The following is a 288,358-nucleotide window of genomic DNA, read 5'->3' as shown; positions in this document are numbered from 1 at the left end:
CGGGGCTGGGAAGTTGGCTCAGTGGTAGAGTGCTTGCCTTGCATGCCTGAAGCCCTGGGTTCGATTCCTCAGCACCACATAAGCAAAAAAAAAAAAAAAAAAGCCAAAAGTGGTGCTGTGGCTCAAGTGGTAGAGTGCTAGCCTTGAGCTGAAGAGCTGAGGGACAGCGCCCAGGCCCAGAGTTCAGGCCCCACGACCAGACCCCCCCAAAAATCACATAGTACATTAACAACAACAACAACAACAACAAAGAAAAACCTCTTGTGTCCATGGGCTGGAGTTCATTTATCTTAGCATCATCTTATATGGTGGATTTCCTGGTTTTTAAACTAAGTTGTTAGATGAAATAGTGAAATAGAGCTTTTCTATTTTAACCTCAATATCAGTGTTTATTATAATTTAACATTATATGAGAGAAACTGATGTTTTTCATATCTTTCTGAGGGTAACTTTGCCTGCTAATCTTCTTGATTGAATGTGATATGTTTGGAAATTGCTTTTCTTAAGGAAAGAAATAGTGGAAGAATAATGGATTAGAAAAAAGAGTAGTAAAAGAAGGATTAGACAATGAAGTCCCACTACAGATGTCATGAAAAGATCAGGTAAACATGGTCTAAAGTTGTGATCTAATCCAAAGTGTATCAGTTCATGGCCCTCTCCAGGAAATGCCTAGTAGACACAGTAAACATCAATGTTTTCTCTTCTTTGTGTTACTGCCCCATATTGTGATCTGTTAACTGTGAGTATAGCTCTTTCGCATTGAAGTAGGTGCTTCCTTCCTGTTAATGTTGTGAGAATTGTTTTTCTGAAGAGTTCCTGCTTTGGCCAGGTGGCTTGGCCAAATGTTAATTACATTTTAGTTTTGCCCAGTGCTTTAATTAGGGCATCCTGTTAGGAGCTCCTTGAATTTTAGCTGCAACCTGTTGATTAAGCCACATCTTTTTGCAGATTGTGAACCTGAGCTCAGCCTAAGTGAGCAGAGGGGCAGGGCCTGCTGTGTTAGGGTAAAAAGGGAGCAGCCTGCCCGCTCTGCCGGCTGGCTTGCCTAGTTTTTTTCTGAAGGCACATCTTTTTGCAGAAGTAAATTTTGCCTTGCTGAGCTGCTTTTGAGACTTGGTGTCTTCATTCCTGCCTGATATGGAGCTATTTCTTTTTTTCTAATTTTTATTTATTTTTATTGTGAAAATACTGTACAGAGGGGTTACAATTACATGGGCAAGATAATGAGTACATTTCTTATCAAGCATTGTAGCCTCCTCCTTTGTTTCCCCTTCCCATCCCTTCCCATCCTCCCCCTCCAATCCTCTCCGCGCCCCCCCCTCACGAAAGTTGTAAAGTTCATTGTTGACATAACGACTTGTACTTCTCATTGTTGCAACAGGTCTACCTGTATCCTTATTTAAACGACTTGTTTTTCCCCTTCCCCTCCACAAATTATACCGACATCAGATACAGTGAAAGCAGGGGTTATACTGTGGGGGAGGGACATACAAAGCAACAAAGAAATAATCTTATAAATGCATTAGAAACAATCGCATGAAAGAAAAAAAACATTTGAATACATATGTTAGGGTTCATTTTCCTAACATCACCTCATCTGACCTTTTCTGCTTGACTCAGACATATACTAGATATTGCAAACAAGGGAAACCATGGGACCTATGTTTCTTTGGGCCTGGCTTACTTCACTTAATATTTTTTCCAAGCCTTTCCATTTCCTAACAAATGGGGCAATGTCATTCTTTCTGATGGAGGCATAGAATTCCATTGTGTATATATACCACATTTTCTTGAATATGGAGCTATTTCTAACATAATTAATAATAATAATTAATTGTTCAAATCCAGGCACATGAAGTAAACCTCAGGCACCTCAGTACACTATTCCTAGTAACCAGAGAGGAGAATCGCAAGAGAATTCAGGCATTTGAAGGCACATTATGGTGAAAACTTCACAAAACTTTCACATATTTTGCTTGTTCAATAATTGTTAAGTCTTCTGTAAAAAGCAACTAAAAAATTATTTACTTTGTAAGCACTACCTTTCATGTTTTTTTTTTCCCTGAGAAATACTTCTCCTGGGAATAAATTTTTGCCCTCTGTCATTTGAAAGACAGTTGAAAGATAGTTTTAGTAATTTAGAATGCCCACTGCTTCTCAAAGAATGCCAAGTTTATTGACATAACTGCAGTGAAATAAAAATGGAAAAGTGTGTCTTGTAACATTAATATTAACACATCCATGAAATTATGCTCAAAATTATTTACAGTTTAAACATTCAGCTCAAGAATTTCTCACATCTGCATTGGGAATTTCCGAGAGATATAAAAGGAAAATCTTATAAAGATTCCAAGAGCATAACTCCTTCTTTCTTAAGAGTTTTGTTTCTGCATTGAGAATTATGCATCTGAGGCCAATTCATGGGTTGGAAGCTTAAATTACCTGTTGTTTTGAAGTTGAAGTGTTCATAATTCTTAATGGGACTGTGCTGTGGAGGGGTTGCAGGGTAGATTTTTTCTTCCCCCAGGACACAGGATAGCTTACAAGCTAAACATTTGCAATGTGCTCCACAGCCCCACTCATACAGGGAATTAGCAAGGGTCTCCTGAATGCCCTTGGGTGTGGATTATTAGATGCAGGCTTAATGCAGGGCTGATGAAGTGTCAGGTTTTTTTTTTTGTTTTTGTTTTTGATTTTTAAATTTCTCTGCTTTTTTATTTTCCACCTTAGACATTTCTATTCTTTGTAGACTGGAAGCCCTTGCTGGGCTCACAGTGCTTTTTAGTGTGTTGTCCACTTTAAGTTTCTCCTTGCTATTGCTGTTTTGAGTTCCCTGGAGCATCACATAGACAATCCTTAGCATATCTCCTTGGTTGCCTTAGAGTGGTGGGGACAAGACAGGCCCTGAGTTCTGCAGTGGTGGTGGAAAAGTGAGCGAAGCAGGTGACTGATCTGCAGGTCTTAGCTTGGTCCGCCCAGTGGCTTTCTGCCCTGTGGAAAGGCTTAAGGCAGTGGACATCATGTGAGTCCTGTGCTTGGAACTCTTCACTCTACCAAGCAGAAAGTCCTCAAAGCCACCAGATTACTCTTAGATGCGGAGTGCTCTCCCAGACTTGCACTTGGTGCTTTTTCTGCAGAGCTCCTCAAGCACTGGGACTTGCGAGCTCGACAGGATGGGGTCATTAGGCTCCATCCATTCTGTTGCTGTTTTGAAATTTCAGCATGTTTGAGGCTAAACCCCTCTCTCCCCATGGACACATCTCATGGCCAGGAGTTTTCCTTCTTTTCAGAGCATTGGGATATGCTTCATTCCTTAGACCTTCCTGATGTCAGGCTGCTTGAAAGCAACTAATACAAAGATGTTGGTCTGCAATCAAGCTCTCTACCAGTGGTTAGCTACTCAGTTTTCTGAAATGATCCTCAGGCAGTTAAGTTGCTGTCATTGGGCAGAGCCTTTCTCTGTTTCCTAGCATCTGCCAGGAGCTGTCAGCTCCACCGAGTCAAAACCACTCCACTGTGTGCACCTCTGGTGGCAGTCTCCCACTTGAACACTGACTACTAGAAGTCTCTGATCACTGTTATTTAATTTCCAAGTCTCCCAGTTATGTCTTAGCCTCTAAACCCACCCACCTGACTATAAGCTACTTGTGAGCTATAATGCAAGTGGTAACTCTGAGCTCCCTACCATCAGAGCCTAGCAACTTTGTTTTCCGAAGTGAGCCTCCAATAATGAAGCTGCTCTCATTCAGTCTTGTGGGGCTATTGACAGCTGAACCTTTTTCTACTTCTCCCGTCATGATGCGCTCCCTCAAAATTGTACTTCTCTGATGCTCTCTGAGCTATGAGAGAGAACATTTCTGCTTTCTTGCTGTCCTTCTGTCCCGATAGTAATTTCTCTCAAAAGTTTCACATAGTGATAAAAATGAGATTACACATTGAAGCTCTTTGATGTGCAATAATATCTACTATTTCATTAGTATTAATAAGAAAAACATGTCTAGAATTATGTGTTTAGAGATATGAAGATTGAGGTAAAAGGATCAGAGTTTAATTTAAGAACATAATACTTTATGTAGGTGAAAAAGTGCATTTCTAAAAGTAACCTGTTGTGTTTTTGTCCTGTTTTGCAATTGCTAACACTTCCCCCACCCTTGGACAACATAGTATGTGCTGATTCACATGTTCCCAGTGAACTTCAGAGGGTCCGTGGGTCCTATTTTACTGAATGGAATCATTTTATGACAAGAAACTTACTTGAGGGAGTATGAGAAGAAAGGTCACAGAGAAGAGCAGGGGGCATCCACAAATCAAATCAGAGTACTAGTTGGGGAGGGATGGCTTCTACAACATACTCTAGAACACTTCCAAATATTTGGATAGTTCACGGTTTATCTCTCTCAAGTAACACAAACTAATGTTTATAAATGGGTGTTTATGAATGTCTTTATTGCAAAAACAAAAATTCCTAGAACCATTATGAAGGTTCTAAGGATGCATGGAATGAGTAAAATAACAAATTTACAAAGGATAGACAGATAGGTGAGCACATTAAGTCAAGAGAATGTGATTAGATGCTGTGACATTTTACAGCAAGAAACTAAACTCCTCGGCATCAAGGAGATAATGCTGTATTAAAATTGCAAATCATTATGTGGGTCATCCAGGGAACAATTAGGGGTTCTGGGAAGATTAACCCTTAGTGACCCATAAGACATTACACGCCTTGTGGCCTTGTGATAATTGTGTCATCAATATTGTCTTATTTCATGGTATATAACCACTGTAAAGTTAGTCGAGATCTTAAAACTAGTAGTTATAAAGAACAAAGCTCAAGTTTACACTGCTAGCTAGAATTGTAGGTGACTTCTAAATCCAGGATTGTGTAACTCATTTGTTTTCTTTCTTTTTTTGGTGCGAGACTGGAACTCAAACTTGGTAACTGACACATTTGCTCATTGTCTTGGCCTCTGCCAATGAAGTCATGCCTCCGACCTCTTAAAATGTTTTTTTATTTTTCCCATTAAAATCACTTCCTTGAAAATATTCTAGGAAAGTTCCTGATGTGTCAGAGTATTATTTGGGAGCAAAATGGCAAGTTGGATTCAGAGTAATTCAGTCAATGCTAGTAGAGCATGCAGTTTTGGGAAAGGCAAAAAGTGTTGCAAAGAAGTAAAGTTGAAGGCTTTTCCTAGATTCTATTCAGTTTCAGCTGTTTCCATTAATTTTAATGCTTATATTTACTCATACCTGATCATACAACAAATATTATTACTTCTAACTTCTGACATTCACATATCATGTCAAGAATCTATGACCTCATGATGCTGGGGTGTATTTTACTTGAATTATCATCTCCATCCTTATGAATAATTTAACTTAGTTATGTTTTCCCAATATACAATCAGAATGTGTAGACATTTTTTCTCTACGCTCCTGAATCTCATCTTGTTATGCATTAAGAATGAGTATTTTCCTGCCCTAAAAGTTCTTATTCCAAACAAGATCACATATTGAGGCACTGCTGCTTGGAACCCTGATATTTGAATTTCCTAGAAATGCAATTCAGCCCATAGCAGTGCATTAAGAAAGAATTAAAGCCATAATGTACATAGGATGTTTAAGACAATGTGAAATGTTTGGTAGACAGAATTTTTCCCACTGTTTTACCATTTGACATTTGTCTATCATACGCATTTAATGTGATGAAAGAGTCCTTCATTTTCTATTGTTGATTAACCCAGTTGGTGAGGCCTAATCGCATCAAACATATTCTCCCAGTGATCATGGATATGTGCTCTGGAGTGTAGTATTTGAAATTGTGGATATCAGCCAAGCATTGTGTCAGCAAGGGGTTTGTGTTAGGCTGACACATCAGCAAAATATGCTTTCTTTTCAGCTCTATCTAGTCCCAGAGATAGCTTTAAAAAAATAACATGTCCCTAATGTCCAAAATTCTTAGAATTGTTAGCACAGCCATAAGATGTATAATTAGAAGGATAGAAAAAGAATTAAGTAATATAGGGTAAAATTACTGATACAGAAGGGCAGCTTGAAGCTACTACTACAGTAGTCCTTTCTTGGAAAGTAGAGTTTCAGGAAAGTGAGTTCACCACATTACAATCAGTGGACCTTCAGTGTTTTTTTCAGGCTGATTTTTGTAAGATCCTTTTTAACATAGGTTTCATTTATCTACTGATTTATTTTTCCTTTGACCTTTTATATATAACAGTGGAGAAAAATATGCAAATGATTCGGATGTATTAGTAACCAAAATGGAAATAGAACTTTCTGCTAAAAATGATCAGTGTAAACACATTGAGAAGATGAGTGATCTAACACTAAATTTCTCTTGAAAATTTCAACTACTTACTCCACCATTGGTCTTTCCCATTTACCATGGGAAAGTGTGGCAATGTTAGTTTGAAACCATAGTCTAGACCATATTATAAATCCATATTTTCATATTAATTTGAACTCATTGTTGATGACAAAGTCCTTAACATGATGGGTTAATTTGTCCAAATTAATTACTTATGAACCAATCTGCACTGAACTGGTTGACCATAGTTTTCAAAGCAGTAAGTTCAACTAAGTAGTTTATGTAACAGGGACATAGTAATTAGAAAGTCATGGAACTTGAGCTTACATTCCCCCCTTTCCCCCGCTTTATTTTTTGGTCTGTCTGTCATGGGGCCTGAACTCTGGGCCTGGGGGCTGTCCCTCAGCTCTTCGGCTCAAGGCTAGCACTCTGCCACTTGAGCCACAGCACCACTTCTGGCTTTTTTCTGCTTATGTGATGCTGAGGAATTGAACCCAGAGCCTCATGCATGCAAGGCAAGCGCTCTACCTACCACTGAGCCACCTTCCCAGCCCATTACATCCCTTTTGAGATAGAGAATCTCCTACAATGCTATGCTTAGGGTTCCTAGTCTTCAGTACCCTTAAAAGTCTTTCTTCATTTGATATCAGAATTTGACTTATGATTACATCTTGGAAATTCTCACCAAGTAGAACTTATTCTCATAAAAAAAGTATAAGCTCTTTATCATGCCAGTTTTCTCATTCTTTTTTGTTTGTCTTCTGCTTTGGCTGCCAACTGTGTTCTACAGGTATGATGTCTTCTCTTTATTTTCTTTCCTCCTATTCATAAACTTATTGTAGATCTGTTGTGACACACTGATAATCATAAAATCTGTACCAGGCTAGATAAATAAATTTTCTTACTTATTAGCTTAATATGGCATAAGAAAAATTTATCAACATGTTCTTTTGATTCACTTTAAAAGGTCACAGAGTTGGATGCCGGTGGCTCACACCTGTAATCTTAGCTACTCAGGAGGCTGAGATCTGAGGATCATGGTTCAAAGCCAGCCTGGGCAGAAAAGTCTGTGAGACTCTTATCTCCAATAAACCACTAGAAAACCAGAAGTGGCGCTGTGGCTCAAGAGGTAGAGCGCTCACTCCCAGGCCCAGAGTTCAAACCCCATGACTGACAAACAAACAAACAAATAAAAAAAAGCACACAGAAAGCAAGTGTCATCTACACTCTAGATTTGATAGAATTTGTTTTGTGTGCACATTACTCAGATTATAAATGTGTTCTATGAAAATCATTTAAATAGGGATTCAGGTGGACCCATTGCAACAATCAGATGTGCAAGTCATTATGTGAAAAATGAACTTTACAACTTTGGTGGGGGGAGAGGGGGAGAATGGGAAGGGGAAGGGAAGGGGAAACAAAGGAGGCACCAATGCTTTATAAGAAATGTACTCATTACCTTGCCCATGTAATTGTAACCCCTCTGTATGGTATTTTCACAATTAAAAAAAATGTGTTCTATGGAGATTTGTAGCACAAGTTCACAATAGTTTCCTTAATAAAATACTTGGAGTTATAGTCTCTGATGAAGAACTTTGGAACCCTAGTTACTCATTTGCCCTTGTTTATAGCATTGGCTCTGTCCACAGTCACAGCTTTGGATCAGCTTTGGATGAATCTTTTCCAAATACAAGTGTTGAGCAGTCTCTTCATTTTAATAAGACAACAGTCTTCCCATGAGACAGTTTGATTATAAAAGATTTATAATATGTCATCTGCTTCCTATGTGCCATGTATGGCCTTCAAATTTTAGCCAAATAAATAATTTAAAATTGTTATGCAGTTTTGATCAAATACTTAATGTGGGGGTGGGGTGGGGAAGGGGAATCAAATGTGAAGAGCATGCCTATATAAATTAGAGGGTATAGGAGGGGAGGAGTATGGGAAGGGATGGGAAGGGGAAACAATGAGAGGCAACAATGCTTGATAAGGAAAGGACTCATTATCTTGCCCATGTAAATGTAACTCCTCTGTACGGTATTCTCACAATAAAAAAAATTAGAGGATATAGGTAAGTGTATATGCTTGTTTAAAAAAAACAAAGTAAATCATAAACTATTTTAAAAGTTTCATTAGAGATTGGAAGAAACAAATCGAAGCTAGTCCTTTTAAATACATCTTATTAAAACATGATTATGGAGTCATTGTAAATAGTTTACACTAGCAACATAATTGGACCTCTAGTCTTTAGAACTGTTGTTCTGTTGTTCTGTTGTTTAACTGCTCCATCTGTTTTGTTTTGGTATGGCAGCCTGAGAAGACTAGTTCAAGCTATTACTATCTACTCAGGAGGCTGAGATCTGAGGTCATGGTTCAAAGCCAGCCCAGGCAGAAAAGTCCATGAGAATCTTTATCCAATAAACTACTCAGAAAAAGCTGGAGGTGACTCTGTGGATTAGGGAATAGAGAGCTAGACTTGAGCAAAAAGAAGCTCAGGGACAGCACCCAGGCCTAGAGTTCAATGTCCAGGACAGGCAAGAAAAAAAAAAAAGAAGGCTGGTGTAGCTGTGTTAATTTCAGGCAAAGCAGACACCAGAGTAACACAAATTATCAGGATAAAAAAGGCACTCTTACATAGTGCTAATGGGAGCAAGACTCCAAAGAAACTTAATAATCCTTTAGTAAGTTCCTAAAAACTTCAAAATCTATGAGATCAAACAGAATTGTGGAAAAATATGAGTTTATTACTCTAGTTGGAGATTTCAATACCACACTAACAGAAAATGAGAACTTCAATAGCTCTTACTAATCTTACTGTACTTTTATTACTTTGTCTTTTTTTTTTTGTTGTGGGGCCTGAACTCTGGGCCTGGGTGCTGTTCCTCAGTGATTCAGCTCAAGGCTAGTGCTCTACCACTTGAGCCACAGCAACACTTCTGGCTTTTTCTGCTTATGTGGTGCTGAGGAATTGAGCCCAGGGCCTCATGCATTCAAGGCAAGCACTCTACCACTGAGCCAACTTCTCAGCCCTACTTTACTTTAATTTTATTTTATTGTAAAGGTGCTGTACAGTTACATAAGGTAATGAGTACATTTCTTGTTGACCATTGTTAGTCGCTCCGTTGGTTTTTCTCCCACTATCCCCTTCTCCCTCCCCCTTCCCCCCGACTCCTCTCCCTTCCCCCAGCCTTTCCTCCAAGTTGTAAAGTTCATTTCCAATGTAATGTCTTGTGAGTAATATTGTTGCAATGGGTCATCCTTTGCCCTTATTTCACCACTTTGTTATTCCCCTTCCCTTCTCCAAATCAAATAAATGTATATACAAGACACAAGGTACCAGAATCAAAGACAGTGATTGCCAGGGATAAACCAAAAGGAAAAATAAAAATGAAATAAAATAAAAAGAAAGAACTTGATACAGTACATTGATGACAACAAGGTCAACAACCAAAAAAAGACCTGTTCTTTCCATATCTTGGAGTTCATTTTGATTAACATCATTTTATATGGTCATATGTACATAGCTATTGAGCTATTGTGATTCTCTGCTAGGACTTTCCTAGATATATACTAATTAATACAAATGTGGGAAACCATAGGACCTATGTTTCTTGGGATCTGGGTTACTTACCTTAATATGATTTTTTTCCAAGTCTTTCCATTTCCTTATGAATGGGGCTATATCATTCTTTCTAATGGAAGTGTAGAAATTCACTGTGTATATATACCATGTTTTCTTGATCCTTTGTCTTTTATTCTTTATGAATATTAATAATGAATGGAGGAATATAAAATTTTCTCACTACATTGTCCATCTAAAATGTGTATTCTTTTTATGAAATATTGAATTTTACAATCTAGAGGAACAAAAATTGCTTGAACTTGCAATTGTACATCCTGAACAGCTGTGAAGTGCAGATGCTGGAGGCATACTAAACATCTGTAGTGATTATTATAGTCTGTGCAGTTGACTTTATAGTTTATACAGTTGACTTTTTGAAAGACAGGTGTTGACCTTTGTGTTAATTTTCTTTTCCAGAAGGAGGTTGCCAAAAGTTATTTTACAGGAAACTGTCACTCCCTTGGATTAAGACCAAAGGGATAAGGAAGCGGAGTAGTCTCTGGAGAGATGATTAATCTCATCAAATGGGATAAATGTAAGAGTCTATAAACACAATCCTCACCTCCTAACCTTCTTTATCCATCTTATAACCTTCCCATGTCTTCTCATACGAAGTATGTCAGGTTGCTCCAAGCTATCTCATTCTTTGCTCCTCATTCCTTTGAAGTCCAATATAGATTGAAGCTTTTGTTTCTCTCTAATTAAGGGTACAACTCTCCCAAGAGTACTCATTTACACTTGGTAATCAGGATAGAGAAAAGTTTTGGAGTAGGAGGCAGATGAATCTTTTGTATACAGGAAAGGTGTAAATTGTGATGATGTGCTTTCAAGGATGATTACCTCACAGTCTATTCTCAAGACAGGGGTCTATGTCTCTTTGTGAATCTGGATGAGTCTGTGTCTTGCTTTGACAATTTAGGAGGGAAAAACATCTGACCAAGATTTTTTTCTTTTTCAATACTGGAGACTGAACTAAGACCTTCAAATTTGGTAGCCAAGTTCTCTACCACTTGAGTTTGTCAGATAGTCTTGAGCTAATTTTGCCCAGGCTGGTCTGGAACTGTGCTACTCCTATTTCCATCTCCTAAGAAGCTAGAATTACAGGCATGGATGTTTACACCTTGCCTAAAAGACTTCTTGTGTTGTTGTGATATTGAGGAAGTCAGGGCCTCAATATCAGATCTATGTTTTTTGAAGACTCTTAAAGTTTCAGTTATTGATCTCATTATGCAACACTTGTTCAAGTTAATTTGTTTACCTCACGGCCCTTCATTTGAAGTATTTTAGACACTATCATTATTTTAGAATTATTTTTAGAATTCTATCAGACACTAAGATGAGATAAAGGTCAGGACCTAGTTAAGGAAGAAGCCAGTAACTTTTGGAACATGGAACCTTTGATGAGGGACATCAGTTCTAACATTGTAGAGCTTCTGCTCTTCACAAAAACAAAATCTAGGTATCATATTTCTAGGGGTTTGGAAAGAGAAGTAACTTAAGAGTAAAAGGGAGAAAGATGAAAATGCAAACATCAATAGCACATGTTTCCTCTCCTGTTTTTGTATTTCTCATACATTTGAAGGAAGCCCTGGCAAAGATGGTCAGGCCATGAGAGATCTCTTCCAGTGTTAGAATTTTGAATCACCTTCAGAGTAAGAGCCAATATTTTTTAAGGCAAAGTGACTCACTTTCCTTTTGAATAGTCCTCCAAATAATACTAATAACAATAATGATGGAGAGAGACTTGAAGAGAGATGTCTCTGAGGGTTGTGTGAAATGGTTACAGGTTCTATTCCTTGTACAGATAGTTTATAGTGAAGTTTAAGTAGAAGGGAATTGCTTTAACATTCTCAAATTTTTTTTTTTTTTTGGGTCCGGTTGTGGGGCTTGAACTCTGGGCCTGGGCACTGTCCCTCAGCTCTTCAGCTCAAGGCTAGCACTCTACCACTTGCGCCACAGCGCCACTTCCGGCTTTTTTCTTATGTGGTGCTGAGGAATCGAACCCAGGGCCTTGAGCATGCAAGGCAAGTGCTCTACCACTGAGCCACCTTCCCAGCCACATTCTCAAATTTTTATTCAGGGCCCTTATGTTTTTAGAGGTTTGAGAATCCTAAAGAGATCTTATTTAGGCTGATTATATGTGTCAATAGTTTCCATATTAGAAATTAAAATAGAAAAACTGAAAAGACAGCACAATAAACTGACAAAACACGCACATGTATTTTTAAATAAATCACATATTTCTGTGAGAAACATTTTCCAAAAAGAGTGAGAAAATGTTATGGCTTTACATTTTTCAAATATGAGATGTCTGTTTTAGTAGAAGTCCTCCTTATTTTTGTTTTTAAAAAATATTGTTTTAGAAATTTGGCTTTTTGAAAGGTGGAAAGGGGAGAATATTATAGACTCTTGAAAAGGTCCTAGGGAATCTTTGGCTTTAACACGGTAATTTTCTTTAAAAGAATTAAGAGTGTAAAAAGAATATACAAGAAATTGTGATGTTATTTCCCCCTTGAAGAAAGCTATTCACTGTGAATGTAAAAAAAAAGACAAAAAGGTTTCCTCTAATTTATTCATTCCTACTATGATTTTTGGGTCAGTGCCTCAGATCACTTTACCATGATGCCAGAAAATGGAACAAACAGGAATTTTAATCTTGAGAAAAGTTATCAGAGCCTGGCCAAATGCTAACGGTGAGTTTGAAACTTGTAGTCTGTAAGCTAAGGATGAATTTGATAAAATGGTGGCCTGTTTCTCATAGATCGTAGTCAGAGGGTATTTTTTTCCCTTACTCAAATAGTTCCAGCCAGTTTTATTGAGCTTCTTTGTCAAAGCTAACCTTGCATTTCCTGGTGGCCTGGGCAAGAACTTTCTCAGAAATCAGAAGTGAGCTTGGGAGTGGCACTTCCTGACGTTTTGATTGGAATAGAAACCTTGACTTCTAACTGATTCATTTAGAAAAGAATGAGCTGAAATTTCTTTGCCAAATCCCATACCCCAAGTTCATTACAGATTGTTATAAAAATAATGCAGCTGATGAGGAAGAATTCAGTGAATGATTAATTCTGAATTTTGTATCTTATAGATACAAGATTCTGTGTATCTGTATAATGCAAACCTTTATTATAGATTACATAACATAGAATAAGTGGCTGTAAGTAACAGGAAGCTTATAATTATATTATAAAAGTTTAGTACAGAAAAATAAAAGGAAATAACACAAGAAAAGTACAATCCTGTCCAAAACTACTGCTGCTATCGGTTTATTTGCATTTGCCTTTGGGGATTATTATTGCAAAGGTATTATTACAAAGGTATCTGATTGTGATTTAACCATTCTCTGTTAAAAATAGAATTTTAGTATAATTACAGTGCTGAACAGAGGAGTTACCATTTCGTAAGTCAGGGAATGCATGCATTTCTTTTGGGAAAATGTCACCCCTTCTTTGGCTTTCCCCCAGATTCTGCTTGCTGTCTCTGCCCACAGAGCTACAGGGTTCATTTTCCATCTAGTGTATAGCATGATTACTTTGTTCACCCTTCTTCCTTCCCTTTCTGTTCCCTCTTTTGGTCTCCCCCAAAGAAAAAGCCCCAAAGCAAAAATGAACACTACCACCAGCAGCAGTAACAACCACCAAATTCATGTTTCCATTTTCTAGAATTTGAACCACTCTTTTTATAACCCAATATTTGTGATGATTTTTTTCTCTTGTAATTAGCTGAAACTAGGGTTTTAGATGCCAGACCATGTCTTTCTCCTTGCCCTAGATGACAAATAAAGAGACATGGTGAAAAGCAGAGAATGGAGATTTATTATGAGGGCAGTCAAGGGAAGACAGCACTTCAAGATAGCTGTTTTTCAGGGTAAGACATCAACTTTAGATTAAACCAAGAGAATTAGGGATGGGTTGGGGGGGGGTTAGAGGGTGATATATAAAAGCAGTCCCATGTCACAGGTGGGTTTAGAAGTAGTCAGTGATCTGTCAGTGATCTTACAGTACTTTTCCTTGGGATGGCACAGGCTGGGCCTTGTATGAATCACTGATGCCTGGCAGGTGTTCAATCTCTGGTTCATTCCTTCCTACATTTCAGGATGGATTTATCTACATCAGAATGGCTCAGGAGAAAGCACATAGAGAACAAATGGAGGAATCTGGGGGTGTTAGCCATTATTCTGCTCCCAATTAATGTCTGGGCCCAAGTAAGGAGTCTATTTCTCAAGAAAAAAAAACACCTTTTATATAACCAAGGAGATCATTTTCTTTTTCTTTCTTATTTATTTCTAAACAACATACTGAGAGGCATTCTATATTTTCTAAGAAAATCATGACTTAAAAATTATTAGAAATGACCTGAGAGGCAACAGAGGTGGAATACATCCCCAGGGAGTCCTAGAGTTTGCTCAGTGGCGTGGCTATTTCTCTCTGCTTCCTTACTGCTTCCCTTGAGAGAGACATAGGCCTCGTACAGTCCTCCAGGAGGAATAATTCTGTCATTTCCATTAGGAAGATGATTTACTGAGAGCATTTCTTTTTTAAGATTGGACAAAAAGAGAGAGAGAGAAAAGTCAGCATTGCAAGCTGGTGGGGCTGTTTCCTTTGCAAAGCCTTTCCATGCTCAATGTTGTAGCAATTAAGTTGGTCTTAAACTAAATCACAGACACCTCTCTGATCCCTGCTGTAACCTTATCTGGTAACCCACAAGCAGTAACCACTGAGGCTTGGAGTTCTGACGTGGGTGAGAGTCAGAGAACATGGCTCCCAGGTTTCTCGCTACAGATCATCTAACCTGTAACAGATATACCCCAGGGCCATCCTGGAGCAGCCGGATGCTGAGTGCAGTTACGAGTTGTAAACGTGGATTTGATTGCAGCTGGAAAACAATTTGCAAGGAAGGCAGATGGCAAAGCATTTTCCTCCCATGTACCCGTACCCTCACCTAGTCTCAGGGATCTTGTTTCTCTTGTGGATGCCACATCTCTGCACGCCAGCAGGGGGCAGCTTCCTCACACCTACAGTACATCAGGGCTGGCCTCTGGCTCCTTTTTCAGACACTGGTTGTTCACACCTTGTCCTGAAGAAAAGGAAATTTGTAGTCTATAAACCTGGTGGTGGAACAGCGTAGGGTGCATTGAAACGGTCATTCTTGCGGACACGTCCTTTAAAAAAAAAAGCAAACAAACACAAGTGAATGCAGTGTGGTTTGGAGAACTGAGCATTACCTTGAAAGGAAAGATTCAGGGTTTGGGTTTCGTTTGGCACTGAATAGCAATGTGACACAAAGCAAGTTTAATCCTGCATTTCCAATAGGAGGTCTCAGACACCAGTACCTGAAGATTTTAGATACAAGAGCAACTTCAAAGTATCTCTGTTACTATGATAATACAATAATGAGAGTCTGGATTGAAAAAAAAAGACTTCTTTTTACAGCAAAAGGCTGATCCAAATCGCTTAAGAGATGTACAATTAATGCTTTATAGCTTTTTACTGTTCTGAGTAAGCTGAATTTAGCAACATTTTATTGTAGGAAATGGTTTTTTCTTAATGGTTAGTTAGCCTAAAATAACGGGACAAAAGGGTTTTATGGTAATATTTACATGTGTATGACAGATTTGTATCAAATTCACAACATCTAAATTTTTTTTTTTTTTTTTTGCCAGTCATGGGGTCTGAACTCTGGGCCTGGGCACTGTCCCTCAGCTCTTCAGCTCAAGGCTAGAGCTCTACCACTTGAGCCACAGCTCCACTTCTGGCTTTTTCTGCTTATGTGGTGCTGAGGAATCGAACCCAGGGCCTCGTGCATGCAAGGCAAGCACTCTACCACTGAGCCACCTTCCCAGCCCCTAACCAATTATTTTTTTCCTTTCCTTTTTCAAATTACCTTTTATTAAATCAAATCATTTTAATATATATGTATATGTGTATGTCTATATATACATATATACATTTCAGTTTTATAGTATTCACCCCTTTATCACTATTTGCTATCTTGATGGTTCTCCTTTTATAATTTATTATTATTATTGTAATTATTTTTAGCTCTAGATATTGCTCATGAACAAAACATACAATATTTGTCTTTCTGAGCTGGGCTTAGAAACATGATTATTTTTTAGTAATTTAGGAAATTTTGATTGGACATGGCCTTTAGAAGTGAGAAAACTAAATTCTGGCCCAGCTTCTCTTCGGCTCTCTGGCATAGAGTGATTTGCCTCTATTATATGTTGTCCAGTTTTCTTATTAGTAAATTCAAGAGGTTTCTCTATGAGGACCAGCGATTAGATTGGGGAGAGAGTAGGTGAAGATCAACAGGCTCTATTCCACATCCATTCTTGAGTGTTTTATGGTTATTCAACATAGATTGCGGAGATCCTCCCAGTTGGCACAGCTGTAGGCAGAGTAATGAATTTCAGAGCAGTTAACAATTGGTCAGCCTGTTACTGACCAGTCAGAACAAGTGCTGTTTGCAGATCTGAAGCTGTTCTTCAGTAACTTCTTCTATTTCGCGTTGGGTACTGGGGAGGGAAGAGGGGACATTCAATCACTGGCTATGAGTTGGTTGAGGTGTATGTCAACATTTTCACAACTGTCTTGTCCCTAGGTGCCCGCATACTCTCATGGGATTATGGTCCAGCATCCTCAGCACTGATGGTGAACTTGCCAAAAGTACCAATGCCTGAGACCACACTGGACTTAATGAATCAGCATTTGCGAGTCTTCAGATCCCAAGGCAATAAGTGTTACTTTGTAATCTGTAGGAATACAAAATTAGTGTTTAGGTTAAAGATCACAGGGTTGATTTGATGAAGCCCAGAAAGTTACCAAATGGTGTCATTGCAAGTGTCACCTTTCTCAGCTGGCTTGGCGTAGATACGTTTTGTGATGGGCTCTAGACAAAAGGTCCTTCCAAAGTCCTCAGAACAGTTTTATTCCTCCCACTTCTCAACTCCACTCTCACTCTTCCTTTTCCTCTCTATAATTTTAAAGAATCTGAACTGAAGAAGAAGAAACAAAGGGTTGAAAGTATCAGGGACAAGTACTGTTTCCTGCTTAGATAGTCTGGGTTCCATGATCATTTGAGCTACTACAACAGCGGCCAATGTTTACTTCTCTGCTTTCATCTGGACTGTATTTTGTTGTAACAAATTACATATTTTCTGATTTGAATCAAACACAAGTCATATAAGTTCAAAATTTTAGGATGGACTTCCTGCTTAGTTTAGCTGGTTTCCAGCCAGTTAATTATGGTTTTTTATTTCTGAATTTTGGCTTTCTGTTGAAATGATTTATAGTCTGAATAATTATTTTAGTGGGTTCCAGTGGCAAAAATAAAAGAACATTAGGAATGAAACACTGCTATTTTTGTACTGGAATGGGTGTTTTTTTTTAAACGCTTCAAGAACATAAGATTTCATGAGTTTCCATCTCTGGTGAGATATTTGAACACTGATGGTTCTCAGTGAGTGATTTTTTAATTATTTATAATTAAATTCTAATTTAAGAAATGATACTCAGTGTCACGGCTTGAGTGTGGAGCAGTTGTCTAGCTTTGTTGAGGTCCAGGGTTTAATCCTTAATCCTACAGAGTTAACATTATAATTTAGTTGGTGGGTTTTAGAGAGCCCATGTTTACTCATGAAATGTGTAGGCTATAAGGCTCTGGGGTCTGTCTGAGACAATTTAGATGTGGGTTTGTTTGTGTATTTTTGGGTAAGGATCATAGATATTAAAAACCAATCTGTCCTACTACAAGGTCGTGTATGTTTATCTTTATGCCCAGTTCATTCCAACAACTTAACTCTTGCAAGAAGACTACAGATCATACACCATAATACATTTATTAAATAGAATTTTATCCTTTTCAAGGCAAAGCCTGGATAGTACCAAAAGTTTGATAATAACCTAAGTTTCTATAGGACACTTTTAACATTGTGTTCATGCATACCTAAAGAGTTTCCATAAAGCAAAGATCCAGAACTTTGAAAAATTGTCTATGCGATTCATAGCAAATCAAGCACTTACTCTTTATTGAGGAAAAGAAAGGCTTATGGCTTGAGTTAGACTTTACATTATCTATTCAAATTAACTGCCTTCTTTATGTCATGATAATTATGATAAAGTATTTTGATCATCATTTGGTTTATTTTTGAGACAAGTTTTATCTACTTATAGCTAACTATGAAGATCCCAATATGGCTTCTGTCAAGTCAGTTAAACTCTAGTTCTACAGTCGATTTCTTCATTCTGTGCAGACCTTGAACAAAGTAAGCCCATTCAATACCTCATTCTTTTCTTTTCTGGGCAGGAGCTATATCCAGGTCTTGTATCAGACCAGTTTTGGACATGAATCTGGCCTACTATAACTTCTTTGTGCCTCTCCTCCCTACCCTCTGTCTGTTTCATGTTTGCATTGCTTCATTGATTTTTGGTATTCTTCACATTTGCCTGCTTATTTTCTCCCTAGTGTAGAGATGATGGAGAAATAAAAGTTGGTCCCCTGTGAGAGTATGAGAGGATTTCATAGCATATGAAACTCATGTTTAGGGTGATTTGATATTATGCAAAAAATACAAAAAAAAAACCCTGACCAATGCAACAATAAATAACATGTTCCAAAGGTAAGTTTTTTCACTTTCTTTTTTAATCTTTTTTTTTTTTTCCAATCATGGAGCTTGAATTCAGGACTTAGGTGCTGTCCCTGAGCTTCTTTTTTTGCTCAAAGCTAGCACTCTACTACTTGAGCCACAGCACAACTTTTGGCTTTTTTTTTTTCAAAAAGTAGTTTACTGCAGGTAAGAGTCTCTTAGACTTTCCTTCCCAAGCTGGCTTTGAATCATGATCTTCAGATTTCAGATCCTAAGTAGAAAGATAAGATTCTTGAGTCTATCAGAAACAGTTCAGATTATGTGACTGATTTGACATATTGATGTTTGAATTTTCTCTTCAGCATCTCCATTAGACTGTCCTACTATATGTTTGGATATTACTATTGCAGAAAAGTCTATCCTTCAAAAGCTAGTAGAAATGTCTTCCTCTTTCTTCAGTAAACTCAAATCTATTTTTTCCTGATATTTCTATTGGTGTGTGTGTGTGTGTGTGTGTGTGTGTGTGTGTGTGTGTGTGTGTGTGTGTGTGTATGTGTGTGTGTGTATGTCTGTGTCTGTTGTGTTAACACAATATTTCTAGTTAATTTTACTAGTTTAGCCTTAAAATATGTGTTGACATTGATTCTATCCAGATGATGCTTCTCTTGTCCACAATAAATAATATGAAATTCTCTCAATTATTCATTACATTACAGTGATCTAACTCAGCTTTCTAATGTTTTCCATTTATTCTCAGGAAATTTGTTAAATAGATAAGGATTTGTAAGACACCACATTTATGATGAGAAAAACTGAGGCAGGTTCAAAGAGTCAGTTTGGAAGACAAGAATCCTGTCTGATACTCACTTAATTTTTTATGACCTTTTTTTTTTAAAACCTAAGCTTCTTACTGCTTTTAAATTGATAATTGGAAGAAAGGGAAAGGTTTATCTTGGGTATAATTTCAGGTCACAAAATTATATTAAAATTTAAATTTCATCTGTCTTAATAAAATATATAAATTCTGGGAGTTTCTTGATACTAGGCTGGTAATTGGGAGAGAAATGACCAAGTTTAGTTATTCAGCATTCTTCAAGAAATATGCTTAACTGATATACTAATAATTTTATTTATTTATTTTTTATTGTGAAAATACTGTACAGAGGGGTTACAATTACATGGGCAAGATAATGAGTAGATTTCTTATCAAGCATTGTAGCTTCCTCCTTTGTTTCCCCTTTCCATCCCTTCCCAGCCTCCCCCCACTAATAATTTTTCTACTAATAAAAATGTCTAGATTCATATTAAAAATCTACTTGTACCATTTTCTTAAGTAAACTTGTCTTCTTTGCTGTATGTTTTGCACAGCCTTCACTTGCACTGCTGTTTTTATTTTTTTTTTAACATCGGGAGTTCCAGATATTTTACCAATGAGCTCAGAAATTTCCAGTCATTTATTCATGTTGATATAGAAAAAGGACACTGTTGGTCTTTTTTAAAGTAGAAGGTACACTTTAGCATGGAAATCTACTTGTACCTGAGAGGTACAATTCCATTCTGTGCACTCTACCTTCTGAATGTTACTTTTCATGCTGTAACAAATCCAAGAGGAAACTCTACCCTTTCCTCTAAGTGACTCATGATGTAATGCCTTTACAGATTAAAAGCACAATTTGCCTAATGGGCCTTTTCTTGCTTGTAAAGTTGTATACATTTCATCACATTCACCCTTATTGGACCTACCACAGACTACGTAACTTATTCTAAAAATAGAATCAGTGAAAAAGGTTGATTCAAGGACCACAGATCTCATTTTTATCAAGCTATTGGTTTGGGCCTTACTAACAAGGTTAAATGATAATTTAATGTAGATGATATTATGGATGGATAGAGTGCAAAAATGTAAGCCATTGACAGCATTATGGAAGTATTTAAAGTACATATTATCTTTGTGAACTGTTAGGTAGAGACAGTAATCATATCTGCTTGCAAAATAGAGCCAACTTGCAACAATAGCATTTTTCAGATCTATTACTTTGATTCCAAACTCATTAAGAATTCATATTTGCTTTTCTTTTTGTCAGTTGTGTGGCTTGAACTCTGAGCCTGGGCACTGTCCCTCAGGTCTTCAGCTCAAGGCTAGTGCTCTACTACTTGAGCCACAGTGCCATGTCTGGCTTTTTCTGCTTATGTGGTGTTGAGGAATTGAACCCAGGGCCTTACGCATGCAAGGCAAGCACTCTACCACTGAGCCACCTTCCCATACCTCATATTTGCTTTTGATAAAGACTTGTGCTTGGTGACTATTCACATCTTTTGAACTAAATAATCTTTAAATCTCTTTTTATTTAAGATAAGCAAATGAGTGTAGGAAAAAGACAGAAGACACATCAAGTTTTAGGGCAAAATAATCTATTGGAAAACACAAAAATATATGTATTTAATGTTATTAATTATTTAACCCAATAATTACACTTGAGTTTCAGAAAGACAGAGAAGCAAGTAAATACTCAAAGAGCATTAACTAAGCTATAAAATCCCCATCCTCATCCTCAATTACCTCTTTCAGTTTCAAATTATCTTATTTTACTCTTGTACTTGGTTATGACACATATTTTTGTTTTTTTTTTCTCTTTGTTTTGTTTGGTGCCAATTCTGGGGCTTTGAACTCAAAGCTTGGATGCTGTCCCTGAGATTCTGTGCTCAAGACTTGTGCTCTACCACTTGAGCCCCAGCTCTACTTCTAGCATATATGTGTGATGTGTGTATGTGTGCGTGTGTGTGTGTAATGGAGATAAGAATCTCACAGACTTTCCTGCCAGGGCTGGCTTTGAAGCATGATCCTGAGATCTCATTCTCCTGAGTAGCTAGGATTACAGATGTGAGCAACTGGCACCCTAAAAATACATTTTTAATAGGCACAAAGTATCTCATATTTAGGAATTTGAGGTGCTTATTCTATTTGCTTAAGTTACTGAAGTGTTATGCCAGTTTGGAGGTATGAGCTTCTGATATTCTAAAACATTGGAGCAAACATTTGGATATGTAGGTGAAAGAGGAAGCCATAGTAGCAATGGTGGCAAGTGCAGACGAAGGTCTCTTACAGCAGAAGAGCTGGTCTTGAACAATCTCAAAGAGCTTTTGTAGAAATGGAAATCCACACTATATTCAAATGCTCATATTATATTTTTGAATATAATTCATATTATATTCAAATAAGTAAAAGAACTGTAGACTTAGAGTTTTTGTGTTGCTCATTTTGATTTTTGCTAAGCCAATGTAAACTGAGGTAAAGCACCTTTAGCTATAATGATTTCATCCCTACTACTGAGATAGGTAGTTATGTTCTTCTTTCACATTCTCTCTCCTCTATTCTTTCTACCCAGCTTACTGAGAATCTTGTTAGCAAATTTCTTTTGTGAGATAATGATACCTATCATCTTTTACCTGCACCCAACTTTCCACAAATAGGCAGAAGTGAAAGAATGAGAATAATATTCAGATAATAAAATGTGTTCCAGTATTTTTGAGTATATAGCTAATATTAAACAATTATCACTTGTATTGATGGGACTTTTTGTGTCATAATACATGAGATTATGACCTAGGTGTTTCTGTACACACAGATCAGTAGATGTGGGCATTCATAGTTCCATTCAATACATTTATAAAATGTTTTCTATTTATCAGACAGAATGTGGAAATATCTATGAAAAATGATAAATTCACAATATTAACTGCTTATTAGTAGACTATTTTCAGTTGAAACAATTGGAAACTCCAGGAAACCTGATTTATGTTAAAGGAAAAACTCAACCTGAATGGTCTGTATTATAGATTTTTGGAAAGAATAAGGATAGAAGATAATGAGAGACACTCATTGTATTCACTGGAACAGAATAGAAAATTGAACACACTGTTCATGACTGAGCATGTCTTAACAACCTCATTATATTTAACCTTGGGAGAAAGAGGTAAGGAAAACCCAGGTAGTCAAATCATAGGCTTTAAGGCAAACAAATTCCCATTCCATCACAGACTTCCTCTGAGAATACAGCAGGCAATAAACCCAGAATGAACTAGAGGTCAAACCCAAGATCTGACCCAGGAAAGTGGCGCCTACAAAAAAGAAAATTATTTTTTTTGACAAATCAACAACAATGGTTGATGCTTTCACAGGGATCTAATTTCCACCTTTGGTCCTTTTGTTTGCTCTGATTTGTACCAAAGAGAACACCTTAACAAGCATTAAAAGGTAGCTTTTCTCCTGGCACTGGTGGCTCACACCTGTAATCATAGCTTTCCAGGAGGCTGAGATCTGAGGATGGCAGTTGCAAGCTTCAGACACTCACAAAACACTGGGTATGGAGATGTGGTTAGTGATAGAGTGCCAGGAGCAGCACTCTGGCCCTGAGTTCAAGCCCCAGGACTGGTACAAAAATAAAGATAGCTTTCTGCTTTGACATTTGTAGAATCTAAAACATTTGTACACTATTCCTATCAACCAAAAGGCAGGAAGCTACCAGGTTACATTATATAGTATCCTTTGTTCAGAATCAACACATCTGCATGTTATTCTGAGAATTCTCAATAATTTGTTAATTTTGAGTAGATTGCCATCTTCCTTTGCTGCATCTTACTTGTGTAGTGGGAATAATGAACGCAAAGCTTTCCATATTCTTATCAGTCTTTGGAAGAAAAATACAAACAAAAATATTTTGGAATCCAATTTTCTCAGGTTATAAGAAAATATATGGATGGTGTTCTGGGGAGATGAGGGGTGGCTGTTACTGGTGGTGTTTTCATTCAACTTACAGAATGATTTTTTTATGCCCAAATCTAACCATATCAGCTTCCTGATGTGGAACACTCCAGTTTCCAATTTAACACACTACTCTATTTGTACACTTATAAATTTAGTATTTAAATTTTATATATTCATTTTTTTCTTTCATTTCTTTTACTAGTTTTTGAAGGTCAGTTGAGTCCTAAGATGGGATTATGTGTCATTTTGCCTTTTTAGAACATACATATAGGGGCTAGGAAGGTGGCTCAGTGGTAGAGCACTTGCCTTGCATGTATGAGGCCCTGGGTTCAATTCCTCAGCACCACATAAGCAAAAAGAAAAAAGCCGGAAGTGGCGCTGTGGTTCAAGTGGTAGAGCGCTAGCCTTGAGCTGAAGAGCTGAAGGACAGCGCCCAGGCCCAGAGTTCAGGCCCTACGACCAGACCCCTCCAAAATATATACATATATATGAATATCTATGCTTCTAGTATACATTTATCTACAGCTACAAGTGGCTCATTGTTCCACATGGTATCTGTTTAAAATGGCAAAAAGTAATGCCATTTTAGTAATGGATGCTTGGAGAAGAAGATGGTAAATGCTAACCATGATGACAACTAATTGAACATAAAGTGCCTCAGAGAAAGATGATTAGCTTTTTTTGAGGGGGGAGGGGTCCAAAAACCTATAGTGGTCCATTAATTCTCTGAAATGGACTTGACAAGGGGAAGGGGAAGAGAGACTTATGGGAGGAGAAGAGGCTTTCTAGTTTCTGTGTAATAGCCCTAGAAATGGTGGGACAGAGCAATAATTGTAGTGGCAGAGACAGCAGGAACAGTAAGAATACACATGGGAAGTGGAAGGCTCAAGATGGTGGTTGTAACAGAGAATTCACTCCCCTGGATGCTGGAATAGGTCATAAGGATGATCCCTCTATGATCTGGGAGACTCAACTCACATAAAGTAATACAACTCAATTATTATTTATTCAGTTATTCAATTGCAGCTGATTTTTCCTTTTAGAAAAGATTAGTGGCTTTTAATTGGAGCAGATATGTTAATAATGTTAGGAAAGAGTTTTGATTGTTTCAGTAGGAGTGGGGTAGTTTCACTGTATTTCTTACAGTGAAATGGACAGCCCCCCACAGCAAAATTTAAAGATGACATAGTAAGAAACCTTGAGTCACTGGCAGGTATTTTAAGCAGTAAAGGTGCCCAGGACTAGTTTAAATTCTTCAGGAGGCATTTGGAATTACATTAGAATTAGAATTACATTGGGGACCATTTTAGGCCACAAAATGCCATTACAATTATTTAACATACACTCGATAAATGGTCAATTTGGATTATGTCTTCTTAATGGCTTAAAAGGAATAAACAAGGAAAAATTGCAATCAGTCATTAAATCTTCTTTATAAGTTCCCAAATAATCAGAGTCACTTGGTTCTAATTTTTTTAAAATCAAATTGGCTGTGTACCAGGATCACCTGTAGAACTTGATTAATAGCTACAGAAATTCTGATTAAGTTTAGATGTGGAGCCAAAGCATTGCAATTTTCAAAAGGTCTACTTGAGATTGTTATGCGTGATCAGGGTTGGAAACCAGACTCCCAGTTACACTAAGAAAAACAATCTGATTTAAGTAACTTTCTCTCTCATACTCCTTTGCCTCCAAGCCGACTGCAAATCATTTTAAAGAAAATCTGTTTACTTTATGTGACAAAATATGTAGAAATGATTCTATATCTTATTGAGAGCCTAAGTTTAAATAAGAACTATTTTGGAATCTCTTTCTCTCTCATACCCCTCGTTCTCCCCATCTACTGATAAATATCTTGGCTGTTTATTTTTTATACTTTAAATAAAGTTTACATTTAAATTATAGAAGGAAACATAAAAATTGCACATATTAAGGGCATTGGAGTATTTCAATCCATTTATGTATTCAAATGTTCAAATCATTAAGTATATTTCTGCAAATATTTTATCATTTATTTATGGTGAAACTTTCAATAAAGTCATTTCTTTTGCTTTATTTTGAGAATGAAGTGTGTGACCCAGTTAGACTTGATGAGATATTCAGGCAATCTACATGACTATTCTTTAAAACAAACATTATTTCTTGTATTTCTTCTTTTGCTGTCTTGGCTTCCTTATGACCTCGGTCCCCCAGTGCACTAATATCTGAATAATGTCCCTGCTGAGAAAGCAGGGTACAGAGATTAAGATTTCAAGACTGCACAGGAAGGCAGGGGCAGATTGAGATCAAATTTCCAACAGCTAATCCAAAAAAATCCCACCTAAGGAGTTCATCTGGAATTCTGTAACAGCAATCTGCGCCAAGGCAGGCTTCAGATGAAAGAATATGCAGGCTGGTCTGCTCATGTGAAGAAAACACACACCAAGACACATCATGCATAGATAAAATCTAACTTGTTAGTTTTGATTCTCTTGATTATCATTATCTTGTGATTTGGCTAGAAGGCTCAAAACAAGATGCATCAGATTCAAGCAAAGCATAAGTGTACGCTTTTTGCTGTGTGATGCTTTTTAATTTTTTTTCTGCTATCAACAAAATATGCTCATTTTTTTCCTCCCCTCTTCAGGAAAGGCTGATCTTTTGGTGTTATCAGTGCCCAGAAACTAATGACAGACATAATAGGTTTCTTGAGAAAGAAGTCATTCTCAATTTAGCTATTGAAACTCCAGCTTAAATCATTTGAAGAACTTCTTGCTTGCATGGAAGGAATGACTAGTACAGGCTGAAGAGATTTCTGAGGAAGTCAGATGACAAGTTTGTTTGGAAATGTAAATATGAAATGGGTCTCTTTTCTGTCTCTAAAAAACCACTGCCCTGAAGGGAGGGAGGGAGGGAAGGAGGGTGAGAGAGAGAGAGAGAGAGAGAGAGAGAGAGAGAGAGAGAGAGAGAGAGAGAGAGAGAGAGAGAGAGAGAGAGAGAGAGAGAGAGAGAGATAAAGAGGAGAGAGAGAGAAGAGAGGAGAGAGAGGGAGGGGGGAGGGAGAGAGGGAGATAACAACATTATAGAATCTAAAAGCTTTGCAAGTGAAATGGATTTTCACTTTTGAGAAGGCAAATTAGTAAGTAAAAACAACCAGTATCCTAAGGTTACTTTTGTCCTTCTTTGCAATGATTAAAGCCTCAAGATTTAGATATAGCCATTTAATCATTTATCATGCCCCACATTGTCATGTTCTAAATATTTAAACATTAAGTCTATAAGATTTAAAGGATAAAGCTATAACACTGAATGAAATATAAAATATTTTTTCTCTGATAGTTTATAAATGTCATAGTTGAGGTACATCATTTAGGAAAGCATGTTTAGAAATGAGGACTAATAATTTGTTGTCATAACAACACTTTCTATTGATAATGCATACTAAATGTTAACATTTACATCAGATCAATCTGCCTCTGATGAATTCACTTCTATATTATATTTTATAATATTTTATCCTTATATCAGATTCTATTTTAAATTGTCTTTGAATACTTATATTTTAGAATTTTTTCTTGTAATCATAATTCAAGTGTTTAAAGACTTATTTAAGAAAATCCATCAATATGTTTGTTAAGTGATTAAGACAATTTTAGTGGATCAGCCATCACACCATTAATGTTGCTATTTAAAGGAAAATATTTAGCTTTAATGCATGTTAGATTAAGATTTTTAAGGATTTCTTTTTTTGGTCGGTCATGGGTCTGAGCTCTGGGCCTGGGCGCCATCCCTCAGCTCTTCAGCTCATGGCTAGCCCTCTACCACTTGATCCACAGCTCCACTTCTGGCTTTTTCTGTTTATGTGGTACTGAGGAATCGAACCCAGGGCCTTATGCATGCAAGGCAAGCACTCTACCACTGAGCCACCTTCCCAGCCCTTTAAGGAATATTTTTATGTGTGTATCCTAAAGATAATTTAGACTCAGATGTGTGTGTGCCACAAGGAAATTATGGCTTTCTTATCATGATTTGTAATGTCACTTAGGTTCATTCATTTGAAAAGATTCAGAACGAAAGGCACAATGAGCTGTTTGGTATTGTAATTTGTCAGCAGACAACTGCAGAAGGCCCACATTATGCGCTTCCCTAGGGAGCTATTAGGCAAGGACAGCTAACCCAGAGTGGAGGATGCTTGTACCTGGAGATGTTCTCAGAGATAATGTTGAAAAAGCAGTTATGGAGTTTCTCAAAAGAGAGGAGGGTTTTTGTGACGCTGAGTGTATTTCAGAGCGTTTGGACAGGATGTTCCATTTTTAAATGTCTTCCCATGCAAGGGTTCTGTTCTGATTCATTGTAGTGCCTGACCCATGGCAGCAGTCATTGAGAGCACAGAGGAAGCTTGCTGTGCATAGGACTTCAGTGACCTGGACAGAGGCTATCCCAGAGGTCAGACAGCAGTCATTCATCTCCAGATAGCCCAGCAGACATTGTAGTCCAAGAAATGCAAAGCCAAGCCAAATTCCAGCTACCGAGACTCTGCAGGGTAACTTTAGCTTAGTTAAATTCTTGGTAGAGGATATGGCACAGAAAAAGGGTTATGACTGCATGACAATGATTATCTTTGGTTTCAAAACATTTACTTAAAAAATAATCTTCAGGACCATGTAATCACTGTGAAATTATAGAGTGTAACTCTCCAATCAAGTTGTATATGACCATCAAAGCAAAGAAAGGAGTGAAGTCAGTTCAATTTAGATCTATGAGCCAGATTTATAGGAAAAGACTGGGTTCTAGTAGTAGCTTATCAGACACAGACTCCAAATTGACAGTTGCATTGTGAAATTTCCATGTGTCCTAGTTTCCTCAGCTGCAAAATCAACACAATAATATGTATTTCTAGTTCAGAAGATCTTTGCAAGGAAAGACTAAAAGAATCTTTTATTTTTTAAAGTATATGTTACAAAACAAAGAAGAATGTTATATTTTGGAGTTGCTTCTGGCCTCTAAACAATGCTATATATTTTTTTATTCTACCATGGGGTTTTATATTACATTGATTTTTGTATTAGACTACCTTAAATTTTGCCATGTTTCTCATGTTTGACACAGAATGTGTCTTGTTGAAATATCTGATAGTAAAATAATGTCAGCAACACTAATTATTTGTGAATTTCTGAATCCGTGTAGTGTTTAATGTGAACTATCTTGCTTACTTCTAAAAGCTATTGCATAGCAATCTGTGGGAGGAGAGACTGTGATCTCTATCTTATGTTTTAGTAAACAGAATTTTATTTGTACATATTAGTTTTGCAAATGGGTTTTATGTGGTTTTCTTACATGAATGATCTGTGTGTGTATGTACATGCGTGTATGTACAGCATATATTGTCATTTTATTTTTGACACCTATTAACATGTTGTATCTGGGTGAGATTGTCTAATGAAATTCTTAAGGATATATTATTCAATTTGGGTAAATTATCATACCAGACTTTCCCTCAAATGTTGCATATACCCCCAGGAGCTCAATTTTAGATTTTCTGCCAGTTAAGTTTAATGATTAAACTTTTGGACACTTGAGCAAGATAGCAACTTCCAAATACCAAGCAGGGAATGTATTGTTATTAATAGTTAATCAGTGTAACCAAAAATATGACAGGGACAAAGTCATTACAGAGTGAGAAATGTATGCAGCAAAAAGTCCTGGATGAGAGAATGAGCCACACCAAAGACAACCTTCATGCTCATTATTCTTTCAAGGAATAACTAAGTATTCATCAAATGTAGAATGAGTTGGTAATTTATGATATTTGTACAATGCCATACATTGTAGTACTTGTCATGACTTAAATTGTTTCATCCTCCAAATTTATACACTGAAGTCCTAACCCTCAGCATTCAGAAACTGACTTTATTTAGAAATAAATTCACCATAGACACAGCTAGCGAAAGTTTAACTTGTCATGGAGGTGGGCTCTAATCTGATATGACTTATGTTTCTTTTTAATATATATGTGTATTGTAAAGATACTGTACAGAGGGGCTAGTTACATGAATAAGGTAATGAGGTCATTTCCTATTGAGCATTGTTACCCTCCTTTGTTTTTCCCCTACCATCCCTTCCCTCCCACCTCCACAACTCCTCCCTCTTCCCCCACTGCCCCGCAAGGTTGTAAAGTTTGTTTTCAGCATAGTGTCTTGTACATCTCATTGTTACAATGAGGCACCCTGTATCGTTATTTCAGCATTTTGTTATTTCCCTTCTCCTCCCCAAATTAGAAAAATGTATATAAAAGATGCAGGGCACTGACATCACATACAGTGAAAACAGAGGTTGTACCATGGGGGAAGAACATACAAATGAAACAAAAAAAATCACATAGAATATTATATGTACATATCTCTCATTATATGTACATATCACTAGAAAACCAGAAGAATTGCTGTGGCTCAAAGTAGTACAGCACTAGCCATAAGCACAAAAACTCAGGGACAGAGCCCAAGCCCTGAGTTCAAGCCCCACAACTGATTTAATAAAAAGTAAAAATAACAGTGGTGATGGAAATAGTGGAGAAACTGAAACTAGAGGATTTAGAAGCAATATATGGAGTTTAAATGAGTACCTGAGAGACAATATGGAATGTCACCCATAAAAAGGTGTTAAGCCTAGATAAGAGTAAACACATTTTTTTTTAAACCAAGGAGATACTAGATGCAGTATAACACAAGTAGGAATTATGAAATTCCATCTTTCTCCCCTTCAGCAGAATTCTCTTCTATCCTCTATCTTGAGTAATAAAGATTCAGTTTAGAATTTCAAAAATATTGTATCTGGCAAGTCTATGCATTTTCTAAAATTCATTTAAAACACCACCTACTTCTCTGGCACAGCTGAGGAGCCCTTGTGTCTATGCGACATGACTCCTGTTGCTATGGCAACTGAATGTTTACTAGAGAAAATATTACTGGTTAATAATAGCCTGGATGGAAATAATAGCCACTGCTAGGCTTTCAGATTTACACACCATCAATTTCCAATTTGCTGAAATAGGTGCAATTTGCTTTTTGAGCTTGCATGCATGACTTTTTCCAGGCCTCCACGATCCACTCCCCACATCACAGATGCACACCCACACTCCCATGTGCCCCAAGGAATGTGCTGCCTGTCCCAAATGATGATCGAGGGACACTGTTATGTGGGAGCCATGTCATACTTTTGATGATAGGAATAATAAATAAACTGGAGGATAATATTTGTTTGGGTAAAAAGTGGAATCAGAGAGAGAGAGAGAGAGAGAGAGAGAGAGAGAGAGAGAGAGAGAGAGAGAGAGAGAGAGAGAGAGAGAGAGAGAGAGAGAGAGAGAGATTACTAATATCCAGCCTTTTCCAGAATTTCCTTCCCAAACACCAAATCAACATGCAGATGTATTGAATTATTCTGTCAAAAATCATGCCTATCTGCAATAAAAAAATGCCTTTCAAAGTATTCAACTCACTCCCTTACTCTGGACTATGAATGCATTTGTTCATTTACTGATTGATGGCTTCTTTCCGTCATTCATTCATTCACTAAGTATTTATGGAGTCTGTCACTGACCTGGTTCCTGGGCCACTGCCCTGGCCCTGCTCTTTGGATGACATACTTTGATGAAGCTTCAGTCTTCCTGCTGGATGTAACGGCAGAAGACAGCTGTGCAGGACACAGTTCCTGACTCAGCCGCCCATGCATCCTGATATGCCACCTTTCACCCACATATTGGACACCGTGTGCAAGCCTGAAGGTGGATAGATCGTTGCCTGCTTTCGTAGGAGGAAAATATCTCCTCCAACATCAAGGAAACAAATATCACCCTTGAGATGCCTGGCTTAAGATTCCACAGGAAACCTGGAGAAACAAGCAGCTCCCCTGCACACCAGTTCTAGCACATTTTCTCCAGATCTGTTAGGGCAGGAGAGTCGGTGAGTGGACCAGTGTGGCTCCATGGGAACAAGGGATAAGAGGCGGAAGTTATCCTTTGGTGGTAGAATCTTTATCTTTAAGGGTATGGTTACCAACATTCAGTGTACAGGGATGTTCTGAGTGTGCAGGACAGAAGGTAAGAAATGTAGATTCCTATCCTAGAGATTCAGTATTTCTGCATACCACTTCTGAAACAAGCTGCAGTTTAGCAAGCCTGCCTGCCCATTGCGATGATGGGGATCTCTGTGACACATGCTTGCCACAAAAAGGGGACAGGTTGCCATTTTGAAAACTATACTCTAAAGCAGATACTGAAGTAGGAGCAACTAAGAGACAAATGAGATCACTTTGAAGGAGATGACAGGCGTGGTATAGAGTAACAGTAGCTTTGAAGAGGGGAAATAGACTGGAGAAATGTAGAACTTACAGTGAATAAAACTTTGAGAAAGGTCAGTGGGGGGAGGAAGTACAAAAGAAATTGTAGGCTTGGCCATTTACCTAACCTTGTTTTGGCATGAGGAGTTAGCTAGGCATCTGATCATGGCTGTCAGCTTCTTACATAGAGTTGCTATAATCAATAGAAAAATAACCTTATCTGTGGAATGTGAAGGAGACAGTTCACAAGTAATGATACATTGCTTCCTCAATGAACACTGCTATAGATGTTGAGATCAGTACATTAGTTATTGTATTGTTTTTCTCCGTGAGCAAGGTAACATGCTGTAACGACATGGAAGGGCAGAGAATGACATGGTAAAAGCCAGGAGTGGAAGACACCTGTCTATTAACCTGATTTAATTTTAGGATTGGTGAAGTAGGCATACTAACTCATTATTATCAATTCCTGGTGCATTTGGAAAGGTTGGGCAAAGAGGTGATGGTGGTGCCTGAAGTATCATGAAATAGGAAAGCCATGCTCTGGAAGTTTCTAGATACAAAAACTGCATGGTTAGCAACTATTACTCCCAACAGAGCCTTTATCCTTTCTGATTGACCCAGAGAGAGGATGGACACAAGGGGAATGAGTGAGCAAGTTGTTCCCAGAGCACCAGTGGCAACCAGCCACTACCGGGACAGCCATCAAGAACGTGCAACCACCATGGAGAATTTGTGGCCTTCGTTTAAGAGTAGGTAGCATCTTTGCCACTCACTTGGAACACTGGACAACTCACTTTTATGCTACATAGAGTAAAATTCAAGGAAACAGCACAGAGAAAACTGTATTTTATGTCGAGGATAAAATGATAATTAGTTTCAAAATAGATACACACCAAGATTCTCTACCACTTGGGCCATGCCTGTACTCACTTTGTGTTTTAGTTATTTTTTCAGGTAATATTTTTTTTAAAATTTTATTCCTAAGATCTGATCAAAGGCACAGGGTTTATTGATTGAGGTACAATCTTGTTAACCTTTTGACCAGTCTGTTCTCAAACAGCAATCCACCTGATCTTTACCTCCAACTTTATTTCTTTATGTCTGTTGCTGCTTTCCCCTTCTTACAACAAAAGTTTGTGTGTGTGATTCTCACTTGGTTTGCTTGTTCTGATATTGTTCTACCACCTGCACTCTGCACCAGCCTTTAATCCAGCTTGTTCTTGGCTTTTTTAGAGACTCTCAAAAAGCCAAGAACAAGCTGTCTTCCCAGCTTTACTTCAAATTGTGATCCTCTGGATCTCAGCTAGAATTACAGCTGTGAGCCTCCACATACTTGTTCTGTTGACAGTTCTGTAGGTGCCCAGGGCTAATCTGCAGATCCAAAATGATCTACTCTCTGTAAGTTTATAGAAAAACTTTAGAGATGTTTACTCCTTTAGAGCCTTCTAAAAAGCTGAAGTTAATAGGAGGCATTTTTTCCTAGCGATTAACAGCAAAGGGAAAATGATAAATTTTGCAAAACTAAGGTGACTGATGTCTGGTGTACATTTTAGCCAAATTATCTCTAGGAAGGGCTTTGCAGTGACTGTTCTGAATCCTAATTTCTCAGACGAGTAAGAGATGAAGTAATTGATGTGGCTCTTACTTTGGGGGAGCAGAACTAGTCCTCCAATGTCCTGAGCCTAAGGTCATGTAGCTTCCTCTATTGTAGTTCTAGCCTAGAGCTAAGGGTATCCACTTAGAACGTTCATCTAATAGATCCACCAAGGTGCCCACACAGCCAGCCATCCCAGCCAAAGTGGCTTCTTTGGACATTCATTTCCTGCAGATCCACATACTCCTCTTCTTTAGATGTAAATACTTTGGGGAGGTTGTAAATCTGACTCTAGATGATTTGCTTTTCAAAGGAATGCCTTTCTCCAACTAGAGAGACAACCACTGCCCGCTGAGAAAAGCAAAGTGCTGAGTGTGGAGGGTAGTATTTCCAAGCTGGAGAGGGCACAAAGGGGCATCTGGCAGTTGGAAGACATGAGAAGAACAAGCATCTGAAAGGCCCCAAGGTTAACCTTCTTCTGCACAATCCTCTTGCTTCATTGACACGACAGAGAGAGAATGGCATGTAGACAAAGAGATCATGTGTCTGAATTGTTTAGATCATTCTTACATCCTCATCATCTTTTTTTTTTTTCTTCCGTAAGACCAACCACTTTCCTCATAGTTGCCTGGACACTAACAACTTGGATGCTGACAAGCTTCCCGATGATGACAAACTTGGCTCTGTGAGAAACTCTAGAATCGTGTCCCCAAGGAGTTTTCTGGCCCTCCAGAATGTCACCAGCACAATTTGGTGGACTCTATTCTCTGGCAGGTTGTAAATTTTGAACATGACACTAATGAAGAAAAGACAGGATACAAGCAAATGTCAGGACCACATGGTTTCCAGTTAGAATGGAATCACTGTGATATTTTGCATGAAACATTGTGTTCTCTGCTCAAAGCTGCTCTGGGAAAGAGAAAAAAAGTAGCAAAGTGACTTTAGTGCCAGGTCCTCAGGTAACCTGCGACAGAAAAATCAGCCTTGTATGTGTGTGCTGTTAGAAAGAAACTGAGATCATGACTTTAGTTGATGGCATGATCTTAACAACGCAATATGCTTTCCTATCTTGTTTCTTAGTGAGTGATAGAAGATAGTATTCAAATACAATATTTACATGCTATGACGTTTAAAATTATTTTTAATTGTTTTGTAAAGGTGATATATAGAAAAGGTTAGAGTTCCATACATCAGGTAATTAGTATGTTTCTTTTTGGACAGTGTAACTCTTCTGAAAATTGTGTGTTAAAAGAAAACTTTCTTTAAATGACCGAGTTAAAATGCATGCGTAATTATTCATAATGTCAGTAAACTCAACAATGTAAAAACATAGGAATGAATGTGGTGAGAAGGTTGATTTATCAGTTCGGGACATTTAGTTTAAAATTGAGGGAAAGATACAGGGTTCTTAGAGGAAACCAAGTAACTACATTTCTAAAATGGTGTCATGTATCCACATTGTTGGGAGAACTTGGTCACTGAGTGGAGATCGTCCTTCCTATAGCTGAAGTGGAACTGTTTGGAACTGCCATTTTGGGGGTTCCATTTCTATATTGACTCATAACAATCGCATTATAGGGAGAATTATATATTTATTTGCTCAATCGTCTTATCTATACAATAAAGAGATTAAATTCTAGACATTATTTTACTTCTTAGAATGTAACTCTGTGCTTCATTTTGACCCAGGACTTTGTCAATATTCCTTTTCTTCCCCTTTATCCTCAGAGAGGTCATTTTTTTTTCTTGACATAGCTCTTCAAAGTTATTTAATTTCCTAATACTCCTTCTTGTTCTTTGCAGACATGCAAGAATGAGAGTGTGAGTCTTAGTTTCATAAAATTTTGAAGATCACACAGGTTAAGGTCTCACGTTTTTATCCAAAACATCTATGACAATTTATTATTTGCTTCTCCTTACTCACATTTGGGGACAAAATGTCTGCTGGTGCCAAAGCTCTATGTATTTGTGCTGGCTTAATTTTCATTGTGTCAAATATGACCAAAATCTTGTGTAAGTTTCTGATATATTAGATTTAGTTAGGGTTGTAGCTATTCTATTATTTTTGAATTCATTTATTTGGGTAATATAATAGCTTATTGCTTCTACAAGAGTGTATGCCACAGCCATTCCAAGTAAAGCTTATGAATCATTATGATTTCATCAAGTTTGAAGAGAAGGAATGACTGACTGGTGGTATGAATCAACGCCAGAAAAATCACGGAACACAGAGCTGTGTTTTTCGCATTGGTGAAAGTGTCACATGCACAGCTTTACTTCAGAGAAAGGAAAGGAGGGAAGGACAGAGGAGGGGAGAAAATAACCAAGGGGAGGAAGAGGAATAGACACTTCACAATGATAATAGATTGCCACAATGGGGAAAGTGACATCCCAGGCTCTTCCAAAGCATCTATTTGGAATGCAATGTCCATGTGCAAAACTGGGACATATGAAACAAGTGCATCATTTCATCTGATCTCATATGATTTTCCCAGCTTGATTCTAGCTGTCTGAAGAGCATGGGATAAGATGACTTTAGTTACAAAACTGGCTATTCAGGAACCTTTATCCAAGGGAAGATTGGTGGCCTGGAACCCTCCTTTTCAAATCACACACATGTGGGTTCAAATCTCCCTTTTGGAGAAAGTGTCTTCAGTACTGTGAATGGTTATAGGTTTCCTTGGGAATTCAAAGCTCAATAGTGGAGTATACACGTGGACAGTTGTTAACCTCTCCATGACTAAAACCTTTATAAAAAGCCAGTAGCCATCTTGAAGCTACTTTTACTTCTAGCAATTGATGGAGTAAAACTTTTCTTCTGAGTTGTCTTCAAGCAGTCAGATTTGGCTGATAGATGTAGTCCATTTCAGCTACATTTTCTACTTAAAATGTATTTCTTGATTCCTCTGGGCTTCAACTTTCCAGATTATTTTAAATAACACCATAAGTAAAAAGTATGAATAGTCTGAGTTTAATGTTATGATTCCAGGGCCAAGGTGTGGAACACATATCGACCTTTCTCTAAAAGATATCTGCATGTGCACTATGATGCATAGCAACATGAAGAAATGATCAGTTGGTTCAGAAATTAAGAAAAATGGAAGGTCAGAGGAAGGAGAGGTCACTGAAATTAGTAGTTTTTTAATTGGAGCCTTGAACAATAATAAGGCAGAAAGCAAGAGTATATGGGGATTTGTGACCTTAGCTTGTGATTTATTTCAAATGTTGCCAATTTAATAGCATAATTGTTTTTTTCTATTCTATATTTGTCTCACAAATGTTTCCTGTGTTAAAAAAATGGGAACAAGCTTGGCTGTGTATGTGGGGGGGAAAGGTACTGAACAATGATTTTTCCAGAGGATTTTCTTTATTGCTTTTCGTTGTTGTTGTTATATTTATTGTTTATGTGCAATCTCATTTACTTGTGAGGTGGAGCGCTTTGAAATACCCATTGTAACAATTAAACGGAACCTTTTGGCCACTCCAACTTGTTATTTAAAGAACTTAAATACCCCAAATAAATTCACATACAATAATTGTAGACTACTGTGTTCAATGATCACTTGAATCTATAAAACAGATGCCTCTCCTGTCATGAATTTTGTGTTGGAGTATGCTTGGAATATTTTCATCTGACAAGAATATTATAATTGCCACAAAATCCAAAAGTCAGAAATTCAAAGTGGATTGATGATATGTTTTGTCAGTGTTCAATAAAGGCTTTCATATGACTCACTGAGTTGATCTATTTAAAATTAAGAATTTGGAGGAAAAAAAAAGTGTGCGGATTTGAATTATGTCTAGGCAAAGGTTCAGCTTTTCTTTCATTGTGAGTATTATATTGACTTTTGGAATGTGATTTCCTTAAATGGGTAAAGGAGAGGATAAAGTTCAAGCCTCTGACTTGAACTTGTTTGAACAGATTGCCATCTTGTTAGAAGTGTGGGAAGGAGAGTTTGTTAGGAGACGGTGTGCAGGTTTATCCACCACCTTTACCAAGGCCCTTTGTCTTGGTGGCATTTCATTTGGATTTTCTTTTTTTAACGCTTGGTTTAAGCTGGTCATCCATTGGGGATGGTTTGTCTCTACTTTTGGCCCTTTGGTACAGATTATTTACATTTAACCTGCCATTCTAAATCTCAGCTGGCACAAGTTTTGCTTCCTCTGTACTTCATCTGTTTCATCCTCCTGATCATGTCGAACAAGTATTCACACTTCAGCCCATGACCAGGAGCAACTCAGGTCAGTCTGCTGTTCTGAAGGGAAAAGACCCCATCTTGAGAAAGCACCTCAGAAAAGGTGCTCACCACCCAAAGGCTTTCCTTTGCCTGGCACTCCCTATTGAATTCAACACTTTAGGGGAAAGATAATTAATAAGATACTTCCTGACTAGAGCTTTGTCATAGGTGTATGAAGACCAAGAAGTCTTTCTGTCCCCATTCCCTCTAAGTCTTCTGAGAATTCAATCTACAGAAGACACCCCTTTGTTCTCTTGGGTTGTCTGCATTACTTCTGCTCTGTCCTCTGTTACATATTTGCTTCTTGAATTATGTCTGGTTCCTTCCCAAGGTTGTTTTAGGTGTCCTCCTGATGCCTGGCCTCCGTTAGGTCATTCCTTGCCCCTGCATATTTCTGGTCTATATGCTTGGCCTTTGCGGGTGCAGCCATTCTCTTTGTGTTGAGGAGAAACATTTCCCCTTCTCTGGATCTTCAAGGACTTGCAGATTTCCAGAATCTGATTTCAGGAAGCCTCCACAAGGGTTTTCTCTCATCTCTTCTGTACTGAGCTCCGAATGCAAGTTTCCCCTCCTCCCCTTGTGCAGTTTGTCTCCCCTGTAGTTGTACTTCTCAAAGGTGAGAGCACATGAGAGGTTTGTGAGGAAGGGAAGCAGACCCCATGAGTGGGTCTGACCAGCCTTTACCATATTTCCAGATGGCCCATGCGGTCTGGGGACCATGACACAGTTACTACCAAGGCTCTGTCATCCTTCCTTTTCATTCCTTTTCTTTGGAGGTTGCACTAGTTTCTGATGGATTTGACTGTAAAGTACTATGACCCAAATGACTTACAACAACAGAAAAGTTTGTCTCACCATTCTTGGAACCTGTTGTTCAAGACCAAAGGAGATTACAGGGTTATATTTGCCCCCCCTCCCTCTGAAGCTCTGGCATGTTGCAGATATTGAGTAGGTTTATGCTCATTGTCTTGATAGTGTTAGTCAACATCCTGAATATCCAAGCAGAATTAATAGGAGACCTGGAGCCCCTGGGCCCTCCAGGGTTTCTATATCAACTTGCTTGCTTGCAGCAAGTCTTTGCTTCTTTCTTTTTCTCTCTAAGCCGTAGACTGGTTCTAGAAAGCTAAATGATCAAAGTGATGGAAATGTGTTCTTTGTGTGATTTTTTCATCTGTGTGTCCATACATTAAGGAATTTATCATTTCCCTCTTTGCACTTACATTTTTTATATCCTCTAAATAGATGACATACAGAGATATTTTCATCACCAACACATTTCTTTTAAATGTATGAAATAGACTGTTTAAGTTGTGTGCAGTGCTTCAATCCTGTAATCCTAACAGGGACTCTCTTGTGAAGATTGGACGCCAGATTAGTCATAAAAGTTCTCAAAACTCCATCTCACTCAATGACTGAGTATGCTGACACTCACCTGAATCCCAGCCACAGAGAAAACAGAAGTAGAAGGATCACAACCCACACAGGCACAAGCATAATAAAAACAAGGCTCAATCTTGAAAGCAACAAACCAAAAAATTGTTTATTTATTCATTGTGGTATTAATGACATTCTATCACTGGGCCAAGATTTGACCACTCATTGCTTGCTTTTGTATATTTGAAAAAAAATGAAGCATTCCCTCGGAGGTCATGCTACAGTTAAAATTACATTTTTTAGACCTATGAGAATATTATGCTTTATAAGTGAACTGACAATGCTAGGCTTTGTTGGTGTTTTAAGTTGAATCTGGAGCAAGCGGTAGTTGCTTCTTGTATGCCAACCACACTGGAGGCTTACAGACCCCAAATGGTATTGTATCTGAGAATGGAAAACTTGATCCTCACGTTTCTGTGAATGTCAACATTATTCCAGAGCTGACTCGTTATTATAGGTCTACATAAACTACAGTGATCTAAACAGATCATGCACATGTATGTGTCCGCACATTGAACAATAAACAATGCACACGCCTGTGAGATGAGTTTTCGTGCAACTGTAATAATTGTCAGGGAAAGTGGCTTGTTTTAAAGAGAAATGTGCACTATGTTTTTGAAGGTGACGTGCCCTTTCTCCAAAACAGTAAAGAGTAGAGGATTCCAAAAGCCCATTTGTGAAAATCAGCCATCCCAGAGATTGAAGTCAAGTACAATTTGATTGTTTCACAAAGCGAGAAGCTGGTGAAAGGAACCAAAAGCGCACTCTGAATGTTTGCATCTGGTTTGATTCAAATGGTTTCACATTCACGGAGTTTTAGACGAAAATAAAGCTTCTAGCAAAATGAAATGCTGTTGAAATCATGGTAATCAGAGCCAGTGTGGGGGAAAATGCATTCTCTTAACCAATGTGTGGAGTTTTGCTTTACAAGTCATTTCTCAGGGAAGGTATGCAAAAAATCAGACACACCTGCATATTTGGGTCACCAGGGATATACTAGGTTAGCCTTTTACACCTTGTGTGTCCCAGGGAACAATCTGCTCAATGCACTGTCTTCTGATTAAGTTTCTATAACAGGTGAAGTTTGACCCCAGGTGCACTGAGTTCAGTATGTGTTGTTGATTCTTTTTTTTTTAAATAAGTTTTTTTTTTGTTGTAAAAATACTGTACAGAGTGGTTACAGTTACATTGTTGATTCTTATTTACGTGTGAGTGGTAAGGAATCCTATGCATAGGTTGGGACTGATGTGTGGATTCACTTTTGTGTTTGTTTGTTTGTTTTTCTGTTGGTTGTGTGGTTTGAACTCTGGGCCTAGGTGCTATCCCTCAGCTCTTCAGCTCAAGGCTAGCGCTTTAACACTGGAGCCACAGCACCACTTCCAGTTTGCTGGTGGTTTGTTGGAGATGAGTCTCATGGTCTTTCTTTCCCGAGCTGGCTTTGAACCAGGATCCTTGTATCTCAGCTTCCTAAGTAGCGAGGATTACAGGCATGAGCCACTGGTGCCCGGCCTGGATTTACTTTTGTAAGTAAAGTATTTGCTATATCCATGGCAAATCTATATGTCCTCTGAATTAGGTCTCCTTTCTGCCCTTGCCTCTCTGATAACTTCTATTACAGATAGTTTATGTATATGGTTCTCAGTTTAGGGGATGAGATTTTTCTTATCCCTTCCTTCAGTCTGTGACTCTACTATAACTCCTCGGTGATCTTAACTCTGGTAGCATCCATCACCCTGAGAATAAGGACATCTATCTTGGACTTATAGCCCCAAACTTCATGTGTACCACTCAAAGAAGAACTGGCCCACTTCAAACAGAACATTTACTTTTAGCTGCAAAATCCAGAGATTTCATGAATTCCTGTGGTAGCTGCCAGGAAAAATGAAACTAATTCTGAATAGTAAATGAAAGAAAACGAAATCCATCGGAACTGGTCAGAAAGATGATAGAACTGATTAATCAAAGGAAATGGGAAAATAAGCTAGATATTAGATGTCAAAGGAAAGGAGTGGGCTGGATGAGTCTGTTTAACCAGGTTCCAAGGACAGAGCATACTAGTAGAACCTTGAACCACAGCAGAGAGCATGGGAGATGGGTAAAAGCATAGCTCTAAAGCAGAAAGCACTAAAGAGCACGCTCAGGCTCCTCCTTTCTTTCACCATCATGTCTTTTGAAGGTGTTTCCCCTTGTCTGAATTTAAGAAGCCAAGAGCTAAGTGCTGGGAAAAGGAGAGATACAGACTGAATGGTGGCTCCCACCTTCAGAGTTGTAGAGACTAGGCAGTATAAAGATGTAGTCAGCAAGGAATGAATTTGAGGACAAGTCAGTCTGTAATACAAGCAACACCTTAACTACTACCTGACACATACTCAGTAGACGTTTTTACCATGAGTTCTTTGTATGAACAAGTTCACCACAAAAATTTGCATGGAATAAGGTTTTTTATTTTTTCCAGCATAGATTTACTCTTTTTTCTAAGTTTTTTTTATTGTCAAGGTGATGCACAGAGGGGTCACAGTTACATGAGTAAGGTAGTGAGTACATTTCTTGTCAACCTTGTTACCCTTTCCCTCATTTTCCTCCTACTTTCCCTTCCCTCCACCACCCAGATTTACTCTTTGAATGTTGAATTGATGTGTTTTATCTTTGATATATTTTCTCAAAAAATTGAGTTATATGCAAAAAGGTTAAGATTTCTTCAAAAATTATGTGACATACTGGATCATATGAATAAATACGTGATAATCTAATTTATTTTTATTTGTAATTTTAGTCAAAAATAAGAAACCATAACAAATTAAAAAACAAATTTCCTTCTTCTGTAGGCACCTTATCCTAGTCTGTCTTCTGATGTCTTCAAGAGTCAAGAATTAATTACTCATCATAAATTTTTCTGAAGGCCCAAGGAATTCATCCTATGCTCTTTCTTTATTTGGATTGTATATTTGTGTCATTAAGCTCTTAGTCTCCCAAGTTTGGCTATATTAGTAAACAAATGTTCAGGCTTCCTGTAATTGGTTTGGTTGGCTGTCAGACATTCAGGAAAATTATTCTTTATAGCTATCAAGAGAGAAACAAAATATTCTTTTCCTTTCCATTTTCTATGATGTAATCAGGAACTCTCAGCAACCTCCACATGAATTGGGTGACATGTTGTGAAAATGATTTCACATATTTAGGATATAGAGTGTGATGTTTTCATATACATACACATAATGAAATGATTATACATAAGCAAATCACCTATTCTCATATCATATAGTTACCCTTTCTATGTGTCATAAAACTATCATAAATTTGCTTTCAGTAAAATTTTCAGTGTACAATTCAACATGGTGAACTATAGTCCTAGTGGTGTGCATCAGGTCTTCAGACTTAAATATTTTATATTATTTTAAGAAATTAGTTCATGTAATTACAAAGGTTGGCAAATCCAAAATCTATATGATAGAAAAGTAGGTTGGAGAACTGCTTAAGAATGAAGGAAATCTGGGAGCCGGATTTCTTGTGTCTTATAAAATTAATTTAGAGATTTTTCTCTTATGGCCTTCAACTGATTGGATGAGATATATCAAATTATGGAAGATACTCTGCTTGATTTGATTTTTAATCTCATCTAAAAAAATACTTTCACTGAAATGTAATTACTCCCAATCGTTTCTGTATTCCTCTTTTCCAAGTACACTTATTCTGATGTACCACCATATATTATTTCTTGTTTCCACTTAGCTTTCTCTATCATTTCAATTACTGGTTCTCTAGATCATGTCATGTTAAGCCCACCCACTAATGTCTTAAATTCAGTAATTATATATTCTAGGACAAGTCCTAGAGCCCATGTTCTTTTCCTGTACCATTGTTTAGGAATAAGTCTTTGATATAGATTCCAATTCAGTGGTGAATGAAATCTTGCATCTTTTCATTAAACACACCAACCATAATCACTATGACTAATAATTTTTGGATGCCATTTGGTCTCAGTTTTCATTTTAATAATTTGATCAATCTTTCTTGTATATGTGGTAGTTGCCAACTGAATATTATATATGTTGTGCAAAGTTTTTTAGAAACAATTGAAGGTCTGGCTTGTGTTACCTTCCTAAAGAAAGATCTGTTGACAAAGAATTAAAGATGCTGAAGATGACCTTAACCTAGGTTGGGACTGAGGTGATTAAAATCTGAGCTTTGGTTTTTGAAAGACTGGTCTATCTGGAGGTTTGAATTTATTTCGTTTTTCTTTTCCTCTTTCCTTCATTTTGCCTTTCCTCCCTCCTTCCCTCGTTCCCTCCTTTCCTCCCCCCTCTCTCCCTCCCTCCCTCCCTCCCTCCCTTCCTCCCTCCCTCCCTTCTTTCCTTCCTTCCTTCCTTCCTTCCTTCCTTCCTTCCTTCCTTCCTTCCTTCCTTCCTTCCTTCCTTCCTTTTCTCCTAGTTCTCTATAATTTTCTTTACCTACCAAGTAGATTCTAGGCTTCCTGAAGGTAGGTACAAAACAAGTATAGTACTTGGTATTTGGTTCTGAAAAAAATTGCAAGTATTAATTGATTTTGACAAAAAACTGAGTGAAGATAAATAAAATAAAGTAAAAAAGGAGTTGTTTAAAATTAAGCAAATAAAAATATGTGAGAAATATCGGAGTGGTGTTTATCTTTGGAAGATTATCTACTGTGTAGAAGCATTGAGGGAAACTTTCTACCAGAGAAAGTTCTGAAGAAGAGTTACTACACAGGTGCACACCATATTAGAATTCATTGAACTATAGTTGTGTCCTTTAAAATATGTAACTTACAGCCTGATTTTTTTAAGAGTAAAAGATCTGAAGACATATCTGACCAACCCAAGGGTCTGCCATTTATTGTAATTACTATCATATGCATGTTATTTAACTTCTCTAAGCCATTGGAATCTCATCTGAAATCTCGTCTCATCTCAACAGGGTAATTGCTGCTATGCAGAACTCTGGTACACGTCATACTCAATGATTTTAGCAGTCAAGATTATCATCCTTGTTACTATTGCTGATTAAAATAAAGGGAGGATGAAAAGCAGACAAAAATAAAAGCTAGATTCGACATAGGAATGGATTGATGGAAGGAAGAGTGGAGAGAAGGGAGAGAGTAGTGAAAAGGATATGGGAGGAAGAGCAAGATAGAAAGAAGCCTCAAAGGAGGAGAAAAATAGGCTTAAGTCAGAAATCACCAAAGAATCACATTTGAAATTTGTAGGCAGAATGAAATTGTGGTTTCTGAAGCTTAGAAAATAGTGTCAATATAATCTGGTGATTAAAAGTACAGGTTCTTAAGCTAGATTACCTAATTTTGATTTCTTTATTATAGCCTTTCCAGGGCCTACAAGACATTGGCCTTCTTGTTCTTGTAGCCACACCTCACAAGGATGTTAAAACAAATCTGATTGGCCTCCCAACTTCAGTTGGATTTCTTTGCTTCTTCACTTAAGGCCTGGAAAATGTCAGTATTTGGGCAGCACAATCAAATGTTGGACTCGACTTTTTATCCTCCCCTCTTCTCATATCCAAAGATTCAGGTTTGCTCATTTCAGTGGTTCTTAAATGTCTTCTAAAATAGATACATGTATGTACAATCCTTCATACTTTATCTAGTTATTTCAGTAGAATTGTTGCTATGATATGAGGTAGTGAAATGAGTAAATAGCAGATTGTGCCAGTCAATTTCTTTGTTAAATATTGAACACTTCAGCATACTGAATCTTCAACTGAAATATTAGGAGTGGTGATATTATTGGGAAAAGAATTTCAGTGCCAGAGAGAACTAATTGCTTCATCTTGACGCAGTTTTGAAACCAAGTCTTTGATGAAGCAAGGCACACATGGGTTCTTCCGCAGATTTCTTATGTGTCTTAGGTTCTCCACTAGCAGAGCAAAGCCAAGAGCTTAACCATTATTATGGAAATCTACAACCACACATTTCAAAGGTCTCTGTAGTTTATTTCCTCACCAAGATAAAGTAGTTTCTTTTTATTGCCCAACATTAAAACTCAACACAGATCATGACTGTGTATAGAGAAGAATATAAACTCATAAGAGATGATGAAAATTCTCCCCAAATGAACTAAGAACACGTGGTTTCATTTCATTATTTTATGTTGTGGTACAGTTAATTTTTTTCATATTTGAATGCAATGTTCTAAGGGTAAAGACAACCAATTGTATGTGACTAGCATAACATATGGTACGGTAATCAAGGACATTGAAATGCTGGGCATTCTGGGAACATATAACACATTTTTCAAAGTCAGAAATAGAATATATTGCGGAGACTCAAACTATCACTCCTTCAGTCATCTTCTTTGCTTTAATAAATGTTCCGCTTCTAAAGCATAGTATCTAGCTCTTCAGTCCAGAGTCAGAGTCCTTCTTCTGAAATGTCTTTTGCAGTAACACTGTCTTGAAGGGTGAAGAATGACAGGCAGAATTAGATGAAGCACATTTTATCTAGTTTAGGAAAAGTGTATTATTATATCATTGTGGTTTTTTTTGTTGTTATTGGTGGTCATGGTGCCTGAAGTCTGGGCCTGGGTGCTGTTCCTCAGCTCTTCAGCTCAAGGCTTGAACACTACCACTTGAGCCATAGTGCCACTTCTGGCTTTTTATGCTTATGTGGTACTGATGAAGTAAACCCAGGGTCTCATGCATGCAAGGCAAGCACTCTACCACTGAGCTACCTTCCCAGCCCCATTATATCATTGTTTATAATACCAGCCATATTGAAGTCTCTTACGATGCCAGTGACTCAGTGTAGAAGACTGAATGTGCCTGCCATAATTGTCCCTTACCCGTATATTTTCTTAGTTCCAAAGATTCATATTGATTTTATTTTCCTTTTGCACTAAGACAAGCAAAAAATGTCAATCATCTAATTCCACAGACTGGAAGAATTAGTCTTCTGAACTTTAAACGAGAGTGGATAACATCAGATGATTAGTGACCTACATTGCCGACCTAGTTTGTCTTCTTTCTGCTCAGTTTCCTTATAATTATGAGCTATTACAGCTGCCCGTGACTTCAAAAAGCAGTGTTTATGATTTTGTAAAACGGAATCTGAAGCTTCATGTTGGTATGTGGTCATAAGATTGTATTCTTTTTCAACAAATGTTTTCTTTCTTTGATGGAAAGTTTTATATTTGCTACCCCAATTGAGAAATTTCAAGTTATTTACTTAGAAAATAAGTCCATGTGAGCAATTTTATTCTGTGAAGGGTCATATTGAGTTTTTCTTTTTCTCTCTTTTCTCCTCTCCCTCCTTCCCTCTCTCCTTCCTTCCCTCGTGTCCTTCCTTCATTTCTCCATTTCATTCCTTCTTTCTTTCTTTTTTCTTTAGTTTATCTTTCAAATAGAGTCTCATATTTTTACCTGGGCTTGGCCTCAAACTACGGTTCTCTGATCCACACCTCCCACTCAGCTGGGATTACAGGCTCGCGATACCGCACGTGGCTTCTTGTTGAGATGAACTCTCACTAAATTTTTGTCCTGGTAGGCCTTGAGCCATGATGCTCAGAGTTCTGCCTTTGGAATAGATGCTATTATTGATGTGAGCCACTATACTTGAACTTTTATCATATTCTTTTAGTCTCATTTGCCCACAGTAGCAAATCTATCCAGTCTCTAAAGGTTTCCAACTACACTCACTACCAGGAGAACATTCAGTTCCTAGAAGTTAAAAATGTATCCTAAAGCAGCTCATAAATCCTGACTTCAGGTTTGAGCTGTTTCAGATGCTAGAGTCAATCATGCTCTGGTTGAGTGATCTCAATTCCATATGTTTTCATGAGCCCACCTGCTCTTCAACTGTAGAACTACTGCACAGGTCATTATTTGATTCAAGCACAGTCATAAGCTACAGCAGAGTCTTCAGTTCCAGGATTCTTTACTTCTTAGTCTGCAGGTTACTGTTTTTCTTTTTCTTTTTTAAATTATTTTTTAGTTTTTTTTTTTTGTGAGAATACTGTGCAGAGGGGTTACAATTACATGGGCAAGATAATGAGTACATTTCTTATCAAGCATTGTTGCCTCCTCCTTTGTTTCCCCTTCCCATCCCTTCCCATCCTCCCCCATCCCCCACCTAATCCTCTTCTCTCCCTCCCCTGCACCAAAGTTGTAAAGTTCGTTTTTCGACATAACGACTTGTACATCTCATTGTTGCAATGAGTCCATATGTACCCTAGTTAAACGATTTGTTTTTTCCCTTCCCCTCCACAAATTATACCTACCTCAAATACAGTGAAAGCAGGGGTTATACTGTGGGGGAGGGACATACAAAGCAACATAGAAATCATCTTATAAATATGTTAGAAACAATTGCATGAAAGGAAAAAAAACATTTGAATACTTATCTTGGGGTTCATTCCCCTAATATCAACTTACCTGACCGTTTCTGCTTGACTCAGACATATACTAGTTATTGCAAATAAGGGAAACCATGGAACCTATGTTTCTTTGGGCCTGGCTTACTTCACTTAATATAATTTTTTCCAAGTCTTTCCATTTCCTAACAAATGGGGCAATGTCATTTTTTCTGATGGAGGCATAGAATTCCATTGTGTATATATACCACATTTTCTTGATCCATTCATCTGCTGAGGGAGATCTGGGTTGGTTCCATATCTTAGCTATGGTAAGTAATGCTGCAGTAAACATAGGTGTGCTGGTAGCTTTAGTGTGGTCTTGTTTGAGATCATTTGGGTAAATGCCAAAAAGTGGGATTGCTGGGTCATAGGGAAGCTCTATGTGGAGTCTTTTGAGGAACCTCCATATTAAATTTTATTTTCTTTATGTAGTTGTACAAAGGAGCTGCCAGTCAATAGAGCAGTTTATGAATATAGAATGTCTCTAGATCAATGTCACCCCTTTTAACATTCTCACTCATCCCTCCTACCCAACCCTTTCCCTTACTTTTCTCAATTTTAGGTTTTGTATTGATTTTTCTTTTTTACTATTTGACAAATCAATTTATGTATACAACGCCCCTTGATCTGTATTCAACTTGCCATCTTTCCTCTTATAGACTGCATTAACAAAATAGAGCAACTAGGACTGTACAGGAGTTCTGAAAAAGAGATTTTTATCACGAGAAACTAGAAGCAGGTTACGAAGATAGATGATAGGGGGTACTATTGTGTCTCATCTACATTCTCCCTTCCAGAGATCAGGTGACCATTTCAACCCTGAATATGGTGGCTGTTGATAGATGTACCTCTCTGTTGGACCTGCCTTGCTGGAATTCTCACTCAGGCTGTGTGCTCTTGGTACCACAGCCAGCGTGCAGTGACTCATCAGTTGAGCGTTGAAAGGGCTGGCTCTTGTCTCATTTCAGGATCCCTTCAAAGGCTATCTCAGAAAGACCCACATGTTCTTTCTGAGATGAGCTGAAGCCTTTGATGGAATTTTGAACCACAGATGTAATTTGTTTGGTTACATCTTGTTTCCGTACTCTTTTTCAAATCTTTTTCTTAAAAAAAATAAAACAGTATTGTTATTATTAAGGTGTTGTACAGAGGGGTTACCATTTTGTAAGTCAGGTAATGAGGTACATTCTTGTTTTTGGACAATGCCTCCCTTGCTTTGTTTCCCCAGTATCCCCTTCCTGTCTCTGCTCACAAGTTACATAGTTCATTTCCCACATAATGTCTACTGCATAGCGTCACTGAATTTGTTCACATTGCCCCTTCCCTTTCTGTGCCCCTCCTTTCCCCCCATAAAAAGAAAAAAAAGACAAAGCAAAAACAAACACTGCCTCCCAAACAACATCAATCAAACCTCCATGTGGGGCTGGGAAGGTGGCTCAGTGGTAGAGTGCTTGCCTTGCGTGCATGACGCCCTGGGTTCATTTCCTCAGTACCACATAAACAGAAAAAAGCTGGAAGTGGCACTGTGGCTCAAGTGGCAGAGTGCTAGCCTTGAGCTGAAGAACTGAGGGATAGCACTCAGGCCCAGAGTTCAGGCCCCATGACTGAGAAAAATAAATAAGTAAATCAATAAAATCTCCATGCTTCCATTTTCTGGAATTCATTTAGATAAATACTATTTTAAATGTTCAGAGGAGTTATGTTTCCATACTCTTAAATGCATTCTTCCTGAGAAGATATACCAATAACACTGTTATATGGCCATCTCTGTCTATATCAAGAAATCAGATCAAACATATCATGATTGAAATACCTGTAAGATAGATTGGGTAACTTAAGTTATTAACAGCACACTACTTTGGGTTTAGTGTTTACTTCGATTAGAATGTAGAAGAGAGATTTCATGTGGAGAAAACAATACAAATATTGTGTTTCTGGGTCTCTATTAAGAAAATTTCGGCCTGTGCCAAGGAGACCTAGGGTTTCTCCTATTCTGTCCTGTAATGTTTTCAGAGTGTCTGCTTTGATCTGAGGTCTTTGATCCATTTGGAGTTGATTCTGCCGGGTGATATATAAGGATCTGGCTTTAGTTTTCTACAAGTGATTAACCAATTTTGCCAGCACCATTTACTGAAGAGGCTGTCTTTCTTCCATTCTATTTTTTTTAGCTCCCTTATCCAAGATTAGATGGCTATAGGTCTTGGGTTCATTTCTGGGTTTTCAATTCTATTCCATTGGTCCTGAGGTCTATTCTTGTGCCAGTACCAAGCTGTTTTGATGACTCTGACTTTCTAGTAGAGTTTGAAATTTGGTATTGATATTTCTCCATCACTGTTCTTTCTGTTAAGGATTGTTTTTGCTATTCGGGATCTTTTATTGTTCTATATAAATATTTGGATTGCCTCTTCTGTTTCCTTGAAGAATGAGGCTGGAATATTGATAGGTATCTCACTGAATTTGTAGATAGCCTTGGGAAGTATTGCCATTTTCACGATGTTGATCCTTCCATTCTAGGAGCATGGGAGGTTTTTCCACTTTCTTTTTTTTTTTTTTTTTTTTTTTTTTTGCTGGTTGTGGAGCTTGAACTCTGGGCCTGGGCACTGTTCTGAGCTTTTCAGCTCAAGGCTAGCACTCTACCACTTGAGCTATAGCACCCACTTCTAGCTTTTTCTGTGTATATGGGGCTGAGGAATTGAACCCAGGGCCTCATGCATGCAAGGCAAGCACTCTACCACTAAGCCACCTTCCCAGCCCCGGTTTTTCCACTTTCTAAGTTTTGTTTTGATTTCCTTTTTCAGGTTTTTAAAGTTTTCATCATAGAGGTCCTTCATTTCTTTGGTTAATTCCTAGGTATTTTATTTTTTGTAGGGCTATTAGGAATGGAGTTGCTTTCCTGATTTCAGCCATGCTTTTCTTATTGTTGGCATACTGAAAAGCCATTGATTTTTGAGGGTTAATTTTATACTCTGCTACTTCGCCAAAGTTTTGAATAAGCTTGAGTAATTTGGGAGTAGAGTCTGTGGGATTCTCCAAATACAAGATCATGTAATCTGCAAAGAGAGAAAGTTTTACTTCATCTTTCCCTATTTGGATCCCTTTTATGTTTGCATCTTGTCTTCTTGCAGTAGCTAGGCATTCTAATACTAAATTGAAGAGAAGTGGACAGAGTGGGCATTCTTGTCTCGTTCCTGAGTTAAGAGGAAATGGCTTTAGTTTTTCACCATTAAGTATAATGCTGGCTGTAGGTTTGTCATATACAGCCTTTATTGTATTGAGGAATGTTCCCTGGATTCCTAGTTTTTCCAGAATCTTCATCACAAAGGGATGTTGGATCTTGTCAAATTCTTTTTCTGTATCTATGGAGATAACCATGTGGTTCTTATACATGCTCTGCTTGATGTGATGAATTATATTCATTGATTCACATATATTGAACCAGCTTTGCATCCCTGAAATGAATCCTGTTTGATTGTGGTGTATGATTTTTTTGGGGTGAATTGTTGAAGTCGATTGGCCAAAATTTTGTTAAGAAGTTTTGCATCAAGGTTCATCAAAGAAATGGATCTATAGTTCTCTTTCTTTGATGAGTCCCTGACTGGTTTTGGGATGAGGGTTATAATGGCTTCATAGAATGAGTTCGGTAGAGAACTTTCTCTTTCATTTTCATTGAAGAGTTGGAGACGTATTGGTGTGAGTTCTACTTTGAAGGCCTTGTAGAATTCCACTGTAAACTCATCTGGTCCTGGGCTTTATTCAGATGGGAAGTCTCTTATTGCTGTTTCTATTTCAATGCTTGATATGGGTCTGTTAAGTTGCTTTAAATCATCTTGGTTTAGTTTCGGCATGTCGATATTTGCTAACTTCACAACAAATCAAAGAAAAGTTGGATAAATGGAATTGCGTGAAATTGCAGAGCTTCTGCATGGCAAAGTAAGATCAATAGAAAGCCCACGGATTGGGAGAAGATCTTCACTAGCCATACAATGGACAAGGGTCTCATATCTAAAATATACCTGGAACTCAAAAAATTACATTCCCCAACAACAAATCCTCAAAGAAACAACTGCCCAATAAATAAGTGGGCTAAAGACTTAAAGAGAAACCTCTCTGAAGAGGAAAGAAGGATGGCCATTAGACACATGAAGAAATGCTCAACCTCCCTAGCCATAAAAGAAATGCAAATCAAAACAACATTGAGATACCACCTCACCCCAGTTAGAATGGCTATAATCAAGAACTCTAATAACAACAGATGCTGGAGGGGATGTAGCCCAAAGGGAACCCTACTACATTGTTGGTGGGAATGTAAACTTGTTCAACCACTTTGGAAAGTAATATGGAGATTCCTCAAAAGACTCCACATAGAGCTCCCCTATGACCCAGCAATCCCACTTTTGAGTATTTACCCAAATGATCACAAACACGACCATACTAAAGCTACCAGCACACCTATGTTTATTGCAGCATTATTTACCATAGCTAAGATATGGAACCAACCCAGATGCCCCTCAGTAGATGAATGGATCAAGAAAATGTTATATATATATATATATATAAATATATATATATATATATAATATACATACATACATACATACACAATGGAATTCTATGTCTCCATCAGAAAGAATGACATTGCCCCATTTGTTAGGAAATGGAAAGAGTTGGAAAAATTATATTAAGTGAAGTAAGCCAGGCCCAAAGAAACATAGGTCCCATGGTTTCCCTTATTTGCAATAACTAGTATATGTCTGAGACAAGCAGAAATGGTCAGATAAGTTGATGTTAGGTGAAATGAACCCCTAGATAAGGACTCATATGATTTTTCTTTCTTACTATTGTTCTAACATATTTATAAGATATTTTTTCTTTGCTTTGTATGTCCCTCCCTCATGGTATAACCCCTATTTTCACTGTATTTGATGTTGATAAATTTGTGGAGGAGAAGGGAAAAAACAAATTGTTTAAATAAGGATACAGGTGGACCCACTGCAACAGTGAGATTTATAAGTCGTTATGTCAAAAAACAAACTTTACAACTTTGATGCAGGGGAAGGGATGGGAAGGAGAAACAAAGGAGGAGGCAACAATGCTTGATAAAAAATGTACTCATTACTTTGCTCTTGGAATAGTAATCCCTCTGTAGGGCATTTTCACAATTAAAAAAATAGAGGGCTGGGAAGGTGGCTCATTGGTAGAGCGCTTGCCTTGCATGCATGAGGCCCTGGGTTCGATTCCTCAGCACCACATAAGCAGAAAAAAAAGCCAGAATTGGTGCTGTGGCTCAAGTAGTAAAACTCTAGCTTGAGCTGAAGAGCTGAGGGACAGCGCCCAGGCCCAGAGTTCAGGCCCCACGACCAGACCCCCACCCAAAAAAATAGAAAAAATACAAATATATAACTTCAAATATTTTCCCAGGTTAAACAAACTGAATCAAGGGAAAGAAAAGTGTATCAAAACTGTTACTCAGATAGATATGATTTCCCAACTTGGGCAGGGACTAGTTTGTCTCTAGCATTCAAATGACAACAGTGGAAATACAAGAGAGAAAGCAGAAGAGCAGAGCTGGAGTCTGCTCCTTTCACCATTCCCTTGCGATTGAATGCCATTCCAGGCCAGCTTGCCCAGTCCAGGGAAGGTAATGAGCTGTGTTCTTCCGACTCAACACAGGCCACAGGCTCTGCAAGCTGCTGCAGCATGAAGCGATGAGAGGAGACTTACAAGTTAACCACCTGTTTTGTCTTCTTGTGAATTAAGGAAAGCTGGATGAAAACCCCCTTCTTTCTCAATTCTGGACAATTTAAAAATAAGGCTTATTGTAACCATCACAAAAAATAGACTCAAAATCCTGATACTTGACTGATTTTATTTATGTGTTAAAAAACTCAGTATGGCAATGTGGTAGAGTGGCCTGCAGCCCAGCACTACTTTTTACCCGCTTCCAGGAAGTAGCACAATGATGGTTAGCAGACCAGGCTGTAGAAAGCTTTTCTCTTCAAAATTCCTGTGACTACATTGAATTGCATGCCAAGAGAATATATATGCATAGCTAAAAATGTGAGAGGCGTGTGTTTTTCCAGTCACATTTGATTGCATCAGCATGGAGCTCATACACATGAGCATGTGTAGAAGAATCCAGATGTTTGGATTGCATGCTTCTCTAATCCATTATGTGAATGTCCATTCATGACGGTGTCTCTTGCATTGTGTGGAAAGCAAAAGAAGCTGCATTACCGATGAGGAAGTCAAGTTGGAGGCTAATTACACTGTTACCATTTGAGGTGGTTAAATGTGCTGTTTCAAGCTTGCAATCCTACCAAGTGGGAATTTTCTGGAGGAAAGTGTTATTTTTAATATCAAATGATGGGATTGGGGAACGATTTGTAGGTTATGTTTTCATGAAACCTTTTATTTGCGTTGTTTACATGTCTATCTGTTCCAATAACTCAAATCACAGTTACACACACACACACACACACACACACACACACACACACACACACATGCAGTCCAACATTAAAATGATTCTTATTTTTTGTCTCTGAGATTTCTTGCATTTGTCCCTTTTCCAGAACATTCTTCCTCCCTCCTTTGTCCTTTTAATAGCCTATTTCCCATTTGTAATATCTTTTAAATAATGTATATTTCCATTCTAGTTTTCTCTGATTAGCCAGACTTGGTTACCGTACATTACTGTTTTTCTCCTTTGCAACCTGAACCTCACCATATGGATTGACACTGAGGATGGATCTTGTTAGCATTTTTTTTAAAATAAATGACAGAATCCTCTTCACTGATCATTTCTCTAGTGAGGGTTCCTGAAGTTTTTAATTTTTTCTTACCTGTATTTCAGGTTTATCTTATTATTTTATTATCCTAATTTAATTTAATTATTTTATTTTTACCTTTGAATAGATTAGCAATAGAAGGAAGTAGTTGAGTGTAGCGATTCAAGCTTACAATCCTACCAACGTGGGAATCACAGTTCAAGGCCAGGCCTGACCCAATGGCTGGGTCCAGTGGTAGCACCCCAATTATCTCCAGTGACAGGGGTAAGCACAAGTAGAAAGACTACAGTCTAGGCTATCCTGGGAATAAAAGTCAGACCCTACCTTAAACATTATGAATGATGGGAGGGGCTAGAGGCATGGTTCAAGTGGTAGAGCCTCTGCCTAGCAAGTATAAGGCCCCAAGTTCATGTCTCAGAACCACCGCCAGAAAAAGAAAGAGGGGTTTAGATGCATATAATGTACTTTGAAAAACATTTACCACCTTTAGTAAATATAATCTGCAACATTTTTTGATCCTCTTCATGCCTATGCTTTGCTTTTTTCCTCCCTCATGCTTATTCTCCTAGACATAGACACTTTTACATTTATGTCCTGTTGTCTTCATCATCATCATCACCATCATCATTTTAAGTCTATATTCCATAAATAAACCAGAATATGTGATACTGGGCCTTTTCAGTGTGGTTTATTTTGATTAACAGTGTAAGATCCAGTTCCATCTGTTTTCCTGAAAATGATTATTTCTTAGGTATTTGGCATGATGTACCTTTTAAGTCTTTGATTTCATTAATATGGGTCTTTTTCCTCTTCGTTGTAGTCAGATTGGCTGTCAATTTTATTCATCTTTTCAAAGAATGAACTTTTAATTTTATTGGTTATTTGTATGTTTTGAGTCTCTATATCATTAATTTCTGTTTTAGTCTTTGCTATTTGGAGTTTAGCTTGTTTTTGTTTTTCTAAAAGTGTGAGGTACATCTTTAGGCTATTTATTTGAAATCTCTTGAGTTTTCTTTTACTTTTTGTAGGTAAAGGTATGTGCTTTCCTGTCAGCACCACTTCTTTTGTATCCCAAAATTTCTGGTAAGTTATGTTCTCATTTTCTTAGATTCTGCAAGGTATGCACTTTCCTCTCAGCTCCACTTTTTCCTGTGTCCCAAAGGTTCCGGTAAGTTGTAGTGTCATTTTCATTGCATTCTGGAAACTTTTGGCTTTCTTACCTTTTTTCTTCAGTAAGTGAATCATCATTTAATAAAATGTTGGTCAAATCCCCATATGATAGAATATATTTTTCAAGTTTTTTTTTATTCTGTTGATTTCTAGTTTTGTTCTGTTGTGGTCAGCTAGAATCAAGGGAGTTGTTTCAATTTTATTTGCTGAAGCTTGTTTTATGTCGTAAGGCATGATATATTTTTGAGAAAATTCCCTAAGATACTAAACAATTGTATTGTGAAGATTCCGAGTGGAATATTCCATAGACATTTATTAATGCACACTTCGTCTATAGTGCCATTAAATGCTAAGGATTTATTTATTTTATTGTTGTTCAATTGTTGCCTAGATGACCTATTTATAGGTAAGGGAGTAAGGTATTAAAGTCTCCCACTATCATTCTTTTGGGATCTATGGTTGTTTTTAGCTTTTTTTTTTATTGTGAAAAATACTGTACAGAGGGGTTACAATTACATGGGCAAGGTAATGAGTACATTTCTTATCAAGCATTGTAGCCTCCTCCTTTATTTCCCCTTCCCATCCCTTACCATCTTCCCCCACCCAATTGTTTTTAGCTTTTATAGCGTTTTTTTTTAAAATGGAGTTCAGTGCATATACATTTGATGTATATGATAACATTTTGTTATTGCCTATGATTGGATTCTTCTCCTGGTTATTACAAGGTGATACTCCTTGCCTCTTTTAATTTTAGCTTGAATTCTCTTTCTGGAACCCATATGCTTATTAGAGATTTTATCAACTTTTCATTTAAAGCAAATATTTGTTTTTGTCCATCACACTTTTCTTATAGGGTTACAGATGGCCAAGTCTTATTTTAAATTCCAACTCACTATTCTAAGTCTTGTGATTGGATAATTTATTTAATTACATTGAAATTATACCATGTTTCCTGCTTGTTTTGTTTCTTTCCTTCTCATTTGCTTGCTTACAATGAATTTATTTGCAATTTATTTTCTCCCATATTTTCATAGTTACATTTATCTTCTTATTCTGTGTAGAATTCCTTTGATTCTCCCCTACAGTGTTTCTGCAGTAATTATATTTTGCCTTTTTGCTTATTATGAATTTTTTTTCTCCTTTACTTAAGAATGGTGGCTTTAGCTGGGTGTATACCTGTCATCCTATCTACTCAGAAGGCTGAGATCTTAGGATCGCAGTTAAAAGTCAGCCCGGGCAGGAAAGTCTGTGAAACTCTTATCTCCAATGAAACACCAGAAAACTGGAAGTGGCTCACTCAAGTGGTAGAGTATTAGCCTTGAGCCTTGAGCTGAGGGATAGTACCCAGGCCCAGAGTTCAGGCCTCATGACTGACCAAAATAAAAAATAAATGTGGCTTTGCCGGGCAATGTGAGTTGACACTTAATTTCTTTTGGTCCTTAATAAATGCTCTCTTTTATTTTAAGGTTTCTTTTGAGAAGTCTGCTATTATCCTGATTGGTTTGCCTTTAAAAGCGATGGTGTTATATTGTCTTGCAGCTTTAGCATTCTTTTTTTATCTCTATTTTTAACTGTAATATTGTGATGAAAAAGTTATATTCTAGTCTTGTCCAGGCCTGGAAAAATATCTTTATTTCAAAATTTGGCACATTTGCTACTATTATTTTATTGAATATGCTCCCTACAGTTTTAGTTTGTGTGTGTGTGTCCTCCTTCTTATATGCCCACAATTTCTAAGTTTTGCCTTTTAAGGGAAATCCTGTGCTTCTTACAAATACCAATCTTGTTTCTTCATTCATTTCTTCATCTCATTTCCTAATATATACTATTTAAAAAAATCAAGCCCTGATGTTTTGTCTTGTATTTTACTAAGACTGTTGGTGAGGTTTTAAGTTGTATTTTTTTTTCTTAAATTTGATTTAAGGAGCGTTTAATTTCTAGAGCATCACTTGCTTTTTGTTCTTGAATTTTGTTTTCAAGATTTCTACACCTTTCTTGAATTCTCTTCACAGTTTTTTTCATCTTTATTTCATTAGTTATCTTTTTTTCCATCTTGGGTTCCTTTAGCTCTTTATTTTTATCCTCTTTGAGTTAATTTAGTTTTTTACATGCTCTTTGAGTGTATTTAGCTGTTTAATTACATTCTCTTTGAATTTGAGATTTCATTTCTATCACTATCATCATTTTTGTGAGTGAATATTCACTTTTTGATGTGTCAAGGTGCTTTTTGTTTTTTGTATTTCATATTTTTCTACATTGAGATTTGCCCCTGTGAGGTTAGTTCATTGGTTTTTGTGAGTTTTAGCCACCTAAACGCTTTTTTCCAATGTTCTTATTTATGTTTTGTAGTGCCATGATTGATGTGTGTATGTATAACTGCTGAGTGCTTTTATCTCTTTATTCTATTAACTTTCCATGTTTTTTTTTCTTTTTCTTTTTCTCTGGACATTATCTCTTCCTAGTTTACTAACTTTCTAAACTTCATTTGTAGCTACTTATTTGATATTTTATTCTTAATTTGTGGACACAAAGAAATGTGAGACGAGAATGAAATCTTCCATCTTGGAGTCCATCCCAGATTTCTCTTAAGTGTATCTTCTGTCTTGTACTTCTTGTTCTTTAGTATGAAAATCCTCTATAGTGCTGTTTCTTGAAACATTTATCTCACCTTGGTCTTTGTTGGCATTGAAGACCCCTCCTAGACTCACCCAAATACTACGGTAGTCTTCACAGCTGTCTCTCCAGATTTTCCTTTTCATGATTTTGATTCTGAGCCATATTTTTGTCACACTGTCTCAGGGATCTGAAGAAGGTTACCTCAGCCCTTCTTTCTGCTTCGTATTTTCACTTATCTTCGGGGGCCTACAATCTACTGGGCTCTGGAAAAAGAGATAGTATAAGGTTTTTCATCGAGGCTGAAAATACAGATGAAAGTTAGCCTTTTCAATCCAGAGCAGCATGAGAAGGCAACTAAATGAACAGGTCCAGTCTGGGTTCTATGAACGCTTTACATCATACGAAAGTAGAAGTGGCAAACATTTTTAGTCATAAAAGATATTATGACCACACACTTGGGTTCACGTTTGTGCAAGACACCCCTTTGCCTCCATCTTAGGCACTCATATCCTTTATATCATTTATTTTTAATAGCTCTTTTTTTCACTTAGACCAGTCATTTTCAACTGGAGACAATTTTTTCCCCTTTAGAGTCATTTATCAGTGCATTTAGAGATGTTCTTCATTGCCACAACTCTGGAGTACAGCTAAGTGGTGCTACTGACATCTAGTGAGTAGAGCCTAGATTCGGTGCTAAATATCCTTAAGGCACCAGATAGGACCTATTGTCTGACTCAAAGCATCGTGATGATGTTCAATACTGTGAAGTCCTCAAGGCAAAGACTATGTCTTATTCTCTTTTCATCTTTTATATCACATCTAAACAATAGATGCTTAGCAATTATTATTTAATGCTGTGGTGAATGAGTACACAATTGAATACATGACACACATGAACAAATCAGCAATATATATTTGATTTTGAAATCTAAAAATTTCTGTTGATTTTGGTTATTCTAGCAAGCATAAAATAATATTGAGCCAGGTGTACTGACTCACACTGTAACTCCAGCTACTTGGAAGTTGGAGATTGGGACATCACAGGCAAATATTTAGTAGGATCCCACCTCAAAAAGGAACTGGAGGCATGGTTCAAGTGATAAACCATCTGTCTCGCAAGGTTCTGTGTTCAAATTCCAGTACCACCAAAAGCAATTAACTTGAATGGGTGAAGTGGAATGATTATCACATCTGATTTAAGTTATAATAGTAAAATTATAGTAATTATATCTTACAAGTTTAGCTTCTTATGAAAGAGAGCTAACTGGAAAAAGTTTAGGTGTCAATAGGAAACCTTCCCCCAACTTTCTCATTCTATGTCTTCTAAATGGAAATGCATTAGAACTGGAAATGCTTCTGTTGGGCATATCAGAAGGACAAAGTATTGGATGCCTTTATTCACTGATAATAAAGTTTCATCGGAACTATTCCTATGGTATGCACCATCTGTTTTTAATCTTGCTTTCAAGTTGACTGAACTCACTTCAGGATGAGTGCTCTCAAGAATGCCGAAAGCTGCATTGAGGAGATAGAAAAGTTCAAGTCAGCTTGGAGTACATAGTGAGAATCTAAAAGAAATGTGGGTGTTCAATGGAGTGGCAAGTGCCTCCAACTCATGAATTCAGTGCTCTTTTTATGTTATTGTAATCAGTCATTGACTCGTTTTGACTCAATGACTTGATGAACAATTTTCTTCCTTCTCTGCTTGTATATCTGCCATGGCCTACTCTTGCCTTTCTAGTTTTAAACCCCTGAACCTTCCCTCTGAAGTTTCCAATTACATTTTTATGTTTTGTGGTATGTGACAAGCTTGATGATTTACTGAAGTTTGTATCATGCAAATGCTCTGTTCATCATCACTGTTGTGACTATTATTATATTTTTAGAACCTAGATCAATGGTTCTGAGGTTAGCTTTGACTATGGGTTGTGAAATTGCTGCTGAATCAACCATTACTGAAATGCAAATCAGAGTGCAAAGTACTAGAAGTTCTAGAAGCATGGCTGTGATGTGCTCCCAAGAAATTACACATACATAGCTTTGGTTGTGTGGTTGCTTAATAATTTCTGGACAGAGATATTTTCTAGCGATGTTTTTTTCTGAAATTGGTGTACTATTTTTAAGGATTTACTATTGCATAGAATTTATGAATGTTATAATTCCCTTAATCTTTTGGAAACAAATCATAAATGAGAAACTCAGTGTGGCCTTATTACCTGTGTTTGCTTTAAATTAATACAGAGGTAGGGATGAAGGCATATGAGAGAAATCAACCTTCTTCTCATTGGAATTACAGGCATTTGAGACAGGTTTGCTCCTTATAAATATGTGGTCCTCTAACTGTGGTCCACATGGAAAAAGGTTAGACTGTATCACAGGATGTACATTACAACTGGAAATATTGCACACACATCTATCTATTTCTATATCTATCTATCTATCTATCTATCTATCTATCTATCTATCTATCTATCTATCTATCTATCTATCTATCTATCTATCTATCTATCTATCTATCTGTCAGTCTCTGTCTATCTCTTTATCTATTATCACCTGACAAGGAAAGCTTTGTGGAAAAGTGGCATTTAAATTTGATAGGTAGACTTAAGAAAAGAGAGAATAGAGTGGATCGCAAACAGCAATAAATATAAAGTCAGAGACAGGAAGTCTGTCAAAATTCTTCACTTGGAGAATAGAGTATATAAAAATAGCTTTCTTTAAGATATGAAGTTGGAAAAGTCACAGTTGTTGACTGTGTTCTCATATATAGCTGGACATGGCATGCTAATTCTCTGCTAGTGAAGATTTGGAAGATAATTTTTGATATGAGCTCCAAAACTTCAAAAGGATCCTCTGAGATTTACAGGTCATCTACTTCAACTTCTTGGCTTCCAAGGTGAAAGTGACTTAGTGTATTAGGTAAGAACAGAATGTTAGCGTTGAGGAGGAAGAATTTACTCTTAATTTTGACTCCATAATTTACTATCTCTGTGGACTGGGTTGGATGGTCCGACTTTTCTAAGTTTCACTTTCAACACAAAAGAAAAGTACGTTGTAGAAATATGGACTATGGTGCATGGAGTGCTTAGCTGAATGGCTGGAACGTTGTCAATGCTCAAAAAAGTTTGCTGTCTTGCTCTATTCTTAAACTAATGGGATAAATTGACTGCCATCAGCAGAAAATTTGATCTGTTCTCAGTAAAATTCAGAGAATACATATCCAGAGTATGAAAACTCATAAAAGAAAAAAAAAACAACCCGGATGTCAGAATCTTGTAAAAGTTGACCACCTGTGCCACAGTCTTTGGAGTCATTTCTGCTGTGCATCTGACTCCATCACTCTGGATTAGAGGTAAAGGAAAGACAGCTAGGAAGGTTGCATCCTTCAGCTCTTTTTGCCCTTTCCCCATACTTTAGACTGCTGCTGACATAAGAATTTCACATAAATCTTAAGTAGCTATAAATCTCAAAGAATAAGCAATCACTTTTCTTTCCAGCCATTAAAGTATTTTTATTAAGTCACTGAATGAGCACTTTGTAAGGGAAAAATAGTTTATGTGTGGTTTGGATACTAAGCATTGACTCAGCGTCAGGCCTATGAAGGAGAGGGCCAGCTATGCCTGCTGACACACAAGTAATAATAATGGAAAAAAATAAAGATTCTCCCAAGTTTGCTAAATGAAGCCATACGTTTGGAAAAGCCCCATATGCCAAACTTATATTCTCCTCTTAGCCGTTTTTTTTTCCTTTTTTTTTCTTTCCCTTAAGACTTTTCACTGCCTACCAACTTCAAATTCTTTCCTTCCAGTATACAACTTTTCCCAGGTTTTCTGGTTGCCATAGTTTGTTCCCATGTGTTCTATATTTCTGTACAGCGCTAGCAGGACTTAAGAAAGCAAACCATTTGGAATGACTTTTTAGGTTAGGAATTTCATAGACTATATGTCGTTGCTCTTCTGACTTTAGGGATTCATTACTTTTTATAATGCAAACAATGATGGCAATATAAACTTCTAGAGACTGACTCACTAAGGAAACAAGACAGGTTTGGAAAATGGATCTCCTGCCATTGACGCACTTGGGAGAAATCTTTAAAAAGGGTAATCTGAGAAGTTTAATTTCCATGTCCAAGTTCACATAAAAGTGATTGTATCAGTCAGTGGACCATAATGAAATATTCTGTGATGAAAGGGTAGTTTTGAAAAGGTTTCATTTCGCAACCAGGTGTTTTTATTCATTGAAATGAAGGAAATTGGTTTTCAGAGATTTGGTGCAGTTTGCCTCCTTTAGGAAGTGATTCTACAAATTGACAAAATAAAGATATGAAGACAAGTTAGGACTTAAAAAATCAAAGAACACAGGCTCATCTGCTGTTTCTTGTGTGTGTGTGTGTGTGTGTGGTGTTAGATCCTTACATCTTTCTGTGACTAACTTCATTCTGCTTTTTAACACAGGGGACACTAGTCTAGGCTAGCTGTGACACATTTCCTTGAAGAGCCAATGAAGACAAAAGACACAAGAAAAGAATCTGCTTTTAAGCAGTATGGAGATTCCTCAAAAGACTCCACATAGAGCTCCCCTATGACCCAGCAATCCCACTTTTGGGCATTTACCCAAATGTTCACAAACAAGACCACACTAAAGCTACCAGCACAACTATGTTTATTGCAGTATTATTTACCATAGCTAAGATATGGAACCAACCCAGATGCTCTTCAGTAGATGAATGGATCAAGAAAATGTGGTATATATACACAATGGAATTATATGCCTCCATCAGAAAGAATGATATTGCCCCATTTGTTAGGAAATGGAAAGACTTGGAAAAAATTATATTAAGTGAAGTAAGCCAGGCCCAAAGAAACATAGGTCCCATGGTTTCCCTTATTTGCAATAACTAGTATATGTCTGAATCAAGCAGAAAAGGTCAGATAAGTTGATGTTAGGTGAAATGAACCCCAAGATAAGTATTCAAATGTTTATTTCTTTCATGCGATTATTTCTAACATATTTATAAGATGATTTCTTTGTTGCTTTGTGTGTCCCTCCCCCACGGTATAACCTCTGCTTTCACTTTATTTGATGTCTGTATGATTTGTGGAGGGGAAGGGAAAAAACAAATCGTTTAACTAGGGTACATATGGACTCATTGCAACAATGAGATGTAAAAGTCGTTATGTCGAAAACGAACTTCACAACTTTGGTGGAGGGGGGGTGGGAGGAGGATCGGGTGGGGAGGGAGGAGGAAGGGAAATGATGGGAAGGGCAAACAAAGGAGGAGGCTACAATGCTTGATAAGAAATGTACTCATTATCTTGCCCATGTAATTTTAACCCCTCTGTACAGTATTTTCACACACACACAAAAAGAATCTGGCTTCTGACAAACAAAGCTACATGTTGGATTTTGGACACATTTCCTGTACCAGGAAAATATGTTACACCAATGGATTGTTGGATGTTGTGTAGATTCTAACATTTGTCAAGCCTATGGTTACAATAGCTATTTAGAAACATCTAATAAATAATTTCAAGAAAGTAAAGCAACCAACTCATTTAGAAATCTTTAAGGAAGACACTATTTCATTCTTTGTCTTCACCTATTTTTCATTATATTGAAAGTAACATATTGGTTTCAAAAAGCTGGAGGAAACATTTTACATATACAGATATTTTCTTAGGTATCTGAGTCTATTGATTGTCTTATTTTTAATGATAAGCTGCTAAGGCCTAAGCACCCATGGATTTTGTTTGTTTTGTAATTCTGAAGTTCAAAGCCAGAGCCTTGCTCAGGTTAGGCAAGCTCTCTACTATGGAGTTACCATAGTTACCATAGTTACCATTCTTTCTGTCCAGGAAAGCAATGCCACAAATCTATCAGCCCTGAGGTTCTGTTACTCATGAAAGCCATTGTACTCAGATGGAACTTGCTTGACAGCCTCAATACAAAGTTTTCGTTGACAGGCAATGGGTGTGTGTATGTGCACATGTGTATGTATGCATATGAATATGTGTATATGTGAGAGAGATGAAAGAAAAGAAGAAAGAAAGGAAAGAAGGAAAGAAAAGAAGGGAAGAGAAAGTAAATGAAAAACTAAAGACAAGGCAGTGCAGTTCTCCTGGGATTTCATCTTTTGTGTTATAGAGGTGGCACATTGTAGGAATTACTCCATTACCTTCAGTTATGTAGCTTTTCCATTGTACTGTTAATATATCTTTCACAACCATGTCTAACAAGAAATGCCAACATTATGATGAGGAAAGTTACATTCAGGGTTTTTTTTGGAGATATCGTAGAAATGTTCATTTATAATTGAAGTATTATCAAAAGACTCCTGTGTTAAAGACTTGGCATCAAGCAGTTAGGACATTGAGAAGGTGATTGGATGGTAATGTTCAGTATATTGATTATCAGGATACTGATCTAATAATGTTAATCAGTGATTTATCAATGCTAATTTAGCCAATAGTTCCAATATGCAGTGATGTTAACTACATCCAGGATTCTTGGTTGAACTTTTGTTGTCAGAATCTGTCTCATTAGACCATAGATACCAAGGGAGAACTTGACATTTGTCAACTTACTGACAACTGCCTTAATTCATTTGGGGCTGCCATGTAACCTATAACAAATAGGAATGGACTAGCTCACAGGGTTGGATCCTGCTGAAGGGGAGAAGGGCGTGGACCAAAGTCCTCCTTTATGTTGACAGCAATTCCACCCCAAAGGATGGAGCCTTAATTGTCTAATCACCTCTTTAGTACTGTTACAGTGACAATAAAATGTCATTATGGGTTGGGGAGAAGACAACATTTAAACTATAGTAATGGCTGTCTACCAAAGTTTCAAGACAGATGGGAGTTTGATCTGTTATGTGCTACCATTGTTGGCTTTGTATACATATTTAATTTCAAGTTAAATGAACTATTCACAGAATGGCATTGTTTCCTAATGGAATCTAACTGATGTAGTTATTAGCGAAGATGCACAATAATATAAATACATTTTAAATGGGCAATTTGTAAACAAGTGGGTAATTTTAATGTTAATTACTATTGCAACCAAATCAGTAGAGTACCACATTCAATTTTTTTCAGCAACATAAATGAGAACTTTCAAGAAAAGTTCCTTTGGTAGGAAATTTGGCACAGTAAACAGAAAGAACAAAAGCTAAACATAGTATTTGATGATTACAAAACGGGTGAGAAGTTCTGAGAAGACTACATCAGCATGGTGCTGATTGCTTTCATGTGGCTTTCAGCTTTTCTGGCATTAGAAGGATCACTACTGTTTATAGTTTGTATATGATTAATATGAATTCCAGACTACAGCTTCCTTCTTTCTAGCTCTTAAGTGAACTTGATATTGTGATTCAGAAGTGAGATCTCAAATCTTTGTCAAGATTGTCTAATTTCTACTTGGCCACCAAGCAATATGTCTAGTTCCTTCTTTTGCAATTAAGGATTTCAAAAGAAGGTTATCATCTAAGAGGAAGAATTCTTTCTTTTCTTCATTCTTTGTTCTTCCTTTCTTCCCTCCCTCCCTCCCCCCTCCCTCCCCCCTCCCTCCCTCCTTCCCTCCTTCCTTCCCTTCCTTCCTTCCTTCTTTCCTTCTTTCCTCTTAATTTTTTTTCACTGTGCTAGATCCAGAACCTTGTACTTGCTGGACCAGTGCTATGTTACTTGCACTAGCCCTTCCCACCACAGTATTTCTCTATATTTTACATTTGACGTCTATGTATTTCTGTTTTGTTGATGCTGTTAATATACAGTGTAGTTTTCCCATGTCTGTCTCTTAAGATTTTCAGGGCCTTTTTGACCTTTATGACTTTAAAACTTACCTTTCATCAGTGTGGTTTCACCTTATTTTTACAGGCCTTCACCTGATTGGCTTGCTTTCTCATTCTCCAGAACAAGACTCAGTGGTGTTAATTCAAGGATAATAAATGTATAAAAGCTCCACTCAAAGCTTCTAGACTGTTTTTTTAAAAATACTATTGTATTGTAAAAATACTGTACAGAGAGGTTACAGTTACATGAGCAAGGTAATGAGTACATTTCCTATCAAGCATTGTTGCCTCCTCCTTTGTTTTTCCCCTACTATCCCTGCCCTCCCACCTCCACAACTACACTCCCCACATCGCCTAAATTGTAAAGTTTGTTTTTCAGCATAGTGTCTTGTGCATCTCATTGTTACAAATGCAGGGCACCGACATTATATACAGTGAAAACAGGAATTATATTGTGGGGGAGGAACATACAAAGAAACAAAAAAAATCCCATGGTACATTATAAATACATTAGAAACAATAGCAAGAAAAAAGATATTTGTGACCCTATCTTGGGTTCATTTTGCTTAACACCATCTTATCTGGTCATATGTACATAGCTTTTGACCTTTTCTGCTTGTCCCAGACATATACTAGTTATTGCAAATAAGGGAAACCAAGGGACCTATGTTTCTTTAGGCCTGGCTTACTTCTCTTAATATAATTTTTTCCAAGTTAAGACTCCACATAGAGCTCCCCTAAAACCCAAGCAATCCCACTTTTAGGCATTTACCCAAATGATCAAAACAAGACCATACTAAAGCTACCAGCACAAATATGTTTATTACAACATTATTTACCATACCTAAGATATGGAACCAACCCAGATGCCCCTCAGTAGATGAATGGAGAAAGAAAATGTGGCATATATATATATATATATATATATATATATATATATGAGTTCTATGCCTCCATCAGAAAGAATGACATTGCCCCATTTTTAGGAAATGGACTGTTTTTATTGGGGGGGGGGTCCGGTTGTGGGGCCAGAATTCTGGGCCTGGCCGCTGTCCCCCAGCTCTTCAGCTCAAGGCTAGCGCTCTACCACTTGAGCCACAGCGCCACTTTTGTTTTTTTTCTTTTTGCTTATATGGTGCTGAGGAATCAAACCCAGGGTCTCATGCATGCAAAGCAAGCGCTCTACCACTGAGCCACCTTCCCAGCCCAGAAATGGACTGTTTTTAACAATGAGCTAGAAGGCTCAGCAGCAATGCTTGAAGCAATCCCTCTGAGCTTCCTTTCTGTCTCTTAAAATTCTATTGTATTGAGCCTTCTTTTCCTCTTCCTTAGAATTCATTGCTACTTCCTTCCCCTAAATTTTAGTTCTATCTATAATATTTCCAGCATGAAGACACACCAATTCATGTTTAATGGAGTGCAATATCCTTGATTATACAATGTAAAGAGAAATCTATCTGTATTCATAGTTTAATAGTGAATGTTAAGTATGAGTGGTTACTCTATATATTGTCATGTGTTTTTTGCTTTTGTGTTGTGATTTTGACTCTTCTCAGACCAGTGCTTTTGCTCCTAGGGCTTGAAATCAGGGCCTGGCCGCTGTCCCTGAGCTTCTTTTGCTTAAGGCTAGCACTTTACCACTTAAGCCACAGCACCACTTCTGGCTTTTTCTGTGTATGTGGTACTGAGGAATCAAATCCAGGGCTTCATGCATACTAGGCAAGCACTATACCACTAAGTCACATTCCCAGCCCCAAATAACATTTCCTCTATGGAAACTCTTCTAGGCAAAATTAGTCAACTCCTGTGAGGACATAATACACACACACACACACACACACACACACACACACACACACACACACACACACACACACACACACACACACACATGTATATACATACACACCTGCCTACACAAGTATGTTTTTTTCTCTTTACCTACTATGTGTTTGCATTGTAGTAGTGCATTTGTATTACAACCTTCATTACTGATCTGTGCAACTGAATTTGAACTTTTCCAGATCTATGATATGTTTACTTCTCCATGTCTTCTTTAGCATCTATTATAATGGTGTATAATCTAAGCAGACATGATAAGAGTAAATATTATGCCAAATGAATTGTGGTATAGCTATTTGAATGCTTTAAACAATGGTTATTATTATTATTAATAATATGATAATGATGATGATGATGATTTTGCCAATCCTGGGGCTTGAACTAAGGGCCTGACAACAGTCCCTGAATTTCTTTTGCTCAAGGATAGCACTCTACCACTTGAGCCAAAGTTCCACTTCTGCTTTCTGCCGTTTATGTGGTATTGAGGGATTGGACCCAGGGCTTCATGCATACTAGGCAAGCACTCTACCATTAAGCCACATTCCCAGTGAAAATGATGGCAGAACTTAAGATGAATTTAATGAATACATATGTTAGTGATACTGGGCTTCATTCTTCCTAAGGTCCTCTACAACTTGAACTATTCTATTGCTCTATGTGTATCTTAGATGCTTTGTTATCTAAGTCATCAATCCTGTGAAGACAGAAGCTATGTTTCTCATTCTCATCATTGAACATCTAGTTCCGGCTACTCAGAACACAGTAGCCACTTACTGTAAATCTGGCGAGTTTATGAATGAAGAACAAAAGGACAGTGATACGGGATGGAAGCAATTAAACCTTCTGGCTTGTTGTTGTTGTTGTTGTTTCCTCTCACCAATAGCTAAAATAGCCAAACCATTGTTTTACTTTTTACTCCTATTTCTGTAGCTTGTTTGCTTTAGCAGGACAAGGCATAGGCAACTGAGAGAAAAGCCTTTTTTTCCATTTAAGGTTCTTAAGTGGACGTCTGTGCAAATTATTGTTGTAGTAGGATCCAAGCCTCTTTTGTGACGGAAAACTACCTGAAGTTATATGTGGTGCATGGGCTAAAGGACACATGCCCAAGCAAAAGAGCACATGCTATACTCACAGCCAGCCACACATGCTCATGCCTGCATCTGTTGGTTATTAATTTTCTCCCTGCTATTTGCACCATTCTTTTGAAGAGACTCCAATAGCCTTTGTTTGCCCAATTGTTTATAATGGTTTATGAATCAGGAGCTACAACCACCTAAAATGGTTAAGTTGTGTTTGCCAACTCTTTAGATATTCTGGTTTTGGTTTGTATCCTCAAGCTTCTGAAAACATATAGGTCAAGTTCTGATTAAAGCTTATGTATTCTAGTAGCTCCTTTTCATTTTGGAAATTGGCTACTTTTTTTTTTTTTTTTTGGTCGGTAGTGGGACTTGAACTCTGGGCCTGGGCGCTGTCCCTCAGCTCTTCAGCTCAAGGCCAGCGCTCTACCACTTGAGCTACAGCGCCACTTCCGGTTTTCTTGTGGTTTATTGGAGATAGGAGTCTCACAGTCTCTCCTGCCCGGGCTGGCTTTGAACCGCGATCCTCAGATCTCAGCCTCCTGAGTAGCTAGGATTACAGGCGTGAGCCACACGCCACCAGCGCCCGGCTGGAAATTGGCTACTTTTGAGCCAATGGATTCAAAATTCTGTTTTTATGTATAGCTTTGCTTGTTTTGAGTCCCTGGTATAAATATTGATCTTTTTTATTTTGTAAGTCTTCTGAACAAGTAGACCATGAGAAGCAAAAACTAAATAAATAAAAAAAATAAAAAATTAAAATAAAGTTAAAATTCAGAAAAAAATAATCTGTCCGTTATATTCTTGAAAATTAGGTAAGTGATGAATAGGAACTTTTAGTATCTGATTTTAACTACTGATCAGCTGTAATGTTTTTAGCAATTGTAGGTCAATGATTAAACTATATTTGGATTTCAAGTATCAATGAGTGGAATTAAGAATTTGACATTTTTTTGGATCCTGTTTATGTGAATATAAGGAACCTAAGATTTCACGTATTGATTTACTTACCATGTGCGTCAATATCATGCCTATAATTCTCAGAATTACAAACAAACTCAGACTCTGCACTTAGGTCAATGATGACTATGTATCTGTGTCACAGATATTGTATTTATTCCTTTGCCTTCATTTCCCAGTCACAGTTTTATAGAGGGATGTGGTAGACGAGAAATTAGAGCAAACAGCAGGAATGAATCAGTTATATAAGACATTTATGAGATGCAGTTGAAAATACAACCAAGAGGAAAAATCTCCTCATCTATTCTAGAGTAAGACAGAGATGGAGTGTCTTCCCAATTTACTACCTAACCAAATTTATTGGAAAAAATTATATTAAGTGAAGTAAGCCAGGCCCAAAGAAGCATAGGTCCCATGGTTTCCCTTATTTGCAATATCTAGTATAGGTATGAGTCAAGCGGAAAAGGTCAGATAATGTGATGTTAGGAAAATGAACCCTTAAATATGTATTTTAATGTTTTCGTTTCTTTCATGCATGTGTTTCTAACGCATTTATAAGATTATTTCTTTGTTGCTTTGTATGTCCCTCCCCCACAGTGTAACCCCCGCTTTCACTATATTTGATGTCAGTATAACATGTGGAGGAGATGGGGACAAACAAGTCGTTTAAGGATTCAGGTGGACCTGTTGCAACAATGAGAAGAACAAAATGTCATGTCAAAACCAGCTTTACAATGTCGGTGTGGGGGGGGGGGAGGGGGGTATAATTGGTTGATGGGAGGGGGGTAAAATTGGGTGGGGGGAGGGGGGAGGCCGGGAAGGGAAGTGAAGGGTAAACAAAGGAGGAGGCTGCAATGCTTGGTAAGAAATGTATGCATTATCCTGCCCATGTAATTGTAGCCCCCCTGTACAGTATGTTCTCAAATAAAATAAAATACAATTAAAAAAAAAATAACTAAAACAAAGCAAAAAAAAAAAAAAAAAAAAAAAAAGAAAGAGATTGGAAGTTCAAGTGTACTATGTGGCAATTTTGATTTATATCTGTTTTATTTGTTGACCTCGGTTTGAAAAGTAGATATATTTATAGAGTTGAATAACCTATTTTAATAATTATAGTACTCAGTGAAATAAAGTTGCTAAGTATATTATTTATATAAAAGTAGACTAGCTGCTGGGTGCTAGTGGCTCATGCCTGTGATCCTAGCTACTCAGGAGGCTGAGATCTGAGGATTAGGATTCAAAGCCAGCCCAGGTAGGAGTGTCTGTGAGACTCTTACCTCCAATAAACCAGAAAATGCCACTATGGCGCAAGTGATAGAGTGCTCGCTTTAAGCTGAAGAGCTGAGGGAGTTCAGCACCCAGGCCCTTTGTATCTGCACAGAACTAGTATTTCTAAAATATTTTCATATCCTTAATTTGCTCAATTGGAAGAATACGGGTACTAACATTTCCTTGTAGATAGGTCTACAGCTTAACACAACAGTTTGATTCATGACCAAAGTTAAAGGCTTGTACACACAATGGGTATATGAGTGTGTTCAAGCATATGTATACATGCATAATACATTTAATGCATGAAAATATACTCATTACATAGACACAATTTTTATTGATGTGACTCCATCCTAAGAAGCAGTTTTTTAAAATGTGTTTCTGCGTCATGCTATGAAAATGAATTTACAAATAATTATTACAAGGCCTGAGTGATGAAGAAATGCCTTCAGAATCTTTAAAGCATAGCATTGTTTTCTCCAGAAGACATTTAGTGTATTATGTATGGAACGGTTTCTTAAGAACAAGACCACAAGTGTGACAATTTGGGAGGTGGTAGGTTCAAGATACTCCAAACCAGCCAACTGTTGAACTGACTCAGCCCAAACTGCTTCATTTCTTAGGAGTAAGTCAGTAAAAAAAAAAAAAACAAAAAAAAAAACAACTCAAGGAAGACCAGCTCCAGGAAGGATGTCTGTAGAGTATCTTCTAGAACATATTGAACAAGGTAAATATTTTCTGCAGGAGAATACAAATAGATCCTCTCATACTTGGGGATGAAAGAGATGTTCATCCTTCAGATATGCTTGTACTCAAATTTACTGGAAAACACACCCAAATACATAGAGATACTTAAATTTGCATAGTACATTTATGGAAAAACATATGCTAGAAAATTATGAAATGATGTTTAGGATTTATGACTGGCTGTTTTACTTTGCCTTATTTTTTAATATATATTTTATTGTAAAGATACTGTACAGAGGGGTTACACTTACATGAGCAAGGTAATGAGTCCATTTCCTATGGAGCATTGTTACACCCTCTTTTATATTGCTTTGCTTTATCATAGCGTTTTATGAAACACGGATTCAGTCAGCCCAGACACTTTGCACAGAATTGTGCATCTATCACACTAGACACATAAAAAATAAGTGAATCAGAGATTCAGAGCACAATAGAACAAATCTTGTGTTTTCTGCACTGAATTATTCTGACCAGGTGTGATTCCTGTCTTCCAAAACACCTTCAGGAACTCAATCCACTGATTTAACTCCACCACCTGAAGACTAGGCCTCTGCTATGTAGGCCCCTCTGCCTGTTTAGCTTGCTTCTTCATTCACATCTTGGAATAATATCTTTCCTTTTTCTTTGAGGCGCTCTGGATTCTTTCAGGCCAGCTTTCATTTGGAATCCTTGTGTCTATTAGACTCTCAAGTTTCAAAGACAGGCTCCAACCCGCCCCAGGTCACTGCTGACTTGGGAGCTGACTGCCCAGACAATCAAGCACTCCTAAATGGAAGTTCTTCAACGGAAAAGTTGTCTTTGCTCCTTTTCCTGAGGATGGCTGACTCATGGTATTCCACTATTTGTACCCTGGCTTTTGTTCCTTACTCTGTGATTCAGCTCTTCCATGTATCTTCCACCTTCAGCTGCATTTCTTTTAGCTGTGACTCGTGCTCCTGGTTTTATCCTTGCCAACCAAATTAAGTTATTATATTTTTAAACTTTCCCCCCCTATTTTCTTGCTTCTGGTTTCTTGCTGATAGGTACTATGTGCTATGCTTTGTGCCCTTGGCCATAACTCTAACTGGAATCTGCTGATCAAGGACAGGTGCCTATTATCTTGGGCTCTGTGACATTTATGACCGCTGTCCCACAATAAACTCATTTTCATCATCACAGTATGACATTTCCCTTTTCTGAATTATTACCACCTGTGTGTCCTGTAGATCTTAATTGGTACCTATGAAATTGTGCAATCTATGGTTGGTAAGTATTTTCTAAGTCTGAAAAATGAGAGGATTCTAAAGATAGTAGATTATATTTAAATAGTACTCAGCCTTCTACCAATACTTTTCTTTACAATGAATATTAGGCTCTTTCCAAATGTTATTGGGTCCTTGAATAAATAATTCCATCAAACTTGTTTATAGTGTCTGCTCTAAGTCTAACTGGTCCCATGGAGGCAAGTTGGAAAAAAAGGAAAAAAAAAAGATGAAAGTATTTATCACTGATATTAGAAAGTGCTGGTATTACAAAGTGGTGTGTGTGTGTGTGTGTGTGTGTGTGTGTGTGTGTGTGTGTGTGTGTGTGTGTGTGTGTGTGTGTGTGTGTGTTTAAGACATCATAGAGGGAAGATGCCAAAAGACCTGGTGTTTCCTTCTCCCGCTATTCCTTTTTTCTTGATATTCATATTTTAATGAGAAAAATAGGGGGAATCTGTGTAGGTGACAGGGATAGTAGATTTGGCCAACTAATGTCTCCAGGGAAGTTTCTAGAGCACTTGGCTTCATGTGCTTCACATGCGATGCTGGAAAAGAAGAAGCTGGATATGTCATTTATTTAAAAAAAGACTAAATTCCTGTTAAACACTCTTACGAAAAGCATGAACACCATTATGTTTTACCACTACTGAAGGAGTGGAACTGGATCTACACAGAGAAGGAACCAGAAATGCTGTCGGTGCTCTAAGCTTTGTCGTCTCCAGTCTTTTTACCTTGATCGTTTCTCCTTTTATTGTCTTCTTCCTGATCCTTAGCTAAGGAAGTATCTGTGCCCTACTTGGCTGATCCTAAACTAGATTTCTTTAGTAACGTGTATATACAACCTTTCAAATAAGGAGTCAATCCTGAAATCCTTTGTAACTGCCAATGTGTGAAAGTCTAAGGGAATAGAAGGAAAGCAGGCCGGTGGATCACAAAGCAGGCGTGATTTATGTGTCAGCCTGTAGTGGAAAACAGACAAGAGGAAAGACATATGTAATCCTTTTTTTCATAGACGTAATTGTAAAAAGAATGGAGACAGAGCATGCAATCATGTTTAGTCCATCACATCTTGGGAAATTAGCTTTCAATCTGACTATTATGTACTACTTTGCAGAGCTTGTATAGAGTGGACATGACATGAGTCATAATAGAGCAACGTATAATGTTTCATTTCACAAAACATTTATCTAGGATAATGGCTTTCAGATTTTGTGTTTTCCTTCCTCCATCTGGTTGTGGACCTTGACAAGCCCACTCTGCCCTGCCTGTCCCCTGCCCACATGTCATGCAGAACTTGCCAGAAGAGGAAACTATCCAGGCACTGCCAGATGTTCCAAGTACAGCTAGCCAGAGTACATTTTTTTTTAGTTAATATCCTCACCATGGAGAGAAAACTCTCTCACTGAAGATGATCAGAAGCTAAGCTGCTAGCACGTGTGTCTCCCTACTAGATAGCAAGAAAGTTGATCAAGATATAGTGTGCTCATAAACTGCATTGTTAAATGGCAACTCCTTTATATGACTAATGATATATATTTATGTGTGTGTGTGGTGTGTATGTGTGTGTGTTTAGCATTAGAGATGTGAGATGGATAATGAAAACGGTCTTGGTTCCTGTAGGGTTTCTTCCCACCTTCCTTCATAGTAATGTTATTCCTAGCTACATCAGACATGAACTCATATTTAGACTCGTTATGATTAAAAGAGGACTTTAATTACAACAAAAGAAGTCAATGTAATGTGTGGTAATGAATTTAGAAAACTATATCCTTCAGGCCACTGCGTACTTCTTGACTGAACCTAGAGAATAAATAGCATCAAGGGGACTGTCTGACCTTGATTTTAGTGACAAGTGTTTGGTCATGTGAGTTTACTGAGATTCAAGGCTTTTGGTAAACAATACTTGATACAAATTCCTCTCTGGGACCCAGGATCCAATGTATTTGAGCATGGGATGAATTGTTAAGGTTTTCAAAGAAAAAGGATAGTTCCACACCTACAATTATCTCATGATACTAGCTTTGTGTAGAGAGCAGAGTTGAGGTACATTTTGCAATGAAACTACTTTCTCTTCTGGCTAATGTCTCGAAATCAATTATTTATGGAAACAGGTAGAGAGGCTGACAATTTTTACTTGTGACATTATTCAATCCAACAACCTTCACGTGGAGAACAGGGTATTAGAGTCAATCAAATGATCTTTATTTTCAAACTAAGTCTTAATTTTACTAATGAGGTCCCCTCCCAGGAGTAATAGAGAAATACAAACAGCACTTATTTTCAGGCACATAGTAGACAATAAATGTAAGCTATAATTTAAAACAATAAATCTACAGTAGGAGGAAAACACAACAGATGAATAAAAAAGTCATATTATTCTATTTACAAGTGGATAATCAACCATCAGAGTTTATGATTTTCCAGGTCCTATTTTCTTAAAATATGAAACTGCTTCCAAGAGAGAATGGGTCATACTATATATCTGTTACTCTTTTTTTGTTGTTGTTGTGAAAATGCCATACAGAGGGGTTACAATTACATGGGCAAGATAGTGAGTACATTTCTTATCAAGCATTGTTGCCTCTTCCTTTGTTTCCCCTTACCATCCCTTCCCTTCTGCACCCCCACCCCTACACTCCCTTACTACTACACCCCCCCACCCCTCCACCTCACCAAAGTTCTAAAGTTCATTTTTCGACATAACGTCTTATGTATCTCATTGTTGCAATGGGTCCACCTGTAACCCTATTTAAACAGTTTGTTTTTTTTCCCTTCCCCTCCACAAATTATATCAACATCAAATACAATGAAAACAGGGGTTATACGGTGGGGGAGGTACATACAAAGCAACAAAGAAATCATCTTATAAATATGTTGGAAACAATCACAAGAAAGAAAAAAACATTTGAGTCCTTATCTTGGGGTTCATTTCACCTAACATCAACTTGTCTGACAGTTTCTGTTTGTCTCAGACATATACTAGTTATTGCAAATAAGGGAAACCATGGGACTTATGTTTCTTTGAGCCTGGCTTACTTCACTTAACATAATTTTTTCCAAGTCTTTCCATTTCCTAACAAACGGGGCAATGCCATTCTTTCTGATGGAGGCATAGAATTCCATTGTGTATATCTACCACATTTTCTTGATCCATGCATCTACTGAGGTCTTACCCTTTTCTTTCAGTTTGCAAATCATTTTTTGTCTTTGTCTTCCAATATTCTATTTCCAAGCGGGTATGTAGACAAGGCAAATTGGCTGGATGTGATGGAGGTACAATTGCTACTGTATTGTTGTAACCTGTCTGCTTTCCAAGTAGCAGAGAGCTCTGCTCTTTACAAATATCTGCAAGATAGGGACAGCAGGGTTGCTTCAGGGCAGAGATAAGAATAGACCCCTTTTCTCTTCCTTCTGCTATGTCTTCCTTGATATGTTCCATAAGCTCTGTTGCTCTCTGATTTCTGGGTGAGTACAGTATAGTGCCCAGTGGCAAGATGAAGAGAGAGGACGCTGACTTCCCTGGCTCCTTCCTTACTGGACTAAAGGATAAGACTTCTTTTGTGTTGCTGTTTTGCCATCTATTCCTATTAGAATTCTGCTGATGTATATAAAGGCCAGGAGAATCGATTTTTCATGATATAAAGGATCCTAGAACCCTAGAAGAATTGTTTTCCAATGTGCTCAGGCTTGCTTAAATTCATCCATGTTGCCTGACTTGTTTAGCTTATAGATACTCAATGAATTATATGTATGTTACTCTTCTCTCTCACTCAGTTCCAACACATTAACATTGTTGGGGTGGGGGAAGAGTCAGTGAGCAACCATGTATATAAAATTATTATATATGTATTTCATTCTGCACAGCTCCAAGACATTGGGACAAATCTCTAATGGGACTGATTTCTAACCACTTCAGATGGGGGATTCCAAGCCATTCTCTAGTTCTTAGATTTAGTTTTTGCTTACAACTTACTGAACAGAATGTAGTGGCATAGACTTCTGGTAGAATATGGCTGGATATGTATATGTTTCCTGGGAGAAACTCCAGATTCTGTTACTAAGGAAGAGAAAGACCATGAATACTGAGTGCAATGAATGTCTCTGACACAAGCAGGAACATGAAAAAGCTTTTGGTGATAATGCATCTGTAGGTAGTTATTCTGCTTGTACAAAAATAGGGTTTCCCAAATATGAATAAAGTGTTCCTGTCAAATGTCAGATAATTCTGAAACAGAACCCTCAAAATTACAAAATTAGGTTTATCACCATGCCCATTTATTCTATCAAGCAAAAAAAAATCTCAGGTTAGCATTTTTGTATTTTATCATGAGAGAACTATTATGTAGCAATAATCTGAAAGCATTGTCTGAACACTGAAGATCAAATCTTCAAATGTTAGGAGGGTAACAGAATGTTGTATACCATAGGCTCAGAGTATTGAAAATTTGTTTCAAGAAATTGCTCTACAACTCAGATCTCAGAGAGAAAATAAAGGAGATGAAAGCAATTAATAAAAATGGCTCAGTCCAAATACTGATGGCCCATGCCTGTAAACCTAGCTACTCAGGAGGCTGAGATCTGAGGATAGTGGTTTTCTGAAACCAGCCTGGGCAGGAAAGTCCATTAGACTCTTATCTCCAATTAACCACCAGAAAACCCGAAGTGGGACTGTCGCTCAGTAGAGCACTAGCCTTGAGTAGAAAAGGCCATGGACAGTACCCAGGCCCTGAGTTCAAGTACCAAGACCATAAAACAAGGCTCAAAACACTAGAAAATTATTATAAATGTATTGTTGTATAAAGAAGAGACAAAGTTTAATGAAATCACGGTTGAGAATTCCATTGAAGTGAAAAAAGAGATTACATCTTAAAAACATTTAAATGAATGTAGAAAAATAACTATGTTGCAAAATAAGTTTTCTCCAAAGGGAAAAAAGATGTGAAAAAAGTAAAAATACTTCTCTTGTGTAAAGGTCAAATTTCCAAAGATAGTGGGAGCAAATTTTCCATTGTTTGAAGGGGAAAACTTTTGAGATGCAATATTTCTATTCCCAACTATTTTGTATTCTGTCCAGAATGGCTTTAAACTATGATCCTCCCTGGATCTTGACTTTCTGGATAACGAGGATACAGGCATAACTCGTGAAACATCATGCCCAGCTAGAATCTTTTAATTATAAGAAAATAATTTTTAATATTTATCTTAGCTGTCCAATATGGTAGTCTCTAGCACTAATAGTGAGCACTGGAGAAATTACTGGTCCCAATTGGATGAGGGATATACTGTAATGCTCTCTGTTTGTCAGAGACTTACTGTGGAAAACAATACAAAACATCTCTGGGCTGGGAAGGTGGTTTAGCGATAGAGTGCTTGCCTAACTTGCATGAAGCCCTGGGTTTGATTCCTCAGTACCACACAAACAGAAAAAGCCAGAAGTGGCACTGTGACTCAAGTGGTGGAGTGCTAACCTTGAGCAAAAGAAGCTCAAGGACAGATTAAAGGCCTTTAGTTCAAGCCCCAGGACTGGCAAAATAAAATAAAATAAAATGAAAAATAAAAAATATCTCGAATTATTTTACATTTATTACATTCTGAAATATTTTTAATGTTGGTCTAAGTAGAATATATTTTTTGTGATTGATTTTATCTGTTTAATTTTTCATCTTTAAAGTAACTATGACTCCTAGAAACCACTAAATTACCCAGCAGAATCATTTGTGGTTTCTGTTTTGATATCACATTGGTGATTGTCCAAAGTATTTTGTTGTGCCAGCATTTTATAATCTCTTATAGTGGATATTCATTAATTTTACAATATAAATAAAGTCATTTTGTGAATATTTGTAGTTTAAGGCTATATTAAAACAATAGACAAAAAATTATACATATACTGTCTTGTATTTGTATGGCAATTCTTTAGTAACAAAAATGAAAAGAAAAAGTGGAATAATGTTGAACAGATTTCTTCGCAGAGAGCAACTAGCCTTATCATAACTAAAATAATATGTTCAGTCAGTTATGTACAATACACACTTTGGTTATAGAAGTGGATAAACAATTTGAAATGCTTTTCTATATCTATTATTTTAAAAAATGAATATGAGACAGGCAAGCACTTTGCTCTCTCATTGCTATCACCTTTACTAGATAATTAAGAAAAGAGATTTACAAAAAATAGCCAAATTTCTGATTCTGTGTTGATTCCAGGACATAAATTAGTTGTCTGGTTCCATACTGAGTATTGTTTCTTTCTATTACCTTGTCCCTTGTTATCATTGCATGCTGACCCCTCCCCTCTCAACAGAAATGAACATTTTCCCTTTTAATCAATAGGGGACCTTTCTACTAGATCTGGGTCATGGTCAACTTGGAAATTGCATAAGGCATTGTTCCTTAAGTAAGAAGAGAAATTAACTTTGTCTTTGGATGCTGCTGAAAGATCAAAGCTTTCCCTGCCCCTCCATTGGAACGGAATATGGAGTATTGATAGGATTAAGAAGAGGACATTAGAGAACTGATTAAGTCTGAATGATTCTATCTTTGAGAATGGAAAGAGATTCCAGTGAGCTCCAGCTTTCCTCCCCTCCGCCTCCTTCCTACTGTGTGAGCATGCAGCTTAATCATGTTTCTTTTGGCTTCTTGATATCTCAGATTCTAGAAGAATAAACTGTTCATAAATTACCTAGTCTAAGATATTTTGTTACAGCAGCCTGAACTAAGATAGCCATTAAAAGACTGGGGTATCACAACAATCTCTAATCCATGGGTCTTCCTGATTAAAATGACCATGATCAGAGCCTATTGCTCAATTCAAATAATCGCCTGGGTAATAAATATTATTTTCCTTTTTTATAAATTTGTCATAGTATAACTTATGGGAAGGAATTGGGAAATTGTACCTTGGTTATTTTTTTTCAGAGAATACAATGAAAAAGATGCTCATTGATAGGTGGAATAGTTCAAGGTCATAAGGAAGTGTGTGTATGTATGTGTGTGTGTATGTATGTGTGTGTGTGTGTGTGTGAGAGAGAGAGAGAGAGAGAGAGAGAGAGACAGAGAAAGAGAAAGACAGAGGTAGGGAGGTTGGGGGGAGGGAGGGAGAGAGAGAGAGGGAGAGAGAGAGAGAGAGAAACCTCCAGAAAGAAACTTAAGAAAATGATGAAGGATAAGTTCCACCATCAATTGTGTAGGATAAAATAAGGGTACTTGAGGGAAAAGCATCAAAGCTATATTATTTGGCTTTATTAGGAAAGGTCAAAATGATTATATAAATTTCATTCTTGGATTTCAATTGTGGTCAGGGCCATACTGGAGATTTGGAGTAATTTGACTGAAATCTTTGGAGAATAATTTGTAATCGAGACTAACCAATTTACTCATGGATTGTAATTTGTGGGCATTTAGATACTCAACTATTCAAACAAACCAATAATTTCCAGTCAAGGTCCATTTAAATTTTTAGAAATAGAATACACAATTGCATATATAGAGCGATTATAAAGTTCTGTGTGTACAGTTTTTCTAATAATTATTCCAGGCTAGGGAGAAAAATAGTTTATATCTCCTAATCTGGTATAAGAGCTAATAAAGTGAATACTTAGGCGATGTTTGGATGTGTGTGTTTTGAAACTTGAGCTGCACAGGCTTCTTAAGACAGATACAATCAGTGATGCTGGACTGAGGTGGGCCTTCTCTCAACTAGACAGAAGCAGCATAGATTTCCTGATCCATAACATGGTAGTACACAGGGTAGTAGCTCTGTCTTGGAATGGGCATTGAAGACATGGCTTTGAATTAAAGCTCTTCTACCTGAAGAGTTTACATTTCTTTACTTGAACAAAATGTACTACTAAATGCCATTGATGTAATAATCAAAAGAGATTAATGCAGAGCCTATTAACTATCACCACACCACCTCTTACTTAGCAAACTATCTCATTATTACACCATTTCTCCTTTTTATTAACCTCTATTGCCAATTCTGTACTCAGGTGTCATTATATCACCAATTTATTCAACAAAGTCTTTGAGTAAATGTTGCTTTCTTTCTTGTCATCCAAGTTATCTATATTGTATTTTTGGCTTTTTTTCTCTAAAGAGACGTCTTTTGTCTTGATTATATTATTTGGGGAGGGGCGAGTAAGCTTATTCCTGCTTTCCATACCTTTCTAAAAGAGAATTTGGAAACAGATAAAAGTTTAGGTTTTGCTTCAGGCCATAAACTTTGAAGTAATTATTTAGATGAGAAGTCGATTCTGTTTCACTAAATAGAAATGTCCCTCTCAAATTATTCCCACATCAACTATGGCTATTGTCTTCCTCTGGTATCATAGGTAATTTAAAAGGTTCTGGGCTTCATTCTCATACCTGCACAATGGGAAAATGGTGGAGCCTTTGAATGTATGTATCAGCTATATCCATGCATGTATGTATCAGCTATGTTTCTAGGAATAGAATTGAAATAACTGTTTGACATGCTGAAATATGATATCTCTATTAAAATGATCACTAGTTAAAATATGAAATCATTGTAGCATATGTCTTTTCACATTTCTCCATTATTCCTTCAAGGCAAAAATAATTTAAGTGATCAAGTGATCAGGAACAACCCACAACACTGAGGGCTGAAAAAGAGGAGTTTGTTATGTCATTATTAAGAAAGTGATGACATTTACCTAAAAACATTTTGTAAAAGCACCAACATTGGAGTTTGGAAGTTGTAGAATAATATATATTATTATTTTCAGGAAATGAAGTAATATTGTAAAGAGTTAAAAAACAATCAACTCTTTATTTTATTTTTTATTGTGAAAATACCGTACAGAGGGGTTACAATTACATGGGCAAGGTAATGAGTACATTTCTTATCAAGCATTGTTGCCTCCTCCTTTGTTTCCCCTTCCCATCCCTTTCCATCCTCCCCCTCCCTAAAGTTGTAAAGCTCGTTTTTCAACATAAGGACTTGTACATCTCATTGTTGCAGTGGGTCCACCTGTATCCCTATTTAAACAATTTTTTCCCCTTCTCCTCCACAAATTATACCAACATCAAATACAGTGAAAGCAGAGGTTATACCATGGAGGAGGGACATACAAAGCAACAAAGAAATCATCTTATAAATATGTTAGAAACAACCACAAGAAAGAAAAAACATTTGAAAACTTATCTTGGAGTTTATTTCGCCTAACATCAACTTATCTGACCTTTTCTGCTTGTCTCAGACATATACTAGTTATTGCAAATAAGGGAAACCATGGGACCTATGTTTCTTTGGGCCTGGCTTACTTCACTTAATATAATTTTTTCCAAGTCTTTCCATTTCCTAACAAATGGGGAAGTTTCCCCTTCTCAACTCTTTATAAAGAATAGTTTGCTCATTACGTGTCATAAATTTCCTTCAATTTAGAATTATGATACAGCTGTTTTCTGCTGTGATATATCAAGAAGACCAAATAAAATGCAACTTGCATCAAAAGGATGTCTTGAACTATAGTCTTCCTATCTCTGCCTCCAAATGTCTGGAATTACAGATATGAGCCATGATTCCTGGCTATATTATCATATCAACAAGAGTTAATACAGTTACTAGCTTAAATTACTTTGCTTTTAGTCTTCATGCCAGAGATATGGGTGTTTTAAACCTCATCTTGACAACATTAGGGCATAATGAATTTGCTAGTATCATTGCTCTGATGTTTTCTTAATTATAAGTATCTAAGACAGTTCAGCAGTTTATTATAGAAGGGATCTGGTAGTGATAAGTTCTCTTGGATTTTGTTTGGAAATGATTTTATCTCTCTTTCATTTTTGAAGAGTAATTTTTCTGATTTCAGTCATCTTGCTCACCAATCCTCTGCCCTTTAACATTGTGAAAAATCTCATCTGGTTTTCTTCTGTACTTACAATGTGTAATGAAAATTTATTTTCAAGTGAATTGATGCATCTTCACATGTGACTTTTTTTCTCTTGCTTCTTTAGGAATCCTTTACTTGTGAATGATCCCTGGGAACTTACACGACTGAGGAGGATTTGGATAGGTTAAATCTGACATTGGTATTCCTATATCTGGATAATTGTGACTTCTCTAGGCTTGTTGTTTTTTTGACATTACCTCTTTGATAATTTTTCTATGCGTCATTTGCAAATCTCAAAGCCCTCTTGGAGGGGGGGGAGAGGATGGGAAAGGATGGGAAGGGGAAACAAAGGAAGAGGCTACAATGCTTGATAAGAAATGTACTCATTATCTTGCCCATGTACTTGTAACCCCTCTGTACAGTATTTTCACAATAAAAAATAAATTTAAAAAAAGCTCTCTTCGATATCAATATCCCAAATATGTGCTCTTTTAATGTTGCTTAAAAGGTCTCGTAATTTTTCATTATTCTTTTTTAAAAAAATCTTATTTCCCCTTTTTCTCTTCTGTATATTTACAAATAAGCTGTCTTGGAACACATTGGTTCATTTTTATGTCTTCTACTATAGATGTTTTTTAATACTGTGTGTGTGAGTGCGTGTGCATATGTATATATGTGTGTGTGAGCATGTGTGTGTGTGTGTATGTGTGTTGGTATGTGTTTGCATGCATGCTGATCTTGGGGCTTGAACTCAAGGCCCATGCCCTGTCCCTGAGCTTTTTGCTTAAGGCTGGTGCTGTACCCCTTGTGCGTTCCATTTCTGACTTTTTTAAAATGGTTAATTGGAGATAAGAGTCCTTTAGACTCTCTTCTCAGGGCTAACTTTGAACCTCAATCCTCAGATTTCAGCCTCCTGAGTAGTTAGGATTACAGGCAGGAGCTACCAGTCTGGCTCTAATGCAATTTAGATTTCACTCGGTATATTTTTTCAACTCAAGGATTTGCCTTTTAATATTCAAAAATTACTTAATTTTGTGTTACTTTCCCCAGATAGAGTTTTGTATTGTTTCTGTATTTTGTGGAAGCTCACCGAGTTATCTTACAACAGTTACTTTGAATTCTGTGTTCACGTAGTCACACATATTGGTTGGTATGTGGTTGGTGCCTTATTTTGTTGTATAAGCAAAGTCATGGTTCCCTGAAAGTTCTCCATGCTTGTTGATGTATGACGTCATTTGCACACTGAAGGATTAGGTATTTATTCCAGTGTTCGTAATCGAGCTTCCTTTGTGAAAATCCTTCCAGAAACTCTAAACAATTTGCTTTATTTTCCCAGAGGCTGCTCACTTCCTCTATTCACCACTAGATGAGGCCTTAATTCAGGTTTTCTGTGAATCTGAAATTGGTGATTATCACTGTTCCAGTACTAAAGGATACCCCAAGTCCAAGTTTGTCAGAGATTCACTGTCGTTCTTTTATTTAAAAACATGAACTAGGAGAGAACTAAAAAGTATAGCTCTGCTTAGAGCCAGAACATGTATTGACCCCTCTCTAGTCCTCTGGTCAGGTTCAATGTGATTCCCACCAGATCTGAGACTCAGGGAGCAGCAGTCCTGAGTTACTATGACACAGCTTGGTACTTCCTTCTCTTTTGTTTCTCTTAGTGGTCAAGTACTTTCTCTCTGTTTCTGTCTCTGCCTCTGTCTTTGTCTCTCCTCTGTTTCTCTCCCTCCCTCTCTCTCTCTCTCTTTCTTTCTTTCTTTCTTTCTTTCTTTCTTTCTTTCTTTCTTTCTTTCTTTCTTTCTTTCTCTCTTTCTCTCTTTCTCTCTTTTGTCGGTTGTGGGGCTTGAACTCTGCGCCTGAGCACTGTCCCTCAGCTCTTCAGCTCAAGGCTAGCACTCTACCACTTGAGCTACAGCGCCACTTCCGGTTTTCTGGTGGTTTATTGGAGATGAGTTTCACGGAGTTCCCTGCGGGGGCTGGCTTTGAACCGGGAGCCTCAGATCTCAGCCTCTTGAGTAGCTAGGATTACAGACGTGAGCCACCGGCGCCCGGCCTTCCCTCTCTGTTTTTGTCTCTGTCTCTGTCTTTCTCTCTCTGTCTCTGTCTCTCTCAAAGGAGGAAGGATAAGGTTGGGACAGGCAATTCCATGATCAACAGTGCTGCAATGCTGGGTTCTACCTGGTGTTTCCACTCCAGTACAAGCCTAGGGCAAGAAGAGAGGCTGCTCATTCAGCAATGGACTATGGCTGTGGTGTACTGGGTCCTGGTATTGCTGCAACCAGTCAGGGATAATACCGGCTAGGACAGAAGTCTGGGTGGAGTCATGCTATGCCGGTTGGTGCAGGCCATCTCATTGCCGCAAAGGATGATATTAAGTTGTATTTTGTCCAAGTCTCCATGACTATGGAGAGCAACATAGCTCATAGGTGCACATGTAGTCCACTGTGGTTGTTGGTTTGCACACGGAAGCATTAGTCTGTTCCATCAGGCTGCAGGTCTCCACTGGGGACTGGGACAGTTTTCACTGGTTCCAAATGACCATCAGAATAAAGTCATATATTGCAAGAAAAATGTTACTCTCTGAGTGCTTCTCTAGCTCTCCTCTAGGTGTCCCTTTTCCAAACAAACTGAGTGTTTGACATTCCACATGTATACTTTATGTCTTGTACTCTATTCTTATACTCTGTTGTTTTTGCTATTACTGTTCCCACAGGTCCAACCAATTCATATTTACTCTTCTACCTGTTCTTCAAAGTCAATAACACATATTATTTCTTTTCCCTAAATCATTGTTGGAGACTCTTTATTGTGCCTTTGTCATACCTTGTCTGTATGTTTTTATACTACTTTTTGTATCTAATAATACTTGTTAGTTTCCTGGTTCTACCTTACCTCAAAGAGAATACAATTTGAGGTTGTGAGTTGTATGTCATTCACTGCTATATTGCTATCTCTGTGAGTGCCAGTTCTTGAATGATTGTATGGATGAGTAGATTATTATTGAGGAAACATATAAAGAGTGACATTGAAATTTCAGCTAAATGGTTGAGGATGTTAGAAAAATTCCCTTTGGATAATATTATTCAGGTGAAAAAAAATGATCACGTAGTCCAGACATTCAAATGAAATCTAGCAGAACTGCATTCCCACGAGCATTCAGTCAATGAACTCCTCAAATCTCAACTTGTTTATGCAGATTGATATTTGTTTTTCATTAACTGTAGTTACCTTTAAAAGATGTACTAAAAAAAAAGCTTGCAGCAGGTACAAGCTGTTTGGATGGAGATTCCTTTTGACCTTGAAGATGACATAGAACTTGAAGCATGTAGGTTGTCTAGGATTCCACAGGTGTGTACCATATGAGCTTCAGATGATGTAGTCAGTTTCAAAGTATGATTTGACAGTTCTGTATCCACACTACATTAATCTTGAAACATAGAAGCATCTGTTACCAATTTAAGTGGTTTTTGTTTTTTTGGCAGAATTAGCTGATTTTCTCTATATATTTCATAGACAAGCAAAGGAGGATAACAATATAAATTGCTCAACTGTCTTCATAGCATAAATTACACAGAGAATTTGAGGACCATGTACTCATTTGGTCATTTTTGACAATTAACATCTATGTTTTGTCCCTGAATTAGCAAGCTGGGTGGTCTACGTTGATCAAATTAACTAGGAAATTACTAAATCTCTATTCCAGTTCCTTTTGCTTAATGCTGAAAGAACAAAGAGTGATTGTGCATTTACATCACTAACAACAGTTCTTCACCAATCATGCATGAATTTCAGGCAGAGTAAACAATCCTGAAATTATCAAATCCTGTAAGTCAAGCTCCTGTCCATTGTTCATTTTGACATCCACTCTAGTAAATGTGGGTTCTAGGATTTACAATGTTGAGAATCACAGTTTTGATTGTAAAAACATATTTTGCTGTGATGTTACCAAGGAAGATTATAGAGTCATTGAGTTTTCACCTCTTTCTTTGATAAAATATAAATCAGACTAGGGAGAAACTGGAAATTAGAGAAAGCCTTTGTTTGGGTATTTTGTAAACACATTAGATTTAGATATGGGCCATGTCCTCCAAAGTCCCATGTGTTAAGGCCTTGGTGTCCTGGGTAGTGCTACCAGAAGGCACTGTAGGCTTTTAGGAGATGGGGCCTTATGAGAGGTAATTAGGTCATTGGGGAATTGTGGAACCCAACTCATTTTTTTTTCCTATCTGCTATATGGCTTGTGATGTGACTGATCTGCTACAATACCATTCTCCCTGCCTCTACCACTGAGAATATTCACCAGAGGCCTAATATATTAGGATGCAAACTCCTGAACCATAGCCTCTGGAACTGTAAGCTGAATAAAGCTTTTTACTTTGCAAGAGAAACACAACATCGATTTGGAAAATGAAACAGTTTATTGAGCTGTAGGTTATCTTAGGAGCCTCAGACCCTTATTTCATGTTGAACTCAATTAAGACAGTGCATATGACCCTTTTAAATTGCCTAAATCTTGGGCCAAGTGAGAATTCAAGAGATTCCAAAGATGTAAGCCAAATTACCATCATTATAAAATGTCATAAATCTGTTTTTGGAGAATGTGATTGCTATTTTCAACAGGCTTAGGAAACTCCAGGCTTCCTAAATAAAGACAAGATCTTTTGAAACCATTTTGCAAAATGGTAGAGTTGAGAGTTATTAGTCTTTCCTTTTTCTTAATAAAATTTTCTTTAAGTAGTACAATGGGGTTTTAATCAACATGTCAGCTTATGCATAATGCATCTTGATCAGTGACACCTCATTCCTTAGGAAATATACTTTTTCCACTAATGAACTAGGGAGAGGATGCAAACATGCTCAGTTTCTGCTTATGAACTCAGTACCAAGTTTAAGCTCTGCATGAGGAGAAAGCATTATTAGTGTGCTCTTCAAATGTGAAAGAAGTATTGTCTGTTTTCTGATGTTCAGTAACTATATTGTCATCCACAAAATAGGATTTTCTTACTATTTTTGTCTGAGTTGAGGGCCAAGTTGAATTTCTTTGTGCTCTGATTGGAAATGAAAAATTGGCGAACTCTTAAATGTCTTTCCCAAATCCTCTTCATGTGCAAACATGCTCAATTATAACAAATATAACTCTCATTTCTGAGAATCCACAAAACCCTAAACACATTTTAGTAAGTGAAATTGTGTCGTTACAGAACACGTCCAGATGACAACAGTGTTGGATTTCCACTGTGGTGACGGAATTCCCGAGATAATCAATGTATAAGGAAGACAGGTTTCCATCGGCTCCTGGTTTCAGAGCTTTCCACCACAGTTATGTGGTCCTGTTGTTCTGAGTTTTTCTTGGCACAGTATGTGAATGCAAGAATGCATGACAGAGGAGGACGCTTCATCCATCAAGCAAAGTGTGAGGGAGGAAGAGACAGGCCTCTCCATCTCCCCCTCAAGGACATACCTGCTCCCCGTGACTAATTGCTTTCCACCAGGCCACACTTTAAAGATTCCACCACATCCCAAGAGCATCCCAGGCTGGGGACTACGTCTTCAATGCCTAGGCCTTTGGAGAACATTCAAGAGCTTAACTACTTCAGAAACAGAACCCAAATAGGCCACAACACGCACATGCTTCGTCTACATAGATCCCTGGTGTTTCAGAGAGAGAATATTAAAACATTTACCCAATTTTCACAGCATTTTTCTTTTCTTTTTTCTTTTTTTGTCGGTCGTGGGGCTTGAACTCTGGCCCTGGGCGCTGTCCCTCAGCTCTTCAGCTCAAGGCGAGTGCTCTACCACTTGAGCCACAGTGCCACTTTCAGTTTTCTAGTGGTTTATTGGCGATAAGAGTCTCACAAACTTCCCTGTCCAGGTTGGCTTTGAACCATGATCCTCAGATCTCAACCTCCTGAGTAGTTAGGATTACAGGCAAGAGCCACCAGACCGGCTCACAGCATTTTTCTATGCAAAACCATAAGAACTTGATTTTTTACTCTCATGGTCCCAAAAAAGAACAGTTGTTTCAACCACCTTCACCATCATTCTATGTGCATCAAATCAAGATTTAGTCAACTACAGTTTTATTTATGAGATGCCTTAAAATTTTATGAACTGTATAAGGGAATGTGTACTAAATGTTTCTGACACAAGGCATGTTCTCTGTATTATCTGAATGCAGATATGGAGCCAGGATGTTTGAAGGGAAAAAAGTTTGTAATGAATAAAAGAAGAAAGAAGATAAATTCAAATAATAAATAGTAATGAAATAAAATAAATCATAGAATATAACAAATGTACACCACTGAATTAACATAACTGAATGGAAATATGCTCTTTTTTAAAAGTGATTTTAAATGTGAAACACGTACAGCATTGTCACAAAGTTGACTTATTAACGTTCTACCTAATAAACGATTCTGGGTTCAACAATTTAGCTTAAACACATTTTAGTCAATTAGCATGTAACAAACTTCTAATAACCTCATCTAAAACATTTTGATTCCTGGATGATTGCTACCTATATTTCAAGTTGAAATGTTGCTTAATTTCTTTTTAATTTAATTTAATTTAATTTTTAAGGTGTTGTATGGCGGGGTTGCAGTTAAATGAGGAAGACAATGAGTACATTACTTGATGATCATTGTTGTCCCACTATCCATTCCCTCCCCCAACTCCCTCACTTTTATCCCCCCTCCTCCCCCTTGCTGCCCTAAGTTGTAAAGTTCATTTCCAATATACTGTCCTGTGGGTATCCTTGTTGCAATGGGTCATCCTGTGTTCTTGTTTCAGTGTTTTGTTATTCCCCTTCTCCTCCCCAGATTAGACATATACATATTAGACAAGATGCAGGTTGAATTTTTCCAGTTTTAAGGCATAATGTGTAAGTCATGTTGGAGAGAAATCAAAATAATTTGGATGTGGGACTATTATTCTGGGTGATCTTTGCTGGCTTCCTGAATATATATGAATTGAGGTTTTATGTGATATTTGAAGTTAAAACCATAATCTGAATGCATGATATTGAAGTAGTGTAAAATATGCCATTGATTTGCCTGTAAAAGCAGCAAAGCTGGAGACTTTGGTGCACTAGAATTTGTATATAAATATTAATACAAATCTCTCTATCATATATATATATATATATATATATATATATATATATATATATACAGCTAGACACATATACATCATGTACCTATGGCTTAATTATGTAACAAGTAGATGATCTTTCATAGCCATAGGTTATATATCTAAGATCCAACCCACTGCATATTGATAAAAAATATTGAAAATACAATGTTGTGCCTGTACTAAACCTATACCAACTTTTCTTTTGTCATTATTCCCCTAACAGTATGGTAGATTAAAATTTACATAGTGTTTTGATTCTATTTTGTGTTGTAGACATTCTCCAAACAATTCCACAATATTCTCAATAAAATTCTTTGTTGGCCCAACTCATATTTGGCAAGTTAGGATGGTAATTCATTGGTGTCCTTGAAATTGTCCTAAAAAAGATATAGGTGTTTCTCTTCTTTAAAAAGACCCACACTGTCAAAACGCTCCTACCTTTCTGCTTGTCAGTTTGCTTTTTGTCTCCTTGCCTGCTTGCTTACTTACTCAATAAAGCTCTGCCAAGTTTTCTTACCATTAAAAATCAAGGAAGATACAGAATGTTAAGTTCCAGATAGGCTGTGAGAAGAACAGAATAATACTCAATGAATTCAATAATGCATACATTCCTTTTTCTGTCTGGAAAGACAAAGTCTGGGTAAGCAGACAGTTGAGGAAACATCACTTCTCCATTGAAAACTCCTTGGAGTCTATTCAAAGTGAGTACTGTCTGACTTTGGTGGAGGTGAAGGCTGGAATAATTAATTGCTAGCCATGAAAAAAGAAAGCACTGGCCTAGAGACCATGAACCCACATGGACACACGAAAGGCCTCATGAGGAACACTTAAAGCGAATAGATTCAGTGTTTTTGGTTTGGTTTCCATGGCAACTTGTATTTAGAGGGGAAGCCCCTGCGATTGTGTCCTCATAGCCAAAATATCTGGGTAATTCCATCAGTCTAGCCATTCTGAATCCAGCTAACTGAACATTCTGTATCCATAGCTGGGTGAAGTGCTGATAGGAATGGGCAGGTGACAAGGCTCAGATGTAAGGAATTGTAACACACATTGTAAAGCAATGTATGTCCTTAAGGATGGTTGATAATCTTTGCCTGCAAGGTTTTAGCAACAGTTGGCAGTAACGACGAGAACTGGGTGAACTACATAGGCTGTGAGCAAGAGTATTTTTCAATCCAAATTCCTTGTGGCTATTCAATGATAAGCTTGTTATCTTTCTTGTTTAGTCTCCTGCCCACTCTCCCAGAATTTACCAGATTGATTGTTTTCCTCATGCTTGTGTTCCTAGAGTAGAAGTAAAGATTATGCCATAGTTAGATTTTCTTTATTAGGAAAATATTTTGAATGTGCTTCCAATGTATTTCAAATCCATTCCTGTCCTGGTAACAAATATTGTGTGCTGGATCAGCATCGTTTAAAGTAGTAGACACTGGCTGTGAATGTTGAGCCAAAAGGTTCATGATCTAGAATGATCTAGAATGTTACTGTGTAGTAGGATTATCTTGGAAGCTTTTCAAACATTACTTCTGCCTCGGCTTGATCATTTACCATCTTACCATGCAATCAGAGTTCAGAGCTAGTGGAACAGAAATGTATACACACAGAATGTGACCTATGTTAACTGTGTGGCTAGAATTAGATGCGTATGCAGCTTTTCAGCACAGTGCTAGTTTGTTAACCAATATTTAGAAGCATGCGTTGTCTATTTGCCCCAGAGTAAGTTCCACTTATTTTTGTTGCTCTATAAATTTTTAGTTAGGCTTTCATAATATCCATAGTCACATTTGAAATTACATGCCATACTTTGTTTTCTATGGTAGGGTGGAAACTCAAAGGGAAGAAAAATCATACTGCCTACGACTAAGACAGTGCCGGCGGCACACTGTAGATAATCAACCAGTAGTTTTTAATTGAATGAACGAATGGCTTTGCAAAAAAAATTACACTCAATCCATTCCAATCACTAATGAGGCTCTAACCTATATTATGAAGTCATAAGTTATTAATAATAAATCATATACATAGTATCAATGCTAGGATTATGAATGACTTTAAAACACTTGAGCTGCTCTCTTTCTTTGTGAGGAAATAAATATTTTTGTGGTTTCAGGATTTTTCTTTTTTGCTATTCACATTTAATATGAATAGTCATATTTGACTTCATATTTCTTTAATGAAAATTCCAGTATCATAGTTTAATGTAATGTGTTCTTTTTGTCAGTTGTGGGGCCTGAACTCTGGGCCTGGGGGCTGTTCCTCAGCGATTCAGCTTAAGGCTAGTGCTCTACCACTTGAGCCACAACACCACTTCTGGCTTTTTCTGCTTATATGGTGCTGAGGAATCGAACCTAGGGCCACACACATTTAAGGCAAGCACTCTACCACTGAGCCACCTTCCCAGCCCCTAATGTAATGCTTTTTTGATGTAATCAAAGAAGTTTCAACTAGGAAAATGTGACCAGAGTTTGCCATCTCCAAGAACTTTTATTCTAAAAGCAAGACAAATACCTTTATGAACACAGAGCCAACTATTAGCTAAAGAAATGGTATGTTTCCAGATAAAAATAAACATATGCAAGTCCATGGAAAAAATAAGATCCACAATAATTATACATACATAGATGACTGATACATAATTGTGTGAGAGATGTATAACTGTTTAAGATGAGTCAAATTGGAGCCGGGTACCAGTGGCTCACACCTGTAATCCCAGCTAGTCAGGAGGCTAAGATCTGAGGATCGTGGTTCAAAGCCAGCTCAAGCAGGAAAGTCCATGAGGCTCTTATCTCCACTAGAAAACTGGAAGTGGTACTGTGGCTCAAGCAATAGAGTGCTTGCCTTTAGCTGAAAAGTGCAGGGACAGCACCCAAGCCCAGAGTTCAAGCCCCACGACCGACAAAAAAAAAAAAAAGAGTCAAATTGCTAGGGTGATCTATATATCCCAACAGGTTTGGCATGTGTATGGTTAAGCCGAGTGGCATTCTGGCCAATAGTAGACTATCTCCTATTGATTCAAATAAACAGGGGCCACCAAGGCTGACTCTCTAAATCAGGTATCACTATATATATATATATATACATATATATATATATATGTATATATATATATAGTGATACCTGCTTTAGAAGTAAAGGGAATTGAAATAAGACTGACATTCAGGAGGCTTATAAGAGTCCTAAGACCCACTGAAATTGAAGATGTAGATATTTCATAATGAAGGAAGTAAATTCTCTGGCAAAAAAATAAGTGACCACATTTATATTACACAATATCCTCATATGTAGGCTTTCAAGAGGACAAAAGAATGAAATCATTAAGTTGTCAACTTTGCTTAAATGTTTGGTGATATGACATGTAGAGCCTACATGATCTAGAAAATCATAAAAGTTATATGATTTTGGGGCTTGAACTCTAGGCCTGGGTGCTGTCCCTCAGCTTTTCAGCTCAAGGAGAGTGCTCTACCACTTGAGCCACAGCACCATGTCCTGTTTTCTGGTGATGTATTGGAGATAAGAGACTCATGGACTTTCCTGCCTGGGGTGGCTTTGAACTGCGATCCTCAGATCTCAGCCTCCTGAGTAGTTAGGATCACAGGCGTGAGCCACTGATGCCTGGCAAAGTTATCTAACTTTTAACCTCTTGCTTATTAAGAGATAGGTTGGCATGGTGAGCTAGGACCCTGGATTTGGAACTGGACTGCCCAGATGTAAACCTGCCTTCTTCATCTTACACTCTTTGAGTCTGAAACAGCAGAGGGTAATGGCAACATTCTAGAGACTTGTTCCAGAAGTTAAGTTAATTGATATTTTCAGAAGGCTTATGGCCCCTGGTAGACTGCTATGTGTAATGACCTTTTCAGATAAACTATAGGGTATAAACAGGGCGTATCTCTCTACTTTAGAGAAACATGTGAAAATCCTCTTGAGTTTTGACTGAGCCAACTATGTGGCCAGGCCAGGGGCAGCTCACAGAGAACAGATTCCTTTCATACTTTCCCAGAAGAAATGTTCCCTGGAAGCAAGGACGACATGCCTTGCTCTTTAGCATGACATCAATGAAAAAAACTTGATAAGGAGCGCCCTATCAGTGTGTCAAAAGTCAATGTAGCAGAAATAGGCGCGTGCAGAAATGTCATGGAATCTCCCATGCCTTCTGTGGCTATTTCTTCTGCCCATACAACTTCCCACTCTTTACCTACTTAGGTAACTCCTTTGAATCTATTCCTGCCTGTGTTTCCCTCCAAGATAGAGTCAGATATTGCCCTTCTCTGGCCTCATGCCAGGCTGTTCTTCAGATCTTCTGAAGCTGGATATTTCACATTGCTTCAGGGTCATCATCTGGGGTCACAGGATGTGAATTTCCTTTCCAGCCCTGGCTGTTGCCTTTCTAGATTCTCTGAATAGTTACTTCGAACTGGCCTTATGATCTTTTTGTCTGCTTTTAACAGAAAATAAAGGCCATTGGAAGTGAATAATTTTAAGGTTTTGGTCTCTCTTTCACACTTATTTTCTCTTGCCCCTTTGTATACTCTTAGCAAGGATGTGTCCAGCACTGTCCTTTAATGGCACTAGCTTGTGTCCTAGCTTATACCTCTCTTCTCTGGAGAAGCTGGTCTCAACTCTATCCTTTCTTTTTCAATCTTCTACTTGTGCTTCTTGTATTTTATGGGGATAAAATCTTGGCAAAATTTTATTTACTTGGGGAGGGAAAGGATGGTAGGGGATAAACAAAGGAGAAGGTAACAATGCTTGATAGGAAATACACTCATTACCTTACTCATATTCATCTAACTGTAACCCCTCTGTACACTATTTTTACAATAAAAACATCAAAAATTATTTACTTATCTTTAAGACAATTTCCTCATCTAACACTATCTATATGCCTCTTTTCTTGCTCTTCTATTGACATTATACCCATGTCAATTTGTACTCATACCTCTCATCACTCTGGTGAATGTTTTCTAGTAATTACACTTCAAAGGTATGTAAACAATAGAACAATTTTGTTCTTCCTCTTATCTGATATATTTTTTATTTCTTTTCCAACTGTGATTTTTAAAAATTAATTTATTGTTATTATGGAGTTGATGTACAGAGGGATTGCAATTTTGTAAGTCAGTTAATGAGTACATTTCCTTTGTACAGTGTCATCTGCTCCCTCATTCTTTCCCAGCTCCTCCCTCTTATTTCTACCCACAAGTTGTATGGTTCACTTTTATCAGTGTGCAGGGAACTCCACTACTGAGCTTTTCACCCCTTTTTCCTCAAGTTCTGTGCCCTTCCCTCACCCTCCAGAAGATATACATATGAATGAATGTATCATATATAAGGTAAAGAAGACAGAATCATCAAAAACTAAAAACTAAAAAAAAGTCTTTTGTTAATATGTACAAAGGATTTTCTAAAAAAAAAATGATGGACATAGTGCCAGAGGTGATTGCTGATTGTGAGGATGTGCAGACAAGTAGAGTTTGTAGAAATATGTTAAACCCCATACAGCGATTTGTTCGTTAAGGCATGTGGCTGGGAGAAAGAAAGGTGAATGAATATTGAGAAAGAGAATCATCTTAGTGATCACAAGAAAACATTGATTAGTAAACTAATCTTATGTTTAAAAATCCTAGGCTGGGAAGGTGGCTCAGTGTTGGAGCGCTTGCCTTGCATGCATGAGGCCCTGGGTTCGATTCCTCAGCACCACATAAGCAGAAAAAAAAGCCAGAAGTGGTGCTGTGGCTCAAGGGTAGTGTGCTAGCCTTGAGCTGAAGAGCTGAGGGACAGTGCCCAGGCCCAGAGTTCAGGTCCCATGACCGGACCCCTCCCTCAAAAAAATCCTACTAGGTTCTAAAGGCCTTTTTAAATACACTGGTTATATATTATGAGCAAAACTAACAAGAAAAAAAACCATCAATGCCAAAATCCAAACATTGCCTCTACCTTCATGGTGCTTAATATTTTAGTAATAGAAGGCTGAGGTCAATGAAAAATTGTATCAAAGCATAAAACATGGCTTGGATAATGACTAGGAAAAGGAATTCCACGGCATTGGGTAGGACAGGCAATGAGGACTTTCTCCACAGCTGGCTCACTCAAAACTCCATTACAAACACAGGTTCCCATGTAAACCAAAGGAAAGGAAACTGGAGAGGCTGAGCATATTAGATTTCTTGTATGTTCAGCCTGGATTTTCCATCTGGCCCACCCTGAATTCTTTCAGTCTCTGGGCATGTGGGATGGGGGAGTTGACTTCATGGCTAATATTGCTGGGAGTTACATGTGGTTGTTTAAGGGAGAAAATATTTTCTCCATCATTTGTTATGTGTCTGCTATCATGGGTGCTACAGTAACACTAATTATAGGAATAAATACTATCAGAACAAAAGGGATTGGAAACCAATAGAGGAAGAATTAGCTAAAACAGCACAATTTCAGAAAGAGAAGCACATGTCACAATCAGAAACTGATAAAATCTTGTGTAACTTCCTTCTCCTAGTTGGCAAAAGAATTATATACTTGGGGCTGGGAAGGTGGCTCAGTGGTAGAGCGCTTGCCTTGCATACATGAGGCCCTGGGTTTGATTCCTCAGCACCACATAAGCAAAAAGAAAAAAGCCAGAAGTGGCGCTGTGGCTCAAGTGGTAGAGTGCTAGCTTGAGCTGAAGAGCTGAGGGACAGAGCCCAGGACCAGAGTTCAGGCCCTACAACCGGACCCCCCCCAAAATTAGGCCTAGCATTAATAATATGTATTTTGAAAGTAAATAGTATAAAAAGTCCTTGATGACCAGTGTTACTGTTTATATATAAAATAGTTTCCCCAAAATAGGAAAGGCTCAATCTTCAGCTGGATGGATCCAATTAAGTCAAGACTTTGACTTAATCAATGGATTAATTCTGTGGATTAATAATGTGATAGATTATAGGAAGTAGGATCTAGGATCTCTTTTTTGTTTTGAAGCTGGAACTCTGGGCCCGGGTGCTGCCCCTGAGCTCCTGTTGCTCAAGGCTAGTGCTCTACCACTTGAGCCACAGCACCACTTCCAGTTTTTTCTGTGATTAATTGGAGTTGAGTCTCAAAGACTTTCCTGCCTGGGCTGGCTTTGAACCAGCCAGATCTCAGCCTCCTGAGTAGCTAGGATTATAGGCATGAGCCACCAATTTCCCAGCTAACATCTCCTTTAAGGAAGTAGCTTATTGGGGACATGCCTTTGGGAAGATACCGCTTGTCTTCCTGTCTTTCTCTGCCTCTTGCTTGTCTGTCACATCCTTTCACCATGATTCTTTGCCATACCAACAGGCCAGTCAGCCATGGACTAAAACCTCTGAAACTATGAGTAAAAATAAATCATTCTTCCTTTCTTTGTTTTCTTCAGGTATTTATCATAGTGATGGAAAAAGTAACATTTCCAATGATAAAGAAGGCTATAGGTACTGGTGGGGAATATGATGGAGTCAAACCAGTACAGAAGGTGGACTGGAACATAGCACTTTGCCACTAGATTTGGTTCTTCTTTAAAAACTGTTTGTCACTACTTTAGTCAGACTTTGTGTCACTGTGACCAAACTATTTGAGAGAATGTCCTAAATGAAGAAAAGCTTATTGTGTTTACATTTTGTGAGCTTTCCGTCTATGGTTTCTTGGTCTCATGCCCTTGGGAAGAAGATTATGGTGGTGGTAAAACTGCTTATAGAGTTGTTCATTTCATGGCAGACAGGAATTAGAGAGACAAGGGCACCAGAGACCAGGTATAACTTTCCAAGTCATGACCCAGTAACCTATTTTGTGCAGCCTAGACCCCTCCTACCAAAGTTCCCACAACTTCCCATGATAGCATCACCAGTTAGGAGCCAAGTGTTTAATAAATGAACCCGTAAGAGAACATTTTATATTCTAGCCTTATTTTTCTTCCATAGTCCCACAAAGGTCCTGGTCATTTCATAGTACAAAATACATCTAGTTCATTTCCAAGAACCCCCCAAGACTTAGTAGTTTCATTGTTGTCAAAAGTTCACATCTAGTGAGAATCAGAGAAATTTGTTAGCTGGGGAAACCTGTAATATGTAAAGGAAAACAAATTATATACTTTCAAGATACAAGGAAACAGAGTAAACACTCATTCCAAGATGGTTGAATGGGAGGAATACAAAGGAGGTATAGAACATGGATAAACCATAACTCAGTAAGGCAAACATTACTATATCATGACATCCATAACCCATGATGGTGTGAAGGGTTCACCAGTTGGCATGGACAGTCCTGCTATCGATGTGCTGTGTTTGTCCAAATAGCTTCTTTCTTGTGCTGGTTTCCCTCTTTGTCATTGGCTGTCCTCACATATCCAGTATAATGCAGTCATCAGGTAAGCTTCATCCCCACAGATTCATGTATTGCCCTCTGAGGGGCTGCTTGCAGGACTTCTGATCCTGACATACATTGCCTGGCATCCTGTAATTTCCTTTGAAGTATGGGCAGAAGCTTCCATCTCTCCATACTATTGCATTCTCCGTGCCTACAAAATAAGCACCTTGCTGGCCTTATTAGATGGGAGATTGAAATGTTTAAATATACTAGAAAATGTGAAGAATGTAAGAGTATTAGTCACCAGGAGGAAAAGTTGCTTAGTTCAAGTATCCTAAATGGTCCTTAGGAGAAAGAATCAGAAGAGTAGTGGTCAATATTACAAGTAAGCATGAGATCTAATATGGTGAAAAATAAAGAATGATACTGCTTCAGTGTATGTTGGATGAGCCACTATTTCTTCTGAAAGGGCAGGTTTTTAGTCAGAAGAATGTTAGATTAATCCCATACAAAAATCCCTGGTTGACAGCGTGAAAGGAAAGTTAGTGCATAAAGATTATATTTAAATTTCCACTCTCTCTGCTGCATAAATGTGGAATCAGTATTTTTCTTCCATTTGAAGTCACTTGTGACATAGCGTCCCTGTTCTCTCCCCCTCCACTTTTTTTTAAAACTCTATTCTTGTTCATATGCTTCTCAGCTAGGAAAAATGACATTAGGAAAAACACATTGTACAGGTTACGGAAAGGGCAGAAATGAAAGTTTCAAAGGGAAATATCCTTTATGAAAACATAGTTATTTCACTGCCCTTTGATGACAAAAATAGTACTCAATCTTTGAAATATTTAGTATTTAATTTATTCCCCACTACCTTTTACAAGAGTTGAAGACACAGCTTTCCTTGAAGGATAGATTCAACTAGATATTGCTGTTGTCTAGGCCTAAATGATTTACTCTTTGGTTTTAAACATTAAGAAGAGGAAGGGGCTGTTTCCCTTATTTTCTTATCTCTTTTTGTCTAGTATCTGTTTTTTTCTTTGTAATCCAATTAAAAAGTTCTTTAATAATATATTCAATGATTTCTCTTCTAAGTTAGGGGAAGTCTGTCCATGTTTGTGGAGGTTAAGGATGTCTGCTAAGTTTTGATACCAAGGTTTCAACCTATTTACCTACTCAAATAATTAACAGACAATTCAGAAGGAATAAAATCTGCTTTCTTCTCAAATTTTCTTGCTCTGTCATGCAAAAGAAAAAGTCCAAAAAATATTTCAAGGAAAAGTTATATCTAAGCCATTTGGTACTAGTTAAATTGAAGCTCAGTTCCCAAATTACTCATCACAGTATTAAAAATCTGGACTGGAGATAGAGACATTTGAAATGACTTGTTTAGTCTGGTAATCATCATCAGCTCTTAACATAGGGTGAAGCAGCTCTCTCTGTGATTGGTGCTGTTATTCTCCCTATCAATTACATTGTTATTAAGCAATTAAATTCTCATAGGAAATTCTAGGGCAAGTTACTCTAGCCTTTGAGTTTGTATGTCTGCTCAATAGTTGAGTCATGAAAATGGATTCTGCACTGCTTGTAAGAGTCCAGCTTTTCATCTGGTACTTTTGAAATAGATGAAAGAGTTGGGTGTCTCTGAGACAGAAATGGAGCTAGAACATTCCAGAAGCGGTTTTCTTTCCTGAAAAGGACAAGAACTTCCGAGATAAAATGATAATATTTTTTTCTTTTGGTTTGTTTTTGTTTTTGTTTCTCTATTGCGCCTTTGCTCTGTGTACACTTAATTCTTTTTTCTTAAGTTATTAATCCCTCTGATGAAGTCTGTGGTCTTAGCCCCTGAATTGTGCATCAGCTCAACCAAATAACTCACCCTTGCCTACCTTGGTCTAGATATTCTCGGTGAACAAACTCTAAGTGGAAGATCTCCATTGTGAAATGATGGGATGTTTCAAGTGTTGAAAGCAATAGATTTTAGATTAGTATAACTTGACATAAAAATTACTCATGCATGTAAGACAAGAGAATTTATGAGTCAGCTTGGTAGCTGACTGGAGTCAGTTTTCCTTGAACAATGGCATTTTTAATGTATGTGATACATCAGAAATTACTGTAGACTTTGGAGGCGGAAGAATAAAACAATGATTGTCCCCATTTCCCCTTAGTGGTCCCACTAGTGACCACACCTGGAGAGAGTGAAGAAGGGTTAATAAGGTCAAACACTTTCTGTGCTTGTGTGACAATGGAATAATGAAGCTTCTGGGGATTGGGTTTGGGAAAACAGTATGGAGAAGGAGTGAAGGAGTGACTAAATCTAATCCAGGACATATCAACATGAAACTGACTTGTCCAACTAATTAATATTATTAGAAAGGTGAAGAAGGGGGCTGGGAAGGTGGTTCAGTGGTAGAGAGCTTGCCTTGCATGCACGAAGCCCTGGGTTCCATTCCTCAGCACCACATAAGCAAAAAGAAAAAATCCAGAAGTGGCGCTATGGCTCAAGTGGTAGAGCTGAAGAGCTGAGGGACAGCGCCCAGGCCTAGAGTTCAGGCCTCATGACTGGAACCCCCCCACCTCAAAAAAAAAAAAGGTGAAGAAAAGAGATCATCATTCTAAAATACTATGTGAAAAAAGGAAAATAGCATCCAAAAAATCAACTCAACAGAAAAAAAAAGGTTCATTCACCCAAAGATGAGGAGGTAGGGCATACATAGTCATGTATGTAAGCTGAGCTCTGAAGGCCCAGCAAACACATAAAGTCTCCTAGGATGAGAAGGTCAGCTAGGTGAGGGTAGGCGTATACCGAAAGTGGATGTGATGTGAGGCAGTGGCACAAGTCATCTGCACTACACTTGTGTTTATTCTGGGAATCACAGATAAGGCAGACAGTGAGAACAGAAGGTGAGTGGGAGAAGGCTTTCAACTGTGAGAGATAGTGAGGACAGAGTAGGAAAGCTTAATGTGAGCAATGTAGCAGCACATAGCATAGGGGAAGGCCTTGGGAAGGTCTGAGGAACAAGCAGCTTAGCAGCACTATTTAGTATGGTTCGTAAGGTTTGGAGAACCATTGCTTTCCAAGACAGGAACTCTATACAGACAAGAGCTGAGAAAGACAGGCCTTTGAGTTAAGTAATACACAACCAGAAAATCAAGTAAGAATGAACAGAAAACAGAGAAGCCAAAATAAAAGAGTAAGAATGCCATAAAACAGTACCAAGGAGAATACAGTCAACACAGTCAATGTATACATGCGAAAATGGACTTAGGAAAATTGAGGGACTGTGTTGGGGTGGGAGAGAAGGGAGAGAATGATGAAAGGGGTGATATTGATCAAGAAGCTCTGTACCCATAACGACATGTTGAATTGAAATCCCCTCGCATAACTACTGAAGATAACAAACTTTAAAACTTAATAAGATGAAATTAATCAAATTTTTTATAAAAAAGAAAAAAGTATAAGGTACATTGAAACTTCTCTAAAGTACAAAGTAAGAGGAAGTCAGCTGGTACAGTGCTAAGATATTGTTGGTGACCTGTACACAGCAGACACTTGGCACATGGTTGAAAATGGAAAGCAAATTACAGGGAGTGATTGGAAAAGTAGAAGGAGAGGAAGTAGATATGATGGGAATAGAGATTTCATTTGAAAAATCTGGCAGAGGTCTGGCCATGAATGGCCAAAGCGAGAACAGAGTTGATAGATAAATGAGAAAGCATGCTGTCATTTACTTGTATATATAAATGATGTGTTTGAGCCCAAATGGACTATTCTCAGATCCTGAATATTGACTTGGCTTTTCTTCAGCTCCCTCTATTACTTTTTCAGTACCCTTCTCTTTTGATCCAAAGTGAAGCACATACTCACTTTGAGACCATAGAGAATATATAGTGCTAACCATACTGATTTGATTGAAAAGTTTCCCTCTATTCAGTTCCAAGGCAAAGAAGATTAAAAAGGATTAATTGAATCTTGGAAAGAGGAGGCATTTAGTATCTTGCACACAAGAACATCAAATCTCATCACAGTGAAGACATAAAGGTTTTTTTTTTAAATTTTTTAAATTTTTTATTTATTGTGAAAGTACTGTACAGAGGGGTTACAATTACATGAGCAAGGTAATGAGTACATTTCTGTTCAACGATTGTTGCCTCCTCCTTTGTTTCCCCTTCCCATCCCTTCCCATCTTCCCCCTCCCACATCCCCCCTTCAAGCCCCCCCCACATCAAAGTTGTAAAGTTCGTTTTTCAACATAATGTCTTGTACATCTCATTGTTGCGATGGGTCCACCTGTATCCCTATTTAAACAATATGTTTTTTTCCCTTCCCCTCCACAAATTATACCAACATCAAATACAATGGCAAAGGACATAGCTAGCAAGATCAATAGAAAGCCCACAGATTGGGAGAAGATCTTCACTTGCCATATAACGGACAAGGGTCTCATATCTAAAATATACCTGGATCTCAAAAAATTAAATCCCCGAACAACAAATCCTCATAGAAACAACTGCCCAATAGAAAAGTGAGCTAAAGACTTAAAGAGAAACTTCTCTGAAGAGGAAAGAAGGATGGCCAATAGACACATGAAGAAATGCTCAGCTTCTCTAGCCATAAAAGAAATGCAAATCAAAACAACATTGAGATACCACCTCACTCCAGTTAGAATGGCTATAATCAAGAACTCTAATAACAACAGATGCTGGAGGGGATGTGGACAGAAGGGAACCTTACTGCATTGTTGGTGGGAATGTAAACTTGTTCAACCACTTTGGAAAGCAGTATGGAGGTTCCTCCACATAGAGCTCCCCTATGACCCAGTAATCCCACTTTTGGGCATTTACCCAAATGATCACAAACAAGACCACACTAAAGCTACCAGCATAACTATGTTTATTGCAGCATTATTTACCATATCTAAGATATGGAACCAACCCAGAAGCCCCTCAGTAGATGAATGGATCAAGAAACTGTGGTATATATACACAATAAAGGTTTTTTTTGCTTGTCTTATACTCTTACTGTCTCTGGATGAGTCCAGTACAAAGTGGGATTCTAGGTCAGTTCATCCATTGAACAACAGATCGAAAAACATCAACAACCACCTCCTAAACCTTAGGAAGGTATTACATCCATTTTCTGATCTATTAAGTTGTCTTGAGAAGACAATTTAAAGATTAGGAGAAGCTAAGACCTAAGGATAGTTCTTTCTAAACCAATTTCTAGAACTAGAACTAAAAAATGCATAACCTCATCAACAAAGCAAATAAATATTCATTTTGCAATTTTCCTGTAACACATAGTATGCTAGAACTTTCATGTAGATTATATTTAATTTCTTTTTATCAACCTCAAGAGAGGGAAATATTAACACAAATTCAAAGGTGAGTAAATGGAAGTTCAGATACCTGGAAACATGTCTCAACTATGCTTAAAACAATGCTTCAAGAATAAAAGAATAGGAGTTGGGGGGGCTGGCAGAAAAAGGGGAGACAGGTTGTTCAAACATACAAACTTTTAAATGAACAAGTGTAAGGATCAACTGTAGAGTGTATAGTAAGTAATGCAGTACAGTAAGACTGCAGTTATTTACTTGTGATTTAGTATAAGAGTAGATTTTCAATATCCTAACAACACACACATAAGTGAAGCTAATGTTAGTCATAAGCAAATTATTTTCACTATGCTAAGCAGTGCTTGATGCATATCAAATCATTGTATTGTATACATTGAATTATATAATTTTATTAGCAAATTAGATATTATTAAAATGCTTCAGTATTATTGTCAATGTTATGTAATATAATTATTTTGTCTCAAACTTTATAAAAAGAGTCATTGAAAACTTGAGTTTTGCAAAAAGACTTCTTACTACACATTTGGAAAAGATTTAATCCTTTCCTTCTTTTGAAAGAAAGGAAAAACAGTCTCAGTTACTGGTAATATTTGTCATAGAAAATAGAAATATCTTCATAAAAAGAATGGACATGATAGTGACCATGTTGCTACATTTTATTCTAAATTGATATTTTCAAGCATGTTCTCATTCAGCTGTGTGGAACTGACAGACGGAATAATCCAGAATCTTGCTGGATGGTTGTTTATAAAGATCTTCTGGTTTAAAAGACGTGCAGAACTACATGTGCTGGAGAAGGTTGAACATTACAAGGTCTGTTTCTTCTTACAACTGGCCGGCATCGGATACGCAGCCATATCAGAAGAGACTGAAAATGGAAAATGGAAGCAGCAGGGTAGAGGAGGAGTTGGCCCTGTGGGTTTGGAATGGGCTTGAGGGTCTCCAGCTCTGGGACACAGATGTTAGGCATGGCTGGCCAGCTCTGGAAAATTTCAAAGATTTCTGGCTGGTTTTCTGGGGCTTGCCTGACTGGCTCCAGAGGAGCTGTGTTCAGGACTCTCCCTAGTCCCAGAAACAGTCATCAGAGCCAGCTGGCTCCTGCCAACAGCCAAGTTGGCAGATGCACGGATTCTCCATTTGGTGTGGACCAGGAGTCAGAAAGAGGCTCATGGTCAGCCAAGCCAGGAGTGAGGAGGAAGCTTATGCATGAACTCATGAATTCTAGTCACCAGCTGAAGAAAATTCCTGTCCTCATCGGTACTGACTCAAGTGACTTAACCTCTTATACAAATAAGCCAGGTAACTGAGGCCTTCTTGAAAGGGATGACATGGATCAAGATGCATTGTATTCATGACTGCTTTGTTAAATGGCAACCCCTCCATACAGCTCTTGGAAGACAATCAAAAATAATAATAAACTAGAAAAACAAAACAATGGATGGGTATGAGAAAAATTCTTTTCTTTACCAAACTCTAGCCAGATTCCTCTTCACTGTCCACTGGACTAAGACTTCACCTTAGCTTATAGAAACTGCAGAGCACAGGGGCTGGGAAGGTGGCTCAGTGGTAAAGCGCTTGCCTTGCATGTTTGAGGCCCTGGGTTCGATTCCTCAGTACCCATAAACAAAAGAAAAGCCAGAAGTGGTGCTGTGGCTCAAGTGGTAGAACGCTAGCCTTGAGCTGAAGAGCTGAAGGGCAGTGCCCAGGCTCAGAGTTCAGACCCACGACCGGACCCAAAATAAAACAAAACAAAAACAGAAACTGCAGAGCATGAGCACACACGATTCCATCCTCTCCCTTCTGCTCCTTTCCATATACTTAAGACTTTATAGCTTTGACATTGTTTCCAATAGCTGAAAGCTGTGCCCCAGCTTGGCATGGCCTCACGCAATCTGATAAAGGCCAAGATCTTTTGGTCTGCTGTTATTTTCCAGAGCACACCTGATGATTACCAAAAGGAGCTGGAAATGTGCATCCTTCTTGCATTCTGATGAAGTGTATCAGAATCGCTTGCAGCTTCAGAGTGCGTATCTCAAGGACTGGAAGTCATTTCTTCAAAGTGTAAACTGTCAGGTACAAAAGGGCTATGCCTAACTTTGACAATTGGCAAATAACAGACATAGCTAGCTTAGTTGGCATGTGTGTGCTCCCCCAGAACTTTTTTTCTAACTATATTGTGCCTAAGAGGCCTCTCTATTTATCTTTTATTTTTATTTTGTTGATTGTGGGTCTTGAACTCTGGGCCTGGGTGCTGTCCCTCAGCTCTTCAGCTCAAAGCTAGCCCTCTACCACTTGAGTCACAGAACCACTTCTGATTTTCTGGTGATTTATTGGAGATAAGAGTCTCATGGACTTTCCTGTCTGGCCTGGCTTTGAGCCTTGATTCTCAGATCTCAGCCTCCTGAGTAGCTAGGATTACAGGCATGAGCCACTGATGCCCAGCCTTCTATTCATCTTTTAAAATACTGTCCACCTCAAAATGTTTAAATAGGGATACAACTTAACCCATTGTAACAGTAAGATATACAAGACACTATGTTGAAAAATGAACTTTACAATTTGGGGGGAGGGGTGTAGTTGTGGAGGTGGGAGAGAAGGGATGGTAGGGGAAAAACAAAGGAGGAGGCAACAATGCTGGATAAGAAATGTACTCATTACCTTGCTCATGTAATTGTAACTCCTCTGTACAGTATTTTCACAATAAAAACAGTTAAAAAATTTTAAAAATACTGTCACCTCGACACAAATCAGAGTTCAGAGTATAGCTCAGTTCACTGGGGGCCCTCTTCTCTACGGCAATGAGCATATTATTCATTAAAATCTATTTTTATAACCTCTAGTGTCTGGTTATCTTTGACATAAACATTCATCTGTAAAATAAAGCTGTTATGATCCTCTCCTAAGAATATCCTCCTTTGGTCTCCCTGTGTAAATGTCTGGAGTCCTGTCTAATTTATCATATCCATGTGTATTTTTTTTTTTTACCATCCAGTGTATTTACTTGTCGATTTATAGGCACATTCTAGGTACAGCAAATGAGGGAAACCATGTAACTTATATTTCTTTGGGTCTGGCTTACTTTACTTAATATAAATATTTCCAAGTCTTTCCATTTACTTACATAATAGCTATGTGCATATGATCATACAAAATGATATTTATCGAAATGAACTCCAAGAAATGGAAACAAGGTTTTGTTTGGTTATTTTTTTCTTTTATGTTGCTGTTTTTGTTTTTTGTACCTTCTGTGTTATTTGTAAGTGGAACTGTTCTGGGGAGGACAAGGGGGAAGCACAGAAATGGTGGGACAAATGGTGAGCAAATTATATTATAAATGGTGAGCAGTTATATTCACTAGACACTGTGTTCTACTATACAACTTGTAGTGGGAGGGGGATGGGAGGGAAGAACTGGGAGAAAGCAAGGGATAGGGGTTTCATTGTCCAAAAAGAAAAACACTCATTATATGACATATAACTAGAACCCCTCTGTACATTACCTTTACAATAACAATAAAAATAATAAAATGTAGCTTTAAAATGTGAAATATCAACATATTCCCATCCTTAGGAAAATGAATTTAGCAGTAAGTTTTGTGTGTGTGTGTGTGTGTGTGTGTGTGTGTGTGTGTTTCTGATGGATTACAGTAAGCAATCTTTAAGACTGCCTTCAACATACCTTCTTTTTTTTACATTTTAAATTATGACTGTGTTCTTTTTTATTTAGCTTTATTTTTATTATTATTTTTATTATTTTTTATTGTGAGAATTATTTTTTTTGTGAGTACAGAGGAGTTACAATTACATGGGCAAGATAATGAGTACATTTCTTATCAAGCATTGTTGCCTCCTCTTTGTTTCCCTTTCCCATCCCTTCCCATACTCTTCCCCTCCCCCCTACCTGGTCCTCCCCCCACCCCCCACCAAAGCTGTAAAGTTCATTTTTCAACATAACAATTTGTACATCTCATTGTTGCAATGGGTCCACCTGTATCCCTATTTAAATGATTTGTTTTTTTCCCTTCTCCTCCACAAATTATACTAACATCAAATACAGTGAATGCATGGGTTATACCGTGGGGGAGGGACATACAAAGCAACAAAGAAATCATCTTATAAATATGTTAGAAACAATTGCATGAAAGGAAAAAAAAAACAAAAAAAAATTTGAATGCTTACCTTGGGGTTCATTCCCTTAACATCAACTTATCTGACCTTTTCTGCTTGATTCAGACATATACTAGTTATTGCAAATAAGGGAAACCATGGGACCTATGTTTCTTTGGGCCTGGCTTACTTCACTTAATATAATTTTTTCCACGTCTTTCCATTTCCAAACAAATGGGGCAATGTCATTCTTTCTGATGGAGGCATAGAATTCTATTGTGCATGTATACCACATTTTCTTGATCCATTCATCTACTGAGGGACATCTGGGTTGGTTCCATATCTTAGCTATGGTAAATAATGCTGCAATAAACATAGTTGTGCTGGTAGCTTTAGTGTGGCCATGTTTGTGATCATTTGGGTAAATGCCCAAAAGTAGGATTGCTGGGTCATAGGGGAGCTCTATGTGGAGTCTTTTGAGGAACCTCCATACTGCTTTCCAAAGTGGTTGAACAAGTTTACACTCCCACCAACAATGCAGTAAGGTTCCTTTCTGTCCACATCCCCTCCAGCATCTGTTGTTATTAGAGTTGTTAATTATAGCCATTCTAACTGGGGTGAGGTGGTATCTCAATGTTGTTTTGATTTGTATTTCCTTCTTCCTGGTATTTGTACATGTGATACTAGGCATAGGATGTCACTTCTGAGATTAGGTTATAAAAACCCTGGCTTACATCATGAATGTTTGTTTTTGGCATCTCTTGCCTGGCTCATGTTAAAATAGGTCAGCATTGTGTCAGTTGTGTTGAGAGGTTCAAGAAAGAAGACTTGTTTTTTGTTTGTTTGTTTTTTTGTCAGTCATAGGGCTTGAACTCCGGGCTTGGGCACTGTCCCTCAGCTCTTCAGCTCAAAGCTAGTGCTCTACCACAGCACTTCTGGTTTTCTGAGTGGTTTATTGGACATGAGTCTCACGGACTTTCTTGCCTGGACTGGCTTTGAACCATGATTCTCAGATCTCAGCCTCTTGCGTAGCTAGGATTACAGGCTTGAGCCACCGGCACCTGGCTAAGAAAGAAGACTTCTAAATCCTCCTTGTATCTGTATGGCAATACTTGGAGATGATGTTGGTTCTGGCTAAAACTTTTATTAGCCACTCAGGAGAGATTGGTTACCTAAGTTGCTCCCAAGTTCTTAACCAAGGGGACCTGAAATGAAAAAAATGTATATTGAATTAAAAGCCTTTGTGTTGGAGTAATTTTTTTTAATTCATCAGTAAGAAACTACTAAGTAGTTTTTGCAAATTTAGAGTAAACTGTCTTTGTCCTTGCAAGAGATATCATGCTGATTTATTGCCTGGGTAAACTGACAGTCTTGTTTAAAGAAGATACTTGGAAGGTATTGTCTGGGCTTTCTTTTAAAGCAGAAGTTCCTCTATTGAATGCAATAATAGCAAGAGAAACAGGTATTTGTCACTTTGTTCTTTTCAAGCTTCCCATTGTTTACATGTGCACCAGGAATCTCCATCTTCATGCAAAAGTTGCAATTTCCAGACAGTGGGACCAAAACATATTTGTAATTCTACTTTTCCTCACTGTAAGGTTATTTCCACGTATCTTTTAATGTTTAAGTTCTTTTGTGAGGTACATTAATTCTTCCCCATCTCACCTGAGAAGTCAGATACACATGAGAAGGAGTATTATATGGATTTATTATTTATAAATATTTATTATTAATACATATTTATTATTTAGAGATCCTTATTCTGATAAATTCTACATTTATTTATTTAGTGTAACTTATACATGTATTTATTCTACATAAAGCTGGCTAGGCACCAGCAGTTGCTAAGCTTATTTTTGTGTTTGTAGGATTCCCTTATGTTTGTCTTATGTCTGTTTTTGATCATCTTTAAGCCACTGAGTAGATAGCACTGTCAATGTAATTTCATTCAGTCTGCAGCAAAATTTCCATGACAAAATATTACATGTGGGAGCCCTTTCACTAGTTAAAAGGAGTTAAAAGTCATTTTACGCAAAGGATAGGATGCTAGTTTTAGTGATGGTATGCTCTAAATTTGGAGCTTCTTGCTTAACCAAAGCAAAATGCCAGCTCACAATTACACTACAAAAATAATGTCTCTTTCTCCACCCAAAGACTTTCATGTCCTGATTCATTACACTTAGGAATATGTTACCTTATATAGTAAAATGGACTTTTGAAGATGTGATTAAGGATCTTGAGATTGGATGGATTATTTTGGCTTCTTTAGGTGAACCCAGTGCTATCTCAGGACTCTTAGAAGTAGGTGAAAATGAAAGAGAGAAAGAGAAAGAGAGAAAGAGAGAGAGAGAGGATGTTATGATGTTCGCTTTGAAGATGGAGGGGAAGAGCACAGTGTAAAGAATGCAGATATGTTTGAGAAGTGGCAAACAAAAAACACACAAAAAGGAGGAAGTTCTCCCTTACAGGTTTCAAGAAGAACAAGCCCCATGATCCCCTTTACCTTACTCCAGTGAAATTCCTTTTGGATCTCTGAACTGTATGAATACAAGGAAAACAAATGTTTGCATTATTTTTAAGCCATTAACATTGTGGCAATTTCTAAGAACAGCACCAGGAAAGCAAGGTAACATCTAAATAAGACATTCTAAGGATGTTTTGTTTTTCCACACTGAGAAATTTACAAAGCAAAATCCATCTTTGGCTACACCTTTGTGATTAGCTTAAACTATATTTTTGTTCTCATATCTATTTCTTTTCCCTGAGTTCAGCTGAAAGAGTTACTTTGGGGGCCGTTCCATAATTTCAGTGTGTTATAGCCATGTAGCGTACAATGAACAATGGAATTGACAAAGAATTTATATTGGTTTCTTTTCTTATTATTCTTTTCCAAACAGAATATCTTAATAATTTTCCTGGAAAACAACACCTGCAAAGCAAGCTAGGATTCAGTCCAAGAAATGACTAGCCTTTTTTACCTCCTCTATCCCTAGTCTCATATTTTTGATGCATTTAACTTCAATTTATTTTATTTTATTTTTTTCTTTAAATTTTATTTTTATTGTAAAGATGCTGTGTTACAGTTATATAAATAAGATAATGAGTACCTTGTGTAAGTCCACCGATACTATTGTACTTACTTTGAGAGAAAAATAACTTAAAAAGATACTTCTTTTTTCTGGTATATATTATTTCACATACATTTATTTTTGTGGATGTCTGGTGGAAGTCTTAAAATTGAATATGTTATTTTTTACTACAATCTTCATCATGTGTCATAGATCTTTGAGCTTACTTTTCTTACCTATTTTAATTTTGTACCCTTTACCAATGTCTCCCTAACTTGCCACCCAGCTTTTGGTAACTATTTTAATCCCTATATCAATAAATTTTACACTTTTATATTTCTCATAAAAGTGAATAAATATTATATATTTTTCTTTCTATGCTTGGATTATTAGCTTGGGTTTCTTTTTATTTTTTTGTCCACTGTGGGCTTAACTCTGGGCCTGGGCGCTGTCCCTCAGCTCTTCAGCTCAAGGCTAGCACTCTACCACTTGAGCCACAGCGCCACTTCTTGTTTTCTGGTGTTTTATTGGAGATAAGAGTCTCATGGACTTTGCTGCCTGTGCTGGCCACGAACCACGATCCTCAGATCTCAGCCTCCTGAGTGAGTAGCTAGGATTACAGGTGTGAGTCATCGGTGCCTGTGACATTCTGTGACTGGAGGGCTTATGTAAAAACAAAAGTTCCTTTTCCATCTTTAATGAACTGTGATTTCAAAGAGCAACCATCTTACAATGTAGGCTGTTCTGATAAGAATTTGAGATGTTTATAGTTTGAAAATTAATTGGGCAAATATTGGTTGTGATACAGTTATCAAAAAGGCAGATTTTTTGGGGGCCATACAATCATCTCTCTTGTACTCTACTCTTCTCATTTTCTTTCATACTGTGGACATATCAAGATGCTTTACTCTGTAACTGACTATTTTAAAATTAAGAATCAACCAGGATTTTCTTCACAGGCTACTTTGCTCACTTTTGTTGATCCTCTTTTCATTCACAATGACCTGAATCCTTCAGGCAATAGCCTAACCTCTTGTGAGCAATTAACATGTGTCCATGTGCCAGAGTTCTTTTGTTTTCTTTTAATTATTCTTCTCTAGTCTAAACAAGATTATTCTACATCTCTAAGTTTTGGCTTCCTTGGATCAAAGTGCATTGTATTCTTAAACTGTTTTGTTGAATGGCAATTCCACCATACAAACACTTAACAATAATAAAAACTATAAAAAAGTTCAAGAAATAAACAAAAAAATTCCTGTGAGGAATTTATGAAGGTTAAATGAGACATTAAATAGTAGAAAAAAATTACACCAAAGTAACATTATTTGAAGTCCATATTAAAGAAATTAGATACCTGGATCTGAAGTGTCAATTTTTTTCTTTAATCACATAAATGGTGGGACTAAGGACTCAACTAAGGATTTAAGAGTAATTTGTCCTCAGGATAGAAAGTCCTAATTCTGACACACCTGTGTTTAATGATATAAGAAGCATCCTGGATTTTCTTCCTGGTCTATGGTAAAGTTCTATAAGATATCTCTGTCTAGACATGACAGTGAAATAAAAAAATGTTTGAGGGTTTTTTTTTGTGTGTGTGGTTAATGCCAGATTGTGTTTAATCCAAATTCATATGTCAAAGTCCTAATCGTTAATCCTTCCGAACGTGATCACTGGGTAAAGGATCCTTAAGTAGACAATTAAGATTAAGTAAATTCGGGCTGGGAAGATGGCTCAGTGGTAGAGTGCTTGCCTTGCATGCATGAGGCCCTGGGTTCGATTCCTCAGCACCACATAAGCAAAAAGAAAAAAGCCGGAAGTGGCTCTGTGGCTCAAGTGGTAGGGTGCTAGACTTGAGCTGAAGAGCTGAGGGACAGAGTTCAGGCCCATGACCGGACCCCCCAAAAAAAAAAAGATTAAGTAAATTCATTGAAGTGGGTTCTAATGCAACAGGACTCGCATCCTTGCCGTGGTTTGAACATTCTCTTCAAGACTCATGCTGAAATGTAGCTTCCATTGTAACAGAGTTGAGAGGTAGGACCTCCTCTTCTGTAATGGCAATGAGAGGAGGGACCTGTGAGAGGAAAGAAGATCATGGGGGAACCAAACTTGAGCAAGATTGGATGGATTAAGATTAATGTCATTATCATGAGAGTGGTTTGGTTTGGGTGTAAAAGAGTTCAGCCTGATTTACTCTCTCTGTCTCCAGCCCTCTCTAGCTCTTCCACCTCTGTCACCAGATGTCAGTGCCATACTTCTGGATTTTTTTTATCTTCTAGAACCATGACCCAAATAAACTCCTATTGTTTTTAAAATTACTCAGTCTATTACCATTCTGTTATATTGGACTAAAAACAGATGATTCTTACACAAATACAAGGACAAATAAACGAGGAAAACCTAAAGACACAGAATGGCAAAAATGTCTATTAATAAGTCACAGAGATTTTTGACATAACATTTTGTACATCTCATTGTTGTAATGGGTCCACCTGTATCCCTATTTAAACAGTTTGCTTTTTCCCTTCCCCTCCACAAATTATATCAGCATCAAATACAGTGAAAGGCGGGCTTATTTACAACTTTGGCAGGGTGGGGGGTAAGAAGGTGGGGGTGGGGGTGGTAGGGGGTGTGGGGGTGAGGGGGTGTGGGGGTGGAGAGGGGAAGGGCTGGTATGGGGAAACAAAGGAGGAGGCAACAATGCTTGATAAGAAATGTACTCACTATCTTGCCCATGTAATTGTAACCCCTCTGTACAGTATTTTCACAATAATAATAATTTTAAAAAGTCACAGAGAGAAGCCAGAGGAGAAAGCAACCTTGTTGATGCCATGACCTTGGACTTTTAGCATCCAGATTTAAGAAATTAAATTTCTGTTCCTTAGGCCAGCTCCAGGCAAAAAAGAACAAGATTCTATCTGAAGAACAGCTAAATAAAAGCATGGGTTAAATAGTAAAGCACCTGCCCGAGTTCAAACCCAGGTACCACCAAAAAGGGGGTAAGAGGATAGATAGGATCTGGGTTATCTCAGTGTGTCATAAATTCTATGATACATATATTTATAGAAGGCACATGGAGGAATAAACAGACAAAAAAGAAGGTGGTATGAAGAGAGATGTGGTCATAAGTCAAGGACTGCAGTAACTGCAAGAAGCTGGAACAGAGGAAGGGTAGGGTTCTCCTGGGAGCCTATAGCTGGAGTGTGGCCTTGTCCATGCCATTGGACATATACATATACATATGTATATATGCAAATAGCAATATATAAACATATGTATTTTTTTGCTTTGTTTTAAGCTAACAAGTTTGTACCATCTTGCTACCTCAGCCTCAAGAAACTAACCCAGTCCCAGTGCATGCTCGGACCAACTCTTCGGACATTTCATTTGACACATGTAATCCATTACAATAGTCAGCAACAGTTTTCTGTGTGAAATTTATATTGGAGAGAACAAAAGATAAAATACATTCCCCCCCAGGTACACTTTCATATAAATATTAAATTTACTTTCATAACTTTGTTTCCTCAGTTCATGGAATCCTTTGTTATTTGCCACCTCACTTCTGACTTCTCTATTCCTGAGAGAAAACAGGGAAAGAGAAGAGGAATACAGAAGATTATAGGTTGGTTTCTAAAAGATTGCTAGGACATTATTCTTTTGAAGAGAATGTCTCCCAAGAATCTCTGTCCTTTGTAAAATAAGAATTTTGTGTGTAACCTCATATTATAAACAAAAGTACATTCATTAAATATTTGGGAAGTTCTGATACATGGTTTCTAATATGTGGTTTCTGCTGAAGAAGGCATCAATAATTTTGCCATCATTACAATGTCATTTAACATTCAGGAAAAAAGAAAACATGGGCCTCATGCTTGACAGGCAAATATTCTACCCCTTGAGACACACCCCTAGATTTTTTGATTTTGCATTTATTTCTCATAGCAGGTCTGTGCTACCCTTGTGTAGACTTGGGGACATGATCCTTCTATACATTCTTCTCAAGTATCTAAGACCCTAGGCATGTGGCCAGCATCCTTGAGTGTTTTAAATGTATGGTTTTGATAGCCTTAGTCCATATTGAGTTTGAACCTTGATTTCTTGGTCTCTGCCTCTCAAGATACTCAGATTAGAAGCTTGATGGACTATGTCCAGCCTAACCCCTAAACTCTTAGATCAGGCATATACTGGCCAAGTAAGAAATGTAAGCCTCATTTATTGAGATTCACTGAGATCAGAGAAAAAGGATGGAAATGTTCAGAATTATTTCCAATGAAATTGTACCATAGCCTTAATTCTGACTCTAGCTTATTTTTGTTCTTTGTTAGATTAAAATTATGGGAATGTAGGAAAGAGTAGTATTTGGTCATTTGAAATTTGGCATGCCTTGGTCTAGCTCTTGGTATTCATAGACATGTTCTGCATACAAGCTATGAGCAAAATGTGCCAAGTTCAAACTAAGAATAATGATTTGTGAGTACATGGTAATAAAGGTCTCTTAAGAGTAGAAAGATGGTTTTTAATGACTATCTAGAGAGCTCCAAAGACCCACAATGTAGCAACCTCAGGAATTTCCTACCATTAGTACTGGCTTTCACTTTTCCCTAAAGACTGAAATAAAAAAAGTCCATTTTAGACATCAAATACAAGATAATTTGTGTATTAAAACTTTATTTTGCTACATTTATTTTATTTCATTAAGGAGTGCTATATTCTGGTCATTGACAAAAAGGAAAAGAAAAAGCAATCCATGTTAGACATTAAACACATGGTAATTAATGAATTAAACTGCTATATTCACATGGTTTTGCCCATTCTTGTTGGAATTGTCCTGGTTTCAAAAGAAGATTGCTTTAAGATTATAGATGTCAAATACTTAGATAGCAGTTAACATCAGAACCATCTTGAATTGCCAAGACAGCATGAATACTTAAGCTCTCCTGTAAAGCTAATTTGCTTCCATTTTGACTATAACTACTTACTTCCAATGATTAGTTTTGTCTTCACAGTCCTCAATTGTCTGATTCTACTTCTTGTCTTGATCTTCAAAAGGGTTGTAAACACATATACCTCACTGATATCATCTCTTTTAGTCTTATTTTAACTTAATTGTTACGGTTAATTGCTAGTAAATTTGATATGGAATTTCATAGACCTTCGCCCAGATTGTTTTTGAACCAATGTTCTCCAATTCTCAACTTCCTGAATAGCTGGGATTACAGGTGTGAGCCAGCAGTACCCAACTTTGTCTGATTTTTAATCCACAGGGAAGATTAAGAATTATAGCACAGGAGGAAAAACTACTAAGATCTCAGAAAACCAGTTAAGAATCAACTATAACATTCGAGAGAAATAATAAAAACCAAAATTCAGGCAGTCAAGAGAAAGAATAAGTGTTTGGTTGAGATAAAATTGGATTTAATTCAATATCTACCACTTTGGGTTTTTCTTAATTCTAGGAAAATTTCTCTGAGCATTAATTTCCGCCTTTAAGAATATGAGATTAGCTATGTCAAATCTTAGAGCTTAGGACATTTCAAGTAAATAAGAAGAACATTAAACTGGGTGCTTTAAAATATCATGCCATACACATCAAATTAGAGAGATAAATGCATGGATGTGGGGATCTTGTTCCCTCAAAGAATCCAGAGAGACATGGAGATATTCCCTTCATGTCCTATTGAATTAAAGTGTATTTCTTTAGCTCTTCTGTCTCTTCTAAGATTCAATTTGCCTACTTATCTCTTTTCAGTGACTCAAATATAATTTAATACATAAAAATGAAGGAACCATTTTTTTTCTAACAAGACTTGTCTTCCACTATTTCCTGGACCTCCTGTGTCTGTTTAGGCATACATGCCTGAGGCTGAGCAGCCATCCAGGACATCTTCCTTCTTCACTTCTCTTCATACAAAATAATCTCTTTGCAAATCACCAATATTTCCTTTCTACTCAGATGTTTCCATCAATACTGAAATATTCTGAAAAAAAATCATCATCTTAAAAATATCCTTCTTTGGTTTCACTTTTCTGTATTGTGGTCCACTCCCTTCTCATTTGTTGTTTTTACAGGAACAAAACACTTGAGAGTAATTATAAGCCTTCATTAATGCTACTTCTATTTCTCTCTATCTCTATAATCTACGTCATGACGACTTTTTTCTCATGAAACTTCATCCAAGTTGTCCTGAATAGGATCCTAAAGACCTTTGTGGTATCCAGTGAAAGAGGCAATTTTCAGTCTAGGTCTTAACTCCACAGCTGGCCACATACTCTTTTCTTTTTCATTTTTAATTTTTGTTGGTTGTGGGGCTTCAACTCTGGGCCTGGGCACTGTCTTTCAGCCCTTCAACTTGAGCTCTACCATTTGAGCCACAGTGTCACTTCCAGCTTTTTCTGTTTATGTAGTGCTGAGGAATCAAACCCAGGGCCTCATATATAAGAGGCAAGCGCTCTACCACTGAGCCACCTTCAGCTCCTCACTTCTTTTATTGTTGTTGTCATTATTATTATTATTATTATCATCATCATCATCAACATCATTTTTCAGATTATGAGTACAATGCATTTTGGTCAATGCCATCCTATTCCCAACCTAAGTTACACAGTTACACAGTTCTTAAGTTACACAGTTCAGATTTTACATACATTTGCCATAGTGACTGCATTTGCTCATTCTTCTTTGCTCCTTTCTCATGCCCACCATATCCCTCTACTTAAAACATGTTTCTACTTTTTGGGATTCATTTAGTTAAACAGTTTTGTTCAAAGGAGTTACACCATTGGACTACTCTTCTAATTGTACCTTTCTTTAGTTTATTTGTAAGTAAATGCATTGAGCCCTGTATGAGTTATCATGCATGTTTGCATTTTAAATATAGATCCCATATATCAGAGCAAACATATATCATTTGTCTTTGTGAGGCTGACTTACTTCACTTAATACATTTTTTCCTAGGGCCATCCATTTCCCTGTAAATGACATAAAATTCAATGAATAAAATTCTGTGTGTATATGTACCACCTTTTCTTGATCCATTCATATGTTATAGAACATCTGGGCTGCTCCCATAACTTGGCAATTGTGAATAGTGCAGCAATGAACATGGATGTGCAAGTGTCTTTATCCTGACTTGTATATTCTGGATAGAAACCCAAGAGTCACTCATTCTCAAACAGAACCTTTAGAGCCTTTTTGTCTTCAGTTCTCTCAGATCTTACCAGCTACTGCTTCAGACTCACTTGTCATTCCCTGTCTCTTCCTGAGTGTCCAGTGTTGGAGAGCCTCAAGCAAGTGGGTTTGACCTACCTGACAATGTTGAATATTCCATTTTTCCCCCAAAGATTTTCTGTCTATACAATATCAACTTTTTCTTTTGGATTTCTCTGTGCTCTTGATTTTTAGCCTGTGATAAATTTCTAGAAATTTTGAAGCTCTCAGCTAATATAAAGGTATTTTGTATGTGTTTTTGGACATACTAACCAAATTCATTTGCTTGTTTTGCTTATTACTGTTTATTACCAAAAGACAGATGTGCATGGACATTATGATTTTTTTTTGTCAGTCGTGGGGCTTGAACTCTGGGCGTGGGCGTTGTCCCTCAGCTCTTCAGCTCAAGGTGAGCACTCTCTCTCTTGAGCCACAGCACCACTTCCAGTTTTCTAGTGGTTTTTTGGAGATAAGGGTCTCACGGACTTTCCTGCCCGGGCTGGCTTTGAACCATGATCCACAGATCTCAGCCTCCTGATAGCGTGAGCCACAGGTGCCTGGCTTAGTATGAATTTTTTTGGTAGAAGCCAGCCTTAATTATTTATGTGCTAATTGAATTATAGAGATCTTTTTTTCTTTTATATATGCTATCTGGAACGTTTACAACATACTTCAAATTAACCATTGTACATAATTTTGTTTTCCATATGGTTATTGAATAACTAATAGTTTTGTGCCAATCTCATTGGAGATATGTAGAAAACATGCTTACTTAAAAATAGCTTTACAAAGTATGCCAGACCCAAAGAATCATAGGATGCATGTTTTCCTTCATTTGTAGTAATTAGAGTGTGTCTATAAATCTACAAGTAAACATAATGGATGGTAAAGACAAAAATTACACTTGGACAGGGTAAATTAAACACGACTCTCAACATTTACACAGTAGAGACCAAAGGAAGATATTCTTAGGAGATGATCACAAGGGCTCAATAGTTATGTGCATATGATCATATAAAATGATATTTATCAGACTGAACTCCAAGAAATGGAAACAATAGGCATTTTATTTTACTTTTTGTGGTTTTTCATTTTTCCATTGTTGTTTTGTTTTCAACAGTAATTGATTAGTGTACTTTTTGTCTTATATGTAAGTTTATTTATTTTGGGGAGGGGAAGGGGAAGCACAGAAATAGTGGCATAAAGGGTGAACTAATTCAGCAGTAATATTTACTAGACATTATGTTGCAAATGAACTATACAACTTGGTAGGGGAGGGAGCTTCGGAGGGAAAACATCAGGAGGAAAGCAAGGGAAGAGTTGACATTGTTCAAAACAAAATGTACTCATTACCTAACTTATTTAACTGTAATCCCTCTGCACATCACCTTTATAATAACAATAAGTTAAAAAGGAAAATGGCTTTAATAATGCTCAATATTCTCTAGCTACAGGATTTAGAACTAAGCTACTTTTGATAAAGAATAAAAGAAATACTGTATCTTATCAATGTCTGATATTTTTCAAAGAAATTCTTTGCCTGCTCAAGAATACAAACAGAAGCAACTTAAACACTATAATAGATTAATTGTTTTCTTTACTCATTCAGGAAACAATTTTCAAGTATCCTGCTGCCTGTTTCTTTGTGACTCAGAAGTGATATGAAATATCATATGAAATTATTTCAGCTCCTCTGAATACAGTATTGTATATTCATTTTGTGGTGATGTGAGACATTTAGATCATGCATACATATGTCATTTGCTTCTTATGTTCAAATTGACTAAGATGTTAGCACCATTCGCTAATGGGTGAGATTAAGTTAGGACAATGCAAATAATATAGCAAGAATACACATGGTTTTCACTAAGTTATTACTCTTTCTAAGTGAGCCTTATCATTATGTCATCTATGGATCTAAAAATCATCTAATTTCTGAATAGGGGGCTTGTGTGGAGCAGACTTATGTTCATTCCCTAATGATTTCCACAACTGGCTTAGCTAAATGCAATGTTCTAAAGTTTATCTTTTCGCTAATTGCCCTAATGATCACTAAATTGTATTTTGTGGGAAACAGAAATTTTCTAAAACCAGATTGTGAACATTAAATAGCTCTGATTCAACTAGAGAATTATATTACATACGCAAATGTGTCCTCTGTTTCTGTTAAGTCTGGTGGTATTTGCTATAGGAAAGAAAAGCTTCCAGATATCCTTAATTTGAAGGGGGAAAAACTGAAAAATGAACAGAAATGCAGAAGTGCCTGACTCAACAGTTTATCTTGTGTTCTGAATGGCTGCCAGTTAACTCCACACAGAACTCTTTGAAACATAAACTCTGCTGCAGAGTTCATCTAGAGGGCTGTCCCAAAGGAAATTTAGTAGCTGAAAGCTTTTTTCTAATGCAGAAGATACAGGGAAGGCATGGAACCACACTTCCCTCATAGATTTAATAGATGTAGTGGAAATTATATTTTGGTCAGGATAAAAGATTCAGGGATGGAAAACGAAACAGATGTCTTCTTAGCAAGTAGTCCAGGGAATGATGATTAATAGAATCCATTCTTGTCTTTCTTCTGGACACCAGAGATTTTGAAATGGCACCCAACAATGGTTCATTCCTATTTAAGTTTACATACATAATTTCCCTGTCTCAGTGGTTTGAAAGGAGATTCCTGCCACAGATTTGAAAAGTTCTGGAAAGCAGAAAAGATTCTCCATAGAGACACTGATTTAGTCACCAAGGGTATTTTGCTATCCAAAGAACTAAGACTCAAGTTACTTGTTTACTTATCTCGACATTTACTGATAAAGTTCACCATGGCAACAACAAAAGTGAAGTTGGAAGAACCTTACAGAGTGTGTTCCAGATGACCAGGATTGTCCAAATCAGCTTTGTGAAATCAGTGCTGGACCTTGGAGTTGGGCCTTGGTTCGAGTTAAAAGGCCTCTTTTGCATATGGTTCCAAGAAATGCTCAGTGGCATGCTTTAGTTTTTTTTTTTATTACTTTATTACTTTATTTATTTATTTTTGTCGGTTGTGGGGCTTAAACTCTGGGCTTGGGCACTGTCCCTGCCCTCTTCAGCTCAAAGAGAGTACTCTACCTCTTGAGCCACAGCTCCACTTCCAGTTTTCTAGTGGTTTATTGGAGATAAGAGTCTCATGAACTTTCCTGCCCAGGCTGGCTTTGAACCATGATCCTCAGATCTCAGCCTCCTGACTAGCTAGGATTACAGGCGTGAGCCACTGGTGCCCAGCTTTATTGTTGTTTTAAAGGTGATATATGGCCGGGCGCTGGTGGCTCACGCCTGTAATCCTAGCTACTCAGGAGGCTGAGATCTGAGGATCGCGGTTCAAAGCCAGCCCAGGCAGGAGAGACCTTGAGACTCCTATATCCAATAAACCACCAGAAAACCGGAAGTGGCGCTGTAGCTCAAGTGGTAGAGCACTCGCCTTGAGCTGAAATGCTGAGGGACAGCGCCCAGGCCCAGAGTTCAAGCCCCACGACTGACAAAAAAAAAAAAAAAAAATAAAGGTGATATATGGCAGGGTTACCTTTATATATCTCAGGTAGTAAGTACATTTTCTATAGTACCATCTGTTCCCTCATTCTTACCTATTCCTTCTCTCTCCACTCCATGCACAGATTGTATAGTTCATTTTCCTTGATAGCCAGTGTGCTCCACTGCTACATTTTTTCACCATTTTCCTTCTGATTCTGTGTCTTCCACATACCTTCCCCAGATATTCATGTGAATATTCCAGATGTAAGGTGAAATACAGAGTCATCGGCAAGTGAAAAATCAAACTAAGAAAAAAGTCCTTTATTTCCATAGCTTTGGAGTTTGTTTCAGTATGTGTATTGTTTTGTATATGTCTGAAGAAGCACTTGGGTACCTCAGACTATCCTCTTTTGGTCTCTCTGTATGTGAGTATCTGGAGTTTTGTGTAATTTGTTATATCCCAAGTTAGATCTAATTTCTGTATATCAGGGAGAACATGGGCCAATTATCTCTGGTCTTGGCTTATCTCACTTAACACGATTTGTTCAAATTCCATCCATTTCCCTGCAAATGACATTATTTTATTGTTTCTAATGACTGTGTAAAGTTCCATTGTATATAGGTAATACATTCTTTTGATCCACTCATCTATAGTGGGGCACCTTGGGTTGTTTCCATATCTTGGCTATTGAGAAAAATGAAGCAATGAACATGTATGTGCAGGTGTCTTTATCTAATCCTAGCTCATGATGCTCAGGGTAGATGCAAGATTGGTATGGCTGGGTTGTAGGGAAGGTCTATGTTTAGGGTTGTTTTTTTTTTGAGGAACCTCCAGACTGCTTTCTAGAGGGGCTGTACTAGTTTACATTCCCACCAGCAGTGCAGTAGGGTTCCTTTTCCTCCATATCACCGCCAGCATTTGTTGTTAGAATTCAAAATGTTGGCCAACCTAACTGGGGTAAGATGGCATCTTAGGGTTGTTTTGATTTGAATTTCCTTTATGCCAGGGATGATGAACATTTCCTCATATATTTCTTTGCCATTCTTACCTCTTCTTCTGAGAAATCTTTCCTAAGCTCCTTTGCCCATTTAGTAATTGGTGTATTAAGTTTGGGAGGGGTTAGATTCTTGAGCTCCTTGTATATATTCAATATTAGATCTTTAATGTATTGCTAGTAAAGATCTTTCCCCAGTTAGTTGGCTGTCTTTCTAGTCTAATGACTATGTCCTTAGCTGTGCAGAAACATTTCATTTTAAAGAAGTCCTATTTGTTGAATCTCCCCCCTATCTGTTGTGCCCTGGGACTCTGTTCAGCAAGTTCCTGCCTGTGCTTACAAGTTCTAGTCCCTCTCCTACTCTCTGTTAGAGTGCTTTCAAAGTTTTGGATTTGACATTGAGGTCTTTGATCCACTTTGAATTGATTTGGGGGCATGGTGACAGGCAGGGATCCACCTTTACTTTTCAACATATGGCTGCCGAGTTTTCCCAACACTAGTTGCTGAGGAGGCTATGGTTTTTACACTGTATGGTTTTGGCTCTTTTGTCGAATATCAGATGACTGTAGGCATGTGGTTTTATTTCTGGGACTTCTAATCTGTTCCATTGATCTTTGAATCTATTTTTGTGCCATTTACCATGATTTTTTTAGTTATTCATATTTTCTTTAATCTTATCCTGATAATCTTGAAAAATTATTTTCATTTATTTAGTAAAAGCTCACTTCCACATAGTAGGATAGAACTCATATATATATATATATATATATATATATATATATATATATAAAATCTTTTCAATAGTCCAACTAACTATGCATGTATATATGCACCTCTTTATCTATTTTCTTTTTTTATTGTGAAAATACTGTACAAAGGGGTTACAATTGCATGGGCAAGGTAATGAGTACATTTCTTTTAAGCATTGTTTGTTGCCTTCTCCTTTGTTTCCTCTTCCCAGCCCTTCCCATCTTCCCCCACCAGATACCCCCCCACAAAGTTATAAAGTTTGTTTTTCGACATAACGTCTTGTACATCTCATTGTTGCAATGGGTCCACCCATATCCCTATTTAAACAATTTGTTTTTTTTCCCTTCACCTCCACAAAGTATATCAACATCAAATACAGTGAAAACAGGGGTTATACCATGGGGGAGGGACAGACAAAGCAACAAATAATCTTATAAATGTGTTAGAAACAATTGCATGAAAGAAAAAAACATTTGAATACATATCTTAGGGTTCATTTCCCTAACATCAACTTATCTGGCCTTTTCTGCTTGACTCAGACATATACTAGTTATTGCAAATAAGGGAAACCATGGGACCTATGTTTTTTTGGGCCTGGCTTACTTCACTTAATATAATTTTTGTCCACCTCTTTCCATTTCCTACCAAATGGCGCAATGTCATTCTTTTTGATGGAGGCATAGAATTCCATTGTGTATATATACCACATTTTCTTGATCCATTCATCTACTGAGGGGCATCTGGGTTGGTTCCATATCTTAGCTATGGTAAATAATGCTGCAATAAACATAGTTGTGCTAGTAGCTTTAGTGTGGTCTTGTTTGTGAACATTTGGGTAAATGCCCAAAAGTGGGATTGCTGGGTCATAGGGGAGCTCTATGTGGAGTCTTTTGAGGAACCTCCATACTACTTTCCAAAGTGGTTGAACAAGTTTACACTTCCACCAACAATGCAGTAAGGTTCCCTTATGTCCACATCCTCTCCAGCATCTGTTGTTATTAGAATTCTTGATTATAGCCATTCTAACTGGGGTGAGGTGGGATCTCAATGTTGTTTTGATTTGTATTTCTTTTATGGCTAGGGAGTTTGAGCATTTCTTCATGTGTCTATTGGCCATCCTTCTTTCCTCTTCAGAGAAGTTTCTCTTTAAGTCTTTAGCTCACTTATTTATTGGGCAGTTGTTTCTTTGAAGATTTGTTTTTGGGGGATTTAATTTTTTGGGTTCCAGGTATATTTTAGATATGAGATCCTTGTCCATTGTATGGCTAGTGAAGATCTTCTCCCAATCCATGGGCTTTCTATTGATCTTGCTAGCTATGTCCTTTGCCATGCAGAAGCTCTGCAATTTTATGCAATCCCATTTGTCCAACCTTTCTTTGATTTGTTGTGTTTCTGGGTCTCTATTAAGAAAATTTCGGCCTGTGCCAAGGAGACCTAGGGTTTCTCCTATTCCATCCTGTAATGTTTGCAGAGTGCATTCTGACCTTCTTAACTGGTACTTATACATTCACTTTGGATGCTAAGATAATTCAAGTGTAGACCTAGATCCTTCTTTCCTTCCATCATAGACTATTGTGAGAAGCATAACTCAAAGATGTGAGTTCATTCTGTGGCTTCCCTTCTTCTATTATCTTTTGTTCAAGCAAACCTTGTTTCTCCTCTAGATATAACCACAATTACCTTTTAATATGTCTTGTACCTGCTAAAATTCTGAAAATCTATTTTTACCCAGTAGCCAGAGTGATCTTTTAAAAATTCAAGTCAGATAACTCTGCTTTGCTGCTTACAGCTTTCTAATGCTGAGCCATCCTGTGTACCCCAAATCCATGTATCTTTTCTATCTGTGGTCTGGCCTAATACTGCTCCTTCCCTAATCCACTGGAAATGCTTAGCTGGACTGAAGGTTTCTGGTCTTCTGAGGAATCTGTTTCACACCATTCCTGTGATGTTTAATCTTATTGTTGACTTTCCTGAAATACCTTTCCTTTTGATCTTCCCAAGCTTCTCTACAATCTAATCTAAACTTACCACTTAGGCACTTTCTATAAACCCATTCCATTTCGTATTTCTGATTTGTGCTTATCTCTGTATGGTGTTTGATCTTACTTTTTAATTTATTATCTGTCGTTCCATGCCAGGAGTCTTTGTAGGCCCATCTGCCTTGCAAAGAGACCATATCTGGTCACACAGCCCATGCACAACAAATAGCTATGGAATGTTTAAATGAAGAATTAGCTGTTTTTGTTCTTTTCTGTAATTTGTGGGGCATAACAGTGATTGTAGCTGTTACGATATATTTATATATCATATAAATTTTATATATTTATGTTAACTAATGTTTAAAAGTGAATGTATGGACTGAGGGGAGTTCTCACTACCTTATAAAGAAAAACATTAAAAAACCCCCACAAAACTCAACTCCCAAATAGGAAGATCAAAAAGATTAGGGATCCAGGTCACTATTCAAACAGATGCAATTGTTTACAAAGTACATACCCTTTCTAAAGCATCAAGCAACTTCTCAGATATTTTACTGATCCTCATTTAATCCCCAGAATACCTCAATTAAAAACAAATAAACAGTGCTTTTATTTAAAAAATGAGTTTTAGATATTTTCCAAGGATTGTGATAAAGCTACCTTCATTGGCAATTCTACTAAATTGTGCTGTATCTCTTTATGTGAATCTTCATTGTTTATCTAACATTATTATCTTCATTTTATGACTATTTTTCCTTTCTGGTTTCACTTCTAGAACCTGTTTTCTCTTTAATTTTTGTCCCTTTCCTTCTGTCCCAGTAAGCCCTTCAAATTCTGCTGCTACTTCTCCAATTTTTAATCTATGACTTTTGAAGTTCTAGAAGTCCAGAGAAGTCTGTCCATGAACATTTGTACTCACTGATCTACACAGTGGCCATCAGCTTTTATTGATTCATCAATAATGTTGGTATGGATAGCTTTCCAATTATCTGCCTATCTTATAGAATCTCTAGTTTCTCTTTCTTCTCTCTCTCTCTCCCTTTTCTCTCTACCGCCTCCTGCCTCTGTCACTTTATAAACTTCACTTTCATTCTATTTTTATCTATCTTTCAACTAGGAAACATCCATCAGTTTTAAATCCCTTTTCTCTAACACAACCTTTTCTTCTCTCCTTTGGGAGATGTAGCAGACTGCATCCCCATCATTTTGGATGGAGGAACATGAGTTAAAAGGATTGGATGATGACCTTTGTGGTAATGAGAAACAGGGGCCTTATGTTTTAACTCTGGAACTTCCTGTGTTCATTTCATTTTAATAAGTCTTTTGAGCTTTATTTCTAGAACAGTGTAACTCTGACCTTTTGCTTCTTAGGGTAATAATTACCTAATTAACATGGAAGGCATGTTCTTCATACCACAATTTATCACTTTCCCACAAAGGCATTTGGATTAACATTATTTCCACCTTTTCCTACCTTTGTATTCACAATTCAGATTGACATTTGCCAATACAAACATCCTTTACATTTTTACTTCAGCTTGGGACAGAGGCTGAGGAAATGCCTGAAAGCACAGAACTTACAAGTACTAATTTTAAATAATTAATTTTAATTAATTTTAAATAATGGTAGTGCTGATATTTGATTTAGGCCTTATAATTGTTAGGCTCTACATGTTGGGCCATGTTTCCAACCCTGTTTTAGTTGTTTGTATTTGAGGTAGAGTCTTATGAAAAAACTATGTGACTACTATTGGAGTATCTTCATTTGTACTTAGTTTTTTCTGCAATGTCGTTTCAATAAATACATAGTTCATGTAACTATTTCATAGAGGCTTAGACATAATTTCATATTTTAAACTTTCACCATTCGCCCCCCCCCCCAGTTTTCAACGAATTGTAATATCAGTATATGGGAAGCTGATTCAGGAGTATTGTAAGCTCAAGGCCACATAGAAAATCCTTGCTTCCTTTCAAGAAAAAAAAGTCTTTACACAAGAAAGGAAGCCCTACAAGACTATCAGCAGATTTATTTTCAGAATGATGTAATAGAGGGCTACAGCAGTACCACACTGATGGTATGTGGTCTCATCTGAACTTGGAAAACGAGCAAGGTTGGTCCTGGTTAATAGCTGAATGGGGAAAAAATAATGAATTGAAAAACAATTTTTCAAACCAAGAACAGTCCACCTGGCAAAAAATGACTTTTAAAAATTAAGAATAAAGACTTCTGCTGAACAAACAAATGCTGAGGAATTCATCATGGCAGCTGCTTTAAAAGCACTGTTGGATGGAGTTCCTCAAACTGAAAAGGACAGTACTAAACAGCAACAAGGCATCTTCGAGATTATGAAACTCTTGGGGAAATATAATGACATAGACAACAAAATACTATATTATTTGGAGTGGTAGGTCCATCACTTTTAATTTGTTAGCATTGGGCCTTGCATTCAAGGTCTTTTGCTTGCTAGGCAGGTGTTGCAACCAGTGAGAAATTCCTCTAGTCTTTTTCTTGTTGGTTATTTTGGAAGTAGAGTCTTCCTTCCTTCCCAGGTGTGAGCCTGAACCTTGATGCATTTATTTTAGGCTTCTGGACATATCTGGGATGACATATTCTTGCCCCCATGCCCAGCTTCTTTTGTTGGGACAAAGTCTCATGGATTTTTCTTCCCATGCTGGTGTGGAACCACAATCCTCACAATCTCAACTTCTTAAATATCTAGTAGCACAGGCCTGAGCCACTGGTGCCTGGCTGGAAAATCACTTAATTTTGATATAAAGGTTAAAACAGAAAAGCATTAAGAATAGCTAGAGCTAAAATTATACTGAATGCTCCACATAAATTCAGGTAAAGTATGAGAAAAATGAACCAAATGAGGACATTTTTTTAGTTCTTGCATGGGCTTGAAAGTTGTTAGCAATTTATAATAGACTCTTGAAGCTTCAAGATATTTTCTGTATTTCATGGAATCTACAAAAATAATCAATACACAAGACAAACAGAAAGAAATAAAAACATACCAATAGAAAAATCAGTGACACACAAAAGAAGATACCAAGAAACAGAAGGAGGAATAATAGAACTTGATGACAACTAACTTTAATGAACAGAAGGGACTGTATGAGTGTTTCTATTAAAACGGGCTCTATTCTTAGAAAAGATACGGAGCATACATTTTTCATTCTCTAAGAATGAAATGGCTGCTAGGGTTTGGATATGGTTAAGGCCCAAAGAATAAGTGAGTTAAAATATAATACAGATAGAGAGGGATTAAGGCAGTATAAACTTAATCAAGATGTGCTGTTTAGTGGTGGGTGCTTTGGGAAGTGATTAAGATCATATAATGTTATCAGGATGAAGATTTAGAATTGAATATTGATGGCATTGTAAAAAGGAGAGAGACCAGAGGATACAAACACACACCAATGTGTACTTCTTTATTCTTAGAATAGGATGCCCTGTGTTGCTTTAGGATTAATCAGCAGATGAAAAGAATACCTTAAATAGTATAAATTAGTGGAAATCTTTTCACTCTATCTAGTGGGATTTTGTTATAGTTATGAAAAATTGTCTAACATAATGGGCTATTCATTCAACTTATTTATTTGATGCATATTAAGTCATCCAGCAAATTTAAGTGCTTTCCCTGCTCTTGCTCCCTGATCTCCAGAAGCTCCTATTCTAGTGTAGGAATTCAGATATGGGTTAGTAAATCATGCAATATGTTAGCTAGGTGCTAAGGAAGAATGTGAACAAAGAATGGATGGGTTTACAGAAGCCTATCTTGAGTGTCATGTCAAGCATTATAGTATGAGATTTTTCCAGTCATTATCTGACTCCAGATAACCACATTTAACATGTAAGAACAAAGTCATAGAGATGAGTGAATATTTCACATGTCAGTTAAGGATAGCTTCAGAATCCAGAATCTAATTCTGCTGACTTTATGATCCATGGGTTAATGACATGTAGTAACCCAGTCTCCACTGACATTTTGTCATGAGATGGAGCAAACAGTTCAGTGAAACTTGTGCTTACACAATCTTTTTCAGTTGTCTTTCCTTCTTTTTAGCCAGCACACATTTTGGATCTATATCATGTCAGTTCATTGATTATACAAATGGAAATTTAAATTTCAGGTTTATGTAATGTTTATACTCTGAATATCACCATAACTGACATAGAAGTACACAAAACATCTGGGATTACAATACTTAGTCATTTTTTTCAAACTATAGTTTTCATAGCATTGCAACAACACTGTTAGTAAACACATAATTATGACAAACCTTTCATTTTCCAATATTGGAAAAAGACACATGAAACCTTTTCCATGAAAGAAAATGATTTGTGAGAGTGAGTTCCATGAAGAATGCTAAGAAATGCAAACATCGTTGGACAGTAGTAGATCTATAGTTGAGAGAGAAAATAAAGCTGATTTTTTTAATACTTGGTATTTCATCCACACTATTTACCACCTTTATATTTGGCCTTTTGTTAATTTCATATTTTTTTCCATTAATAACTATTTAGCTTTTAGCCAATGTAAATATGAACTGCAAAACAATCTATTAATGGTGGAGGAGCAGAGGAAGTAAGAGACTCAACTAAGACCACAACATTAAGTATCACAGGATTCAGGAGGGGAAGCTAGGAAGAGAAAAATAATCTATGCTCTTAACCACTATATTGGGTTGTCCCTTGCATGTATATTTCTAATGCACCCATATATCTATAATTCATTTTAGAGTAAGCTTATTAATTTTAGACTTTTGCCAGTAGCTTTCAACCCAGTTGTACATTACATTGTCCTAGAGATCTATAAAAAAAAATACCAAGGTCAGGCTCCATGCCATTCCAACGAAGTCAGGATCTCTTGAGAGTAGAGGCCCTGGGCATTGGTGTTTGGTGAAAGCTCTGTGATGATGGCTGGAGCTTCCACATGTCTCGTGGATGTAGTACGGAGGCTGCAAGTGATTCCTTATAAATCATATAGAATTAGGAATTAAAGATGAGAACACACCTCAATTACCTGATTATTAATCAAACTTGGAAACCTACTCTTTTGAGTAAGTGCTCATATGCTTTGGATTTGATATTCTGTGATAACGCTTGCATTGTTTTTTTTTAGAGGCAGCATACTGAGCCTTTTAACTTGGTTTCAATGTCAGTGAACCAGCTCATGGAAAGAGATGGCAGGAAATCTTTTCTGGTTTAGATCCCAAGTCTCACAGAGTCTGCCAAGCTAGAGGTAAAGGGAATCTGTGTGTGGCGGCTCCACTGTATTCTCCTCCGTGTTAGGCGCCAGCCTGGTGCCACTTAACGTGCTACATGATGTGTTTAATTGAAAGAAGGAAAGTATTCTAAATTCCTAAGCAAAGCACAAAGATTTGGGCACACCTGGTCAGCAATCTGATGATAGGTAGGACACTGAATAAAAGAAATAGACTCAATTTCATTTCAAGCTATCCTGAGATCCAGCACCTACATAAACCTGAGCATTTTCTTTCCCTGATGGAATAGCCTTGTGTAGGCTAGCCATGGACAGCATGTGTTAAAACCATTAGGACTCATTTGCAAATTACAGGCAGGCTTGTCAGATATCAGTGGTGTTGAGATTTTTCCTGCACACACACACACACACACACACACACACACACACACACACACACACACACACACACACACACACACACACACACACACACACACACACAGATTTCAGCTAGATTTTCCAACTAGACATCATGAAAGAATCATTGCATTGAAAATATGTATTTTTAAAGTAACGTATAAAAAGAGTTTTGCTCCAACTTTATTGTCATTGATTTTATACATTTTCAGAGAAAGAAACACTAGGAGAAACATATGATAATAAACAGTAATATCTTCTTTATCATTTCCAATCATGATTCTAGTTTCCTAGTTGGACATCTATGTCAGTTCCAGATGCATTCCTTGCTTCTGTCCATGGAGATACTCCAAAGTGAATATTTTTCTTTGACAGCGTCCGGGACTATTGAGGAAATGAAGAAAAGGGACTGGCAAAATTATTTAGAAGATCTTTTGTGTTTCTTTCTTCTTTTATTGAATTGAAATTAAGAAGTATGCATTCAGATTCCGTCCTTTAGTGAGTGACTGGAAGGTACCTATAGTTTTGCACACTTAGTTAAAGTATCTTCTAGGCATGAATTTACATCATTGTAGAATGGAAGAAAAGTTCAAAGAGATAGCAACATGGGCCATAGAGTTAAATATGGTCAGAATAGCCCATTGGCTAATACGACCATTGGCTATGGTAGAATTATTGGAATGGGAAACTGGGTTTGGACTAATGGGTTCCTCTTCCCAACTTTCCCTATTGTTCAATAGCTTTTACCTGGAATTCCTTAGAACAGAAGTAGCAACAATCTCTTTCATGGTCATTAGAACTTTTGTTTTTGAAAGAACATAAAGTTTATTATTACTGTTAGCAGGAACAGCCTTCACTTTAGATCTGGATGATACATATCAGGATTATGTCTTAACATGGTAATATAAGATGATTAGGATCCATATGACTTTTCTGTTATTGTTCTATTTGTCTCTTCAGGAAAAAGTTTTAGTTGGAAATAGTAAGGGCCTAATAAAAAGGGTTATCATAGATTATGGAAGATTCAGTTTGCCAGCAAACAAAGAACAAATGTTTTATCAGGCTGTTGAAGTGATCTGATGATTTTTTTTGTCAGTCTCACTTGCTATACTTGAGTGAATAATTCAGAACGAGGAGAGGTTAATATTAAAGAGACCCCTAATAAAATCAAGAGGCAACATAAATATAAGCAAAAGTGACCAATAGAAGGCTTATGACAAATGCTGCTGAGTCTTGTCTGGCTTCTACTACATAAAGGACCATTAGTTATCATTATTTTGCTATTGTTAAATATTCATCTTGTAAAATTTGCATCCTCCAGACTCTGCAAGTGTAAGTCCTTCTGATGTTTGCCAGTGGTTTTCAACCCACGGGCTTATATCTTGCCTCATCAGATGTCATATCCAAGGGTTTCTCTTCCTCTGGTAGGTCAGGTCTTAAACCAGCTCTGAAGTAGTTCTGCAAGTTGGACCTCCTCACTTCAACTCCTTAAGATTAAGAAGAAAGAAATCCCTGGGAAGAGAAAGAAATAGAAATACAAACCCTCTTGGAGACAAGAGCTGATTGGTCCATGAAATCAATTTCCTACCAACAGTTTTTCTCATAACCTTGTTGAGAATAATGGAATGTGCCTTGTATTTCAAGAGCAGTAAACAATATGAAAAAAAAACAGAACAACAAGATAAAACACTAAACAAACTAACAGGTGCCAGGTAATGCCAGGATACTTCCATGGACAAACTGGGCAATAATCTGTATTTTATTTGGGAAAATCTTACCATCTTCATCGTTGCTATTGATCTTAACATACCCAAAAGGATAAGAAATATCTGGTGAGGATGTGGAAAAAAGGAAACTCATACACTATTTGTAGGAATGTAGATTAGCATGGTTTCTATGAAAAACATAAAAATAGAGGTTCTTTCAAAAACTATCAATAGAACCAACATGATCCAGGTTCTTCCTAGTAGGTAAGAACCCAAAATAAGTGATAGGAACATATTGATCCATGCAAGAAATGTATAATTAACATGAATCCTTATTTAACTAAATATACAAATGATAATTGCTTGTTGCTCTTTTCTTCCTAGCTGTCAGTTCCCCTTCTTCGTGAGCAGATTGTTTAAAATAATAAAACCAGCAACAACAAAAGACCTCTTTAGAAGCATACTAAGGAGAGGTTGGGTAACAATTATGGTGGAGTGATTTCTTAGCTGTTCTCACAGTATATTAGCTCTTCTAATAAAGAGCTATTTTTCATTTGTTTGAATGGAAAGGATTGAACCCAGGTCTTCAGCTTGCTGGGCAAGTGCTCTACCACTTGAACTATTCCCCAGCTCGCCCTTTGAATTTTGATGGCACTTGGATCTGGTTTGATGTGTAGAAAGCAGTAGTGGACTTACAATGTTGTAAGTCCAAAGTCTTCTGGGGCTTCTTTCTTTCTCTCTCTCTTCCATTTTCTCTTTCTCTTCTTTCTATCTTTTCTCTTTCCCCTTTCCTCTTCCTTCTTTCCTCTTTCTTCTTTCTATTTCTCTTTCCTTCCCAGACACATTTCTGAAACTGCCAGACATCATGGTGTCAGAGCACACAGAAGCTGTATGTACATTTTTCTGGTTGGCAGCCCCAGATAAAATCTTACCAGGCAGGCACCATCAGTTGTCAGAAGAGTGAGTGAGCAAATCTTCAGATGTTCCTCATGTTGGGTTTTGAAGTTCTCTTGGCTTATTTTCAGTGGTGCTGAGAAAATTTCTCCCTTCAAATATTTCCAAAATATAGATTCCTGAGCAAAATAAACATGATTTAACTATCTACCCTTCTTGTTACAAGCATGTTAAATTGGGAGGATGAGGTGAAAATTGAATTAGAGTATGTATTAAGTAATCATTCAGGTAATTATGTACATCCTCAGGAATGGAGTTAGGATAGGTCTTTAACTTTCCGTGATATCATTTCCCAAATTTGGAGACAATTTTAAATAATATTAGTTTTCTAGTTCATTTGCTGTGTATTATCTAAGAACTGATTAGTCTACAGTGTTTATTTAAGGTCTTGCTCATCCCTACGGCAGAAATTAGAATAACCAGATTTAATGCCAACAATATTTTTATGCTTTTGAAACAGAGTTATTCTGTGTAGCTCATTAAATTTAAAATACTCCTGATTTCACCTCCCCAGTGCTGGGATTCCATGAGAGTTCCAGCATGCTCAATTAAATCAATTTGTTATTATACACAAGTGTTAGCACTTTCAATATGTAGGCATATTAATGTCAATTATTAGAAAGAAAATAATCATTTTTAGTATTATTAGAGGTGATGTGGTTCTAGTATTTCACTTTGACAATGATACAAAAATATGGTAATAATTATCTACGACAGTTATGATCACAGATTGGATATTCTTTCCTTCCGTTTCCTGTTTTCTTCTTATTATCTTGACCAAGGATTATTAATGATTATAAAGAGCACATGTAAAAGCTAAATCCATTTCCTACTTCAACTCAATGTGTTTCCCTGCTACAAAACACGCTAGAAGCCTTTTTTCCACAGATGTTACAAGCATGTGCAGTTCCCATGATGAAAAAACATATTTTTATTCATCGTCTAGGCTCTTCAATGCCAGCTTTTTTGCCTGCACATATGTTCTTTTTTTCTGCTTAGAAAACCACTTTTCTTTTAAAAACAGATTTTAAAACCTACTATTTAAGCCATTAAAATCAGAGACATCTCCTTAAGAACATTCAATAGACATTATACAAAATAAAAAGAAGAGAAAATGTAAATAAGTATATACTTGCAAAAGATCAAACATAGAAGAATGATATGACATATGTTTTATCAGCCTCATTTAAACTTTCAGGGGTAAAGACAATTGCTTCAATCCCCAGCAGTTCACCCTAGCACCACTTAGGAGCCTGATTATTGTTATGAGTGATAATAATGATACGCATAATACCATTACAAAAACAAGTAAAATGATGTTCTATGTGATAAGGGCAATGAATCAATAACCACACAAAAATGTAGCACAATATCAAAATTAACCCACACAGTAATTCCCAAAACAGATACAATCATTTTACAGAAGAGGATCCAAGTTCATTCTTCCTCTTGTTTTCAGACCCACCTCTGTGAACACCAGTTTTTTCAGCATTGAAAATATTTATCATATGTTTATGGTATAGCCGGACTATAGGCGATAAAGTTTTCTGTTGCAAAGGCAGACAATAAAAGGGGGAAAATGAATGAAATAAATGAGAAAAGAGAAGTGAGGATGAAGGAAAGAGGAGAGGAGGGAAGAAAGGAAGGGAAATGGAGGGAAGGGAAAAGAAGGAGTGGGGAAGGGAATAAAAGAAAGAAAAAAGGAGAGATGAGAAGAGAGAAGGAAAAAAGACTCAGGTGATAAACAAAGTGATTGTTATGATTTACCTTGAAGAACTGAGTTGGTTTGAAGGCGTGGGTCAACTGTTAGTTGAATAGTGATTGGGAATTTATCAAGGAACTTTTTTTTATTTTTATTTTTATTTTTTGTGAACATACTGTACAGAGGGGTTACAATTACATGGGCAGGATAATGCGTACATTTCTCATCAAGCATTGCAGCTTCCTCCTTTGTTTACCCTTCACATCCCTTCCCAGCCTCCCCCCACACACAATCTCCCCCCCCCTGCACCAATGTTGTAAAGCTCGTTTTCAACATGACAACTTGTACTTCTCATTGTTGCAACAGGTCCACCTGTATCCTTAAACGATTTGTTTTTCCCCATCTCCTCCACAAATTATACCGACATCAAATATAGTGAAAGCAGGGGTTATACTGTGGGGGAGGGACATACAAAGCGAAATAATCTTATAAATGCATTAGAAACAAATGCATGAAAGAAAAAAAACATTAAAATACATATCTAAGGGTACATTTCCCTAACATCACATTGTCTGACCTTTTCTGCTTGACTCATACATATACTAGATATTGCAAATAAGGGAAACCATGGGACCTATGTTTCTTTGGGCCTGGCTTACTTCACTTAATATGATTTTTTTCCAAGGCTTTCCATTTCCTAACAAATGGGGCAATGTCATTCTTTCTGATGGAGGCATAGAATTCCATTGTGTATATATACCACATTTTCTTGATCCATTCATCTACTGAGGGGCATCTGGGTTGGTTCCATATCTTAGATATGGTAAATAATGCTGCAATAAACATAGTTGTGCTGGTAGCTTTAGTGTGGTCTTGTTTGTGAACATTTGGGTAAATGCCCAAAAGTGGGATTGCTGGGTCATAGGGGAGCTCTATGTGAAGTCTTTTGAGGAACCTCCATACTGCTTTCCAAAGTGGTTGAACAAGTTTACACTCCCACCAACAATGAAGTAAGGTTCCCTTCTGTCCACATCCCCTCCAATGGAACTTTTAATAAGGTGCTAAGGATAACTCTTTTCCTACCTTGGTCACATTTCTTAGCATTCTAACAGGAGTGAGAGATCCTGTGAAGTTTCTGAGAATCAGAATAAAATCACAGTTCCATGTTCCTGGGCCACCATGATGATTCCAAGATGTCCTGAGGAGTGAGCATAGGGGTAGAAGGCAAGGATCATAAAGAAAAGTTACATTCAGATTTTCCCACCGACCTCCAAATCAGTGTTCTTTGCCCTCGTGACATCCTCCAGGCATAAATACATTAGTGGCTGGGCTTTGATTGCACAGCTTTGTACCAGCTCCCCTGTAGAATACTCCTTCAAATCATAATGAGTTTACCAGCCTTGGGATCATTTCCTTACTACACTGTAATTGCCATTTAATGTAACTTCTGTATTCCCTTTTAAAGTATTTTAATATTGAAGGCTTATTTTTTTTTATGTGGCCAAGTTTTCTTTCCATTACTTCCAGCTTTATTGTCTTCAGAAAAACCTTTTAAATTCTATGACATAGCAACGAGAGGGAGGGGAGGGGGCAAGAAATGAAGACTATAGTACCAGGAATCAGTTGAAACTTAATGCCTACCCCATTTGATTGGGAATGGGCTCATGTGATGAAGTGAGTTGTGTCTGATTGGAAAGCAGTGAGGGATGGTAGCTCTCCCCTTTCACAAGAAGATGAGAAGGTGTTCTCCGTGGAAGTTTGTGTGTCATGGGGGCAAGAGGTGTATTTCCTGGATGCTCAACTGCTCTTCTACACTTTGTTTCAGCTGCTTCTACACAGCTGGCTCTGGATGAGATTGGAGGTGTGGGATCAGGGAAGAGGCCACAAGAATACCAAATTTGATAGAGGATTCTTAGATTTTACCATGATCTCAGAGAAAGCACCGAATTCAAGATGGAGTGCAGAGCCTCTGAATTTTATTGTAAATCCCGATATGTTTTGGTTAACAAAGGTGAAATATTTACCCTTCAGTGCTCCCTGGCACTAATATAAATGTGGGGAATTTGGGATCTTTGTACACAAAACTAACTGAAGGAAGAATCTATTTCCTTTGTGCAGTAGAGGACAATTTTATTGTTATAAATTTGAAGCATAGCATGAAGGGTAGGGTCTCCTGGTGTTCTAATGCTTGAGCCATGCTTCCACTTTAGGCTTTTTGCTGGTTAATTGGAGGTAAGATTCTAATGGATTTGTCTGCACAGGATGGCCTTGAGCCCTAATCCTTGCATCTGAGCCTCTTGAACAGCTAGTGTTACAGGCCTGAATCACCAGTTCTCAGCAATCGTTTTGTTCCACTAAGGAAGGTTCCTCTTTAAGTCTTGTGATGACTATCCTGTTCACAATCTTTTGTTTTTGTTTTTTAAATAAGTTTTTTATTGTGTAAATACTGTACAGAGGGGTTATAATCATATGAGCAAGTTAATAAGTACATTTCTTATCAAGCGTTGTTGCCTCCTCCTTTGGTTTTCCCCTACCATCCCTTCCCTCCCATCTCCACAACTATATTCCATGCCCCCCCTCACCCCCTGCATAAATTGTAAAGTTTGTTTTTCGACATAGCGTCTTGTACATCTCATTATTGCAATGGGTCAACCTGTATCCCTAGTTAAACAAATTTTTTTCCTTTCTGCTCCCCAAATTATACCAATATCAAATACAGTGAAAACAGGGGTTATACCATGGGGAGGGACATATAAAGCAACAAAAAATCATGTGGTACCTTATAAATACATTAGAAACAATAGCAACCAAGAAAAAACCACTTGTGTCCTTAACTTGGGATTCATTTTGCTTAACATCATTTTATCTGACCTTTTCTGCTTGTCTCAGATATATATTAGTTATTGCAAATAAGGGAAACCATGGGACCTATGTTTCTTTGGCCTTGGCTTACTTCATTTAATATAATTTTTTCCAAATCTTTCCATTTCCTAACAAATGGGGCAATGCCATTCTTTCTGATGGAGGCATAGAATTCCTAGAATATATATATCACATTTTCTTGATCTATTCATCTACTGAGAAGCATCTGGGTTGGTTCCATATCTTAGATATGGTAAGTAATGCTGCAATAAACATAGTTGTGCTGGTAGCTTTAGTATGGTCTTGTTTGTGATCATTTGGGTAAATGCGCCAAAGTGGGATTGCTGGGTCATAGGAGAGCTCTATGTGGAGTCTTTTGTGGAACCTCCATACTGCTTTCCAGAGAGGTTGAACAAGTTTACACTCCCATCAACAATGTAGCAGGGTTCCCTTTTGGCCACATCCCCTCCAGCATCTGTTATGGGAGTTCTTGATTATAGCCATTCCAACTGGGGTGAGGTGGTATCTCAATGTTGTTTTGATTTGCATTTCTTTTATGGCTAGAGAGCTTGAGCATTTCTTCATGTGTCTATTGGTCATTCTTATTTTCTCTTCAGAGAAGTTTCTCTATAAGTCTTTAGGCCACTTATTTATTGGGCAGATTTTTTGGTGGGATTTAATTTTTTGAGTTCCAGGTATATTTCAGATATGGGACCCTTGTCCGTTGTATGGCTAGTCATAATCTTTTCAAAAGAACAACTTCTTTTACCAATAACCATGGTGATTAGGAAATCCACAACATCTGACTTATACCTCTTAGGCACATTGTATAGTTTATGCCTCTCCATTCTCATTCTGTCTTCAGAAGAGGCAGAAAAACAAACAACCATTTTCTTTCTTTTGGGGGTAGGGAATTAAAATACCATTTATTGTTTAGCCAAACATATAGTATATTCTCAGGAAGAATATAATCTTATTATTTTTAACTGGATTTTTTTCTACTGAAACATTTGGAATTTATGATAGGAAGTGTTACTATAATAGTTTTTTTTTTCCTGCAGGCCACCACTTTCAATGAAGCCCCTTCACCTAATTGCTGGAGTTTAGTTAGTCTTTCATCAGTGTGAGTCTTTATCACAGTGTAGAATAGTCATTGTAACACACATATGAAATCATAGCTTTGAATACCAGTCAAGAGTATTGAGGCTGGGAAGGTGGCTCAGTGGTAGAGTGCTTGCCTTGTATGCATGAGGCCCTGGGTTTGATTCCTTAGCACCCATGAGCAGAAAAAGCCAGAAGTGGTGCTGTGGCTCAAGTGGTAGAGCACTAGCCTTGAGCTGAAGAGGCGAGGGACAGCGCCCAGAGTTCAGGCCCCATGACAGACAAGAAAAAAGAAAAAAGAGAGTATTAATTTCATTCTTTTTTTTTTCTTTTTGTGGGTCGTGGGGCTTGAACTCTGGGCCTGGGCACTGTCCCTGTGCTCTTCCGCTCAAGGCTAGTGCTCTACCACTTGAGCCATAGTACCACTTTCAGTTTTTGAGTGGTTTTTTATTGGAGATAAGAGACTTACGGACTTTCCTGCCCGGGCTGGCTTTGAACCACGACCCTCAGATCCTCAGATCTCAGCCTCCTGAGTAGCTAGGATTACAGGCGTGAGTCACAGGCATTTTGACTCTCCACACTGGTTTTCAGTATTTTCATCTTCATGTGACACAGGTAGAGGCCAGAGGATCTAGAAGAGGTAAGCCTTGTTTGATGCTTCCCCTTCTCTCTCTCTAACTGCTTTCCTAAAGAGATGAAACAAGCACATAAAATGGGGGAAAGAAAGCAACCATCCCAAGACTGAAACAACTCTAACTCTAACCCAGGTCATGCTTGAGAAATTTAGCCATGAAAGGTTGGCAGTAAGAATCTTTCCTGAACTGCTCCCTGGGTGGGAAACTTCAAGTCAGTTCAGAATAAGTTTGAAGGGAATAAAAATGTCATGTTTTTCTAACATTCTCAAAGAATTAAGTTGGTGAAAGGTGCTGGATTTAAAGCTCCTCGAAGTAATTTTCTTTCCTTAGGACATACATATGGATCCAACGATGGCAAACAGGAGAAGCTCTTCCAGCTTCAAATTGCTAGCCACTAGAGAAAGGACTTCTCAGGCTGCAATGGCACGCTGCCAATCACTGTCTGGTTTCTGTTGAAACCACAGATTAGACTTCGGTCAGCTCAGCACATGAATTTCAAAAGTCATGAGGAAAACAAAAAAAAAAATGGCCTCATAAGTTGCATTGGGGTTATCCTTGTTCGATATCATTCCACTGCTTATGGGTTGTTGCCATGGGACCTCTCTCTATTGGAACATCATGACTTTCTTATGTAAGGAACTATCTTTTAAAATGATATTTTTCTTATCTTCAAGTAGTTGTGAAAAGGAGGTGCCATTCGATAAAGCAGTTTATGAATATAGTGGGTCACCCCTTATGACATTCTCTTACAATTACTAAACACAATAGATTGGCCTGGCACTATACTCCTCATTTGTTTCTGTATCTTTGATATTGTAAAGTAAACATAATGGAAACAAGTTTGTATAGTAACTCATTCCTAGTTGTCTTGCATCTTTGGGATTCTGAATTGTATTGGCTATGTAAAAACTTTCTGTGAACTAGAAATGTACTCATTATCTTGCCCATGTAATTGTGTCCCCTCCGTACAGTATTTTCACAATAAAATAAAATAAAAATACTTCTAAAGGGAAAAAAACTATATATAAGTTAGGTATTTGGTCACTCAAATTCAGTGACTACTGAATAGTATCATAGGCTATTATCTGTGATGCTAATACAATTTCTTTAAAAATGTATAGAAAATACATACTTAAAGTTTTGTCAAGGTTCAAATACTATACCAGAATATTTATAGATCCTAAGTACAACTTAGATATATTTATAACATTATGGGAAAGAGTGAATTATTTACTGATTTTATATATGTATATATATGCATATATGTACACACACACACACACACACACACACACACACACACACACACACACACACACACACACACACACACACACACTACAGGGCATCCTGGCAGGAATGAGGACCACATGTGGAAACTAGAAGCCAGAAAGACAGTTTGGGCTCTGGCTCAGGCTCTCATTAGAACTCATTTCATGAGACCAGTGCTTCTTTCCAGGGGTAGTATCTCCAATGGCCTACAGACCTTCCCTAGGATCCACCTATTAAAGTTTCCATTAGCTCCCACATTACCACACTGATATCAAGTTTCCAGCATATGCCAGCCACACTTCTGATCCAAACCATCCTCATATATTATATGCGTACTATATAAGAAAGGAAAGTTTTTGTTTGATCACATTTTCAGAAATCTGACTTAATTTCAATAGTGATTCTTCAAAGTCACCAAATTTTCCATCCTATATATTTTCAAACATTCCATTTTACATATTTCATTACTATAATGTCCAGAATATTGTAAAAAAAATTCTCTGTAGCAAGTGAAATGTTGTATCTGGCAGCTCTAAAGAGTCACTTGAAGTGTCTAGCCTTGAAATTTATTCAGGAGTGCAGTTAATTCAGATGTAAATGAGATAAAGTGTAGTTGTATTTTGAAAAGCTTTTAAAGCCATGGAATCTATTGTTTCCCTCTGCATGCTGAATGAAATTCACCAATATTTACATATAGAAGTGTAGAGACATGTCCAGAAAAAAAAAAAAAAGCTTTGGGTTAGTCAGTTTTCCAGCACTGTAACCAATATCTAAGATCTTAAGTATATAAAAAGAAAAAGTTTATTTGGGTTCTTGGCTTTGAAAATGTCAGTCTCTGCTTGGTTAGTCTCATTTTTGGTGGGACTGTAGTGGGGGCAATACATTTTGGTGGCAATCTATCACATAACTTTTGTCATCAAGATCAAGATCATGATGAGAAGGCTATAGGAAGAGACTAGGCAGGGTTCTTTAATCTTTGATAGAGACCTCTTTCTAGACTTCTCTCTAGACCTATCTTTTCAAATATAGCTGCTTCTAATCATACTAAGCTAGGAAACAATGCTTTATTCCATGCACCTTTGGAAGCTATTTAAGATTCAAATATTTTAGTCTTAGAGAGATTATATGACAGGCATCCTCCAACTTTGTAGCCAAATTTATGAAGACCTCTTTTTTGGAATGTAATAACTGATAGAAATAAAGCAAATAAAGACTATTCATAGAATTTGTTAGAATCTAAACGCTTTTGAGGATATATATCCAAACTGTTAAGAGCTGTGACTTCAATGGATTCATCCATAACAGCTTCATCAGCAAGTGGTAAGAAATAAGACATGGGGCCTGGTTGGAGAGAGTATGTCACTAGTGACATCATTTTGAAGGATGCACCTTGTTCCCTAGTTCTTTCCTGTTGAGCTTCCTGGTTCTGAGGTGGTAAGTAGCCTCTGTCAAGATATTCTGCCTTACCTCAGCACCAACAGCAATTGTTCCAGGCAACCATGGACTGAAATCTCTTAAGCCATGAGATGAAGTAAGTTCATCTCCTTTGAGTTGTTTTGGCATGACATGGTAAGGTCTGATTGATTCAGATTTTACCACCAAGTCTATCAGGAAACAATTTTTGATTATATCTCTATATATTTGTTCTTGTTGCTGCTGCTGCTGCTGCTGATCCTGGGTCTTGAATTCAGGGATTGGGTACTACCCCTAAGCATCATTTTTGCTCAAAGCTAGTGCTGTACCACTTGAGCCACATATCCATTTCTGGCTTTTGGGGGAGGGTCATGGAGAAAAGAGTCTTACAGACTTTTCTGGTCGAGCTCACTTTGAACTGTGATCCTTAGATCTCAGCCTCTAAGTAACTTAGGATTACAGTTGTGAGGTACCAGTGCCTAACTATATTCAATAGAATGGCAGATAAACGATGATGGAAATATAAATATATTTACAAGTAAATACAACTAGCTGAATGAATAAAATTGTACTTTAGTCCATGAAACAATAACACCTAGACAGAGGCCTTTAATCTTTCTAACACTTCTCAACAAAATAATTAGGTTTCTTACTTTGTCAATAAGGAAGAGAACCATGATGGGAACTCAGCCTACTTATTTCAAAGAAACCAATTACCCTGATTCCTGAAGCTTCCTTTCAAGAATTCTTCATGCATGCAAACACTCCAGTCCACTGCCCAAATACAAATACACTACTTTCATACACATTTATAAATATGGATGGAAAATGGTAATAAATCATCTTTACAAGGTATCTTCTTATAAGTGAAACTAGGAGAAGTTCAACTTTGTTGAGTTTCTTCACCTATATATAGAGAGTACAAATATTTGCTAGTTTTTCATTTAAATTTTTCTTAAAAGGAATTTTGCAGAAAAGATTAAAAAAATTACGGGAACAGGTAAGGAACACTTTGCCATGGCTACTTTTTGAGAGCTATTGATGTGAACTTTTGAGCTATCCACCAGAAATGGATTGAGATTGATTGTAAAGAATCAAATCTGTCTGTCTTAAAGGATGAAGATGCTTTGAAGTTAAAAAATATGAGATTTGGTAAATAAGTACCAAGTAACATTTTTCTTTGAAAACACATAGAGGTTAGAAAATAACCATGTGTGCACAACTACTTTTGGGCGAGCATGAGGCATCTTCGAACACAGATGACCTCTTATCCTAACTTTGCAAAATCACAAAAAGGTACCATTTTACCAAAGCATGTTTACTATGATACATTTGAAGCAAAAACTAATGCATAATAATAAAATAAAATCTGATAAAATCTTCATGAAAAATTTTCAACCTGACATTTTGTATTCTGGAAAATAGGCATTTATTCATTCCCACACTAGTAAGTTCAAAAGTTATTTCAGCCCCTCCAGGGTGCATTAAAAAAACCAAAGAGCTTATCTCTGAGTTGGAAAGGAATGGGATTATCCAGATTTGATCCTGACCACAGAATGGCCCTGGAGGTAGAGGTGTATATACTTTGGTTATAAATCTTTTGTCTGGAAAATGTACCTTGGTTATGGCCTTGGGAGTAGGGGAGGGTGGGAATCTTAAAGTCTTCCAGATTGGAGGCTGAAAGAATCTTTTGCAAGTTAATCTTTTTGTTCTTTTTGTTTCAATGCTCTTATATAATATAAGTATTGGTTTTAAGAAAAGATTCTCATCCAGCATAGCCATGGATTGATTGCCAACAGTAGAAGTCCATCGGAAACCATGTTCATGGAATCCTGTAAGAGGTCAACATCAGATGCACCTTGGTCCTAAAGATGGTTCTTAAGAAAAAGTCCAGCCAATGTCAGTGGGACCAGAGAAAATGTGGTTAACTACAGTGGAGAGTGCAATGAGCACTGATGTGAAGGAATAGAATCCATTGCTGAAGATCTACATTTTCAATTTGGTGAGACCAGGAAAGTAAGAAGCATATAAAATTAGAAAGAAGTGAATCGTGTTTTTGAGGTCTTTTCCAGTTCTGTTTTATGATTTCTAAGCAAATTTTAGGGAGGATGTAATGAAATCAAGTTTCCACTACCCAAAATGAAAGATTTTTATGCTTGAACTCTTTTGTTATTTGATTACGCATTTCCCCCCACTGCTTCTGTGCTTTGTTTTATTGGTCAAGAAGCATGAAGTGGAAGGAAGCATGGCTCTCCAACCTTCTATCAGTTCCTGCAGCTCTTCCTCTGGGATAGACATATCAGATGGGCAAACCCAATAACAGAGTCTGATTACCATATTTCTGCCAATTCAGAGACTAGCCTGGCTTGTAGCATCAGATTTCAGTATAGCAATAGAGAGTGTGGACTTCAGAGATGTTTATGCCCACAGAAGAATTACAATGCATTAGAGACAAAGTCTGGAAACTTGCATGTGTATATTTTCATTGTGGCGTTTATTAGGGATACACTGCTTAGATGTCTTTAAAAATTTGTTATCATGTATAAGAGCCTAACTTCAGGATCAAAGACAGACAAGAATATGTTGATCCAGCTGATATGAGCAATGGTGTTCACATGGGGGTTCTAAACTAAATACAGCTATCTCAACCTCTAGGCAATCAGGGAAAAACGTAGAAGGAAAATGCTCCTAAGAAGGCAATTTTCATTGTGCTTCTTTGTACATGAATTGTTTCTGTCTATTCTTTGACAATAGTGTTGTCTCATGAGTCCAAATTCTCCCCACAGAAGGAGATTAAATATAAGAACAATTACAATTTGGAATCTGACAGAAGTAACAGACTGAGTGCTGCTGTGCTCACAAAGCCAACAGATGAAGCAGTGTCTGTGTTATTCAAGATTAGCTTCAAAATGAGGTTTCAAAATCTCTTTTCAACTAACGGACTGCTTCAAATGCTCTCTTAAGTAGAAAATACAGGTTGGCTGCAAACACTCTCACAATGTCTCCTGGTGCTTTTATGACAGATAATTTTGTAGTTGTAGTCAGGAAAAATAAATGTAATAGTTCATCTCTCCATTGAGGTCCAGAATACCCTTACTTCTTAGGAAGAATTGCCAGTTTTTTCAAAACATCCACTTGTGCACTTGGCACACTGGTGCTACTCAAAGATTTAGGCTTGGACTGGCAGGTTAGCATGGAGACTTCCATGTTTTCTTTCAATTATCTGCGATTTAACTCACATTACTTCAATGTGGGCAATAGTTAAGCACTAAAGTCATGTTTTAAACACATATAGAATAGTGAAATTTGGTCAGATAATTAGAAATCACAATGATGAAAAAATCCTTTTGATTTTATGTAATGCATCTATTTCCAAACTGAAATGTCCAACATAGAGCAAGTGACAAAGCTTGGTACATGTTGTATAGATACTTAAAAACTCAGAGAAACATAGAAAGTTCTAATATTTGAAAATTCCTGCAGGCTCCCAAAGTGGAAGTGATTTTTTTTCTTTAGATGTAGAAGAACTACACTGTGGATGTTCTTTTTTAAGGATTGTGTGTGTGTGTGTGTGTGTGTGTGTGTGTGTGTGAGTTCTAAGGGTTGCACCAGTTAATAAGAGAGTCACTGCAGAGAAAAACTATGAAGACAAAATCTTTAATCAATAGCATGAGTGCCCCTAGTGTTTATTCAAGTTCTTAGAAACAAATGTCTTCTTGAGTTCTATTTGTGCTTTAAGGGACCCACAGCTTCAATTTTCTTTCTTTACTATATTCTGTCCTCTCTCATCTCTGCAAGATTCTGCTGGCTGCCTTCAGAAATTTTCAGAATTCATTTCTCCAACCAGTATTTACTCTTGAAGAAAATTAAAAAAAAAAAGATTTCTACTAGACACAAGGTGGCAGTAGCATACCATCTAAATATTATTTGCTCAGAGGGATTATTGTTACATAAACCAAATTACACATGTTTTCTGTAATTTTTATTCTCTTTTTGAAGGTTAGGCAATGGAGCTCCTCAAGAATCTGATAAAAATGATGACCCCTCTTCCTTTCACTTTCCCCCTCCCTCTCCCTCTCTCTTTCTCTCTCCCCTTCTTCCTCTCCCTCAATCCTGTTTACCATATATGGGAATTTCTGATGCAGTCTTTCCATGAACTTTCAAGGCTATGATTGTAAGTTTGGTCCTGTGAAAACTAACTTCTAGCCTTCATTTGAAAATCAGTACACAAAAAGAACAGTGTGATACAAAATGTTCAGCAATTTAGTGTTACAGAAGAAAAGACTGGGAAATGGAGTTCAACCTTGGTAGAATTCCATCTTCCATTCATCTTTCTAGGGATATGGGCTACACTAAAACTCTTAAAACAATGTGTTGTACATTCTTATTGCTTTCCATACAAGAGGAGGTTTATTAATACTTATTAATGTACAAACAGGTTAATGATTATTTCTTTGTTAATATTGGGTTGTTTTTTACTTTTCTGATTTCATGAATGATAATGCTACAGAAGTTTGAAACTTCATACTTGGTAGCTGTTTGAGTTCAAAAAAACATTCACAATTTTTAACACCTAAAAGTTACAATTAAAAATACAATATAAGCTTATATTCTTTCACTGTTCTTCTATATAAAGATATAGTCTGACACAGTAATTATCCACTAGGGTAATAATTTGCTTCTCATTAATTCAGATATGTAAACGTGTTTGAAATTTAAAAATTAAAATAGGATAAAATTTCTAACAGAGTAACATATGGTTTCAATTAAAGTTTTGTTATTTAGCCTTACACATCTTAGCAAAAATCCCACAGAATGAGTCCTCACGTTGGCGTAGGTACAGATAAAGTTACAAACTTTCAAGATTGGTTCATGCACACTTGGAAAAAAAATCCAGTGGGAGGAGCATGGGCACAGCAGAGTATTCTAGAATTCTGATTCAGAGTTATAACTTCCAAGTTGGCAAGGAATGGCTGGCCATTTCCCAGAAGCAAGCAGCACCAGGGGTTTTACGGAATGCAAGGCGGCAGTATGACTCTTTTTCAGTTGACTTTTAACTTGATCAAAAACGTAGACCATTTTGTAAAGTACAACACAGAGTAGTGGCACCTTTTGATATACCAAAATAAAATGCTCACACTCTTTAAGGTGATACTCTACAATATATATGATCAAAAGTTGCTTTTGTCAGGGCTTTTGGGAGTTTACATGGAACAATAACATAGAAAGGTAATGATATTAAATGTTTTTTATAAGGTACTAGATGATTCATCATTTAGTAAGTCCTTCTTAGCAATTCACACATTTGGCTTTTTAACAGTTTTCAATAATGGTTTAAATATACAAACTTAGAAATGATGCACTAACCAACAGCATTTTAGTACCACATTTCTTTTTTAGCTGAAATTTTACCCAAAGGCTGAAATGTTTGCTGACATCAACTTTTCTCAGCTATAAACTAAAATCTATTTTATAATACAAATCTGTCAAGATACCTTATGGTCGTGGGAAAGATGACAATAAATATAATATAGACAGATAGTTTCAAAATATCAGCATTTAAGAATTAGGTAATCTGCTGGGCCCCGGTGGTTCACGCCTGTAATCCTAGCTACCCAAGAAGCTGAGATCTGTGGTTGGTGGTTCAAAACCAGCCCAGGCAGGAAAGTCCATGAAACTCTTATCTCCAATAAACCACCAGAAAACTGGAAGTGGCATTGTAGCTCCAGTGGTAGAGCGCTAGTCTTGAGCTAAAGAGCTGAGGGACAGTGCCCAGGCCCAGAGTTCAAGCCCCACGACTGACAAAAAAAAAAAAAAAAAAAAGAATTAGGTAATCTGTGACCCATGTTCTCTATTCTAGTAGATACATCCCAGGAAAGTGCTACCTCAAAAAACTATGAAGTCTGACCATGTCTAAATAAAAATTTTATATTGTTTCAGGGATGGCTAGAAGCTTTATATGAACAGAACATTGGATAGATGATTCTCATTACTGAAGGAGGGTTGTATTTCTAAGAAATGTCCTTAATTCTGGTGCATGGAGAACTGGCATACTATCAGTCTGGAAAACTCATTAGGTGGAAAATTCATGATGTACCAAGGCCCAGGATTCTGAGGTAGAAATCAGTTTCAGTGGAAGAAATGATCAACAACTACATATATACAATTCACCTAAACTACTGGAGACTTGTAGCTGTTTCTGTTCTCTTTCCAGTGCTACTCCCTTTACTTCTAATCCCTTCAGGATCAAAGATAGCAATGAACAACTCCCAGTCTCTTAGCTTTGGACATCATAGAAGAACCTGTTACACAGAACAACAGAAAAATATCAGGTATGTCTCCCTCCACTCTGCAGCCACTGAGTCTGGAGCAGGGGACTACTGTCAATCTCTCTGCATTCATCACTAATCCCACAGTAAGCAAGTGAGAGGAACACTTGAGCCGGGGTTTCTATTTAGTAACAGCATTCCAAGTGGCTCTACATGCCCTTCCTGGCTGGACAACGAGAACATTCCCACCAACAGAGGTTTACAAATACCATCAAATAACATTGGTTATCAGCAACTTCATGCCTCGCTGGTCTCTAGCCACGTCACATGGAAATCATGGATGTGCTTGAAGCAATCAAGAATGAGATAAATGAAGAGAACATGTTCTTTGGAAGACAGATTTATTGTCTTCAAGGACTCATTTGTACCTATAAAAATGTCAGATAATCAGAATGACAGATTTAGAATAGTCAGTGTTTGACACTTGAGCTTTAGAGAAGTGATAGTTTCTAAGCTGTATTCTTATTGTTATTATTACTTCAGTCTAAGAAAATTTATGTTCATATATATTGATGTCTCTCTCTCCCTCTCCCACCCTCTCTCTCTCTCTCTCTCTCTATATATATATATATATATATATACACATATATATATATACATATATATATATGCATTTATATCCCTACTTCTGGGATATAGATGTATATATGCATCCACATCCTTACTTCTGGGATATATATATACACATAGATATATACACACATATATGCATCTAAATATCCCTACTTTTGGGAAAGGGATTGAGAGAACATGTGTGAGGAGGAAGGGACTTACTGAGAACTTACCATGTTCTATTTGACATTCTATTTGTTCTATCCTTTTCCTGTTCTGATAGCTTCATAATAACTATATGAGGCAGTCGTCTCACCATAAGGTCCAAAAGTTTGCCTTATAAAAATAGAAATTCAGGGGCTGGGAAGGTGGCTCAGTGGTAGAGCGCTTGCCTTGCATGCCTGAGGCCCTGGGTTTGATTCCTCAGCACCACATAAGAAAAAAGAAAAAAGCCGGAAGTGGCGCTGTGGCTCAAGTGGTAGAGTGCTAGCCTTGAGCTGAAGAGGGACATTGCCCAGGCCCAGAGTTCAGGCCCCACGACTGGACCCCCCCCCCCCAAAAAAAGGAAATTCAGATGGGTGTTGGTGGCTCATGCCTGTAATGTTAGCTGCTCAGGAGGCTGAGATTTGATGATCACAGTTCAAAGCCAGCCTGGGAAGGAAAGTCTGTAAAACTCTTATGTTCAATAGACCACCAGAAAACTGGAAGTGGTGCTGTAGCTCAATTGGTAGAGTGCTATTCTTGAGGTGAAGAGCTGAGGGATAGCACCCAGGCCCAGAGTTCAAGCCCCACAACAGACAAAAAAAAAAAAAAAAAAAAAAGGAATTCAACCAGGCTCAAAACCTGTAATCCTAGCTACTTAGGAGGCTGAGAACTGAGTAGCACAGTTTGAAGCCACCTTAGGCAGGAAAGTCCATGAAAGTCTTTTCAATTAGCCACCAAAAAGCTAGAAGTGGAGGTATGGCTCAAGTGGTAGAACACTAGCCTTGAGGAAAAAAACCTCAGATTCAGCATTCTTGCCCCATGTTCAGTCAGTCCTAGGACCAAATAAATTAAAATAATATAATATTTCAGCCTCAACCATTGATTTTCTCTTTTCTTCTCTTATGAACTATCTAAAATGTATTTATTGATAGTGTTCACTGTGATCATTAGTGCTATAGAAACTATGATCTCTTCCAAGTGTGATGAGTCTTACATAAAAGAATATGTCTTCCTTGGTAGATTTTTTTTACATGCTTTAAAAATTATTGTTATCTTTAAGTAGTGGTACAAAGAAGTTGCCATTTAACAAAGCAGCCTGTGAAAACAAATCTTGATCAATGTCACCACTTCCTACATTTTGACACTAACCAGCAAGTAACTAATGAGGAAGTAGTTTGGGATAAGGGAAACAGCAGAGTACAAACATTACTCTCAACTCTCCAGGTATAGAGTAGGACTGTCATGTTCCCATGTTAAGGGTAGAATGCATCCTGTCATAGCTAAAATTATTAGTATGATTCTGTTTATTCTAATATCAATATTTAAAAGAAAAAAGTCTTATTTTTTCCTCATCAATCCCTGAACTATGACTAAATCATTAAAGAATCAATCCATTACATGCTAATTGTGGACCTCAAAATATTTCAGCTTCTCACTGTATTTGTGAGGGAAGATGAGGATGGCAGCTTGTACAAAATACCAACAGAGCTTTAACAGAGCACAGAAACTTAGTAGATAAAAGAGGCAGGCTACTTGTTTTATGAGTGCTTTGTTTTGATTTATAATACCTAAAGCTCTAAAGAGGTAGAAAGGTACTTTACAAATTTAATGTTGTTCAGAACGATAATATCTCTTTTTAAGACTTAACATCTCCATAAATTATGTTTGCCAGATTTTTATAGCCTTAGAAGAGAAAAACAGTTACCAACATTTCTTGGTAAACACTATTTAAATCATTTAGATATAACTTACTTCTTGACATAGTGCCAGAGGTTTTCTCCAAAACAAGCCTGTATTTCAAAATCAAAAAGAGGTACATTTTAAATGATGAAGTAAAAACATTTGAAGGAAATGTCCTGGGGCCTGAACTCACATGTACTAATTAGTCTTTTATCAGTCCAATATGTTATGCCAAAACAGTCTTCTTCTTGATTTTAGTCTTGTTTTTCAGGGTAAATCAGTTTTTGGAGATCTTTCATGAAGAAGTAGAAAGCAAAACAAGAAAAACAAAATAGAATGGGGAATAGCTTGTACATAATATGACAATATATGAGGTTTTTTCATCTTAGAAAATGCAACACATGGAGGTTTCTGTACATCTTTGGATAGATTAAAAATTATACTCATTAGATTTCCTCAAATCTATTTTCATAATGCTGCTACTGCAGCTGAATTTCTTGGATTTAATATGGCTCTTGAATATGCTTATCACATTCATAATGTTGCTAAGTATTTACAGACAAGAACAGATTCAATCAACTATAATCTAGAAAAATTTTCAAGAAGAAGTCAATAAAGAAAAAAACCTTAGTATGATCATGTTCAGTGAAGTATCCTACAGTTTATGGAGACACTTTTTTTTCTCTCAGAAGTGTATAGCAACTGAAGCAAATGGTTTATATGTTTGCGTGGGTGTGGGTGTGTTATGTATGTGTGTGCAGGAACCAAACCTGAGCTTTTATTTTTGCTCAAGGCTAGTGCTCTACCACTTAAATCACAGCCCAATTTATAGCTTTTTGATAGTTTCTTGGAGATAAGAGTCTCACAGATTCCTGCCTGGGCTGGCTTTGAACCATGATTGTGAGATCTCAGCCTCTTGAGTACGTAGGATTAAAGTCATGAGCCACTGGTGCCAAGATAGTATTCTTATTCTGTATAATTTACTTAATTTCCCCAACATTAATTCCACTTACATTCTCTCTCTCTTTTTTTTGTCAGTAACTTAGGTTTTTCAATGTAGCCTAGTTATAAAAGTTAGAGTTTCTGACTGACTTCCCCCTCTCTTCATTTCAGGTTTGGTCATATCCTTGGTTAAACTCTTCTCAAGTCCTATTTCGTGGATGCCTTTTTGCTCAAATTCATGTGTTTCTGATATAGCCCAGCTGATTGCTTCTTGATTCCACACCCATCATTCTGGGCTAACATTTTATGAGACATTTTAGGTCGTTAAATTCATTTTTTCTATTATTTTTCATTTCTTTCTACTTTTTTTTATTAGCACCAATTCACAGCTAATGGGAATTTTGTTTTGACATTCCCACTGTATTTTGGCCAATCTCACTCCCTCTACCACTCTTCTTTTCTGAAATCATTGAAGTATTCATCATTTTTCAGTTTTACAAATGTACATAAAGTATTTAAACCATCTTCACTTTTCTCCTCCTTATTAGTATCCACATCTGGGATATGGACCTGATTTACATTTTACTTATGTATTTCTTTCAGTGTATACTGATTGCTTAAAGGGATTCTGTAGTACAGTTCACACATTCACACACAGTACTTTAATCAGATTGACCCCCCACTTGCTTACTCTCCCTCCCCTTCCCTGTGTGCATGATCTACTATTATTCAACGGCTTTTCGTTATCTTTTTTGACAGCTGAAAATGTATTTACAGTCAAAATCTGTACACCTTCCAAATTCCTAGTGGCCATTTTATTAATACTATTTTTATTATTCAACAACATGCAGTAGTAGGTTGTTCTGTTCAATTGTCCCTATTTATCTGTTACCTGAGCCCCTTCTTCTGTTTCTGGATGTTCAAGTAGGGAAATAATATTTATTTCTGCAATTACAGAAATACTGAAATATGTGAAACCATCAATGTAGAAACTGTCTTGTGGAGAGGGCTTATGCTTCTAATCCTAGTTATTCAGGAGGCAGAGATCTGAGGATCAAAATTTAAAGCCAGTGCACATAGCCAACTTCATAAAACTCTGTCTTCAAAATAACCAACAAAACATCAGTCTAAAGGTGTGGTTTCAGTGGTAGTGTCACTGTGAACAAGCAAACAGTGAAAAAAACAATTTAATTATTTCCTTATATGCATTTTTTCCAAATACAGTAATTTTCCTTGGTAGGCTTTCAACATATGAATCTTAGCAAGCAATATTCATTCAGTGGGTATTCTATAAGCAGAAAAAAATGATAAAAGAAGAAACCTGCAGACAAAACCAAGAAATTCTTATGTCTAAGTCCATATCACTACCTCCAGAAGTTGAGGCCTGAGAGTGGAAAAGCTGAGAAAAGAAGTAAGAGAAGAGAAACACATGAGTCAAGCATATGTATGAGTAAGCATTCTTCATGTTTTCTTAATCATAATTGAAAATTGAGGCAAAAATTTTAACTATGTATGTTGTTATTCTAAGTGAATAAAAATATTTGATACAAGTGTTATAGATTGAGGAAAGGAAAAGGCATGTGAAAGGAGGTATGTCTTTAACACATCCCTTTAGCTGACTAAGTATATTTAGGGATAAGGTATGTACATATAGTTATGTGTCTGTTGAGTGTTGAGAAACAGTCAGAAAAATGTGTCCTTGGAGAACTTCAAAATTATGCGAATATCCTGGAGTGTACTTATACAAACTAGTGAATGCATGGGACTCTTATCTGTAAAGACCATTGTTAAATGTAACTTCATTTTGTGGCACATGACTGTACAATGTAGTATCTTGGGCAACTACTAAAATTGCAATACCAAGAGGTATACTAAAAATCACAATATGTCAATTAAAATAAATTTCTAAAATAGTCATTATGAACAGGAAAGAAAACAAAGAAATAACATTTAGAATAGACAGGAAAAATGCTAATTTAGTGGCAGTAAAACTATTCCATGTTAAAATTACATCAAATATAAATGTTCTAAATATTCAAAAATGCATGAATTAAAAAGTAAGTTAGAAAAGGAGGCACAAATATATGTTGTCTATAAAGACACTTTGTAAATATATCTAGACTTACAGAAAAAAGAAAAGATGAGCTGGGTGTTGGTAGCTCATACATATAATCTTAGCTACTCAGGAGGCTGAGATGTGAGATGTCTTAAAGCAAGTGAGGAAGGGAAAGTTGTGTGACTCCTATCTCCAATTAACTGCCCCCCAAGCTCCTAAAATCCAAAAGTAGAGCTGACAGAGCATTAGTCTTGAGCACAAAGGCTCAGGAATAGTGTCCAGGCCCTGAGATCAAGTCCTAGGGAAAGCACATAAAAGAAAAAAGAATAAAAAAGGATCTATCACAATACTATAAATAAGTAGAATTTATAATTTTATTCATTGTTTTATTAACTTAAAACAGACTTCAAAGCCCCCAAATTAGCAGTAACAAAGAAGAAATTATATAAGATTAAGACACTGAAGAATACAACCATCACAAGAATATGTGCAACCAACAACAGAGATGCTAAGTGCATGACACCAACTCTGATACAATTGAAAAGGAGAAGTAGACAGAGTCTGGAAAAAGATGGTGGAGAAGAAGCTGGAGGCTAAACAAGCTCTCACATAGAAAGCAGTTTTAGTGCTCCAGTGAAAAGTCCTAGGCTAGGGAATCACGCCAAGTGTGCCATCACAGTACAGAGAGTTTGGCCAGAGAGGAAAAATCCAGACAGCTTGGTCAAGAAGACATATCTTAACAGTTGCTGGTGTCCACGGCCACCATATCAACAGAGAGAGCCCAGGACAAAGGCTCCAGATGTGGTGTGTGAGCAGATTCTACTCACCACCAGCAAGAACTGACAAAGAGCAGAAATCTTTGTCCTGCTGATCACAGACCAGGGACGGCCCAGAAACCAAGAGGCTTGTGTGAGTAACCCCAAGATATCCTCACTCCTTCTCATGGAGCAGGGTGGGAAGGTAGCCCCTCCCCCACCGCCGAAAAGATCTTCATCTTTGATACTGGCAAAGGCCCAGGCTAAGCAACTAGCTTCAACTCAGGCCTTGGAAGAAAAAACAATAGGAGACATTCACCAGTTTAAAGGAACCTGACCTGACATGCTGGGCTCAGGCAGAGGGAGCTCTGCCCAGGTAGAGAAATGTCCGCCCCTGCAGGAGTGACTTTCTTCACTGGGTAAACAGAGCCACAGGCTGCCCCTCCCCACTACAACCTAGGCAGCCTGCCCAGCAGCAGGAGGGATAAAAGACAAACAATTGAAACTCAGTAAACCTAAATCCTGAGAATGACTCCAGGCTGGGCTCTGTGAGTGTCTCAGGAGCTAGCTCCTCAGGGAAAAGCTACTGATTGCTCAACCCTACCCAGAACCTAGCCTCATCACAGCAACTCCAAGCTAGAGGAAACAGCCATGTCCCTCATACTCAAAGCAGATCTCCCTCTCATTGAACTAGCCTGGGAGGAGGATCACAAAGTTCTGGGTAAGACAGAGCATTTTTCTGGATGCTCAAACAAACTGACTTAAGAAACCATTCAAGCCACAGGAAAACCAACATCACAAGTAAACCAGAGATTCCACTAACAAACTGGTTACAGACACAGGACACAGGGGAGATACATGATCTCTCCTTCTCAACCCCCCAAAAAATCAAATGACTCATTTTTCTACTTAATTTTTTAATTTAAAAATTGTTTTCTATTTTTCTTTCATAATTTTTATTTTAGGTGTTGTGTGTGTGTGTGTGTGTGTGTTTTGTGTGACTTAATTGCTGTTCTGCTCACCCCAGATATATACCTGTTATCGATTATTAGATCTTATCCTTAATTGTGTACATACTTAATTCAGAAATTAATTACTCATTTCACAACCTCTTAGGCTTTTCTCTAATAGTAGTATTTTTTTTGTCAGTTATGGGGCTTGAACTCTGGGCTTGGGTGCTGTCCGTGTGCTCTTCAGCTCAAGGTGAGTGCTCTACTGCTTGAGCCACAGTGCCACTTCTGGTTTTCTAGTGGTTTATTGGAGATAAGAGTCTCACAGAGTTTCCTGCCCAGGCTGTCTTTGAACCCTAATCCTCAGATCTCAGCCTCCTGAGTAGGTAGGATTACAGGCATGAGCCGCCGGCACCCGGCTTTAGTAATATTATTTCAGTATACCTATATAATTTTTAAGTATTCCTTTGTTAGATTTTTTATTTTTTACTTTTTTCATTTTTCCTTTTTATCTCTCTCCTCTCATCCTATCATTTTATTCTATCAGTATTATTTCTTTATACTTGCATAATTTTTAATTGTTTCATTTTTTTTAATTCCAATTTTTGTTTTTTTGTTTTTTTTCTCGTTTCTTTATCTCTCTTCTTTCATTCTGTCCTATCCATTTCATTCTCTGAGATTAGGACTTGGTTAAATTCACTCGTTCCTTTTACCTCTCCACATCCATCTAATCCTATTTTTTCCCACAATTCTCCCTAAACCTATTAATTTCTGATCTGCTGAATCCTTCTTTGATGTTCTTAGCTTATTAGTCCATAGTTGTTTGCTGTTGAATAGATTTTATCTGTTGAACCAGATTGTATCTGCAGCCATTTTGAGTGTGCAACTACAGGAATCTGGTTGATGCTTGCCTTAAAATAGTGTTCTAGCATGAAATTGGTGTCACTTTCATACCAAATGGGCAGAACAAGCCAGAAAAACACAAGAAAAATGGCAAGTCCGGGTATCTCAACTCCCACATATGATAATCAGGTGACAGAACAGTTAATGAATAATCCAAAGGAGAGTTCCCAAAAAGCTCTACAAAGACTACTGGTAAACATGGTGAATGAAAAGATTGAAAGCCTGCAAAGAACTCAGTGTGAGTATGGTAGAGAGCGAGACCAGGCTAACCAAAAATTAAAACAGGTATCTCTTGAGCATAAGGAAGCTAATCAAAGATTAATACAGGAATTGTGTGAGCAGGTTGAGAACAGTCTAAGAGAAATACAGGAATTTCGTGAGTGTGAGGAAGCTAATCAAAGAGTAATTCAAGAATTGCATGAGAGGGGCAAGAATAGACAAAGAATAATAGAGGCATTCATGGAATCCATAAACAGACAGCTGAAGGAATCCAGAGAGACCACAAAGGGAATGCTGAATGGAGCCTGTCAGAAGGAAAGGGAGTCCAATGAAACCATAATAAATCAAACTAAGGGATTTGAGAATAAATAGTGAATACCAAATTAAGGAAGATGTGCATACAAAATCTAAAACAAAGCCCCAACAAAGAATTTGAAGCCATCAAAGATGACCAATTAGAAGGAAAGGAAATAAAAAGACAAAGTAGAAAGTATTGACAGTAGATTAGACCATGAAGATGACTGAATCTCCAAGATTGAAGACAAGTGGATTTTTTTCTTGCTATTGTTTCTAATGTATTTCTAAGGTGATTTTTTTGTTGTATTTTATGTCCCTCCGCCAAGGTATAACCCCTGTTTTCACTGTATTTGTTGTTGGTATAATTTGGGGAGTGGAAGGGAAAAAATTCTTTAAATAGGGATACAGGTGGACCCATTGCAACAATGAGATGTACATAGATGCTATGCCAAAAAATGAACATTACAACATTGGCGGGGAGGAAGGGGAAGTATAGTCATGGAGATGGGAGGGATGGTAAGGTAAAAACAAAGGAGAATGCAACAATGCTTGATAAGAAATGTACTCATTACCTTACTCATGTAAAACCCCTCTGTATGTTATTTTCACAATAAAAAAACTTATTTAAAAAGAAAGAACATATAACTATCCAAGACAAATCCAAGAAATATGATATATCTATTCAACATTTAGAAGACACCATCAAAAAGCCTAATCTGAAGATAATAGGCATAGAGGACCACCTATAGACAGAAGTTAATGGTTTACGAAGTTTATTTAACAGGATCCTATCAGAGAACTTCCCAAACATGCAAAAGAATAGGCCTATTCAGATACAAGAAATTTTTAGAACCTCAAATAAAGCAGACTAGAACAGGACATCCCACTGTCACATTATAATCCACACAGGATCAATTCAGACCAAGGAAAGGATCCTTAAAGCTGTCAAGGAGAAAAGATCAATCACCTATAAAGGGAAACCAATTAGAATCACCTCAGATTTTCTCAGCAGACACAATTAAAGCAAGAAGAGCCTGGAATAATATATGCTATGTCCTAAAGACAAACAACTATCAACCAAGAATACTGTACCCAGCTAACCTCTCCTTCAAAATGGAAGGCTAAATAAAAACCTTCAATAGCGAAGAAAAACTGAAACAATATATCTCCACAAACCACCCCTATGAAAGATACTTAAAGATGTCCTACACACAGAAAACCAACAAGAGGACAATAAAGACCAAGAAACTACACCCAAACTGAGAATACAAGAACCATAGGAAGAACCCAGTTGTCACAGCCCCCAAGAAGGTGGATAACATGGCAGGAACAACCAAACACCTCTCAGTCCTAACTCTTAATATTAATGGACTTAACTCTCCAATTAAATGACACAGACTGTCCATTTGGGTTAAAAAGCAAGATCCTTCTATCTGCTGCCTTCACCTTGCCCATAAAAACAAACATATTCTCTTTTTTTTTTGTTTTTTTTTGGGTCCGGTCGTGAGGCCTGTACTCTGGGCCTGAGCGCTGTCCCTCAGCTCTTCAGCTCAAGGCTAGCACTCTACCACTTGAGCCACAGTGCCACTTCTGGCTTTTTTTTTCTTTTTGCTTATGTGGTGCTGAGGAATCAAACCCAGGGCCTCAGGCATGCAAGGCAAGCGCTCTACCACTGAGCCACCTTCCCAGCCCCAAAACAAACATATTCTGAAAGTGAAGGGCTAGAATAAAATCTATCAAGCAACCGGCCCCATAAACAGGTGGGAGTTGCAATCCAAATATCAGATAAAATAGACTTCAAATTAAAATTAGTGACAAGAGATAAAGAAGGCTGCTACATACTAAATAAGGGATCTCTCCTTGAGGAAGATATTACAATTCTAAATATCTATTCACCAAACAACAGAGCACCCAAATTCATCTGAGAATCACTGCTTTCCCTATGACAAACCTACAGCCAGCATTATACTTTAAGACAAGGATGTCCACTGTCTCCACTTCTCTTCAATTTAGTATTAGAATGCCTAGCTATAGCAGTAAGACAAGATGGATATATAAAGGGGATCCATATAAGGAAAGCTGAAGTAAAACTCTCCCTCTCTGCACTCCAAATTACTTGAGCTGATTTGAAATTTTGGCAAAGTAGCATGGTATAAAATTAACCCTCAAAAATCAATGGCTTTTCTGTATGCCAACAATCAGAAGAGCACAGCTAAAATTAGGAAAGCAATTCCTTTTGTAATAGCCCCTCAAAAATTAATTAACTAGGAATTAACTTAAGTAAAGAAGAACTTAAGTAAAGAAATAATGCCAACTTTAAAACCTGAAAAAGGAAATCAAAGCAGAACTTAAGAAGTGGAAAAACCTCCCATGGTTCTGGATTGGAAGTATCAACAATGTGAACATGGCAATACTTCCCAAGGCTATCTACAAATTCAAAGTGATTCCTATCAATATTCCAATATCATTTTTCAAGGAAATAGAAGAAGCAATCCAAAAATTCACAATAAAAGACCCCGAATAGCCAAAATGATTCTTAAAGAATAGTACTGAAGGAATATCAATCCAAATTTCAAACTCTACTACAAAGTCATTGTAATCAAAACAGCTTGGTACTGGCACAAGAACAGACTTGAGGACCAATGGAATAAAATTGAAAGCCCAGAAATTAACCCCCAGACCTATAGCCACCTAATCTTTGATAAGGGAGATAAAAAAAAAGAATGGAAGAAAGACAGCCTCTCCAGTAAATGGTGCTGGCAAAATTGGTTAAATACCTGTAGAATACTAAAGTTATATCTGTATATATCACTCTTCACCAGAATCAATTCCAAATGGATCAAAGACTTCGACGTCAAAGCAGACACCATGAAAACATTACAGGAAGAAATAGGAGAAACCCTAGGTCTCTTAAGCACTGGCCGAAATTTTCTCAATATAGATCCAGAAACACAACAAATAAAAAAAAAAAGAAAAGGTTGGGCAAATGGGATTGCTGAAGCTGCAGAGCTTCTGCATGGCAAAGGACATAGCTAGCAAGATCAATAGAAAGCCCACGGATTGGAAGAAGATCTTCACTAGCCATACTATGGATAACGGTCTCATATCTAAAATATACTTGGAACTCAAAAAATTAAATCCCCCAACAACAAATCCTCAAAGAAATAACTGCATGATAAACAAATGGGCTAAAGACTTAAAGAGAAACTTCTCTGAAGAGGAAATAAGAATGGCTAATAGACATGTGAAGAAATGCTCAACCTCTCTAGCCATAAAAATAATGTAAATCAAGACAACATTGAGATCCCACCTCACCCTAGTTAGAATGGCTATAATCAAGAAATCTAATAACAACAGATGCTAGAGGGGATGTGGCCAGAAGGGAACCCTACTGCATTGTTGGTGGGCATATAAACTTATTCAACCCCTTTGGAAATCCGTATAAAGGTTCCTCAAAAGACTGCACATAGAGCTCCCCTATGACCAGCAATCCCACTTTTGGGCATTTACCCAAATGATCACAAACAAGACCACACTAAAGCTACTAGCACAACTATGTTTACTGCAGCATTATTTACCATAGCTAAGATATGGAACCATCCCAGATGCCCCTCAGTAGATGAATGGATCAAGAAAATGTGCTATATATACACAATGGAATTCTATGCCTCCATCAGAAAGAATGACATTGCCCCATTTGTTAGGAAATGGAAAGAGTTGGAAAAATTATATTAAGTGAAATAAGCCAGGCCCAAAGAAACAGGTCCCATGGTTTCCCTTATTTGCAATAACTAGTATATGTCTGGGACAAGTAGAAAAGGTCAAAAGCTATGTACATATGATTGTATAAGATTATCTTAAGTTCAATGAACCCCAAGATAGGGACACATGTGGTTTTTTCTTTTTTGCTATTGTTTCTAATGTATTTATAATGTACCATGTGATTTTTTTGTTTCTTTGTATGTTCTCCCCCCATGGTATTACCCCTGTTTTCATTGTACTTGATGTTGGTGCCCTGAATCTTGTATATACACTTCTCTAGCTTGGGGAGGGGAAGTGAAAAAACAAAATGCTTAAATAGGGATACAGGTTGACCCATTGTAACCATGAGATGTATAGGACACTATGTTGAAAAATACACTTTGCAATTTAGGTGGGGATCGGGGGAGTGTGTTTGTGGAGGTGGGAGGATAGGGACGGATGGGAAAAACAAACGAGGAACCAACAATGCTTGGTAGGAAATGTACTCATTACTTTGCTCATGTAACTGTAAACCCTCTCTACAGTATTTTTACAATAAAAACATATTTTTTAAAAAAGGAGAAGTAGACATATTCATAGTTTTATCAGAGATTTCAGCATTTTCTCTTAATGAGTGGTAGGCTATTTAGACAGGACCTAAAACTTATAGCAAAGCAGTATCATCAGCTTTAAAGTTCTAAATAATAGTTATAGTACACGGTGCCCCAAAGCAGTAGAATAAAAATTGTTTGTGTCAGTGGAACATTTCCCACAGTAGTGGGGATATATTTAGCAATAGAGACTATAAAACGGGGAAAGCAGACAAAAGAAGTACAAGTCTGAGTTCATCTTCAATCTATCATTCATGCTATCTTGAGATAGCACACTTAATGAGAAAAAAGTTTATTTTGGTTGACAGTTTTGGAGGTTCCAGCCTGTGATCAGTTGGAACTTTTGGTTTTAGGCTTTCAGTACATTTTGGAGTAGTTCAGGGCAGAACTGAGCTACTCAACTCATAATTAGGAAGCAAAAGTAGAGGCTTGTCAAGGAACATTGGTCCTACAACCCCCTTCCAGGATTTGCTTCAGTGACCTGAGTTTTTCCACTAGCCCACACCTTTTGAAAGACCAAACCTTTAACTCATGGAACTTGGGGTGTTCCACATGTTAAAGTACATGGTAGCAAAGACTAACAGAAATACCTAAGAAAGGGGCAACAGTAAATCTTCCCCCATCACTAGTTGCTTCAAATTTAAATGGACTAAAATCCACAGTTAAAAGATGTGAATGATTGGTGAATGGGATATAAAGAAAAGAGGAGGAAAGAAAAGCAACAAGAAAGGTAGAAAAGGAGATGGAGGAAGAAAATGAGGAGGAGGAGGAGAAAAAAACAAGACCAGACCACCGTGTGTTTTCTGAAAAAAGACAACAGCTTCAGATTTAATGGTGTGCAGAAGCTGAATGAAAAGGAATGGAAAAATCATTTCACACAAATTGTAGCCAAAAGGGAAGGGCAAATATATTTACCTTAGAGAAAAATACATTTTTTTTTAGCAAAACTGATACAGAAGACAAACAAGAGTGTTTTATAATGGCTATGCTTGTCACAAAGAATACATAGCAGTTCCAAATGTACATACAAACCTACCATCAGAGCATCTAAAGATAGAAATAAATTATCAAGACTAAAGGAAAAACACAGAGTTAAAAAATAAGAGCATGAGTCTTTCGCATCTCAGTTTCAATAGGGAATAATGGAATACTTGAGTAACATGATTTGTCGATGCAATGTCTAACCCAATAGTAGAACACACGTTCCCTCAAGTACACATGGATGTCTTATGAACAGATCACATGCTAGGTCACAAAACAAGTCTTAAGAAATTTAAAATGATTAAAATCATACAAACTATCAATTTTGTCTTGGTCACAGTGGAATGAAATGAGGAAAAACTGGAAATTTCCTTTTAAAATGTGGAAATTAAACAATCACTCTTTTTTAAAAAAACATTAAAGAAGGTATAAAAAGGAAACTTAGAAAACAATATGAGACAAATAAAAATGAAAACAAAATACTGAATGGCTTGGGAGTCATGGAAAAAATAATACCAACCCAGAGCCAGTTTCTCACATCTGTAATCATAGCTACTCAGGAGATTGAGATCTGAGGATCAAGGTTCAAAGTCAGCCCAGGCAGGAAAGTCCATGAGAATCTAATCTCCAATAAACCACCAGAAAACCAGAAGTGGGACTGTGGCTCAAGTGGTAGAGCGCTCACCTTGAGCTGAAGAGCTGAGAGACAGTGCCCAGGTCCAGAGTTCAAGCCCAACGACAAACAAAAACAACAAAAAGAAAATGCCTCAATACAAACAAACAAACAAACACAAAAAACACCCCCAGGTTTAAATGACTGTACCTATCATCATAGTCAACATTAAAAAAGTAAATATTTTCTCCTATCATCAAAAGCAAGGCAAAGGTCCAATGTTACCACTTTCATTTAACATCATATTCAAAGTTATAGTCAGAACAGTTAAGCAATGCAATAACAAGAAAAATACCAGAAACATAACTTTTCAAGCTATATATTAGAATAAGTATATAAAGAGCAAATATATATATATATATATATATATATATTCAACAGGTTGATAGTAAAATTAACAGCCCAATGGACAAAACAACAAAACAACAAAAATAGAACATCCTGAATGATTAGTGTGATCAGAGGAAATTTCTCTAAGAACAATAGGCAAACAGCCAAAAAGAATATTAAAAACATACCCACAGTAATTATGAATGAAATGAAAGTCAAAATCAAAGTGAGAGACCATCTCTCCTTTGGCAGGGTAGATACTGTAAAAAGAAATAAAGTCAAGCTTTGGTAAGGATGGGAAAAAATCTAGAAAACACTCATGCTGTTGGTGGGGATGCAAAATGGCTTACTTAGCAGGTGTGGACAGCTGCATGGAGGTGAAGCTACTAAGATTAAAACTGGAAGTGCAATAGAATGCTACAATCCTACCACTGAAGTTTTCTGCAAAGTATTGAAAGGTTCTTGAAGGGCTGCTAGTACTCCCATATTTTCTTCTTCAATACTCCACAATAGAATGTGGAAATCAAGATGTATGCTTTTCTGAAGTTTAAGGACGGCTCAGTTGAATTCCTGATCAGCTAGCTGACTTGCTTAACATCCATGTCTCCCAATTCTTTTTTTATTTAGGCACTTTTCTTGTATTTGGGGCATGTCTTAGGTGCTCTGTGCACTGATACTTTATGATGGTTGTACCTCAGACATTACTTCCCGCTTCAGTAAAGTCTCAAATTCAGCTAGACATGAGTGTATATACAATTTGTGCATGTACTTGACCTGGAGTCTCAAGAATGTAGAAGAACTTTTCAAATATCAAGGGACATGACATTTCCAAATTTTCCTCTTATGTTTCATGATCAGATTCTGTTTATCTCAATTAACAGAGCAGAAACTATATTACAAATATATGATTATATAATACATATATGACATCTATGATTATATATGATATATGTGATTATTTGATTATATATATTATATATGTTGTATGATATATAGATGTTATACATAGCTAGTACAATATATATAACACCTAAATCTATGGTATGCATCATGTCATTTTTAAATTAATTTATTTTGTTCTTATTGAGGTGATGTAAAGAGGGAGTACAATTTCATGAGTCAGGTAATGAGTACATTTCCTTCGTAGTGTCTTCGGTTCCCTCCCTCTCTCTCAGTCTTTCCTTCTCATCTCCACCCACGAGTTGTATAGTTCACTTTCATCAGTGTCAGTGAGCTCCACGGATGCACTTTTTGAACCTTTCTCCCTTGAGTTCTGCATCTGCCCCCTTCTCCTGAAGACATACATGTGAATACACCACACATAAGGTAAAAAAGACAGAGTCATCAAAAACTACTATCATATTATTTTTATCTGTGTGTATGTGTGTCTGTGTCTCTGTGTGTATTCATTCTACAATGGGAATTTATACTTGCTCAACTGCTCAGCAACACTCTACCTCTTGAGCCATGTCTACAGTTCTTCTTTCCACTGGTTACTTTTGAGACAGCCTCTCATGTACTTGTCTGCCCAGGATAGCTTTGAACCTCAATTCTTCTGTTCTCAGGCCTCAGAGTAGGAGTAGATGGAATAGCAGGCATGAGGTACTAGAGCCCATCACAAATGTAAACATCCTGGAAATGATATTTGAGCTCTGATTTAGTTCAAACAAGATAAGACTTCTATTACTCATGTTCTATAAGAAGCTGTTAGGTCAAACAATGACAATTCTGTCAAGATGTAGCCTTTTATATTTGTAAACTCCAAACCAATTGTTCTTCCTTCAGTGGCTCTTTATCCCAGATACCATGGTTGTGTTATTAAAATTTCAAGGGTACTTCAGAGTAGCATAAAGCACAGACGTTGAGCAACTAGGATTAAAATACCACATACATCTTGCTGAGATTCACTTTTGCTCATGTGTAATCTGAAGATGATTATCGGGTTAATTTCTAGAGTTATTCATATCTTGGTTTCCAACATTTGTGCTAGTATTTCCAGGACTTTTTCAGACAAGCAGATTTTCAAATACCTTCACTGTGATTTTTTATTTTTTAACATATCAGTAATACCTGCAAAATTAATACCTATTGGGTCTGGGAAGGTGGCTTAGTGGTAGAGTGCTTGCATGAAGCCCTGGGTTCGATTCCTCAGTACCATATAAACAGAAAAAGTTGGAAGTGGTGCTGTGGCTCAAGTGGTAGAGTGCTAGCCTTGAGCTGAAGAGCTGAGGGACAGCATCCAGGCCCAAGGTCAGGCCCCAAGACTGCAAAAAAAAAAAAAAAAGCCTATTTCCCAATGTTTGCATAAGAACATGTCAATTACTGGGACAGACCAGCTCGGCCGGAGCACTCACTGGAATCGATGGGCAAGGATCTCGGGATAGGTGGGCAAGGAGTCGGCAAAGTGACAAACAGACACAGACTCAAAAGAGTTGCATCTGAGTGTATCTTTATTGAGGAGAATTAACATTTTTATACAGTGTGTGATTGTGACATAGATTCTTTGTTTATTTAAGCACGTAATCAATTTTTTAAAGGCAAAACATTGATGAATTACATGAAAATTGATGACTATTCCACCAACTGTTTAAGCTAAGTGGTGCGAGACAAGTCTAGCATATTGTTTAATAGAATGCGTCATCTATTCAGCCTTTTTATGTTTAATAATTAACTAACCTAAGACAGGGCTGTACTTACATTGTACTCTTTTTATTTTTATTTTTATCCAACTATTTTCATCTTTATAAGCTCCTGTATAAGGAAATGGTTCTTGTTGGTTCAGGAAATATGTTACTAACTTTATATTTTGTGTGAAAACACCATCTATTCCCTATAATGTAAGTTGGACTAAACTTAATCATAACTGTTGGGAGAATCTTTCTTTTTCTTTTATAATCAGAGGTCCCTTCTTTTTTAGAACTCTCTGAACTACTGGGATAACTCTTTCTAACTTAGTTTAATTCATTGATTTTGTCTGTTGGACATATCTGGAAATTTTAAGTCTCTCTATTTACTATGCATGAGCTGCAAAACCGCTTGTGAAGTTGTAGGAGTTTCTGGAGGCAGCATCACATCAGATGATAGATTGATTGGGGCATTGCCCACATTTAATCTTTGGTCTTAGTCTTTATTACTTAGAGAAGCCCTCTCTATTGGACTGGAAAGATACAACATGCTCTGTTCGCGGATCAATAGAAAAATAGCAAAAACGAGAATAAAGGCAACGAATGTACAGCCAAAAGGAATATAGTAAGAATAAAGGTAGAGGCTATAAAGGTTCAGCCAAGTGTATGGGAAGCCTTGAACCAACACCCCTTTCCTGCAGGCATGCTTCCTTGAAGCTCTTTGTCTAACGCGATCTCTCACGCAGACTCCACAGAAAGTGGCGTGGCAAATTACATGTTTTAACCATACATTAAGCAAATGATAGTGATTTGTTTGCAAATGTTAGAACACTATTGGAATATGTTCTAAGAGTGAATGCCACAATTGCCAATTGGCAGTAAAACTTTGTTACTTATTGCTTCTATGCTTAGGTCTTCTCTGGAAGTGGAGCAGAAGCTGTAATTGCTTGTGGAGGCCAATGGTCTCTGAGTCAAGATGGAAGGTGCAGAAAGACAGTGGCACCCATTAGCACTAGATGTTTTAAAGATGATTATGTCACTCACAATGTCATAAATTATAGGACTTTTAATAAGCATTTATAAGCATTTACTTTATGGCCAGAGATGTTGTACATTTCTTCATGTATTGGCAATTTTTACTTCTCCATCTGAAAAGTATCTCTTTAAGTCATTACCCCATTTACTAATCAGGTTGTTGTTTCTTTGGGGGTTTAATTTTTTGAGCTCTAAGTATTATCTGGATATTAGTCCTTTATCCAATGTATAGCTGGTTAAAAAAAAAAACAACCTTCTCTCACTCTGTGATCTTTCTTTTTGATCTTGTTAGCTGGGTCCTTTGCTATTCAGACTTCACCCCATTAGAATGGCTATTATCAAGAGAACAAACAATACCAAATGATGGCAAAGATATAACCCAAATGGAATTCTATTACATTGTTGGTAGGAATGTAAACTTGTTCAACCATTTTTAGAAAACAGTACGGAGGCTCTTCAAAAAATTAAAATATAGAGCTATCTTATGACCCAGCAATTCCAGTCCTGGGTATTTATCCAATAGACCACAAACAAAGCTACAGTAAAGCCACCAGCACAACCATGTCCACTGCAGCATTATTTACCATAGTCAAGATACGGCATCAGCCCATATGCCCCTTAATGTACAAATAGTTCCGGAAATGTGGTATATATACACAATGGAGTTTTATTTGTTCAGCTAGAAAACAATGCTGTAATACCATTCATACAGAAATGGAAAGACTTGAAAAAGTATATGAAGTAAGCCAGACTCAGAAAAGTAATAATTTCATTTGTGGTAGATAGAATATGCCTATAAATCTATAAGTAATCTCACTGGCTGGTATGCCACGAGTTTAGAAATAAGTTAACTGATGTATAATAGACTCTGTGGAGGGCTCAAACAGTATAATTCTTTAGAAAGACTAAGTCAAAGTCCAACAAAATAAGTATCAGGAAATGGATATTTGACAGAAGTGGGGTGGGGTGGGGAAAGGGTAGACAAATGAAAGGGGAAGAGGGGAAGAATGCAGTTAAGAATTCATTGTATATACCACAAATTAAGGAAAATAAGGCAAGGGGTGGAGAGGAGAAGTGAAGATGTTGAAGGGGTGGCATAGATAAAGATGAATTGCATACATAAACTGCTTTGTTAAGTGGCAAATGTTGAGAAACAATGTTGAAATGAGTGACATTGATTAAGATGCACTGTATTCATAGATTGCTTTGCTGAATAGTTCATCCATTATACAACTACTGAAAACTAAGAAAAATATTTAAAATGAATTTAGTTTTCATCTTATGGTTTATTCTTGATTTAAAAAAAACACACATTTATATTGCCAGGAACTGGTGGCTCATACCTATAATCCTAGCTACTCAGAGGCTGAGATCTGAAGATTGGAGTTCAAAGCCAGCCTGGGCAGAAAATTCTGTGAGACTCTTAACTCCAGTAAACTACTCAGAAAAATTCAGAAGTGGAGCTGTTGCTCAAATGGTAGAGCACTAGCCTTGAGCACAAAGAGGCTCAGGGAGAGCACCCAGGCCCCGAGTTCAAGTCCCAGGGTCTGCAAAAACAGAACAAAACAAAAGAAAACCAAAAAGCACATTTATGTCTTAAGGAATATAAGAAGTATACATAGTGTAACATTATAGGAGTTTACAAGAAAAGCAAATCTTCCTATAAGTTCAGATTCAATGTCTCTCTTTTTAAATCTATCTCAAATTCTGAGTTGTTTACTTTCAGAAGTTGGAAAAATACTTATTGGTTACTGACATGAGCTTTGCTTACTTGGCTTTAACATCCTATTTACTCTTCCTTCTTTCCAATGTTTAGCATGAAAATAAAATCTGGGCTATTTTAAAGATCTAGGAAGGAACAGAAAACTTTCCAACAAGGGAAAAAATATACTGGAGCATATTTGCAGAACATATGTTAAAAACCTGTTTTGTTCTTCACTTCTAAGTCTTCTCTCTCCCTGGCTTGCCAGCTGTGAAGCCAGTGAGTCACTCCTTCCTCCTGGGAAAGGGCCTTCTACTGCTTTGGAAGCTCTGATGTTCTAGGAGGTGATCATTTTGTCTATTTTACTCCTCTACTCATTTCTTTCTGCTTTCCGACATCCAGATTCTTCCCAGACAATTCTTATTTACTTGTGCACCCCTCCCATTGTCTTAACTTTTCTGGCATGACCCATTAAATTTTACTTTAAAATGAAGTTTTCATTTTATTAGTGTTAGAAAAGGACAAGAAAGGGAAAAAAACATATGTATTATCTTTTAATAATTAAAGTAAGATCATCCACTCACAAATTGACAAGTTGAACTAAAACCCCTTTGCACAACTACTTAAAGATAATAAAAATACCATGTGAATAAGGACACAGTACCTACAAAACCAACTCTCAACAGAGATAAAAGGGAATATTCACCCTATAATGAGGAGGCAGGAACAACAAAAAAAGGATGTTTGAAAAATATATTGCAATACTACATACATTTGCCACTCTATCACTTTAGTTTATAGTTTTCAAGGGATGTGCCTTAGTGCTATGTCTGTGCTGTGTATTAGGTTTTTTTAAAATATAGGAACAATTCATTTCAAGATATCAATTTTTATTTCCTTAGTATGTTTAGGCTCAGCTGCGATAATATATATACATATATACATATGTAATATATTTGTGTATATATGCATGTATGTATAACAACTCAACAAAAAGGAAGATTGCTTTTACCTTCATCATAATGGACCAAAGTGACCTCCTGATTTGTATACAATTCTTTTCCTTATGGAAATTCAGAGACACAAGTTTGTCCTATCTTCTGTCAGTTCTTCTATTTATCTTTTCGATAGATTGGCATAAATCAGTCACCAGTCACAGACAGCTGCAGTGTGGGCTTGGAAATTGGAACTCATTTCTGTTAAACATGTGCAGCACTATGCAATAAAAGGAAAGAAGTTTCACATTAACTAACAGTTTTGTGACTTATAGATTATAAAGCATTTATATGCCTTTATGTAATGTGCATGTAAGTAACCATATATAATATGCAAATATAATATGCATATATATATATATATGTATTTGTTCGATTTTTGTGATACCAGTCCTGGTACTTGAACTCAAGGCCCAGGCACTGTCCCTGAGCTTTTTTTGCTCAATACAAGTGCTTTATCACAATTTCACTTCTGGCTTATTGATCAGTGTCTCACAGACTTTGCTATCTGAGCTGGCTTTGAACAGCAATCCCTAGAATTCAGCTTCTTGATTGCAAGTGTGAGCCATTGGTGCCTTGTATAGAATAGTTTTTTTTTTTAATGGATAGGAATTTACAGTACATTCCAACAATAGGCATATTCAATTTTCCTAATACACAGCATACAACTGGAAATCATTTCTATTTGAAATCTATTTATCCCTCTCTTATTTTTCAAGGGACATTGAGAAGTGCAGCTTAGAAGGAGATTTTATACTAACTGTCTTAGTGCTAAAAGGCATTAAATAAAACTTTAATGAAGACAAAATTTCCTTTTTAATGCTTTTCAGAAACTCAAACAAATATAGTCAGTATTATGGAGAAAATTTTAAATTCTTTTCCTTTCTCTCTTTGACTATTGCTTCAAATCAACTAGATTGTTATAAAACTTAATTTGAAAAAGTGCTTTGAGATCATTTCATCCAATCTCTTATTGAATGCTGGTTCTCTTCAAGCTTAGAATAAGGAAATTAAATAATGGCACATAGATTTCTTTGTTCTATCATAGATGATAGCACATATGATAGCCAAATTATTGTTGGTGATTATGTTCCTTCTTTGCAAAGCAAGTAGGATCCCAATGACACGTCCTCAATTGGACAATATTTTTCTGAGAATTTTGAGGGTCACATCTCAGTAGTTCTGTGAGACTTCTTAGTTTCTATTTTTATAAGGAATATGGATATAGCTATTAATGATTCAGAAATGTAGTTTCTAATTTATTAGAAGTAAAAAACATATACTTCTTAGTGAGATTTGAAATCAAGGCTCTGCACAAGCGGTCTATCAATTAAGCCAAGTCCCTCTTTCTCTTTTAGTTACATTTTTCAGATAGATTCTTTTGCATATGCCACTAAGCCTGGCAGAAAAATGTATGAAGCAAGTGGAATCAGGAAATTGATGTTATTATGCCTTAATGATTAAATGTTACCTGCAGAAAGAAAGATGAAACAGTTAACAGTTCCTTTGTACAGTAATTTTTAACATAGCATCTACAATTGATTTGACAGATGATTCATTTTTATACTAAGATTTGCTACCTATTTGTAAATATTAGAATTCTTCAATAAATAAAATTACTCCTAACATAATATGTTCATATAATTTACAGCATCTCTTATTGAATATTCAATGGATACACAGTACAGCAAATGCTTTGTAATAATGCCTCCATTAACTGGATTGTTTCCTGTACTCAGTAAGATTAGTCTTTGATTTTTAATTTTAAACCTGTTTGACATTGGCTTTCTCTCACTATATATGATCATCATGTTTGATATGATAAATTCTGACTTTACTTGAGATTTATTGTTCTAGTATTTTTCTTCAATGACTTTAGGGAAGAAATTTATTCAAGTTATGCAACCACATAATAGTCTCTAAATTGGGATTTGTGGCTCACTGTCTGAAGTTTGGTCTAGACAATAGCAAATTCCTCAGTTCTGAACAGGCTGCATGTAATAAATTGCCAACTTGAACATGGCTTCAGCTGAAACATTGCATTTCATATTTCAATGCTGCATTCCTTTTGATTATACTAAATGTTGGACATAGAAGTAGAAATCTGGTGTCTTGATTTCATGATCTAGCTATGTGCTTGTACTGCTTGGATACAACCCAGAGGACTCAGAATCCTATCCAGAACACTAAAGACCAACTCCTTGATTTCAAGCACTATGTGCATGCTTCTTTCTTGCTTGTTCAATGTTAAATTCTGAGATGAAAAGCCCAGTATACAATGAATCCGACTCTTCCAGTGTGTTGGCTACACTCTCAAGGCTAGCTTGGCCATCTTGAAAATCGAATTAACTGTTTCAGGTCACAAAAAATAATAAAAAGGGGCTGGGAAGGTGGCTCAGTGGTAGAGCGCTTGCTTTGCATGCATGAGGCCCTGGGTTCGATTCCTCAGCACCACATAAGCAAAAAGAAAAAAGCCGGAAGTGGTGCTGTGGCTCAAGTGGTAGAGCACTAGCCTTGAGCTGAAGAGCTGAAGGACAGTGCCCAGGCCCAGAGTTCAGGCCCCACGACCGGACCAAAAAAAAAATAATAAAAAGGTCATTTATTGAAAGGTATGGTTTCTGAAGTTAATACTTTCTCTGAAAATTGTAGCAAAGTCTAACAATGCAACTTGAACATGAACTTGTGATTCAGTGCCTCATTGAACAGTGTCGGTGACATTCATGGCATCATTTTGAACATTATTAAGAATATATGGAAAAGTAAGGTGTTGTAACTCATATCTAAAATAATTATAATCCAATGATTATAACAAGATTTGCACCTATTTAGGTAATACTGCATCATAGCAGCTTCCATAGAGAATGGAAAGAATAATGTCAAGTATCAAAGCTGGGATCCATAGTAATTAAGTAGAATGGAAAGTCAGTGGAGCTTGAGGACTGAATATAGATAGGTAGGTGTGTGTGTGTGTTGTGTGTGTGCGTTGTCATTGTGAGGCCTGAACTCTGGGCCTGGGCACTGTACCTCAGTTCTTTAGCTCAAGGCTAGCGCTCTACCACTTGAGCCACAGCTCCACATCTGGCTTTTTCTGGTTATGTGGTGCTGAGGAATTGAACCCAGGGCCTCATGCATGCAAGGCAAGAACTCTACCACTGAGCCACTTTCACAGCCCTAAATATAGGTTTTATGGAACAGACGGGGTTTAATGCCATTCACAAAGAATAAAAAGTGAATTGCAGGAGAAAAAAGAACTAATTAGAAAATGCAAATCCAGGCTCATGCCTGTAATCCTAGCTACTCAGGAGGCTGAGATCTGATGATCACATTTCAAAGCCAGCCTTCAAAGCCAGCCTGGGCAGGAAAGTCCTTGAGACTCATCTCCAATAAACCATTAGAAACTGTAAGTGGAGTTGTGGCTTAAGTGGTAGAACACTAGCCTTGAGCTGAAGAACTGAGGGACAGCTCCCAGGCCCAGAGTTCAAGCCCCATGACCAACAAAAAAAGAGAGAAAGAAAAAAAGAAAGAAAATGTAAAGAACTAAGAAAATAAGACAATAACAGACAATAACAGAATAGTATCTATGGGTAGAAATTATGATTCTTGCTGGGATTAGTGATAAAATATTTGCCTACATGTAGTACTTGTATTCTATATTTTTAACTTGTGAGATTTATTGGTATATACCGTTGATATTAGTAACCATTTTCATTATATTTCAGTGCTTTATTTAGTCATCGTGTAGTGAACTTATAATATACCTTCACTTTATGAAATTATATTTTTTCCAGAGAGTTAATAAAACATAAACACTCCTCAATTAATGTTTATAGCCAGTCTCTCTAATCTACTACAATTAATAACCAAATTGATAAGGACACTAGAGAATAAGTAAATAAGATGCTTAAAACAACAACAAAACAAGCACCACCACCACCAAAACCAAAGAAGAACCCTAAGCCAGGAAATTCATTTGAAAGATTGTCAAGACTTGTCCTGGAATAAAGGCAGAACAAGACACACTGTAAGGGTCTCAGCATAGGTGGAGATCTCAAGGTTGAAAAAGACAAATCAGCAGCAGTGTGTTCCAGGCAGAGAAAATAGTATATATAAAGTTAGAAGAGAAGAAAGAGGAGCTGTGGAGAAACGTGGTTACAAAGACAGGCATGGCAGTGTCTTGTGATACTGCCTTCTGGATATGCATTGCTTGGGGGATATAATGTAAGATATAAATCGAACACAACAGTAGCTACAGTTCCTAAGTTGAGAATCACTTGCTTTTCAGAGTTACACATGGAAGGTCAGCAATTGATACTTATTAATTATTTTTAAATATAGGATTCATACTGTTGTACTAAAAATGAATAAACCAAACAACAGAAGTAGAAATGAAGTGTGTTAAAGCTAAGCAGAGTTCACTCTGAAGAGGCTCAGAGGAGTCAGGGAACTCTGAAGTATAAAGACTGGGAAGCCAAAAGTGGTTGCAAGGGCAAAGAGTTTAAAGAGTTGTCATTCTTTCTGGAATTATTTCATTGTTTGGGGTACTGTTTGTAGCCCAGAATTATGTTTTTTTTAAGGAGGTAGCCGAGTAAGAACAGCACCATGCACATGGTATTCAGGTAAGGGGTTGGTTTATTCAGTGGACCTGCTGGGACCAGGCAAGGTTGGCACTCCACGTGGCTGGGAAAGAGCAAGAGCTGGGAAAGAGAGGAAAGAGCGAGAAAAGAGCTAGAAAAGAACAGAGAGAGAGAGAGCAGAGCAGAGAGGAGAGAGCAGAGAGCAGAGAGCTAGAAAAGAGCAGAGAGAGAGAAGAGAGAGAGAGCAGAGAGAGAGAAGAGAGAGAGCAGAGAGAGAGAAGAGAGAGAGCAGAGAGAGAGAAGAGAGAGAGAAGAGAGAGCTAGAAAGGAACAGAGAGAGGTAGGCCAGAATTATGATAGATTTATTTTCTTGATATCCCAACAAAATAAATGAATTACTTAATAACGTATAAAATGAGGACTACAAATATAAAGGAAGTCTAACTGATATTTTTTCTGGTGATTTTTTTTGAAGAAAGCATTCTTAAAAAATTCTGCAATTAAAAAATTATCTTTAAGTAGTTATACGAAGGAGTTGCCATTTAACAAAGCAGTTTATGAATACAATGCATTTCAATCAATGTCACCCCTTTCAGCATTCTACCTCTCACTTCCCTACCCCTTCCCTCATTCTTTTTAATTTTGTAGGCTATACATTGAATTTTTGATTGCCTTCTCCTCGTCTTGTTCATTAATCTATCCCTTTCCCTTGTCTCCAGCCCACCCCTTTTAAGTACTTCCTAGTGTTGGTTTTGTTGAACTTTGACTTTGCTTTTCTAAGGAATTATACTATTTGAGTTCCCTCTTGACCCTACTATATATCAGTTCATATACTTCCATATTTTAAATTCACAACAGTTCATCAAATAACTTGTTTGAAAAATGTTTGCTTTTCATGCTGTAAAATTTAAGAAAATAATTTTTATTAAATACATCTGTGTTTAATAATAGGTTTAGATAGGAAAATATAAGGATCTGTATTTTTCATTATTGACTAATGAGTTAGAGCAGAGAGTATGAAGTACTTAGGAAAAAGAATAAAGTTGCATCTTGACGAGTCATTTCATTAGATTGAATCATGAGCATTCATCGTGTTTATTTTCAGCAGAAAATTGCTGTCATCAACTTGCTATGATACCAAAACTTGCAATTGTAGTGACCCCAAACAGTAGATTTGTTATCAGCCATGAGATTCGATAGGGCATATATAGATATGTTCTTCAGAATATCTCAGCAACTTTGATCAAGGACTGTCATGACAGCTCTACAGTTTAACGAGGGGGGAAAAATCACTTGTAAGCTCATTCTGGTAGGGATTGGCAAGACTCACTTCCTCTTGGGCTGCTGAATTGAAAAATATGTCGCTTTGCTATATGATTCTCTCTAACATTGGCTCAGAAAGCCAGAACAAGAGTGAAAGCATGCTAGCATGTGGTCACCCATAACCTAGTTGCCAAAGTGACAGCTTCAAGTTTGCTGTGTGGTATTTATCAGAAACAAGCAACTACTTGTAATTTACTACCCTGGGAGGGGAACTTTCAGGATCCAGAGATTGTGTACCATTAAGAAATCCACCTTCCATATTTCTTCATTGTTATTGGCTCCAACCTGAGCACATGACTGCAACTAGCTGAGAAAATAAAGAAAAAAAAAATAAAACCAGCCAGGGAAATGCTATCTTCCTTACGTGCTGCCATACTCTTGGCTAAAAGTGAGAATTTTTTTTTATAACTAAGAAAAGTGAGAAAGTAAATTGTTTTTTTTTTTTGTTTTTTTTTTTGAGAGAAAGTAAATTGTATGTGACTGGCAGGTCCTGAAGCAATGGTGTTGGTGGGGTATTTCCATTCTCCAAGGCTTAGCTGGGATTGGTAAAACAAAGGAAAGAACATTGCCTGGTCAGATGTGTAAAGAACTCAGCACAATGGCTCATTGCTGACCTGACTCAACCTTGTAACCAATGTGAAAATTTCTGAAAACAAGCAGTGTTTACTCCCAGGTCTAGTGGTGGAATGTCTATTTGTTTGTTTGTTTTTTCAGATTCAGTGGCTTGTCTAAAATATCTTATATTTGGATGATTTGAGTGCTTACTGAATTTAAATTTTCAGAAATGTCCTCTAGTTAATTTTTCCTACACATATATAACATTCAACATTTAGTAATCTTGTAAACATAACTTTTTTTTAATTGCGAAAATACTGTACAGTGGGTTAAAATTACATGGGCAAGATAATGAGTACATTTCTTATCAAGCATTGTGGCCTCCTCCTTTGTTTCCCCTTCCCATCCCTTCCCATCCTCCTCCTGCCCCCCCATTCTCCTGCCCCCCCCCACCGAAGTGGTAAAGTTTGGTAAACATAACACTTAATGGCATAGTTATCAGTGTGGCATTACACTGGATTTATGTTAGCTAATGAATACAAGTCACATAATTATAACATGATAGAAAATGGGCTAGTCTTTTTCATATGGCCACTCTTCTACAAAATGACTCTCTGGTTCTCAATTCTCTTTGTAAATTATGAAAATCTGCTACAGTACTGGCTTGCTTTGGGAATAAGTCAAGATTGTTTAATATCCAGGGCTCTCAGACTGTTCCCCGGCACTGAGAACTTGTCCCTTCCAGCCCATTTCCAAGCAAGAGTTGTTTCTGAAAAGACTACAAGGTAGCCTTTCTGGAACAAAGACTCTTTGATTGTCCTTACCTAGCATCATGACTCTATCTTTGAACAGAGAATGCCATCCTTACCTATACTGCCTTCAATCCCCGTAACAGCCCCACCCTTCTGTCTCAAGGACAGAAATTATCTTGAATTGTCAAATAAGAGTCTGAGGACATGGAAGGGCCATCATGACTTTGTCTTAGGCACAAAGCAGAAGAAAGTGCTTGGCATTTCTTCAACTCTTAACCTCCTTCTTTATTCTTGAGCCTGAATTTTGACTGTGAATGAACTTGCTTAATATCTTTGGTTTTCTGACAATGATCTTTTACCACTTTTAGTTCAATGAAACCTGAGAGCTCTCTGGAGACTTTAATGTCTTGGCCTATTTGGGAGCTGCTCATTCTTATCCACAGAGCAGGAAGAGCAGGAAGGTGAGGTGGTCAGTACTTTCTTGACTCCCTTCTGCTTCGTTCAGAACCTCATCCCTTCACACCAAGATCAACCTATGCCCGTTCTGCCATCTACTGATTTTCTAATGATTGTTTATCCGTTTCATGGATGTTTTCATACTGGCCTCTCCCAAACTTTACATACTACCTCCTGCCAAAATCTCAAGGAATTTGATCAAGTGACTACCTCACACTAAATACTATTAAAACTTCTAATAAGCTTCTTCATTTCTTTTTTTTTTTTTTTTTTTGGTCGGTGGTGGGGCTTGAACTCTGAGTCTGGGCGTTGTCCCTCAGCTCTTCAGCTCAAGGCAAGCGCTCTACCACTTGAGCTACAGCGCCACTTCCGGTTTTCTGGTGGTTTATTGGAGATAGGATTCTCACGGTCTCTCCTGCCTGGGCTGGCTTTGAACCCCGATCCTCAGATCTCAGCCTCCTGAGTAGCTAGGATTACAGGCATGAGCCACCAGCGCCCGGCTAAGCTTCTTCATTTCTATATGAAGTTTATCTCATATCACTTATATCACTTAAAGAAGAAAGAAAAATACTCTATTATTTGAGTAATTCCACCCCCCCCAATCTCTATAAAATTTGAAAGGCAGAATCACACAGAATAGAGAAAAAGAGACACAAATATTTACTCTTATGTTTCTTTAACTGGACCTATGAACTACAGTTCTCACTTCCACCCTGTGATCTGATTGATCACGGGGCTGTTGCTGGAATGCATGTGGTATTCACAGAGTCACAATGAGTCACAATGACTCAGTCCCCCAACCCTGGGGACTGAAGTATGTTCCAAATTTCCTCAGTCATACAAAAACTGTTGCATATTCCAGATGAATAAAAATCAGTAGATTAAACCAGGATATCACTTGTCATAGAACATGTAAGACAAGGGACAGTATGACTTCCTACTTTTCCCCTTAATATCTGTGATTTATTTTTAGAATAGCAGTGATTCCAGGACTCTGGGTAAACACACTGTAACAAGGCATTTTTGTTTGACTTGAGGCACATGAAGTGTCTTGATCTTAAAAGCTTTAGTATATAATTATTAAAATTTCATGATTTTAAAAATTTCAAACCAAGAATTTCCATCATTTAATTATTTTACCTTATTTTTTTTGGGGGTGGGGGTCTGGTCGTAGGGCTTGAACTCTGAGCCTGGGTGCTGTCCCTCAGCTCTTCAGCTCAAGGCTAGCACTCTACCACTTGAGCCACAGTGCCACTTCCGGCTTTTTTCTTTTTGCTTATGTGGTGCTGAGGAATTGAACCGAGGGCCTCATGCATGCAAGGCAAGCGCTCTACCACTGAGCCACCTTCCCAGCCCCACCTTACTCTTAATTAATGACAAAGAACTGCACATGTATTGGAAGACTATGTGATATTTCAATATATTTACACATGTGTAATGACCAGATCAGGGAAATGAGGACATCTTGTTTCAATGATTTAAATTTTTGTAACAAGAAGTTGAGAAATCAGATTGGTTGATGGTTTAATATGGTTTATTTTCCTGTATTTGGCCTGTTTGTGCATTGTACTTAAAATATAATATGTATATACACATACATATACATGTACATATATCACATTTGAAAAAAAATATTTCTTTGGGAATTTTGTTTTTATGAAGAATGAATACCATTTACTGTTTTGCTGAAAGAGCCCAAACAAGAAGAGATATTGTCTCAAATAAAGACAGTAAATAGCACATCCAGGAGAAAGAAAAATATTAACATAGGCGATGTTCCATTGTCTACTAATTCAAGACAACTCACTTTCTGTGGAGCTTTGTCTTCTATACAAATATGGAAGAAAATTTTCTGTGCTAGAAAAACAGAGAAGATACTATAATCTTTACTTCCAAGATTGTTTTTCATGAATTTATATAGAGCTGGTGGTATAGCTCAGTCAAAGAGCATGTTGTTAGCATGTATGGAGTCCTAGGTTTAACCAATTACCCTCCCTCCCCCCACAAAAAAAAATTCTAGCATCAGGCTGAATTTTTATGGCTTACTTGAGTTTGAGTAACAAAGAATAGTGATTTGATTTGATCAAAGACCCACAACATAGAGAACCATAAAACTCACTTCCTGTTCTAGTTCTACCAATGATTATCTATTTGATTATTTATTGCAAGTAATTCAGACCTTCTCAGTTGGTCCATTTGTCAATTAGTGCATCTTTATGAGAGTTTAACATTATTACATGCAGGTCAGTTTTTGAACTAGAAAATATTTTATAAACATTCTATAAAGGTACAAATTCCATTAGAACTCATAAATGGCTTCCTAAAGCTTGTTTTCCAACCAGAAGACAGGATTAATAAGATAAAATGATTAGATGTGGCAGGCAATTTAAATTGATTGTTGAATCTAGTCCATTATCTAAAAAATTCCTATGACTTATCACTGTTTATAACTTACACAAAGCTTAGACACTATTCATCAATTCTATGTGTTTGTTCTTCCTTCCTTCCTTCCTTCCCTCCCTCCTTCCCTCCCTCCCTCCCTCTCTCCCTCCCTCCCTCCCTCCCTTCCTCCCTCCCTCCCTCCCTTCCTTCTTTCCTTCCTTCCTTCCTTCCTTCCTTCCTTCCTTCCTTCCTTCCTTCCTTCCTTCCTTCCTTCCTTCTTTTTTTTGTCTCTCGTTCTCATTCTCTCTTTTTCTCTCTTTCTCTTTTGGTCTGAGAAAGACCAAAAGATTGAGTTGTTTTTTTTTTGGTGGAGGGGTCTGGTCATGGGGCCTGAACTCTGGGCCTGGGCGCTGTCCCTCAGCTCTTCAGCTCAAGGCTAGCACTCTACTACTTGAGCCACAGTGCCACTTCTGGCTTTTTTCTTTTTGCTTATGTGGTGCTGAGGAATCGAACCTAGGGCCTCATGCATACAAGGCAAGTGCTCTACCACTGAGCTACCCTCTCAATCCCGATTGAGTTGTTTTTATTGCCGTATATTAGTATGTACTTGTAAAGGACAGGGTATATTATTATAAATTGCTGTCAATTCAGAAAAGTTCATATATAGAGTGAATATTCTGAAATATTTTTTAATAAAAATGATTTGGGTATCATTTTAATTTCTTGTTACATCATCATATGAGAAATTCAAGTTCTTTTGGAAAAGGAAAAATGAGTAAACATATTTCTCACATTTGGTGATTCCTGGCCCAAACTGACAAATGTTTTTTAATATCAATTCAAAACCATATGACTGCCAGTTATTGGCAATCACACATTATAAAATGAATTTAGTGGTCAGGAAGAGGACTCCAAGTTTCACAGTTGTTGAACTAAAAGTCAGACTATGTCTGTGAAGCAAAACAAACACTACCTTGGAACAACAAACTGTCTGGTATTCCTTGCCATCTTAAAAAACACATTGGAATACTTAAAAATATTTAATCTGGTATCAATCGTGTTGATTGAAATGGCCTCCAATTCAATACTGAATGGAAGTCATCATTGGGAAACTATGAGTTCATTAATGGGAAAATAGATGTCTATGCAGATCAAGCCTGCTGACTTTTCTAATTAGTGTGGTCACAATGAAGACTGTGATTGCAAGTGTCTTTGAGGAATGTGAGTGTCCTTTTGTCACTATGGGTTCTATCTCAAGAAAATGCAGAAAAGGAGAAATGGGAAATAATCATGCAACTTGGCATGGCAATACACCTCACAAATTTGTTACTATTATTTGTTTATTATTTTTGTAAGGTGATGTACAGAGGAGTTATAGTTACACAAGTCAGATATAGAGCACATTTCTTTTTGAACAATACCACCCCTTCTCTCACTCTCTCCCAGTTTTTTTTCAGGGATACTCAGTAGACACTATGCTGAAAATGAACTATACTTCATAGATTTCTTAATCCTGTGGTACATTTGTAATACAAGAGAGAGAATGCTGTCAGAATCAGAACGAAAACTATCTACAATTTCAAATTAATTAATAAACAAATAAGGCTGTCAAAGGATTCTATAGTATTTTCAGTTTTTTTTCATACAGTAGGGTATACTCTAAAACAATGATGAGAAGTGGTTGATGTCTGAGTTATACCTTTGTAGAAAAGTCATATATGAGGTTCAAATGATAAGACTGTACCTATGTTCCAAAAGAAAGTCATCACAGAGTTTCTGGTTTATGTAATCACTGTATTGGGAACATGTGGGCTCCCATAATCTAGAAGCATAAAACCAAAATGACTCACCAAGAGGGAAGATAAACATTTTTTATGTATCCTGCCAGAATTCATGATTTTCCCCGCAAGTTTCCTTGCCTAGTGTATATTTAAAATTAACCCACTTATCTCTAGGATCTCTTCAATCCCAGCTCCAGCTTCCACAGGCAACCTCTGTACTGTGTACAATGATCATCACTGTGGCATGTTTCTGAACACGTCTACCGTACTGTGTGTGTGCACTTCTAACTTTGGTAAATGCTATGTCTGTTACTGCTTCTACGATGTCATACATTTTCTTCACATAAAACATACAGATAATGTTGTGATGATTCTAACCTTGAGTACAGCACTTGAGGGAAAAAGGGTGAAAACACAATGAAGCTAGTGGAACTCCATAGACACTGATGAAAGTGAACTATACAACTTGTGGGTAGAGAAAGGAGGGAGGGACTGGGAGAGGGGGAAGGGACAGAAGGAAATGTACTCATTACCTGAGTCAGATAATTGTAATTCCTGTGCACATCCCCTTTATAATATCAATAAATTAAAAAATGTATTCATCCATGATGTTTTGAGTATAACCACTGGATGATACTAATTGCTACCCATTTGCTGCATTCTTTCTGATCATTCTCCAGGTGGAAAACTCTCGTATTATTCCTTTCTTTCCTTCATATTTAGGAGAGAGATAGATCTCTTCTGAATGGCTCTCTTCTCCACTAGTACCATGGCTCCTGTATCCCTGAATTTTCACTAACACTAGGCACCCCCCAACTTCCTAACTTTATTTAAACCATGCAAAGTGACATCTTCTTGTAAGTTCCCTTTATCATTATCAATGACTAATTTTTTTATTTGTTTTGATGGAGGGTGGTGTCTGGGTAAGTGTTAGGCAGTTTTTCTGTCTTTTCTTCCCCTCCCCCTCCACTTCAAGAGCATCGTGGTTCAAGCACTGAGTCATACAACTCTGTGATTTATTTATCTGTAGAAATTTCAACACCTGCCATTCTGACATATCCTTGCAGTTTTATATATGTTATGATCTATTGACCAAAATTCTGTCCTTTCATGGAATAAAAGTGATAATATTTTTTGGCCTTATACTCTTAAGTTTTGTATTTTAGTTCAAGATATCTTTAGATGATGCTACCACCAGGGGATTCCATTAAATTCTCTCTATATGGTTCAATGTTTAATTTGCCCATTTAAGCCTTAATTGAATGAGCACCCCCATGTGGAAGTGAAGTTAGGTAGGGACCCAGGCTTAATTTCTGTGTTTGTTCAGAATACTGAACAAATTGGAGCTATAGTTTCCAGCGAGCGATTCTAACAGCTGAGTGAGTTTGTTTCATTCCTGAAATCTTAGTCACTTGAGAAGCTGAGATTATTGTGGTCTCCATTCAGGGCCAATATGAACTGAAAAAAGTCACCAGCATCGTAACACATGACTGTTACCTCAGCTATTGGAATGCTAAGCTCAGTGGGTCACACCCAGACACCCGTGTTTCCAGCAGGAAACAAGACCCTGTCTGAAAAATTAATAGCAAAAATCAGGACTGGAAGTATCACAGAGTGGTAAGATAAGTCAAGAATTCGATGTATATCCTGCAAAATCAAGGTGTAGATGGGGGTGTGTGTAAGAATGTTGAAAGGAGGAACATTGATTAAAATGTATAATATTCATAAACTGCATTATACTCATAAATTGTATTCATAAATGGCAACTACTTGAAGACAATTTTAAAATGTCAAAAAAAGAAAAGAAGGAAAAACAGCAATGTAGCAGGGCTGATGAGATATTTCAGAAATATAGTTTATCAGAAAAAAAAATTTAGCAACAAGAAGCCAGTGGCAGGAGTGAGATTTTCCTTCAATCTTAACAGTTTTCATGTTGACTGATGGAAAGAGGGGGAAAGCCTTCTCTTGATATGGAACGCACAGTTGTTTTGTACACTCTAACTTCACATTGACCAGTTTCCAAGTGCCTATTCTGTCCTATAAATAGCTGTCGCACCACACTGACAGGGCCTTAATTTTGACAACCTTTCACTCTTGGCCTCCTGGCCTTAATTTTCTTTCCTATTTATATCTTTGGGGGCCGGCACCACGCTTTCACGTAACAATGCAGCAAAGGCTTCTAAATCTAGATCCCTTTTCATCTTCGGCCCAACCTTACAAAAATGCTGATGCTCAGAAAGTTGTACAGTAGACAGACAATCCATCAAGTCAAATGTGCTGGCAGACAGGCTGACTTCTGCTTTTATGGTATTCAAAGCTTTGCCAAGTAAATAAATAGAGCAAAGAAAAAAAATCCCATAGTAGACATATCCTTAAATAAGTTATTATGAGGAATTTGCCAAGCGCTTTTATTACTCCCCGCCCCCCCCATCCCTGTCTCCCAGACAGCCTGTGTTGAAGGTCAAAAGGTCACAAGACATTATGCCTAGGGGAGTCTGGCATCAGGTCGTTCTTCTCTGTTGAATAAGCTTTCATGCTTATCAGGCCAGCTTGGGGGGTCAGTCTGAATTTGCTGAAGGATTGCCTAGCAAACCAACCTGAGCTCCCAGCTGATGGTTCCCAGTCAATCCTGTTATCTCATTTCTGAGTCCAGAGCATAGCTTATCCTTCTTCAGAAAAACAGATAACAAAGCACTTAAGGGGCACTCTCCTCCCCTCCCCCACCCCACCCTCTACCCCTATGGCAGTCAGAGGTGAAAACATCCAATCCTAGAGCCCAGTGAGAGGCTGCCACTAGGTCAATCTGATCGCTAAATACTTCCTGCTTTTGTTAGAGAAATTTCCTTGTGTGAAGTACACAGTCAAGGGTAAGGGTGCTCTGTGCATCGGGAAGAAACTGGGTTAGATACAACTGAAATGCCTTCCTTTAAAAATATAAAAGTATAAAAAATACAAAAGTATCAAATGACAACTTTTGCTTTTATAAAATGGAGCCAGTTCCCATGACAGTTGCAGTGTTTGCTTTCGGAGTGGTGGTATTGTTTCATTCAAAGATAAATAAATGCACCCCTCTACATATTTAAAAGGTGAAATACTTCAGTTGCGATTCTAATGAAGTCTAGAGGCCTGTGGTTAAGAGGGGATTTGAATGTGGTGTGCCTGACAAGAGAGTAATGTACTGACATTCCATTGATCTGGACTTTTCCTTCCTGAGCACTCACCGCCAGAACTTTGAGCTAAAGAGTACAAGTAGCTGAATTGGCTAGCTTAATATTACAGAGCTAATGTAATCCCTACTAGTGAATTGCAAGTCAATTCTTTTGGTTGTAAACAATTTTTACCCTATTTTTTTTTAATGGAGGAAAACAAGCAAGGACAAGTGCAGAGAGAAATTCTGTTACTGCAATCGCCTTTCAGACATGAAAGCCCAGTCTTACCGTGGCTACACATATTGCCCACATTCAAACATCAAATACTGTAGTCTTTTAGAATATATGCATGGAGCTGGTGTAATAAAGATGAGTTCTGATAAAATTAATGGTCAGAAGCTTCCTTCTCAGAGTGCAAGGTGGATGCACAGAAATATCTTCGTAGGTTGAGATCAGTCCACAGGAGGGTTGATGCTTTCTGGCCCCACTCTGCCATCTTTGTCTGCCAGCCTTAGTGAGCCTTTTCAATGTTTCAATAGCTTGTGGTAAGCTATGGAACTGGATCTACAAAGGCCAACAAACCAGGGGTGTGATAGCAGGGGTGAGATTGACCAAAAGTAAGATCTATGCTCTCCAGGACTCAATTCCATTCCTCTTTGGGAAATATACTGTTAAAAATAAAAGACACCACACTACACATATTGACTAAGAGTTAGACAACAATTTTAGCAAATAGGCAATTTGGGGAATAATAAAGATTAACTATTAACTGAGGACTTTCCAGGTGCAAGAGGCTCAGCATGTATTTGTTCACATCTTTCTGGCAATCATCCTTCTTTCATGTTTGAGAGCTGACCAGGCTTCCCCAAGAGTTCATATTCCTTCCAGAACAGAAAAACACAGCTAATACATTCATAACTTTGTTGTTATTATGAGCTGTTCAGATTGTCTTTAGGCTTGAATGGCTTCAAGAGTAGTCTGTACTATGTGTTTAGGGATTTGTTAGAGTCAGGGATCTGTAGCTTAGTTATTTCCTAAATCCATTCTTATTTCTTATATTAATTCTTGGAAGAGTGATAAAGATTGGGTTATTCCAATGATTCCTTAAAAAATTCGGGAAAGTAATTTAGACTAGATGTTTAAAAGTGCATTTGCAAGATATGTAGTGCTATTAGAATACTATATATTTTGGTATTGATATAGTAGCAAGTCAAGGCCCAGGCATGATGGTGAACACCGGTAATCACAGTTAGGCAGAGATGGGATGATTGAAGTTCAAGTTCAGGTTCAGAAAAGGTTAGGTGAGCCTTAACAAGGTGAATATGGTGACGCTGTCTTGGCCTTCTAGATTACAGCAGAAGTGGAGGTAGGAAGAGCATGGTCAGAGACCTGTAAAATGTGAGACATTACCTGAAAAGCTAACTGACGTTTCAGGGGCTGGGCTTCTGTACAGGTGGTAGAGCGGTGGCTCAGCAAGTTCAAGGCCTTGAGTTCAAACTCTAATATTACCACACATAATAGTGAATGTGATACCTTCATTAAGAAAAATATGAATATATTTCTGTTGAAATTTTGTCCCCTCTCCCAAATATAGAATTTAGCATGGAAGTAAATTATGAATTCAACAGGTATCTTTAACTAGAACTTAATAATAAAGGAAAAACAATGATTATTAACTAAAAGTAGGAAAAATCTTTTAAAAGAGAATATTAGGCTGGGAAGGTGGCTCAGTGGTAGAGTGCTTGCCTTGCATGCATGAGGCCCTGGGTTTGATTCCTCAGCACCACATGAGTAGGAAAAAAAAAAGCCGGAAGTGGGGCTGTGGCTCAAGTGGTAGAGCGCTAGCCTTGAGCTGAAGAGTTGAGGGACAGCGCCCAGGCCCAGAGTTCAGGCTCCACAACCGGACCCCGCCCCCCCAAAAGAGAATATTTGTAGGGTGAGAGAAAGTAGGAGAAAAATGAGGGAAGGGGCAACAAATTTGACAAGAAATGTACTTAATCGTAACCCCTCTGTACATCATCTTGACAATAAAAAATTCTTTGAAAAAAAATAACCAGACAATATTCTTTCAAGGAAACTTTAAGGAATTTTGTGAGACACCCAGGGGTGCCTATTATCTTATGAACTCATTTTAATGTAATTTTTATTGGCATATGTTAATTGTACAAAAGGGATCCCTTGTCATATTTCCAAACATTCATTTAATATAATTTAGTCACATTCATTCCATTACCTTTTAAATAATCCTTCCTTTTTTATTACAATTTTCAATGTGTTTCTTTACAATAATTATGTGCTACAATTATTCATCCCATCACGAATGACTTCTTACATTTATATAAACCTGAGACTCTGAAAGAGTTTTAGCAACCTTCCACCTTTTGTTGTGTGTAAATACAAAGCAGTACATTTTGTATCAAGTCATGCGGAGTTGATTTTTTTCATCTGCTTTAGCAACAATCCAGCTCTGAAAGAAGATATTGAAAAACTTGGACAGTGACCAAATTGGAGTCCACAACATAAAGACTATACATCTGGCCCAAATTTAAGCATAATAAAATTGATGAACAGTTTTCCTACCTGCACTTCGGAACAGATAGCAGTTTATCATTGCTATTTATTTGGCTCATGGCTTTCACCCATATCTCGCATTTTGAAAATACATAACTGTTGTTGACTAAATTGAAGTAGTTCCCTTTTAGAAGTGTGAGTTGTTCTCCCTTAATGTGACTTCCTCCTTCCTAAGGTGAGCCAGGTATGGTCAAACTTGATGTCAGACACACCTAGGTGCCAACTGTCCCCTCAATGGAAAATGAGGTCACTGGTTTCATAATCAATTTTATATTCATTTTCTACTGTTGCTACAGCAACTTGCATCAAATTTAATTAACAGTTCAGATTTGTCCTCAATTTAAGGTTTGGGTTCCAAGGGAGAAATTGTTCTTTGCTCTTTCCATGTTAAGATACCACTATTTCTTGGCTCATAGTCTCATCCTCCATCTTTAAGGCCAGCAGTGTAAGCTTCTCTCTCTCTCTGTCTCTGTCTCTGTCTCTGTCTCTGTCTCTCTGTCTCTCTCTCTCTCTCTCTCTCTCTCTCATCTCCTTTTCTTTTTCTTTTTCCTCTGCTTCCATGATTACACATTCTTCTTTCTTTTCCTTGCATTTGTAAAGGCAATTGTGATTACTTGGACGCTGAACAAGATAATATGACTTGCTTATCTCAAGACCCATGACTTCCATCCCATCTGTAAAGTCCATTTTACCATATAAGGTAACATATTCAGAAGTTATGCTTATTAGAGTCTGGGAAGACATTCTTATATTTGGGAGGACTTTATCTTCTCTGAGTTTCAATCTCCTCAGGTCTAAACGGGGGACCATTAGTAGTGTCTTACTCCTACAGATGAAGTAAACTCTAGCCACACAATGTTTATAGAGCGTATTCCATTCCGGGGAATTACTGTGCAAGAGTATGATCAGAGATGATTTATTTATTGTGTATTATCTCAGAATAAAATATTCTGCAGACTGTTTCTTTTACAGCCAATATTTTGTGCTTCAAATTCTCAATGTTACTTATTTCTTACAAATTTTGCAAAAGGAAAACTTTCTCTACTGTATTATAAAATCTGTTGTATATGGTACATGTCATAATAAGATAAAACAGAACTTTGATGAGCATGGGCTAGCATCATCTCAGCCCTGAAACATTAACTAGGAGTCTTTGGTGTTTTAACTTCTCTGAGTCTGTTCCTCTAGTTGTAAGATGGTAAAGTAGCCTTTAGTTCTTGAGATGACTTGAACAACAATTAGAAAGAAGTTAAAAAAATGTGGCATACATACATAATGGCATTTTACTCTCATACATCAGAAAGAATGATATTGTACCATTTGTAAGGAAATGGAAAGACTTGAAAAAAATCATATTAAGTGAAGTAAGCCAGACCCAGAGAAACTCAGGTTGCATGGTTTCCCTCATTTGTGATAGCTAGAATGTGCCTATAAATCTACAAGTAAACAGACTGGGTGGTTAAAAAACATACATTGGAACATGATATATGTTTTGTTGAATTTCAGGAAATAGAAGCAAGATAGTTTTTTGGGTATTATTTTGGTCTTGTTTGTTCATTTACCTGTCTTTGGGATGATGAAGGAGGCACAAAAATGGAGGGACAAAGGATGAACAAATGCAACAGTGGTACTCATTAGACACTATTGAAAACGAACAACACAACTTGTGGGTGGGTATGGGAGGGAAAATCTGGGAGAGAGGGATGGGAGGGATAACATTATTCATAAAGAAATGTACTCTTTATCTGACTTAGACAAATGTAACTCCTCTCTATATCACCTTTATAATAACAATAAAGAACCATGGAAGGAATAAAAGAAAGAAAAAGGTAAAATAAAATACCTGTGTTCATTTTTACAGCTCATAAAACAGATGACCACATCGTAGAGATGAAAATAAAATTACATTTATTTATTATCTATTCATCATCTACGTGTCTAGCTAGCCATTTGTTTTATGGTTCTAGAGAGCAGATGACTGGCATCAAGCACCACAGAGCTACACTCCTTCTAAAACCTCTGATAGCTTCCAGTGTTTCTTGGTTTATGACAAAATGTTAACTTGCTGATTCCACATCCACTCAACCAACCTTCTTTTCTATGCATGTCTCTGTGTTTATGTCTTTTCATAAGGACATTAATTTAATAATTAATTTAAGCCCTATCCTAACAACAGAATGATTTTATTCCAAAACCCTCAATGATTACACTGAGAAAGCTTGACTTCCAACTGAGAACACTTTCTGAATTCGAGATGAATATGAATTCTGGAGTAACATTTTTCAACCCTCTATAATACCTACACTCTGCCTAAGACACATAAAGATTACTCTGTTTACCTGTGATCACTGAAAAAGTCATTATCTTGAAAAACAACATTTCAGAATTCCATTCACTCAAATAATATAAGCCAAGTACATTGTAAGGAATTTTGTCTTCCTGTCATAGTTATGTATTTGAAGCCCTAATCCTAATGTAATTAGTAAAAAGAAATAATATGTCTGTGTTATAAAAATGGTGCCTTCATAAATGATATTTGTGCCCTTATGAGACTAGGCCAGGGATCTAGTTCTCTATCTTCTTGCCATGTAAGAATATAAAGTGACATCATGTAATACAGAAGAGATCCCAGTCAGAACCTAACCATGCTGACACCTTGGTCTTATATTTGATCTATGAAAAATTCCTGTTGTTTATAAGCAGATATGGTTTATAGTATTTTTGTGATAACAACCCACGTTAAATCACTTATGCATCAGTACTTGAGTATGTTTTAGAAGTCCTGTGCTCAGAGTTCCTTATTTTTTCCAAAGTTAACATGTCTTAGATTGCTCTCTTTTCCATAGTAAGTATCACATTATCTCCAGTGTTCATAATCTTCCTTTTCAGAGACTTTCATTCCTTTGTGTGAATCAGTGGACTCTGACAACTAAGTGTGGTATTGGATGTAAGTTTTATCTTAGCATTTAGGGGTTCACTTTTCATCAGCACCATCATCCCAGCATTCATCAGTAGGGCTGGGAGTGATAATCTGTCCTTTTGTGTGTGAGGAGATGGGAAAGAAACTCTGGGAATGTAGGAAGAATACATGGCAAGGAACAAACAAATGTGTTATCCCAGAGAGAGAATAGAGTTGTCTGCTGAGAAAACAGACTGCTTTTGATGTCATGACATCAGGTGGGGTAAAAACAGGAAGCTTGCTCTTGCCATCCCATAGGAAACATGTTTTGTACAATGGACTCAAGCTGCACCTTGCTCGGCTTTATGGGATGGAACTGAAAAAAGTCTCCCTGTGGCTCTCTCTCAGCAGTCCTCAGGGGGGGGTTGGCTAATTTCTTTGCACCTGGCTTCCAAGCAGATGTAAATTTGGCAATTTCCCAACAGGAAATTGCTCTAAAAGAAAGATGACCAGATGGGTTTACTGTAAGCAAATGGTCACTTATTCCTACTGGTAGGAACAAAATGAAAAAGAATAAATAAATTCAATGGAATGATCCAGAGGAATAGATTGAGCTCACTCACTCACTTACTCACTCACTCACTCACTCACTCACTCACTCACTCACTCACTCACTCTATCTATCTATCTATCTATCTATCTATCTATCTATCTATCTATCTATCTATCTATCTATCTATCTCTGTCTGCCTGTTTGTTCATCCATTCATCCATCCATCTATCATCTATTTACTAATTTCCTACTTGTATGGGTCTGAAAAACTAGTAGTAGGAATAACCGTTAACCAAATAGTTACTCAAGTGTCAACTAAATTGCTTGATTTTTAAGATATTTATTGTTTTTTCTCCTGTTTTAAAATCTCTAAAATTGTAACAAAATTTGGAATTACCAGTGGACCACTGGCAGTTTGTTCTTTATTAGTTGTCCTTCATTTCTATACAAGCATTAAAAATTCAAGAATTGGCTCTGGGTAGGTGGATTACTGATAGAGTGCTTGTCTTGCATGCATGAGGCCTTGAGTTCCATCCCTCAGCATCACATAAGCAGAAAAAGCCAGAAGTGGCACTGTGGCTCAAGTAGTAAAGCTCTAGCCTTGAGCTGAAGAGCTGAGGGACAACGTCCAGGCCCAGAGTTTAGGCCCCATGACCAACAACAACAACAACAAATCTAGAATGGAGGACAGCAATTTTCCAGAAAGAAGAGCCTACTCTTAAGACAGACTACCCCAATGACACTCCTGTTGACACTAATAAATACTAGCATGAGGAAAAACACAGCCATTAACCATTCTCATTTGAAAAGCATTTTTAAATTATTTGGTTTCTAAGAGATTATGTAGGTGTTTTAGAAATTCTTTGTTAGATGTCTTTTATCAGTTATAACTAGATAAGACTAAAGAGATCATTCAGTAAGTATACAACAATTCTAAGAAATGTGAGCACAGATTTCATGTATTTTTATTGAATAATGTTTCTCAAAATCAATAGATTCAGATTCAGTAAAAAGCAGTGATGAGACTAGTGATAGGTGTCATGAGTATTCTTCTGGGGAAAGTAAGTATGGAAGAGAAGAAAAGTCTAAAAGAGAAAATTTTTACTTCTATTGGAAGAGATATCCTGAGTTTAATGATTGTTATCGTGGTATGAAAGGTAAAACTTCAAAGATTAAACAAGAGATTAGCAAGTGAAGAAGTAGAAGGGAGCCATTCCAGGGAGAGAAAATATCCAACGTAGACACTATGAGACAGCAGGTGCTCCTGGTTGATAATAACCAACATAATCTGGAGATGAGTCTGGGAAGGTAGCCAATGGCTGCCCTCCAAAATGCCATGTTAATGGGTTTTGCACTTCATAGCATGACACGGTTGGGAAACCCTGGAAGGCCCAGATACTGTTTCGATAGGAATTGTTTTCTGTTTATGCACTTGCTGTATTTACAAGGTGGAGAAGGCTTAGAGAATGATGTTCCATTCTGGGAGATATCAAAAACCCTTGAGGAGAACTATGACTCTGAATTCCAGTTTAAAAACCAGTATACAACACTTCTAACAAACTAAGACTGTATCTCAAAATTTAATCTAAGATATTTGAATACCAAAATGTATTATTATATTATTAATTTGATTCACTGAAGGCTGTGAATAAGTTTATATCAAGTCATGGGGTTGTAGCCAAAAGAATTTGAAGGGAGAAAAGTTTCTCAAGCCATTTGGGATTTTGGAATCATGGAGAAAGGTTTGAGAAGTTATATCTGTCTCTTCCCTTCTCTCTTCATCCTCAGCCACTTGAACTTGACCAAGTAACCAGGTCCTGCTGAAGAAAGTTGTAAGCACAGGAAGAACTGGTTTTTATTGTAAATTAGTCATCACAATGCTCAAAGGGGCCCTTGAAATTGCCTGGCAATTCCAACCAGTTCCTCTGGTTTTGCATCAAGTTCCAACCAAATTGTTTTTCTTTTTTCTTTTTGGAGATGACTTCATGTTGTGATTTACAATGCAAATAAAATCCTTTAGAAGGAAGGTTTCCCTTTATTCTTCTAACCATCAGACTCCTCTGATATAGATATAATAAAGGAATTTTCTGATTAAGGACAATTGTACTGTACCTTTGAGATCTCCCCTTCTTTCTCTGACACCTCTCATTTCTACTCTTTCATATATTAATTCGAATAACTCTAAGTTTTTCTGCTTTTTTTTCTCTCTCAGATGTCTGAGTAGCTAGAATTCAGAAGTTATCTTTAATGTTGTTTGTGAAGTTTCAGCCATGAGAACATCTGATCACAAATAAAGCAAATAGGAGGTGAAAAGGGAAGAGGAAATTATGTTAATCAGTCTATATTTCTTCCACAAATGTGTAATAGCCAACTTATGAAAGATAAATTATTTCAATCATCCTCAGTTGGTCCTATTGCTTCTAGTCTCTGGTAAAGCAATGGGTCATGGTAAAAGCATATGACAAAACCGTTTAATAGCAAGGAAGTAGCAAGCCATAGCAAAATCTAGAATACTCCCTGGGCAATCAATGTTATCCCACATGGCTCCACCTGTTAAAGGTTTGACTACTACCCAATATAGTATGCTGGGAAAAAAATCCTTTAACACATGAACCAGTGGCTTCCATTTAAGATTCAATGAATAGATGGCTTAGATCTTGCTATTGTTAAATAACAAGGAGGAGAGAATGCTTTCAAAGGAGACCTAAAGTAGTAAAGGCCAGAGAAAAGGAAAGCCAACGGACCATGTGCTGTATAACAGCTACAGAGAATTTCTTTCAGAAGTCTTTCTATGAGAGGAAATTGAACTATAGAATTACAACTGGAGAGAAAAGTGGGACTTTTCTTTTTGAGAAGTATACCGTATCAATGGATAATTAAATAATATTGCACCTTTAATTATTGTTTCTATATTGTGCGCACAAACTCTTTGAGACCCCAGTTCTATGTTAAGCTTGGAGACTTACAGGTAAATGGAACACATTAGGTGGATTTGCAATGCATAAGGACTAGCCAAACAGATCTTGTCACTGTACTGTGACTGTTAGAAAATATTTAGGGACGAGTATATGGTAAAGATACTGTGTCACCCTGCTTGTCTCATCTTCAAATAGACTACAAGAGTTCACTCTCTGCTTCTAAGTCTTATCCTTCTATGAAACGTTCTAAATATTATTTTTGGCAAACAGTGGGCTCATCCATAAGGTTTTTTTGCTTATTATTTTCATCATTAAAATCACATTTTGAGATAAAATAGCACATTACCATCACAGGAATTTACTGTGAAAGTACTTTTCATATGCTGTGTATTCTGACTCAATGCATCTGGGAGATGGTCAAATACCTTGTGAAAAATGTATTATTTACCTTCTCTAACGTTACGATTGTTGAATTCATTTCTTGAACAGAGACTATTTACTGTTTGTTGAACAGAGACTATTTACCTTTAGAATTTAAAACCTTGTGGAGTGTGCACAATAATAAAATGTTTTTTCCTGTTATCTTGAAAGAAGGATAATTATCATGTAATATATGATGTGTTTATAGTTTTTTTGTGGGTGTTATCTAAAGTAAAAAGCGAGTGAGGCACATGAGGTGAAGCAGATGTTCAAGTGTCTGGTTTGTATCAAGGGCTACATAGTCTCAGAGCATGGGCTACTGATGAATTGCACGGGCACTCCACATAAAGGATTTTTAAGCCTGAAGTAATTATCAGACATTGACAGAAAACAGAATAAAAGTGTTACCCTTCCCGTGTCTTTTCTTGAGTGATTTTGCGTCATGTAACTACACATACAGAAACAGTTTAAAAAAACAGTTTTTACAATGACGTGATCACCGTAGCTTTAAAATATAGGACGTTTAAGCTTTAGTTGCCTTCAACTGAATGTTTTAGAGACACGAAGTTTTGCTTTTAATTTTGATATGAATTACACACTGTGGTTACATTTTTAAGTTCCTCGAGTTGAGACTGCATTTTGTAGATTTTGGCACAGGGTCTATTTTATTGACCCATTTTCAACACTGTAGTATAATTATCTGTTTGCGTGTGTATCTTCTGAATCCTGAGAATTTAATCTCTGACATTTTGTGTTTTGCATGCCTCCATACATACTAAGTTTGTAATGGAAGCCCTCAATAAAAGGTAGATATTTTAGATGTTTCTTGTAAGTAGAACCGAAGAATAAATAAGAGCTTACATTCTCATATACACTATGCATTTAATTTTTTATAGTATTCTGGATAAGAATATATTTTATATACCTCATATTTTAATCACCATTTTTGAATCCCTTTTATCCTATCAAATTCTAAAATGAAGTCATTTGTTTTTTCCAAATACATTAACCATAAATATAGGTTTGCATATGCCAGCAAGTCGATAGGTATTTATATAACTATTAATTCAAAATAAACATATTTGAAAATTCATTTTCCATTACAATGGATTGTTATTATGAACTTTTGTTGATACATTTTTTAAATAAAATGCTAGTAAACTCAAAATTTCATATTTAAAATAAGCTATCTTAAAATTGCTGTAAAGTTAAATGATGTAAAAAGAGGTAACATCACTGCCTGTATCCTCAACTAGAGACCTTGGATTTGTTAAGTTACATCTAGCCAAAATGATTGTGTTCTTTCTCAGACTGCTTTACTAGACTGCAGCATCTACTGTATCTCCCAAGATATTTTATTAATTGAAAGGACATAGATACATTTTAAATGCAAATTTAACTACATATATATTAATGCTAAAGTAATTAATGAACTGCATGGTTAATTTGTTTTTGTTGCTGTTGGTTGTAGGGCCTGGGCGCTGGCTCTCAGCTCCTCAGCTCAAGGCTAGCACTTGAGCCATAGTACCATCTCCTGCTTTTTCTGCTTATGTGGTGCTGAGGAATTGAACCCAGCCTCCTGCATGCAAGGAAGCACTCTCCCACTGGGCCATCTTCCCAGCCCTTGGAATATGTGGATAGACCCATGTGTTTGCCACAGAGATACAGAGCCAGGGCATATTAATGTGCATAGCCGGCCTCTTCACATGGATGAGTTTGTCTGATTTTGGATTTCCTGTATATGCAGTCATCCATGTACTGTCTTAATAGTGCATCTGTAGGAATTCATGCTGTTGTATTTGGGAATAGCTCGGGCTGTCTCATTTTCTGCTTTAGGTCAAGGAATTATAACTTTAAAAAATCTCTTTCTATATCATTAATGTAAAATAAAATATGAATTCTGAGCAATTCTACTATACTTGGATATTTGGGATGTTCTTAATTTTGTCTTAGATGAACAAAGCTTCAGGGAACATTCTCTTTCTTGGATATCTTTTCGGTAGATGTAACTACATATTGTTAGGAATAGAGGAAATAACTTAGCCATAGAAATGATACTTAAAAATCTTTAAATATTATTGCTTAACACTACTGAATATGAAGTAGTCAGGAGGTAGGGAATGCTGCAATACCAAAAATTTCCTAAAGTAATAGTACCTGCTCATCCTCCCTCAGTTATGTAACAGTTCTAGTTGTTTCCCTATGCTTGTGGACTCAAAACCTTCTCTATTTTAGCCACTTTGGTGGGTGGATCTTAGTAACTCACTGTGGATTTAGTTTGTATTTTAAGTCCTAATTATGTTGATTGGCATCTATACATTTATTGGTCATATACTGTTTCATTTTGTGTAGATTCTTTCTAAATGGATATTTTCTTGTTTATCATATTCATTTAGGAATTCTTTACACACGTGAGATACATTTCTTTGTTGAATTTTTATGTTAAGTATACCTTCTCCCACTCTGATGTTTCGCTTTCAGGTCACTTAATAGTGACTTACTAAGCAGTAATCAAGACCATTTGCTATGAATTTTAATGAAATCTAAGTTTCCAATATTCATGTGCATGCTATGTTTAGATAAAAATTTCCATATAAATATAAACTCAACAACAGTTATACCCAACTTGCTTAGTACAATTTTTACATATGTATTACCATAATAAAATAACACACGCAACAGCATGTATTAGTATCCAAGCCTTATTCTATGTGCTGAATTTAGAACTTTAAAACACAGACCAGTGTATTTCTGGAAATGCAGTCTAAGGAGAACATTTTTGAAGGGGCTGTGTAAGAACTTTTGAGTTGAGAAGAGATATTCTGTATCCTTATATGGTACACACATATGATTGTACACATTAGACAAAGCTGAACTATTCAGGTAAAATGGCACATTTTATCATAGATCAGTTTAGAAACATTAGGTCACAAAATTACATATTCAGGATTAACCTTGAATGACAATTTTTAAAAATAAATACTGGTTTCAACATTATTGCATTATAAAAATCAGAAACATAATTTCATGTAGAATTAACATCACTATTATAAAAATAACATGAGATGAGAAAGTTAGATTGTTTAGGATATGATTAATATGTGGCAAAAATATGAATTTGAAGCCAGAGCTGATGCAAAGAATTCAAATCACTTATTAAACCACATTGATTTTTAGGTGATTATTGCAATAGGATGCTTTATTTTCTGATGGATAGATTTTTCTGTCATTCTATTGCAAAAATATCAATTAGTAAACATTATAGCATAGAAAAAACTGGGGTCCCTGGTATGACAGTAAGGCTAGAATTAGCTTAGCTACTAAAGCTCGATAATATTAACAAAACACAGGTTACATTTTTTCTGTTTAAAAACGATTAAGACTGATAATTCATGAAATTTGTAATCAACACTGGCCTACCTCACTACCCAGGTGAGTGAGGAATGCACACTGAGTTAAGAGAAAGAAGTGATTAGAGGTAGCACATATAACGTAAGGAGAAGAGCTGATTTCCTCAGAATTCTATAATGATAATAGAAAAGTGTTTTCAATTAGTGGACCATTGATATATCAAATATTGTGCTAAACAGGTATAAATTTGTGGCTTTAATTCTTCCCCCAAACATAAGAGTCCAGGTATGAATGTGTACCATTTTACAAGAATTACTGGAAAAGAGTCACAGGACTGGTTGATAGTAGAATGCAGTAGAGAACACACTAATCTATCTACTCTGAAAGTTCATGCTTTCAAAAATCACAAAAATGTCCAGTTGTAACAGGCCTAGTACAGTTTTTACATAGTTGAAAAGACAATAACTGTGTTTTGTTTTATGATATAGCATAGTGTGTAGGTTACGGAAAAATCTTGGCTTATGTGGAACTATATATTTTGTTTCATTATCTCTGGGGAAAATAGATAACCTTAGATTTCTAGAAGAAATCAGACTAGTGGGAATAACAAAAAAAATCAGTGTGTGTGCCAATAACCTAGGAGTTTGCATGGATTTTCCTAATGTATTATTTTTAATGAAAAATTTATAAAAACAGTTTAAAGTTATTAGAAGTCTAATGAGGTGTAAATGAGAAAATGGTAAAAGTTTTGGTCTCTAGTCCACATCAAAAGATGCCTATAAATTACATTCTTCTATTCTATAAGTTTCTATTCTATTCTATGTTACATTCTTCTATTCCTCTAACTCATCAAAACTATTTTGAAAATATTTTCAAAGTTATCCAAGTCATCTATCATTTTATCAAGCACTATTCACTATTCACTATTAACAGCAGAACTGATTTGGCTATAACTTCCTACTAGTGAAAATGAATAAGTAATAGGTATATAGGGTCCTGATTCTGAGTTCTGTTTTCAGCTTTCTATTTAGAGAGCTTTGAAAATGTACCAAAATCTCTCTGTAAAATCTTGATTAAAATAGGATAAAGCAAGACCAATGAAGTTTTTTTTCAGGTACCAGCACCTCCCTGTATAAGTAAGAACTTGAAATATTGAGAGATCTGGGTGGAAGAAATGGTATTTAGTTAACCACTGACATCTATGAATGAATGTTTCCACCTTATGTGATGCTGAATGAAAATGAGGAATGCTTAGTAATTCAAAAAGTTATTTTTCTAGTTCTCTTGGATTGTACGCTGAAGGAACCCTGGATTCCTTAGTATCCCCCTAGGGGCTCCCACATTCAAAGGGGAACTTTCAAAGGGGGAACTTTCACCTGTGTCTCTTTCTTTCCTAAAACAACTTCTGATAGCTGATTCATCCTCTCAGAGACCAGGAGGTTTAGTATTTCAGTCACTATTCATCCTCATTCATCTGTTCTTTATGCAATGCTCTGATATGCTTGATTGACAGCTACAGATGGGATGGTTTAGAGAAAGTGGAGGTTGAGATTCCTGTTGAGAAAAAATAAAGTTGTCAAAGGTGATTATGAAAACTGCTTAGGGTTTTATTGGATGTGAAGATGATGGAAAATTTCAAACCATTCTTAACGGGGATAGAATGGTCCAAACTAAAAGAGGTTACTGGCAATAGTTTGGCCTAGCTGGGCTTGCTAAAATGAAAAGCATTTTTCCCCCTGTGTCTCTCTAGGTAATTTTTCTTTATAAAGAAAAAACAATCTGGTTGATGGCAAAGTCCTAGAGGGTCATGCATGCTTCAGCTCAATAGTACCCTGGAATCTCCAGACCATACCATATTGGCAAAGCCACATAAATTCACCTGAATGTCCTTCTTCATCTCTCTTTGGAACCTGTAGCTGAAATGGATGGTGATTTGTAACAACATGACTTTGGTCTTTCTAGCAGAGATATCATAGAACCCCAAATAAAAATATATCCCCATTACTTACCAGAAATTAACAATTACCCTCTTACACTGTTGTTCTTGATGTTAAATTTGATGTCAGAATGTCAAACCATTGCTCCTATAAAACCTCAGCAATGCGGTTTTGAGAGTTCTCACAGAAACTCACTGCTTATCTACTTTACACACACACACACACACACACACACACACACACACACACACACACACATACACGAAGTCTTCACTACAAATATATCTAAGTCCTCTGGTAAATTTTCTGTTAAAAATATCAAAGAACAAACCCAACATGATGCAACCACAAAACCCATAGTTGCCTTTAAAGACCCCAGTGGGGAATGTGCAATCAAGTTATCTTTTAAGATCTTTATTTACTGAAGTTGTTACTATTTCAAGTAAATATATCAGTTTATGACTATTTCTCACTAAAAACTCCAATATATATGGCATTACATTTTCTAAATGTAACACCTGAAGATATAAGAATTATTTACAAACCATTTTGTTAAACAAAACTGGGTTTTGTGTTCTCAGGTATACTTAGATGCCTCAGATAAAAGTAGGATCTAAAATAAATGTAGTCTCTGAAATCTGATGAAGTCACCCAAAGAAAGCTCTAGGATTAAAGAAAAAAAATACGTATTAGCCAGAGATGATAGAACGGATGTAAGAGTAAAGCTTAATATTTTAATTTAGGGGCTTAAAGTATGCACAGGATAGAGCACCTGTTTTGCATAAACTTGACCCTACATTCAACTCCTCAGAACATAAATATACATACACGTGGGTTATTTGTCTGGAATAAATGGAGAGTGCCTTTCGGAATTCTATAAATTTCAAGGAAAACATAATTATTATTTCAATCAACAACTTTAATCATACTTCTTTTAGTCAACTTCATTAATGTGTTTCAAAAAAAAGGAAAGTAAACTATTGACCAATTCTTGGAAAATCAATGGTTCTGTTGACAACAATTGATTTCAAAATAATTCCAGTTCATTTACTAGCCAAAAAGTAGGAATTAATTCAAGTGTCATAATATTTGAGGATTTGGGAAAAGGGTTGGAAAATTTTATTAAACTCTTCTATTCCCTTTCCCCATAAAGTACTGAATATTTTTGTATATGCCAAATTTGGGGGTAAAATTTGTTTTTATTATATATGCAAATGATTTTTAATAAGTTTTAGCCATACAAGGATTACTGTATTGTTACCATTTTTCACAAAAGAAACTATAATCTTGGTACTCCTTATTCAGTCTATGATGTGTGTCTTTTTTTTCTGAATGTGATTATTAATTAGACTCTACCTGTGTTTCTTGTAATCATACTTTTGGATAGATGACAAATTCTTTATGTTTAAGTATACTTGGTAAGAGCCTTTCTGAATATATTCCTTTGAAGTCTTAAATATTCTCATGTAAATCATAATTTTTCAAAATATTTCTACCATTTAAACAACAAAATTCAAATCTGTAAATGTAATATTTGAAATTATTAAAATGAAAAGATTTAATTTTTTATTACCTTAACATCCACACCAGAAATATTACCAATTGTAGACATAAAATTAGTAAATATTCTACTTTTGTACAAAGAACTTGTTTGGGAAAAAGGTGAAAATATTAACTTACATTTACTGGGTTTCACGGGAATATCAAGTTATCAGAATTAACTTCATGGCATATCAGGCTCCTCTGATAAATATAATTACTTCTATAAAAAATAAGGATGGAAGGGGGGACTGGGGTGGGGGTAGGGAATGGGGGATGGAAGGGCAGGGTAAGGAGATGGGAAGGATGGGAAGGGGAAACAAAGGAGGAGGCAACAATACTTGATAAAAAATGTACTCATCACTTTGCTCATGTAATTGTAACCCCTCTGTAGGGTATTTTCACAATTAAAAAAATGTAAAATCAAAACAGAAAAAGCAAATATAGGACTGGGAAGGTGGCTCAGTGGTAGAGTGCTTCCTTGCATGCATGAGGCCCTGGGTTTGATTCCTCAGTACCACATTAGCAGAAAACCCAGAAGTGGTGCTGTGACTCAAGTAGGAGAGCCCAAGTCTTGAGCTGAAGAGCTGAGGGAAAGCGCCCAGGCCCAGAGTTCAGGCCCCATGACTGACCAAAAAAACCCCAAACAACAACAACAACAAAAACCAAAAAAAGAAAAAAACCCAAACAAACAAACAAAAAGCAAATATAGAATTTTTATTCAGTTAAAATATGGGCTCGAGTCATGCTTTTGAGGGCTATTGTTTATTACTGGCTGGTGTGTATTTGACTTGAAACATCTTCTTAACCTAACTGAGGAGTTACTATGAGCATTAAACATCTGGGCAAGAGAAAACAGCAAAAATAGTGATTAAGCAAAGTTATTATTGATCATACAGATAGCTATTGTAGCTGTTAACAAAAGAAAAGGTATTGTTTTTAATCTGAAAGGGATAAGAAAATATATAGCATAGTGAACTTAGAAAGTAACAATCAGATTTCTAGAACTAAAAGGGAAAATATCTGGGAGTAAAATCTTGTCTTTTTGCAGATGCCAATATTGCCTATCATCTTTGAATCACAATTGTGACAATAAACAATGCTATTACATGTATCCAAATGTCCCCTGTGGAACATTATTGCATCATTCATCTCAATGATTGAAATGAACAGAACGTTTATTTATAATCACATAGAATAAAACCTTGTGGCTAGAAAAGATTAAATTAGAAGTAGAAGTGTATATGTGTCAGAAGAAGGGGAGGAAAATAATTCAAAGAAGAGAAAAAGATAAAATGGACAAAGGTCAGGAAAAAACAAATAAACAAACCAACAAACCCACTCATCAGGCTAAGAACTTATGCCTAAGAGCTCAGTAATAACATTAAATGTAAAGCAATAAATGGTTCTGTTCAAGGCAAAGACTTGTACATTAAACAATGGAATACAATTCTAATTACATGGTACTCATGACAAACACATCTGAAACCAAAATAAATAACAATTTGGAGGTAAAACAATAAAGAAAAGATAAGATTGTGAAAAAAATCTTGTGTAACTATCATCAGACAAAATAGTTTTTAAGCATGGTAGTTTAGTAAACATTTCTTGATTGTTTCAAGTCTGTGATGCAGTGGAGTCAGAGTTCTGTTGACCTTTCTCAGTGTATTCATGCAATTTTCTTTGTGCTTGTGAAGACCGAAAGCAGAGGGAATAGGTTTTTTTTTTAACCACACATAGCCAGAAGCAAAATTGATAACAGTGAGGACTAAAACACTTCCATTCTACACTAAAGCAGACAGGCTTTTATTTTAGTGTGAGCAATGCAAACATTTTAGATGATTATCCAATGTTCTCCAGTGAGTAGGTTCCCTAGTTTTTACTGAAAGCATTCTTAATTTAAGAAATAACAACCTTGAGTTTCTCTGCAATTATGATCTCTCTATCTCTGTCTTGGCTTTGTATGTTTCTGCCTTGATCTCTCTTTGTTTCACTCTCTGTTTCTGTCTGTCTGTCTGTCTGTGTCTCAGACAATAATAAACAAGAACCAGCATATGGAGCCAGTTTATACTCCCTCAGAAAGAAATCTGAACCTCTTTAAAAATTGTTTAGCATATAACCCCCACAGAATCATCTGCTTAATTTTATTTATTTTGGCCAAATGCTGTCCCAGATGTTCATTGTTATAAAATGCAATCAAGTGAGGAGTGCAGTAGAGGGCTCAAAGTGGACAGAACACCACCACTTAAAGCAGAAGAGTCTCAGTGAATTCCGTAAGCCAGTTTGTATGTGACCTGGTCATGCGTTAGTCAATGTGTACTAGGAATTGTAAGGGTCTGGTGTCCTAGAAGAACACTGAGGAAACTTTATTCACTTGATCCCAAGAAGCTGTTGCGATAACTGAGCACTTCTTAATGGAAGGGGAGTGGAATTGCACCTAGGCAAGAAAGCCTTCTAAGTAATTTCTTTTCTTTTTTTTTTTTTGGTTTGTTTTTTCTTTGGAGGATCTAGGGAAGATAGAATGGCACAGCTGCTCTTTATCACTTTCTCATGCCAGGGTACCTTCAATGTAACCTAGGGAATGGGACTTTGAGGTTGTAATCTGTCTTCACACTGGAATCATGCATGACCTTGTCAACTCTGAGAGCAGTAAGATAAACAGCCCAGAGCTCTCAGGAATGGCTATGTTTAACAAGTCCTATAAATAGACCCTGTGGCTAATTATTAAAGCTCTCAAGTCTGTCTAGTAAGAAACAATGAAAGGGCCAATCTAAAAAGAGAATTCCAACATAGTTGCAAAGCACATAAAGTTTTAGATTGATGTCTTGCCTCAGACTTCTTAGGAGAGATCCTTGGTTCTTACTCTGTAGCATTGAGAATGCATGCTTCCTTTCATAGTATTTACAATGATAACGAAATCTCTTATACATCTCTTACACATAAAGATAATTTTAGTGAAGACCCAAAAGTAAGCATTTTGTATAGGCTCTCAGTGTTCAAAAAATTGCTTAGATTTGCTAAACTTTAAGCTCAGTTCTAAAGTCCATTTTCTTGATTTCAGTTTCAGTGTTAAAGATCTACTTGGTTGTAAACTCTTATTCTTGCAAGTTGTCTGTATGGCTATGAGTTTCTTGGACCTTCATTCAAACCTTAGTTCCCTCAGCATGAATTCAATAGCTCGCGAAAGCCTATGATACTAAGAATGTAAGAACAGCTTATATCATTTGCAAGAACAAAATAACCAGAAACGAGCACACTAAAATAATGATGCTTTTGTTTTAGACATCCCATTGCCTCCAAAGCAAGACTAAAGAAAGCATTTGTTAGACAGAACGTATTATTTAATAAAGTTAATAGTAACCTGATCAGGCAGGCACTGTTACTATAGGCTGCCTGCCTGCACATACTACATTTGTTATATGGAACCAGCCATTACAATGGTTTTTATTTAAATATGCTCTTCTTTGGGGTCCAAAACCACATTTGGACTAATAAAAACATTCCCTGTAATTTCTGTATGAATAAATTCTTTACTCAATTCTCACACTCTTTTTTAAATCATTTTGTTGTAATTTTTCATGTTTGTCCTAGGACCAAAAGTCTGCTGTCTTCTTACATAACTACTTACTTATTTGCATTTACCAGAAAGACTGATTACTACTGAGAAAATTCTACTGTTATCGCATTGCAAAAACATATAATTATATTTTAGGCACTGGGTTCAGCCCCTAGAATCAAAAGTAATTAATTAAATTTAGCAAAAATCTTGATACCTTCTCCCTGTTTGTTTCACTCTGGCACACAGAATTTGTTATCTAATATTCTTAAAGACAAAATACTTAAATGCGTGTCTGAATCTGTGGATGTATGCTTGTATGTATATATGTATGTATGCATATTATCCACAGACATATACAATTTTAAAATGAAGTAGCTCCTCATGAATGCGAACAACATATATTTCAAAATGCTTGGAAGAAGGTATTTTAGTGACTTTTCAGATAAATAAGATTTATGAAACTAGGGGCAAAAATTGTTGGTATCAAAAAATTGTTGGCATCTTAGTTTTCTGTATTTAAGCAATCAAACAAGAATAAAAATATCGAAAGTAGACAAAACCATGTAGATATTTGCATGTGCACTGTGATTTTCAAATTTCTTAACGTTTTTAAGATCAACCTATTTTTTCATGTTAATTCAACAAATATACAAAGAGGATTTCCTTTGTCTTCATATGCCTTCCTGATGCTGGAGAAAAAGATCTAGTTTTCAGTGGTCCAGTGAGGAGATTGGCTGTCATTCTTGGGATGAACACACACATGCAGCAACCAGAACTTACGTTTTTTGAAAATAGGAATTCCAGTCTGCTTTGCTCTATGATAATGCACAAAACATTTATTCATATTGAAAAACAAGACATGAACATATGTAAATAAGTACTGAATATATTAATACTTAGCAACTATTTGTTGCATAATAACATATATACATGTACTTTCAATCACATATAAATTTAATCTACAGAATATATACATATCATATGTCACAGGATTTATATGCCATAGGATTTAATATACTGTACCTATCATTGAGTTTATTCCTAGGACAATGTGGACCATGTCTATTTAGGAAGAGTGTCCTGACGAAGGGAGGGGTTTGAAGTTTATTTGGCTTGCCTGGGCTTTTAAAATGTTTTCATGTTTTTAAATGCTTTCAAATGTTTTTTGGTGACATGACTTGAACATTGTACTTCTAAATACTTAGATAAAATTTAACTTTATTGTTATTTTAAAATCAAAACCAGCATAACTATGCCCCTGATTTTCAAAGTTCAAGACCAAATGTAGACTTGAAAATGAGTCATGCAATACTACCAGCAGCACATCTGCCTGGCATGCTTATTGAAGGCATGCCTAGAAACATGCAGTGCAGTATGTGAGGGTGTCCACAGCATAACACGATGCTCAGCAATACCATTTCAGAAAGCATTTACTCTCTTTCAGGCCTACCATAAGGATGGAACAGGCATGAAAGGCAAAGGGAAATGTAGAATACTTGGCCCCTTTCCACTCTCTTCTTTGCTGGGAAAATGGAAATCTAAACTGACTGGGGGAAAAGCTAAGCCATATTAGTGAGTCACTGTGTAATAAAAAGCATGTATGCATACGAAGCACAGAGTGTTGATTCTAGCATACGAAGCACAGAGTGTTGATTCTAGCATTTGCCTTATATTTAAGGCCTAGAAGTCATGGACAAGATGTACCAGGGAAGTTGAAAAAACTGAGAACAATAACCAACTCATTCATTTTTCTGATAATGGAGGCTTAAATCTTCATTAAGACTCCCAAGATTTTTTTTTGAAATTTCTACAGATCAGGAGGTGAAACTGTTAACCACTTAATTGTGCTAAAACTCTTTTAATAGTATCTGAATGATAATTGTCTGGATGCATACTTTCTTTCAAAAATACTCCATGCAGGTGGAGGCATGGCTCAAGTGGTAGAGCACTTGCCTAGGAACAGGGGTGCTGGGTTCAAACCACATATCCGACAAAACTACCACATGCTGTTGGTCAAACTGCTCAGGAACAAACAATTTTTCAGTTAACCACTCTCAAGAATCTTCTGAAGGTTTGAAAAGTGCCAAAAAGTTCTGTGACTATTGAATTAATCCTTTTTCAAAGGTATTTCGAACTATACTTCCATCAACCCTTTCCCACATATGCAGTTTATACACTATTCTCTTTTTTCCAGATAGTCTTTTTTTTCTTCTTTTTTGTCGGTCATGGGGCTTGAACTCTGGGCCTGGGCGCTGTCCCTCAGCTCTTCAGCTCAAGGTGAGCACTCTATCACTTGAGCTACAGTGCCACTTCTGGTTTTCTAGTGGTTTATTGGAGATAAGAGTTTCATGGACTTTACTGCCCGGCCTAACTTTGAACCATGATCCTCGGATCTCAGCCTCCTGAGTAGCTAGAATTATAGGTGTGAGCCACTGGCGTCCGGCAGCTAGTCTTAACATTAAAACATATTATTTATTTCAACCTAAGAAAACTTTCATCCATTTGTCATTTCTAACATTTACTTAGGGAGGGTGATTTGGCAACAAAATATAGCCAACATTATAAAATTCACTAAGATGATTTGACCACAAAATTTAGACCACATTATAGGATCTTTTTGTTTAGTTTTATGTTAATATTGTTTAAGAAAATGAAGTATGAAAACATGTTTCTAATAAGTGAGAAGATGGAACAAGTCCTACCACTCACCTACCAGACTTGCTTCATTTGAATGTCAATGTTTCATATTTCTGTCAATCTCACTACTACCTGGCTGAAGTACTGACCTGAATAGCAGTGGCGAAAGCTGCCAATCAGCAAATCGAATTAGAGGATGCCTATTTAAATTTGAATTTGAATTTCAGATTGATAGTAAGAGAGACGCTCAAGTATTGCATAGTATCCTGAGTGTTGCTGGATATATGCTTAAAAGGCGATTCATTGTTTATCTGATGGTCAAACTTAGCTAGATTCCTTAGCAAAAGTTGTTTTCAATAATATGGATACAATTATCTCTGCAAAGGGAGAGGAAGAGAGTACCATACTTGAGATGGCTCAATTAGGTCAGTCAACTGAATCTAAATGTTCCCAGGGACTTAAATTGTTTACTACATGTATTTTGCTGTTAGAAGTTAAGTCTGCATATAGTATATTCCAATGAATGCGTAACATCATATGCTGGTAAAACTTCATTTCATTCAACAAGCGTACCTTTGGTTAATCCCTTAAAGACAGCCAGTGGTTTTTCATATGAAACAAAGAAAATAAATTTAGGACTGAGATGCATGTATAATTTCTGTCAATACAAAATGATGCTGTTTGCAAAGATCTGTTAGAAAACACACTGTCCTATTTCCTCTCTACTCATTACTGATTTTGATTTACACAATTCACTCTATTGTTTAATTCTTCATCTTCAGGGTAATGACTATGAAATTAACATCTGTCTTTTACCATTGTTATTTCATTCTCTGACTTTCTAGAGCTCTTAAAGCCCATATCTCACTGAGCAGTTCTTAGTTATCATCCATCTCTGATAATTTTGGTCTGATCTTTGTACACATATGGTCTCACATTTCTGGAATTTTCATTACATTTCAAGAGTAAAAACACTACTCAGCTTTTATAATTATTTTTCTTTTTAAAAAAGAGTCTGTATTTTCTTTCTTTCTTTCCTTCCTTCCTTTTTTCTTTCTTTCTTTCTTTCTTTCTTTCTTTTTTTCTTTCTTTCTTTCTTTCTTTCTTTCCTTCCTTCCTTCCTTCCTTCTTTCTTTTCTTTTCTTTCTTTCTTTCTTTCTTTCTTTCTTTCTTTCTTTCTTTCTTTCTTTCTTTCTTTCTTTCTTTCTTTCCTTCCTTCCTTCTTTCTTTTCTTTCTTTCTTTCTTTCTTTCTTTCTTTCTTTCTTTCTTTCTTTCTTTCTTCTTTCTTTCTTTTTCTTTCTTTCTTTCTTTCTTTCTTTCTTTCTTTCTTTCTTTCTTTCTTTCTTTCTTTCTTTCTTATTTTCTTTCTTTCTTTCTTTCTTTCTTTCTTTCTTTCTTTCTTTCTTTCTTTCTTTCTTTCTTTCTTTCTTTCTTTCTTTCTTTCTTTCTTTCTTTCTTTCTTTCTTTCTTTCTTTCTTGTCATGGGGCTTGAACTCTGGGCCTAGGTGCTGTCCAGCTCAAGGCTAGCACTCTATCACTTGAACCACAGCACCACTTCCAGCTTTTTCTGCTTATGTGGTGCTGAGGAATCGAACCCAGGGCCTCATGCATGTGAGACAAGCACTGTACCACAGAGCCACCTTCCCAGCCCCCAAAGTCTGTATTATCTAATCAGTAATAATCCCTAAAAAATTTTACTCAGAGATTTTTTAAAAAGTAATTGACAACTCACTCATGTCCACATAATGTATTCCTAGATGAATGAAAATTAATCATTGATAATCATGGCAAAGTTTTCTCATGTTAAAATTTCTATTCTTTCATGAATTTGTTTCTAACGCATTTATAAGATTATTTCTTTGTTGCTTTGTATGTCCCTCCCCCACAGTATAACCCCTGCTTTCACTATATTTGATGTTGGTATAATTTGTGGAGGAGATGGGGAAAAACAAGTTGTTTAAGGATACAGGTGGACCTGTTGCAACAATGAGAAGTACAAGTTGTCATGTCGAAAACGAGCTTTAAAACGTTGGTGCGGTGGGGGGGGAGGATTGGGTTGGGGGGGAGGCTGGGAAGGGATGTGAAGGGTAAACAAAGGAGGAGGCTACAATGCTTGATAAGAAATGTACGCATTATCCTGCCCATGTAATTGTAACCCCTCTGTACAGTATGTTCACAAAAAATACAAATTAAAATTTAAAAAGACTAATTTCTATAATTGACTTTCTAGACTAGCCTAGAACTAGCAAATAGACAAAAATCATATTATATTCATTAAATGTTAATTAATTTTAATTTTAATGACCTCAAAAATTATTCAACTCCCCAGTAGGAATTTAGTTTTACCTACATGCAGAATTATCCAGTAAATGCTGTATTCAGAACAAGTTATATAGAAAGTCTTCACTCAAAACATGTCGTTAGGGGCTGGGAAGGTGGCTCAGTGGTAGAGTGCCTGTCTAACATACCCTGGGTTCAATTCCTCAGTACCACATCCACAGAAAAAGCCGGAAGTGGCAGTGTGGCTCAAATGGTTGAGTGCTAGCCTTGAGCACCAAGAGGCTCAGGGACAGTACCCAGGCCTTGAGTTCAAGCCCCAGGATTGCAAAAAACCAAAAACAAAAAAACACATGTTGTTATTGATTTTCCTAAAAGAGTTGTCATGTACCTATGGGTTATTTTCTCATTTGACTCTTCATTTCTTTATTTTATCATCTCCTAATAAAATATTAAAAATATTAAATGCTCTTTAAAAGGTAGCTAATTTTTTATATTTTCTCACAACCCAATCTCTTTCTACACATTGTCTTGTTTAGCCAAACAAATCATTAATCAGAGTCATCAATAGACTTCAGTAACTTTACATTTCATGAATCATTAATTAATTTTTCCTGGGACAGAAGAGTCACATATGTTGATTAAGAGTGAATAAAACAGCAAAGAACTTGAAACAGTGGGAAACATTTTGGGAAAGTTTTGACCCTAAAAACTAATAATGTAATAATATATTTCTGCTGTGTGGTGCCTAAACAACATGATACATTGGTGACATTTACAGAGGCCCCAATTAGAGCCAAGATATCTTAATGCACTCTTTGGCATCTCAGAGCATGCACACACACACACACACACACACACACACACACACACACACACACACACACACACTATAGGAAGACTCTGGGATTTATGCTGCAAAGGCTGCTTGCCATATGAATCACAGTGCTTTCCTCCATCATCTGTACAGATGTGCTCTAACGTTTTTATGATTCAATCATCTCTTTATTATCAAAGACTATATAATCATTTCCCAGAAGTCTTTCTTCTTATTCAAGTCATCCAATATCCATTCGAAATAGAACAGAAAATGTAATTATTTCCCCATTACTAGTCACAATAGGGTTCTTGTATGAAACAAACAGATTCCAATATTTCTTCCCAATGTACTCAGTATAGTCACTCAGACTACTTTATTTTTTACAGAGAATGATTTGGGGATGTAGTAGAACAGGAATATTAATTTTTCTGAATTTTGATAACATTTAGAATGATTTTCACTTATGAAAGTATTAGTTCCAGAAGAATAAATGTTGAGTTATATATAGTCAATAACTTTTGGAAGTCATTAAGAGATATCTCAAAAGGTATTCATAAAAGAATGATTGAAAAAACTTGGAGATTGCTTGTGAATTTAACCTCTTTAAATTTTTTTTTATCTTAGTCCTACTATATGCCAATCACTGTTGAACAACTTTCCATGTTACACATGTTATTAATGAAGAATGTCAATTATTTGGATAGTGGATGTGTTTGAAGTATTTTTGAAAACATAGTTTTTAAAATGAGCAATCTCATCAAACGCTAGTTAATTTTCCTTATAACTTTACATAATACATGCATGTAATTTGGATCTCTTTGAAATCCAAGTGTTCAGACTTAATTTAAATTTAATTCAAGCTGCTTTGAAAAGGCCGTTGGGTTCACAAGCACTCCTATCGTGGCATTTTGACTTCTCAAAGTTAAATTTATAATAACTGCAGTGGATTTTTCAGTGAATATTAAATTGTTAAATGCCATCATTGGAAGAAAGTTAAATATGAACCCCAATTCATTATAAAGATGTAGTAATAAGGGTGTAGTGTGGCGAAGGGGAACAGGTAGATGAATGAAGAAGAGAGGAGGGGTAGAGAGCAGTCAAGAATCCAATGTGCTGGGGGGTGGGGAGAGAAGAACATACAAAAGAAACAAAATATCACATAGTACATCTAAAACAACAACAACAAATGTTCTTCCCCCTATGGTATATCTCCTGTTGTCACTGCATTTGATTTTGGCAGCCCAGTATTGTATATACGTTTATTTGAATTAGGGAATGGTAAGACAAAGAACCAATGCAACAGCAATAGACACAAGACCATATGTTGGAAATGATCTGCACAACTTGGGGGTGTGGAGGGTGGGTTGAGGAAAAGCAGGAGAAAATGAGGGCAGGGGTAACAATTTTGACAAGAAATGTACTTATTATCTTATTTATGTGACTGTAACCCCTCTGCACATCACCTTGACAATACAAAAATAGAATCCAATATGTATGCTACTGCATTAAGAAGAGCAAGGGAAGGGGTGGGTAGGGAGGAGATGTGTGAGCGTGTTGAAAGGGGTGACATTGATCAAAATATATTCATAAACTGCTTTGCTAAATGGCAACTTCTTTGCACAACTACTTAAAGACAATTGCAAACCAATAACAGAAAAATGTGGTAATACCTCTTAAATACCTCTTATTTCCGTAGCCTTTAATCCTGTTCACTTCCATTCCATTGCACAGCATAGTAGTTCTATATCCAGTTTTACTATACTTATATTTCATGATGATAATATTTATTTTATGAAATAATTGAATTGGATGTTTAACATTGTATGATGTCTGAACTGATAGGTGTAGAGAATTTTTACACATTTTTAGAATAATACATAGATTACTAAGTTTTTTCAATGTGAAACTGGTTGTTGTGTTTATTCAGTGAATCAGTAGGTGAAGTACTTTATCTTATTGAAATCTTATTCTTCAGGAATGTGTCCTTAAAATCCATTCAAATGGCAAATTTGTAGTTTAACAATTTCTTTCCCAGAATATGCATATACTTTGGAATTTTACAATCTATGTCGTGGTTTCCGGATTAGAATATTTCTCAAAAACTCTAATGTCTCTAAAAAATAAGGCAATTAGATTCACTAGAACAAAGACAAAATCTTTTTGTTACTCTTGAAATCATACATTGATGACATTGTTGTAAGGGCATAGCCAAAGTTTATGACTATTACCAAAATTATCAGAAAAGATTGATAATGATTCCCACTTGACTGAGTTTTAAGATACTAAACATTGTAAAGTAGAAAATGCACAGAAAAGCATAAGCAAAAAAAAAAAAAAAGAAAAGGGATAACTATCATCTCACTGCTCAGGTATAATATTTGTATTTTACCTTTTTCTTGGTTGATCATATGTGAGTCTGTGTATACATGCTAGTATATTTTAATATAAGATGTGATCATTTTATCTAGACAATTTCTTAATATTGTAGACTTTTGTGATGTGGCATGAGACTATATCTCAGCATTATATGGCATTCAAAAGCTCAGGTTTTGGATTCTAATCTCTCAGATTTGCATGGGATTTGAAAGCATGGGCTTTGGAGTGTGATATTCTGGAAAGGAGTTTTAGTCCAATCCTGACCTATCTGTGGGGTCTTGATGAAGTAATGGGTCTCCAAAGTCTCTGAATAACAACAGTGGAATAAAAGAGTAATAGAAATATGCATTTCATATATTTAAATGAGATGATCAATGTGATAACTTTGGTTGGGGAAACTTCACTGTTCTGCTTTGTAGTGAAAACAACAGCCCTGGGGCTATCTAAAAAACTTCTATAAATTAGAGAAAAATATATATGTATGTACTGATTTTCAAAGGTTTGTTTCCTCTATTTTCATTCTGTCAACCTACATAAACCAAATAAACCATGAAAGGAAAAGCTTCATGGCAAAAGACAGTTACAGTCAACTGAAATTAGCATATGTTTTATGAAAAAATTTTAAATAATTTGCCATTCAAGTGGAATGACCCTTTCTGTTATGTTTACAACTTATACAGGGATATATTCTGACTTTTGCAACAGATGAGAGTGTGTCTTGATATTTATAATCTGAATTTCCAGAATGTGATCAGGCTTTTTTTTCAACTAGCTACTAAACAAGTGCTGATAGAAAATTTAACAGACTTATGAGGCATGAAACATTGTTTAAAATTGTCAATTCTCCTTTAACACAGTGGTTAATATTTTACAAACTTACATGTTTTTCCTGTTCATGCTTAATGAATTCATTAAATCCCATGATTCAAAGAAATTAGTTAACTGACTAGTTGTTAGCATGTCACTTCTGGGAATTAATGTGTTTCCAGTCATTTCTCTGTCATTCGTTGCATTGACTAATATTACTGGGACAAGGTTGAATTATACCACTTAGTTAATTTTTAAATGTCTCAACCATGAACTTATTATAGAACGAGGAACTGCAAATCTTTTAAAGGTCAGTTGGTGAAATTCTCATGGTAGATGATAGATTATAGAGTGCATTTACGGTATAACAGTGTCTTTTCATTTCTTTTTCTATTGTAAAACCACAGCTGCGCATGTAATTTTTCTTTCCATCTTCACATTCATTTGAATTTCTTTAAAGTTGTGAGCTCATGATCTTTCTCAGATTTACTTTCCCACCAGTGTTACATAAAATAAGAAAGATGTGGAAGTAGCATGATAAAGTATTGAAAACATTGATGATCTCAATCATATTGACCTACGTAAAAGGATTCAAATGATCAATATTATTTTGTTTGTTAAAATGTAGTTTAGGTTATTAGTATTTTCATGGAAGTTTTGAGAAGGCTAATGGGGAATTATCATAATCATGAGGTTAATAAAAATTATCTGAAGCAGTAATGTGTAGGGAATGGATTCAGTAAGAGAGTTAATTCTCAGCACACCTCTCTCTTCCCAGCACCCTTGATAGGTTAATAATCTTCTAAGTTTTATGCTTCTCCATAGCTGAGATATTTTATGTTTTCTTTGTATTCTTAATATGTTGCCTAACACTTATCAGCATGCTAAATATCCGTTGAATAAACAATTGAGAAAATATATTAGCTTTCTCATTTAATGTTTCCCTTCAATACAAAAATCACTTTGATATACTGACAAATATATATGGAAATCACATGCAAATTTAATACTGGGAATCTTACTATTATGTAATTTGCCCATTTTTCTTAGGGACCCTAAGTTCTGCTTCATAATTTCCTGGAAGCTTTAGGGAAGAAACTTAATTTTCTTTGTTGGTCAATTCTGTTCTCTGTACTGTTATTATTATGTGGTTTTTAAGCATACTTCAATATTGTCATGAAAGTTAAAAGATTCTTGTGTAGATTTGGCCTTATAGTTTGTGTGCTCAGTGCACTGTAGTGCAGTGACATATGGATTATTTTTCTTTCAATCAGTTGCTCATAAATAAAGGTTCTTTATATTTGGGACATATTCTGGGACAACTTATTGCTTTCCTGTGTCTTTCATCTGACTTTGTTTTTATACAAAGAGATGGGTATACAAAGAGATGGATATCTTTACATTGAAATTAGCAGCTGAGGGGCTGGGAAGGTGGCTCAGTGGTAGAGTGCTTGCCTTGCATGCATGAGGCGCTGGGTTCGATTCCTCAGCACCACATAAGCAAAAAGAAAAAAGCTGGAAGTGGTGCTGTGGCTCAAGTGGTAGAGCACTAGCCTTGAGCTGAAGAGCTAAGGGACAGTGCCCAGGCCCAGGGTTCAGGCCCCATGACCGGACCCCCCCCCAAAAAAAAGAAACTAGCAGCTGACTGAGTCACCTGTGGCAATTTTTAGTAGTGAAACCCATTTTCTTCCTGAAGGATTAATTTTTTTAGTGCCATATCATTTCCTGTTCAACAGTCCTGGGGAAAAATTTCCACATCTCTCTTCAATCGACTCATCCTCTTAGATGACTGACTTCTTTCTTGCTTCATTTTCTCCTTCTGTTGGAAATACATCTATTTCTCTCTTCCCCTTGTCCAGTGCTGTTAGGCACAGAGTTTCATTCCAACCCATCTTGCAGTGCCACCAAAGCCATTTCACATCAGAGAGAGAAAGGTGCGAGTCCCACCGCACCCAGGCTGCAAGCTTCTGCCACCTGTGTTTACACAACACAAACCCAGACCTGAGCCTCCTTCACCATCACTCCCTGGATGAATGTAAGCTTCACTGAGGTACATTGAATAGAAGCTAAAAATTCCCAAAATTTACAGGTGTGCTGTCTGGAAGCATGTTTTATGAAATATGAATCTGAGACTTCCACAAACCTAGACTGATGATCCCAAAGTAATAGGCAGTCTTGATGTGAGAAGGTCCCTCACAAAAATTTTGCTATAGAAGGTACAACTGCACACTTTGGTATATTGATTTTGAAGAATAAATGTGATCACTAAAAAGGAAAAAATTTTTGCTATAGTTCATCACTCCTGAGACTAAGCCACTGCAAGCCTCCATCTTTTCTGCCAGATATAAATATAGAAGCATGTGACCGTATTGGCTGTTGGAAGCCTGGCTGTGAACAAAAGAGAACCAGTCAGCCAGTGGAGGACAGATGTGATGATCTAGCTACTGGATCAATTAACTTGAAGTCCATATTGGCCTCCAAGTTTGTAAGCAAAATATTCCCCTTGTTTGTATCACTTGGAGTTACTTCTTTTTCCTGATGAAATACCCTAAATTAGAGTGCAGTCAGCTATTAAGGCAGCAAAGGGGCCTGTCTGGAGGATCATTATCATGAATTGTACATTGTATGGTATCACAGCATGGGTTTTATATAACTTTTGAAACTTATTGGAATCCTTTACCTAAATCTTATAAAGACCAATAAATGCCATTCATTTTATTAATAATTTTTATTTATAGTTTTTTATAAGATGTAGATACAAACTGCTCTTGACTTTAGATACCATCAAGAAAGAAGTAATTTTGTTAATTTGTGAAACATTTTCAAGCATAACTTCTGATGTTCTTTCAGGAACAAAAGGTGGCTCAGTGGTAGAGTGCTTGACTTGCATGCATGAGGCCCTGGGTTCAATTCCTCAGCATCACATAAACAGAAAAAGCCAGAAATGGTGCTGTGGTTCTAAGTGGTAGAGTGCTAGCCTTGAGCTGAAGGGCTAAGGGACAACACCCAGGGCCAGAGTTCAGGCCCCACAACCAAAAATAAAAAGGTACATTTGTTCATTATTTCATCCCACCAATCAACAAATAGTCACTTGTCACAATCCACATGTCAGAAGGTCTGGGGAGTCTATTGACTGCTAGACTCTGCTCTCATGCGTAAGCTTGATTCTTTTTCTGAGGATAAAACAACTAACTACACAAGTACAATACATTTGATCAGGAATCTTTTTTTTGTGAAATAACAACATACAGAGTAAGCCTAGACTGGGTGAGAAGAGGGGGTAAGATTATCCTGTGACAAAACAGGAAGAGTAGAATTTTAAGGCTGAAAGATTGAGGAATTGATGAAAAAACTTACCTGGTAATCTTCACATCAAGCCCTACAATGCAATGGTGAGAATGAAGGCTTTTCCATGTTTAAATGGGAACTTCATCATTTCCTGATTTATGTGACATGAGAGGGTTTCTATTATCACATCTAAAAATGTTATGTTTTGAAAGGAAAAGGAAATTACCACTATCCTGAATATGCTAAATGAGAGTTAAAGGCAATTTTGTCGGTAAAGCATCAAGGGCTGCATCTGGTGCATGTATGCATGGAAAGCTCTTAGTGAATGCTCTCAAGTTGACTGATGTTACTTGTGAGAGATAATACAAAGGGGTCAGTTTGTGGGGTCATGCCCAGCACATTTATTTTATCTTTGGAGTTGGCAGAAGCATCTGAAGGCCTCTAGACAAAAAACAAACAAACAAACAAATAAAAAACCCTCACAAATCTTAGTTTTGGAAAATTTTACTTTTGAATGTAATTACAACGTATCATAGAAATGAGATGTGTCTTTCATAGGAAGCAATTATTAAGATAGACTTGAATAAATACCCATATCTTTCCAACAGTGGCAAAGAAAATATTACTGTTTAGAAATATGTGTTCTATTTTCTTCCTATATATTTAGAAAAATCCAACAAGGCATAGGGTTTAGGTCTTCAAAGATGTGACATATGGAAAATCTCTACACTACAAAACTTTTACATAATCTGTTGATAATTCTAAGGGAAACCTAACTGTTGTCCTGTTCATGTGTGAAAAATAAAAATCACACAGCTAAGAGATAGTCAGTAATCTTAATTCTACCGAAGGTCCATTTGTATCCATTGTCAATTGATGTATTACATTTTTGCCTGTTAACTTATGTTCTGTGAAGGTATTTAATAAATGTTTGATGAACCAAAACTTAGGTGCAAATCTTTCTACTTGTGTATCCTATTGATTTTATTCATGAGTTGCCTTGCTATGTAATATAAAATTATATGTTCCCTATTAGATTCTTTATTCTTTTCTATTGCCTGTGTATGGTATGTAACCAATATATATATTGTTGATATTGCATTTTTTGAATGTCTGCACCATAGTTGTTTGGGTTGAAGTCAGTACTTACTGTTTTTCATCTGTAATATTCAAGTGCTAATATTTTGCAGAAGTATGGTGGAGGAACAGATAATGTAGGAAAAGTGTGTGAAAGGAGAGTTTGAATTGTAAACGCAGAGTCCTGATCCCTACATCAGAGTTAATGAATTGAAATATGTTGTGGACAAGGCCATGGTAACTGCATTTAAAAACTTTAGAAACAGGCTCTTTGTCAAAACTTTAGAAACAGATCCTTAACAATAAAATTAAATTTAAAAACTTATTAACTGTATCCTTCTGTGAATCCAAGTTTAAATTTCAGAATGTGCTTGCAATTCTTTTCTGCTGAAGTCAATAAAAATACGCATGTCATCATTGTTCTATCTAAGAATATCTAAGGAAATACATCAAGGCAACACCTGGACAACTACTATATATGATGTAATGCTATTTAAAAAAAATCTCAGGAAATGTTAGTGTTATCCACTATAAGCTGGTTAATATATAGATAAGTACATAATTTGCAAGGACAAAGAGATTAAAAATATTATTATCCTGAAAAGCCTACTCAGATGGTACTAAATACCTACTGTTCACATTAAATTCTCCCTCCACTCCCCATTTTATCTTCTGAAGTTCTGCCCCCCAGTATGGTGATATTCTGAGGGGGGAATTTGGGCAGGTTACTAGCTCATGAGAATGAATTCCACGAAAACAGGAACAGTGTCTGTGTGAGAAGGGATAGGTGAAAGATCATGTTTCCATCAAGTGAGGAAGGATGCAACAAAAGGTAGTTTTGTTTGACCCGGGAAGAGGACCCTCACCACAAACCATCTTGGCCAACACTTAAAGTTTCTTCATTTTTAAAACAAAGAGACAGAAATGTCAGTCTATGATATTTTTTATTGTAGCAGCTCAAACGGACTGATACAGATAGTTCATACTGGACTCTAGATAGATTTTTGTTTTTATTTTTAGTGTGTGATTTCTTTTGACTGGAGAACTTATATATTTTCATGCTAAAATCTTGAAGGGAGAGCTAAATGAATGCATGAATGAAAATCTTAAAGGATACATGAAAGTCTGAAAGAAGACAGAGTTTATCAACTTAAACCGCAAACCCTATACCAGATGAAAAACATCGGTCACACAAACTCAAAATGAGAAAAGAGGTAGACTAAGGACAATTTATTTGTACAAGGCCAATTGCTTGTAGTTGATTGCAAACCGCGTATGAACCAATATTATGTAATCATTGCCAAAATGGAGTTGTTTTCACTTTAATTATAATGCTTTAGCAACAACAATAAGTATAAAAATGATCATGTCATCAGCATTACATAATTCTAATTGCTGCATGCTCTTCTCCAGGCCCTGACCACATACATGCATAATTTAAATAATCAGCATGTACGCTCTATTTCTTGAGAGTAATCTTTGCTATATATTATCTCATAATGCATCTTTAAGTTTCATTAAATGGACCATAATGCTGATAGCAAGAAAACTGTGGCAGGATCTTGTTCCATGCGTGGCACTGGCACACAGGAGCACATCTGGAGATGAGCTACAAACAACATGGAGCTTGGAAACACGAGGACAAATGTTCTGCCAGGAAAGGGAGATTCTTAGGAAACCAAGCAAGCTGTTTTCATGTGCGCAAGGGTTCATTTTGTCAAAGTGGAATTCCAAAGTACCTTTTTCATTTTCCACTACTTGTTTCTAGAGAGCATAATGAGGATCAACTGAGTTCAACTCAACCAACTTTCCTCGGTCCTTCATTTTGTTCCAGATGTTGAGGCTGAAGTTTAGAACTAATGGATAAGGAGGACAGTGTGGACTCATGGATTGTATGACATAGCAACAAGATAGACAAACTTCTACTAAATCTTTCTAAAGCTACCTTGATGAATTTCGAACAATGCTGTTTTCTTTCTTGCTGTATTAATATATTCTATTTTGTGCATTATATCTGTGTATACATATATATGTATATATGAGTATATAATTAATTTTTATTGGTAAATGATAATCCTCTAGAAATTTTTTCACACACCTTCAGAGTATAAAATGTCCCAGAGATGAAGGGAATGCAGGACAAAATTAATAAATTTAACATGAATATGTATTATAAGATTTGCAAAAGGATTAATGAAATAAAGAAGATAGCACTTGGAGGAGTAAGTAGGACACCTGAATTGGACAATATGGCTATTGGTAACAAAATGTATTTCTAACAAGAATGATTCGGTTTAGAGTTCATTCCTACTTATAAATAATTACATTTTATTTTGTGAAAAGGATATAAACATACATACATTTACTTTATAATAATTGTAGGACTCAGAGTCAAGTGTTGGTGTGATTTAGTAACAACACTTGCATTTTACATTGCCTAAATTTTATTTTGCTTGAAATTCACTGCTCTATCTTTACAACCAGTTAGATGCTCAAAAATAAAAATCTTCTATGTCTGTTGAATATATATCTGATAATTATAAAAAGGCAAGTTATATTGCTTTAAATCATCCTCAAAAATATAATCCTATCAATCGGGTGTTTATCTCCCATTTATGAAGCTTATGTTGTTGGTGGATCTTCATGTTACATCCATCTTATGCTTTTCAGAGAAAAATTGTAAAAATTTTATGTAAGAATTATTTAGCTCTATCATTGTCATACATCATTAAGCACAAGTAGCCTAGAATTGCAATATCTCATAGAACTTTAATCTCTCACCAAATGACAGACATACTTTTGAAATTAGATAATACTATCCTATTTGTCACTGATGTGAAAGTTCAATTATGAAGTTAAAATAATATAGTATTGTTTACTATTAACACAAAATTCCTAGAAGAATGAACATTGGTTTTTGTATTTTCTTGAGAGATATTATATGAATATATTTCTACAAGTTGGTTGCACAGGGCCTTGCATTAGCCAGGCAGATACTCTACCACTTGAGCCACTCTGCCAACCCAGTTTTAAGTTAATGTCACAGTAGTTTTTCACATTATGTTAATCTGGCCTAAACTGTGACCCTCTAGTTTATGCTCTTTTGTGTTGCTGAGATGGCAGGCATTATTATTTTTTGGGGGGGGGGTCCGGTTGTGGGGCCTGAACTCTGGGCCTGGGCGCTGTCCCTCAGCTCTTTAGCTCAAGGCTAGTGCTCTACCACTTGAGCCACAGCGCCACTTCCGGCTTTTGCTTATGTGGTGCCGAGGAATCAAACCCAGGGCCTCAGGCATGCAAGGCAAGCGCTCTACCACTGAGCCACCTTCCCAGTCCCCATGGTAGGCATTATGTTTCCTTCCAATTCCCTTAGTAAAGTACCATATAATGACTTAAACTGTTTGGTGACTGGTCTAGGGGACTTCGCAAATGCAAACCCTCAGTAAAATGAGAATTACATTAATAGTACTGATTTTTACAGAGTTCATGTAGGGATTATGAGAATAACATATCTGGAGTGAAAGTGCTTTAGATACATCTAGATAAATCAGATTAATTGATGGATATCTATAGGCTTATCTTATTGAGTTTATAAGAATTAGGATGATAGGAGTTATTCAGATACACTCAATATCTAAAAAAACACTTTAGTGAATTCAGAAGGATAAACAAATGATGATGCTATAAAATTGTGTAAAATAATACAAAATGAGGTTTATCTACTACAAAGTCATAGTAATCAAAGCAGCACAAGACCAGACCTGAGGAACAGTGGATAGGACTGAAGACCCAGAAATGAACCCACAGACCTATAACCACCTAATCTTTGACAAGGGAGCTAAAGAAATAGAATGGAAGAAAGACAGCCTTTTCAGGAAATGGTGCTGGCAAAATTGGTTAAACACTTGTAGAAAACTAAAACTAGATCCGTATATATCACCTTGCACGAGAATCAACTCCAAATGGATCAGAGACCTCAAAATGAAAGCAGAGTCCATGAAAACATTACAGGAAGGAATAGGAGAAACTCTAGGGCTCCTTTGCACAGGCTGAAATTTTCTTAATAAGACCAAGAAACACAACAAATCAAAGAAAGGTTGGACAAATGGTACTGCATGAAACTGAAGAGCTACTGGAAGGTGAAGGACATAGCTAGCAAGATCAACAGAAAGTCCACAGACAAGAAGAAAATCTTCACTAGCCATACAACAGAAAAGGGTCTCATATCTAAAATATACTTAGAACTCAAAAAACGAAATCCCCCAACAACAAATCCTCAAAGAAACAACTGCCCCATTAACAAATGGGCTATAGACTTAAAGAGAGACTTCTCTGAAGAGGAAATAAGAATGGCCAATAGACACATGAAGAAATGCTCGACCTCTCTAGCCATAAAAGAAATGCAAATCAAGACAACGCTGTGATTCTACCTCACCCCAGCTAGAATGTCTATAATAAAGAAATCTAGTAACAACAGATGCTGGAAGGGATGTGGCCAAAAGGGAACCCTACTGCATTGTTGGTGGGAGTATAAACTTGTTCAAAGACTTTGGAAAGCACTCTCAAAAGACTCCACATAGAGCTCCCTTATGACTCAGCAATCCCACTTTTGGGCATTTACCCAAATGATCACAAACAAGGTCACACCAAAGCTACCAAAACAACCATGTTTATCGCAGCATTATTTACCATAGCTAAGATATGGAACCAACCCAGATGCCCCTCAGTGGGTGAATGGATCAAGATATGTGATATGTGATATATATATATATATATATATATATATATATACACACACACATATATACATATACACACACACACACAATGGAATTCTATGCATCCATCAGAAAGAATGACATTGCCTCTTTTGTTAGGAAATGGAAAGACTTGGAAAAAAATTATATTGAGTGAAGTAAGCCAGGCCCAAAGAAACATAGGTCCCATGGTTTCCCTTGTTTGCAGTGACTAATACATGTCTAGAACAAGCAGAGAAGTCAAAGGCCATATACATATAACCACATGAGATAATGTTAAGCAAAATGTACCCCAAGACAGGGACACAAGGTTTTTTTTTCTTTTTTTCTTGCTAGTGTTTTTAATGTACTTACAATGCACTATGTGGTTCTTTTGTTTCTATTGTAGGTTCTTCCCGCATGGTATAAACCCTATTTTCACTGGATTTGATGCCTGTTTTCTGCATCTTGTATATACATTTTTGTAATTTGGGGAGGGGAAGGGATATTGTAGAACACTTAAATGGGGATGCAGGCTGATCCATTGTGATGACAAGATGTACAGGACACTATATTGAAAACGAATGTTACAATATGGGGGGGGGGGCGGTGGGATGAGTTGGGGAGGCGAGGAAGAAAGTGATGGTAGGGGGAAAATAAAGCAGGAGGTACAATGCTCGCTATGAAATGTACTCACTACCCTACTCATGTTGCTGTAACCCCTCTGTACAATATTTTTACACTTAAAAAAATTACAAAAAACCCCAAAGCCCAAAATGAGGTTTAGCATTAACTTATTCCTTTGTTTTTTGGTTAAAGCCCTCAGTGGGGAATGCCAAAGAGAACACATGGTTTTTACTCAGATGAATCCTGGCTTGTTCGCCTGTTTCACAGTGTTTGATTAGTCCTTACCAGGCATTGTACCAATGTCTATCGAGGTTATACTTGTTTATATTAAAGAGTATTAAATATTATAGAACTGTTTTCCATTGTCTGCAATGGTCCAATTAATTTTTTATGTTTTTTATTGTGATTAAGTGATTACATAAATTTCACCAATTTCACAATATTGTGAGATAGTGCTACTTAAAGTCAGAAACACATACTAACCTTCATGAGGCAAATTGTCATTATCGTGGTCTATAAAGTTTGTGAATTCTAGGAGGTTTGATAATACAGCTATTTCTTCCACATTGGGTGATATGTACATTTCTTTCCTTTTGTTTAGTGTAAGCTGCTCCCTCTTTCCCTCTCATTCCCTCCCTCCCATTGCTGCGTTTGAGTTCATTTTCATCAATGTCCATGCAGCTCATAGGTCCTTCTGTTGTATGTTTGCCCGTGTTTCCCTCTGTTTCTGTGTCCTCCTCCTAGCTTCTCTCAGATGTTCACATATACATACCACATATGTGGTCAAGAACATGGGGTCATATAGTAGTGATATGACAAAATGAGTGGAGGTCTTTTGTTTCTTGAGTCCTGTTTACCTTGTCATATCTCCTTGCATTTTGGATTTGACATCCACATATCAGGGAGACCATGTGCCTTTTATCTCTTTGGTCTTGGTTTACCTCGCTCAAAACGATTTCCAATTTTTAAATAATAAGGTGTTTTTAAATAATAAAGTGTTTAATAATTAGGTTGCAAATGGAAAACCTACTTTGCTCACACCTCCTTCCTAAGCATCCTAGGAAACAGTGGGTCTTACCTTTCTCTGGTTGTCCTACGTCTCTGTATTTCTAGTTGATGGAAGGATCTGTATTTCTCCAAGTACCATATAGTTGGTCATAGGCTTTTGGGTCAGCTGATCATGAGCAAAATATTCTTACTGTAGACCGAGTTAAACACCTGATGGAAGCCTGTATGATATTTACTGAGTAACGAAATAATGTCACAGGTTCCAGACATCAATTCCTTTTATTAATTGCCTAAGATATTAAGAGAAATTCATGGGCAAGAATAAGCAGAGTAAGATAAAATTTCTGACTTATGTTCTGCCATTTCTTCTGAACAGGCAGTAAGAACATCCCAATCACTATTACTGCTGCATTGTTAGCATTTTTCAAGCTGTCTTTTTGGCACAGAGCAGATCACATTTTAAGTACTTGAGTCACAATGCTCAGTTCATATGAAGAGAGAACGAGATGATTAAAATTGATACTGTTTAGGGCTCCACGGTGCTTCTTTGAATTATTTTGCTCCTCACTCAGCGACTTCACAGTGTTTTTGAGTCATCACTCCATAATCACTGTGTAAATGAGTCAGTTTATTACCACCTCCTCCTATCTACTCTACCTCTCATAAGGAAATCTCATTAGGTATGAATGCCAAAGCTAATACATTAAATTAGAAAAGCAGAAGTTCTTGTTACAATTTGCAGTCATCACTACATAGTAAATAGCACACAAATTTTTGCAAATTATATATTTGAAATATGATGATTTATTTCAGCTTGAACTAATTCTATTGAAGCTATTCTAATACAATAGCCCAACAACTTTCATGTTGTGAGGCTGAGTTAGAGAAAGTAACATTAAAACTTGCTTTCCAAGTTTATATAAGTACTAGTTAACTCAGAGTGGAGAACATTATTCTAAACAAACAATTGTACACATTCTGTCTAGATGACCCTTGACATTTAGACGGACATTTGAGAAGCAAAGGCTGAAATGGAAAGTGATGCATCTTTCACACATGTCAAGAGCATGTGTGGGTGGGGCATTCAAGATGAACTGACAAATTATCACTACTGGAAGATAACACATTTTCAGTTTCTGTTCAGCTATCGTTAGTATATATGAACTTTTACCGTAAGCTTTTGTAACCTTAGTAAGTGTTGAACTATTCTAAGAGAAGAGAGTGGAGCCAAGGTTCAAAAGCTGGCATGGAGATGTCAGATGAGTCTGTTTCTCAACATATTTACAGAAAGCCACACAGAAGAATAGCCTCTTAAATCTCATTGGCTAGACGTATGGCATGAGATCATACTGGGCCTCACCTATGATCAATTGCCATTGATCAGGCAGAATGTGACCTCATGGACAATTGTGTTTATTTATTTATTAATCTTGTTTATCACATGATTACTCATCTTGCAGCAAGTGAAAAATAAATACATTTAAAATGGTCTTTGATATTTCTTTCCTGTTCTGTACTGGAAGTATCAATGCCAGTCATGTGCCTGAGACTCATCCTTACCAGAGCTTATGCTCTGGAGATAGAGATCAAGATCATGGTTCCAAGTCAGCTTGGGTGAGTTCTGTATGTTGGCATGTGTCTTTCATTCCAGATATGTAGGAAGCTTAAACAGTCTGGGGAGAATGTAAGACCCTAACTCAAAATCTTGGCCTCTAAATCTATAGAACTGGTACAATTTACTATTTTAATAATATAATGCCATAGAAATTGTGTGTCTCATAGAAAAGTTTATTTTATTATAATCATTTCCCCAATGGGTCCAGACAGCATATAGAAATTCTTGTCGGTTGGGTGAGATCTGCACTGAACTGCAAAAATACCTAGTCTAATTTTAATACCATTTAGGTGAAAGAAATATACTTTCATGTAATGCAGCTCACATAAAATGTTTCATGTTTGGTATCTGTATTCCTAATAAAAATTATATATGCCAAAGTAATAATGCGGAATAATTATAATTATGACAGCACTGTGTTCATCCTATTAGAGGAAGAGAAGTTTAGCCTCTTTCCCCTATTTACTATCTATTTACTTGAATCAATTTTTTCCCCAAGCCCTCTCTCTAGTCTCATTCGCAAACCAAAGGAAAACATTCACCTGATTATGCAAAAAAAAAGAGACTTCTTGCGCACAGTTACTAGTAGGCCTTGTCCCTGTTGGCAATGACTGCTTATAATTCCAAGTGATGAGCTCAGATCCAGATTTTCTCACTGTCACTTCCTGTTTTATGACACATTATGGAATTGATAAGGAGAGTTAGCGATTCCTCTTAAATTTGGGTGGCTTTCTTCTTTCTTGTGCTTTGGGTAAGTAAAAGGACTTCAGGAATTTATTTTTTCTCACCTGAAGATATATCTGAGCTTCTGGGTGTCAGAGTTTGAAAAATGCCTACAAGATCCCTTTCAGACTCAAGGCCTAAACCGGAAGCTTTAATTTACCTGCCAAGTAGAATTGGTGGCTAGAGAACAGTATTCCTTTGTGTTTTGTTCTTGTACATTCTACTTAGGAGCCAGATATGAGGGATTCTTGCTAGTCATATGAGACTTAAGCTTTCTTGGCTTCTTAACTGAAAAGTGGTCATAACACCTCTAAACCACCTTAGCATATTTAAAGAAGGTCTCTAGTACTAGAGTTGAACTTGGGGCCTCATCCATGCTATTGTTTTGAGGAATCACAACATCATAAATAAGAGTAAGGTTTGACATGTACAATATTCTCTTTCCTTTGTGTACAAGAAAATTATTTTATGAAGTATTTTGCTCATGTGAATGTTCAAGGTATATTCATGTATTTTAGCATTTCTCAGTTATAATTTAACTTATATGTAACATAATATAAATAATTGCTACCAAAATAACTTTTGAATACCAGATCAATATTTATGTATCAGAAAGAAGAATTTTAAGCAAAACATATTAAAAACACGAAGGAAAGAGAACATACAAAATGCTAATTATACTTAATATAAGAAAACTCTTCCTCTTTTGGACAGATTGTTTAATTTCTATGCATTTTTTTAGACTATGATTCATTTCAACTAATATAAATCTGATTGTATTTGGGAATGATAGGAAACATTTTGATGGAACTGTAATTGTACAGTCACCCTAGAAATTCTGTCTCTTTAGACATGTACATTCTAGGATCTACTGTTTATGAACTCACTTATCCTATACTCTGGTGGTGTTATAACTGTCTCCCATAATTCCAGACCTACAGTACTAATCTCAACAGAAAGGCAGTGAATTTACACAGCAGTGAATTTACAGATCGAGGCTATGTGAAATGAGGACTACTCTGGATTAAATTGTTGTGCTCAGAAAACTAAGAATGAGTCAGACCATGCCTAATTCCACAGGAAAGAGATTTGTTGTAGCAGAAGACATGTGGAGCTAATTTAGTTAGAAAGGAAATGTTAACATCTTGAATTCCACACAGTCTCCTGCTTCTTGGAGTTTGTTGGAAAGATTTCAGGTCTTTGTGATAGTCCTGCACAAATGTAGAAGTTCCATTACAAAAGGTAAAGTCCAGGATGGCCGTGATTACAATATTTGTCATATGTAGATTCTTAACCTTTTACTTCCTGTGAGGCCTCTTCTGATATAAGGCTCAGAAATTTAGACAGAATTGAAACAAGAAGTGATTTTTGTATAAAGTTCTCTCAAGTTCCATTGTGGCTGAATTTTGAAACATGATTTTATAATAGTGTGTACTTCAGATGGGTTGGAAGAATATGCTGATTTCAGCAACATGATAGTGGACCTTACATGAATTTTCCATTATTTTGGTGTATTTATTGACTACTAACTTTTCTTTCATTCACTTGAAGTATGAGTCTGTGTGTGTGTGTGTGTGTGTGTGTGTGTGTGTGTGTGTGTGTGTATTTCATCTTTTCTGTGGTTTTAACATTTCATTGTCTTGATGGTGTTCATTTTAAAACTCAAAGTTTAAGTCTGGATGAATTTCCAGTTACATTTTCCTCACCAGCTTATAGAGACTTGATAAATTAATTCTGGACAGTCTACATATTCTTCAAGTTTCAAGATATAGTAAGTGTTTTTTAAGTCTTGCTCTCTTAGGAAATTCTCCACCTTTGCATTTACTGAACATTGGTTCAGAAAAATTTCTATAACAACTTCTTCAGCCATTGTCTCTTCAAATTTTATACTTTTCCTATTATTTTAATTTTTTTGGCAGTTCAGTCATATTGAAGGCCAATTTTATTATAAATTTAAAGAACTATTATTCACTGTCTGATGCCCTTGGTTGTAAGCCAGCAGTGTCTGATTTTACTACATTGATAATTTAAAAAATATTTCTAAATGTTTCCTTATCTTTACAATAGAATTTTAAACAGAATAATGACACTAATTTTATTTCTGTTTCTCATTGGAAATTGATATTTAATTTGTTTTGCTTTTTAATCTTAAGTTCTGGCACTTTGGTGAATTGATTTTATAGTTGTGATAGTATTTATAGTAAGTACCTAAATTAATACATTTTTTAAGAACTCATTATCCTTTTTTCCTTTTGTTTTCTTCACCCGACTACACATATACACTGGATTTCTCATTTTTTTCCATGAAACATTGCCAGAAGACTAAATTCAAAGAAGTAGTACTCATTATTTTCAAGTAGGAAAAGACCCATTTAAATATCCTTTAATTTTTACTTTTTTTTGTCAACAGCCAGTGCTGAGGAAACAGTAAAGATTTTGAGGTTTTAGAACATGGTGGAAGATGACCCAAAAATCAAGGAGCTAGAGTATAGTTTGACAAGGTAGAGTGGATGCTTAAGAACTGAATTCAGTTACACACTGAAGCCAAAATCTCCAACGTGACTGGATATTGGAGAAGACAACAAGTCTAAGTGTAAGGTTTTATTCTGAAATATTAATCTCATTGTTAGAAAAGAGATAAAAAGACCCTTTTCTGTCTTTCCACCATTGGCAGCAGCCAGCTGTAATCCAGGAAAAGTCCTTGTCAGCAACTGAGTCCGACCCAGCCTCCTGAGTTGGCCAGGAGCCTGATCTTGAACTACTAGTATCGGAAACTGTGAGGAAGTGAATTTCTATTGTTTAAGGCACCCAGTCTATGGTATTTATTACAATTGTCTGCACTCCTTAGTATATTCCTACACTGCTAATTGCTGTAGAACATGACATGAGTGGGCAGTGGAGAGGATTGTTATGCAGTCAATAAGACAGAGTTGTTTGTCAAAGCCATCAACCTGCTGTGGCTAACATAGAAACAGAACAAAACATGTAAGACACCAAAAACCAGGACAGATGATAATTGCTACACATTTTAGTATATTAACAATAGAAGGAATCCAAAGAGGCAAGCAATTTACCATGAGAAATGTTACTCCTCAATTTCTTTGATAAAGAAAATAGTTATGTTATACCATGAAAATCTCAGATGAGAAATAAAGTTGTCTTTAAGAAAAATTTAGAAATTTTTTGAGAAAAATATCTTCTCCATGCAAAAGCCTGAATTAGATTTAGCAATTTTGGGTACAGGAAAGCACAAGCTGTTTGTTGTTTAAGAGTTGTCAAAACAAGAACTCTGGTGTAAATTATGAACAGGAGGGTATATCCTTGCAAGGACACGCATGACAAACCAATGTGGAAACTGAAAATAAGGAGAACTATTACACACAAACTCGTAAATTTGAAGTCTGTGTCTGAGAAGTCAAGTCTGTTTGAACCATGGCCACGGTTTTGAAGGAATAACCTTCTTCCTTTAGCAAATAAACCAATACATATTCAGTAGTTTATTTTAAATTTATTTATATTTGTCAGTCAGGAGTCTTGAACTCTGGGCCTGGGTGCACTCCTTGAGCTCTTCAGCTCAAGGCGAGTGCTCTACCACTGGAGCCACAGTGTCACTTCAGGTTTTCTGGTAGTTAATTGGAGAAAAGCATCTCACAGATGTTCCTGTCCAGGCTGACTTTAAACTACAATCCTCAGATCTCAGCCTCCTGAGTAGCTAGGGTTACAGGCATGAACCACAGGCACCCAGCTAGTAGTTTAAGATCAGGAATACATCTGATGTATTCAGCCATTACATACATAGAGGTTTTAAGGTGAACATTTCAAGAGAGCAAACTTAGGTTATTAGTTAAAAAAGAAATATGATCCTTTATCTTAGTAGTTATGCAAATCTATGTCGAAAATCGAACTTTACAACGGGGGGGGGTGGAGGGGAGTGTAGTCGTGGAGATGGGATGGCAGGAATGGTAAGGGAAAAACAAAGGAGGAGGCAACAATGCTTGATAAGAAATGTACTCATTACCTTGCTCATATAATTGTAACCCCTCTGTATGGTATTTTCACAATAAAGAACTTATTTTTTAAAAAAGAATAAACAAAAGAAAAAGAAAAAGGAAAGGTCCCAAAATAAGCAATTATGTTGATAGAGAGAAAGCTTATCAGAAGGTGATTTTAAAATAAACAGGGCAAGTATAAAAGAAAACTAGGAGAAGACAATTGAAATAAGAGACCAGAAAAAGAATGGGAAAAATCCATGAAACCAAGTCCCTATTCTTCAAAAAAAAATTAAACAAATCTTTAGCTAGACTAAATGAAAAAGGACACCAAGAAATAAAATCAGAAATAGAAATGGGACATTATGAATGCTACCACAGAAATGCAAAGTACCATAAACGTTGATGGAAAGATGAAAACAATTGTTTTGCCAACAAATTGAAAAACCTAGAAGAAATGGGAAGAGTGCTAGAAATATATGACTTTCCACGACTGAATCATGAAAAAGAATCTGAACAGATTAACATTGAGTAAGCAGAGCAAATTAGCCATGAATAACAATCTCTCAATAAAGAAAGCCCAGTAGAAGAATGTTTCACTGGTGAATTCTACCAAATATGTAAGCCAAATTAGTATCAATCTTTCTCAGAATACTCCTGAACTCATTTTTCCCAGACAACATTGCCATGATACCAAAGCTAGACAAGGATGCTTCCAGAAAGCAAAGTTATAGGCAATATCCTGGAAGATTATAAATGCAAAAAACTTCAACAATGTGCTAACATGTTACAAGAATCACTCATGATAATAAAGTGAGATTAATCCCTAAGATGCAAGGGTGTAATGGAATAGAATAGAATAAAGGTGTAAAAGTTGAGTTATTTCAATAAGTTCACCAAAAGTTTTGGTACACCTCATAATCCTTTTATGGTTAAAGAAAATTCTTAACAAAGGAAATGTAGGAGGAATTTATCTCAATATAATGAAGGCTATATGTCCACAGCTAACTTCATATTCAATAAGTAAAACTCAGAAGGTATTAAGATTGGAATCAAGTCTATCTCTCACTACATCTATTGAACATAGCACAGAGCACTAAACATTTTAATTAGAGCAATTAGGAAATAAATATATAAATAAAGAAGCCAGGAGCTGGTGGCTCATGCTTGTAATCCTGGCTACTCAGGAGGTTGAGATCTGAAGCTAACCCAAGCAGAAAAGTCCCTATGAGACTCGTCACCAATTAACCACTCAAAAGCTGCAAGTGGACCAGTGTTTCAAAGTGATAGAGTGCTAGCCTTGACCAAAAACATAGCTCATAAACAGTGGCCAGGCCCTGAGTTCAAACTTTATGACTGACAATAAACAAACCAATATCACAGTAATTGGGAAGGAAGAAGTTAATATTACTTGCTTGCAAACAGAATGATCTTATACATCAAAACTCCTTAAACTCCACAAAAATAAAATTGGTGTAGTAAAATTGGTGAGGTTACAGGACACAAAATTAACAAGCAAAAAGCTATTGCACTTTTATTCACTATCAGCAATATATTTGAAATATATGTGTGAAGAAAACCATGTCATTTACAATAACATCTTAGGTAACAATACAGTTAGGAGTAAATTTAACCATAGAGGTAAAAAAAAATTTTATACAGAAAACTATAAAATGGAAGAAATGTAAGAAGTCACAAATTGAAGGGTACTATTCTATGTTCTTGTACAAGCAATGTTAGTGTCCACATCACATATCAAAATCCTATTCCTATGTTTATAGCAATAGCGAAAACAGACCAATGTGTGGAACTTTGAGGATTACATAGAGTTGCAGAATTATGAAAAGAACAAAACCTAGAGGGGCAATTCATCTAGATTTCATATTATATTGCAAAATTATAGCAATCAAACACATGCTAAAATGCACAATAGAGAAAAGCAGATTTGCTCAATAAATTGTCAGAAAAATGATTGTCTACTTATAAAGGAATTAGGCATATTCTTTGCACTGTACTCAAACATTCACTCCAAATGGACAAAAACTTGAAACCATAATATTCGTTAAACATCTGTGTGTGTGTTTGTGTGTGTATGTGTGTGCATGTGCGATATCAATAACGCATACCAAAAATGAAAATAAACAAGTGAGACCATATTGGCCAGTAAAGTTTCTGTCTGGCTAGTGAAGCTAGCAACAAAACGAAAAATATCCTTTGTAATGGGAAAATCAACTTGCAAACCATCAATCCAACTGAAAATTGACATGTGAAAAACATCTATGGAACAGCGACAAATCAGTAACTTAATTCCCATGTTCAACTGTCAGCTGATGGATGTCTCCAAACCAACTCACCCTAGAGAGCTATGAGCTGTGGGTCCAACATGTGTAAGTCATAATATACCATAACTTTATCATAAGTTCTTCTTTTTCCTTCTTTTTTCTTTCTTTTCACTTTTTTCTTCTGTTTCCACTTTTCTCCTCCCTTCCCTTCTCCTCTGCCCTCTCCCCTTCCCTCCTCACTTCTCTCTTCTCTTCTCCTTTCCCCTGTCTCCTCTCCCCTCTTGTCTTCTGGCTTCTTCCCTCACCTTTATCTCCTCTCCTCTTTTTCTTCCCTTCTCTTTATTTCCCCTGGTTTTCCCTCCATTCCTCCCCTCTCTGCTCTTCTGCCCTTCCCTTTCTCTCCTTCTGTCTTCTCATCCTCCCTCCTGTTAGGTCCACGGGGAGAAATGGCCCCTTCCCCATGGTTGTTCTTCAATGCACACATGGCCTCTTCCTTAGAAGCCCTCTCCCAGCATTCTTAACCTGGGTAACTGGCACCTGGGGGCCTTAGGAAGTTCCCCAGGCTCTGAGACCACACCTCCTCCCTGCCTGCCCAGTCTCCATCATTAGTTTGGCCTCCTTTGGCCCCTGGCCCTTTTGTACTCTGTCCCTTGTCCTTGTCCCCCTTTCCTTCCCCTGTATCCCTTGCACCCCTGCACGTCTCCATCTTGTGCAGGCCAGTGTATGCTCTCCCCCCAATAAACTCTTTTCTGACTGAACCATGTGGCAGTCTCCTTTGGCTGAACTTTACGCCTCCTTTTCTATCTCTTTTTCTTTCTCTCTTTCATTCTTATTCTATTCCTCCTCTCATTCTATTCCTCCCTCCCTCTCTCTCTCTCTCTCTCACTCTCTCTATCTCTATCTCCTCCCCACATTCCCTTACCCTTCTCTATTTTGGTATGTAGGTCAAACTCTCCAACTCCAACTCTCCATTTTCCTGCCTTGGTCGTCTCAGCACTGGGATTACTGGTGCACCTCATTAAGTTCTTATTACATCAATAGCACAACAGCAGTTGAAGACTTGCATTTTAGAAGAATCTTAGAATCCTAATTGCAAATGTTAGGGGTTATGTATCTTCCTGCATGGCCACTCTCTTACCACGTGGTAAAATCACTCTTCTATCCTCTGACCAGAACTCATGTTCCTATTGCTTTTTGCAAACAAAATTGTCAAATTCTACTTGGCTTTATAATGATTTCGTGTGTGTGTGTATTGCTACAAATATGTCAAAGATTTAAGACTTTGAGTTTCATTTTGGATGGGTCTCCTTAGAACAAAATATCTTTGAAAAGTAATCCATAGAAGTACAATTGGATCATCACTATCGGATTATTTGTAAAAGTAAGCTTGAACTTGTATATTTGGAAAATCAAAGCTCAAGGAAGTAATAACTCAGCATGAGTAGGTCAGTTCTATTGTTCATATCAATTTACAGGGTGCTAAGTAAGTAAGGTTAGAGGGAAGAATTATGATAAACCAGGAAAAAATCATGCATTACTGCTACAAGGGGAAACAGTTTCTTTAAGACCATATTTTTCAATAATTTGGAACTTATTATATGCCTCTTTAATATTCTTTATTGCCTAGAGCAAGAGTTGGTAGCTACTTTGTATGTTTTGCATTTCTCTTCCTTTTTAGCAGAGGAACCAACATACCTATAATATTTACATTCTGAGTATATGAAGTATGAAACAACAGAAACATAAATAAGGTTAGTTAATTCTTTCAGCTCTACTTCAGGCAAAGAAAGATCGAAAGTTTCCCTCTATGGAAATGTGTAGACCACATTTTTCTAGACTTCTGAATGGTCTCCAGGAAGAAGGGTCAAGAGTTTTTCTTCAACTTTACATATCACAGTACTCAGCTTAGATAATAAACTCTCTGAAAATATTTGAAGAGTCATTGTGTACACTGGTTGTCCAAGCTCCCTGGCTTCGTATATTTCTTGGAGATATTACTGTGTATTTTTAGTGTGGGTTAGTTACATTCATGACCATGTGTCATTTTCTTCCTCACGATTGAAAAACTGAAATGACTTGCACAGTTAATGTGGACTCAGTTTTTTTTTTTTTTTAATTCTGGGCAGTGTTGAGTGATGTCAAGCTATTTACCCTTCATGAAGAGTTATGTTTTCTAGAAAGGGAAACCATGGTTAAGTAAGCCTCATTGTCGCATAATTTACTGACATTTACAAGCATATTATTTAAGAATCATGGTCATGCTTCATAAATCCAAATCCACAGGGAGAAAAAAGAGGAGCAGTAATGATGCTTTCCAAAAAGAAAGTAATGTTTATGTAATCAGGCATGGTTAATTCTAACATTGGGAAGTGCAAAATCAGCTTCGTTTTTCAAGGACAGTATGTCTGATACGTTGGTAAATTTGTTGGTAAATTTGAAATAAAAGAAAGCCTGTTGTGTGTATTCTTCTGAAATTAACAAATGGAAGCATGTCTTAGAATTTGATAGTGTCCTTGAAGTTGTTATGTTTTAAATAGTCTTAATAATAAGTCTTTTAAATTCTTTTAAGTATTGTAATATTCTTTACAGAATGAATCTTTTAAAAATAATTTCAGAAAGAGGTTGGGAGATGATGAGGATACTGATCATGTGCATTGTACTTAAAGATAATAAAAATATAACTTAACAAATCACGGTTTTGCCCTCACACTTATTTACATCTTCTGAAACTGTGTGCTATAAGTTTACAATTCAAACTGTATTTAAAGGATTGAAAAGAACACATCACTAATTATTATCTACATAGAAAATTCAATTTGCACCTAAAGCAACATGTTGAATAAAAGTTTAAAAATTAATTATTTTTAAATTTCATTTTTCAGGATACTGGCAAGAAATATTGTGCTAGAATTATGCACAACTTAATGTTCACTTGTTAGCATCTGTCAGCTTTTCCATTTTACTTTTAAATTCCATATTTTTATGATGCTCATATTTTAAAGTAAGAGAAAACTTCCTACGTGGAAAAGGTTCTACAAGTATCCTATGTGTGAGTTAAGAAAATCTTTTACTCTGCAATTTGTGTAAGTCATTTGTAGTTTCCAATTATGCCTCTCAGGTTATTAACAGATAACAAATATCCAAACATACATTGTGTACTTTCCAAACACTTGAAGCAGTTTATTTTTTATTAGCAAAATGCCAATGCGCCTCCTCTATGCCAACTTCCCATCCCTGGAAATATTTTTGTTAGGCCAACTTCACCTCACAAAACTTTAACAAGAAGTTGCCGAACTTGGCTGCCTTGGAATATTTTAGTGCTTTGTGATGTCTTCTGACTTGCTGCTGCTGAACAGTTTCTTGAAGACAGAAGATGGCTATAACTGATTAAATTCAAAAGAATTATTAACAAACGTTAGTATTCTACTTGTAAGATTCAAAAGGTAGTTCTATCTTACTACCAAGTAATGTGCAAAAGAAATGCAAGGAAAAAAATTTAAACTGGTACCTCATTTTTAACAAGAGGCAAATGCTGGAAGAGCAAACAACATGGCATTTTTAATTCATAATTAGCATGAAATCAAGGTCACTTCTCTCATATGAAAGAACTCATAGGATAGGTTTTTATTTAATAACAGTAATATCATAAAATGTGTCATCTTATCCAGTGGAGATTCCTCTGTAGCATGGATATCACTTTTATGTCGCAGCTTGATCTCATCTTGACACTCTGTCCAGTTCTTCCGAATACCATTAACTGGCCTTTCTATTTTAGTTTCTTCTGCATACTGATTTGCATCAAAGAAGATATCCTTTAAGAAAGGAATAAACCACTCATTCACCTTCTGTTCTTGGTGGAGCTAGGAACTCAGAACTCATTCATTTGAACTAATATGATAATAGGAATAATCATACCTATTGCTCAAGCCCATCAAGGATGACCTTTACATGAAAAATAAAACTTAGAAGGATTGGGTTAGATATTCTCTCAGCATCAAGTCCTCTTGTTTTGCTAAAACACTCTAACCCATCAGTATAAATCTATCTTCTCTTCTTCAGGTACAGAGGACATCTTCCCGACAGTGCCCTATGTTCCACTTCTAGAATCCTTAGTACTGTTTCCATAGAAGAGAAGGCTATGTAATCTTTTCATCCTGCAATTCTCCTCTCCTTTATTCTTTAAATAAAACCCCTAAAAACTAGCCAAAGCTAGTTTTTATATATATTCATCAGCTTTTTTTGCATGTAAGAATGATTATATAATGAAGTTCTGACGTCTGATTTTCAGAGAAACAATGTGTGAAACTGAATTTTATTCCTTTAAATGATAATTTCTTCCTGGGGAGGAGCAGATAAGTAAATCATGATTGGAGTTCAGCCCCAGAAAAAAGTTAGCAGAACCCTAGCTGCGAAACAAGCCTCAGAGTTACTCAGGAGGTATAGGTGTGTGTCGGGGGACGGAGGTGGGGTGTCACAGTCTGAAAGCTAGCTTGGGCAAAAGCCTGAGTTTCAATTTGAAAAAAGTTCTAAAAGCAAAAGGATTGGAAGTATGACTCAACTGGAATGCTGCTTGCCTAGCCCTAAATTTAATCCACACTATAGCCACAATAAGAAAAGGAAAGATTCTGATTCTTTCCCTTTTTCCTCATTCCTGGTGGTGGAATGCTATTTGGCATAGTCCCTTTTAGATCTTTGTAAGGTCAGTGCATATTCCATGTTATGTAGTCAGTTTTCCTTTAAGGAAAATTTCCAAAACAAAGTACACAGGAGACAATTAGCACTCAGCTATGTAGCACTAGAATTTTTCTTTTCTTCTTCGAAATAAATACTTTGAATTTAATATATATAAGTGTATCATATATAAATATGTTATAAGTGTATGTATATGTTTGGATATATTATTCCCCTTTTGTGTTTTCTAAGTATACTATAAATACATATATCTAATAAAACACATCTCATTCCAAAGTTTGATATCAAGTGTATCATTCAAGAAATATTTCTACTTTCCTTCGGTTCATTGATGTGTTTAATTTAGTTTTTTGCTTATGAATATATTTTAAATCACTATGTGATACTTTTATTTAAAAATTATTTTTCCACTATTGGGCCTTTTGCTTGCTCGACTTGCTTGCTCTACTGCTGCTCTATCGCTTGAACTACTCTTGAAGACTTTTGCTGGTTACTTGGAGATGAGTCTCACAGATTTTTCTGTCTGATCTGGCTTTCAACTATAAACCAGCCAGATCTGAGGCAGAAAAATCCATGAAATTCCATCTGTAAAATAAGCCACTAGACGAAGGGTTGGGACTGTGGCTTAAGAGGTAGAGTGCCATCGTAGTACATAAACTAAGCAAGTGCAAGGCCCTGAGTTCAAATCCTCAATACCAAAACAAAACAAAACAGAAAATTACTTGGAAGGACATCAATAATTATTTTTTCTCCTTTTGTCTATCTAAAGAGCCAAGATAAACTTCATAACTTTACTTAGAAAAATATATCTGATAATACAAAAAAGAATCTCATCATTTACTTTTTATAATTTATGAATTATTTCACAGATAGGAACAAGTTTTGTATAGCCCATAACATAGTGTAATGGGTTAGTAGTACAAACCACTGCGGTGATTCATTCTCTCGTCTAATTCTGCTTGTGTCCCCTTGTGAGAAGCTGCTAGAAAGTGTAAAAACCTCTTTACTTGGCAGTTTGCTTATCTTTACTCATCTTCACTTACTTACAGCTTACTGTATTATCTTTCACAGTCATTGTACTAAACAAGGAAGAGTAAATACATAGTAAGTTCAAAGTAAGTGTTAAATAAGCAGTTCTCTACATACTTACACTTAACCTGATTTACTCTTCTTTCACATTTTTGGCATAGATTTTGTGAACATAAAATATTACAGATAATATATTATTTATCACTTGCTACATAATTTTTTGTTCCATCAACATTTATCTCATTTATCTCACAGTTTTTATGGCTTAGGTATTTGGGAGTAGCTGAGTGGGTCCTGGCTTGAAATCTCTGACAAGGTTACAGCCCAGAGCTGCCGTCATCAGAAATTCCTGAGGCTAGAGAACTATGTTTCACCATAGATCAGCCCCATAGCTATGAGAGCAGCGCCAGTTGCTCACCACATACCTACAAGGCACAGGCACATGCCTATCTCCATAGGTAATTTGACTTCCTCTTCAAGCCAGTGATGTAAAAGGAAGAAGATTAAAAACAACCAATGCCTTTCATGGTCCACCATCTTGTGTCCCACCTGTCACCTGTCATCTCCACTCTTTATACATTAGAATCACTAAGGAGAGCATGGACATGTTCTGAGCCACTTGATAACTTGTCGCAGACATTATCCAAATGAAGATTGTCTTTGAGAATCAGCCATTTGGCTGTTTCACCTTCGGTAATTATTATTACACACTTTTCCTAGCATGTTTTCCTTACTGTTGTATTTGTGCAGCCTTTACTGAATTTGAACATTTCTCCTTCGATTATTATTATTATTTTAAATTGTTTTTATCTGTTAGTGGTTTATAAAGTAGCCTACAGCTTGACTCTCAAAATAGAACAAGAACATTAAAGTTTCAGAACCCGGTTTCCTTTTAACTTTCTCTAGATAAAAGGAAATTATTAAGCATGGTTTTGAAAAAACTGGACATCAAGCTCTTACGAAACAACATTTTTGTCACTTAATTGTAAATGAATGAGAAACATATGGATTAAGTTTCCATCAAAACACACAGATTAAAAAATTTGGCCAAAATTTGTTTGGCAAAAATCTTCCTGTAGTTTTCCAATTTCCAAATGTTTGAAAATAATTTGAGTGTTTTTATCACATAAAATGTCATAAGATATTCATTTTTTTATAAATTAAGAAAAGATAAAAATATCCATGGAATGAATTTTACAGAAATAATTATCAAGCAAAATAATATTGTCATCTTGATGACCGCAAGGGCCATATCAAGCCTAATAATAATTACCTGAAGGGAAAGAACAGCATGTTCTGAAAATTAACAGCATATTGCAAAACATAAGCAAGTCTCATGAACAAAGAAAAGAAACTACACTTCTCATATTCAAATGTATTAAAAAAATCTTCCAATTTTCGTACAATACATTTCATATTACTAATAGCACGGATATATCTCTAGCTTACTTAATGTTCCAGTGAATCCTCTATTGTATCTTCCTTCAGATAAATGCCCAGGAGTGATACTGCTCAATCATGAGGTAGTTTTCTTCATACATTTTGTGAACCTACCTGCCATATTTTCAGCAATACTTAGTGTTGCTTATGTTCTTAATGGTAGTCTTCCTGACTTGAGTGAAGTAGAATTTCAGAGTCACTTTGATTTGAATTTCCTTTATGACTAGGGATTTTGAGCATTTCAAAATATATTAATTAGCTATTTATACTTCTACAGAGAGGTATTGGTTTAATGTATTTGCCCATTATTATTTGGGGTTTTGATTCATTTGAAATTTAAATTCTTAAGCTCCTTATATATTCGGCTATCAGAACTTTGTCAGGTGTCTAGCTGGCAAAGATCTAGCTGGCTGTTTTCTTCATGCATCTATCACTATGCAGAAGCTTTTTAGATTGAGATATGTTAATCTCTAAATTGCTGAGCTAGCAGAATTCTATTCAGGAACTCTTGGCCTATAGCAATATGGTCTAATGGTTTCCTCTCCTTCCTGTGGACCTTTAAAGGTTTTAGGCCCTACATTGAGATTGGTGATCCATTTTGAATTGGTATCAGTGGTTGAGAGACATAGATTCTGCATGTGAATATCAAGTTTTTCTAGTAATATTTGTTGAAGAGGATCTATCTTTTTCTGATATATAGCTTTTGCTCCTTTGGGTTTATTTCCAGTCTGTTCCATTTGTCCTCAGGTAGGCTTTTGAGTCAGTATAAAACTTATTATTATGACTCTGAAGTATATATATATATATATATATATATATATATACATATATACACACACACACACACACACACACACACACACACACACACACACACACATATATATATATATATATATATATATATATACATACACATATATAATGTTTTTTTTGGTCAGTGGTGGGGCTTGAACTCTAGGCCTGGGTGCTGTCCCTCAGCTCTTCAGCTCAAGGCAAACACTCTGCAACTTGAGCCACAGCACCACTTCTGGTTTTCTGGTGGTTTATTGGAGGTAAGAGTTTCACGGGTTTTCCTGCCCGGGTTGGCTTTGAACCATGATCCTCAGATCTTAGCCTCCTGAGTTGCTAGGACTACAGGCATGAGCCACCTGCACCCTGCTCTTCTGTAGTATATTTTGAAGTCGGGAATTGTGAGTTCTCCAACATTGCTTTGGGTTAGGTATTTTTTGGCTATGAAAGGCATTTTACATCTCCATATGAATTATAAGATTTATTTTTCTATCTCTGTAAAAATGACATTGGCATTTTGATGGGTATTGGATTGAATTTTTTATTGTGAAAATATCGTATAGAGGGGTTACAATTACATTGGCAAGATAATGAGTACATTTCTTATCAAGCATTGTTGCCTCCTCCTTTGTTTCCCCTTCCCATCCCTTCCCATCTCCCACCCTCCTCCCCATACCCCCCTCCCTCGGCCAAAGTTGTAAAGTTTGTTTTTCGACATAACGACTTGTACATCTCATTGTTGCAATGGGTCCACCTGTATCCCTATTTAAACGATTTGGTTTTTCCCTTCCCTCCACAAATTGTACCAACATCAAATACAGTGAAAGCAGGGGTTATACCATGGGGGAGGGACATACAAAGCAACATGTGTATTGGCATTATGGCCATTTTACAGCATTATTTCTATCATCCCATGAATATATGAGATCTTTCCACCTCCTGGAAAAAATTAAGGCAATAGTTTATTGTAATTAAATAACAACAGAATTTTAGAGTCATTATTCTAATTAAAGCAATGTTTTATAAATAAAATAGCCATGTACATTTTTTCATATTCATCTAAGTATTCATATAAAACTATAATTTATAGCAAATTGATTACCTCAATGAAGGTATGCAATTACCTCAATAAAATTAAAGGGATTTATTTCATAGAAATCTTAACACAAAATGTTGAGCTGTGTAGAGTATCAGGTTGACATGGTTATTCCTTTCCATTAGGTCTTGTAAAATTCAAATTTTCTTTGTTAGTCATAGCACATTGAAGTGTAGTTTATCCTTAAGGGATTCTAAGAAAATATTATTTTCTGAAAGAATAAATGACAAGTCACATGTAAAATAAAACAAAGCAGTATCTTTGTGTTGATTTCCCTGAAAGGGAAACAGTAATTAAAAGATAATTTAGAAACACACACACATTTAGAACTCATTCTCCATTAAAATAGGTCACAGTTTGCTCTGAGGAAAATTCTGATTTTATCCTTTTGTTATTTATCCCTTTATTTTGTTTTGTGCTTGAGTAAGGTACTGAAACAGTATGGACTGAATTAAAACAGCCATTTTTAGAGTAAGTGTAAAATATAATTAAGATATAAAATGCATAAATGTCTTGTTTTTAAAAATTTAATAAGGATATGTTCATTGATTTAAAAAAATAATTTTGGAAACTGTCAAAAGAGTATTTTTCAAAGTTCCCCCTAGAGCTGAAAGGAATTATTCAGTGTCAGATGTGCTGAGTCAGCATGTTGTGAGGTTCATCTTCCTTCCAGATGGTGAGACTCTCTCTCCTTACAACCAACAGCCCTGGGAAACGAGCTGTGTCAGAAACTGGAGAGCAAATAAATACCCAGGCTCTGGTACTTTCTACCAGTAACAGAGCCTAAGTTGGAACCCTGACCCAGTATCCTTTTTATCTCTAAAAGTTTATAGTCTTGCTTAATATCATCATTAAAGGGATACATTGTGGCCATTTTATCACTGTAATTCTTTTCATAGTTTGGAATTAGTGATTCATTTTTTTAACTGCAAAATTCCTTCTTTTTAACTGTTCCTTTGTCTTTTCTTTCTTTCTTTTCTTTTGCTTTTTTTGGTAGTGGGATGGACCCCAGGATGTTGCACTGGCTAGGCAAATGCTTTGCCACTAGCTACATCTCAGCCCTTTACTTCACATTTCTGATGTTACATTTTACTAGTTTAAATTTAATCTTGAATTTTATGGGAATTTGAAACCAAAGAACACATGGTCCACCTCTTTGCCGAGAACACAATGAACAGATAAGAGATTTAGCCAGTCTTTGAAACATTTCACTATTGGACAAAGAAGCAATATATTGAAAACTTGTGATCAAGCTACACACTTCAGGTACACTGTCTGTGAAATGTCTTATTTTGGGATAATACAAGTTACATTTTGAAAATATGTTTTTTTATTGTAAAAATACTGTACAGAGGGGTTACAGTTACATGAGTAAGATAATGAGTACATTTCCTATGGAGCATTGTTACCTCCTCCTTTGTTTTTCCCCTACCATTCCTTTCCTCCTCACCTCCCAACTCCTCCTTCCCCCCTCCAAGTTGTAAAGTTCATTTTCAACACAATGTACTATGAGATTTTTTTTTGTTTCTTTGTATGTTCTTCCCCCACAGTATAACCCCTGTTTTCACTGTATTTGGTTTTGGTGTCCTGCATCTTGTATATACATTTTTATAATTTGAGGAGGGGAAGGGAAATAACAAAATGCTTAAATAAGGATACAGGTTGACCTATTGTAAAAAGTAACATTTTTGCAGATGGGATTTCTCATTCTAAAAATGAATATTATTTAAGTATTCACTTGGTGTGAAAAGAATGATATGCAAAAATGAAGTCACAATAGGCTCTTGAAAGCTCATTCTCTTTTGCTTTAGGATTAAAAAATAAAGTGATTCTATTAATTAAATATAAAACAACTAGATATACCTGAATAAACTCTCATTTTTTTTCTGTTGCTCTTAAAGAGGTGTTTGATGTGAAACATGATTACAGTCTTATTTAACTCATAATATTATGAGTAAGGAATAGATAAAATGTAGAAAAATAGTTAAGATTATCAATAAGCCCAATATATTTGGAAAGATTGGATTTGGGTGAAATGTATTATCTGTGTCACAAAACAGTTTGTTATGGTTCTAGTTATTTTAACTCGTCTGTGCCATTTCCAATTTATCATACCAGACAAAGCTGACAAATGTTTTGATGTTTTTCACTTATGTATCATTGATCTTCAAATATATCCTTGATATTCAAAGTTTCTTAAAAATGATCTATGTATTTATGTATCCATCTCTCTATCAATCTATCTATTCATTATCTATCTATCTATCTATCTATCTATCTATCTATCTATCTATCTATCTATCTATCTATCTATATCTTCATAGCCTAAGCAAATTTAACATGCATTATTTTAAAGAATGTTATATTAATACTGTCTAGTTGTTTCTCAGTCAGCTTTAAAACATGGAGAACTTAGTGGCAAATACTTATAACACTGTTCTAGTAGCCTAAAAATCTGTGGGCCCTTCAAAATTCTTGTGTTAAAACTTAATATCCAATGTGGTGGTACTTCAAGGTCAAGGTTTTGGAAGATGATTATTAGATAATGTACATAGGCCTCACATAAATGGCATTCATTTCCTTAGAAAAGAAGTCCTAAGGAACTCTCTTGCATGTTCTAACTCAGTGAAAAGTTGCCATCTATGAACCAGGAGGTGGACTCTCTTGAGAAACAGAACCTGCTAGTGCTTTGATATTGGATTTCTCTGCTTCCACAAGGTGAGAAATGAATTTCCTTGTTTAAAAGCTCTCTAGTCAGCTAGTCATGCTGGTTCAAACCTGGCGACTGGAGGATTACGATTCAGGGCCAGCTCAGTCATACAATTTTGGGAGACTCCATCTTAACCAATGATTGGGTACAGGAGTATGTCTATTATCCAAATTACAAAGAAGCCCAAAGGCTGAGCACAGTGGCAGAGAGGGAATGAGAGAGAGAGAGAGAGAGAGAGAGAGAGCGCATCGGATATAATCATCGGATATAATCTATCCGATCATATATATATATATATATATATATATATATATATATATATATATATAAAATAAATCCATGTTAACTACTCTTATTCACTGCATTAACTTTTTAAAAAGCAAAAATTGCTATGACTGGATTATTAAAAATCCATTTCTACACTCTGGAACATGTTTAAAAATAGACTTTTTGGTAAATATTTTCTCTGAAAAAATGATTAAATGATTAATAATTTGTATCAGTTCCTGTTTACAGCACAGCCCTTATGAAAACTTCGTGACAAATTACATATTGGGCAAAGAAATGGCTTGTCTAACCAAGTGTTCTGTTTTGGAATAACACCAAAGGACCTTTAATAAAGATGGTAACAAAACTGGCATCGTACCTTCCCTTAGGGAATTCCTACTGTTTATACTTTCTCATTCAACAATGTTTTCTCTTTTTAGTTTGCTTGTTTTTATGCCAGTTCTCTAAGTATGTCACAATAATTCTCATAACTTTGTGATTTTGCTGTGACACTTGTTTTGTGCACATAACACGAACACATACACATATACTACTTGGTCGTGTATTTTGTTCTCTTAAAAGATACAGACCTTATGAGTTTTCCATCCTTGCTCTATAATTTATATTTGTTTAAGTTTTTTTTTTCAAGTTAAAAAGGAACTGCTGACTGGGAGCTGGAAAACTGTTTCCCAGAAATTTCCACTGATTAGAAAAAGGAACCTGCAAAGAAACTGATGCAATTTTATGGAACTCAAAGCATGTTAAGCAAAGTAGTAAGAGTAGTATGAATGGAATAGAATATGCAGTTAGGATATATAGGTTAGTGGTATTCATGCAAAATATTCTTTATAATTTTAAAATCAATAATTCCATGATGAACTTAAATTTTATAGTTCTATCTCTAATGCCAGACAATTCTTGTTTGCAGCTCCAAGAGACACAATTTCTTTTTTTTTTAATTTTTTTTAAAAATATTTTATTTTATTTTATTTTATTTGAGAACATACTGTACAGAGGGGTTACAATTACATGGGCAGGATAATGCATACATTTCTTACCAAGCATTGCAACCTCCTCCTTTGTTTACCCTTCACCTCCCTTCCCAGCCTCCCCCCTCCCCCCCACCCAATCACACCCCCCTCCCCCCCACACACCGACATTGTAAAGCTTGCTTTGACATGACATTTTGTAATTCTCATTGTTGCAACAGTTCCACCTGAATCCTTAAACGACTTGTTTGTCCCCATCTCCTCCACATGTTATACTGACATCAAATAAAGTGAAAGCGGGGGTTACACTGTGGGGGAGGGACATACAAAGCAACAAAGAAATAATCTTATAAATGCGTTAGAAACACATGCATGAAAGAAATGAAAACATTAAAATACATATTTAAGGGTTCATTTTCCTAACATCACATTATCTGACCTTTTCCGCTTGACTCATACCTATACTAGATATTGCAAATAAGGGAAACCATGGGACCTATGTTTCTTTGGGCCTGGCTTACTTCACTTAATATAATTTTTTCCAAGCCTTTCCATTTCCTAACAAATGGGGAAATGTCATTCTTTCTGAAGGAGGCATAGAATTCCATTGTGTATGTATACCACATTTTCTTGATCCATTCATCTACTGAGGGGCATCTGGGTTGGTTCCATATCTTAGCTATGGTAAATAATGCTGCAATAAACATAGTTGTGCTGGTAGCTTTAGTGTGGTCTTGTTTGTATACATTTGGGTAAATGCCCAAAAGTGGGATTGCTGGATCATAGGGGAGATCTATGTGAAGTCTTTTGAGGAACCTCCATACTGCTTTCCAAAGTGGTTGAACAAGTTTACATTCCCACCAACAATGAAGTAAGGTTCCTTTCTGTCCACATCCCCTCCAGCATCTGTTGTTGTTAGAGTTCTTGATTTTTGATGTTCTAACTGGAGTGAGGTGATATCTCAATGTTGTTTTGATTTGCATTTCTTTTATGGCTAGGGATGTTGAACATTTCTTCATGTGTCTATTGGCCATCCTTCTTTCTTCTTCAGAGAAGCTTCTCTTTAAGTCTTTCGCCCACTTATTTATTGGGCAGTTGTTTCTTTGAGGATTTGTTGTTGGGTGGTTTAATTTTTTGAGTTCCAAGTATATTTTAGATATGAGACCCTTGTCCGTTGTATGGCTAGTAAAGATCTTCTCCCAATCGGTGGGCTTTCTATTGATCTTGCTAGCTATGTCATTTGCCCTGCAGAAGCTCTGCAACCTTATGCAATCCCATTTGTCCAACCTTTCTTTGATTTGTTGTGTTTCCGGGTCTCTATTCAGAAAATTTCGGCCTGAGCCAAGGAGACCTAGGGCTTCTCCTATTCCATCCTGTAATGTTTTCAGAGTGTCTGCTTTGACTTCAAGGTCTTTGATCCATTTGGAGTTGATTCTGGTGCAGGGTGATATATAAGGATCTAGCTTTAGTTTTCTACATGTAGTTAACCAATTTTGCCAGCACCATTTACTGAAGAGGCTGTCTTTCTTCCATTCTATTGTTTTAGCTTCCTTATCAAAGATTAGATGGCTATAGGTCTGTAGGTTCATTTCTGGGTTTTCAATTCTATTCCATTGGTCCTGAGGTCTGTTCTTATGCCAATACCAAGCTTTTTTGATTACTATGGCTTTATAGTAGAGTTTGAAATTTGGTATTGATATTCCTCCAGCAGTGTTCTTTCCGTTGAGGAGTGTTTTTGCTATTCGGGGTCTTTTATTGTTCCATATGAATTTTTGGATTGCCTCTTCTATTTCCTTGAAGAATGAGGGTGGAATTTTGATAGGTATCGCATTGAATTTGTAGATAGCCTTGGGAAGTATTGCCATTTTCACGATGCTAATCTTGCCAATCCAGGAGCATGGGAGGTTTTGCCATTTTTTAAGTTCTGTGTTGATTTCCTTTTTCAAGATTTTAAAGTTTTCATCATAGAGGTCCTTCACTTCTTTAGTTAAGTTAATTCCTAGGTATTTTATTTTTTGTGGGGCTATTACAAACGGAGTTGCTTTCCTAATTTCAGCCACACTTTTCTCATTGTTGGCATACAGAAAAGCCATTGATTTTGGGGGGTTAATTTTATAACCTGCTACTTTGCCAAAGTTTTGAATCAGCTTGAGTAATTTGGGAGTGGAGTCTATGGGATTCTTTAAATACAAGATCATGTCATCTGCAAAGAGGGAGAGTTTTATTTCTTCTTTCCCTATTTGGATCCCCTTTATGTCTGCATCTTGTCTTATTGCTGTAGCTAGGCATTCTAATACTAGATTGAAGAGAAGTGGAGAGAGTGGGCATCATTGTCTTGTTCCTGAGTTAAGAGGAAATGGCTTTAGTTTTTCACCATTGAGTATAATGCTGGCTGTAGGTTTGTCATATACAGCCTTTATTGTATTGAGGAATGTTCCATGGATTCCTAATTTTCCAAAACCTTCATCATAAAGGGGTGTTGGATCTTGTCGAATGCTTTTTCTGCGTCTATTGAGATAACCATGTGGTTCTTGTTCTTGCTCCTGTTGATGTGATGAATAATATTAATTGATTGCGTATATTGAACCAGCTTTGCATCCCTGAAATGAATCCTGTTTGATCGTGGTGTATGATTTTTTGGATGAATTGTTGAAGTCGATTGGCCAAAATTTTGTTGAGAAGTTTTGCATCAATGTTCATCAAAGAAATGGGTCTATAGTTCTCTTTCTTTGATGAGTCCCTGCCCGGTTTTGGGATGAGGGTTATGATGGCTTCATAGAATGTGTTCGGTAGTGAGCTTTCTCTTTCAATTTCATTGAAGAGTTGGAGGAGTATTGGTGTGAGCTCTGCTTTGAAGGCCTTGTAAAATTCCGCTGTAAAACCTTCTGGTCCTGGACTTTTCTTAGCTGGGAGGTCTCTTATTGCTGTTTCTATTTCAATGCTTGATATGGGCCTGTTAAGATAGTTTAACTCATCTTTGTTTAGTTTTGGCATGTCAGTATTTGCTAGGAAGAGGTCCATTTCTAAGAGACACAATTTCTAATTTGCTAGGCTTTCTCTTATTAACCAATCCCTAACAATTGTTGAAGTTCCAATAACCAATGTCTAGTAAGTATCAGAAGTGCCAAGATAAGTCAAATTTCATTAGCAGGTATTTTCTGCATGAATCTCTACATCATGTCCAGGGGACATGTTGCTTTGTTCAAAGTTTATCAGTAATTTGTCAATGCAGACATATTTCTAGGTTACCTATATTATAGCAAAGCACTTAGTAATGAATGGAAGGAAAATGATGAACCCTGATGTCAGTTATGACCAAAAATAAGTTAAATAAATGTACAAATCAAGATGCAGGAAGAAAAGCAAACTGATAATCCTGGTGAAGTTTTAATATATTTTATGTAATTAGTATGTAACCAGTACATAATTAATATTGCATGATTAGTATTTATTACTTTTTACTGGGATCAGACTGTCTTATTTTCAAAAACTTCATTTTTTATCTCCACTTTCCTGAGTCCTAAAATAGATGACAAATAGTCATCTATTTTATTTCCAAGGTGAAACTGTAAGGGTGAGTGTAGTGATAAAGAGGAGTTGACACTTAGGTTCAGCTTGGAGGGTATTTTCAATTAGTGGGGACTATGGAATATTGGAGAGTGCATTCTTTTCTTCTTGGAGAGTTTCTGGGTAGATATAGCCAGTTGCTTCCTACAGGAATGTGAGCCGAGTTTTGCCAGAGCTTTTTTAATTTTTTTTTTCAAAGCAGAAGCCAGAAATCTGGGTTTTTATGCGAAATTTCCCAGTTTTTAAAAGTTGATAACATTTTCTTAAGCTGTATAGGAGCCAAATAAACACATGGTGGGCCATGTTCAGCTTGTAAGTTGCCAGTTTGCAACCTGTGTTCTAGAGATAGAGGTGGAGCTCAGGCCCAACAGTCAGGCAGTAATTGTTGTTCCCTGAGGACCTTGTAGCTTCTAACAGAAATAGAACTTCTATTGATTGTCCTATAGCCCGTACTCCTCTGATTCCAACAGTGGCCAATCAGTGCCCTCCCTGAGGGTCCCACGCCGCATGAGACTTTAGCTATTGCCTTCCACCTCAGACTATACATTCTTAGTCAAGGGAAATTTCTGTGTATCACAAGAAAATTGCAAACTAACTGAACTGTGTCAACTTTGATGGATGAGCCTCAGCCTTGGAAACTTTGTATTGTTTCAGCATTGTGTCTGTAATAATGTTAACATTCCTTTCCCTGTGATCTAGCAGATAATTGTCATGACGTATTGATTTACTGGGTTTGGTTTTTATTTGTTTGTTTGTCTTTTCCTGCATCCTTAGATCCTGTATGCACAGGTGTGCATTCTCTACATCCTCCAGCACAAATGACATTTTTCATATGAAAAGGAAAAGTTAATTTTTGCTTTTTGACTGTGAAAGGAGTCTTTTTAGTTAAAGGAAGAGTATGACAGAACAGAGATTGATAAGTGGCCTAAAGGTCAGGAAAAGTCATTCTAAGGTACTAAGTGCTTGAGTGCATACTAAGTCATTGAGTGCATACTAAATTTTACTAAGTGCTGGAAAGTTATTGATGGAGAAACCAGCCTGCCTGTTATGAACAAGAAGTGTCTGCCTCTAAAGCCAAATGGGGTTAGAGGTTTTACCACAAAGAAATCAGTTCCTGATCACCTTGAGTGGAAACTGCACGTCTACCTTGTTACTTGAAGCCATTTAGGCTTCAGGCCAGAGGTCATGGAGATTTTATCACGGGGCAACTGTGCCCTCTGGATCTTTGCTAATGATGCCCAGAGACAGCTCCATGCCCTCTCCTTCTTGTCATTCCATCCTATAGTCTCTCCCCTTCCACTGCTTTTGCAAATTTTATTAGGTACCTTAGACCATGTGTACTTATTTTAAAATAACATTGAAAAGAGTATATAATGAATATGTAACACAGACAAAGGGACTGTGCATATAAGATGGACAGCTAGGTTCTTGATGGGGAAGCAATTCTGCACTGGTGATGTTTCAGGAAAGCGCTGTTCAAACTTTTCTTAGGAAGTATTAGAGTTTGAATTTAGGACTTTGCAATTGCTAGTGGTGTTTTACCACGTGTGTCATGTCCTCAAATGGACTTGATATACTAGGAGTACGCATGAGTGAAAAAGTGGAGACTATTCATGTTACATGCTAATCATATATTACTTTGTTTAATCATGACAAAAATTGTCAGGTAAAGATTGTATTTGCTTGATGTTGGGTATGTAAGCATTTAATTACATACAGTAGATAACAAAATGAAATGTCAAGAAAAGTCTTATTTATTTACTTGCATTTGAGAAGAATAAGACTTCCAGAGGCTAAACTATTTTGCTTAAATTGACTCATCTGGTTGAATCACTCAGGTGGGATTTAAACTTAACCCCCAGGAAAGGTGCTTGATTTTTCCATCATGCTGCAATGTCTCTCTCTTTGGAGTTGGTGAAACAACTGCTTTCACTAATTTCAATAGCCTGCTGCCCAGTTACTTCATGTACTAGAAGAAAGGAATGGGGAATAATTGTGGCCACATTACCCCTGGCTTTAGTTCCTAAAGTTTTATTGCCTATATTCAATTATTATATAGCAATATTCAAATGTTAAATATCATACTTAATATTCTAAATATTAAATAGAAATATTAAATAGAAATTTTTAGAAATAAACAATCTGTGTATCAGATTGTTTACTGCTGTGAGTAGGAACAGAACACCTTCTTTGCATCAGAGATATGAATCTTCTCACTGTGCAGTGTTTCCATACTATATTTGTTACCCACCTGTTCGTCATTTCATAGCTCTATCCTCAGATCAACTGTGGTGGATCACTGCTGATGTTCATTCAAACATTCCATTTAGTTATAGCTTTAAAGCACAAGATACTTACAATTTATACAGAGTAAAGTGTAAGTATATGTTCTACTTTTTAAAGTAAAGCAGAGAGACTTTTTGATTTAGCAGCGAAAGGGGGACATGGTATGCCAAAGTTACTAAACTTTATGGTAAGAACAGCTCATCTGCTGACAAAATTATGAAGGGAAAACTGTGTTAATTTTGCTGTGGTACTTCCATCTGCTCCTACAGCCATAGTATAAATGTCCAGTTAAGAAGGAAAATGCTTTAACTCACTGTGTTTAGTACTATCTCCCATGGGTGAAAGGGTCTACTGAATCAGAAAACCTGCCCACAGATGGAACAATGCAGAGGTCCATGGGAGACGGGCTAGCATCCAAAGTTTTCACTGGATGATTCTGAAGCATTTTGGAAGTAGACATGCTCAGGGGAAGTGAAGGAAACCATACAGGGAGATTTGGGATGTTTCTTTTCTTTTCTTTTATCGTAACAAGAAGCTCACAGCCAAGATTGCCAGCAACCTCCCAATCTGCATGGCCCTTCAAAATTGTTGTCTTTTGATGAGAGACATCCCTGTTTTCACTCCTTCACATCAATATTGATTGGATGTAAGTTTGCCCAGGACAAAGGGTGTGCCTTTGGGACACGAGGCTTCTCTCAACTGGAGCTCTTCTGGAATTGGGCTGGGCAATTGAGAGACAAAGTCATAATTCTCCTAAGAGTCAGAAGAAGCTATATTTCAGTCCTGAAGAAGAGATTGAGGCAGAAAATACAACATCCATCATCACCAATTAACTTGATTTTCCCTTGCAGAACATGAAATCAAGATGTGAATGGCTGGTTAGGAGTTGGTCTAATGGTTCAATAGCATCATGAATTTAATGCATCTGAGCTGTTTGTCACTTGTATCACGACAGTATGTTGATCGAGCTCTCAGAATCAAGGTGAGGAACAGGAGATGAGGCATTGGTTATAATCAGGGTTCTCTTTGTTTTTGGAAGTCTAAAATCACCAGAGAAAGACGAAAACCCTTATGAAAGGCTTCAGAGGTGACTTCAGATTTTATGTTTTTATCCTTTATATTCTTTGTGGGTATGGTCTGGAGGTCTTAACTCCAGGGTCTGTTTTTGGTTAGACAAGTGCTTTTCCGTTGGAGCCATGCTTTCAGCCCATTTTGCTTTTGTTATTCTTAAAAAATAAAAACCTCATTATTTTCCTGCTCAGGCTGGGTCAAATGTTGATCTTTCTTCTTCCATTTCCTTTGTACCTGGGGGACAAGGGGGTATACTGCTACACATGGCTTTAGATTTTCCTTGGATGAGATGAGGTCTTCCATTTTGCTTAGCTGAAACTTGAACTGTTAGGCTTCTTATCTCCACCTTGCAAGCAGTTAGGATTATAGGCTGAAGCTACTGCACCCAGCTATGTTCAGGGTTTTTATGTGTGTGTGATAAAGTCTTGGGTTTATGACCCAGCCACTCTGAATCAAAATCTTCTCCTTACACTTCCTGTATATCTGGGATTACAGGTGTGTACCATTATTCTCAGTACTTATTGATTAATATGGGGTCTCACAAACATTTTACTAGGGTTGGATTTGAATGGTGACTCTTCTGATTTCTGATGATTACAGGTAGAATTACAGGTGTCAGTCAACATGCTTGCTGGTCTGGCCTTATGCTTATGGTTCATAACTATGTCATGGAACAGAGAAACTGATAGATTTAATCCATAGTCATGAAAGCTCCAAATTTGTCTTAATATGCTCAGACTACTTTTTTTTTTTTTTGAGGCTGAACATAGTTTCTGAAAAGCCTTATGAATGGAAAAGAAGCAGCAGGAGTAAACATTTTGGAAACAAGCAATATTTGTTGCAGTTTATTTTATTTTGACCCTAGAACCACCTTGACCATGAAAAAAAATTATATGCCATATACTAGGGCATGTGAGAAAGGAGAATGCAAGGCTTAGAGAAGAAAAGAATATCATTCCTGTTACACCAATAGTTAACTCAACCCTTTGAGTCTAGCTGATGAAAATTAAACAAGGAAGGGAAAGAGAAAACAGTTAAGGCACTGAGTGTAGGTAGACCTGGGAGCCTTATATGTGATAGGCAAGGAAAAGAAAGACGAAAGACATCCATTTTCCCCCGAGAACTGCACTGTGCTTTTTCCTTGTATCAATCTCTGTTTGCACCATCAAAAATATTTAGCTGCTTAATAACTGTTTCTCAGTGCTTATGTTTATTGGCATTGACATTGGGTGAGTACATCTGCAATAAATTAACTTCACTTAGTGAGGCTTGAAAAATGGGGTCATAGAGTCCTTGAAATTTAGGGCTCGATGAAATTTGGAAATTATCGAATACACACCCATTCTTTTATATGCTGCCCAAATTATATATAGGAACTTTCAAAAATATCATTTTTTTTCTTTCTGCTTTTCTAGCAATCTATAGTTTTGCATTTTACTGGTCATGGACTTCTGTTTGTACATATTTAGGCAGATTATGACAGTGATTGTCGTAAGTTTATAAGGACTGATTTATATTCAGGGAAAGAAATGCAGATAGCTTAAGCAGTTTTCCTAAGATTGAAGATTACCTTAGGAGCCAAAAACATCAAACCTTAAAAAACCCACCTCTTGACAAAGAAAAAATATTTTAAAATAATACTTGATGTTATTTAATTCATAGGCCAATTAACATGTTTCTGAATCAGCAAAGTAAGACAGATATTTCAGCACGCATCTGTTTAACTTGGTGATGTCCCAATGGCTCAAATTTAAACATAGATTTCAATGGCTAAAGTTTGTTTAATGAGAAAACCTATCCAAAGAGAAACATTTATTTCATCGGTAGTGAGGAAATATCCATCTGCTATTCAGTTGGTACAGAAAGCCAAACGTTTTACAAAAATTTCCACTGGCTGGTTGTTTGAGTCAAGTGAAGAAAATATTTGAAAAAAAATCAATGGAGGTGGGTCAGCCACTTTAAAAATGCTGTTATGGCAAAGGTTTACGTGGGGTTGGGTAGTTCAGCAACTCAATAACCTTTTTTTCTGCTATTGGATATATTTCAGCTGGTAGTATAGGAGTCTCAGCAGCAGAAAAAATGCATAGATGCATGGTGCAGTCTGAAGAGCAGATTTCTTTTGCAATAGTGACTTTGGTCAGGTTATCTTCCAGGATATATGATCCTCTTTTATGTTCCTTTTTGGCATCAATTAGTAAAAATTTCCCAGTTATTATTCTGTTTCTGTATTTGTTTTAATGTTGAATGAAGATCAGCTTACAAAATTTTATATGTAGAAGGGAAATTTGGAGAAGTGGCCATTTAAAATCCTTCATTTTACAATGAAAATAATGAAGGAAAGATAGAGACAATGACTTGAAGAAGGTCACATTCCTAGTGATCTCGACAAGGGTGTTCCAGGTTCTTTTATTCTATTACATCAGTTCGTAAAAAATTACAGGTGCTTTCAGTCAACAAAACTGACAAATGATCACTTTCAGGAACAGGACAAGCTATGAAGTATGGTGGTAGGGATGGTTATGTTGATTTGGCAGCTAACACAGGAAATTCTAATGCTCTAAAATAATAAGGTCTGTTCTAATTATCCTAATAGAAAATAGCCCTGTTAGTCAACTTTCTGTCACTATGACAAAATACCTGACATAAACAAAGGAAAAAAGCTTTATTTTTTATTGTAGTTTCATAGTCCATGATTAACCAACTTCATTGTCTCAGGTCTGTGTTGAGGTGGAAAATCAGAGAATATGTGGGCAGAGGAAAAAAAACTATTAAGATATGATTTAAAATTTGGATAGGACAATTTATATCCAAGAGCCTCCAGGACTCAGAGAAAAGGTAGAACTCAGTGATAGTAAATAACACTATAGTAGAAAATTATGTACTGACACAGCTAAATCCAATACTATCTATAGCATATTGCTCACTGTATTTTACTTAAGTAATTCTAGAATCTAGCTCATGGTAAAATTTACCATCTCTTTGATGTAAAATAGAGGTGCCTTAAATATGATAGTGACTACTAGTTCAAATAAACTATTTCCTATTATAAATTATAACTAGAAATTTGCTTTTAGTCATTGAAGAAATCTATTTCTTTGACTTTTTTTTAGCACAGGATACATGTGATATATTCTGATTACCAATTATTAGTCTATAATGGTTGGTGAATAGGCACTATCCAAATTTGCAAATTAAGAATCATAGTCACCAGAAGTATTTTAGAATTCTAAATTTCACAGATAATTAGAATTCTAAGAAGACATTAATTACAAAAAATAGTTCCTCCAATCAAAAGACAACTATAGTGTTTCATTTATTCTCATTTTCCTGCCCCTATCTCTCCCCTTAAGTTTGACATGAGCTCACTTTTTTCCTGAAAAATGAAAGCTTGTACTCTTTTAGTCATTTTACCTATCATAATTCCAAAACATATACTTTACAATTTTGAAATTAATTTTTCAAGTTCATACTGTCAGTGTTTCACATAGTCTTTACACTGATCATGAACTTACTCACATGAGCTGTGAGTAAATAATGTGATTGCTGTGGACTCAAAAATAATTAAATCATGGAAAAAGTTGCCTTATTATTATTATTTTTTGTCCTGATCTTAAACTCGGGGCCTGAGTGCTCAAGGCTGGCATTCTACAACTTGAGTCACAGTGTCACTATTGGCTTTTTGATGTTTAAGGAAATAAGAGTCTCATGAGCTTTTCTTCCTGGTTGGCTTTGAGCTATGATCTTCAGATATCAGCCACCTAAGTAGCTAGCCACCGGCTCCTGTTTAGAGTTTTTTTTTCTAAATGCTAATGTCGGAATACATATTCCCTGTTGGACATTGTAAACTGAAGAGATCAAAACATTCTAGCACCATCCTGTGCCATTGTCTATCTAGTCTTTTCTTTTGATCATATGTTTCATAGTTACACAAAGTGTCATCATGGGGTCTGTTAGTTATTCCCTATGTTCTTTATGATTAGTCTTAACTATCAGTTGGATAAGACACACACCTCAAATAATCCCCCCTCTTCACATCAAAGTAGATCCTTTTATGTGAAAAATGTTACAAGTCATTATAGTTAAAACTTTGAGATTACTGCAGTCAAGGGTTGGTCATGGGAATTGATGTTGCTGAAGACTCAAGAACAATCTAAGTATGAGACAAAACCTGTGCCAACATCAAAGCAGGACAAAATGTTTGATAGTGATGTCTGGAAAAGCTTCCATGTTCCACCTTAACCACTCAAAGAAGAGAAAGAGAAAGGCAATGACACAGACAGCTGAATGTACAGTTAGTGCAGTTCACATTCCAGCAGCAATTCGTATAAAAGAACTAGCTTAGATAGTTTCTATGATTGAGTTTTCAAAATTGCCATGTGTTTAGAAAATTTCATATTTATACATTTTTAGTTCAGGCAGTTAAAAATCTTTGATCTTTCAATATTTAGTTTGAGAATTACTGGATTTGAAATCTCCTGGAGAGAAAAAGTAATATGGAAGTAACTTCATGCTTTCAAGGTTTCTTCATGCAGTAAAAGTGATAGAAAGACTGATTCATTGTCAATAGACTGTCAGAAAACTTTCCTTTAAAAATTCTGGACGTATGCCAGTATCACATCTGTAATCCTAGCAACTTGGGAGAATGCAATCAGAAGAATCATGGTTTGAAGACAGTCAACACAGAAAAGTTTGCTACACCCCCTTCTCAATCCATAACTAGACAGGGTAGTATACATTTGGAATCTGAAAGTATATGAGATATAGATTTCAAAAGAGGAAAGTTGGACGAGGTGCACCCTGTCTGGGATTCCAACACCTAAAGAAAACCTAAGGGAGCAGAGATGAGGCTCAGGTGTGGATCTAAATGGGAAATGATCAGCAAAACAAGGTTGAAGATATGGCTCAGTGGCAGCGCATTAACCTAGCAAGTGTTAAAAACAAATGAACGACTGTTCATTTTGATTCAAAATTGGATATTTGGAGGAATAAATAAAATACCCTGGCATATTTGTGTCCTATATTTTATGTTTGTGCAGCTCTGTTAAATTTCAGAAATTTTCAAAAGTCACTGATGAGTTAATGTGATTCTATCAGAATTCAACCTTCAGTACAATGCGACATCAAAATTAATGACTTTTAAAATTTAAATTTTATTGTCAAGATGATGTGCATAGGGGTTATGGTTACATAAGTAAGGTAGTGAGTACACATCTTGTCAAACTTGTTATCCCCTCCTCATTTTTCTCCCACTTTTCCTGGCCTCCAACCCCCTAAGCTGCACAGATCATTTTCAACCTATTGTCTTGTGTATATCACTGTTGCATTGGTTCCCCCTTTGTCCTTTGCCTCACCTTTTATTAATTTCCCTTCCCTTCCCTTCCCTAATTCAGATAATGCTACTACACTGTTAGTGGGAGTGTAAACTTGTTCAACCACTCTGGAAAGCAGTATGGAAGTTCCTCAAAAGACTACCCACAGAGCAGGGCTGGGAAGGTAGCTCAATGGTAGAGTGCATGTCTTGTATGAATGAGGCCCTGGGTTCAGTTCCTGAACACCAGATGAGCAGAGAAAACTGGAAGTGGCACTGTGGTTCAAGTGGTAGAGCACTAGCCTTGAGCTGAAGAGCTGAGGGACAGCACCCAGGCCCAGAGTTCAGGCCCCATGACTGACCAAAATTAAAAAAAAAGAGAGAGAGAGACTACACATAGAGCTCCCCTATGACCCAGCAATCCCACTTCTGGTCATTTACTCAAATGATCACAAACAAGGCCACACTAAAGTTACCAGCACAACTATCTTTATCACAGCATTATTTACTATAGCTAAGATATGGAACCAACTCAGATACCCCTCAATAGATGAATGCCAATCAAAAGAACATTAAGATTCCATTTCACTTCAAAAAGAATTGCAATCATGAAGAATTGAACAATAGCAAATATTGGTGAGGATTCATGAAAGAATGGACCTAATAGGCTGTCGGTGGAATATCAATTAGTGCAACCACTATGGAAAACTGTATAGACATTCCTCAAAAACCTAAGCATAGAACTATCCTATGATCCAGTGATTCCACCCCAGTCATTTATCTAAAGGACTATGTGACAGGACACAACAATGACTCCTGGACACCCATGTTCACTGACTCCCTGTTCAAAATGGCAAGTATAAAAATAGTACCAACCAGAGGATCATTTTAATCAGCTCACTTAAGATGCTTTATGTTTAGTAAAATGCTACATTGTAGCAAATTGACTTAACATTAAAGTTCTTTTAAAGGGATGTTTGTCTATATGAACTTGAGTGAGATACCAACTTAGCTACCCATTTTTCTTCTTCCTTTATTCAGAGTGTCTGTCCTATCTTGCTTCTCATAAAGCCAGGTATGGTCTGGCTCAGTCAATAGTGGCCACTTGATTGAGTTTGTCCAAATGGATGTGAACAAACAGAGGAGCCTCTCTTCCATTGGTCCATGAAAATCCTGACCTACTTCCAGTTCTTTCTCCAATGCAAGCTTGTTAGTCAGATGTAAATACTCAGATGAGGGTCAGGATTTGAAGGTTTATAAACTTTGAGATGAAAATGACAGTTCTAGAACATTGTTCTCCCCTGTAATATCTTAGCTCTATCTCAAATCACCCTTCATGTGTTCTTTCTTTCTTTAAGCATATTTAAGTCAGATAGAGATGAAAAGAATTCCTTAACTATCTGCTAAAAATCTCCCTGAAGAGATTAGACTGGAATCAGTTCTCTTTTTGCTTTGGCAGCAGCTTAGGATACTCACTTTCTAAGAATAATGTCTTGTAACATTACTTCTTGGTTACATTTGTATTGAGATCTTCTCAATTTTTTAACCTCTTATGACTTGAGATCAAGCTTTGCATCTCTTGTGTCTCCTATCAAACTGACAACACATTTGAAGACTTTTTAAAACTAAATGCAAATACTCTGCATTGCAAAGATGAAATGCATGTCCACATTACTTATCGGCTCATATATTGTGCTCACATTGATCTATGCTCAACACATTGCATTGAATGCTTTAGATACACATAAAAATAATGGCATATATTAGCAGTTCTTAAGAATTCAGTATCAGCTCTGATGATCACATTATGTAAACTATCTTCAAATGTACTGTCAGTTTGATAGAAGACACAAGAGATGCAAAGCTTTATCTCAAGTCATAAGAGGCTAAAAAATTAATGAGAAGATCTCAATACAAATGTAACTGAGAAGTAATGTTACAAGTTGAGCTGGACAGTTTACATAATGCCTCTCTCCTTCATTTAACTATGCTCTCACTTAGAGACCACGTTTAAGCATCACCATATCTTTCACATTTAAAGATATATTATTATTATTATTAAGGTTCTGGCATTGGACCTTTGGGTCTTGAACTTTGTAAACAAGCATGGTTCTATTTTAGCTACACCTCCAACCATTTTTGTGTTAGATTATTTTTTAGATGGAGGCCTGAATTTTTGCCTCAGGTCAACAACCTCAGAGTACAACAATCCTTTTCCCTATTGACTCTTACATGTCTGGAAATACAAGAGTGAACCATTATAGCTGAGAGGAACCATCAAGTCCAGATTTTTGCCAACATCTTCTTCCTGAGCTAATTATAAACAATCATCTTTCAATGCCTGATTTTAATTTGGCTGAGATTTTAAGCATGAGCCTATAACATGCTCAACTATGAAGGGAGATCATTGAAGGAATACTCTAAAGGAGCTCATGAGTGAACTGGGCTTTTTGGATTTGAGGGCATGGCTAGAGATTTTAAAGGATGACATAGCTACTCATATATCCTTGCTTGACAAGATGGCTCTCCTGACTGAATGGGTTATCCTTGTCTTGAAGCCCACAGCACTGAGAAGGAAGTCCATGATATAGTGAAGAAAGAAGGGACATTCACATGGCCAATCAGATCAATCCTGGTGAACAGTAAGTTCACAGATGGAATAGTCAGATTGTCCTCACCTTCTTAAGTCATCAGTGTTGAATGTTTGTAAACATTATTAAACTAGAAATTCTACAACCTTTGTAAACTTTGGGCTATGTTGAACTTGAAGTCAACAAAGCCATTTGAACAATGGATAAAGTTTTCCTGGGGGAGGGGGTATATGAACAGGTAAATTATTGTTACAGATGTAAATGTTTGCTATGGAATGTATAGTTTGATGATTCTAGGAGTAACTAATAAATACTAAATGAGAAAATCTTGTAAAATGCACCACAAACCTAAAATGACTGTATTTCCTAAACCTCTGGACACATAAAGAAAAGCATTTAATAAAAATAATATGTACTTCACATGAAACCAGGAAACTAATATTATTGAATGCAGTCTTCTTTTGCTATACCATGAAAAAGGGCAAAAAAGTACAGCAGTGGAGCTCACTGGACACTATTAAAAGTGATCTATACAACGTGTGGGTGGACATGAAAGGGAGGGTCTGGGAGAAAGTGAGGGAAGGGAAGACTGTATGAAAGGAAATGTACTCATTACCTGACTGGTAATTGTAATCCCTGTGTACATTACCTTTAAAATAATAAAGTGTTCACATACTGTTCGATCACTATCTTTCCAGGCTCTTCCTTTGTTGTCAGTAACTTGTATCAAGTTAAGTGTTTGTCCTAGAGGTGAAAGTTTGCATTAGCAATTTCCTTTTGGTAGTAGAGCCAATCAAAAGTCCTCCAGTGTGGATGTATGTAGGTGTGTGTGTGTGTGTGTGTGTGTGTGTGTGTGTGTGTGTGTGTGTGTGTGTGTGTGTGTGTGTGTGTGTGTGTGTGTGTGTGTGTGTGTGTGTGTGTATGGTTTGTTTTGACCAGACTTTTTGAAATATTGCTTTTGCTGTGTGAGTTCAGATTTGGAGTAAATAATATATTTTGAATATATATTTTGTTACACCCTAGATTAATTTTGGAGAGAAAGGAATCTTCAAACTACCTGGTACTTTCTGTGCTCTTTCTCTACTTTTCTGCAAGTCTCAGGGCATTTAGGCTTTCCAGTTGATCTTTTTTTTATTTTTACAATGGACAGATAGTGATAGAAAGGTAAGCTATAAGTTGCATTATTGCACACTTAACGATTTTTTTTAAAAAAAAGCATAGTAGAAACTAACTTTTGCAAGAACTATCATTTATCCTAATTGATTCCAGCTGAGCCTGGAATGGAGCCTGGCCGGAGTACCTTCAAGGCCTTGCCAACAGGCTGTCAGGTTTGATAACTCACACTACTCTGAACTTGGCTCCGAGAGGTCAGTTACAGAGTGAACAATAAGCTCTCTCCGATATCCAAGCCTGCTTAAAAATGCAGAACTTCTGCCAGCTGACTTGCAAGCCACTAGATTTTCAACTTTGTTTTAAGAGGCTCGTGTTTTCTTGGAACTGGAGATGGGCAATAAGAAGACCTTCCCATGAGGAGTTAGGGAGCAGATGGAACTGTCCTGTGTGCTGGGAAGCAGCTGGTTTTGTTAAGACATGGATTTTTCATTGGCCTGAAGCTTTAGAATGAACAAGAGGTATCACAAAGCCTCAAATTACACTCATTTGATTGAATAACTGAATGCACCCATGTTGTTTTATTTGATTACTTTATGGTATACTAATCATCTTGTACAATTCCGAAATTGTAGACTGTTGTTCTCCATTATCAAAACTCAAGCTGGATCATTTTAGAGTGAGAGTAATTTGTAATACTAAGCTGTAAGGACCATGAAATAAAACAAGATTTGTCACTTCGTTATAGCAGTCTTGTCTTAATAAAAACCTTAGCCTTACAATTGGACATCAAGAAATATTTGTTGGATGAATGGATACAGGAAGAACTAATTTCATGAATGAAGAATTGGATGATCTATTTAAGGTTTTATTTTTCTCTTAGTTTTATAACTTTCTTCACTAATGCCACCTTTAAGCCATTTTAATAGGTATATATCATTAAAATCATAGAGTACTGGTTTCGGATTTGCAGTTTTCAGCCATTTTTGTCATATTCATGCCTATATTTTAAAGTAGGCTAGAGACTCAGAAATGAATTCTAGTTTGAAAATTCTCTTTACTCTACTTTCCAATTTTGGAATATGTACATACAGATCATTTATTTGCCTGCATACCTAAAGTCTGGTTTATGTCCGATAATAGATTAAAGATAACCACAAGTTATTTGTGTTTCTTCATTGGGGTGGAGTTCTCCCCCTTTACCCTGGAATCTGGTAGTCACTGTGACCAACTCTGGTGAATATACCACAGCAGGAGTCTCATATTCATCTCTCACCAAGAAGCCTAAGGAGCCTCTCTCTTCCTTGGTCACCTCTGTTGGCATGCTCCCTCTTGGAACCCAGCTGTTATTTTCATAGTCCACATGAGCACCATTTTGTAAGAAAGCCCAATCTTCATGGATAGAGAAGACGAGAACACGTGAAGGAGCCTATGATCCAGATGCGAGTAAATGCCTGTACCTTGCGGTGGTGAGAGGGAAGCCTACCAGTGCGGCAGCATGGGGAAAGATGTCAGCCTACCTGCTGCCACCAGCTGGGTGGAGGGGCAGGAGGCAGAGGCGGGGTTCTGCAGAAGGAGCAAGGGGGGAATGGGTCAAAGGGTACATAAGTGAAGTAATCAATGGGCCTCTGTTTGGTTTGAATCTAGTCAAACCTCACGTAGTATGAAGCATAGAGGCTCTGGAATATGCTGACCCACTAGTTGCAAAGATCTCTCTCTCTCTCTCTCTCTCTCTCTCTCTCTCTCTCTCTCTCTCTCTCTCCTCTCTCTCTCCTCTCTCTCTCTCTGCTCTCCCTCTCTCCTATATCTCTCTCTTCCTCCTCTCTCCCCCTCTCTCTGCTCTCCCTCTCTCCTCTCTCTCTTCCTCCTCTCTCCCCCCTCTCTCCACTCTCCTCTCTCCTCTCGCCTCTCCTCTCTCCTCTCCTCTCTCTTCTCTCTCTCCCTCCTCTCCCCCACCTTCTTTTTCCTCTCTTTCTTTCCCCCCTCCCTCTTCCTACTCACCCTTCCAACCTCTCACTTTTTTGAGATTGGTTGAGAAGACGGACCTGAATCCTAGATGCTAACACTTAGTATTTCCACAATATGAACTACTCAGTTGATTCTTCCTCAAAATACCTAATCTGTAAAAGTAAGAGGAGAAATGATAGAATATTTCAAGCCATGCAATCTGGAGATACTGTGTAGTCACAGCATAAAACATGTCTTTTTGTTTGTTTGGAGTATGCAAAATATGCTGGTAATATATGTACTCTGAGAAAAATAAGAAATGGTGTCTAATTATATTATATATATATTTGGCATGATACATCTGGAGATAAGTAATCAATATGTACTGGTAATGTTACATGTTTGCAATCAGTTAAATATTAAATTGATCGAAATGTTATCATACCATTAGAACATTTAAAAGTGTAAAAACCCAACAGTAGAACCAGGCACTAGTCGTTTCCACCTGTAACTCTAGCTGCTCCAGAAGCTGGGGTCTGGAAGATCACAGTTGTAAGGCAGTCCAAGAATCTGTGAAACCCCATCTTCAACACAAACAGCAAAAGGTTTTAGTGTTGGTGTATCAGCTAAGAAATCCAAGCACACACCCTGGTAGCAACACAAACAAACAAGAAAATAAACAAACAACCCAAACCCTCCAAATTTAGAGAGATAATGCTGCCATTTAGCTTTAAATGGCATTTTAACTATAAAAAGAATATGGTTATCTTAGTTATGAATTGGTTACATGGTTTACCATAACAGTTAACTCACATATTAGGTTCATATGTAATTTAATTTTCAGTTCTACATGATGAAACATCAGACACAATTGTTTCCTTGATTACTTATAAAAGATCTTATTAAAGAGTGAGTTCATTCATCCATTTTTTCAATGTAACTTAAGGTTTCATGTAAATGAAGCCAGATATTGGAGTTTTTCTCAGTGTAAACAATGTAAACAAAGTAGTGTCTGACATTCCTGCATAATCCTAGGATTGTTTTCCAGTTTTCAAGAGATTGCCCTTTCTATTAATTCACTGCTATTTAGCCATTTTTTCAAACTGAGATCTCCATTATTAGATCGTCAGAGAAAGAAGAAAACAATCTTAACATTGATTATTTCAATATCACTTCAAGTGTACTCTTGGAGAGAATTTTCTTGAGGTCAAGGTTACAGATGTCGTTCAGTGGTAGATCACTTGCTTAGTATGTGCTACACTAGACTTGATCCTAGCACCTAAAAAAAGAATGTGGCCTTTTAATAATGTGATTTCCCTTACACAGCAGTTCAAAAAACATTTTCCATTATTTTCTCTGTGACTTGCAGTGAAATGATTCAAACCACTCTGGACTTAATAATAATTACTCCCACACAGGTTGGTCAGACTAAAGCAATTGGAAATGTTAAACTCTTACAACTTTTGAGTTAGAGCATGTGAAAGTTTCCCAATATGAGTAGAGTTTACATGGTAGAAGATGACTTATAAGCACCAGAAGCTTTTAATTCACAGTTCTAAAGGCTGGAATTACAAGACCAAATTGGCAGCATGGCCAGTTCTGGTGAGCTATTGATGACTGGCTTCTTACTCTGTCCTCATGAGCTAAGAGGGACAAACCCTTCTATGCGCCGCCTCTTGTAAGGGCACCATTCCTCCCCCTTGACCAGGTGCCACTCATCAGCTAATCAACTCCCAAAGTCTTACTGAGGAAATCCATTTTTGCCATATGAATTTGGGTGGGACACAAACCTAATGCCCATAGCAATGTTCAATCTTAGGCAAAATGAAAAAAAATATGAAACTGAAAAGACTTAACATCTGTTTTTAGTAAACACCTCTGTATGAAATGTGTGCTTTTGAGATGACTTATGTCTACTCAGATTTCTCTGTCTTGATCCACATGCCACACAAATGTAGCACATTAACAATTCTTGAATAATGCTCTGACTCCTTTTCCTCTGTCCCCATCCTAGATAAACTAAAGCAAGCATATACTTGAATGTTTAATTTATCTTTCAGTTACCAAAGGATGTTATTTTCTGATAGATGATGTAAAGGAGAAACAAGTTAATTTATTTATTTAACACAAACCTCTTTTGAACATCTTAGTGATTCTCATGACACAAGTGTGGCTATTTTATTCCCAAAGTAATAAAAATATGTATGACAGAGTAAGTAATAAGATTATGGATTGCAGCATAAATAATAAAATTATGTATTATAGAAGTAATTACATATGTATTACAAAAATAAAAAAAGTCTTTCATTAAAGATTCCATTTTTCATTGCAATCTGCCTTTCATTAATTATAACATGCCATAGGTGTATAAAGTAAGTCCTGCTTATTAATCTCCTCTTTCATTGGCAGACTGTTTTCTGTCTATATATCTATTTTTCCACCATATTTCCATTCTATCCATCTATTCATGATCATGATCATGATCATCAATATACCTACCCAACCAGCTATCTTTAGTCAAAGTTACAGGGAAATAATCAAACCAATAGAACAATAAGCTTAAACCTTGTTTGTTTTTGAGATGAACACCCAGGTGTACTTTAGCATGGAGAATGGGGGCCGAACTTTATCTTCTACCATCTTCCTGCAGCAAGAAGGCTGTGGGTAGGCAGAGCTCTGCCATCTTCCTATATTCCACAGAAGTGAGACAAAATTCCTCACATACAGACACTGTGATAACTTGTACTTTCAACCTTCTGATGTGGACAGAGGGATCACTTTCTCTCTCTGGTACAGCCTCTATGCAGAACTCTAACTTCCAGCCCCCTTCCCAATGAGAATGAGCTGTCATCTCCCTCAGATAGGGTGTGTGGTCAGAGGTACTGTAATAAAAAATTAAAAGATAGGCTGGATAGACTGGAGGTAGATGAATAAAAGTTATCTAGTAATAACATTGGTGAGAGAGAAACAGAAAGAGAAAGAGAGACTGAGTCTAAGAGACTTTGGGGGCAATAGCATTATGTCTAATATTTGTGTCACAGGAGTCCTGAGATAACAGGAAAAAATCTGTAGGTCTTGAAAAATATATCTTCTCATGTTTGTTGGAAGGAAAATGTATACATAAAAGTGGAGTAAAATCTAAATAGGGTATGCCCAATAACTTCATTTCTAACTATAGAGTCAAATAGTGAAAATTAAAATAGTAATCTGATTAAGTCACTAGCCTAATTTGGCCAGAAATAGTACTAGAAAGGATGATCACATAAAATAGTTAGTGTTTTTGAATTCCAACAAAAGGAGCCAACCTGGAATATGTAGGCTAACTATAAACTTGTAATAAAAATGAAAACAAAACAATTTTCACAAAACATTTGAAAAGTAGTCAATATGGTTAATGTTTTCATTTCTGTCAGGTTTTTCTTCATGCATTCCTTTCTCTACATATTTTTCCTCTACCTTGGCATATTAGATGCTTCCCTAATATAATTCTACAATCCAATGCCATTTTAAGTGCCTAAAATCAAAATACTAAACAATCCCAAAGGTTGGCTAAGTTACCAGACAACTAGAACTATCATGCGTTATTGTGGGAGTATAAAGTAGTACAATTACTTCTAAAAAATACACACTTTTCTTTCAACGCATGTGCCCAATTACCGTGTAATTCTACAAAGAAAAGCTTGAATAAAAAGATAAATAGCAGCTTTACATAAAATGATGAAAGACTAGAAATAACTCAAATGTTTATCAACAGGCTAACTGATTAGCAGTCTTCAGACTAATGCTTCACATAGAAAAAGAAAGTTCTATCAATGACTGAGACTTGATAAATGGATCTCATTAACATTGTGCGAACAGAGATAACTGCAAGAGAGTATGCATGGTGAGATTCTATTTGTGTAGCATTTAAAAGTATATTGGTGGTTTCCTGGTGCTGCTAATGACAGAGTATGTATTGATATAGAGTTTTAATATATTTGTTAAAATACATAAGACTATGCTTACAATGTGTCCATTTTATTGTTAATGAGTTATACCTAAACAGTTTACTTAAAATATTAGCTTGATGACTATAACTCAGAACAGTAATAATTCTAAAGAAAACAAATATGTAACCACTTAAATACATAGCCAGTATAATCTACACACAAATCAAATGCATAAATAAGGAAATGTACAAGACATGGAAAGGATGTGTACAGATATTTGTATGAATTATGGGTGTATATTTTATTGAAAGCATTGAAAATGTTTCATTTAAGCTCTTAATTGAAAGTGGAAATACTGTCAATGTGTCTCATTTTCTGCTAGATTAATTTACACTTCAATGGGAGGGAGCTAGCCAGCAAGGAGACATGATTTTAGCATGACAGCTGCAGGAATCTGATTTTGCAAGAACATTGGGAAAGACATTCAGAAAACCTATAGACAACTTTTGTTTTTCTAAATTCTTAGTGCATAATTTTTAAAAACCTTAAAAGCCTATAGGCAGACGTTTCTCATTAAACAAATTGTACTTGAAAAATTACTTAGGAAATAAAATAACATTAGGTCTGAACATACTAACAAGATAAATTACAGTTGGAATAAGTTGGATTATGCTTTTAAAACAATTTAAAATACATTTGCATGAATTTCTATATTGTAAATAAGAAAATAACGGGACACAAACCTTCTGCATTGCAAAACATAAAATTTAAAAGATAAACAAAAATAGGAAATATTTGTAAGAAACATGGATTTAGTGTGAAAAGAACTCTAATATATCAAGAGGTAAATAGGAATAATGATGGAGGACAGGAATGGAGTTCTCTGAACAGCCGCCAAAAATAGATAAAGTATATAAAGAGAATAAATAAAAATATTAGTTTTCTTCTATGAATTTTGTGAGCAGTTTTTAAAGTTAACACTGCTGAGATGTTTAGAATGAGTGCAGTTTGAGTAAAGGGTGTAAGATATTCATAAGCTTGGCCAAAGTAATTCAAATTCTAAGAAATTTACAAGAAAATAATCAGAATTGTGAAAATTATTTACACATATCTATGCAATTAAGAGTTGGGAAAAATCCATATATTTCCTAATAGAGAAGTTGAACAAATGTGGTAACTAAAAGAGAATGGGAGTCTTAATGTATTTCAGATACATGGAGAAGATACATATAGCTTGGGACATGACAAATTTAAAACCCAGTGTCAGGAAACTCTATTTAAACAGAAATAACTAGAAAGTAAATGAATGCAAATGATATTGCACAGTTTAAAGACTAGGAATTTTAGAGAATTTCAGAATCTACATTTTTTCCTTCCCATTCTAGAATTTCATGACGACACATTATCAGTTTTAAATTCAAAACTTGATTACATAAATTATTACTTTAGATGTTTCTTGCATTGTTGGTACTGAAAATATGATATAGTCTAGCAACACTGATGGCACCTGTAGTTTGGTAGAAATCTAAAATCTGTGTGGGAGAAAATGTTGCTAAATATCTGAGGGTCTTCAGGGATGGTATTGAAATTCTTCTATGGCCAAGGAAGCAGTATTTCCTTCCTTGCTTTCTACTATTTCCCAGCATTCATTCATTCTTTCCATGTGTTTTTCTTTAATATCTCTGTGTCTTAATTATTTACAAGGCTGTGCAGAGCAAAGCACTTATTTTTTTTTTAAAGGAAAACACATTGTTATTTTGGCTAGGACTTTTAGATAATGGTGGTCTTTTGCAATTCTTTCTTTACAAATAATACTGGTGTTGAAATTATTATGAACATATTATTTAATAGGATGTTGCTTTGAGTGGAGACATAAAATATTATCTTCCTAGCATTGTACATAATTCAATTAGCAGGTAATTAAATGAAAGTTATATTATACCAACTTAATTTGCTTAATTGAAAACTGTAATTTAAAAAGTTTCCAAAAGTTCTGTTAATCATCTATTATTCAAAATAAATCAATGTACCAAATTTATGCTTTAAATTTCCCAGTGGCATGTTGCTCCATTGGTTTTTGTACAAAGATGTTTAAATGAATTACTCTGATGACATTGAACATGTTATGCAATTCACTAGAAATCAAATATCTCAGGAAAAATATCTTGCTCCAGAAGAAGATGCAGCTTCAATGATTTCCTTTACTCAAGCTAAAATATGAGCTAAGATTAAATATATTATGTATTAAAACTCGTTTCCTTTTGTTGCCTTTGAACTCCCAGATAATGCGCACTCCGGAAAGTTTAGTAATTCGTTCATCTCAGATGTCTTGTACACATGCCTATTTCATTCCCATGCCTTGTGGCTTCTTTTAACTTATGCAGATTCCTTACTGTAAATTGGGAGAATCAATATATGACATGCTGTCTTATAAGAATTAAAGGAGATAAACCATTCCTCAAAAGCTTCACTTCCTGTCAGATAAATGGTGATATTGAGAGAATATGAGCTTATAGTTATTGTAAATTTCCTGATGTCCGAGATAACATGTTTTTAAAAAGGATACAAATACAAAATTACTGTTTTATGAAAATTCTTCTAGAAACTACTTTAAAATTATCCTTCTATGACCCAGCAATTCCACTTTTGGGCATTTAACCAAATGATCACACACAAGACCATACTAAAGCTACCAGCACAACAATGTTTCTTGCAGCATTATTTACCATAGCTAAGATATGGAACCAACCCAGATGCCCCTCAGTAGATGAATGGATCAAGAAAATGTGGTATATATACACAATGGAATTCTATGCCTCCATCAGAAAGAATGACATTGCCCCATTTGTTAGGAAATGGAAAGACTTGGAAAAAATTATATTAAGTGAAGTAAGCCAGGTGCAAAGAAAGATAGGTCCCATGATTTCCCTTATTTGCAATAACTAGTATGTATCTGAGACAAGCAGAAAAGGTCAGATACGTTGATGTTAGGTGAAATGAACCCCAAGATAAGGACTCAAATGGTTTTTCTTTCTTGCTATTGTTTCTAACATGTTTATAAGATGATTTCTTTGTTGCTTTGTATGTCCCTCCCCCACGGTATAACCCCTGTTTTCACTGTATTTGATGTTGGTATAATTTGTGGAGGGGAAGGGGAAAAACCAATTGTTTAAATAGGGATACAGGTGGACCTATTACACCAATGAGATGTATGAGATGTTATGTTGAAAAACGAACTTTACAAGTTTGGCACGGGGTCGTGGGGGGGGGGCACGGGGAATGGGAAGAGATGGGAAGGAGAAACAGAGGAGGAGGCAGCAATGTTTCATAAGAAAGGTACTCATTACCTTGCTCATGTAATTGTAACCCCTCTATATACAGTATTTTAACAATAAAAAATTATCCTTCTATATATTCCAATATATTTTCAGGAATGTGTAATATTATGATACTTTAATCACTTTTAAAAGAGACATTGACTTGCTGGCTACTAGATTTATCTGAAAGTTTTCAAACTACCTTGGTTTACAATTCATATACTTCTCATTGATCTTGACGTACATCAAGTGGGCTTCGTTGTCATATTTTCATACATGTATGTAGTATGCTTTAATCACATTTGCCTCCTCTATTTCTCTTCCTTATATCCCCTCACTTACATTTTTCCCTTTTCATTTTATATCTCCTTTTGCTCACAATTGCTGCCCAGGTTGGCCTTGAACCATGATGCTCCAGATCTCTGCCCCCTGAACAGCTTGGGTGGCAAGTGAGAGCTTCCATGTACACTCTCATGGTGATATTTTGCAGATGTATACTTGGCATCTGAGAGAAAACATTCCGTCTTTTTCTATCTGGCTTATTTTATTGAATGCAATGATCTCCAGTTCTGTACATCCTTTTTCTGCAAATAACATCATTTATTGTTCTTTATAGCCAAACAATATTCCATTGTAGATGCATTCCATATTTTATTTATTCATTCACTGATTGATAGGCTCATTCCATTGCTGGACAATTTTGACTAGGGCTGTGATAGCTATATCTTCATTTTAAGCTGATTTCAGTTTTTTTTTTAGATAGAGGTCCATAAGTGGTATAGCAGGATTGTATGGTCCATTATTTGTAGTTTTTCTGAGCCATTCTCTATTATGGCTGTACTAAGAATGGTAAGAATTCCTCTTCCCAACCTTCACCAGCATTTGTTGTTTGTTTCTTTGATGATGATGATTCTGACTAGAGGAGGAATATAGAATGATCTTATTAGCCTGTTGATTTTCTATTTTCTTTATGTCTTTAAGTATTGAATTTTTCTTCATTTATTTATGTACTTCTGTATTTCATACTCTTGTTAATACTTTTTTTAGAAATTCACAAATTATCCAAAGCTCCCTGAACTTCAGTATTTAGATGGACAATAATAAACATTACATTTTTTAGTCAGATGAAACGTACAGAAATATAACTTAATAATGGCCTTGCAGAAAAAACAATACTCTAATTAGTATAAGCTACATTCCCTCAAACCTTAACACTTGATAAATGATGTTTAAACATTATAATGTAAATTTATAGTCCCTGAAAATTAACTCCATTTTGCAAAATATGGTTTAAATTACTAGTACCTATCATTGCTTAAATCATAATTCTGTAGTCTACTTTTCATTGCATATTTTATTTCTCAAATGTATTATACATAACATATATAAGAATAATGTAAGTAATCATTCAGGACTGAAAGTCATTTTATCATCATTGACTAATCTAGAATGTCTGGCTCATGATGACATTTTTTTTTTTTTGCCCAACAACAGCTACTAGACCAAGCAGAATTTAAGAGAACTAATGAGCTCCAGGATGAATCTATTAAACATTAAGTTATCAGACTTCTTTCATTCTTCACACATGTGTGCCACTTATTTTACATTCTATTTTTGCCAAGAAACATGCTCAATACGAATTAATTTTTGTACAATAAGTTGAATAAGCCTTTTTAAAAAAGAAATTGTTTATATAAAACAGATCATTTAAGCCATCTTCTTAACAACCTGAGCCCTAGTGCAAAGAACAATATCAAACAGTCTGCCTTAAGAAAAGGAGCAAGGGCTGGGAAGGTGGCTCAGTGGTAGAGCGCTTGCCTTGCAGGCCTGAGGCCCTGAGTTCGATTCCTCAGCACCACATAAGCAAAAAAAAAAAAAAAAAAAAGAAAAGAAAAGAAAAGGAGCAATTTGCCAGTTAATCCAAGCCTCTCTTTTTACTCAGTGAAAGATGAACATTTGAGCAATGCTGTAGCCAAAGATGTTTGCAAGAACATGTTCCTAGCAAAATAACAATACTGAGCAACTATCATTCACTTTTGAAGCAATCTTAACTTTTTTTTTCTCTTAAACCTAATGTGCACATACTGTTCATTAGGATTAAAAAATAGTTTTGGATTTCATATTTTAAACACAGTGTACTTAAGTATATATTCAGTATATTCAGTCACACAATACCAGCATTGAAAGAATATAGAAAAACTCGTATATAACATATAAGTAATTTCCACTGAGAAGAAAGACATTTGGAATCAGTGGAAAGCTGAGGAGTATGCTCAGTGTATGGACATTTATGATTGCTTTTTAAGTAAGGATAAAAGTTTTCTACCTTACACTGTAAAGCACATGATATTTTAAAACAATAAAATCTGTATACATTGTAACAATTACATTTTGGTATTGTTTTTATTTTGAGGGCCTACTTATTAAATAGGGACAGAAAGAAGTGGTGATAAAAAAAAGAGGCAGAAGATTCAGGCGGCTGCCCTGGATAGCTCAGGACACCTCTCTGTTTCATGCGGAGTGAACTTGAGCCCTTTCAGTAAAGTGAAGCTTGGTGTAGGATAACATTGCTAATTCTTGTGAGTCTCATTTGACAATTTGACCCTGCATATTTCAAAATCAACAGATAATTTACCAGAGAGGAAAGTCTCAACACAGAAAAATTGTCAATTCCCAAATTAGATGTGGAAGTGGGAAATCAGAAAACATCTAGGTCGCTTGTGAGAGTATAAGCCAATCAGCAAAAAGGAAGAGTCTGATTATACAAACAGAAGAAAAGATCCATAAGCTTAGTCAATATTGTGTGTGTGTGTGTGTGTGTGTGTGTGTGTGTGTGTGTGTGTGTGTATTTGCATGCACCATCTGGGAAATCCATCACATTGTAAGGAGATATAAGCATAGATTTTCAAGGAATCATTTTTTGATTATGAAAAATTAGAAATTACTAAAATCAAAGAGTAAGTAGATAGAAATATTTTAGTGTTTTCATATTATAGAATGCTGCAATTTCACTGTATTCTGTTATTTAATTATGTCTGAATCAAATGGATAATTTATACTAAGTACAGTGAAAAGAAGTCATAGATGAAGGTGCAGTATATTGCATTAGACATTTTAATGATATATAAATAACAAAATTATGTCTCTGAACATAAGATTCCAAATACAGTTCCTTCTGGAGCATAAGGAAGAGAAATGAAATTGACAAAAGAAATTTTATTATATATTTATATGCAATTGTGTATATATGCTGTTTATAAAATAAAATATAATAAATTAATATTTATGAAATATACCTGCTAAGTAAGGGCCACTTAATTTTAATATTAAAATACTTTCCACTATTTTTATTATTTGCATTAAATAATTGTAAGTAGTTAGAGGTAGAAATCAAGCTGAAGGAGCTTCATGTTATTCTTGTCTGAAGATCCAACTTCATTTGAACTTAGAGATCCTCATAAATTTCCACCCATTCTCTTCCTGTCTTAGATTCTTAGGAATAAATGTGCTGATAAATGCCATGCAGTTATTTCCCTTCAGTGTGTGAAGAGAAGGATTAGAGTGAAGGCCAAATACTAGGGAAACCTTAATATGGAGGCTCAAAAGACATGTAGTTATTTTTTTTCCTTTGTAAATAGGCTTTAGACTCAAAGTAGTGAATATGCTGGTTATTTTGAAGGAAACAAATATGTGACATTTTTGCCCAAGACACAAGATACCACCCAAGACCATTCTTGCATTCACACTTGTAAGCAAACAAGTAAACAAATTAAAAAGAAAAAGTTTAAAAATTGTGTTTGTTGTCTCAGCTTTTCCGGTCCACTCCTAAGGGACATACCAGTCTTCTGGTACTGTGTTAAATGTGTTTGCTAATTTCGAAGCTATCCCATTGGAGCTGGTGATCCTTTGATTCCCTCTGCTCCAACCACATTTTCTTTTCTGCTGCTTTCATTTATATCAACTTCCTCTATAGGTCACCGTAGAAGCACCTTTGACTATTAATTAAATCGTTTCACCAGAGGTGTAGATGTAATTTTCTAGTGACATCCATGACTTGCTAGAACTGGGAAGTTACATATTTCCAGAGGCTTTGAATTTCACATCTGAGATCTCCTTGGATAGATAAGAGTTTGATCACAGAACAGTCGATCCCCTGTTGGTAAATAGAATAGTATGGCTTCTGAAATAAACCCACCATTTACATCTACCCTTTTGCATTGATGCTCACATTTTAGAATATAATCTGTCTTGAATAACTATTTGGAAATCTTATTAAATATATGTCTCGAGATTAATTACAATTTCTTAGAACACTGTAATAGTCAATCGGAACCTATTGAACTATAAGAGCTTTTGGTTTAGTTAAAAACTCAGCATATGCTTCTTAAAGCTAGCCCTTCTGCAAGGTCTCACTTTGATATTTTTAACTCACAAACTTAAACTACTTTGCTCTGGTGGCAAAATAAAAGCATCATAAATTATAATTTTACTCCTTTACAGCTCCTTTGCTTCGAGAACTTACTGTTTTCTGGAATTAATTTTATTTTTTCCACTTCATAATACAATACCTTTTCTTCTTCCGTCACTCTGTTCAAAGCATGGGAATGGACTAATTCATAACTCAATTCTAGCTTTCTTGGGAAGAAATAATTGTGCTTCTGGGGATTGTTTTGGACTTCAGATTTCAAATAATGAACTTCATTATTAAGCTGGAGGTCAGCTAATATAAGAACCTAGATACATCTGATTCAACTGACTTGAAGGAAAACAACACATGCAGTAATGCATGTAAAAGTAAATGCCAAAGTTGGGGAGGTGAGAAGGGAAGGCATGGTAGGGGAAAAACAAAGAGGGGTAACAATGCTAGATAGGAAATGTACTCATTACCTTACTCATTTAACTGCAATTCCTCTGTACAGTATCTTTACAATAAAAATATATTTTAAAAAGTAAATGCCAAACCAGGAATGTGTTTGCATCTATCTCGTTTCCCTCTTCTTTTTAATTTTTACTTTTAAACATGAGTGGCTATTCCTGGTTATTATTGAGGTTATTTAGCCCTAGATAATTATTATTAACACTATCCTCTTATTTTGCACAATTTCAAGACTAGAAAGTGCCAGTTAGTCCTTGGTATGTTGGACAAGAAATAATAGGAGTCATTCTTTTAAAAATTTAGAATGAATATGAAAATCAGATATGAAAACAAATTTTAAAATTACTTATAACCGTATCTTTTCATATTCCTTACATAGTGCTTATTTAAAACATTACAAAAGCAAGCCAGGCACTGGTGGCTCACACCTGTCATACTAGCTACTCAGGAGGCTGAGATCTGAAGATGATGGTTCAAAGCTTGCCGGGGCAGGAATGTCTGTGAGATTCTTATCTCCAATAAACCACCAGGAAACTGGAAGTGGTGCTGTGGCTCAAGTGGTAGAGTGCTCGCCTTGAGCTGAAGAGCTCAGGGACAGCGTCCAGGCCCAGAGTGCAAGACCCATGACTGGAAAAAAAAATATTACAAACGCAAAGAAACAAGATTTGTAACCCACACAATAACTATTGCTGAGGAAATAATACATCATCATTTCATTTTTCTCCACTTCAAGGAGAAAATAATACTGTGAGAAATGGATTCATTTCGGCAGTGACTCCACCCCAGGCTTTCAATGCAGAGCAAATGTGGCTTTTGAGGATACTTCGCTTACATGATTTCTCTCCACTACATCCACTGTGATGGTTGATACTTTATCACAGGAAACAATTTTTGAATCAGATTTACTAGTTGCATTTTACACTTTTCCTTTGAACTTCTCCTTCCTCCTCACCCTCATCATTTCTGTCATCAAACAGCAATTACCCAGATTCTACACTCCATGTGACTTAATTTTTCTTCTTATGAGACTTTCTAGTCACCCAGAAAAAAAATAATTTTCTTCCAAAGTCTTCTATTGTAGAACCTTCCTTTCACAAAGCATCCATCCATGGCCCCTATTACAGCGATTAAAATCAGTTTCATGTGGTGCCAACAGGAGGGATCATCTCTCTCCCTCAAAGAACTATTGTAAACACTTAATCTCTTTTATTTATATTATTCCTACTGTAGAAGGGCTCTTTTATGATACCTCATCCGAGGGTCACATTGTCATGTCTCCGATTTTTATAGGTACACAGCTTCTTTCATCTTGTTCCAATATGGGCTTCAGGCATAGATGATTCTGATTTTCACTTGGGTTGTCTACACTGCAGCAGCAGCTGACTTATCAGGTTCCAAACATGCTGTCTGCCCTCTGTGAGGAGCTGACACTTCTAGATTAGATAGAAGATCATATTATGAAGTCTGTGACCACATGGAATCCAAACAACACCAGAGTGCCTTTCATAGCTTTCCTTACATTAATTAGGAAAAAATGGAAGGGCATACAGCTTGCCTTACCCTTGGTAACCAGCACTGAAACAAATACACAAAGGAATGAAATGTATTTGACTCAGCTTGCTATCTTGGGCTGAATAGTATTCACAGTCTCCTGGTACCAGACTTGGCTAAATCTCTGACAGGAAGTTTTCTCCAGGACCCATAGCTTCCACCCACAAAATCCATCCTTCCAAGGCTCATCCCTTTATCTCCTTACAGGGTAGTGATGACCTAGCAACTACATCAAGTTCTACTTTATAAGTACAAACTATTCAGGTGGAAGTTTCCTCACCAACTAAACTATTGAATGACCTATTAGCTGATCTGCTGTAATAATCTCCTATCTAACCAACTTAAAGACCAATCAGAACTTTCAGCGCTAAAGTGATGGGAAGTATAATGTTCATAACCAGCCCCTTCCCTTATCCCTAAGGGATATGTTTCAAACTCTCATAGAAGGTTGGAAACTCAGAGAGCACCAGGCCCCATTTACACAGCCTTCCTTCTTGGCTTATGTGGAAGATGGTGTTACATCCCCATAAACTCATAGTGTTCAACAGTGTCAGAAATCAAGAATGACTTAATTCATCTCATTTTTCACACATTGTGGATTAGTCTACCCCAGTAGCCTATAGTACTCTTGTATGAATGTAGTTGTCAAAATCAGCTTACCAAGAAATCTATCTTATAATAAAATGTGCAATATCCCATGTGCTTTTCTGGATACCTATAATAAAGTGTGCAATATCCCATCTACTTTTCTGGATACCTGCATTCAAGCTCTGGCAGCTTGAATATAATATAATGTAGAAAGTTGTTTGCCACGCCTTGTAAACTGTGGCTCAGCAGGGTGTTATATTGTGGATTATACCTGTAGGAATATATCTCAACTCAAATCAGAAGTATTGTTTCTATTGAATGTATACAGCTTTTGTTCTTTTACAAAGAAGATATTTTAGTCAAGGCACCATACACTGGACATTTATATTCCTATCTGTGATATAAAATTTTGTTCATTAATTAAAGTAAGAGATGAACAACAATAATTAATCATTTTGTGGCACAATTTGATAGGGTAATGTAAGTTATTTGAAGATTCTCTCTCTCTCTCTCTCTCTCAAAACATTGTGTCTCTCAAAATCTCATTGCGTTCTTCTACCTTTTCCCTAACCTGAAACACTTCACAGGTTCTATTTTTGACAGATCTGAATTGCCAAAAAATTTCTTTTGCACTTTGGACCTACTATTAAATCCAATAAGAATATGTACTTATAGCATGGCAATAGTTTGAGAGTCAGTCTGATAACCCAGATGGCTAGGAGGTGACTAATGAGAGGATTCACAGGATAAAGAGTTGATTCATATTCTGGGTTGGACCAAACAAGATAAAGAAAGACTGTATCTCACTATTCAAAATACTGTGCAGTTAAAAACTTGTGAATTTTGTATTTCTGGAATGTTTTCACTTGTACTTTTGGGTGGTGACTAAGTGTGAGTAACTAATACAATGGAATGTGAAGTATTACAAAAGAGGAACTGTTATAGCAGTGAATTTATTTCTTTGAAAATTAAGGGCACTGTAGTTATATTAGAAATGTTTAAACAGGTAAAAGAATAGTAAGATCTGAAAAGGAACTAGAACTGAGATCATGATTCTTAGGCAGCTGAAAAATCTTATTTAATATGTTTTATCTTCCATGTTTAACTTTTATTACTTTCCATAAAACCTAGAGAAACGATTGACGTATTTTAGGTATTCAAGAAATCATTTTAAGAAACAAAGCAGTTGGATGCCTGTGGCCCACACCTATATGCCTAGCTACTTAGGAGGCTAAGATCCGAGGATCAGGTTTCCAAGGCAGCTGGGGCGGGAAAGTCCATTAGACTCTTAACTCTAATTAAACACCTAAAAAAGAGGAAAACGGAGCTGTGATTCAACTAGTAGATTACTAAACTTGAGCACAAAAGCTCAGAAACAGTGCTCAGGCCCTGAGTTAAGTCCCAGGACCAGTAACAAACCAAAACAAAACAAGATACAAAGCAAAGCATTTATGAGCATGTTAAAATACTATGATGCACTTTGATTTATTTGTCTTAAACACATCTGGGATATAGGACATGTCTATTATTTTGTTTCTATTGCTCATTTTGCAAATAGTTAATGAAATACAAGTTTTAATGTTTTCATGTGCATATACCTCTGGCATATATCAAACACACACCCAGGTATATGTACATATATACGTATATCAATACTATATTTCACACATGTTTATGTATGTATAATAGAATTAGAGGTAAGTTAATAATTGAAGAGTCTTATTTGGTGCCAGAATTTAACTTTGCTTTTGAATTCTTGTTTTGGTTTGCTCTTTTACAATGTCTATCTCTGTATAATATTGAAACCCTCTGTAGTTAAAAATAGTAACTTCTTGGACAGAGCTCAGCTCTTGGTAGTTTTAGTCAGGTTATTATTCATCTTATGTGGCTGATGCATTTATAATGCACTGTTTCAAATACATGTGGCTTTTTAAATCTTTTGAGAAAAAAGAAGCTCATACATCATAGGTTAATATTCTTTTCATGCCTTCCCCCCACATGTATAAAGTACAGCCTCTGCGGTCAGTCATATTAATCTATTCCTGTGGTTTTGCCGTCAAGAGGAATATAGTGCACTGTGTCTCCTGAGTTAACACAAAAGGGCTATGGTGTTCTTTGGCTTTAGGCGTCCTTTGTTTTCTCCAGAGACCAACATCCAGGAGAGGGGATTTGCTTTGTTTTTCTAATTATCAGCAGCTGGGTGAACTCGCATCCAAAAAGAGAAGAAATACAACATAGAGAGCTTCAAAATACAACATAGAGAGCTTCAAGCCACGCTCTGAGCAGGTGTTCCCAAGGATCAAGTTTGGCTAAACAATGTGCAGCTGAGCTATCCCAGCCCATAAAGGACAAAATTCAGGAATTTGTATACCATCGGTTGTATTTCCTACACAGGATACTAATTGGGTTTAACATTTTGAGCAGGCAATTTGGGGAAAAGAGAGAGTGTCCATATGTCTAATGCCTATACCACTGCATAAGTTAATTTTGCGACTCCTATCTCCATCACATGTATTGGTATATACACATAGGCACACACTTGTGCGCATGCATGCCTACTCGCTGAATATGTGATCTCACTAAATTATAAATTACATATAATTTACGAAGAGTACATGAGTGTGTTGTAAATAGTTCCTTCAGCTGATAGTGATTTGTGAGTCATCAATTCATTTAAAAGCATGTTAGTTTTATAAAAGCTGGTATGAATTTTAATATGATATGTTTTAGTGAAGAGGGCTAGTATAACTATGTGAAAAGATTTTTACCTTTATGGAAATATTGGGATTTCAACTCCAGGCCTTGAATTTACTAGACAGGTGCTCTACAACTTGAGCCACGCTCTCAGCCTTTTGAGTTTTTTTGCTTTAGTTGTCAGAGTCTTCTGTTTTTATCCAGGCTGCCCTTGGATTGTGATCTTTGGATCTTAGTGTCTCCATCCCCCTGGGATTTCACCTACATTTCATCACATTGGCCTTACTTAGAAAAGGGATTTAGCTAACTTTCTGCCTATGAGTTGCATCGAATAACAGTGAGAGGAACAGGGGTGGGGGGCAGTATTCCCAGGTGGTTTTGTTTTCAACTAATAAGTTATAAAGATAGAATAAATAAAGTTTACTATTCTGAAAATGCACAATAAGCTTTTATTATTATTACTATTTTATCAATTTTTCTTCTTAAAATTTTATTTTGTTACTTGTGGTGAGCATTACAATGTAGGACTTGCTCAATTCAAATTCTACACTGTGCCGGCATTTTGAATATATATGAATAGAAATACATTAGAGTGATGAATTAAGTAACAAGCAATGTCATGGACATCCATGTATGTTTCAAGAGACCTTAGCATTTTGTAGGGGCAATGATTAGAGGTCTGATCTCCATGGTGAGAGGTTGAGGGAACCAGAAATTTACATTGCACCCATTTATATGGTCTGCGATAGAATTTTGGCCTTTGGATATTCTTATATGTCCTGTTTTTCCTGTCTGTCGTTTTCTACCCTCTATGTGGTTGCTTCATAATTTGGTCCTGTCTAGTTGCCTCTTTTCAGACTTTGTGATTTTTATTTTCTTGCTGTCAACTATTTCCTTTCATCTTAGACGTTCCTCTCAGCACACAGATTTTTCCACTTATTTCAATTTTCCTTATCTTCTGACCTCTGGCACTTGCCTGGCTATTTTTGTAGCTTTTTGTTCAGTGGCTAGCTAACGACTTACTCCTTTGGATTTAGGATCTTCTTGGTGAGTGAACTACATGATCACCATGTTTTCTTTACCTCAGCTTTCATGAACTTCACTTGAACTATAGTTCTTATTTCTCTTTTGGCTGCCACTACTGCCCTTGAAAAGACAACTCTGGCTTGAGAGTTCTGGTTAAAGAAAATGTTACTGCTTTCCAAAAAAAAAATATGCTTGAACATAAATGAATCTGGCACCTAAAAAGAAACATAATTAGACTTTTAATCTGACGTTTATAGAATTAAATAAATAAATAAAGGCTACAGCAATTTTTTTTTAAAATTCTGCCAACCGAATCTTTCCCCTCTCACACCGCGTAACAGGCCTGAGTTCTAGAAAATGCACATGATTCTTTGCCAAACAATTCTCTTTTTTTATTTGTATTTTAATTTTTAAGCCCATGGGTATTTCAAAGGAAATCCAACCCACATGTTCCTGATTCATTTACACTTAATTCATTAAAATATTGTTGTGTAAGACTTATTTGATGTCGCAGAGACTTATGAATCTTTTTATATGAATTTTTATGCCATTTTTCCCCTCTCAAAAACAGGAAGTGGCATTTTGTGAAGAACTCAAAACTCCAAAATGCTTGAATGGCACATGAATCACACAAGGCGCATTGAGACCATTTCATCTCTCTGGGGTTGTCTTTGCTATAAGAGAACACCTTAAAAAGGGTATCTACATATTGTCAATGATATTTCACATTTCTCTAATACAAGGTCAAAAATCTCCCAAGAGGAGAGAACTTACAAAATGTTGCTTTCAAAGTGTATGAAAAATGAACCCACCTAACTCAGTATTCTTATATTGTCTTATATAACTCAGATCTTATATTGTCAAAGAAGAAAAAGTTACCACCAGAGCCATTATATATATGACAGCCAGCATAGTCTGTTTATTTAAATCCAATCCTTCCTTCATTCTTCCCTCTCTTCTAAAGAAAGGAAAACTTCAGAAACAAATCACTGTACATCTTGATATGTTTTTAGAATTGAAGAAATAAAAATTTAATCCTGAGATGGCTTTGGTAGCAGGTGTGTGATATTTTCTTTGTGACAAAGAGATGTTGGAAGGCTTGTATAATGGGCTGCTGTTCCTTACTTAGGCTTGTTAAACAGAAGGCCACTGGCAGCTTTGTTGTATTCCTTTGAGTTCAAGAATAGCTCTGCAGTGCTTAAATGAAATCCAGCTTCGGTGCTACACCAGTGTTCTAACTGCTTCAGTTCACTGTGCACATACAAGCTCACAAGATGACCTGGATTTTATCAGGAATAATCTATAATAGTATTTTGGATAGGCCTGTTACCATCTAAACTGTAACTGTTTGAAGAATGAAAACCACTGAACACTCACTCATAATCAGGATTGGACCCTAGCTCAGGTACCACATAGGAGAAACTTGTAGACTAGCAGTGTTCTTGTTTGCTCATAATTAGAAACCATACATTTAGAATAATGGTTAGAAATATATTTAGAAATATTTAGCAAAAATACTTTGACTATCACAACCCAAACAGATTGTTTCTATAAATGTCAAGCTCTCGCAACATTATAAGATCTGTTCACATATTCTGTCCCATGAAAATACTGAAAGAAAAAAGTAAGAACAACTCTACTGCTGAATAATATGATTATTAATTAAAATTTTGTATTGATTTCTAAGTATATATGTAAAACACATTAACACATATGTAAAATATCTTAAATCTTTTCGTGTATTAAACTATGGACCTTATTTCCTGTCACTCTAAGGAACTAGTGGAAACCCATTACAAATATTGTGCTGAATTACACAAAAGCAACCCTGTAGTTTACTAAGAAGAGGGCAGATGAACAGCTGGTGACAGATGATATCTGCTGTCATTCAGTAGGTAAATATAGATTGGGAAATGAGACATAGTGAGCTGGACTGAGCACCACTACCAGATAAAATTAAGTATTGGGTGACAATGCCTTAGGATATGTGGAAGATTATAGCATGGAGATTCCTACATACAACAAAGAAATAGCAAAACATGGTCTCTGTGTCTCAAACATGAATTTAGAAACTCCTTGAGATTTTAAGTTTTCTTGATCTAGAGCAATGCCAGGGTTTGAAATAAATGCAGGATAAAGGGAGAAGAAAATTATTCTGCAAGCCAGTTCAGAAATTCGACAGAGAAAAGCTCTCCTATGAACCATTTCTCTGTAGGATGACTATTATAAATGTTTTTGGTTTTCGAACTTAATACTTCACATTTTGCTAGGCAAGTGGCCTACCACTTGAACTATGCTTTGGTTATTTTACAGGTAAGGTCTCACACTTTTTCCCAAACTGGCCTTAGACTGCAATCCTCCTATTTACATTTCCTGAATAGCTGAAATTACAGAAACAAGCTACCATGCTCAGCTGACTACTATAAACTTTTATTTTTTTTAATATTTTTTTAAATTTTATTTGAGAACATACTGTACAGGGGAGAGCGCCCAGGCCCAGAGTTCAAGCCCCACGACCGACCCAAAAAAAAAAAAAAAAAAAGAATACTATAAACTTTTAAAGTGCAATTTTTTCGAGTCATAACTTGCATGACATAATTTGTATATTTTAAATTGTACAATTCATTGATTTTATTATACCCATCGAGTTGTAAAAATCACCATTATAAACAATTATAGAATACTTTTCTCACCCTTAAAGTATCACTTTCCCCCAATCTCCTAACCAACCACCTATTTTCAGCCACTTGGAACACTTTATCTAAGGGAAATCATACACTATGTGGTCTTCTTTAATTTGTCAGATTTTCAAAGCACACATTTTAGTATGCTTCAAAACTCTTAGTACTTCTTATTGTCCAGAAGTATTGCAATGTACAGGTAAACTACATTTTAATTGTGAATTCATGAAAGGATTCCTAGTTTGGTTTGCTATGTTTATGTGCAACTATTTGCATAGACATGTATTTTCACTTGTATTCCCCTTAGGTTATGTAAGTGTGGAATTTCTAAGTCATATGGTAATTTGGCTTGCTAAAGTGACTGAACTCTTACATTTCCATATGACTCTTACGAACTTTTGTTTTCTTCTTCTTCTAAACATATTAACAGCAGTAAATTTGTATCTCATTGTCATTTTAATTCACATTATACTGATGGCTAATTACATTGGATGTTTTTCAATTTGAAGTATTTCTTTTTATGTTATTGTGTTGTAAGAGTTATTATAAATTAGTATGTGTTGAATGTAGAATGACTCAGTGGTAAAAAACGTGTGTGTGTGTGTGTGTGTGTGTGTGTGTGTGTGTGTGTGTGTATGTTTGGGAAGTAAATGTTTGGAAACAAATGGAAAGTAAAATAAAATAATTTATATCACAAATATTTATATCACTATCATGTTAGCCTAAGTAGTTAATATCTTAAAACATCACGGGAAAAACTGCATTTGGCATACTATGTATAAAGCAAATATAATAACTTGTAGAGTCAGAAACTATTATTTCAAATTACATATAAGTTTCAATCTGAATTAACCCAAACATGCTAGGCTTGAGCAGGTATTGAGGAAAGATCCACTCAGAGCTCAATATTGTACTTCAGTATACATACCGAGTTCAGTTCCAAAATTATTGCTGCTGGAATCCAGCATAATTTTTAAGGAAAAACAGGGATATAATATTTTTTCCTTTTCCTCTATGCTAAGTGTCTTTGGTACAGATCAGTTATTTTACTAAGATGAGAGCAATTTTAAAATAAAAAGAGAAGTCATTATAAAGTCTCGCATTTGGGAGGAGAATTCTAGATTTTAATTTGAAAAAAATGGCTTGTATTTCAACGTTTTATATTTCCTACTTTCATTCCAAAACTTAACACTTGAGAATAAATAGCATTTTATATTTGAAACATATATACATTTTATGAGGATCTCAAGCCTTGTTCAAAGGAATTGTATTTCCACATAAGATGAATATTGTCACTTCTGCTCAGTACTATTCCATATAAGAAAGTCAGGCTCTCCAGAACTTGTCTGCTTTATAGAATTTACTGTGTTTTCCAATACTGAGCTTATGGTCATTTTCATTCCCTGTTTCCCATTATTCAGCATGTGTGAGTGATAATTGTTCACAGAAACTAGGAAAGTGAGGGTACATCAAATCCCTAGGTCATATATATTTATAGCATAAAGCTTCCAGGGCCTAACCAACCATAATCAATTTATGTCTACAGATAATAATAAGTGCAGATGGTGTTATAGCTTCACAAATGGATTTCCCAAACACCATATTATGTAATAGCCACAGTCCTAATATAGTTGGAAATCATTCCCCACAATTCATAAGCACTCTCATTTACACCATTGTCAAAATAGTCAGTAGACCAGAAATTTAGAGCTGACCAAGAAACCATCTAAAATCCATTCAGCTAATATTTAGCTGATATTTATCATTCACAAAAATGATGTCAGAGAATAGACAGAGATTTATTTTTTTCAGGAATAATTGTTTTGACTGTCATTCTACTCGCCCACCACCAAAAATGGTGGGAAAGAAGTCAACATTATCAAGTGAGGAGGGGGATTTTGGGAAAAGACAATTCAAACAAAGAGAACACACACACACACACACACACACACACACACACACACACACACTCACACACATGTGATCTCTGGGCCTTTGATTTGAATCTTAACTTCAGGTGATATTGGGTATAGTGGAGCTACCTCTGAACCAGAATACAATAAGCCATAACATTTATAATGACAAAAGAGACATCAAGTTCCCTAGGAGTAGACTTAATAACATCCTGGACTTCGTCATAGTAAAAGAAACATGTGTGTATGCACATGTACATGAGTGTATGTGTATGTATGTGTGCATGCATACGACCCCCTCCCCCAAAGATGAAATATGACTACGAGAGAGATGTCCTGAATTCAATGGTGGCTTCAGAAAATAATGATTTGTCTCTAGAAGGAATCTCAGATAAATCTTCAGTAAGGCCCTATTAGTGGTCAAGTTCAATTTCAGAAGTCATCAAGTTTAGCAAGCACTAACAATGTCTAGCCTTTGCATCCAACCCCAAAGCCCATGTTCACTATTCTACTAACAATTCATCTGGACATTATCTTGAAGCTTACTTAGCAGAAGTGAAGTAAGGATAAAGAAAGGAATCCATTGGACTTTTAGAAGAGTAAAGTTGACAAAGGAGCTATGTGCAATTGGAATTCTTTACATTTGGTTGGACTCTAATTATTGTATAGGTGGGAACTTTTAACATACCAAAATACAGGTATCAATCACCAACCTGTTGTGCTTTGCTCTCTTGGAGATTTTATTTAGCAAGACAGAAAAATGATGAGCATAATTTCCAGTCATGTCAGTAAATCTCGACGATGTTATTCCTACCTTACAGCAATCATGCCTTCACAACCAGGTGTTCAAACTCACATGACACCCCTGCCCTGCCCCAGCTCATCACAGCATACAATATATGTGTGTGTTGGCACTCACAACAGTGAGGAGAAGCAATTTCCTTTTATCCTTATCATTATATGTTTATTGAAACACATGAAATCTACCTCTAATCAATTTTTCTATGTCAAAAATGCCCATACAGAAGGGCTAGCTCACCTTAGTTTTATCGCAAATGAATTGTTACATAAGTCGAACAATATTATGACACAGATATAAAATAAAGGTATCTTTTAATGAAAGTCTAGTTTCCAGTGTGTGCAAAAGTACCTATTACTTTTAGGTTAGCTAGTTAAGTTCGTATTATATAGTTCACTTTTAAGTAAAAATTGAATTGGAAATACAGTCTACACTGTGAAGAGATACACAAAGAAACTAGTATTTAAAACGCCTTTGTGTAGCCAGGAGCTGGTGGCTCACACCTGTAATCCTAGCTACTCAGGAGGTGGAGATCTGAGGATCGTGGTTCAAAGCCAGCCCGGGCAGAAAAGTCCGTGAGACTCTTATCGCCAATAAGCCACCAGAAAACTGGAAGTGGCACAGTGGCTCAAGTGGTAGAGTGCTTGCCTTGAGCTGAAGAGCTGAGGAACAGCGCCCAGGCCTAGAGTTCAACTGAAAATAAAAAGGCCTTTGTGTCATATCATATGAATTTTTAAATTTTAATTTATCATAAAGGTGATGTACAGAGGGGTTACAATTACATAAGTAAGGTAATGAGTGCATTTCAATAAAGTGCTTGATATGTCTTAAATATCTACTCTTATTAGTATTTTGAAGTTCATTTTGAACAATTAGGAAGCTCAAACTGCTAATGGCATCTCCAGAAGATTATTTAAGAGAGAAAAAAAACAATTAAATAAAAAGGAAGAGACAAAAAACACAGGCAGCTCAGAGATAAACCCCATTCAGCATGAATGTTTGCTTTAGTCTTAAATTATAGCATGCATTATTTTAAAATGTGTGTGTTCCTCACAGCGGCATATTCCCACTTTCAGGATTATCATTCTTCAATATTTCTTGAGTAAGGATCATAAACCTGAGAAGGCATTCATGCTATAATTCTTCCACTATTTGAAATAAGATTTAACCAGAAAGTTTATCTGGAGTTAAAAAGTGACCAATTATGTAAAATGACTCAAACTGAATATGCTTTGTTTGGTTCAGGTCTGTTAAAT

At 36.6% G+C, this 288,358-nt stretch overlaps 1 long non-coding RNA gene across 2 annotated transcripts; it reads right to left on the bottom strand.

Annotated features, from left to right (window-relative positions):
* Nucleotides 1–13,645: 13,645 nt before the first annotated feature.
* On the bottom strand, nucleotides 13,646–30,973 carry LOC138831744 (uncharacterized). Of its 2 annotated transcripts, none has more exons than XR_011373442.1 (5): nucleotides 30,866–30,973; nucleotides 16,788–16,935; nucleotides 16,386–16,692; nucleotides 14,880–15,099; nucleotides 13,646–14,022 (listed from the first exon to the last, which is right to left on the bottom strand). It is a non-coding gene; the product is annotated as an uncharacterized lncRNA (long non-coding RNA). The 2 variants fall into 2 exon arrangements; XR_011373443.1 differs by having other exon boundaries at nucleotides 14,880–15,014.
* Between the last annotated feature and the right edge of the window lie 257,385 nt (nucleotides 30,974–288,358).

The sequence above is a fragment of the Dipodomys merriami genome, unplaced genomic scaffold (genome assembly GCF_024711535.1).
Source record: "Dipodomys merriami isolate MVZ:Mamm:240054 unplaced genomic scaffold, mDipMer1.0.p SCAF_2, whole genome shotgun sequence".
NCBI classification, from domain to species: Eukaryota; Metazoa; Chordata; class Mammalia; order Rodentia; family Heteromyidae; genus Dipodomys; species Dipodomys merriami.
Note: the sequence above shows the minus strand (reverse complement) of the source record. Positions and strands in the feature narration are given on the sequence as shown.